This window comes from Megalobrama amblycephala, linkage group LG5, assembly GCF_018812025.1.
Source record: "Megalobrama amblycephala isolate DHTTF-2021 linkage group LG5, ASM1881202v1, whole genome shotgun sequence".
NCBI lineage: Eukaryota > Metazoa > Chordata > Actinopteri > Cypriniformes > Xenocyprididae > Megalobrama > Megalobrama amblycephala.
The window spans coordinates 26,719,782-26,980,016 of NC_063048.1; the positions used below are offsets into that span (position 1 = coordinate 26,719,782).

The following is a 260,235-nucleotide window of genomic DNA, read 5'->3' on the forward strand; positions in this document are numbered from 1 at the left end:
AAAACATTTTTTTATTGCTCAATTCTTTTTTGTGTTTTGCAAAACTTTATTTTTGTGCAAAACTTTAAGGCATTAATTTGACTCCATAGAAAATTATATACCAATTATCAATGTAAAGCTGCTTTGACACAATCTGCATTGTAAAAAGCGCTATATAAATAAGGGTGACTTGACTTGACTTGACACATGAAATGTTCTTGTTGCACTGCATTGCATACACAACATGTGCATTGCATTGCAGTAAGTTATTCCATTTTCTATTGCAATAGTTAACTCATTACGATGTTGCATTGCAACAAATAAGTTTATGCGCTGTTTACTTGCATCCTATACAAGAACTAACGTATTGCTCATGCATTGAAGAGATACATAACTCGTTGTTTTGCGATGAATGAGCTAACTCATCCTTTATCCATTGAAGAGATAACACATAACATGTGCATTACATTTCAGTAAGTTATTCCGTTTCGCTTCGAAAAGAGAACACTACAGGTGTTGCACTGCGTGCACTGAAGAAAAAACAAATAACATATGTTGTTGTTTTGCAATGCATCAAGAACTGTTTAATTGCATTGCTTAGTTGACTTATTACGATGTGTATAGAGGAAATTAATATAATATATGTGTTTTGCATTTGTTACGTCAGAAGACGTATTGTTGTTTTTCCTCCTCCTTTTCCTTGTGTGTGGAGACGTGCGTGCGCGTGGCTCTCTCTCTCTCTCGCTCTCGCTCTCTCTCTCTCTCTCTCACTCTCAGGTAGCTCCGCCTTGATTGAACGTAGGCGACACGGATTGGTGGACTTGATGGGAACGTTCCTTTGAAAAAAGCGCCGGGATGTGGACGTGTCAGAGGGGAGATTAGTGTTGGTGTTGGCTACTGGTGTCATTGACATAGTTGACTTGTGGGATCTAGATCTGTACATTGTTTTAAGTTGTCACCAATTCTATTCATTTCTGTAAAGCATTTTTTCATTTTGATTCTTGACTACATTGTTTTCGTTTGGTTATAATTTTTTTCGTTTTTCGTTTATTTATTGTGGCAGTGTGTTGCCATTCTTTGTAAATATTGTACATATAACATTTTCTTTGATACTGAAGCGGTAGGGGTTGGGTGCATTTTTCTTTTGATACATTCTTTTTCTCCTGTGTTGAATTAGCAAGGGAGCTAGGTAAGGACCACTGTATTTTTCTTTTCTTTTTTTTTCAGGATTTAGTTAGGAATAATAGGGGTTTAGTTAGTGGCCGTTTTTTTTTTTATTGTTTTGGCCTGGCCCAGCCCTGAATAAATGCTTCTTTTATTTTCTTGAATGTTACGAAACTAAACAGAAAAATAAAAAAACGAGAAATTATTGAAACTGATTTTTGCAGGACCTTTTTTTTTATTTATGCTGCTTCCCTGACCTAGACCAGGGTCGTAACACATTGCAACATGTAAGCTATGCTTGCATCCTATACAAGAACTAACGTATTGCTCATGCATTGAAGAGATAACACATAACTCGTTGTGTTGCGATTTATAAACCAACTCATCCATTATGCATTGAAGAGATAACAAATAACGTGTATTGCATTGCAGTAACTTGATCCGTTGTGCAGTGAAGCTATAACACATGAAAGGTGCTTGTTGCACTTCATTGCATACACATAACAAGTTATTAGTTCGTTTTTTGCAGTTAAGAAAGAACACATGTGGTGTCACCACTTGTCCTGTGGGTGGCACTAGATCTGAAATGCATATAAGTGTACCAAGAGAGTGGAGATAAGTTAGTCTGAGTAAAAAGCATGTTCATAAGTTATCTCTGTGTTGCTTGCATCTTTACAAACACATAACAACACGACAGGTGCTTGTTGCACTGCTTTGCATAGATGAACTAACTCTTTCCTTTTGCATTAAACAGAAAACAAACAACATATGCTGTTGTATTGCAATGCATCAAGAACAGAAGAAATTAATATAACATAAGTACTATTGCATTGCAACATGTAAGATATGCACTGTTTCTGTTTCTTATACAAGGACTAACATACAGGGCCGTCTGAAGGAATTTGGGGGCCCCAAGCAAAATGGACATGGAGGCCCCCCCGACCCCCCGCCCCCCGCACGCACGCAAAGCCTACAGGAACCACAGCATAGCCATACAGTTTAAGTTCACCCACACTTTATATAAATAAAAAAGGTTTACAGTGCAAATACTGCTGTTTCATATACTGTGCATAAATAAAAAAGGTTTATTTTTGCCTGAGATTTGCCTGTCCAACGTTGTTTTCGTTGATTTTTTTCATGTTTTTAATGGCTAAATGGTTATATTTTGCCTGGTTTAATTGTGTTTATTGCTTTGCCATATTTTATTTTGTTGTAGCCATACAGATGAAGTTAATACACTTAAAATTCCAGTTATGGACAGCAAAAACAAAGAAATTTCAAGTTTTTCAACTTCGAATCTCTTGTCGTCAGTTTCTGGCATCGTAGTGATGTGAAATATGAGCAGGAGTTTACTCAGGGTGATTATTTTGACTTTATTTTGTATTTGAGCTGCGCGTCTTGGACGCGGCGTCCGTCAAAAATAGGCGAGGCGCTTAGCGAAGCGGCGCGTCGAGCCGCTTCTGGGACGCTTCTCAAACGCACTGCGGCGCAGCTGGTGTAAACACGAGCATTGACTAGAGTGGCCGCGTATCAGCTCCGGTAGCCGCGTCGCAGCTGTAACGCGCCGCACACGCGTGCAGAGTAAACGAGGCTATCCTCCTCTTCCTTTCTCTTCTGGCTTCCTGAAGCATAATTATGCTTCATGACTGCCGAGGAGGTTATGTATTTTGCCGGCAGCAGAGATCACGTAGTTGGCTGGCTGCTGTCAGCGACTACTGAGAGGGGCCCCCTTGAGGGGGATCCCGATAACAGTGTCATTGCACTTTACTGCATTGACGATCAAAGCGCTCACAGTGTCGTTGCATTTTATTCTTAACTAGTCGTTGTCTTGGGGCCCCAGGCCAGCTCGGGGCCCCAAGCAATTGCTTGGTTTGCTTGCCTTGTCGCGACGGGCCTGCTAACATATTCCTAATGCAATAAAGAGATAACATACGTGCATTGCATTTCATACACGACCTTAATCCATTATGCGGTGAAGCGATAACACAGAACATAAATTATATATTGCATTGCATTCAAAATCCGAACTAACTTATTATTAATCGAAGAATGACATATAAGCTATGCACTACAAAAACAAATTCCTTTGTGAATTAAAGAGAAAACATAACGTGCTGTTGCACTGCAATAAAACAATAACTTTCGTTTGGTTTCTGCATTAAATAGCTAATACATACTGTACATATGCTAATAATAATGTACATATTTCTGGCCAAAGAATACTCGATCTTGAACTTTTTACATATATACTGGAGTCCATATTTGACCTAATGAACATATTTCTGGCCGAAAAGTAGTCGATCTTGAACTTTCAATACACACTCACTGATTCACTCTGATGTTACTTGAGCAATATATGAAGCCATTTTGACCTACTAACAAATTTCTGGCAAAATAGTCCTTGATGTTGAAAATTCCATATACAGACTTATTGACTCCTTCTGGTGTTTCTTCAGACAGACAGTAGTCCATATTTGACCTTAGAAACATATTTTGGGTCTAAGAGCGCTTTATCTTGAACTGTCTATAGACAGTCATTGACTCCTGATTTTACTTCAGCCATACAGAAGTCCATTTTAGACCAACTTAAACATTTTTTTGTCCTCGATCATGAATTTTGTCTACATAATTATTGACCATCTGATGTTAGATAAGACAGACAGTAGTCCATATTTGACCGACGGAACATATTTCTGGCCAAAAAGTATTAGACATTGAAGATTTTATATACACTCATTGACGCCTTCTGATTTCTCATCAGCCATATATAGAGGTCTATATCTGACCTTCTGAACATATTTCTGGCCCAGTCTTGAACTTTCTATACATAGTCATTGACTCCATCTGAAATTTTTCAGCCATACAGGAGTCCATTTTAGACTTGATTAAAGTTTTTCGGTCCCAAGAGTCCAAGATCATGAACTTTATATACATGCCTCATTATGATGTTACTTCAGCCATAGAGCATTGCATATTTCACCTAATGGACATATTTCTGGCAAATAACAAGTCCTCGATCATAAACTTTCTATACATACTGATTGACTCCATCTGATGATACGTCAGCCATAGAATACTGCAAACTTGACCTAAAGGTTATATTGCTGACCAAAGAGTTCTCAAACATGAACTTTTCATACATGACTATCAACTCCTTCTGATGTTACTTCACCCATAAAGAAGTCCATATTAGGCATACTGAACATATTTCTGGCAAATTAGTCCTCAATCTTGAACTTTCAGGGAGCGAATGTTCCAGAATTATCTGCTAGTGATTGACGTTGAAGGACAGGAATGGTCGGAAGCCAGGAAAAGAGCCCTTCTGTTACATTGCCTGGGCACGGAGAGGCAGATAATATTTTACACGTTACCAGAAATGGGCGATACAATGGCCTCTGCTATCACGGCTTTACATGCTCATTTTACACCCAAGTTGAACGTGATTATGGAGAGACACACATTTCGGAAAAGAACTCAACAAGCTGGTGAGTCTGTAATTCAGTATGTTGCTGCACTGAGAGAACTTTCGTCTACTTGTGAGTTTACAAACGCAGATGATATGATTTGTGACCAGCTTGTGGAAAATGTCACTAATCCACGTATCCGAGAGAGACTTTTGCTGCATGACAAGTTAACATTGACAGATGCGGTTACAATTGCACAAGTTGAATCTGCTGGAGAGCATGCTAAAGCAATAACGAGTACACAGAACTTTTCCGTACAGACTGTGAGTGTGCAAAGACATGCAAAAGTACATGGACGCGGCGCTGGGGGATCTAAAAATAGAACGGCCGGCGTGCGCTCCACTACTCCATTCACATCGCATTGGATGGTTACTTCTGCTACACGTACCTACTTTCGCTGCGGATCAGATAAACACCTTGCAAATGCAGTAGAATGTCCAGCAGCCAAGGTAACCTGTAAAAATTGCAAGAAAAAGGGACATTTTGCATGTGTCTGTAGAACAACGCAAACTCACACAGTGCGTGAAGTAGTAATGCCTGAGTACTGTTATTACAAGATAAGGATGTAAGTGCTAAACTCCTCTGTACTGTCGAAGCTGGTGCAGTTCAGAGGCCTGTACACTGACTTTTGATACTGGCGCTTCTGTCTCAGTACTGCCTAAGAGCATATATGATGACTACTTTGAGAAAGTACCTCTACAGCCACCTGCAGCGTGCACTGCAGTAGTCACTTACTCGCGTACTCCAATTAATGTAATTGGCTGCTTGCACGCAACAGTCATTAAAGACTGTCGCCAGTGCTCTGTGAACTTCTATGTAGTGGATAAAGAGACTGCATTAACCCTCAGGGGTCTGAGGCTGATTTGGGGCCTGGAGAAGTTTTGACATGCCCTGACATTTGTGCTTTTTTCAGTTGTTCATAAACATATTAATGGAAAAAGTGTCATTACACTGTATTCAGCACAAACTAGGCTACAATAATATGTAAGGAACATGTATGTACATGTTTGTATTTTTGAAGGAGTAACGTTTATTCGTGGTTATTGAAAAAACAAAAAACTTAAGTCACTGAAATAAAGCCAAAAAAGATATATTAAATCTGTGTTCACAAGACTTCTGGGTATTGGAGGTTGTAGACTAGAGTTTTTGCTTCAAAAGTATGTAAAAATTATCATTCCTACTCCTTCATATAAAACAATAGAGAGATTTAAATTTTCTAAAACATCTTTGGTCAAGAAACACAGTATGCGTGGAGGCGTGAATAATCATGAATAATGGGTGATTCTCACCTGAGAAGACAAAAGAATCGCATAAAAGAGCTCTAATGACCTGCATAAATAATGAGGCCTTTCAGTCAGATAGGCTGTGAAAAAACCCTCTGTTGATCATGTCTCAAGCTCATCATAATGTAAATCAAACATACAGAAAAAACAGTAATACTGTGAAATATTATTACAATTTAAAATAGTGGTATTCTATTATTAAAATATAATGCATTTCTATGATACAAAGTGTCTGAACAGTTATGTTACCTCTATGGCATTTCATATAGGCTTTTAGCTTAAAAGCATGCACATTTGGAAAAATATTGATGGATTCTCATGTTTATGTCAATTTTCTATACAGAGGAGTATTTATTCATTATTTATTGTCGTCACTGTGAACGCTGGATACTGTGTTTACAATTCATACTTGCAGCCAGAGGGCGCTCTGTACACTTTTAGTCCACAAATGCCAATGCTAAAGAAGAATAGGCAATCCAGGAAATAACTGAACTAACAGAGGCAGAGATCGCTAACTATGGCTATTCAAAACACTTTTCAAGACAATAAATACACGATTGAGACGATGTATGCATGTATTGACTGAATTTGCCTCTGAATAGCGCTGGCTCCGTGGGCGTGGCCGCATTAGCGGATAATGAACTGAATCAAGGACTTCTGACATGGCTCTCTTTTCATACAGATTACATAAACACAGAAGGTTTGTTTTCGTTTTGACTTACACGATTTAAAACCTGACATTTCAACGTCTCTTTAGACAAGTATAATTTTTTTGTGATTAGTATTCACTAAGTTACAGTTCATTTTCTGAGAACTATCAGATTGGACTTCGTTCAGAGGGAGACGAGAGATCACGCATCATGTTTGTTTTCTTTATTTTACAAAAAGCACAACATTTTGTTTTTACTCTGAGTGTACATAAATGAAAGAAAATATTCCACAGATTAAAATGGTGTATAACTCTTAATTGTATATGCAACACTGACAGAGTATTTTGAGTCTCTTTTACACTGGTTAGAAAAAAAACGCGGTGATCACGCCGGCGTGACCGCCGACCCCAGAGTGTTAATGGGCATGGATCTCATACACTCAAAAAAATAACTCTTTGAATGAACATAAAAAAATCATGGAAAGGATTTCCACAAGATTAAGTTGCTTTATTTCAGCATTATACAATTCTGTTATTCCAATTTAATGTACTTACGTTGGGTCAACTTAATTTATTAAGGTTGATTCAACTTATTTACTATGGTTGGGCACAGCTTGACAAAACAACTGACTAAGGAAGAATCTATGTAAAATAGTTATGTCCAGTTATGTCCACTCAATTCAATCATGGACAGTGGTTCCACATGATTGAGACAAGTAAAATCCAATAGAATCAACCATGTTAAATTAACTAGAATCAATTGTGTTCATTTAAAATAAAATAAAAAATAAATTGTTTTCACATACATTGATTTTTACAATTCTTCTTGTTAACTTTTGCGATGTTCTGTGTTAGAAATCTAGAGGTGATACTGGATTCATCCTAAATTGCCTTAACCAAAAACATTGTAGCGCCTAAATTGATCATAAGTCCATTGGTGGCAATGGTTTTACAATAAACATAGGCTTACAATGCTTTTGGGAAATGCAACCTAGAGCACTACCACAGTGATTACTTTCTTATTAAAGTAATTTGAAAGTTTGTTAGCAGGTCCTCAACACAAGCACAAGTGCAACAATTCACCTGTCACAGACACGTCAGGTTCCAACCTCAACCAATCACAATGCACGCCATCCCCAGAGTACTGATCACCGCCACCTGCACCTCATCGTTGCACTCATCAGCAGCACCATAAAGAGCACGCACACACAGCACTCCATGTCCGGTCTCGTTCGCATATACTCACGTTAATGCTTACCTCAAGGACTCCTCGCTCCATACTTACCTGTCTCCAGCGTGTCTCCTTCCCTCTGTGTGCCTCGTCTTCTGTGTGTGAGTGCTCCAGTCAGCTCCAGCCATCTCCAGCGATCTCCAAGCTCCAGCGTGTTCACAGATCTCCGTATCTGAAAGTAAAAGGACAGTAACTATCTCCATTATTATCATCTATACATCCATTGATTCATCTCTGCTTACCTGTTCACTGCTCCTTGCTCTACTGGTGTCAATAAAACAACAGTTACCTGTTTACATCTGTGTCTGCCTCCTGTGTACCGTAACAGAAGACCGGACCAACACCGCAGACCCAGTATGAGCCAGCCAGATCCCTTTCAGGCCCTGGTGGATGCGCTTCAGCGAACGCTAACCACCAATCCACCGCCACCATCTCCAGTCACTTCTACTTCACCTGCACCAGCGAACACCTCAGCCAGCACCACCGGCTCTCCTTCACCGCCGCCGTACGCCAGTCCCATGGCCAAACCGGCGCCCTACTCAGGATCGGCGGAAGGATTGCAGCGGATTTCTGCTGCAATGCGAACTGGTCCTGGAGATGCAGCCGCACCTGTACCCGAGCGATACTTCAAAAATAGCCTTTCTCATCTCTCAGTTAAGTGGCAAAGCATTGAAGTGGGCCGATTCCATTTGGTCACAACGTGGTGCAGTGACGCAATCCTATCCAGCGTTTATTTTCCACTTCCGGGAGGTGTTCGGGAAACCGATTACAGATTTCGTCTGCTGGGGAGAAACTCTACAATTTAAAACAAGGGTCAATGTCTATTTACGACTATGCTTTGCAATTCAGTTAATGGATGGAACGAACAAGCTCTGATTACATATCACATATCATCAAGGATTGGAACCTCGGGTACGGCTGCATCTCGCTGCATACGAGGATTCCATCAGCCTCGAGAAGTTCATCAAGCTATCCATCTGCTGTGCCACTCGTATGCAGGCGTGCCTCCAAGAGCACCAGGACCAGTCACTTCCCAACATGCTCCTCTGCCAGTCCGAACCCGTCAGCTCCCCAGAACCAGCCAACGAACCCATGGATGTTGAAAACTCACGTTTATCTCCTGCTGAGCGCCATCGTCGGCTGACCCTGAACCTATGTTTATATTGTGGCGCTCCTGGGCATGCGATTGCGGCGTGCCCCACACGACCTCCTCGACCCATGGTGAGTGCCATCATCCTTTCTATTCAGAAAATGAAACCACTCACCACTGTCGTCAATCTTACTGCCGCTGATATCTCCCTTACAGTGGTCGCGCTCCTCGACTCAGGGTCAGCCGGCAACTTCGTCTCCGGCGCCCTCTGCCGGCAGCTACATCTTAAAACCTCTCCGTCTCCAACGATCTACCAGATCAACTCCATAACTGGCAAGCCTCTCAGCCGTAAGCACGTCCGTACAGTGGCAGGACCTCTCAAGCTTCAAGTCGGTTTGTTACATCAAGAGGAATTACATCTGCTGGTTCTGGAGGATTCCACCGCTGACGTGGTTCTGGGGCGCCCCTGGTTGGAGCAGCATAATCTTACCATCTCCTGGAAGATGGGCGAAATCCTGAAGTGGGGTGACACCTGTTTCTCTCGCTGTCTGACTGAACTTCCTGTGCCATCTTCTCCATCTTCTGATCTCTCCCTCTGTGCAACATCCATCGAAAGTCCAGTTGAGAAACGCTCCATCGACATCCCAAAGTGTTACGCCCCCTTCAGCGATGTCTTCTGCCCACAGAGGGCTTCCAAGCTGCCTCCACACTGGCCATGGGACTGTGCCATCGACCTGCTTCCGGGTGAACCAGTGCCAAAGGGTAAGATCTACCCGCTATCCATCCCGGAGGAGAAGGCCATGGAGGATTACATCAAGGAGGCCCTCGCCCAAGGATACATCCGACCGTCTACTTCCCCTGCTGCTTCCAGTTTCTTCTTCGTGGCAAAAAAGAACGGAGGCTTGCGGCCATGTATTGACTATCGCTCTCTCAATAAGATCACCGTAAAGTTCAGATATCCCCTTCCTCTCGTCCCAGCGGCCCTGGAACATCTCCGTGGTGCCACTGTGTTCACGAAGCTGGACCTCCGCAGCGCGTACAACCTCATCCGGATACGTGAGGGGGACGAGTGGAAGACCGCCTTCATTACTCCTACTGGTCACTATGAGTACCTTGTGATGCCGTATGGCCTGGTCAACGCCCCCTCCGTATTCCAGGACTTCATTCACGAGGTGCTCCAGGAGTTTCTCCATTGCTTCGTCCTAGTCTACATCGACAACATACTCATCTACTCCCGGAGCCAGGCCGAACATCGCCGACACGTTGCGGAGGTCCTCACACGCCTTCGTCAGTTCCATCTATTCCTCAAAGCAGAAAAGTGTTCATTCCACCAACCCACAGTGTCATTCCTGGGATACATCATCGACCACAGTGGCATCCAGATGGACGTGAGGAAGGTGGAATCCATCACCAACTGGCCAGAACCCACTACCATCAAAGAGTTACAACACTTCCTTGGATTCTCAAACTTCTACCGCCGGTTTATCAAAGATTACAGCTCCATCACCCATCCACTCACCAGTCTGCTCAGAAATAAGCCCAAGTCTCTGTCCTGGAACCCAGCCGCCACCAACGCCTTCAACCACCGCAAGGAAGCCTTCACCACCACCGCTCCCTTACTCGTTCACCCTGATCCAGAGCAGCCCTTCATCGTAGAGGTGGACGCCTCTACCACTGGAGTGGGAGCGGTGTTGTCACAGCAGCAGGGGACGCCAAGTAGACTCCATCCATGCGCCTTCTTCTCCCGCAAGCTCAGCCCGGCGGAAGTCAACTACACCATCGGTGACAGGGAACTCCTTGCTGTGAAGCTTGCTCTGGAAGAGTGGAGGCATTGGTTGGAGGGAGCCAAACATGCGTTCCTGGTTCTAACAGATCACAAAAACCTGGAGTATCTTCGTTCTGCCAAAAGGTTAAACCCAAGACAAGCCCGTTGGGCCATGTTCTTCTCCCGATTTAACTACACCATCTCCTACCGACCAGGCTCTAAGAACACCAAAGCCGACGCTCTCTCTCGTCTCCATGCTCCCGAAGAGAAAACGGAAGAACCCGAGCCAATCATCCCGAGCTCACTCATAATAAGCCCCATCACTTGGTCAGAGGAGACCATTCCCTCCTCCAATGCCTCCACGAACCCTCCGCCGGGCTGCCCACCTGGCTTGCTCTACATCACCCGGACACGACGCACTCCAACCATCCACTCACCTCACACGTCACTAGGCACTGGTCACCCGGGGGTCAATGAAACCCTCTCGTTGCTGAAAGAACGCTTCTGGTGGCCAGGGATGGCAGCCGATGTCAGAAGGTACGTGCAGGGCTGTCGGGAGTGTGCCATCTCCAAAAGTCCTCGTCATCTGCCAGCTGGGAAACTCCTTCCTCTGCCCGTTCCCAACTGACCATGGTCACACCTAGGGGTGGATTTCATAACAGACCTCCCCGCTTCTGATGGAAATACCTGCATCCTAGTCATCATAGATCGTTTCTCCAAATCTTGTCGTCTCATTCCACTACGAGGATTACCCACGGCCATGGAAACCGCTGAAATGCTCTTCAACCACGTGTTCAGGTATTTCAGAATACCAGAGGACATTGTATCAGACAGAGGACCCTAGTTCATCTCCAGGGTATGGAAAGCATTCCACTCACTCCTAGGTGTGGCCGTCAGCCTAACTTCGGGATACCATCCGCAGTCGAACGGGCAGATGGAAAGGAAGGTCCAGGAGATCGGCCGCTTCCTCCGTACCTTCTGTCATGACCACCAGGACTCTTGGAACCAGTTCCTGGGTTGAGCCGAGTATGCCCAGAACACTCTCTGGCAGTCGACTACAGGACTCACACCATTCTAGTGCATACTCGGCTACCAACCCCCACTGTTCCCCTGGACCGGGGAACCATCTAACGTTCCGGCAGTGGATCACCACAATGGTAACCCTAAAACTATTAATTAACAGAAACTTTTAAATATCAACATAATAGAACAGTACACATTGTAATGAAGCGAGTGCCACTACTCGCTTTGGGGGGAGGGGAAAAGTAACGGGAGTCCGTGAGGAAAAAAAAAAACAACAAAAAAAAAAACGATGGCTTACTCGCACAGCACTTCCGTGCAGGGTGTACTTTATTTACAGTGCCAGAAATAAAGCAGTCCACAGTGAAGTATATGTACAGGTGCACACAAAAACCCAAAAGTATCAAAACAATAAAACAAGAAAATAAAGACGAAAACTGTATCCACAATATACAATGGTTTTGGGGTTTTGCTCGAGGTTCCACAACAACACTCTCGCCGACTTGGTTAACACTCTGAGGTCTGAAAACGCGCCGGCGCGTTTTGCAGGTTTTTTTTCACATTGCAGCAAAACAGACTTAAAATACTCCGTCATTTTTTGTCATAGAGACATAAGTAATATATCAATTGAAACTATAGAATATCTTCTTTTATTTGTATACACTCAGAGTAAAAACACAATGTTGTGCTTTTTGTAAAATAAAGAAAACTAACATGATGCGTGATTTCTCCTCTCCCTCTGAACGAAGTCCAATCTGATAGTTCTCAGAAAATGAACTGTAACTTAGTGAATACCAATCACAGAAAAATTAAACTTATGTCTAAAAAAACGTTAAGATGTCAGGTTTTAAATCATGTAAGTCAAATCGAAAACAAACCTTCTGTGTTTATGTAATCTGTATGAAAAGAGAGCAATGTCAGAAGTCCGTGATTCAGCTCATTATCTGCTAATGCGGCCACGCCCACGGAGCCAACGCTATTCAGACGCAAATTCAGAGGCAATACATGCATTCATCGTCTCAATCATGTATTTATTGTCTTGAAAAGTGTTTATCTGAATGTAAAAGTCATGGTTAGGGAGCTCTAGAAGACATGCAGTTAGTTCCTGTTTTCTTTTCTTCTATATATGAATTTTAGATGAGTTTTTGTTTCTTTAGCGCACTCCGGCTGCAGTATGAATTGGAAACTCCATTCATGGAATAGCCTCTTCTTCTTTTAGATGAATTTGTGGACTAAAAATGCACAGAGAGCACCCTCCGACTTCAAGGATGAATTGAAAACACCAGCGCTCATAGTAATGACAATGAATATTAAATAAATATAACTTCTCTGTATAGAAAATTGACATAAGCATATGAGAATCCAATATTTCTCCAAATGTGCATGCTTTTAAACTAAAAGCCTATATTCAGACTCTTTGCATCACAGAAATACATTATATTTTAAAGTATAATATAAAACCATTACTTTATATTGTAATAATATTTTTCTGTATGTTTCATATATCATGATGAGCTTGAGACATCACAGAAGGTTTTTTTCACAGCCTACCTGACTGAAATGCCTCATTAATATGCAAGTCATTTCAGCTCATTACTATCCAATTCTTTTGTCTTCTCAGGTGAGAATCGCCCATTTTTCAGTGGCTCAATCACTCCCATTTCCAACATGATTTACGCCTCCATGCATACTGTGTTTCTTGGCAAAAAGCTGGTTCTCTCTGTGCCCTGGCTTCTGGTGTTCCTCATCCATCACTTCAATCACTTCTCTCACCATATTGCCGTCCCTTGCTTCAAAAACTAAATGTCTGCTTGGCTTTCTCAATATATTGTTTTATATGAAGGAGTAAGCACTGTCTCTGTCTCGCGCATAAGCTCTCTGTGCTTTTTAGGTTTCTCTTGCCTGTTCATAATTTTGAAGCAAAAACTCTAGTTTACAACCTCCAATACCCTAAAGTATTGTAAACACAGATTTACTATACTTTTTTTGGCCTTATTTCAGTGACTTAAGTTTTTTGATCTTTTTTCAGTAACCACGCATAAACATTATTCCTTCAAAAACACAAACATGTACATACATGTTCCTTACATATTATTGTAGCCTAGTTTATGCTGAATACAGTGTAATGACACTTTTGTCATTTATATGTTTATGAACAACTGAAAAAAAGCACAAATGTCAGGGCATGTCAAAACTTCTCCAGGCCCCAAATCAGCCTCAGACTCCAGAGGGTTAATGTTAATCAAACATCAAAAAATGTTAAATAAATGTATACATGTATGCTAAATAAACATATGTATCTGAAAAAAAAATATATTTTTTAAATTACTATTTGTAATTTGCTTCTTTGTTCTTTTTATATAGCCTAACAAAAATAACTATACATACCTGATATATACAATGTATAGTCTTGATTTGGGTGGTCAATCTGCATTTGTAAGTTTGAAAGGGTTTTAAATCTTGTAAATCATGTAAAATGACTCAAAATCAAGTAATTTAAGCATGCCAGAGTCAACTTTAATCATATAAAATGTAATTTCCCAACAGCAAAATTGTGGCCAGTGAAAATGCTGAGTGGCTAGTAACTTTGGAAAACCACTAGACACATTGGCTGGTGAGCAAAAAAGTTAATGTCAAGCCCTGGGTACAACACATCATTCACAATCACATACTTTTCATCACACAGGTTCGAATTTTCCCCACTGGCAGCTTTTACAAACAGTGACTTAAGTGACTCATCTTTTCTTTGAAGTTCCCCTATGTTCTCTGGGATCCTCCAGTCATCAGCTTTGAGGCCCTCCACAGAGGTCTCAGGGACTGGAGAACCCAGGTACTTTTCGAGCCGACGTTGTCGACGTGGTTTTCTTGGGCCCTTGGTCCCGCCCTGCAACAGACTACTGTGCAAGTCTGACAGTGGCTGCAAACCTGCTCTAACTTGAGCCTGGGTAACAGCAGGACATGATTTAGAAACAATGGCAGCAGTAACAACAGTCTCAGAGTTCATGGAGGCTTGTAGCAGTTCATAAAGTATGGGTAAGTCTCTTCCTAAAATCATATCAGCAGGCAGATCATCAACTATAACAACATTCATCAGAAATGACTGTTCTTGTGCACACACAACTACTTCAGCTCTGGGGTACTGCCTTACATCCCCATGCACACACTGGACAGTTGCGGTGCTTGCATAGTCAACATTTGAAACATAACATGGCTTTAGGAGAGAGGCGGTAGGAACTACCGGTGTCCAACAGTGCTTTCACAAAATGTCCATCAATAGTTACATCACACAGAACTTGATTCTCCCCTCTAGAGTCAGTATCTTTGTCCTCTTCCCTAGGGACATCCTGTCAGCTTAGCTTTACGAGCAGGACATACTGTGGCTTTGTGCCCCGGCTGCTGACAGTAAAAGCATATCAGTTCTTTTCCCCCTGTTGACTTGGGGCTTTGTGTATTGTCTGACAGTTCAGCACGACCCCTCTCAGCCCCAAAGTGAGTACGAACAGTACCATTAAATGGTTGAGTGCGTGGACCTCCGCAATGAGCGTTCTGGTATTGCTGAGCCAGCTTAGACGCCGCCAGTCCAGACGTTGGCTCATGCTCCCTTACCCAGGTGCGAGCATCATATGGAAGCACCCGTAGTAACTGTTCAAGGATGATGGCCTCGCCTATCTCCTCCTTGGAGTGCTCCCTTGGCTGTACCCATCGCTGATACAGGTTCTTTAGGCGATGGTATGTCTCAGATGGTGATTCTCCAGCTGGAACAGTAGGTGATCGGAAACTTTGCCGGTAAGTTTCTGGTGAGATGTTGAATTTTTCCAGCAATGCCTCCTTCAGATCAACGTACACCTCTGCCTGTTCCTCATCCATCGCCAGGTATGCTTCCAACGCTTGCCCCGTCAGTAAAGGAACCAGATGATAGCTCCATTCCTCCTCAAGCCACCTCCAGCTCTTAGCCAGACGCTCAAACTGCCGCAGATAATTCTCGATATCCTCCCCCTGCTGGAGGATCGGCATCTTTGGTTCAGCTCGCTGCATTGGCCCTCTGAGCACAGGAACACTTGGGGAGTCTCTGTCGTGTGCTGTTCTGCGCTGTGTGGATATCCTCTGCGTAGCTGGTGTTGGAAGCTCCATTCCAGTTATAGAGTGAATTGATGCATCCCCGTGGGTGTCACCAATGGACTATATGCACGGGTTACTTCCTGGTTGTCGTTAAGCCAGCTCGAGCACTTCCGGTGAACTGTTAGCTGTTCATTCTGTAGTCGTTGTACATCAACACAAAACCATCTATGGTTGACTTTTTAATGTTGTATTTATATTTTAATGCAGTTACCTAATTTGCCAATAAACCATTTTTATTGATTGCAATAAAGACGAAGCTATTGGGACTGTTTAAAAACGCTGTGTCTGTGTCATGATTGATCACAGGAAGCAAATGCGAGTTAACTGGTTTATTTACAATGAAGAGAGAAATGAACACAGTCACTGAATAGGCGGGCGTCTGGTGACGCAGGGATTGAGATGGTCGGCTGGTGATGCGTGGCTGTGATGAAAGGTGCTGGTGTGAAGTAATCCAAGGTCCAGACATAGAACGAGAACACGATGAACACCAAACTGGAACGGGTGAAGACACGACTAGAACTCCGGGCAGGAACAGGACGGAACAACACAGCACAGTACACCAAACAACGATCTGACGGGGAAGAAGAGAATGAGGTGAGCTTATAAAGGGTGAGTGAATGAGCAGCAGCTGGTGAGGTGATGACTTGCAGCTGGATCCACTGATGAGCCACGTGGCCTGGACACACACACACACACACACACACACACACACACATACACCGCTGTCACAACACAGAACACGCGACAGGAAGGAAACAATGCATCTGCGAACCGTGACAGTACCCCTCCTCCTAGGAACGCCTCCTGGCGTTCCCCGACTCCCTTACCTGTCGATTGTAATCATCGATAAGGGTGTGATCCAGAATGTCTCTGGCAGGTACCCAACTCCTCTCCTCCGGACCGTAACCTTCCCAGTCCACCAAGTACTGGAATCCGCCTCCCCTCCGCCTAGAGTCCAGAATACGGTTGACCGAATAGGCTGGTTCCCCATCTAGTCGCGGCGGTGGGGGAACCGGGACTGGCGGATTAATGTTGGAATGAAACACGGGCTTAATTTTAGAAACATGGAAGGCGGGATGAATCCTCCTGTACGCCGGAGGAAGTTTAAGGCGGACTGCCACCGGACTAATGATCTTGGTGACAGTAAATGGACCAATAAATTTGGGAGCAAGCTTGTTAGAGACGGATCGGAGAGGAATATTCTTGGTAGAAAGCCACACTTTTTGACCAACGACGTATACGGGAGGCTTTGACCGGTGGCGATCGGCCTTGGCCTTGGTGCGCTCCCTCACTTGGAGAAGATTCTCACGGGCTCTCGTCCAAGTGCGGTGACACCTCTGGACAAAGGCGTGGGCAGAGGGGACCGCGACCTCGGATTCCAGACTAGGAAAAATAGATGGCTGGTAACCTACACTACACTCAAACGGCGACAGGCCCGTGGACGACACTGGTAACGTATTGTGGGCGTACTCCACCATTGAAAGTTGCTGGCTCCAGGAGGAAGGATTCTTGGAGACTAAACATCGCAACGTTCGCTCCAAATCTTGATTGGCTCTCTCAGTTTGACCATTGCTCTGGGGATGAAACCCTGAGGATAAACTGACAGTCACCCCCAGCAATCTACAAAACTCTTGCCAAAATTTTGACACAAATTGGGGACCCCTGTCGGAAACCACGTCCATCGGGAGGCCATGAAGCCGAAAGACGTGGTCAACAACTATAACCGCTGTCTCCTTGGCTGATGGTAATTTGGGCAAGGGGATGAAATGAGCCGCCTTCAAGAACCGGTCCACTACGGTCAAAACGACCGTGTACCCCTGGGAGGGTGGGAGGGCGGTGATAAAATCTAGCGAGATGTGGGACCAGGGTCTTGAAGGGACTGGCAACGGTTGGAGCAACCCATCCGGGGAACGATTGGAAGTCTTACCAACGGCACAAACTGAGCAAGCCAACACAAAATCGCGGACGTCCCGAGCCATACGAGGCCACCAGAATCGTTGCTGGACTAGAAATTTAGTGCGTTTAACCCCTGGATGACACGCTACATTGGAACAATGACCCCACTGGATGACCATGGACCGTAATCCCTCCGGCACAAATAAGCGGTTCGGTGGACACCCGGGCGGAGGCGTTACCCCTTCTAAGGCCGTCTTGACCCTCGATTCGACCTCCCATGTGAGTGTGGAGACCACTACTGTCTCCGGTAAAATGCACTCGGGAGTAGACTGGCGTTCAGAACGATCAAAAATGCGTGATAACGAAACGGGTTTGATGTTCTTAGAACCCGGGCGATACAAGAGAGTAAAGTCAAAACGTCCGAAAAAAAGTGCCCACCGAGCCTGCCTGGAGTTCAATCTTTTGGCAGTCCTAATATATTCCAAATTCTTATGATCGGTCCATACAATAAAAGGCACCCCTGAACCCTCTAACCAGTGGTTAGCCATTCTTCCAAAGCCAACTTGACTGCCAGCAACTCCCGGTTACCAATGTCGTAGTTGCGTTCGGCAGGAGATAAACGATGGGGAAAAAACGCGCACGGTTGCATCTTATCGTCTGCGGGAGAATGCTGGGATAACACTGCACCTACCCCCACCTCTGACGCGTCGACCTCCACCACAAACTGCCGTGATGAGTCAGGGGCAACGACAATGGGGGCTGAAACGAAGCAACCCTTCAGTTTGGCAAACACAGCCTCAGCTGTGTCTGACCACCTGAACGTAGTTCTGGGGGAGGTCAAGGCAATCGGAGGTGAGGCTAGTTGGCTGAAATTGTGAATAAAACGCCGGTAGAAATTGGCGAACCCCAGAAACCTCTGCAGGGCCTGACGGGAATCTGGACTTGGCCAATCCACCACAACCTTAACCTTCTCAGGATCCATGCGTACTCCCTCAGTCGACACGATGTACCCTAGGAAAGGAACAGACTGTGCATGAAAAACGCATTTCTCTGCCTTGACAAAAAGCCCATTCACTAGCAACCTGTGAAGCACTCGTCGAACGTGCTGCACGTGCTCCTGGAGAGATGAAGAAAAGATCAATATGTTGTCCAGGTAGACATATATGAATTGATCGACCATATCTCGCAGCACGTCGTTGACGAGTGCCTGGAAGACCGCTGGGGAGTTGGAAAGCCCGAACGGCATAACCAAATATTCAAAGTGCCCCCTAGGGGTGTTAAAGGCGGTCTTCCATTCATCCCCCTCCCTGATGCGGACCAAATGATAAGCATTCCTTAAATCCAATTTTGTGAAAATAGATGCTCCCTGCAACCTCTCGAAAGCTGAAGACATTAACGGCAAAGGATAGGTATTCTTTACCGTTATGTTGTTCAGCCCCCGGTAGTCAATACAAGGTCACAGAGATCCATCCTTCTTACCCACAAAAAAGAATCCCGCCCCCGCTGGAGAAGAGGAAGGGCGGATGAACCCCGTTGCCAGTGAATCAGAAATATATTTCTCCATAGCCTCCCTTTCTGGAACAGAAAGTGAATATAACTTGCCTTTAGGCGGAGATTTACCTGGCAATAAGTCTATGGCACAGTCATAGGGACGATGCGGAGGGAGAGAAGCAGCCCTAGACTTACTGAACACCTCCTTCAGGTCATGGTACTCAGCGGGCACGGTAGACAGATCCACTGCTTCCTCCTGCAAAACAGAACCAGAGACAGACGAACATGCAGAGACAAGACAAGACTCATGACACTCCTTGCTCCAGGCCACAATGGAATTCTGGGTCCAGTCTTCTCGGGGGTTGTGTTTGGTGAGCCAGGGGTGACCTAGGACGATGGGTGTGAGGGGAGAATCAAAAATCAGGAAAGAGGTGAGTTCAGTGTGGTTTCCGGAGGTGATGAGTGTGATGTCCTCGGTGCTGTATGAGATGGTGGGAAGACTCTGTCCGTTGAGGGCGTGCACAGCAATTCTGTTGGTGAGTGGGTTCAATGGAATATGGAGTTTGATAGCAAAAGATCTGTCCAGAAAATTACCTTCAGCCCCGGAATCCAACAGTGCTTTGCAGTCGTGCGTGTGATTCGACCATCTCAATCTCACCGGGAGGAGCGTAGATGTAGATGAGGTCTTCTCGGCAGAGATCCCACCCGACAGTAGCCCCATACTTACTGTCGGGCTTGTCCCTTTTAACGGGCAGTTGTACGCGAAATGGCCAGCTCCGCCACAATATAAACAAAGTCCCTGGGATCTCCGCCTCTCCCTCTCCTCCCGGGAAAGCCGAGCTCAACCCACCTGCATGGGCTCGTGATCTTGAACCGGGCTGACCGTGTCCCCGCCGCTGGATCGCGGACCTTCCATTCCGCCAAGCGATCTGTGGATAGGAATCCTCCGCTCGACCCTGGTCAGTCGAGCATCAACTCTTAGCGCCAAATCAATGAGTCCGTTGAGTGTAGTCGGAAGATCCAGCGCGTAGATCTCCCTCTGGACACGGTCAGCCAACCCATGCAGGAACATGTCCCACTGCGCCTCCTCGTTCCAGTGACACTCAGCCGCTAAAGTGCAAAATTCGATGGAAAAATCAGACACCGACTTCTCTCCTTGACGTAGTTCCGCAGTAACCTGGCGGCCTCTCTCCCAGCGACCGACCGGTCGAAAACACGCTTCATCTCCGCGGAGAGTGCCTGGAACGAGGCGCAGCATAGATCTTGGTTCTCCCACACCGCCGTCCCCCAAAGAGAAGCCTTCCCAGTGAGTAGGGTGAGCACGAACGCCACCTTGCTTCGCTCCGAATTGAAAGTTCGAGGCTGTAATGCAAAATGCATAGCACATCGAGTTAGAAAAGCTCTGCAAAAGTTCGGTTCACCTGAGTAGGATTCTGGCACCGGAAGACGAGGTTCGGGACTGGCGGCATTCTCAGATGTCGGGGGAAGGACGGCCGGTGTGGGCGGCGCAGCGGGACTCCGAAGAAGCTGGAACTGCTGGGTGAGCTTGGACACCTGCGTCACCAAAGCTTGAACCGCCCGCCCGGTATCGTTCAAATTCTGCTCCTAGGAATCCATTCTGTGAATACTGCGGTTGATAAACTCCTCCAACGCTGTCTGCGAGTTACTCGCTGCTTCAATCCCTTGGTCAGATCGTTCTGTCATGATTGATCACAGGAAGCAAATGCGAGTTAACTGGTTTATTTACAATGAAGAGAGAAATGAACACAGTCACTGAATAGGCGGGCCTCTGGTGACGCAGGGATTGAGATGGTCGGCTGGTGATGCGTGGCTGTGATGAAAGGTGCTGGTGTGAAGTAATCCAAGGTCCAGACATAGAACAAGAACACGATGAACACCAAACTGGAACGGGTGAAGACACGACTAGAACTCCGGGCAGGAACAGGACGGAACAACACAGCACAGTACACCAAACAACGATCTGACGGGGAAGAAGAGAATGAGGTGAGCTTATAAAGCGTGAGTGAATGAGCAGCAGCTGGTGAGGTGATGACTTGCAGCTGGATCCACTGATGAGCCACGTGGCCTGGACACACACACACACACACACATACACACCCACCGCTGTCACAACACAGAACACGCGACAGGAAGGAAACAATGCATCTGCAAACCGTGACAGTCTGTAATTAGACACACACACACATTTTTTCCCAGCACTTCAAATGTTTTAATGTGATGACCACAAACATTATTTGTTCATCCTTCTGAGACTGTCCCCATTGTAAAACCGAACGTTTAAAAATGTTGGAAATTTAACATTTGATAGAAAACACTTATTTAAAAATAAAAAAAACAGTAATTAGCACTTTAACCAGCAGGTGGCGGCAAAGTTGCATTTATTTGCGCACATACCAGCCATTTCCTCTAAACGTTTTTCACTAAATGTTTTTGACTAAATATTAAACATTATAAAATAACTAGGTTTAAAATACATTTTGTCAATGTGAAGTATGAAATACTCACAAAATCTTATGAAAAACAATAACTTTTATTGTGAATTACACAGAAAGCGAGCACCGTGCTCTCCCCTTGTAATCACAGCAGCTGTCAGTCAGTGCAGTGCAAGATCAATGATTTCAGCACACTTGTGAAAACACACATTTTATTCAATTAATCTAACTAAAGTGCACAATTTTTGAAGCTTTTTTTCCACATAAAAGTGTGAAAACTAATGGTCAAATTGAATTTAGCCGAGGAGGAACATTGAGGTACGTCTTTATTTTTTATTTTTTATGCTGTCTTATGTTTGAATAACTAAATTAATGCTATGCCACACTATTTAAGTGATTATATTCTGATTATAAACTAAGTATTACACTACTGATGCTCAACACACCAGCAAATGACATCTCACCGGAAGTTTTCGAGCTGGCTTATATTAATGCGGAAGTTCTAAAGAACGCTCCGTGCATATAGTGCCATTGTGGTTACAATGAAAAAGACAGGTGGCATAAGAATGTACGTAGACCTCAGGGAATCGAATAAGGCTGTAATAATTGACAGTTACCCCCTGCCTCACATGGAGGAATTAGTGACTGCTTTAGCTGGATCTATGATCTTCTCCACAATTGATCTTGAGAGTGCGTATCATCAAGTGCCTTTACATCCTGAGAGCCGTGATTTAACAGCGTTTATTATGCACAAAGGACTGTTTCGGTTTTGCAGGGTACCGTACGGTTTGGCTTCGGCACCGTCAGTATTCCAAATGATGATGGAGTGCATACTCAAAGGTGTACCAGATGTGCAGAACTACCTCGATGACGTCATTTGCTTTGGACGCACAGAAGTAGAACACGACGTTGTGCTGAACACAGTACTGAACCGACTAAAGGAGGCTGATTTACGGTTGAACGAACTAAAGTGTCAATTTAGGCAGAAGAGCCTGCGCTTTTTGGGACACTTGATTACAGCACAGTGCGTTCAGCCAGATACTGAGCATTTACAGGCAATTGTACAAGCGCCAGCTACTAAAGATGCACCAACCCTACGCTCGTTCCTGGGTATGCTGTCATGGTATAATAAATGTATACCCAATTCACGAGTTCACACTTACAAATAATCAGATAGAAAATACTATGCGTAGTAGTATGCGTATTTGGCGTGCTGTCCGAGGAGAGGGCTCCGAGCTCGGTATTTTGGCCCGAACCCAGATTACTCCCCCCATTCTGGTTAGTATTCTGGAAAGTAACTAGTGCAGGTGTGAGGAGACGGGGTGGTGGAGGGATGCTGTCAAACTGTCGAGGAATATGGGTGAGTCGACCGTGTCTTATATATATGCTTTCACTCGTGCTGATTGGGTAGATATGTTGATTACTGATTGCTGACAGCTGGCCAAGATGACGTGATGATTAGTCAGATTATTTGAACGTTGCTCCTCCCGAATTTTGTTATCAGCTGACTCCCAGGTGACTTGCGTCTACCTATAGGAATACGACGCCTATTACGGCATCTATATATAAGCTCCTCAGTATTATCAGCAGCTATTGCATTTCTCAGGAGCAAATTAAATGGCGAATTCGACAGGCAAACAGCATCATCTCACTAGGAATTGTGCAATCGGGAATTTAGCGAGAGGGATTTGTGGAATTCACCTCTTATTCACCGCATTGATCATAAGCCGACTGATTGGAAATGACTGAGTTAAGGTTAGCATTGCTTCTCGCATCGCTGCAATTAGACATGGACTGGCAGTTCAGATGATCTGCACTCCCCGCATGAAGAAGCGTTTCAAGACAAGATCAAACATCCACGTTACAGCCGGCTATTTCACTCTCCTTCATCTCTGAATGTTTCCACGAAGCTAAGCTAAGTTCTTTTAACGCTCATTTTTATTTTTAAAGCTCATTGCTTTAAAGCTAACTCATGATGTTGTTAAAGCTATCACTGTTGCTTAGGCTTCTAGTCCTTCTCAGTAAAAATGTTTTTGCAAAGCTTTTGCGATCGTTTGGCGATGTGCGTTACTTATCTGTTGTCATTGGCAACCGGCTCGATCGCTGCACAAGCTGGTCGGGGGCGCTTTCATTTGTATAGCAACATACACGCTGGTCGGATCGCCGTGTTTAGCGCTATACATCGCAGATTCAAGCAGCTTTGCAGTAGAGACAGAAAAAACAAAGATTCATGGTGCAAACGGCTTTTCTGTTGTGGCACAGCACATAGTAAAGCTATAGTGCCATTGGAAACGCTCGTTCTTAAAGGTCTAGTTGCTATTTAGAACAAGCTGTTCTTAAGGCTATCTAGCTGCTATGGAAGGCAAATATTTAAAAAAAAAAAAAAAATTTGCTTGTTACCGAAGATGTAGTGTCATTGCTGCATACTATAAGCACATACTGTGGTAAGTTTATTCAGGTACATGCTATCTTAAGCTGTTGTCTTAGACTTATGCTCTTTATGATATCCGATCATATCGCAACATTCTGTGTTAAGTGAGCAAACTTCTGTGGCTTGAAAACTTATCAGAGTATTGTAACATGCTTTTCTTTAAATACACAGAGGTTTCTTATTCAACCCTAACAATGTCGAAACTTGATGGACCTGTAAGGAGTGTGATATCATGGGAGTCGCCATCTTCTCTTCTGTAGCCAAAGGAATCAGCCCAACTGGAGCAGAAATCGTGCTCATGATGAGGAAGAACTGCATTTCATTTCTTAGCTGCACGCTGCATCTAACTTCGAGCTATTGCCACGGGTGTATGCTTCCCCAACCTGACTACCACTAGTTTAATACTAGTCTGTGATTTACAACATGCTTGTTGTTACAGATTGCTGCAGCTAGGGGTGTAAACTTCCCCCAATAAGAGAGAGAGAGAGAGGGGAAAAAAAAAAAAAAAGTAGTAATTTTATATTAGGCCATGGGTGTATGCTTCCCCGACTAGATTGCTGCTAACGGTGTAAGCATATATGATATTTAAAAATCGCTAGCTAAATGCGCTACAACATGCTTGTTGTATCAGATTTGCTGCCGCTACGGGTGTAAGCTTCCCCCATTTATAAAAAAAAAAAAAAAAAAAAAAAAAAAAGCTAGGCTCATGGCTCATTCAGGTAACTGCATTTTAAGGAAAAATGGCATTCAGATTTTCGCACTCCGTTTGTGTTGGGGGATATCAGCATATGGTTTGTTTTGGGGGTTTATTGCTGCTCTCCCTGCTCTTATCCATGCTAGGCTGCATGGATGCGCAGGGAGTTCTTGCCCAGAACAGAACCATACCGCCAATACAAACTCTATGCATTATCTATCATATTTGACGATAGTGGTCCTGACAGAAATCTAGCGTTAGCGTCAGTTCTGGCAGGTCACGTTAGTCAAGCTTGCATCAGCTGACTCCCAGGTGACTTGCGTCTACCTATAGGAATACGACGCCTATTACGGCATCTATATATAAGCTCCTCAGTATTATCAGCAGCTATTGCATTTCTCAGGAGCAAATTACCCTCCTCCATCCCCAGCTCCTCCTCTCTTCAGTCAGGATTGGCCTTATTATTTCCCCTGAATCAGACTAATTCTCAAAATATGTGTATGTTAAATCATGACATTTAATGATATCTGCATGTTGGTCCTGTTCTATTTACCCTAGGGGGTTTATTGCTGCTCTCCCTGCTCTTATCTATGCTAGGCTGCATGGATGCACAGGGAGTTCTTGCCCAGAACAGAACCATACCGCCAATACAAACTCTATGCATTATCTATCATATTTGACGATAGTGGTCCTGACAGAAACATCATTTCACGAGTTCACACTTACAAATAATCAGATAGAAAATAGTATGCGTAGTAGTATGCGTATTTGGCGTGCTGTCCGAGGAGAGGGCTCCGAGCTCGGTATTTTGGCCCGAACCCAGATTACTCCCCCCACAAATTGCAAACCAATGCAGGACAGCAGCCGGAACATTACTGATGATCCCCAAAATTGCCTTGCTTAGGCTGAATGTGCTGCTAGGAGGGTTAGTAAAGGACCGGTAGAGTTATCGTCATATGGATGAAGACATTGGACAGCGTTGAGCTCCTGCAGGAGCCGAGGCGACATCACTGCTGTGGCAGTGGAGGAAATAGCCAGAAGAACTGAGCTCCTGCGGGAGCCGAGGTGACATCACTGCTGCGGCAGTGGAGAAATTGGCCTGAAGAACTGAGCTCCTGTGGGAGCCGAGGCGACGACACTGCTGCGGCAGTGGAGGAATTGGCTTGAAGAACTGAGCTCCTGCGGGAGCCGAGGCGACATCACTGCTGTGGCAGTGGAGGAATTAGCCAGAACTGAGCTCCTGCGGGAGCCGAGGCGACATCACTGCTGCGGCAGTGGAGGAAATAGCCAGAAGAACTGAACTCCTGCGGGAGCCGAGGCGACATCACTGCTGCGGCAGTGGAGAAATTGGCCTGAAGAACTGAGCTCCTGCGGGAGCCGAGGTGACGACACTGCTGCGGCAGTGGAGGAATTGGCCTGAAGAACTGAGCTCCTGCGGGAGCCGAGGCGACATCACTGCTGTGGCAGTGGAGGAATTAGCCAGAACTGAGCTCCTGCGGGAGCCAAGGCGGCATCACTGCTGCGGCAGTGGAGAAGTTGGCCTGAAGAACTGAGCTCCTGCGGGAGCCGAGGTGACAACACTGCTGCGGCAGTGGAGGAATTTAGCCAGAACTGAGCTCCTGCAGGAGCTGAGGCGACATCACTGCTGTGGCAGTGGAGGAATTAGCCAGAACTGAGCTCCTGCGGGAGCCAAGGCGACATCACTGCTGCAGCAGTGGAGAGAATAGCCAGAGGAACTGAGCTCCTGCGGGAGCCGAGGCAACATCACTGCTGCGGCAGTGGACAAATTAGCCAGAAGAACTGAGCTCCTGCGGGAGCCGAGGCACATCACTGCTGCGCCAATGATAGAAAATTTCCGTTGTATTGGAATGATGGTATTAGTTGAGTTGGATATGGTGGCTTGCAGGTATGTGTGAGAGAACGAGCTGGAGCTGAAACTAGCTGATAGGTGTTCGTTGGGCTTCTTTAATATGGAAGCGATTAGATTGGATGTAGTTCTTAAAATCTTCTGATGACCAGCGACCAAATGTTTGAATCTGATGCTGGGAGAGGCCTTTTTGGGTGGCTGTAGTTGCTGCTCCTATGCAGAATGGATTGTAGGGTTCTAGGGGAGACAGCTTGAAGAATGTAGTTGAGAGAAGAGTCAAGGAGAGTTTTAAGTGGGTGGTTTATGGAAATATCAGCTCTGAATAATAAGGTACAGGGGTTGGGAATGGGTCCACATTCCAGGCAATTCTTGCCAACAGCTTGAATTTGTAAGAGGATCTGATGTTGTTGGCAACGGGGTTTGGTTCCAAGGCTGTAGCATTTGGTGGGATGGGCATCAGTGTTGTAGTAGACAGGGTGAACGGCGTTTTGCTTATGGGAAAGTGCAAGGAGGAAGAAAGGCCGGGACCAAGGCCGTTAGTGGAGGCAGCCTCACGCTCGGGTCGGCCCCTGGAGCCAGGGAGGGATGAGGAGGTTAGAAAAGAGGGAAACTGAGAAAGGGAAATTGAGGTGTCCGGGCCTGCACCGTTAGCAGAGGCAGCCTCTTGCTCGGGTTGGCCGCTGGAGCCTGGGAAGGAACAGGGTGGTTAGAAAAAGAGGGAAGCTGGGAAAATAGGACGTCTAGGCCTGCGGCGATAGCGGAGGCAGCCTCACGCTAAGGTCCGTAGTTGACACTGTAGACCAAAGACAAAAGAGAGGTAGGGTGAGAGATGGTGGGATGAAATGGTTGAGACGGCTGAGCTTGCTCAGCTAGTAGAGGCATCCTCACGTTAGGAGGGAAGGCATTCACCAAGAGGGGCAGGCATTGTTGGATGGTGTGCGGCGCCGGTGAAAGCCGTGGTGTGTGGCTAAGCGGAGGGAGGAGGATCTGGGGCATGACCCAGGCTTGCTGCTGCTGTGGCCTGACACTTGTTTCTAGCACATGAATTGAAGATACAAGAGTGAGGATGTAAGATGAAAGAGTGGCCTTGTGGAATTACTCGCATCATGAAGTTTAAGTAGCTGAGCGAAGATAGTAATTCCTGTTTAGAACAGTTTGGACTGTTTAGGAAGGTGGAAGCGAACATAAATGTCCTATTGATTCCTTATGCCTGGAAAATAACTGTATTCGAGTTAAAGCCCAGAAATTCAATGGACATGGCTGGACCCATCGTTTTATCCGGGGCGATTGGAAACCTGAGCTCAGCGAAACAGTGCAGGGCCGAGAGATAGATTGTTAAACTTTGTACATATTCTTATTTTCTCAGAAGCAGCCTGAAATCCTTTAAACCTGCATATATTCACCTCTGACACAATGGTTTGATACTGTAAATGACAGTACTGTTTGTACTGTCATTGCCGTTTGATGATCATTCAACATCAAACAAAGTACAATATGATTTAGATGATCCTTGTTCTTTAACTGTTGCTGGTTTGAGTCACAAGCGTCTTCATTTAGTAAAACTCAAAAGAGACTCATTTGTAAAAGACAGAGCTTTGCATAATAAAAATGTGCACCTTGAATTTATTCAATTGTTTTCAACAATCACTAAAATTTTACCATGAACATGCTGCTTGTATAATATTGTTTATTTATTATATTTTCCATCCAGACCTGGAAATTACTCAAATTCCATACTTTTCCAAACTGCAATGTAATAGTTTATTCATTGGTTATCTGTCTATGGTTTATTACGTTACTTACAGATTTCTGCTCGTTATAAAACAGATAGGCCTACAGACGAAAAGAGAACGGTAAGATTTTTTTAAATGCATCAAAATAACGATTTGAAAAGAATTTGTCCTACCAGTCTCTGCGTCTCCAATAGTGAAGCTGTGGTTATACTTCGAAACAGAAATACATATTATGACTAAGTTTCTAAGCGATTTGTTGATGAATCGCAGGACAGTGATGACAATAAGTTCTGAGTTTCAATGAATCTATTCGACCGTGCGTGCCATCTGAACGTCATAGGCTACGAGCTCAACGCTGCTCAACGCTGCTAATTTAGTAAATTACAGGCCAATCTCGAATCTACCTTTTCTGTCAAAGATATTAGAAAAGGCAGTTTCAACACAACTGTGCTCCTTTTTAGAAAGAAATGGAATCTGTGAGGATTTCCAGTCAGGATTTAGACCATACCATAGTACTGAGACTGCTCTCGTTAGAGTTACAAACAATCTACTCCTATCATCCGATCGTGGCTGTATTTCTCTATTAGTGTTATTAGATCTCAGTGCTGCTTTTGACACTATCGATCACAACATTCTTTTAAAAAGACTTGAAAACTATATTGGCATTAGTGGAATTGCTTTGGCATGGTTCAAATCGTACTTATCTGACCGTTATCAGTCTGTAGTAGTTAATGAAGAGATGTCGTATCGATCACAGGTTCAATATGGAGTACACAAGGCTCAGTACTAGGACCGTTGCTTTTCACTCTGTACATGCTGCCCTTAGGAGAGATAATTAGGAAGCATGGTGTTAGTTTTCACTGCTACGCTGACGATACTCAGCTCTATATTTCCTCGCGCCCTGACGAAACCTACAAATTCACAAAACTAACAGAATGCATAGCTGACATTAAAAACTGGATGACAAGAAATTTCTTATTATTAAATTCAGAAAAAACTGATATCCTAATCTTTGGACCAAAAACTTCCTCACGAAAAAACCTTGAATACTCTCTAACACTTGACGGGTGCTCCATTAAACCTTCGTCCTCAGTTAAGAACTTGGGTGTGCTTTTCGATACCAATCTTTCATTTGAAAGTCATGTTTCTAGTATCTGTAAAACTGCCTTCTTCCATCTAAAAATATATCTAAATTACGACATATGCTCTCAATGACAAATGCGGAACAGTTGGTTCATGCATTCATGACCTCAAGACTAGATTATTGTAATGCTCTACTGGGTGGTTGTTCTGCTCGGCTTTTAAACAGACTACAGTTGGTCCAAAATGCGGCAGCTAGAGTTCTTACTAGAACCAGAAAGTATGACCATATTAGCCCAGTTCTGTCAACATTACATTGGCTCCCTATTAAACATCGTATAGATTTTAAAATCTTGCTACTTACTTATAAAGCTCTAAATGGTTTAGCTCCCCAGTACCTAAGTGAGCTCTTAATGCATTATAGTCCTTCACGTTTATTGCGATCTCAGAATTCAGGCCAGTTGATAATACCCAGAATATCAAAATCAACTGAAGGCGGCAGATCCTTTTCCTATTTAGCACCTAAACTCTGGAACAATCTTCCTAGCATTGTTCGGGAAGCAGACACACTCTGTCAGTTTAAATCTAGACTAAAAACACATCTCTTTGCTCTTGCATACACATAACACATTATCAATACATTAACATTTTTCAAATCCGTTAAAGGATTGTTACGCTGCAATAATTAGGTCGGCCGGAACCAAGAACATTTCCTATAACACTAGATATACCTGTACATCAGAATAAGAATGGCATCTACGCTAATATCTGTCTCTCTGCTTATCCTGAGGTTTTCCGGGTGCTGGATCCAGGCCGTATCCAGATCAGATGGAGAACCTGTGTCTGGACCTGACTACATCGTAGCCCAGGAGACAATGGGCCTACAGATCCAGTTCTGGCTGCATCTATAATTCAGATTTTTAATCCCCGTATCCGCTTACATATATTTATATATAATCTATTTTTAATCTCTATAATAAAAATGTATAATTCAGATTTTGATCTCCATACCCATTTACATATATTATATATATCTTCCAAGGGGTTTTTTCCCTCCTAGGACTTTTTTCCCAGTGTTAGCACACTGGGTTTTTCTCCTAGGGGTTTTTTCCACCCCTGGGAGTCAGCCGACATTGGCTTAATGTAGCACCATCTTGTATATGTTACATATTACCACGCTTGTTTGTACAGCTTATTTTTAACCACTTCCCTTTTTTCTGTGCTTCTAATATGTAAAGCTGCTTTGAAACAATTACCAATTATAAAAGCGCTATATAAATAAATTTGACTTGACTTGACTTGACGAGCATATAACAGCTGATTGAGTGTTTAAACCAAAAAGCGGCACGTTAATTAGAACGGCAAAACTTTACGGAAACAGTTTAAAACGTGAATTCCCCCGATCAGCATTGATACAGATGGAATAATGTGGAAATTAATTCAGGGACGGAAAACGAGAAGGATTTTAACTGTGCTTTTACGGGGTTGAGCCGATGGGGAGGAAAGTCCAAGCTGGCTGGGATTGAATCTGCGCTGCGGCGCGGCACTGGCTTGCTGAAGGCCTGCTGCGGCGGCCCTGATGCTGGAACAAGGCTCGTTCCTTCGCGGGAAGAGGCGGCATTGCCCGAGACTCGAGCTTGGTGCTCGACTGCCTTGTTGTCCATTTCTTTATGGCAGGAATGATAGAATGGGCAGGACTAGGAAATACACGGAAGGAGATCGCGGATGTTTCGACCACAGTGACGAGAGTCGGCCTCAGCATCTTGGCATGCGGCGACCCGTTTGTTTGGGCTGACGTCCCCCCGAGATGAATCGGCGGCGGTGTAATTGCTCCTAGTAAGGCCAGAGGATTGTGGCAAAGATTCCTAGAGGACGAAAGATTCTTCATCAGACACAAAGAGATTAATTTCGGACATGGTGGGAACTTAGGGCGGGTCAGATGCTGTCAAACTGTCGAGGAATATGGGTGAGTCGACCGTGTCTTATATATATGCTTTCACTCGTGCTGATTGGGTAGATATGTTGATTACTGATTGCTGACAGCTGGCCGAGATGACGTGATGATTAGTCAGATTATTTGAACGTTGCTCCTCCCGAATTTTGTTAATAAAACATAATTTATGCTACCATTATTGAACCATTACGTGCATGCCTCCGCCAAGAGGGACCATTTCAGTGGAACGAGGAAGTGGAGAGCTGCTTTGTCAATGTGAAGCAATTGCTGGTTTCAAGCCCAGCATTTGCTTTGTATTACCCTGATTTACCATCCATAATCTCTATAGATGCATCAGATTATGGTCTTGGTGCAGTGTTCACCCAAATCCACCCAGACAACACAGAGCGTACAGTTGCTTTTGCCTCCAGATCCTTAACTCTGACTGAGAGGAAGTATGCAACAGTGGAGAAAGAGGCTTTGGCATGTGTGTGGACGGTGGAAAAGTGGCGGACCTATCTGTGGGGGCGCAAGTTTACACTGCGAACGGATCATCAGGCTCTCACGACACTACTCTGTACAGAAGGAGCACAGAAGGAGCAGACAGGGCTGGAATGCGCATAGCTAGATGGGCTGCCCGCTTGCTATGCTTTAATTATGACATGGTTATCGTGCAGGTTTGTTGAACTGTACAGCTGCCGTCTACCACAGACATGGACTCGGGCACAGAACCTGAGCTAGTTGCGTTGCTGTCAATGTGTCTTACGTCAGTTACTCCAAAGAAGTTTGAGTCTGCTTCTATTGCCTGTTCTGAGCTTTCAGCCTTGCATGCTCAGATTGAAAAGGGTTGGCCAGCTTCAGCAAAAGCCCTGGATTCCCCGTTGCAACCGTACTTCAAAATGAGACATGAGCTTTGTGCGACGAACAACCTAGTGTTCTGGGGTTCACGGTAGGAGGTGCCAGTGACATTGCGCAGAACCATGGTCACCTTAGCACATGAGAATCATCAGGGTAGAGTAAGGACCAAACAGCGGTTGTGTGAGCTGTATTGGTTTCCAGGAATGGATGCTATGGTTCAAACTCAGATTGCAGCATGTTCATTGTGCCAAGAGTCAGACAGGATGGCAAAGACTACTGCTTCTCCATTACAGCCGGTGCCTCTTCCTGACCATTCTAGCCATTCTACAGAAGCGGCCATGGAAACAAGCAGTCTTGGACTTTTTGCAAACTTACCATTCTACCCCACATGCGATGACCGGTGTTTCACCATTTGAACTGTTGTACGGAAGGAAAATGAGAACCAAACTTACTGTACACCCCACTCCAGTAACACACATGACTAGGAAGTCAGACAACGAGTGTCAATTCATCAAAACAAAATGAAGCAATACTCTGATGCGAAACGAGGGGCTTGAGTGCCTACATTTCAGGTGGGGAATAGAGTGTGGGTAAGCAAACCAACGCATGTTCCCAAAGGACATTCAAAGTTTACACAGCCTGTGGAAATAGAGAAACAAGTGGGCCCAAGCACGTACAGATTGGCAGATGGACGACTGTGGCATTCTTCTCACTTGTCCTTGGTTCCAGAGGTCCTAAAGCTGACCTCAGATCTGTCTGCTGCTGATGTGTCAGTTATAAATGTTCCAAACACTGAACAGAGTACAGAAAGACGTTCTGTTCGACAGTGTAAACCACCTTTTTGGATGAAAGATTATGAGAGTAAATAAGGGTATACAGTGGTTTGAATTACTGACTGTATGTATGTATAGCACAGATGGAGACTGAATATAGTCATGTTAAGATGCTGTTATTCTGTTGAAGTTATGGAGAAGTAAAATGTTCCTGAGAGTTAGAATTGAATGGATGTAACTGCAGTTGCTTAACTACTGTAAAGGAACGTAGTAGTAATAAGGTGGAAGCTTATGCTTATTGGTTCATATTGAAATTAATAACTGTTTTGAGTTAATTGGTACTAAGTGAAATAGCTTTACGTAATGGGGGGATGTGGTATCCTGTTATCCAGTGCAATACTTACTCAGACCACTAGGAGGAAACAGATGTTATTAGGGGAAATACGAATAGTAAAAAAAGGTGAGGAAAAGAATAATGAGGAGCAAGAGTTGCATGTGTGTTAAGAGTTAATAAAGAAAAGATGTATCCCGTTCACCTGCTGTGGCCTGCTTCATATTAATACCTTCAACACGACACATGAAAGTTGTGTTGTGTTCATGTGCAACAGTAGACACCTGTCGCAGTCTTTCAGAATCATAAAGAAAATGTTCCATATAAAGAGAACAAAGAGGGCTTTTCTTACTATTCCGTGAAGAAAAGTTAGTTTAGGATTAGTTTTAGTTTAGGATTAGAAAGTGCATGATATTCAAGGTTAGTCCATCCACGTGATCATCGTATGTTTAATGTAACACCTGGAACACTTTAATAAGGTTGTGTAGCCATTAACACTGTCCTACATAATAGTTAACATAAATGAACAATACTTTTAAAGCCTTTTTAAATTTTGGCTTATGTAAATTTCTTCAAATGCCAATATAGGGTATTAAAATACTTACATTATCCCAAATGTTTCCAAGAAATTCTAAATCCAGAGAAATAAGCAATTTTAACCAGTACACACACCGTGTCCATATGTCTCCTATCAATGACATCATTACCCTCGATTTCCCATTTTATTTTGTCGAAAAACCATGGAAACATCAAAGACCCTTTAGTACTGTATATTATGAGTTTTATTAGACAGGGAAGCAACTGTTTGGATACATTCATCGACAGAAAACTTATCATGTTATATCGCTTAACACATTAAGGGCCAGATTTACTAAACGGTTGTCTGGCTATCACCAGACCAAGCTCAATTTAAAATTGAACATTGGTCTGGGGAGTCTGCTATGTATTTTCTACTGCACAAGAGGCGTGATTAACGAGCATTATTCACGCAATTGGATAGTCCTTCAACCAATCAGATCAACGATCCAGGTGACGTACTTTGCAGAGCGACGCGAAAACTCCAGACAGGTTTAGTTTGTATTGGTTTGTAGCATTGATCAACGGTTTGCAGAAGCAGCAATGGCATCGAGCGATTTTTGCAGATTGTGCAAAAAAAACCATGAAAGTGAGTGGTATTTACACCCACTCGAGAAGAAGTCATTCGGTATCTTCCAGAGGTTAAAAGGAATTGGATTGACGGTCGTGCTTGCCGTCGCTTCTCTATCGTCATCGTGTTATACCCGCCAATAGCGAGCAAGGTGGATAAGCCAGTCTGTGATTGGTTCCCACAAAAGTGTAACAGAAGCAGTAGAAATGAATGTACAGGTTTCCAGACTGAGTTGCCGGGCGAAATCAAATCGCCGGCAGATCAGGCTGGGTTTACCCAGTCTAACTAAACAGGGCAAATTAGTGTGAGTGCGCACTTCCACAAATGTGTTAATGGGAGTGGCAAGTTTTGCACGTGATCTGCTGACATGCAAATTAAAAAACACAGACACGGTCAGATCATTTACATAATGACTAACACAATCTACCAAGAGCAGTGCAAATTAGAGTTAGGTCGCATATAAACAGAGCTGAATCCTGATGCTGATGTTCTCATCAGGTGCGGGTCAACACAGGCGCAACTTAACATGTTATCTGACAAAAACATACACATATACTGTATAATATAGTTTGACAAGCCATGTTGGCCTATACGACATAGAACATTGGCTTGCTTAGTTGGGGACACTTGACATTTGACTTGATATTTGATAATCAACAGTGCTTTGATCTGCCAAAATAATGTACCAGTTATCAATGTAAAGCTGCTTTGACACAATCTACATTGTAAAAAGCGCTATATAAATAAAGGTGACTTGACTTGACTATAGGCCAACATAGCTTGGCAAACGATATGTTCGGATAAGGTCTTACTCTTGTATTTCAAAGAAATAAATAATCCTTCTACCACACGCTCTCTGTTCTCTGTGGTGTCTGTTAAATCTTAAATCTTGTTTTCTTGATTTATCGCGAGTACCAGTGTGCATTAAGTGTCTCATAGTAGCCGCTGAGCGAACGCACAGAGTAGCACTATACCAACTTTCGACACACAAACGTATTTAATATGATAAGCAGGGCTGCTTTACCCTACGTGCACATGACCGGAAGAAGCGGAAGCAGCGACTGTGGCATAATAAAAGATTCGCTGCTGTCGAGCTGTGTGTCGCACTCATCTCTCATTAGTAATCGCTCCAGTGGGCTCGTTACTGCTCTCACAGCATTTGGTCCTGCTCTGCTTCATACTACAGTAACATTAATAATCTCATCCATGAACATGATTTCTGCCTGAGTCCTGTCCCGATTCTTTTCCACCAGCTGTAGACGTGAAGACAATACATCCCATGATTCCGTGAAATCAAGGTGTCATCGAGCTTTGCCTTTGTTTTGAATTAGCGATCTAAATTTTCTAGAGCGAAAATTTACATATTGTGGCATCAAATATTCACATATCCCTGTGATCTTCCAGATGAAGGTTAGTTTTAAAGTAACCAACAGTATAATGTTTGCAAATTACTCATAATTGTATCCTAATTTAGTTACTTGGTGTTTGGTAATGAAGGGCCTACTTTGCATCAGCAACACTGACTCAATGACAACAACTCATTTATAAGAAGACAACTGACGGCACTTGTATTCATAGCAACTAGTTTTTAACCAATTAATCAGTTGATTGTTAATCATAAATATAGGGGGTTGCTGCTTGGTAATGTTTTCAAGAACATTATGTAAATTGGTATACTATTTAGCTCAGGCTACCAAAATGAACACCAAAACTTAACGAACTGTTAAAAATTATAGCACTTCATGCTAAAAATTGATGGAAAGCTGGCAGCCTGCACGTTTCTTGACCACCTTCTTCCATATGGATCAATTTTCTGTTCTGATTGCAACAAGTCTCTGCAAACTATAGAGTAAGCACCAATCAAAGGCCGCAATTTTATGATGTCATCATGTAGACTTCTTACAAAGTATTTTACAGTATTTTAAAAATACAAAAATACAAAACACTAAAGTATTTTGATACAAAATACAAAGCCATTTTCATCAACCCTATCAAATACAAATTACAAAATACTATTTTGTATTTGAAATACGAATTTGAAATATATGTATCATAAATACTGCCCATCCCTGACTAACATTAACAATGGGCAAAAGTGTTTTTTTGTTGTTGTTGTTGTTTTTGTTTTTTTGCCCTTACTCTCTGACCTCCTGGGGCATATTCTTCGTACCTCGCTTAATACATCTGAGATGATTTGACAGATGCCAGATCTTCTAATCGTGATAACTGAATTCTGGCTAGTTTGGTTCTTCAAACGAATTTGCAGATTGGATTAAAATATCTGGATTAAGTTGTCTAAGATTACTGCGTGTTCTCGTGTTCCATGAAAAGGGCAGATGTATTGATACACGAAACCACAATCAGCAATGCAGCGATTGGCTGGAGTCAAGACGGCAACGTAATGACATCATAGAATGAGAAAAGACACCTGATGAAAAACTTGACGAATTTCTAGACATTTATAAGGAAACAGCCAAGCGAATAAATGACAGAAGAATTACATAAATGTTATAATAGATAAATGAAATGTGCACTATTTTTTTTTTTTACATGATTACCCAATTATTTTGGCTATATTCACAATTTCTAGTATTTGTACAGGCAATTTTTTATTTTAATGTTTTAATTAGCAACTAATTTACCTTTGAAGCATATTTGACAACATTAATTAAGCATCACCTCCACTTAAAAAGATGCAATCTAATCCTGTTTACATGAAATAAGCCTGCTCCCGAGCAGGTTTGAGTTTACGGACCTGTTGCTATGAAAGCAAGTCCAGGATGAGCGTCAAAAAACCGAACAATCCAAGATCATGCCAAATCGCCATCAGTCAAATCCAGCTAAGTGAGTTAGCGACGTACGAAGAATATGCCCCTGAAGGTTGCTGTGTAATTCACACCCTGACTAAGACACATTGGGGGAAGCATTTAAATAATCCCATGAATGCATATAAAAAATAAAGAATCGGATCGAATTAATCACTTCACATTTAATTTTAATGTGAATCGTTTTGAATCGAATCGTTCTGAATTTGCAAAAATCTTTCTTGAATCGAATTGAAAACCTGTGAACCATAAATTGAATCGATTTGCAGTTTATATCCAGAGATTCACAGCTCTACCCACAACCCACTGTGTGTGGGATGAGGATTCGATTAGAACTACAAACATGAATAAAAAGTGTTAAAAAACCTACAAACATGGCTGATGTACAAGGCCGACAGTAGAGAGGTTTAGATAAAGGGGTTTGAGTGATTAATAATTAGTATCTAACCTGATGAAAAGATATTTATTTTAATGTTTTCCACATATATTTCATCTGCAACAGCATTGTGAAGATACATTTGGTCATTAACTTTTAAATGCATCATTATATAAATTGCAAACACAGGAGGAGAGTTCTCCACATGAAAGACCCACGACTGGCAGATCAATGTGCTACTACATTTCTCTCTGAAACTGTAGGAAATTAAATTGAATGTGGAGGATTTTAACTGTGACAAGATGATTGACAGGGAAGTTTAAAATGTGACAGGATGCATGTAGCCTCCTAACTAAGTGACAGAGCTGTTTGTTAAATATGCAATTATGATAATGTAGGCAAGCTATCCCAAAGCTTGCCAACTCTTCTGCTACACACTCCAAAGTATGTACTTTTTCTTCATAAAAAGAGTACATACTTTTAGGTCGTAGTATAAGTAGGCGAACTGGGATGCAGCAAGGGTCTTGCAGGCAGAAGTCCTGTTTGCATTTAGAAGGTAACTATAGCAACAGGCTGCTTCTCAACCATAGCAACAAAAACAATCCTTTTTTTATTGTCAGGAATTACGATTTATATCATGTGGTACAATGACGAAACATAGTGACAATATTTATCAGTTTATTTTAGATTTACATATCACAAGTATATTAAGTCTCAAAACTTGAGTGTTTTGTTTGAAAAGTATTTGAGAGTTGATATATGACTATGCTGGGGCAGCAAAGGACTATTTTGGGGTTTGTACAAACCTTAAAATACCACACAACAAAAATTTGCTATAGAGATTCCTGTCAAAAAAGCTAGACCTGCCCTCAAAGTCATTGAATAATTCACAAAAGATATCATCGAAATGATTATTGACTGGTGTGCCAGTTTGATATCACTGAAATAAATTGATTCAGAGATGTCTGAAAATATATAATATTACTAATGTGTGTAATAAAATTGCTATATGACATAAACCTGTTCTTTTTCAGTTGTGAATTTTAAGGACCTGTTGGTTTGTGGTGTGCCAACGATTAATCCTCAGTGCAACAGTGAGATTTTAAAGCCAAACATTGTCAGTCAGACAAGTGATGCTCAAAATTCTTGATTGTTTTAACCATAAATTTTGTTCACTGATCAAAATCTTTAGTTTAGAAGAAACTATGAATTTTATTGATTTTTACTATAACTTTGAAGGATACTTTAAATATACTGAGTAACTGATTTATTAATTAACCATACAATATTTTATTAGTAGCTACCCTATTTCCTTTTAAACTCAATTCTCATGTTTCTTCTACTTTCAGTCCTTTTTCCGGCTGTTCTTTGGACTCCTCCACTTGTGTTTGTGCATTCCGCCTTCCTCTCAAGTAAGCATTGAAACTCTCCAGTAAATCAATGGTATGATTGATCAGAAGAGCAAGCCAAGCCAGGCCAAAGAATATCCAGGCTGCCATCAGACAGCTGTACCACTCTGGGTAGTTTTTTGCTGGGTTGTGATCTGGCAGGAGAAACAAAGTTGTTAAGATGTTATCCGGTTTGGGGAAAATGCTGAATTTACTGTATTAAATGATTTCAACTGAATAATGACTGTTTACTATTGTCTTTTTAGAGCTGCTTTACAGCAGAATTGAATCGTTAATCTAATATTTACATCACTGAATCATTATTTTCCTGTTTATTACTGTAAATCTGCTTTGATACAATCTGTATTGTATCAGGTGCTATATAAATAAAGGTAACTTGACTTGACTGCTCAAGTTTAGCTCTATATTGAAGGCTATCTTGGTGTCCAAAATGAAAATTGATGTTAAATTATTAAATATAATGTATCAAATACTTTATTAAATGCTATGCTTACAAAAATATGCATTTCCTTCCATTGCCTTAAGTACATATATTTTACATTTGAATTACAATTCTGCATCTTATTTGCTACCTCAATTCAAAATTCAAATTCAGGAAAATTCAAATTCAATTTTGAATGACACACAGCCAAAGCTGTGATGTCACTTCCTGAAAATAGGGCTACAAGAATAATTACAAAATATAATTACATTTTAGGTGGTTTACAGTCAAACAAAGAAGGCTTTATGTAATATTAGAAAAACAACTGTCATTATGTGGATATAAAGTCCTAATGCACAACTAATAACAATGATGTGAGCAGATGAGCATTTTAAAGTATTTGTTATATAGTTCAGATACATTTTAACATTTAAAAATCTTATGGATCTAAAGCTAAAGTGATACATGGAGTGTAAATACTAAATACTGTTTTTTTTTTTTTTTCTTTTTTTTTCTTTTTGTAAGTGTGGTCTCCTACCTGCAACATAATCTCCAAATCCAATAGTGCTAAGCGTTATAAAGCAGTAGTAAATGGCTTCAGCATAACTCCATCCCTCATACTCTTTAAAGAGCAACATAGGAACCACAAAGTACAGGAATGCTGAACTTATGAAGGATATACTGTGAATGGATATTCGTACACATTTCTGTGGGAAAGAACAGACTCATTTGAGCACAGTGTGTGTGTGCAGATAAATGTCAAGCATGTTAATATCAATTTTCATTCCTTATTACAAACAAATATCTATGCAATAATTTTTATTTATTTTTACAACCCACCAGTCCATCTTTAATGCTGACTGGTAAAGAAGGAGTTAAATTCTCACCCCTCTATCAATCTTTTTCTCCAGAAAATTGCAAAAATTCCTCTCAATGGCCAACATGTATTTTCCAACTCTATTTAAGATCACTACGTTCAGGGGAATGCCAAAAAGAGCAAACATCACACAGAAGATCTGACCAGCTGTTGTCAGTGGGATTATATTCCCATAGCCTGCAGAAAAAAAATGTAACCTTTACCCAATTGAATGGATGCCACACAACAAACCACATTCAACTGACTGACAAATTCAAGGTGTTTAGTTTCCCATTTCTCACCAATAGTTGTGACCACTGTTGCCGCAAACACAGATGAGCTGGTATATTTCCAGAAGCCATCTGCAGTGTCATTGCTGTCTGGACTCAAGCCACTCAGGGAAGCAGCTTTTATCATCTTTGAGACAGTGATGTCAAGCAATAAGTACTTATTTGTAATACATGAAATAACAGTAAAAACAGTAACTGAGTGTGTCATTTCACTATACAAAAAAGCTAAAATAACCATGTAAATAAACTCAACAATAGACAAACAAGAAGTCTATGAAAACTTTCCATTCAGTTATACATTCAGTTCTAAACTGGACATTCAGTTCTAAACTGTTCATCATGTATTAAAAACAAACCGGTAGTCATGTCTATTTTCTGCATGTTTCAAGGACCTTTTGACCAAAAGCAGTAACTATTTTAAATGACTAAAAGTTTGAATTCAGATTTTGCACTGAAGCATTTTTTATGAATGAACCGTTGAGGCCACACATCCATTGCAAAAGGTATGAAAAATTGCCCAAGCATTTCCTCACTGTATCAACTCATCATTATTGCTGTTGTGGGATAAGTCAAGCACTGTTACAAAAAGCACTGTACCATATAGTTAAGAAAAATCTAGTCTCAGAAAATCTAGTCTCAATATCCATTCATACCTCTGCTAGTTCTCGGAGGCCATTCTGACCCACACAAGGGTACTTCTCGAGTAGTTTCATTCTTTTCTCCTTCAGAATATCAATCTGTTGCAACACATACCATCCTTCTAGCTTCCAGAAGACCAGCCCTCCAACAAGGACATAGGCTACATAAATAATTCCAAGGAACAGGATAGAAGGTAACCGAGTTAAGCTAAGAAACTGACATAACTTTCCTGAAAATACGGGGAGCATGGTGCCTTTGGTTGTCTGGCTCACCTGTCTGCCAGTGCAGCTGCAGGATGGAGCTACTGGGTGTGGATTTACTCTGTTTATGTGACAGGCAAATCACCCCCTGTGTAATGAATGACAGAATCAGACCCTATGACCTGACATGCAAATGTTGATTGAAGGAGAGTAGAAGACAGGGAGTTAGGAGTTAAAGAGGGAGGTTGAAGTGGTTAGAAGCTACAATCAGTACTGTCTGCCAATGGCATCTTCAGCCAAGTATCAGGTTCACATATCCAAACTTATTCAGCTTTTCCATTTAAGGTTTATTTTCCATGAATCAACTATTCCACAGATTTTCAAAAGGAAAGTCATCTGTATCACTTGTTTATCTCTCACTCCAAAAATAACTCATTGGATGAACTCAATTTAATTGAAGGCAAGATTTCCATCCAATACATGTGTAGCACCAACTCATAAAAGACTCTTTTTTGCAATGAAATGGAATCGAATTGGTCCCACTTAATTTGGTCAAATACAGTTTAAATTAAATGGATACATTTATAAAGTGAACATTTATATGCTTGACCAACTCAAACTAAAACATTTAATTGGGAAATAAATTATTAGGTAGAAATCCTTCCAATTTTGTTCCTTCCTATATAGAGATAATAGAGACAAAACTTGGTTAAGATGTTTTTATTTAAAAGTCATAAAAACAGGTATAAGACCGTTATTTAATGTAAAACAAAAACAATATTAGAAAAAGGGAAAAAATCCAATGTCAAAATTTCAATATGATAAATAAATATCTGCTGTTTGTTAATGAGTTATTGTATTCAGAACATTGAAAAATTATTCAACCAAACAAACAAAAAAAAAAAAAAAAGTAATACAACAAGCGATTCATCTTAAGGAGGCAATAAACACAAAAAGTGCTAAAAATACAAAGATTCAAACAATGTTCAGAATAGTACAAGCTAGAACAGGGAGGATTTAATAGTGAAAGCATAGAAGAGTTTATTTCTTTATTTATTAAAGAGAGAGATGAGTGAGAGCTCATGAGATGAGTTTTCAGCAGTTTCTTGTATACTGTCATAGCCTGGAAAAGAAGTTGTGTTGCATGCTCATTTCGGAAGGGCCTGATCTTCCTGGTGTTGTGCAGTGCACACCTGCATGACCTGTGCTGTCTTTGTGGTATCTGAATGTCAGCTGGTCATCAAAGACTAATTCAAGATTTTTGGAGGATCAGGATCGAATTATTGTTGATGAACCTAGTTAGATGGTAAAATTATGCTGATTGTTGGAGTGACTGAGAAGACAAGAAGTTCTGTCTTTGCTCGATTGAGTTGCAGGTGATGGTCTTTCATCTATGCCAAGATGTCTATCAGGCAGTCCAAGATCTAGTCATCATACTTTTTGCGTGTGGAGGGGTGTGTGTCTGCCACATTCACAATCCTAAAAAGGATAATAAAAACAGTATTATAGATACCATGCAGTATTTAACAAAATCACATAAGTAAATCAGATTATTTGAGCAAATTTGACTCACTTTTTATAAGGAGGTTATAGGAAGTGTTCCCGGTTCCGGCTGACCTAATTTATATAGCCTAATAATCCTTTAACGGATTTGAAAATATAAATTCATAATGTGTTATGTGTATGCCAGGTTAAAGAGATGCGTTTTTAGTCTAGATTTAAACTGACAGAGTGTGTCTGCTTCCCGAACAATGCTAGGAAGATTGTTCCAGAGTTTAGGTGCCAAATAGGAGAAGGATCTACCACCTGCGGTTGATTTTGATATTCTAGGTATTATCAGCTGGCCTTGAATTCTGAGATCGCAATAGATGTGAAGGACTATAATGCTTTAAGAGCTCGCTCAGGTTCTGGGGAGCTAAACCATTTAGTGCTTTGTAAGTAATTAGTAAGATATTAAAATCTATACGATGTTTAACAGGAAGCCAATGCAGTGCTGACAGAACTGGACTAATATGGTCATACTTCCTAGTTCTAGTAAGAACTCTAACTGCTGCATTTTATACGAGCTGTAGTTTATTTATCAGGCGAGCAGAACAACCACCCAGTAAAGCGTTACAGTAATCTAGCCTTGAGGTCATGAACGCACGAACTAACTGTTCTGCATTTTTCATTGAGAGCATGTCATAGTTTAGATATATTTTTAAGATGGAAGAATGCGGTTTTACAGATGCTAGTAACATGGCCTTCAAATGAAAGATTGGTATCAAAGAGCCAGTTATGTCATTCATTCCTCCAAGGCTAACTTACACACACACCATGAACACACACCCGGAGCAGTGGGCAGCCATTGCTGCGGCGCCCTGGGAGCAGTTGGGGGTATGGTGCCTTGCTCAAGGGTCTCACCTCAGTTGTTGTATTGAGGGTGGAGAGAGCGCTGGATATTCACTCCCCTCACCAACAATCCCTGCCGGACCTGAGACTCGAACCCATGACCTTTGGGTTACAAGTCCGACCCTCTATCCATTAGGCCACGACTGCCCCCAAAAAGACTTCATACATCCACTAAAAATCTCCTTGAGAGTTGGCCAAATGTCTAGCATCTATTGTTTAGACATGACACTTCACTTGGAATTTTGTTATCTAATGCAATGTTATCCAACTACTTTTTGAGCCACTGATTGATCATCAATGCAGTAATTTGAGCCTGGGTCTCTCCATCACACCTGTCATCAACAAAGTGGTCAAAGTGTTTCACCTGTAAAGAAGATCACACACACACACACACACTAAGGCTCTAAAAAAGATATTAAACTCTATTAAAATAAAAGAGCGGCTTTGAGAGTCAGGAAATATTTTACCTGGCTGCTCACTGTTCATCTCAAATATTATTGCTGACCATTAATGTCATTTGAAAGATATTTGAGACTTGTGTGACTTATTGCCTATATATACTGAATTAATTTTATTATTATTATTATTATTTACAATTAAGATATCCTAATATACTAAATGTGAAGCTTGTTAATAAAATTCGGTTCTATTAATTTGTCTAAAACTTGGGAATGACCAGGACTAATTTGGCATTGTCATCTTGGTAACACTGTACAATAAAGGTTCATTAGTTAACATTAGTTAACATGAACTAATAATGAACTGCACTTATACAGCATTTATTATTCTTTGTTAATGTTAATTTCAACATTTGCTAATACATTATTAAAATCTTTAGTTAACGCACTGTGAACTAACATTAACAAAAAATGAACAACTGTATTTTCATTAACTAACGTTAATGAAGATTAGTAAATACAGTAACATATGTATTGCTAATGGTTAGTTCATGTTAGTTAATACATTAACTAATGTTTAACTAATGAACCTTATTGTAAAGTGTTAACATAAATATTTTTTACCTAAACTATATAGTATCTTGACATTGATATCTGTATATTGCTGGCATATTCTAGATTACATAAAGGAAACAATGAAGGGCCACTTTATGTCTGTTCAATCTGATGAAAAAAGTGCTGCTCCCTTATGCAAATGACAGCTCAGAACCTTATTACGCAAACAAATCTATTCATAGTCATGCAAACAAGTGCATCATAAAATAAAAAATGACCAGATCTTAGTCTTGAGATTTTTGAGCAGACAAATGTCAAATATGGTTGCCAGTAGCAATCAAAGATTACAATATGAAATATCTGTAAAACAGAACAGCACACTTAGTAATATATATTCAAAAAAGATATTCACTGTGAATGAATGAAACAAAAGAGGTATACAGTTCAACAACAGAAACAGCAAAATTACCAGAAATATCAGACAGCTTTATATCGGAGCAATATTGTAAAACAAAAACAAACAAACAAACAAACAAACAAACAAACAAACAAAAAACTGTGATATTATTTTCACGAAAGAACTTGAATATAAACAAACAATTAAGGATATGATTTCACCACTCTATAAATAAGACTAATCTGGGTTTGGCAGGGTGACAGAGCTCTGATCAGGTTAACATTTTAAGATAGCTTGTAAAAACACCAGACAAGTGCCTTCACCAGTAATTTACAGTACATTGCTGCTATGCAACTACATCACCCTTAATTCTAGCTCCTCATTTCCAGCAAGTTCTCCACTAAAAGGCAACATAATATATATACAACAGGCAGCCAGGTTCTTAAATGGAGATATAAAGTGATGCTATTATATTTGTCAATGTGCACAGCACCTTCTGAGCCATGTGAGAGTTTCCACATGTTTAAGAGTCATTCAAATGTCCTTTAGGGGTTTATCTGGCCCAGAGGTATGCAAAAATGTGTGATTGTTCATTGCTTGCCTTCCTCCATGCATAACTGTTCTTATTTAGCCCTCCTGAAACAAAAAGACACAAAGAGACATGAACAGTCAATCTACACGTATCAAACGTATCTACACACATAGATAAGTAATCTATATGTATCAAAGTGTACTGTATAGAAAAGGCAAACATCACAACTCTGAAGTATGACAATATAGGAAAAAAATGAATCTGCTAACTATTAGTGTCTTCTTTTATTCACTGAACAACTGATTAGTTCAGGAGAAAAGATTTTATGTATCTGTCACGGTGGGTCAGACATGGATGAGGAAAAGAGAATCTGGTGCAGCTTAATGCTTTATTAACAGGAATAAAACAAAGGTAATCTAAATACTGAAAAAGAACAGCTTTACATAAACATATGGTCAAAACCAAAACAAGTGAACAAACTGAGGGCATATATATATATATATATATATATATATATATATATATATAGTATCTCACAGAAGTGAGTATACCCCTCGCATTTTTGTAAATATTTTATTATATCTTTTCATGTGACAACACTGAAGAAATTACACTTTGCTACAATGTAAAGTAGTGAGTGTACAGCTCGTATAACAGTGTAAATTTGCTGTCCCCTCAAAATAACTCAACACACAGCCACACAAGTGAGTACACCCCTAAGTGAAAATGTCCAAATTGGGCCCAATTAGCCATTTTCTCTCCCCGGTGTCATGTGACTCATTAGTGTTACAAGGTCTCAGGTGTGAATGGGGAGCAGGCGTGTTAAATTTGGTGTTATCGCTCTCAATCTCTCATACTGGTCACTGGAAGTTCAACATGGCACCTCATGGCAAAGAACTCTCCGAGGATCTTAAAAAAGAATTGTTGCTCTACATAAAGATGGCATAGGCTATAAGAAGATTGCCAAGACCCTGAAACTGAGCTGCAGCATGGTGGCCAAGACCATACAGCGGTTTAACAGGACAGGTTACACTCAGAACAGGCCTCGCCATGGTCAACCAAAGAAGTTGAGTACACGTGCTCAGCGTCATATCCAGAGGTTGTATTTGGGAAATAGACGTATGAGTGCTGCCAGCATTGCTGCAGAGGTTGAAGGGGTGGGGGGTCAGCCTGTCAGTGCTCAGACCATCCATCGCACACTGCATCAAATTGGTCTGCATGGCTGTCGTCCCAGAAAGAAGCCTCTTCTAAAGATGATGCACAAGAAAGCCCGCAAACAGTTTGCTGAAGACAAGCAGACTAAGGACATGGATTACTGGAACCATGTCCTGTGGTCTGATTAGACCAAGATAAACTTATTTGGATAAGCTTATTTTGTGGCAGCAGCCAGGTGAGGAGTACAAAGACAAGTGTGTCTTGCCTACAGTCAAGCATGGTGGTGGGAGTGTCATGGTCTGGGGCTGCATGAGTGCTGCCGGTACAGGAGAGCTACAGTTCATTGAGGGAACCATGAATGAGCAGAGCATGATCCCCTCCCTTCGGAGACTGGGCCGCAGGGCAGTATTCCAACATGATAATGACCCCAAACACACCTCCAAGACGACCCCTGCCTTGCTAAAGAAGCTGAGGGTAAAGGTGATGGACTGGCCAAACATGTCTCCAGACCTAAACCCTATTGAGCATCTGTGGGGCATCCTCAAATGGAAGGTGGATGAGCGCAAGGTCTCTAACATCCACCAGCTCCGTGATGTCGTCATGGAGGAGTGGAAGAGGACTCCAGTGGCAACCTGTGAAGTTCTGGTGAACTCCATGCCCAGAGGGTTAAGGCAGTGCTGGAAAATAATGTTTTCCAGGCGCAGCATGCAACATTGTTTTTTGTACGAGAAGACATGGCAGAAGGCAGTGACAGTGCTCGGGAGATTATTCAGAATTCTAAGAGGACCAAATCTGAGATATGGTCATATTTTGCCTTTTACAAAACTCCTGAGGGAAACTTAATCGTAGACGGTTACCCTGTCTGCAGAATATGCAAAAAGAAAGTTGCTGCAAAAGGCGGAAACACTTCAAATCATCTTCGTGACCACCACCCACTTGTATGAAACACAAAGTAAATTAACTTTTTACCTCAATATCAAAACTAAGATGGGGAAATAATTGGACACAAAATATTGTTTTGAGTAGAAATATTTTATCTCACTTGTAATTAACACAAAGCTTCCGTGAATAAAAGTTTGCAGCTAGTGACTTTGAATCAAGATTAACAAACTTAGTTCAAACAAGACTATTAGAGACCCACTGAAGTGGCTTGGAACGCGCAGCATTATTCAATGTGTTGACTTAAAGGGGTGGTTCAGTGGTTTTTTTCTAGGCTTGATTGTGTTTTTGGGGCACAGTTTAACATGTCTTAATGCTTCGTTTTTTTGAAAACGCTGTATTTTTCATATATTTTAGCTTTATTCTACACCTCTGTTTCCAATGTCATATGAACGGTTCGTTTGACTTTCTGCTTCTATGAAGCCACTCCCTCCGAAATACGCAATGTGCTCAGATTGGTTAGCAGGTTGGTAGCTAGCCACGCCCCTTACCATCTGTTGCTTCAGTCAAAATGTAAATAATGGCGTCTATATTGCTGTATCAAATTGAGCCGAATCAGACCCAGATGAAGAGGAAAAAGCAGAACCTCTCCAATCGCGGCTTTTAAAGGATGTTTATGAATGGTATTTCATTATGTATTTGTGTCAAAGTGTTTAGATATGCTGTCACTGCTGTTTGTTAGCTTTCAATATACAGTTTTATCCTGATTAAAGCTTTACTGTAGCTGAATACATGACTGAGTAGTTGCATTTTTGTAAAGGTAGCGTTTAATTTATAGCATGAACAACTGTTTGTCTATGAACATAGACGTTTGTTGGTGTTTGTTGCACTAGAACTTAGCTAACTGGCTAGCAAAAACGAGTTGCTCTTTGTATATGTCCTTGATACAACCAAAAATAGCAACAGAACTATACATTTAAAAGACAAACAATAAAACGTACTTACAGTTTGAAGCCAATAAACAGCAGCTTCTGCTTTTAAAGTAGGAACTGCTTAATCTTTCAGTAATAGCCTTTGTGCAAAACCAGCATCGAACTGGTGTAGATTCTGGAAGCTGTCTTCAGCGCCGCATCCAGTGTAGAAAATATCACAGATTATAATGGGTTCTATATCTTTTGACGCGTCGCATCACGCAGCTCGCGTTCGGTGTAAACAACTCTTCCGCTTCCATTATACTGTGCCACATGGCCTCGCCCACTTTGTTGCGTGTTCCCGGGGGCGTGTTTATGTTAATAACAAGGGTTTATGATGTCACCAACCCGGGAAGAAGCTCGTTGTAGTCCAAACCGGCCGTTTTTGTAGGCATTAAACTGCCATAACTTTAAAAGACAATATCTCCGTTTGCATTGAACTTTCAGCGCTGTAACTTTGCAGATACTGTTTATGCTCCAGCAGCAACATTACACACTAACTAAAGTTAAAAAAGTTAAATCTGGTGTTGGAGCATCTATATCTTAAAAAAACATAACAACATAGATTGACAGTAAAGCTTTAGAACTTTCTAATGATATAACTTGTTATCTTTATTATTATTTTAGATAGTATCTAAGATAGATAGCTCTTGCTAACATGGTCATGTCGAGATAGGCGGGCATGGTTTAAGCAACCAGTCACATGGGCTACTACGACGTCCCGCCTCTTTGCCCATTTTCAGTTATCCGGGAGTGACGTGCGGTGACGCGCTGCTAAGATGGCAGCGGCCTCATTTTCGCTTCAAAAATGATCTTCAGAACTCTATGGGTGTCACGATCAAAGTCGGCTCCTGTCAGTTTCTGGACTACACTTCCCACAATCCTCCCTGCCAATCACATGCACTCACTCCACCAATCACCTGTTGCCACATACAGCCATGCACACTCCACACTAATCACCACACCCAGCTGATACGCATTACCTGGACTATAAAGGACTCACACACACACCACCTCACCACGAAGTCTTGATTCCTTGTGACAATTCTGAGCATTTCCTTGTATCCTGTCTGCCTGTGATTGATCTTACCTGTTCCTGTTTATTGACCCGTTGCTGCCTGTCCTGACCCTTGCCTTGTATACTGTTCTGTGAATGATATCCGCCTGCCTCGATCTACTGCCTGTACCCTGACTACGATTCTGCCTAGCCCTTGCTGTTCCTGTTTGCCCCTGCTTAGACTCTGCCTGTACGACCACGCTTACTTTTGTAATAAAAGCTTGCATATGGATCTTACCATGAGTCCCGCCTCGTTACAATGGGTGACGTCATGGACACTACGTCCATATTTTTTTACAGTCTATGCGTTAAACGCAATGGAAAGCATAGTTACACTGTCTTAATCATTCCCTATCCCCTATATAGTGCACTATGTATCATTCATAATTTAGAAAATAGTAAATTAGTAATTGTGAATTGTGATTTTATGCACTGTGTTAACTGATATATATGAATGACGTCATTTATATAGATCAGTGGCTGTTATAATGCGTTGCTATTGAAGACGGTCATATAATTTAATGTTTATGCTTAAAAAAGTGCATAGAGCTACTAATTTTATTTGTTGATTGTCAAATATAAAACTTGTTGAAATGTTTTCAGTGTACGTATCAGTTGTTTTCCAATATTTTCATCTCATTTTAACAAAACCGTGATAATATTGATAATTGTGATAATTTTAATTGTGATATGAACTTTTCATAACGTTTCATCTCCAATATATAACTGAACATAAAAAAAGGTGCACAATGTAATCAGTTACCATGACAACAAACTAGTTAACAGAACACAGGGGACTCATACCATGATGGTAAGTTGAACAAACTTAGGGTTAAAGGATTATTTTAGAGTTGACAAAACCAAACCAATCCAGTCAGGTTTTGTTGGTATACCATGACACTGATCATCAACTTTCTCTGTCAATTTAGGCTTTGACCCTTGTTCATGCAGTTTGTGCACATGAAAGTGTGACATCAATAGCGAACAGCTAATCACATGCTTTGAAACATGCAAAACTGGGATTCACTTCTCGTGAGAGAGTCAGCGCAATTTAACTCTCTCTTCTGCTGAAGATTAAGAGATTGAAGAATATGAAGTATATAAATGAATTTACACAGCAAAAAGTAAATGTCTTGCTATGTCAGTGCAATTGAAAGTTGTGAAGTTAGTTTATATAGTTAGATAATATACAGTATATAGTATACAGAGACTCAAACATGTAAGCTAACATGTAGTTTTATCTATTGATACTAAATTATGTTTACACACATGTACATATTATTGGTATATATTATCCCCCTTCCATATGTAAAGCGCTTTGAGTACCCAGGAAAGCGCTATATAAATTTAAGGAATTATTATTATTATTATTATTATGTACATATTATTGGTATATATTTATATATACAAAATGCTTAGTAAGCATTATATTAACTCTTTAACTAATATGTAATGGATTATGGGTATAAAAATTATATAAATAATGTGTGGGTAAAATATTGTCCTCAAAGAGATGAATTTTGGAATATAATATAACAATGCACAATCACAGTGACGCCGATTGTGTTAAGCATTTACCTTATCTGAGAGAAATGTAGCAGCGCGTTGATCCGACAGTCTCTTCATAGGAAGATTACAAACGGCGAAAGCCAACTGATGACACACGACGATTCTCTGCTGTTATTTTGGTGGTTTGTTTCACAATGTGAGTACAGGATTTACTTCAATGCCCCTTGTTGGTAGACATTACTTTTATTATTTGCTCTATATGTCTCCTGCTTCTTGAATCTCGCACCACCTGAGCTGACTGGAATGCTTTTGGTTGTCATGACAATGACGTAGTTTAGGGCGGCTATATTTCGCGTTTATTTACACTGAACCAGAACAGTATCAGAGTCGCCTTTGATACTAGGGGCTGAGGTGGGTCAGACCCGGCGTATTTTAGGTCTTCTTTAATGTGTCATTGCATCTTTACACTGAATTCTGAGCAGATACAGACCCGCTTCAGAGCAGCCATAAATCGGCTGTGTAAAGATGCCTCTAGAGTAACTGCCTGTCTCCTGGAATCTCCTCCATGCTCTTGAGACTGTGCTGGGAAACACAGCAAACCTTCTGGCAATGGCAAGCATTGATGTGCCATCCTGGAGGAGTTGGACTGCCTGTGCAACCTCTGTAGGGTCCAGGTATCGCTTCATGCTACCAGTAGTGACACAGACCCTAGCCAAATGCAAAACTAGTGAAAAACAGTCAGAAAAGATGAGTAGGGAAAAAAATGTCAGTGGCCTCCACCTGTAAAACCATTCCTGTTTTGGGGGTTGTCTCATTGTTGCCCATCTAGTGTACCTATTGTTAATTTTTATTAACACCAAAGCAGCTAAAACTGATTAACAACCCCCTCTGCTACTTAACTGACCAGATCAATATCCCAGGAGTTTAACTGACTTGATGCTATTCTCTGATTAAAAAGTGTTTCTTTAATTTTTTTGAGCAGTGTATATTAACAATGTAGTAACTACAATATATAAACTATGATTAAACTATAAACCAATAGTTTGTTAATAGTTTGTAAGTCCTTTATTATTGTATACTTATTATAAAGTTTTACCTCATCATCCAACAACAGTGGCAAGGAACCCAAACTCCATCTGTGACAGGAATGGAGAAACAAAAAACTTGGGAGAAATCAGGCTCAGGCGGGGGGGAGCCAGTTCTCCTCTGGCCAGACGAACAAACATGGTGTGGTTTAATTCCAAGCTGCATCAATTGTGGATTGGATCATTCAGAATATTTCATCTAGTTCCTTCTGCTTGAAAATCAGGGTATACATCATGCTGGCATTTGGAGGGGTATTCACTGAGGATCTGTCGAGGCAGACCAACTAATATTAGCGTAGATGCCATTCCTCTTATGATGTAACAAGTACATTGGATGTTATGGGAAGTGTTCCCGAGTAACAGTCCATAGTTCTGTTACTATGGGTTTAGTAGGTTGTAGTACCACTCCTGTCCTCTAGGGGCCCTGAGTGCTCTCCTCCTCTAGCTTAAATCCAGGTGAGGTAGTAGAGGAAAGGAGATTTGTTTGGTGAAGAGGGCGCATGGGGTGCTTCTCAATAACCCTCCTCGTTTCCTCGCTCCTCCGTCCTCCGTCCTCCATCCTATGACCCAGAAACCGATCGAGCTCAGCCATCTTGAAGGACATCTCAATTCTCTAATTGCACCATGAGGAGGCGAGGAACGAGAAGTGATGTGGCTTCCTGAGGAGTTATGAGCGAGGATACACAGGTGCATCCTTTACGGAAGTCTTTCTCGTCGAGAAACGTGATGCACGTATAAATTCTCCTCCCCCTTCATATCTGTCACAGTAATTTAAATGTATGCTTTAATTTTGCAGTTTAAATACACTTTACATCTCACATATTTCTACGGGGCATCATGTTTTATTAACATATTATATATATTTTTTTAAATAACCAAACTTTAACAACATATGGGCAGATCCCTTGAGTGCAGCTGATGATGCTTTGAAGTGACGCTAAAGGGAGCGAGGATATCATTTCACTTGATTCAATTCCTTCATCCTCAAGTCTTTTCCTTGAGTCCTTCTTTCGCATCCTGAAGGGGTGGAGCTAAGACTCAAGGAAAGGAAGCAAGGAAAGGAAACGAGGAGGATGCACAAATAAGAATTGAGAAGCACCCATGGTTTTCTCTTCCAGTATTCAATGCAGTAGAGTCCAGATTGAGAAACAGGTGTTTCAAGTTCAATCATGTAAGTGATTTTGTGTTTATTTAAGGCTTGTATTTCTCTGACTAAAAGACTTTATTCATGTATTGTAATTTTGTTTATCATGTCATTATCATCATCGTCATTATCATTGTCATCGTCCTCTATGTTAAATTCAACGGACATTCACCCAAGGACAGTTGGGATTCTAAATGGACAATGGACAAATAAGGTTTTTTCATTCCAAAATTCACTTTGGCTGCTATGCTGTTTGACTTTATGCCTACTGGGGTTTTTTATATACCACTTTCAAGTTTTCTTTAAATGAGTCTGCTGATTTATTTTGCTTTATTTTTCATTGTCTGTTGTTTTTGCCCATTCTTATTTTTCAATAATAATTTATTTCATATTTCAGTTGACTGTGATTGAACAGTAGACTGTGATTGAACAGTATTTAAGGTGCTTATATTAAATGTGGTTGGTAGGCCCATTAGCTGTGCCTTTTTAAATAGAGGAGGACGGTTATACCTGGTTCCTGTTGACCTAATTTATGCAGCCTAACAATCCTTTAACAGATATAAATTATAGAAATAGGTGATATGTCAGGGTAAAGAGATCTTAAAAGTCTCTAGATTTAAAGTGACAGAGTGTGTCTGCCTCCCGAACAACGCTAGGAAGACTGTTCCAGAGTTTGGGCGTTTCTGCAGTCGATTTTTATATTTTAGGTATTATCAACTGGACAGTCAGTGAGTACAATAACAATGATTTGGGACAGATATAATCTAATTTAATAGACTATGCAAGTGCTGTTCTGTGGCAGGTGTGCATACACTGATAGAAAACAATGTGTTCAAATTTTAGGAGTTTCTGAGTTGTCCGCTAGAACCCCTTGAATAATCTCCATCACTCAAATATTGTAATATAGTTGTATAGTTGTGGTTAAGGTTAATCTTGTTTAAAAATTGCCCTGCAGTGAAAAATCAACAACAACAAAAAAAATCCCATTAACATTGGCATGAAATTTGTGAGATCATTATCTCCAGTTCACATGGTGGTTAGCTCTTACGATTAGGGTGGGCATCCACTGTAAAAGTATCACTGTGTTAACTGTGTATGTACATCCTAGCAACCATTTAGAGCACCCTAGCAGTCATATAGTAACAAGCCATATTTCAACACCACAGCATCGTACAGACTTTGGCTCTCTTGCAATCACATACAGTACATCTTCAGAAAATGAATGTTTAGTGTCACACCATGGTCTGTCCAGCAGAGGGAAACAGAGAGCACAAGACCTTCCACAACTTCCTCCTGATTTCCTGTTCATTAATAGCTCAATGATATCACCTGCTTGTTAGTGTGTGTGTGGGGGCATATATAAGACCTGCATTTATTTGTATCCTTGCTCAGTCTTGAAGTTCTTTTGTTCAGACAGATCCTTTGGCCTATGTTTGGATTACTTTGAGAGACTTTTTACTCAGAACTTTGACCTGCTTATTTGGAAGCTTTACTTTGTTTTTTGGACCTTTTTGCCTTGTGAATCTGTACCTTCTTCAGCCCTGCTTCTGATGTTAATTTTTATGTTTATTCAAGAAGGACACTAAGTAAAGACTGTTTTTCTCCAATCCTGCCTTGTGTGGTTCTCTGCAATTTGGGTCTACACTGCTCTGTGGTGTAGTGGCTAGATCATTGGGCTACCAGCAACACATTCTGGGTTCTAGCCCCGGTCGTGACATTTAGTTCTTCTTCATTTTCTTTTTCCATACAAATGTCGTCATTTTCATGAATGAGGTGTCAAATTCAGCTTTTTTTAAGTGATCGGGTGTATGATGTATACTCAGCGGACTAAACATTGGCAAGGAATCTGCCTAACTCCTTGGTTCTAGTTCTCTGATTAACCTCTGGAACTGTTTGTGCCAGCTGGACTGTCTACATGTGTCTGATCTCCTCTCATCTATGACCTTGGTCCTGATCTGCCATGTCGATTGTCTCCTGATAATGACTTTCTCGACTGTCTGACTCCTCTTTTCATATCTGGATTTGGTCATTGAATTGACTGTTTCTCTAGCTGGACCCTCACCTGTCTGACTGCTCTTCGCATCTGACCTTCCTCGAGTAGGCCCAGAGCCACGTGGCTCACCCTAGTTTTTTGCCTTGATTTTAAAGGGCACCTATTATGCAAAATTCACTTTTACATGGTGTTTGACCATAAATGTGTGTTGGCAGTGTGTGAGCAAAACCACCCTAGAATGAGAAAAATCCACCCAGTGGTTTTTTTACAATCTCAATAATTCATAAGCACTGTCTCAGAACGGCCTGTTCTAAGATTGCTGTGACGTAGAATTGCGCTAAGCCCCACCCACGTGGTTTGATTGACAATCTGGTTTTGGCATAGACCCCGACCTCGGTGATCTGTCAACCATCCTCCATTGTTTCAACGACAGCCGGTAATGTCTCCTAAGAAACATAAGTGTTCTGTTGTGGGATGTAATAATGAACATAGTAGTTTTCACTTACTTCCGACATCAGAGCCACTGAAAACGCAGTGGATGGATTTTATTTACGAAAGAAAGGCGCCACTCAAAATTCCAAAATACGTTTATGTTTGGGCGAATCATTTTTTGACTGACTGTTTTGAGAACGAGGGTCAATTCAAAGCAGGTCTTGCTTCAAAGTTAATCCTCAAGTGTGGATCGTTGCCTACTGTTCGCGATCCAACGTCATTTCAGTCGATGTCAGCCAATTCAATAACAAATGCGTCTAAAGTTGTTGTCGTCGTCGTAGAATGTCTGTGTATATAATTTAAACCTTGTTTGTATAGTGTGTATCCACACGTATATATATATATATATTTAAAAATTGATAAAAACTGTGTTGTTTATTAAAAACAGTATTTGTGTTTGTGTTTCAAAAAATTGCGCGAACGTTATAGTGTGTGTGTGTGTGTGTTGCACATCCATAATTGCAAAGGGACGCGATTAAAACTCTATAAGTACATAAAGTATCAAATAACCATTCAGAACGTCCTGCTCCATTCTCAATTGTGTTTCTTTGCCGGAGTCTCTTCATATCTGGGTCTACTCCGGTTCAAACATGTACGGTGAATGCCATACAAAACAGCGGGTCTCTCACTCTCAGCCATTCTGCTTTACCGACTGTTTATTGCCATAGGTATGCAAGTTACGCCCTCATCAAGCGGCAACCTCCCCCAGTTTCTCGTGAAGCCAATACGGAAGTAACTTAAACTGCAATTCATGACTGGCCGTAGGGACAGGTGCAAAAGGGAGCAGAATCTCATTGACCATCATGTAAAACAGCCAAGTTACAGCAGAAAAAAACATGTTTACACTCTGGTTCACATTGTGTTTTGGTCTATACTGCTAATTGCCCTTCATGCAACTCTGAGGGGGTGAATTTTTTTATAACTCATCCGTTTAAATTATATTAAGCCTTAAAGTTCTGCATAATTAAGGGCGTGGTCACTTGAGTAAGGTGGATTGGCACTGCTGTCTGTGAGCCTATGTTACCTCAGCTAATTCCAGCCGCTGAATTTGGCATCTCAGCCGTATTTGTGCCTTTTTTCTGGATTATTTTATCAATATATGGCTTGCTGCATACTCGAGACAGATGTCAGTCTGTGTACATGTGCTCGCATGCGGAACACACGTTGTTGGATCGTCGTGGCATTGGCTAAATGTTTTGTTCCTTAGATTTACTACAATGACAATACCAGGAGGATATCAACTCCGACAGCACTGCTTGGATATTATAACTAAAACTGCTGCACTGTTTTGAAAAATTATACTTTGGACAGTCTCATTAGTTTGAGAGAACATTTGAGAGTTATCAGATATCTGGTAATGTCGTATGAGTTTTCATTATAAACGATGTTTTATGTTTTGAAATGGACATTTTACCCAAGTCACGGATTGGATTCATCTCGCGATCTCTATTTCATTAAAGGTATGAAGTCCCAGTTGATTTTTTTGTGTTGTTTGCACACCCCACACAAATTAATTAGCCTACTGGTGTTAGAGCATCTATAACGTTACAAATCACGTAGATTGACAATAAACCTTTAGTACTTTCTAATGATATTGTTATCTTTATTAATATTTTAGATAGTATCTAAGATAGATATCAGGCGGGCGTGGTTTCAGCAACAAGTCGCATGGGCTCCAACACGTCCCGCCTCTTTGCCCATTTTCAGTTTCGTGAGTACGTGCGTCACTGCAGTAAGATGGCCGCGGCCTATTTTTGCGTCAAAACTGCTGTTCAGAACTCTAGGTATGACGTCACGGACACTACGTCCATATTTTTTACAGTCTATGGCCCTCATCCAAAGGCAGGGCGGGGATATGCAGCTCATTTATATTTAAGGTGGTACACACCAAAACAGCTCTTTTTAAAACAGGCCCCAAAAATGACATTTTCAAATGGTTATAATAAATTAACTGTGGGGTATTTTGTGCTGAAACTTCACAAATACATTCTGGGGACACCCAAGACCAATATTACATCTTGTAAAAAGGGGCATAATAGGTGCCCTTTAAATAAAGTCTCAGTTGAGCATCTATCTGCTTTTTGAAAAAAAACAAACAAACAAAAACAAAAACAAAAAAACAAACAAACAAAAAAAACCCACACGGTTTTGAAACCTTTTTTGTGATTTTGTGAGTGTTTTTTTTTTTGTGTGTGTGTATATATTTGATTCTATTTTTTACTTGTGTTGATTGGGTTATTGGGTTATTAGTTTAATGAATTGTATCAGGTGTGATTGACCATGTTGATAAAATGATAAGAAATTGTCATCTTTTGATTATTTACTGTTTGTCTGACCTGACGAAGACCTTTTTGGTCTAAACGTTGTCTTTTTAATAAAATTTTGAGAGCAGCAGTGGCAGTGTGCCGATTTTTGTTTTTTGACATTCAAGTGGCTCTGATGATCTAAGGCATCTGCTCTAAGTTGTGTTGGGATGTGCACATACTACTTTCTGCTCCAGTTTCCCCCACAATCCAAACACATACAGGACAGGTGAATTGGAGATTCAAGTTTGAAGTTTACCCATAGGTGTGAGTGTGAATATGAATGTGTGCGTCATCCCTGTGATGGAACGTCCATCTGTCCAGGGAGCTTTCCTGCCTACGACCTGAGACACATGGGAAAGACTCCAGCCTCCCCATGACCCTACATAGGACAAGTGGTGGATAGATGGATGGATGGATGTACGCATGTACAGTACTGTTAAGGTTTTAATCCTCCCTCTCTCTGCCACTCTTCTTTCCTCTACCAATATGTCTTTCTTGATTCATGTTTCCAAACAAAATTTGAAGATTTACTAAAAGATGACTGAAAAAATGTATTACTTTAAGAGAGACTAAAAATTGGACACCTGGGTTTGGCTTTAGCTAAAATTGTACTTAGTTGTGTTTGGTATAATTATTATTTAATTTCATTGTAAATATTCTGCTAAGATTTTATATTTCAATATAATTCCTGCAGAAATGCACAGAGTTTGCCATCATTCTGATTTGAATGGGTTTTATCAGTTTTGAAAACAGTTAGCATTTGAAAAATGTGCTGCAAATATAGTGTTTTGCAGATGAAGTAAAAGTGTTCATGGATATGGTCATTTAATGCAGTTTGGTGAAAGCAATGAAAAATGATACACAGTTTGGTTCGACATAGACTTCTGTTTTGCTGAATGTGTCAAGAGTTTTGAAAATGTGGCTTCAGTATTGAACAATGCTTGTTAGCAACTGAAAAAAAAAAAAAAACTAACTACATTCACTTTATTTCTCCTTAATATTTAAAAAGTTTCCTTAGGTCAGTGTGTATACTTATACAACTATCGTTTTGAGTTTTAGATCAGTGGATTGAGGACAAAGGGAGTAAAGTGAGGACATTTTGGCCAGTCCTCATTTTATGATACCTCTTTTTTGGCCTGATGGTGAAGACTTGGTTTTAGTAATAAGGTCAATATAGGTTAAGGGTAGGTTTAGGGTAAGGGTTCGGGATAGGCACTTAATCGTGATGGATAAGGTTAGGGTAAGGAGCAACAGATTGCATTGTGTCAATGAATGTATTCACAAAGACAGACGTATATGTGTGTGTGTGTGTGTGTGTGTGTGTGTGTGTGTGTGTGTGTGTGTGTGTGTGTGTGTGTGTGCGAATAATACCTGTGTTGTTCAGCAGGTTGTGTCTGGCTCTAATGAAAGCCTGTATATCGGCATCAGTCCATTTATCTCCAGTTAAAGGAATAGAGGTAAATGAGAGGTCAGCTGAGAGCAAGGCTCTGTAAAACAATAAGCAAACCAAGACATGAGTTATCATTAGGATCGGTTACATAGTGGCTCCATCATTTATCAGCAGTGGTGTAAAGTGTTTAAGTAAATGTATTTAGTTACTGTACTTAAGGTGAGACACTACAGGCAAAAACTGTTTTTGAGATTTTGGGCTTTTCATAAAGTGTTTTTTTCCCCCCTCAGACTAGTGGAAAGAAAACATCCAAAAGGCCATTTTCTCAAAATTTGATTTTTCTCCTACACTGAGCCACTTCAGTAGCACTTACACCAAACTTCAGTTTTATTCTTATCTATTCTTCTTATTCTTATCTTCAGTTTTATTCTTAACCCCTTTACAGAGGGGTTTGCTCATATATATAAGTTTGCCTGATTTTATAAAACATTTTAATCCTAAAATTTTTATTTTTATTTTTTCTGGCTGTTGACAGTATTTTAAAAAGAGATATCCAAAATCCACTCTGTAATAACCTTTGACTCGAATATATCAACACAAAAAAAAAAAAGAAAAAGAAAAAGAAAGGAACCTGACTTCATCCAACGTTCAGATTTTTGTTCTATAAATGTATGTATGTAAGACAAAAAATGTTTACAATTCTTAATATAAGCAATCAATTGGGGAAATATAGTGATAAATATTAGTGTTTTTTTAACCTATTCATCTGGGTATGGTACATTATTCTGTGGCGTACTTGTGGTTAGAGATAAGCTGTTATCTGCACTTAAATAAAGAGATACTTGTTTAGACTGATTATGTAATGGTCAGTGAACCTATATAACAGTCATATTTAAACATAGCATTTCAGAAAACTTGTAAGATGATTTTTTTTTTTTTTTTTTTCTTAATATAAGCAATCAATTGGGAAATATAGTGATAACTATTAGTTATTCTTTTTACCCTATCCACCTGAGGTGTCTTGCCTCAAGTATGTTTTTGTCAACATTGTATTTTGAGAATCAAAGATATTAGCTTTCTTTTTGATTAACTTTTACTCTCTACTTAACTACATTTTTGAATAAGTATATGTACTCTTTACTCCAATACATTACAACATTTACAACAACATTTATTTATAAAGCACATTTAAACACAACATAGATTGATCCAAAGTGCTGTACAAATTACAAAGAAGATCTACACAAAAATAATTACAGGTTTCCAAATGCTAAAGAACAAAAATACGATTTAAGAGTAGATTTAAAAATGTCCAATGAAGGAGCAGACCACACATGATAGGGGAGACCATTCCAAAGCTTGGGCCCAGCCACAGAAAAGGTCCGATCACCCTTTGATTTATAGCGACACCGAGGCACAGTTAAGAGCAAGTGAGTAGAAGATCTAAGTGCAATCACTCACTTTACATCCCTGAATCTTAACTTTTATTTGTTATGTAGAATCATATCTCTTACCTCTGCTCTCTGGAAGAGAAAGATGTCTGTTCCCTTTGTCTTCTCTCCTGAGAATCAGTGTCATCAACTTTTGGATTATTATTCCTGAATAAAAATGACCCTTGGTAATTGCAAAAACATTACTGGTCACAATAATAATGAAAAGTCAAAGACACACACACACACACACACACACACACACAAAAAGCTTGTTCAAATTGCTTAGTGAAAACAGCTGAAGCAACATTATTTGGTACATTTTGTCACAATCAGTTTCATTGGCATTGTGTATATATATATATATATATATATATATATATATATATATATATATATATATATCAGTGGCGACTTTTTTAACTGGGTATGCTGGGTGGTGCGTCATGTAAAAAATGTGGCCAAAGCAGTTACGTTGACTGGGTTTAAGCAAGAAACTCGCGTTCTCTATAGACAGTGTTAGTTTACTCAGTTGCTTGTTCATGACAAATATCAACACAGCGAAAAGTATTTCTAATATGTTGGACCTTTTATTGAGAGTAGCCTACATAAATTACGGACAGTTACATATGCATTACCAATCATGTAGGCTTTATGGTACACCTCAAACAGGGATTTAATAGTAATTTATAATTTTAATATTAACTGCCGAGTCCACGAATGGGTTGGGTATGCAGAGCATTCACAGCTTATATGGACCGCATGCCACTGATATATATACTATATTGCCAAAAGTATTGGGACACCCCTCCAAATCATTGAATTCAGGTGTTCCAATCACTTCCATTGCCACAGGTGTATAAAATCAACCACCTAGGCATGCAGACTGCTTCTACAAACATTTGTGAAAGAATGGGTCGCTCGCAGGAGCTCAGTGAATTCAAGCATGGTACCGTGATAGGTTGCCACCTGTGCAATAAGTCCATTCGTGAAATTTCCTCACTACTATATATTTCATGGTCAACTGTTAGCGGTATCATAACAAAGTGGAAGTAATTGGGAACAACAGCTACTCAGCCACAAAGTGGTATTCCACGTAAAATCACAGAGCGGAGTCAGCGCATGCTGAGGTGCACAGTGTACAGCAGTCGCCAACTTTCTGCAGAGTCAATACCTACAGACCTCCAAACTTTGTGTGGCCTTCAGATTATCTCAAGAACAGTGCGTAAAGAGCTTCATGGAATGGGTTTCCAAGGCCGAGCAGCTGCATCCAAGCCTTACAACACCAAGTGCAATGCAAAGCGTCAGATGCAGTGGCATAAAGCAAGCTGCCACTGGACTCTAGAGCAGTGGAGACGTGTTCTCTGGAGTGACAAATCATGCTCCTCTGTCTGGCAATCCGATGGACGAGTTTGGGTTTGGCAGTTGCCAGGAGAACGGTACTTGCCTTACTGCATTGTGCCAAGTGTAAAGTTGGGTGGAGGGGGGATTACGGTGTGGGGTTGTTTTTCAGGGGTTGGGCTTGGCCCCTTAGTTCCAGTGAAAGGAACTCTTAATGCTTCAGCCTACTCAAGACATTTTGGACAATTTCATGCTCCCAACTTTGTGGGAACGGTTTGGGGATGGCCTCTTCATGTTCCAACATGACTGCGCACCAGTGCACAAAGCAAGGTCCATGGATGAGCGAGTTTTGTGTGGAGGAACTTGACTGGCCTGCACAGAGTCCTGACCTCAACCCGATAAAACACCTTTGGGATGAATTAGAGCGGAGACTGTGAGCCAGGTCTTCTCGTCAACATCAGTGCCTGACCTCAAAAATGCGCTTCTAGAAGAATGGTCAAAAATTCCCATAAACACACTCCTAAACCTTGTGGAAAGCCTTCCCAGAAGAGTTGAAGCTGTAATAGCTGTAAAGGGTGGGCCAACTCCATATTAAACCATACAGATTAAGAATGGAATGTCATTAAAGTTCATGTGCACGTAAAGGCAGGCGTCCCAAAATTTTTGGCAATATAGTGTGTATATATAAGAGATCTTGATATTTTGAGATATATATATATAATATTATTTACATATATATTAAGATCTCTGAGATCTTGTCATATTTTATACTTGTCATTGTCATATATATATATAAACTCCACAAAATGTCAGTTTATTTGCTATCCTCACTTACATAAATGAACTATAGTATCTTGCACCCACTAGTAAAAATTTATCAAAAATATCTGAATAATTTTTGGTTTGACTATATATATATATATATATATATATATATATATATATATATATATATACACACACACACAGTGCTGCTTAAATGTTTGTGAACCACTTGCAGAATCTGTGAAAATGTGAATAATTTTAACAAAATAAGAGGGATCATACAAAATGCATGTCATTTTTTATTTAGTACTGTCCTGAGTAAGATATTTTATATTAACAAGGTTTACATAAAAAAAAAAAAAAAATCTGAATTTATAAATATGAACCAATTCAAGAGTTGCACTTTCTCCCATTCAAAACAATACGAGTGACACGTCTTGTGTTATTCTATAGTCTTTGACGAGACTCAACGTAAATGCTGGTCATGTGACGATGACTATAATTAAATGTATAATGCAATATTGTTGACGAATAAAAACAAGACTAAATGGTAACACTTTATAATAACTGCACACTATGAAGCATTAGTTAAGCATTAGTTAATAGTTATTTCATCACTTATAAAGCATTAATAGACATTAGTAAGTAGTTTATAAATACAGCTATAATTGCTTTATTCTTGATTTATAAGCATATCTATAATGTGTTTAATAATTGTATTTTCATACTTTATTAATGATCAATTTATCATTTCTAAATTAAGTATTACATTATTTACAAACCAGTTATTAAGGAGTTGTCAGTAGTTCATTTAGTAAGTGTAAGTAAATGATTAATAAACTATTTAAACATTAATTTATACATCTTATTATTTAGACACATAGTAATAGTTACTTAGTGTGTTAGTAAATGTTTTATTAACACATATTCCTACTGCAATTCATGATTAATTCAGGTAGTTATAAAACATTTAGAAGTAGTCAGTTAACTATTTTTGTGAGCTCATCTAAAGTGAGGACTATTTATGCTTTGTAAAGCTTTTATAAATGAGATTTAAAGGTTCAGTGATCTTCTGCACTGCTGTTCTCTAATGTTTTAAAGTTAGTACCGAGGTAGTTTTGACACTAGGAATATGTTAATAAAGCATTTATTAACACACTGAGTAACTAATTCTATATGTCTAAATAATAAGATGCATAAATGTACATTTAAATATTTTATTAATAATTTACTTACACTTCCTAAATGATCTTATGAACCACTGACAACTCCTAAATTACTGGTTTGTGAATAATGTAATACATAATTTAGAAATGATAAATTGATCATTAATAAAGTATGAAAATACAATTATTAAACTCATTATAGATATGCTTATAAATCAAGAACAAAGCATTTATAGCTGTATTTATAAATGGCTTACTAATGTCTATTAATGTTTTATAAATGATGAATTAACTATTTACTAATGCTTAACTAATGCTTCATAGCGTGAGTTATTCTAAAGTGTTACCGACTAAATGTGGTTTACAACATAAAAACTATGCTAAAATGTCTCTTTATTTTCATTGACCAAAACGAGACGAGACGAAATGTTATAACATTATTTTGTCTCGTTTAGTCGTGTTGTTATTATTATTTTGCAGTATTTCTGCTTCCTGTGTCTCACTTCAGGGGCTGCATCAGGTCGCACTGCGCAGACGCAGGCGACGTCACTTCCTCAAGCCCCATTTGTGGCATTATTTAGAAGATGCGGTGAGTTAGCGTAAATGACAACAAACAAAGTTAAGTCTGACATAGAGAGAGGGACCGATACATAGGGAAATATGTAGATTTCACATGCTCATAACTTCAATAAAAATGCACAGATCATAGAAAATGCACATCATTATTTAAAGCAGATTCTCACGATTAAAATGAATCCAAAATCAATATAATATATTGCATTGATCGCAAGATATTACTCACAGAATGATGTAAAAACATGTCTCTCATCTTTCCGGGATGCATTGTGTATCCAATGTTCCTGGAACCATCCATGTTCGTTTTCCAATGTGGAATAACACAAAATAGGTATTATCTTAAAGCTTAGAAACTCAAGCTTTTTAATGCATCTAACCATTTTGAAAAACTCCTAACGAGTGCTGAGAAATGCCTCTAAACCAGAGTTTACCGCCCGTGGGGACCATCTAGCTGCGAAAAAATGAATAACAACTACTCTATGCTATCACCACAAAATTTGAACCAGATGCAACTCATATGTAGGAGAGCATCACCAAAAAGAATTTTTCTCTGATCTTATTGCCTTCCTGAGTTATTCCATGTCAAATAAAAAAAATGAAAAATTATATTAAAAAAAAAATATATATATATATTTTTTGTCTTTTATCAGCAGTTTTTCAGCATGAAAATGTCCAAATGTAATTTATATTTTCTAAAAAATTAAATATCAGTGTTCTATCAATGATACCTACCTTTTGACTCTCCTTGCTACAGTTTTGGAGTTACTTTTGTGTATGGTGCTCAGAAAAAAAAAAACTCTAAAAAAGCCTTCAGGTCTTAAAGAGACATCTTAAGAGACATCTCAAGGCATTATAAGGTATTATCTACAAGGTAACAATAATATAATAAGATAACCTCGTTTGAAATGGGTTTGGCTAAAAAAATTTTGTCTATACTACTAGGTACTTATAGTATATTGACTGGGTTAAACAGAATTGCATTACTAAAAAGAGACTAAAATACAATTTTCATTGACTGAAACTAGACTAAATGTCATCAGTTTTCGTCGACTAAAACTAGATGAAAATAGTCATGGATAATTCTGACTAAAATAAGACTAAAATGCTCAGACTTTTAGTTCGACTGAAACTTGACTAGACTAAAAAGAGTATGAACGTGACTAAAACTAATAAAACCTAAAATGACAGCTTGACACAAAGACTAAAACTAAAATTAAAACAGGCTGCCAAAAACAACACTATTTCACACTGAGGACAACTGAGGGACTCAAACACAACTATTAAAAAAGGTTCAAACATTCACTGATGCTCCAGAAGAAAACACGATACATAAAGAGCCAGGGGGTGAAAACCTTTTGAATTTGAATATCAAGGAATATTGTACTTAATTTGTCTTCTGGCAAACATTTAAGTGTCTTCCAAAGGGCAATACTAAATTTAAAAAAAAAAGGAAAAGGTATAAGGTATTTAAACAAAATAAGAAAAATGTGGACATCTTTATCCTGTTCAAAAGTTTTTACCCTGACTCCTAATGCATCGTGTTTCCTTCTGGAGCATCAGTGAATGTTTGAACCTTTTATAATAGTTGTGTTTGAGTCCCTCAATTGTCCTCAGTGTGAAAAGATGGATCTGAGAATCATATAGTCACTGCTGGAAATATGTTCAAATATGCAAAAGATGCTGGAAATCTGATCAATTTTTGGGAACTGGAGGATTTTTCTGAAGAATATTGGGCAGTTTAACTGCTCAGAACAAACAAGCGACTCATGAACAACATGGATCATCCAGGTAACCACACAGAGTATGAAGAGTCAAGGGTTCATAAACTTTTGAGTGGGTCGTTTTTATAAATTCAGCTATTTTTTTTTTCTTTGTCTTGTGGACCATATGTAAACATTTTTATGTAAAATATCTTACTCAGGATAGTACTAAATAAAAAAATAACATGCATATTGTATGATCCCTCTTATTTTGTTAAAATTATTCACATTTTCACAGATTCTGCAAGGGGTTCACAAACTTTCGAGCAGCACTGTATATATATATATATATATATATATATATATATATATATATATATATATATATATATATATATATATATATATATATATATATATATGGGCTGTCAACATTAACGCATATGATTAATTCAAAATCCTTAACGCATTAAAATAATTTAAAGCATTTAACATAAAAATGATCACGGAAGCATGTAAAATTATGTCATAACGTAATTTACATCAAGCAGTTAGATGATCTTAAAAGTCCATGCTGATTATATCAGAGATGGCAGAGAGAATTATTCATTCCAGTGTCTGTTTCGCTTTAAAACAAAAACTCTCTGTCATATTGTGTCATTGTATCTGAAGAGCGCGAGCCCTCCCGCATCGCGCTGTTCCTGTCTGAACGGAACTTCGAAACATCCCACCGCTGTATTGCCAGATGACATGAAAACTATGTTTCTCGGCTGGATAATGCAAACCAGATTCTTGCTATGAAAGTTTTGATGGATTAGGACTGCAATCAAAGTAAAGACGATTGCGGTGACGTACAGAAGCACGTGTGAATCCGTTATATTGATGGGAAAACAAATCATGTATGAGCGCTCTCTACGCACTGATCTCACATTGTATTTATGCACAGACACATTTCAGTACATTCACGTTGTTTTCACACACATTCAGGATAATGTTTGAATTTGTCCTGTGTATGTTGCTGTGCACTTTAGTATATATGCAGGTCAAGGTGGTTGGTTTAGGCTTTTTTGGCATATCCATGTGGTCCCGTTCAGTATCGCAACTTTGGTGTACATAAACGTATGAATTATATGAAATCATATCATTTGGTTATTTGGTGTCCTTTTTTGGAAAGACATCTAAATTTACCTTGAAAAAAGCTGAAAAATACAGTTTTGTGAAAATCACACTTCAATCTGATGGTTTACTTTGCTGGATATAGGCAATGATGGCAAAACGGACGTGTTAAACAAGATAAATGGTGTATGCTTAATTTCACGATAAGTGAGCGATTAATCACGATTAAAAAAAAATTAATCTATTGACAGCCCTAATATATATATATATACAAACACACACATATACACACACACACACACACACACACACACACACACACATACATACATATATATATATATATATATATATATATATATATATATATATATAACACACACACACACACACACACACACACACACACACACATATGTGTGTGTGTGTGTGTGTGTGTGTGTGTGTGTGTGTGTGTGTGTGTGTGTGTACAACATTGTCATAGCATATACAACATTGTCACCTAGTAAACATGCAGCTGAGAGGGCTGACGTGACTTAGACTGCTTCCTGTGTTCTCTGCACTGTGGCCCTGATGAAGAATACAAATATACGTTATATCAGTGTAACAATTCTAGCCTCCCATATGTTTCATATGGTTCAGAATTTTGAATATTATAGCACCACCTAGTGACAGCTAGTTTTTTGACAGCCAAATAGTACATGGTATCATCAGTTTGATATGGCAATAATACAAAATATTTAGTGTAGGGCTGCACGATTTATCGCGATAAAAATCGCACGCGATATGGCAAAGGCTGCGATTATCTAATGCGTGGCTTATCTGAGCTGTACGGCTCTGTGATCAGTAGTAAATGCTTCTCCATCTGAAAGCCAGAGGGCGCTCTTGCACAGAAACTCAAAATATGCCCTGCAGCAGAAGAAGATAACACGCATCATATCGCTGGCCCTGTCCCATGGCGCAATGTGGACATTCGGTCTCGTGGACTTAAATTGCGCGTGCTCGCCGAGTCTACGAGTCCGTAGGCCGTCCCATTCAGCATTTTAACGCTCTGAAGTGTGCTCAGCAGCGCCCCCTTTGCACCCTTGAAGCGGTCTTCCACGAAGCCCGCATAGATGCAGGCTCCGCACACTTTAACTACCCAGGAATCCTTGCGAAATGCCAATCAGACAACGGATGGGAGAAGATTTCGCTCAAGAACAAAAGATGACATGGCTGAGAAGAAAATATTTAAGTGTAGGTATCATTACAGTTTTTATGACCTAGGTGTACATTTTACCAGTTGTTACCTACAGTTTATACAAACATGGTCATCGACCAGTGGTTGATCTCAAACATAATAATAGCGCGTTGAATAATACGATCGCATTATGATTCATTAAATAAATAGAACCGAATGTCAGGGCTTTACTGAGTCATATGTAAACCTAGTATTTATATTTAAACCTGTAAATTCATCTGAAACTCACGCACATGTTTAACAGGTGTTAAAATTGTAATCTTAGTTCAAATGGAACATTATGTATTATTACAACTGTATACATTATTTAAATAAGCATGTATATATTGTCTAATGCCCAGGTGGCATAAGCAAAAGCAGGCTGTGTAGTTGACATGGAGATAATATTTTGCAAAAGAAAAATATGCTAAATATTATCCCCGAACCTGCAGCTCCTGTCAAAAAACAACCAGACCGTTATTTCCGGCATGACGATCGAGTCTGTCCCAAAAATACCTCTCAATGCGCCCTCGTGGACTCGTGCCAAGGGCCCTATAGGTCTGCACTACATGACGTCACCAAAGTGTGGACTCTGAGGAAGTCCACAAGTCCGGAGTGTGCCATTTGGGACAGGGCCGCTGTAGCTGAATAAACAGAAGACTGAAATGCTTTGATTAATTAAACATGACTAATAAACACACGACTGCCTTATTCTGTGTAAGAAGCCACATCATCTCACAGAAGGACACTCAACTGTCATTATGAAGTGAGTTTGGAGTAAAAACATGTTATTAAATGTTGTCTTTTGTTGGACAATACGTTAATACTGTAAATGCTTCTCGTGTATGAAAAGAAGTTTGACGCGTGTTGCTTTTTCAAATGTACATTATAAGAGACTCAAACTCGCAGTGCTTTCAGATGGATTAGCATTTGGAGCCATACTTCATTGACAAGCCGCGCATAAAAAACAATTGCAGCCTTTGCGATTTTGTAATCGCACTAAGAATCGCGTTTAAGCGATAATCGCGTTCAAGTTCAATGTTATTTTTCGTATCGTGCAATACATCGTGCAGCCCTAATTTAGTGTCATTAACGTTTTTCCAAAATAATGACAGACTTCCTGTTTTGCATCTTCCCAATCAAATTTGTTTGTAACACAACAAAAAACAAGTGTCGTTGGTGAGGCTTGTTGTGAAAATGGTCTGAGAAGCTAATTTTGGTTAAGAATGGGTACTGTTTATAGGTAAAAAGTAGTGCTGTCAACACAGTTTTTTTTTTTTTTCAGTTTAACGCATTAAAAATATCTAACGCAATTAACGCAGCATCCGTTTTTTTCTGTCATCCTTTATCTAGCATTACAACATATGATCACGCTCTTATTCATGCAAATGTTTTTAAACCATTTAAGTGCACCAAAAGAGAAAAAGAGAACACGTTGTCTGTGAATGTCCTGTCACACACAACACACAGAAAGATGCGTGCCAGTATCTTGCGCATGGGTGGCGCACCATAATCGAGTTCTTGTAATTGAGTTCGCTTGAACGAACAATAACACACACAATTATGCCAATTATGTTTTGTTGAGCATCCTCAGAAGAGAATTATTGAATGAGTTAAAGTCTTAAACGAAAGTAAAGAGTTGTGAGAAAGCAGGATGCGTGTGAGATCCACGTCTGCTGAGAACCAAGTTAACAGAGAAAATTACTCACTGCTCTTGACTAAAGAACATTTGTAGCTTTAATAATGAGTCATCTTTATTTAATTTAGGCTATAAATCATGCAGTGCAGACTGTTTGGTAACTTTATTTAATTTCTGTATTTTTTCTATCTGACAGGTAAATATGACATTTATTGGTCTATGTGAGGATTGTTCTAAATTCACTTAAATTAAAAGTTGCTATATTTTTGAAGCCTAATAAAAAAAAATAAAATAATAAAAAAAAAGATAGCTTTCAATTACACTGTAATATTGAATGGCTAATTCATGTTTAAAACTGGGGGGGGGGGGGGGTCATTTTCATCAAGACATCAGTAGCAGTATTAGTATCGGTGATACTGGCCTTCATTCATAAAAAGATGCCATTAAACAAATATCTAAAATATACTGTCTTTATGTTGTTTCTTTATGTTGTTTTAATTTGGAGATTAACTGTGAAATTATTACATTATAAAATATATTACAAACGTATAAACTTTAGTGTTTGTAATTGCGATTACATCGCGTTTAATCAGAAAAAAAACTGTGATTGACTTGTTCAGCAAACACAGAAACAGACACAATTAAACACACTAGTCAAGGGCTGTACAGCTTAAACCACAGGACAGTCAAAGTCAAAAATTATCACAAACTGTCAGATGTAATCACCCAGCAATTGAGCTAGTTGACTATTGTTAATCATGGCATTTCAGAGAGATCTGGACTGGACTGGAAAGTTAGTAACTAGCAAAATATCAATGAGTAACAAAGCATGCTGCTATATATTGTGAACAATGAAACCTGTAGTCTAGCACCCTCTTGAGTCCACCAATTCTCGAAGTCCTTTTGGAGTTTCACTTTCGCCTTTTCACGCAACAGCCGTAGATGTTCAATCTCTGTCTTCAACCCTTTTAAATATCCAGATGTGATCTTGTAACTATAAAGAAAAAAATCAATGTAATGCATACAAGACAGTCCATAAAGATCATAATACTCCGTAAAGCATAAACTGTTTTAACTGAGCCTTGTAGATTGTAATATCTAAGATTGTAAGATAAGTTAGCATAGTGAATTACAAATATTTCTGTAGTAAAATGAGACGCACTTTTTCTTCTCCTCCTCTATCTGGTTAAGGATTCTCTCCTCAACAGAGTCTGACTCTGATTCTGTTTGGTTTCCTGTTAAGACTAAAGACAAGAGAATAAAGGTATACAAGAAATTGGTGCAATGCAATGTGACATAATCCAGAACTCTTTAAATAACTTCAAACACACTGTCAACAACTGCTTGACAACAAGCTTGACAAATTTTCCAAAAGTCAGAATGCATGCGTGAAAACAGCATGCTTTTCCTTCTACTCAAAATGCTAAATATATGGTTCTAAAATATACAGTAACAGCAAAACATTATCATTGTTAAGACTTTATTGTTAATTGTAATAATTTTCAGCACTAATTTTCATTTAGTTTTTTAGATTTAGAAACTATCGCCTGCTTAAATGGTTATCAGCCAGATTTCCCATCTTCATTATTTGTTATCAGCAAAATCCATTATCTAATTGTTTGGTCACATTCTGGTTGCAGGAGCTTTTATTAAACACACAAGGTTAATAGCAATGACAGTGTATAAGTCCCCATAACACACAATATATCAGGCAGGGTTAAACACAGATAATCAGTCCCAAGGAGTAAATCCAAATCTGGTTGAACAAGCAGGGTCAAAACATGAATAGTAAGTCCAAAGAAACTAGGTATCCAAAGCAAAAGTTGAGAGGCAAAAACCCAGAAGGGTAGACAAGCAAGATCAAACACAAAAGGGAAAATACAAAGGGGAAAATCACTCAGATGGCAAACAAAACTTCATATTGAACACCAGACCCTGCTTAAATAGTCTGAGGTGATTGGTAGATAGAAAACAAGTGCGAGAGAGTCCTCTGGATGGTGGCGCTTGTGGCCTCCTTTTCGGAGCAAGGCGAAGAGACGGCTGGACTCGAGGAGGAAGAAGCAGGTTTTAAAGGAGGTGATTGATCACCAGTGATGGGAATAACGGCGTTATAAATAAACAGCGTTACTAACGCCGTTACTTTTTTCAGTAACGAGTAATCAAACTAATTACTTTTTCTCCCGTTACAACGCCGTTACCGTTACTGACAAAAAAAATGCCGCGTTACTATAATTGAGCTCACTGAAGCGGTTTTCATCCGAGTAGGCTCTCTCTCAGCCATAGGACCTGCAAAGTTTTTTCTCTGGTGTGTGCTGCGGTTAGTCATACACAAATATAATTTTAAACTGATAATAATGTATGATGCGCTGTGTGTGTGTCTGTCAGAGCATGCGCGCGAAGCGCAAGCTCAAACCAGAATACCCTTTTTTAAGCTTGATCGAAAATATGTGAAATGAGTATTTTCTAGTCGACTAGTAGTTGTTCATTTAAGCTATTAGTTGACTAATCACATTTATATTAATTTAATTTCTTAAATAGGCTACTGGAGAGAATAAAACATAATAAGGAGCGTTTACATAATATAGGCTATATAGCACTCAAGGGCACGCATAATTGCCATAAAGAACCGGCAAAAGTAATGATTATGAGTGTGACAAAAACAGCAAGGAGACATTTTAATTGTTTATTAATAAAGTAATGTTTTCTGAATCAGTGTCGGCTGCAAAGATGAAGTTGACATTGCTGATTCTCATTGCTGATCATCTGCTCATATGGATGCGCCTAGAGAGATAACGCATATTTCATTCGGATTAGGCTACATAATCAGAGTAGCCTCTTTCTTTTCGTTTTTAATTACTTCATTTTCGTTAAAGTAGATATTTCAAGCATTCTATAGATATATTTCTCATGTCTGCGAGGCAAGCAGCCTCTGAGTTTCGGTTCATTTAAGACGCGCTTCAGTTCACGCGCCAGTGATCGCGCCTGCGCCTCCATGTCATGATTTTATTGTCTGCTATATTTGCTTGTTATATATTAAATCCAAATAATTGGTTGATGAAACAATGATTAAAATTAAGATACAATTTTTACAAAACGAAATTCACTTTAAAGAAAGGCTTTCTACAAAGCAAAACTTAATGAAGTGTTTAAAATCATGTCTGACCCACTCCATGTCTCCCGATATATTTGCACATCTTATGATGCATCTTACTCATGCTGTTCACTTTTCATAATCGAATAAATGGATTTAAAACATAACATAGGATTATTTAAACATAAATATGAAACTACGTTTTCTTTAATGGCTACCAACACAGTACAGAGAAATTTCATGTCGTGAGCAAGAGCGGATCATGAGTCAGGAGTCGCATCAAGAATAATTTATTCTTAGACTTATATGTAATATTGGGAGCATTCAATTTATTTGGCATATATTTATTTTATTTTTATTTTTTTTAAAGTAACGCAATAGTTACTTTCCCTGGTAATTAGTTACTTTTATAATGATGTAACTCAGTTACTAACTCCGTTACTATTTGTGAGAAGTAACTAGTAACTATAACTAATTACTTTTTTAAAGTAATGTGCCCAACAATGTTGATCACATACGCCAGTAGCATGGGTAATCGATTCCCTCTCGTTGTGAGGGCAACTTTATATCTGCCCTCGCCCCTTCTTCCTCCGCCTCCTGGGTTTTGGTTTCATGTAACATACTCAGGTGCTGCTTTAACAGTCAGCCTGGTGACTGGGCCTCTGTTAATACATTTCTAAAGGCCCGCCTTCTGGCTTGATAGTGTAAAAGGCTCTTTTAGGCTTTAAAGAATCCTAGATTCCATCCCTCCTTGTTAAAGAATATGGGAGGAGGAGTCTTTGGTCTTCAAGCTGCAGGAAAATTAGCTGGGTCTATATTTCTAAATATGTTGACCTTTTGTTACGGTATAGTTTTTCCTGAGTATGTAATCGGAAAAAGTAAGGGGTTTTTGGGCAAACTGAAGTTTGATAGGTTGGCTAGAACGATATATTGTGCAGGCCACAAAATGGCCGCCTCGTAGCCACCTGTTGTTTAGAGTAGCTTCTCATCTGCTGTTTGCTAGAGTAGTTTGAGTTAGCACTCGTCACTTCAGTTAGTATCTATGTCTAGGTCAGCCCTGACAGGCCGCCTGACATTGTGGCTTGTGAGCTTCACTTTCTTTCTCCTTTCCATGAGATTTGGAAGTGAAGACCGGGCCCCATTAGGCTTGTGGCCCTGTGTTAGGCCCGTAGCTTAGCGGCCAGGCCAGAGCTAGGTCAGGCATGTTATATATTAACCCTATATATATATATATATATATATATATATATATATATATATATATATATATATATATATATATATATACTATCCTATGTAAACGTATAGTTCCTAGTTCTGGCCTCCTCCCGAGGGAGTTGTTAGGCCGTATGCCCATTGTCCCCTTGTTTATGTAGGTGCAATTGGCTGTTATTAGACTCCCTGGTGCTGTTTTTCTCAGGTGGTAGGCCCTTATCTTTGCGTAGGTAAGTTATGCAGTGTATGCTAGGCCCCACTTTCTAGAACTTTTCATGCTATAAAAACTGTTTTTCCCTGAGCTACTTGATTTCCCATTCAAGTTTGAGTTGAAGGCACTAGCTTTGTAGCCTCCGTCCTCTAGGGCTCAGTACAAATTTGAGAATCTGTTTGGAGAGAACATTTATCCTCTATAGGATGGCATGTGTTTCAAAGCATTGTGTTTGCTTTGAGTTCTAGCCTTTTTGCCCTACATTTGTTATATGAGCTTTACTTTAATGCTGCCACAGTAGCACCTGTTCTCATAATAGTAGGCCTTTTGTATTAGCCTCTATAGTAAAATAGTGGTGACTATTTTACTCCCCAGTTAGGGTTTATTATGTGTCACTGAGTGCATCACCTGTTGGATTGCATAGTCAGGGTAGTATTAGAACCGCTTTCACAGTCTGGTTTCTATTTAGCTCCCTTTGGTGATCTTGACAACAGATATATTGCATATAACTTTGGATTGTAGGCTCTTATGTTTTTAGCCTCCTTCTAGTTTAGCAGCTTGTGTTTGCACTTGAAGTTCTGTTGTTATGTGATCATAGTTTGCTCACATAATTTTACACTGCCACAGGTTTATGCTACGTGTCTGTTTGAGGTAGTAGGCCTTGGTAGGCCTTAGACCATGTTGGCATTTATTGGTTCCCTGTAGTCACTTTTATTAGGGTACATTGCCTGTTGGAATGTGTAAGCTATAGCTCAGGTCGTAGTTAGCTTCCTACAATTGTTGCTGGGTTAGAGCTGGTTTCCTGTAAGCTTGGTTCCCTTATATTCACTAGCTGGCGCCATGTGTCACTGAAATGGTAGGCCCTAATAAGGCCTCCTTTTTAGTTTACATGTTGGCACAGTTTTGTGTTTATATGGTACAAACGAGCTGAACGGCCACGTGTTGCTGAACTCGCAGGCCCTATAAGGCCTCCTTTTTAGCTGGCATGCTGGCAGGATGTTTGTGAATCCCAATACCACCATTGGCCACGCCCCACCTCTGCTTTGAGCAGTGATGGGAATAACAGCGTTATAAATAAATGGCGTTACTAACGCCGTTACTTTTTTCAGTAACGAGTAATCAAACGAATTACTTTTTCTCCCGTTACAACGCCGTTACCGTTACTGACAAAAAAATGCTGCGTTACTATAATTGAGCTCACTGAAGCGTTTTTTTCCGAGTAGCCTAAGCTCTATCTCATAGGACCTGCAAAGTGTTTTCTGTGCTGCGGTTAATCATACACAAATATAATTTTAAACTGATAATAATGAACGATGCTCTGTGTGTGTGTGTCTGTGAGCATGCAAGCTCAAACCAGAATAACCTTTGTGACATGCTGGTTCGAAAATATGTGAAATAAGTTTTTCTAGTCGACCAGTACTTATTAATTTAAGCCATTAGTTGACTAATCACATTTATATTAATTTAATTTCTTAAATACCAGAGAGAATAAACCATAATAATGAGCGTTTACGAAATATAGTCTATGACTCAAGAGCACGCATAAAGCTTGCCATAAAGAACCGGCAAAAGTAATAATTATGAATGTGATAAAACACAGCAAGTAGACATTTTAATTGTTTATTAATAAAGTAATGTTTTCTGAATCAGTGTCGGCTGCGAAGATGAAGTTGACATTGCTGACTCTCATCATCTCCTCATATACTGAACACGCCTAGAGAGAGAATGCACATTTCATTCGGATTAGGCTACATAATCAGAGTAGGCCTAGCCTATTTCTTTTCATTTTTAGATATTTCAAGCTTTCTATAGATATATTTCTCATGTCTGCGAGGCAAGCAGCCGCTGAGTTTTGGTTCATTTAGCCTGTAAGTCGCGTTCCAGTTCACGTGCCAGTGATCGCGCCCGCGCCTGCCATGATTATATTGCCTGCTATATTTGCTTCTTATTTATTAAATCCAGGCAATTGGTTGATGAAACATTGATTAAAATTAAGATACAATTTTTACAAAACGAAATTCACTTTAAAGAAACTATAAACCTTGCTTACCTTCCTGTGGCTCGCAGACCACGAATTCCTCTATTTTGCTTCTTTAAGGAGAAAATCCATGGTTTAAAGCCAAAAAAGCATTCCTTTTTTCACTATCAAGCCAGAAGGTGGGCCTTCAGAAAATATATCATCATGGGCCCGACCACTAGCCTGACTGTTAAAAAATGCCCAGAGCATGTTAACAGCTTAGATTAAAAACACACGCCGGGAGGTAGAGGAAGAAGGGCGAGGGCAGATGTAGTTGCTGGCGCCTGTGCTCGATCACCTGCCTTAAATCCAGCTTCTTCCTCCTGCGGCAACTCAAGCGGCAACGCTAACCCTCTGGCCCTGCCTCTGAGCCTCAGCTTGAGACGGGCCTGGACCTCCCGCTTGTCTGGGCCCAGGACCGGATCGAAGTGGTATGCAGGTTTTGAACGCTGCTGAGCGCGCCCTCACCTCCCTGAACTTTCCCAACACTGTCTCAACCGAGGTTCCGAAAAGCTCAGAGGGCGAGACCGGGGCATCGAGGAGAAAGGTTTTTAGTTTCTCCCCGATGTCCACCAGGTTTAACCACAGATGCCGCTCCATGGCCACCATTGCCGCCATCAATCTCCCAATCGATGACGCCGGTTGTTTGGTGGCCCGAAGAGCGAGATCCGTGGTCCGGCGCAGCTCTTCTCCCGCTTCAGGGGATAAACCTTGCCCCTGATCCAGATATTTGAGCAGATCAGCCTGATAAGCCTGCAACACTGCCATCGTGTGCAGGGCTGCACCAGCCTGACCCGCTGCAGCATATGCCCTGCCATTCAATCGTGATGTTCGTTTTCAATGGTTTGGATGGCAGGACCGGAGCTTTAAGTGACGGTGCACTGCCCATGACAAGATAGTTCGCAAATGTCTCCTCAATGGCCTAATTCCTCCACATCAGCGAAATTGCCCTGCTGATGCTGATGAATCCTGGCCGAGTATGGGCGCTTCCATGCATTCTCGATCTCTATGTGGAGATCAGGAAGAAATGGAAGGCTCACCGGAGTTACGGGGTTATGGCCGGAAAGAAAACGCTCGTCAAGCCATCCGCGTGTGGCTTCTTTCCCCCCACGTCACCGAGGCAGCTACAGCCTGCCCGAGGCGCAGTCAATAACCTCAAGTAACTCTGCATATGCTGGGCAGGGAGGCCTGGAAGGAGCAGCGGGCTTGTCCGCTTCTTCCACAGCCATCTCCAGCTCCCTGGGGCTAGCAGACAAAAGAGCACTGGCTCCTGGATCCGACGATGTCAAAGATACGACATCGTCATCATCCAAGAGCACGTCCTCATCAACCACCGCTGGAGGCTGAGAAAGGTTCACCCCTCTCTCAAACTCCATGGCGAGCTCCACCTGTGAGCCCCATGATTGCAGCCTCCGCTCTGCCTCAGCACGAGCAGGGCCAGAACCACCAGGCACAGGCGCCGGCGCCTCTCCCCTCGGGAAGAGGGCCAGACGAGAACGGAGCGTCTTCATAGGGAGACGCTCACAGTTGACACAGACAGCACCCTCGAGCACCGTCTGTGCATGCTCTTCGCCCAAACAGAAGACGCAAAGGTTGTGTGTGTCCTCCGGTGTCAGAAACCTCAGACACGGGTCAGCACACTTCCTAAAGCGCTTTTCCTTGGAAACATTCTCAGAAGACATGTTTACCAATTGCTTTCTTACCGTTTGCTGAAACAGTGGCTAGACACGACAGTCCCGAAAAGACAAAGAAATACTGGCTGTTCCGCTAGGCGCTCCTTTTATACTTCCGGGGTCGCGCCCTATTACGTCATGGGCTGTCGCCGGCCAATAGGATTGGAGCTTGTTGACATTTGGCTTTCGACATTGAGTCACGTGGACGTTCCCCATTGCGTTCAAGTGAACGCAGAGTTGAGTTCCCTTTCGAAAGGGAACTGTAAACTGGTATTGCAAAATATTGTTTTAACACTCTGAGGTCTGAGGGTATCGCCGGCGATACCACCGCGTTTTTTTTCTTACCAGTGTGAAAGAGACTCAAAATACTCCGTTAATGTTGCACATATAATTAAGAGTTATACACCATTTTAATCTGTGGAATATCTTATTTTATTTGTGTACACTCAGAGTAAAAACAAAATGTTGTGCTTTTTGTAAAATAAAGAAAACTAACATGATGCATGATCTCTCGTCTCCCTCTGAAGGAAGTCCAATCTGATAGTTCTCAGAAAATGAACTGTAACTTAGTGAATACTAATCACAAAAAAATTAGAATTATGTCTAAAAAAAACGTTGAAATGTCAGGTTTTAAATCGTGTAAGGCAAATCGAAAACAAACATTCTGTGTTTATGTAATCTGTATGAAAAGAGAGCCATGTCAGAAATCCGTGATTCAGCTCATTATCCGCTAATGCGACCACGCCCACGGAGGGAGCGCTATTCAGACGCAAATTCTGAGTCAATACATGCATTCATCGTCTCAATCGTGTATTTATTGTCTTGAAAAGTGTTTTGAATAGCCATAGTTAGCGATCTCTGTCCTCTGTTAGTTCGATTAGTTCCTGGATTGCCTATTCTTCTTTAGTGCTCAGGCATTTGTGGACTAAAGGTGTACAGAGCGCCCTCCGGCTGCAAGTATGAATTGAAAACACAGTATCCAGCACTCATAGTAATGACAATAAATCCTGAATAAATATTACTCTTCTGTATAGAAAATTGACAAACATATGAGAATCCATCAATATTTCTCCAAATGTGCATGCTTTTAAGCTAAAAGCCTATATGAAATGCCATAGAGGTAACATAATTGTTCAGACACTTTGCATCACAGAAATACATTATATTTTAAAGAATATAATAGAATACCATTATTTTAAATTTCAATAATATTTCACAGTATTGCTGTTTTTTCTGTATGTTTGATTTACACCATGATGAGATTTGAATCATGATCACAGAGGGTTTTTTCACAGCCTACCTGACTGAAAGGCCTCATTAATATGCAAGTCATTTCAGGTCATTATTATGTGATTCTTTTGTCTTCTCAGGTGAGAATCACCCATTATACATGAGGATTCACGCCTCCACACATACTGTGTTTCTTGACCAAAGATGTTTTAGAAAATTTAAATCTCTCTATTGTTTTATATGAACAAGCAGGCAGCATAATTTTTACCTCATTTTGAAGCAAAAACTCTAGTCTACAACCTCAAATACCCAGAAGTCTTAAAACAAAATATTTTAAACAAAAAGATTTAATATATATTTTTTGGCTTTATTTCAGTGACTTAAGTTTTTTGTTTTTTCAATAACCACGCATAAACGTTATTCCTTCAAAAACACAAACATGTACATACATGTTCCTCACATATTATTGTAGCCTAGTTTGTGCTGAATACAGTGTAATGACACTTGTGTCATTAATATGTTTATGAACAACTGAAAAAAGCACAAATGTCAGGGCATGTCAAAACTTCTCCAGGGTCCCAAAAATCCTCAGAGGGTTTATTTATTTAACCCTGAGGGTTAAATAAATATGCCTATATAGCATTTTCACTGTATATTTTTGCTGAGTTCAGAAACTCCAGAGTTCAAAGTTATTATTATTATTATTATTATTATTATTATTATTATTAACTAATTCAGAGCTCAAACTGCATTCATGACCTTGCAGTTTGTTTTCAACTGATGTTTTCCATAATGGAAAACAGGCATATGGTCTAAAGTCAGAAATAAGCCTTGTTAAAAGACAGGCCATCTGCATTGATATAAACGTTTGCAAACTTGGAAGAATTTCTCTTCTAAACTGATCAAAAAGCAGTTGCTGCCAGACCCATGACACAAACTGACCCACCTTTGACTGAAGAGGATGAGGATGTGGTTAAAAAGAAAAAAAAAAAGAAAAAAAGAAAAAAAAAGGATTTAATAATGAATGATTAGAGGACTTAAGTATTTTGAAAGGCACAAACCTTGGGCTGCCATTTGCTTTCGTCTAATTTTCAGCTGGGTCTTCAGCTCATCTACAAGTGAGGGAAATATGTGAAAGGAGATAAAGATAAACAAATGTGAAAAGAATACGCACAGTTGATCTGTTCAAAGTTATTTTGAAACATGTGATGAAGATCCTTTGACAGGTCATCATACACCAGTGCATGAATGTGCATTATGCTTCTAGTCAGCAGCAGACATTGATAAAGGTGACACATATTCAGGTAGCACAACCCTCTCTCTGACATGTGCCTCACCTTCATTTTACAGTCCACACTACACTGCAAGGAAATCATGCATGTAGGCATGGATGGGTTTTGAACCCGTGTCAAAAACTATGATTTATACCACTGGACCACTATACACCAACACATACCGGCTGAGTTTTTTTAAAAATCCTTTTTGATTGATCACATATGATTGATAATGCTATCTTTATCTTCATAAATGAAAACCAGACGGATTGAGTAACCCCAGAGTGCAGTCTGGACGATGGGGAAGGGCGACACATTGGGGTGGAGCGTCACAGTTTCATAGGTTTATAATACAGCAGAGCTTATTGGCGTAGACGCTTGGGGCATGAGCATGCGTATTCCTTTATGTACGACTTTATGAATGATCTACGCTGTTTGACTGTACTACATAAATATTAATTGCTAACCATGGCGATTTCAGTTACGACCAATTGGCTAATGTTTTGATGAACTTAAAGGGTTAGTTCACCCAAAAATGAAAATTCTGTCATTTATTACTTACCCTCATGCCGTTCCACACCCATAAGACCTTCGTTAATCTTCGGAACACAAATTTAGATATTTTAGTTGAAATCCGATGACTCAGTGAGGCCTCCATAGGGAGCAATGACACTTCCTCTCTCAAGATGGCAGTTTGACACCCGTTGGCAGTTTGACACGCGATCTGAATCATGATTCGATACACTGATTAATTTATGCTCCAATGCTTCATGAAGCAGTGTTTTGAAATCAGCCATCACTATATAAGTCGTTATTTTGTTTTTTTTTGACGCACCAAAAATATTCTCTTTATAATATTAATTTTTTTTTTACTTTGTTTGTTTTGCCATGTGTTTTGTATCATGTGATTCCATTGCCCTCATGTGTTCTTGTCATGTGCTTCCCCTGTCTCATGTGTCATGTTCTGATTTGTTGTCATTGTCATGTGATTTCAGTTCTGTCTTGCCATTGGTCCTTTGTCTTCATTGTTCACAGGTGTTCCTTGTTTGTCATTAATCTTTGTATAAATAGCCCTCATGTTTCATTGTTACATTGTCTAGCTTTGTTCGTGTAACCCGCTAATGGTGAGTGTCAGTGTCTGTAGCCAAGTCAAGTCAGGGTCAAGTCAAGTCAAGTCGAGTCGAGTCGAGTCGAGTCATGTCACGTCTGTTTTGTTGTTCATGTTATGGATTAATACTATTAAACTGCACTTGGGTTCTACTACACTCGCCTCCAGTGGACTCCTCCGTTACAATGAAGCTCAGCATAAAAGTGCCCGGAGGTGCGTTCATTTGTAAACAACTTCATCTATTCTGTCTTAAGTGCAAAAAACATTAGCCAATACATCCTAACTAAAATACTAAACAGATAATAAGATATGATTAGAGTTAGCACTTAATATTTCTGCATATGTATCACTTACAAAATCATACATAAAGGAATGCGCATGCTCAGGCTCGCTCGAAGTGTCTAGCAGTAAGATTTGCTGTATTACAAACCAATGAAATTGGGGTGGGCGGGGTGACATGCGTCGCTTCGCCCCAGTGTGTCACCCGCCCCATCATCCAGACTGCACTCTGGGGTACTACGGCGGATTTGAGTTACAAGAACTTCTCAGCTCATGTTTCCACTGTATATCATTCCTTATGGTTCTATAACAACCCAGCACTGATAAGGAAGCCACATGCTTAGTAGCCTGTTAAACAGAAAGTAATGACAAGGAGCAAGAGACAACACAACAGCACTTTAGGGAGCTGGCTAGCAGGATGCAGTTTTTAGGTGTCTGGATTTGTTGCAGGTTTGTTTTGTGTGTCTCCCTATTGTGTCATGGGTGTTGTCTGACTGGCTGGACAGCATTGCCTAGCAGCACTAATGAGCAATCAGCCACCACACCTGTTTGTTACCTTGGCATATTTAGGAGGACAACTCTCCTTCAGCTCAACTCCCTAATTGCATAATGAGGACCTGAAGCTGGAAGAGCGAGGATGCACAGGTGTATTCTATGTTTAAGTGTTTCTTGTCAAAAAACCTGTTGCATGTATAAATTCTCCTCCTCCTGTATAAATTCTCCTCCTCCTCCCTTCACATTTGTCACAGTAATTTTTACCTTTGCAGGTGGTGTATATTGAACAGGGTCTCTTGCTTTATTATTATTTATTATGAATCTCTTAACCAAATGCTTCAAGAATATTCCAATTTGATGAACAATCAAGATTAGTCCAATTTGAAATAAAATTTCCTTTGATTCCTCTGTCCTCATTTTCTTTCCTTGCATCCTTCCCTCATATCCTAAGGGAGGTGGAGCTGAGACACAAGGAAAAGAAGCAAGGAAAGAAAATGAGGATGCACAAATAAGAAATAAGAAGCCCTCTAAACCCTTTAAACTCCCATTTTTTCCAGAATGCCAGGGACACACAACTACTCTTTTCAAATCACATCATGGGAGTCAGGAACTTAGTTTAATGTCTCTGAAGGACAGTGTTTTTTTTTTTTAAGATTATAGTGTCTCTATACTATCACTATACTAGGACTCACACAGACTACAGGGTGAACACCCCCTGCTGGCGCCACTAATACCTCTTATAACAGCAAACTAGTTTTCCCAAGAAAACATTCCCATCCAGGTACTGACCAGGTTCAGTCCTACTTAGCTTCAGTGGGCAATCAGACAAGAGTTACTGACATAAAAATTAAGTGAACTGCATTTCCTGCTGTGTATTACGGTCACACTTTAGTTTGAGGAATGCATATTTGCTATTAAGTACGACTTTTGCCTCAAACTCCTAATTTACTACTCATTAATAGTTAGTAGGGTAGTTGGTAACACTTTAGAATAACTCACGCTATGAAGCATTAGTTAAGCATTAGTAAATAGTCAATTCATCATTTATAAAACATTAATAGACATTAGTAAGCCGTTTATAAATACAGATATAAATGCTTTGTTCTTGATTTATAAGCATATCTATAATGAGTTTAATAATTGTATTTTCATACTTTATTAATGATCAATTTATCATTTCTAAATTATATGTTACATTATTCACAAACCAGTTATTTAGGAGTTGTCAGTGGTTCATAAGATCATTTAGGAAGTGTAAGTAAATGATTAATAAAATATTTAAATGTACATTTATGCATCTTATTATTTAGACATATAGTATTAGTTACTTAGTGTATTATTATTATTACACTTATTTAATTATTATTAAATGCTTTTTTAATACATATTCCCAGTGTCAAAACTACCTCAGTACTAACTTTAAAACATTAGAGAACAGCAGTGCAGAAGATCACTGAACCTTTAAATCTCATTTATAAAAGCTTTACAAAGCATAAACAGTCCTCACCAGATGAGCTCACAAAAATAGTTAACTGACTGCTTCTAAATGTTTTATAATTATCTGAATTAATCATGAATTACAGTAGGAATATGTGTTAATAAAACATTTACCATGTGCAGTTGAGAAAATGGCTTCATGTTATTTCTTAATGTTTTTTTCCCCCTCACATCACTACCTATAAGTTGAACTGGAAGACATGTATATGCTAAATGACGTGTTCAGATTTGGCTACAAAAAGGTGTAGAGTTTACTTACTGACTCTGATCCTGATCTGGTTAACTTGCTCACCAAGTGTCTTAGCTTCAACAAACCTGCAAAAAGAAATGGCCAATGTAAATATCCTTGTATGTTAGAACATCGATGAATACTGAACAAGGAGCAGGGACGTGCACAGACATTTTGTGGGCAGGGGCTCAAGTGGAAAAAAGAGCACTTCTCGTAATTATTTATTTTAAAGAATAATAACCCTTAAATATATTAAGACAACTCTGATTTTCTTACCAATTTATTTTAATTCCCTCACACTCACGCAAATATTTTATTCTTGATTTCTACAAAATAATCACTTCACACAGAAACCATGTTCTTCTTTAGTATTGACTACATTTATCACAAGATCAAAGGAAAACTCTGCCACAATGTACATGTTTTCTACACTACTATGTAGTAGCTATATATTTAGAATAAGTGACCGCACCAAGAAGAAGGACATAGTTTCACTAATAATTTGTTTATTTTGCAATAAATCAGTAAATTGTTTTAATTCTTTTGGTATTATTAGAATACTACTTTCATGTAGTGGACAATTTTAAAGGTGCCGTAGAATGTCTTTTTAAAAGATGTAATATAAGTCTAAGGTGTCCCCTGAATGTGTCTGTGAAGTTTCAGCTCAAAATACCCCATAGATTTTTTTTTTTAATTCATTTTTTTAATTGCCTATTTTGGGGCATCATTAAATATGCACCGATTCAGGCTGCAGGGCCCCTTTAAATCTCGTGCTCCCCTCCCCCGGAGCTCGCGCTTGCCTTAACCCTCTGGAGTCTGAGGCTGATTTGGGGCTTGGAGAAGTTTTGACATGCCCTGACATTTGTGCTTTTTTCAGTTGTTTCATAAACATATAAATGACAAAAGTGTCATTACACTGTATTCAGCACAAACTAGGCTACAATAATATGTGAGGAACATGTATGTACATGTTTGTATTTTTGAAGGAATAATGTTGCTTTAACATCCAAATAAACACTTTTCAAGACAATAAATACACGATTGAGACGATGAATGCATGTATTGCCTCTGAATTTGCCTCTGAATAGCGCTGGCTCTGTGGGCGTTGCCGCATTAGCGGATAATGAGCTGAATCACAGACTTCTGACATGGCTCTCTTTTCATACAGATTACATAAACACAGAATGTTTGTTTTCGATTTGACTTGCATGATTTAAAACCTGACATTTCAACGTTTCTTTAGATGTAAGTGTCATTTTTTTTGTCATTAGTATTCATAAGTTACAGTTCATTTTCTGAGAACTATCAGATTGGACTTTCGTTCAGAGGGAGAGGAGAGATCACGCATCATGTTAGTTTTCTTTATTTTACAAAAAGCACAACATTGTGTTTTTACTCTGAGTGTACACAAATAAAAGAAGACATTCTATATTTTCAATTGATATATTACTTATGTCTCTATGACAAGAAATGACGGAGTATTTTAAGTCTGTTTTGCTGCAATGTGAAAAAAATCCTGCAAAACGCGCCGGCGCGTTTTCAGACCTCAGGGAGTTAAACAGCATAAACAAAGTTTACACAGCTAATATAACCCTCAAAATGGATCTTTACAAAGTGTTTGTCATGCAGCATGTCTAATCGCGTAAGTATGGTATTTATTTGGATGTTTACATTTGATTCTGAATGAGTTTGATAGTGCTCCGTGGCTAAAGCTAACATTACACACTGTTGGAGAGATTTATAAAGAACGAAGTTGTGTTTATGAATTATACAGACTGCAAGTGTTTAAAAATGAAAATAGCGACGGCTCTTGTCTCCGTGAATACAGTAAGAAACGATGGTAACTTTAATCACATTTAACAGTACATTAGCAGCATGCTAACAAAACATTTAGAAAAAGACAATTTACAAATATCACAAAAAATATCATGTTATCATGGATCATGTCAGTTATTATTGCTCCATCTGCCATTTTTCGCTATTGTCCTTGTTTGCTTACCTAGTCTGATGATTCAGCTGTGCACAGATCCAGACGTTACTGCCTGCCCTTGTGTAATGCCTTGAACATGAGCTAGCATATGCAAATATTGGGGGCGTACATATTAATGATCCCGACTGTTACGTAACAGTCGGTGTTATGTTGAGATTCGCCTGGTCTTTTAAACAAATGAGATTTATATAAGAAGGAGGAAACAATGGTGTTTGAAACTCACTGTATGTCATTTCCATGTACTGAACTCTTGTTATTTAACTATGCCAAGATAAATTCAATTTTTAATTCTAGGGCACCTTTAAGATTTTGGTCCATTTTTGCTGCCATGTCTTTTACTCTAATGGAAAGAAAACTTAACCCAAACCCTACACATTTAGATGGTGTTTGTTTTAAGCCTACTACCCTCCACCTGTAGATTTCTTCTAAATTAACCAAAACAAGCTAATCTGCATCTATAAATTCATTATATATTATCACAAATGCCTGCAGAGGGCGCCAAAAGCCTGCTGATGTTTGTTTTTACACAGCACAGCACGATCAAATCCATGATTAAAGCCAACCACCATAATTAAAAAAATAATTTATTAGTTAAATAATAATATTCGGCCACTTTTTTTTTTTTGATAGAAATGCTACAGCCACTTTTATTGATGTACTCTCCTGTGTAAGCACAGATTTAAGAATAGCATTATGTAATGCTGTATTATGATTTTTAAATAGTTTTAATAAATCGTGCATCCTTAGAAAACTGTCTAATAATGCGGTTCATGGATGCTCCTTCTTCTGGTATTGACAGCCCTACAGATATCTTTAACATGGTTCAAAACCGCAATGCATAGCACATTAAAATAATTGAAATTATAATATGACATAAATTACATTAGTATTAAATCAGGCAGATGCATTGCTGGTGATCAAACTATTAACACGGCGTTAAACGCATAAATCCATCTCACCCTTAAATAGTTTCACAATAGTTTCACAAATTTCACGTTTGTGAACATACATAGGCTACCTGAAAGAAATGCACGGGATGGATCCATCTAGGGCTTTTTTCTTTTTCGCTTCTCATCGCCAGACAGCAGTTGTATTTTCCCGGGCATAGTTGTCACAAGTTTTCAGCCAGCAGGAAACACGAGGTGGAGGCGCGCGGGAATGAATGGTGTGTCGCAGAGGGAGGGCTGCTGAACTCAACAAAGCCGACCTGATATATAGTACTGTATTTATTATTATTTATTTTTTTTATTCCGTAAATATATTTTTGACAGGGAAGCTGTGCGCAAACAGGAGTGTTTATTCATTTATTAAAAAAAAAAAAAAAGCACCCCTAGAAAAAAAGGGTACTTTCTCTCGAGGAATGAAAAAGGGCAGGGGCTCAAGCCCTCTTTTATGTCTATGTGTGCACGTGCCTGCCAAGGAGAACATCAGTGAATACTGATCAACTGACAAATTGTCAAAAAGTGTCCTATTTCTTTCAGGAAGACCAATGTTGCATTTGTTGTGGCAGAGAGAGTGGATAGCTCGGGGGTGGAAGTGGAAGTAGAGTCTTTCTCAATCGGCATACTGGTCATCGAAAAACCTGGGACTTAGCAATTTGAGGAAAGAACAGTGTTGGGGGTAAGGCATTACAAGTAACACGTAATCATAAGACTTTTTTTTTCAAGTAACTCATAAAGTAACTCATTACTTTTAAATTTCCAACAAATATGAGTTACTAAGTAATGCAAGTTACTTTGTTTTCCCATTTATAGACTGATACCTCTCCTGTCCCAGAGAAATCAGGAGTAAGGTGCAAATGTGTTGTGTGCACCGTGTAAACATGATGGTTATTGTAGTTCTAAACTAAATGTGAGCATGCATACTCATCTCACTCAACAACACTCAATATGCACAATGACATCATCCAGGGATCTTTTTATTTCTGCTTTCTCCCTCTACTGGCTGTTTTACAAGCTCACAATATGTGACTAATTTTACCACATGCGTGAGCGTGACGTCTCTATTTTGAATCTACAATCAGGTGGGATTTGTTTCCTTGCATGTATAACAGGACATACGTGCTGCACTGGCTTGCATTCCTTCTTCACAGCTCACTCTGCTGTCTACTTTGCTGCATAGCTTGTGACATGATGCTGCCACGCTACTACTTCATAGGGTCTGTGCATTTTAATTCACCACCTCCAAGGAGAGAGCTATTTTCAGCACATTACAAAGGTCAGATTTAGTTCTGATTATAATCTTTTTTGGATTCAGTCATCATTAACTCCACATACAAGCCTGTCTCTCAGCATCTGTTGCAGTATATCATAATTACAATCCTGTACAGTTTTGCATAGCTCAGCCACAAAGTCAGTTATTGTCTCATCAGGCCTCCTTGAGCACGAGTCAAAAACTTGAAACATTGAACTTTCTCGGCTTCAGGTTGAAATTGTTCTTTAACAAATCCACCAACTGATCATATGACTTAGATTTAGGTGGATCAGAGCTCAGCAAATTTCAGATTAAACTCTAAGTTTTGGAAATCTCACTGTATTCTTCCCATGACTGTGTTTACTTATCAAACGCAGCTACTATCCCAATAGTTGCAATTTTTCATTTAGCCAGACACTTTTCTCTTTCAGAACTCCATCATACAACTCTCATGTGTTCAACAGCATTATTCTCGTCACCAAAATGTGAGGTAATTTGGCATGAAAAATCACACAGAAAGGAAAGGAGTATGGTCATTTTCAACTGGAACTGCTAGAATTGTACTCAGTATACTACACAATCCAGAGGCAAACTACTTAACAGTGGCCCTCTCAGCTAGAGAAAAAAGAGCTTGCTGAAACTATCCACCGCCTGGCGAGCAGAGGCTGGGAGACGGGAATAGGAAGACGCCCATAATAGCTCTTCTGAGTCCTCTTTTTGCCAGATTGTTCTGTCAGGTGAAAGGTTAAGGATGACAAAGGCTTAAACACAGATTTGCAATGTTTAAAAAACAAATAGTCCAGAACAGACACTTAGCAAACTGGCGAGGCTTGAGTACCTGTTTCATACAGAGGAGGTCGGAGACACAGGTACAGTTTATGATGTTTATTTGAGACAACCAGAGCGGTGAGCAGGTGAGTGATGGCAGATAAAGTTCTAGGCAGATTATTATCAAGACAGTGATACTTGACTTGATCTTCTCTCCAGGATACGAGGACGGCAGATAGACGTGGCACTGAAGACACACAGAGACACTCACGGAGGACTGGAGAACACTGAGGATCTAGGAAACACGCTGGAGACAGGTAAGTAGTACGTAAGGTAAGCATACAGGTAAGTATGCGTTATCGAGACCGGACAATGACTGAGTGACTGTGAGTGTCTCTTATAGTGCTGCTGATTGGGATGGTGATGAGTGTCAGGTGCGTGTGATCAGAACTCTGGTGAGGGAGTGCGACGTGATTGGCTGAGTGAAGAGCCTGGCGTATCTGTGACATTACCCCCCCTCCACGGTCCGCTCCTGAGGACCGAGGACCCCGACGTGGTGGCTGGCCTCTACCTCGTGGAGCTGGTCTGTTGGGATGCCTGGCATGGAAATCTTCCAGAAGGCTAGGATTGAGAATGTCAAATCTGGGAACCCATGATCTTTCCTCGGGGCCGTATCCTTCCCAGTCGACAAGATATTCCAGGTGACCACCACGGCGCCGGGAGTCCAAGATCTCCTTAACCAGATACGCTGCTCCATCCTCCACGATGATAGGAAGGGGGGGTTCTTCGGCATCGCCACTCTCTGTGAAGGGGAGAACAGAAGGGTGGTGAGGTTTCAATAGAGAGACATGGAACGTGGGGTGAATTCTGAACTCAGGTGGAAGTTGTAACTGGTATGTGACTGGATTGACTTGGCGGATGATGGTATAGGGGCCAATGAATCTGGGACTCAGCTTTCTGCAAGGGAGACGCATCCGGATGTCTCTAGTGGATTATCTCCAGGCTGATATACGGGTGTTTGGGAACGGCGTAGATCTGCTGTTAATCTGCGTCTCCTGAGGGCCCGATGGAGTTGGAGATGCGCGTCCCAGACCCTCTCGCTCTCCCAGAACCAGTAATCCACTGCCGGGACATCTGATGGTTCCTCATCCCAGGGGAACAGTGGGGGCTGATAGCCGAGTACGCACTGGAAAGGGGTGAGACCAGTGGTGGGTTGACGGAGGGAGTTCTGGGCGTACTCTGCCCAGCCCAGGAACTGGCTCCAGGAGTCCTGGTGGCTGTGACAGAAGGTACGCAGGAAATGGCCAATCTCCTGTATCTTCCGCTCTGTCTGCCCATTTGTCTGGGGATGGTATCCAGATGAGAGGCTGATGGTCACATCTAGGAGTTTGAAGAAAGATTTCCAGACATGGGAAGTGAATTGTGGTCCTCTGTCAGATACTATATCCTCAGGCAATCCAAAGTATCTGAAAACATGATTGAAGAGAAGTTCTGCTGGCGAGTTGGAACGGGCAGAGGTTGTAGTTTCCCGGAGGGAAGATGACGGGGGCTCTTAGATATGGCACATTCCCTGCACCCCTTAACGTACCTCCTGACATTCGCTGCCATATTGGGCCACCAGAAGCGCTGTTTAAGCAACGAGAGGGTTTCATTGACCCCTGGGTGGCCAGTGCCCAGCGACGAGTGTGAGGAGTGGATGATGGGAATGCGTCGTGTCCGTGGGATATATTGCAAACCTGGGGGGCAACCCGGCGGAGTGTTGGTGGAGGCATTGGACTCGGGCAGTGTTTCTTCTGACCAGGTTATGGGACTGACAATGAGATTCACTGGAAGGATGGGCTCAGGATCTTCAGAACTTTCTTCGGGGCTGTGGATACATGATAGAGCATCGGCTTTGACATTCTTGGAACCAGGACGATAGGAAATGGTGAAGTTAAATCGAGTGAAGAACAATGCCCATCTTGCTTGCTTGATCTCTTTGCATCACGCAGGTACTCCAAATTCTTATGGTCTGTTAATACCAGAAAGGGTTGACGGGCTGATTTGAGCTAATGCCTCCACTCCTCCAAGGTGAGCTTGATAGTAAGGAGCTCTTGGTTGCCGATGTCATAATTAACCTCCGCAGGGTTGAGTTTGCGGGAGAAGAAGGCACATGGATGGAGTCTACTTGGGTTCCCCTGCTGCTGGGACAGGACCGCTCCCACTCCTGTGGTGGATGCATCGACCTCGACCACGAAGGGAAGTTCTGGATCAGGATGAACAAGGAGGGGAGCGGTCGTGAAGGCGGTCTTGAGGTCCTCGAAGGCTTGCTTTGCTGCCGGATTCCAGGACAGAGACTTGGGCTTGCCACAGAGTAGGTTGGTGAGTGGAGAAGTGATGGTACTGTAACTCTTGATGAATCTTCGGTAGATATTGGTGAATCCTAGGAATCTTTGCAGTTCTTTAACAGTTGCAGGAAGGGGCCAATCCTTTATTGCCGCAACCTTCCTCTCGTCCATGCAACCGCCACTGTGATCAATATTATACCCCAAAAAATGCACTGAGGGCTGATGGAACGTACACTTCTCTGCCTTTAGGAACAGGTTGTAGTCCCTCAGGTGTTGAAGGACCTCCGCAATGTGTAGGCGATGTTCGGCTAGGCTCCGGGAGTAAATGAGTATATCATCTATGTAGACAATCACGAACTTATGCAGGAACTCCCGGAGCACCTTGTGCATGAAATCCTGAAATACAGAGGGGGCGTTGACGAGTCCATACAGCATGACGCAATACTCATAGTGTCCAGTAGGGGTCACAAAAGTCGTCTTCCATTCGTCCCCCTCACGTATTCGGATGAGGTTGTATGCGCTGTGGAGGTCCAACTTGGTGAACACAGTGGCGCCGTGGAGATGTTCCAGCACAGATGGGACGAGAGGAAGTGGGTATCTGAACTTGACTGTTATCTTGTTTAATGCTCTGTAATCAATGCAAGGCCGCAAGCCTCTGTCCTTCTTGGCAACAAAGAAGAAACTGGATGCAGCAGGGGAAGTAGACGGTCGGATGTAACCTTGTGCTAGAGCCTCAGTGATGTATTCCTCCATGGCCTTCTCCTCCGGGATGGACAAGGAGTAGATCTTTCCTCTGGGCACTGGCTCACCGGGGATGAGATCTATTGCACAGTCCCATGGCCGATGGGGAGGCAGCTTGGAGGCCTTCTTTGGACAGAAGACGTCACTGAAGTGGGAGTAACAGTCAGGAATGTCAACGGAACGTTTTTCCAATGGACTCTCAATGGACGTGACACAGACTTGGATCTTCTTTGAGCTAGGATTCCTTGGAACTGGACTTGGAACTGGAATTTCAGGAAAACATCCAGGAAAACACTGGATACCCCACTTCAGGACATCCCCTGTCCACCAGGAGATGATAGGATCATGCTGCTCTAACCATGGGCGCCCCAGAATTATGTCAGATGTAGAATCCTCCAGAACCAGTAGATGAATCTCCTCTTGATGAAGAATGCCAAGCTGTAGGTTAAGAGGTCCCACCATGTGACGTACTTGACGGAGAAGACGACCAAGTTACTGCATGGATCAGGTAGACTTTCAGCGAACTGACGGTCTTGAGGTTGAGCTGGCGACAGAGGGCTCCGGAGATGAAATTTCCAGCTGACCCAGAGTCGATGAAGGCATTAACTGGAATACAAACATCAGCAGCAGTAAGGTTGGCGATAATAGTGAGTGGATTTTGATGATTTAACGTAGGCAGAATGACACTCACCATATATCGCACTGGATGAGTGGGGCATTCAGCTCTGAAATGCCCAGGATGGCCACAATACAAACAAAGACCCTGGGTCAGCTTCCTCTGTCGCTCAGCTGGTGAAAGACGTGATCTGTCGATCTGCATTTCATTGCTGGCTGGTTCTGGGGAGCTGACAGATTCTGGCTGGCGGAGGAAGAATGGAAACAGTTGCTGGTTTTGGTGCTCTTCGATGCACAGCTGCATACGAGTGGCGAATCTTATAGAGCGTTGGATGAACTTCTCGAACCTGATGGTATCCTCGTGTGCAGTTGCATCACGCTGCACACGAGGATACCATCAGGCTCGAGAAGTTCACAGAGGACTGGAGAACACTGAGGATCTAGGAAACACGCTGGAGACAGGTAAGTAGTCCGTAAGGTAAGCATGCAGGCAAGTATGCGTTAATGAGACTGGACAATGACTGAGTGACTGTGAGTGTCTCTTATAATGCTGCTGATTGGGATGGTGATGAGTGTCAGGTGCGTGTGATCAGAACTCTGGTAAGGGAGTGCGAAGTGATTGGCTGAGTGAAGAGCCTGGAGTGTCTGTGACAGTACCACACTGGAACAGGTAAGATTGACAGGAACAGACAGGGAAAACCACCATAACAATCTTGCACAAGAAAGGGCACACAGGAGGATAAATAGGGAAGGAAATAGGAGGGTAATGGGGAAGAGCAGGTGGGGTAAATTAACTAATAACAAGATAACAAAGAGGCAGGAACAAGACAAGAGACTGACAAATGAGCACATGGCAGACAAAAATAAAGAGTCATATTCTCAGGCATAAAACAAACTCAGACACAATAAACACAAGTAACCTTTAGATAAGACTGTCAAGGTAGGATCCTGACACTGTAGCACACACTGACCTTTGTTGCAACACAGCCCTGTTATCTTCTATTGTTAAGCGGTCTTCATGGTCCCTTAGAAAGACTTCAAATGCTGCCTGCTGACCCACGGATAATTCCGGTACTGAAAGAGAAGAGTAGTTAAAGTTATGAGACTTATCTACTAAGATCATGCAAAAATGGTCTCTAATAAGATTATGTGAACATATACCATTATACATAATAAAATGGCATTCATTTACAAACTCTGGGACTGAAAATCACAAAAACTATATTAAACTCCAGTCAAGTCAAGTCACCTTTATTTTTTTAGGGCTTTATACAATAGAAATTGTTTTAAAGCAGCTTCACAATAATAAACAGGAAAGTAACAGAATTATGATGCAAACTTTTTAAAATAAGAGACTCAAAGATTCAAATTCTGCTGTAAAGCAGCTATAGCAAGGTAATAATATTATTATTTAGCTCAATTCAGTTCAGTTCAACATCTGTGTAAAGTTAATTCATTATGAAACAAGTTCAAATCAGCTAAAGCAGCTTTACAGATGATAATAGTGTCATTATTCAGGACAATTCAGTTCAAGTTGTGTTCTCATCCGATAATGTCAGTGAAGTCAAATCAATAATGTTACTGAATATTAAAATGTTGCCAACTAAGCAAGCCAAAGGCAACAGTTGCAAGGAACCCAAACTCCATCAGGTGACAGAAATGGATAAAAAACCTTAGGAGACACCAGGCTCAGTCTGAGGGCCAGTTCTCCCCTGGCCTCGATGAACGAACACAGTGTGAAATTGATTGGGATTAGGGATGCTCAAATTGACCCATTAACCATTAACCATTGCAGTTTTCAGATGGTCCCTTCAGACTTCTCTCCACCATCTGCTCATAGAGATTAATTTATTATAAAGAACATTTGAGGAAAATTGGGTAATTGTAGCTCGTTGTCTAGGTTACTATGATTGGAAATAGCTGCATTTGTGTACTAACAGCGTTTAGCTCACGAGTTATTGATCCAGGAAGTTCAAATCTGTGATATTGCTAACTTTACTGAACTTCTTGAGTTGAGCACGGACTGCATTTCTTTATATTTGAGTCCAACACCTTCAAACTCTATGAGCCGTGCAATATTTATGTGCATTATTAATGTATGGAGCTGACTGAAACACTGCTGCCAGCGGGACATTAAAGAGCAAGGGAACGCAAATATCTTTGTGAGGGAACGCAAATATCTTTGCATGGGAACTCAAATATCTTTGCGTGGGAACGCAAATATCTTTGCGAGGGAACGCAAAAGTTTTGCGAGGGAATGCAAAGTTTCTCGGGGGAACGAAAAAGATAAAAAAAAAATAATAATAAAATAAATAATAATAATTTCCTCCCATCCCAATTTTTTTCCCACCACTACGTCCCTTTAGGGGCTCCGCAGATTTGTTCTTCCAAATAAATTTAAAAAGTTTGGTGTCTATCATTTTAATTAATGAGGGGGTATATCTAACACTTGAGCAATATAAACCAACCAAGATAAACCCTCAGCTTTAACCAATAACACGACCAGTTAAAGAATTCATCCCCTAGAATTCAGTTCCTTTTCAAATGATAGAATGATAGGTGTAAAGTTTAACTCATTCCTGACTTTCTTATTTTTAGATATCTTGATACCCAAATATTTGACAACTTCTTTCATTGGAATATTGCATACTGCTGGAATGAACCTATCCAAAAACTACATGAACCTATCCATAAGTTCACATTTATTAATATGTAATGATACAGATGAAAATAACTCCAGGCATTTAATTGCTTTTTCAACTTCAGTATAGTCTCTTAAGAAAAGGGTAGTGTCATTGGCTAATTGTGTGCATTTCATTTCTGTTTAACTTCTATTTTGATATGAAAAATATCTTTCTTAATATGAATGGCCATAATTTGTGTAACCAACAACAACAACAACAACAACAACGGACTAATAAGGCAGCCCTGTCGAATCCCCCTTTTGATTTCAAATCTGTGAGAAGTTCCATATGCCAAATTTACAGAGTTATTAATCTTATTATATAGGGTTCTAATTACTTTTTTAAATTTGTCCCTAAAACCAAAAAAATTCAAGGGTTTTAAAAATAATATATAAATAAATAATATATTCTAATCCTTGTTTTAACCTTCCAGCGAATATAGAAGCAATAATTTTACTATCATTATTAAGGTGATAGGTCACCAATTATCTAGTGATAATAGGTCTTTATTGGACATTGGAATTAATGATATTAGACCTTGTGTCATAGAGGGAGGCAAAACACCCTGATGTCAGGGTTATGTCTGTTTTGAGTTGGTATTTGATCACTTTCCCTGTTCTGTTCATGTATGAGTTGGTTAATTGTTTCAGTTCTTGTGTGCCTGCCCGTTTGTCTTCTTGGTTATTGATTAATTACTGACTTCAGTTAAGGTGTGTCTTGTTAATTTAGTCTTGTTAACTCCACTGTTTGCTGTGTATTTAAGGCTTCAGTTTTTGTCTGTCCTTTGCCTAGCTTTGTTTGTGTTACTTGGTGTTTGTACTGGAGTTACTTTCCTGGTGGTTTTCCCTGTTCCTTGTTTAGATTATTCCATTAACACTCAGAGGTCGGTGGTCACGCCGACCACACCACCTCGTTTTTTCTTACCAGTGCGAAAGAGACTACTCTTCAAAATACTCCGGCAAATTTGGATGTACAAATAAGAGTTATATATTATTAAAAACTGTGGGATATCTTCTTTTATTTGTATACACTCACAGTAAAAACAAAATGTTGTGCTTTTTGCAAAAAAAAAAAAAAAAGAAAACTAACATGATGCGTGAGCTGCAGTCTCTCTCTGAATGAAGTCCATTCTGATAGTCCTTAGAAAATGAACTGTAACTTAATGAATACTAATATCACAAAGATGAGACATATGTCTAAAGAAATGCTGAAATGTCAGGTTTTAAATCTAAGAAAAATTGAAAACAAATATTCTCTGTTTATGTAATCTGTTTGAAAAGAGAGAGATGTCAGTCGTTTGCGAGTCAGCTCATTATCCACTAATGTGGCCACAACCACGGACCGCGTGCTATTCAGACGCAAATTCTGAGGTGATCAATGCAACAGAGTGAACACCCGCACCAGCTCGGAAAAATGTATCAAGCTTAGTCAGATTCATGTACATCATTTTGAGACGCAGTGAGGAATAATTCTGGAAGAATTTGCCACAGAGGAAGAGCACTTTCAATTTCATTTTGATCGAGGATCAACTTGATCAGGCCAATGATTGTGAAGGGTAATTTTTTTTATTCTTAAATTTTTTATTCTAATCTTGATATAGTGTGTGTGTATATTAAACCACAAAAAGACTGCAAGTTTTGTGTGTCTCAGTGTGAATTAAGGGGGCAGATCGGTGCATGGTTTTGTTTACTACAAATAATTTACATTAGTAAATTGCCATATTGGCTATTCCCAAACTATATTGCTATACTGAGACAAGTGAAATCGACTGAAATATGTAATAAATTAAATAAAATGTGTTATCAATGTATTCAACTGCACATTAACATTTAGGCTCTATAATATAACAAATATAATATATAAAATTCCATATTGGTAATATGAATGTTTAGACACTTTACGTCACAGAAATACATTATATTTTAAAGTATTTTTAAAGTGATCCTGTTATCAGCATGCTCATAAAGGATTTTTTTCTTTTATCTCACAGATTTGAAAATTATAGTAACCAGATATTGGCACACATTGGACTGCATGCATATGATACTAAGATCACTGACTGGACGCAGGAAAGTGTTTTTTTTTTTTTTTTTCCCTCTCCAGTGCAGAAACACCAAATGTCAGGTATGTGATGTTCACTTACATCTTTGAACAAGATTTATTTCCAGGTATACCTATGTACTCAAAATGTGTCTTTGACATTCATTTATATAGTTAACTATATTCTAAATAAACTACAAACAAAAAATGATATATTTATTTTGTCATTGTATTCTTTCTTAGTTCACTCAGTCAAATTCCTGACTGAATGGCTCATTATGCAGCTCATTAGGGGCAGGGTCTTAATCTCCTCAGGTGTGAATCACAGAATTATTCATGAAGATACATAATTCTCTCAAAAATACAAACATGTATATACTTGTTGCTCACATATTATTGTAGCCTAGTTTCTGCTGAATACAGTGTAATGAGTTTTGACTGATTAATGACTTTTGTCATTAATATGTTTATAAGCAACTGAAAAAAGCACAGATGTCAGGGCATGTCAAAACTAATCCAGGACCCCAAATCAGCCTCAGACACCAGAAGGTTAAATGTTCTTGAAGATATCTCCTTTGTTGTGTGTTTGAATCCTGCAATTTTTTAAAGACCAATTCTTTAAAGACCATTAACAGAAATTCAGCTAGATCGTCTTAAAATACTTAAAAAAAAAAATAATAAAAATAAAAAAATCAACAGTTATGCCATCATTACCGGGGGACTTTTTTTTTTTTTTTTATAGCTGTTCTAATCTCTAAACTGTATACTTCCTTATTACAAAGGGCTTTACATTTTTCATCTATACTATCTATGTTATGTTTTAGGGGCTTTAAAAAATCATCTATTTTCTTTGTGATCTTTGTGATTGTTACTATCACGCCTTCCCTGACTCCTGTTCTCCACACCTGTCTGCACTTCCCTCATTAGTCTTCCCGCCATCTCCCCGGATTCCCAGCACCTGTTGTCCTCGTAAGCACTCCCTTTTAGTTGGACTCACTCCTTGTCAGTTCTCTTGTTTATCTTATGTGTGTTATGCTGTCTACCTGTTCCTGGATTACTAATAAAGCCTGTATCATTGTGGATTTCCGTACTCGCCTCGTCTATACAGCAGCATACGTACGTAACAGTGATCTATTAAATGTTCCTTTTGACTTGATTATATTTGTATTTATATTTGACTTCATCTAACTCAGCTTACAAATTCATTAACAAATTAGAATTCCTGTCAGTATTATTATCAGTAATGTTACAAATAGCTCTAATAATTTCCTCTTTCTTTGACTTATTAGACTTTGCAACTTTTTGTATTATCTTCTTAATTTCATGTTTAAAATGATCAATTTCCAATAATACTATTAAGTTTCCAATAAGTCTTAGAGACTTTAAAAGAAGTTTCATTATTCCATTTAATGAGAAGATGCATCATCTTGTGATCAGATAATATTGATGGTGTAATGGACTCTCTGTTTGTATTTTGTTATAACGAATTAGAAATTAACCAAAAATCTCTTGCAATACAAAAAAACATCCTATTAGTTTACAATTTAACCTTGGAGATTTATTATTTTGTATAGTTCTGGAGCAACTGAACCGCAGATTCCAATCACCAGATGCTTGAGATCTTCATCCGTTTTCTCGGGAACACCATGCAGCCTCAAGTTCCATCTCCGCTGATAACTTTCAGCTTCATTGACTTTTCGTTCAAGCTCAGCAACTTTCTGCTTGCGTGATTTATTAATTTCTCTCACTGCTTTCATTTAATCTTTTAAGTCTTCATTCAGCGCAAAGACAATTGACTTTTTCAGGGTTCCAATGCTGAGCGTATTTTCTCGAATCAGATTCTCCAGGTGCCCTGAACTCTCATTAATTTTTTTGGATAAGAGAGAATGTTCTCTTGCATCTCATGAAGCGATGGTTCGTCTTTCATTCTTTTGGAATGAGGTTTTTTTGGCATGTCATCCATATCTGGCATATGCTGAAGATCTTTCTCGAAGGTGTACAAGTGATCTGCCATCTCAATGTCATTACTTGTCCCTTCAACTTGACTTTTTTGTGTCTCTACAGATTTCAATGTTTTAGAAGCAGCCCTCTCTTTTTGTTTAATGGCACCACCAGAGCTGTTGACCATACTCTGTTTCATTCTGTGAGAGGAAATCGATATACGACTGAAGGGGAATGATTCCAAAGCCTATCGTCTGGTTAACAATCCAATATAAAATACAAGTAGTCCATAAAGTATGACAATGAATTTCTCCCTTCACAAATATTTGGAAAAAACACCCCTAAGACATCCTCAATTGAAAGAGAACATCCACCTTGGCCGCAAGCTCTCATCTCTGCATGACAGTGGACGCACATTTGAGAGAAATGCAACTTTCATAAGGATTATATAATCAGGAAGTATCTGTTTTCGAATTGGTTCTTTAAGATTATATATTTCTAGCATTCAATAGATATATTTCTTATGTTTGAGAGGCAAATATATGCTGAGTTTCGGTTTATTTAGTACTGTGACACGCTCAAGTTCACATGGAGACAGACAGCAGAAAGTGCATTCTGATTGCTGCATTGAAACTGATTGCATTGAATATTTCTCTCTGTTTCAGGGTGTCAAGTCTTTTCAAGGGGAAAAATAAAATTGGGGTTAAGAAGGGAAAAGGAGTCACCAAAACAACACAACACCAGAATCTGAATGCATCCGTCAAATAGAAAAACTTGTGTCAAATGCCAACTCCAGGCTGAAAAGAATAAAAAATAAACAAGGGAACTGAATTTTTGAAATACTTTGTTGATGGAAATAAAATATGAATTTCTACATGATGTTTGTGATATAACTGACCAATATTAGAGAAATTTTAGATCACAGTGAACTCACACTAAACTAACGGAATGAGAGTTTATCACATCAGTGGTCTCACATGGTGAGCTCACAGTATGAGCACACAGTGAGTGCGATGTGACCTCACATTGACCATAGTATGAGTACACAGTAAGTGTGCTGTGAGGTTACACTAGCTCACTGTGACCTCACATTATGACCACATTATGAGTATCCTGAGAGCTCATGCTGAGATCACTGTGAGATCAAATTGCTGACTTGGTTAACTTCCACCTTGCCTGACAATGTGTGAATCCTCATGTTCTCTTGTTCTGCTGTTTGTGCAATTAAAATAAAGCAAAAATGAAAAATGTTTGTATTGTTTGTCAGACACTTGTAAATTCTATTTTATTTAATACTAATTTCACATTCAAATGTTATCAGTTAATGATTAATAGTCGGTTAATGAGCGTCGGTTATCGGTCATGAAAATAACCAAAATGATCACCCCTAATTGGGATACATCATACAGGCATTAAGTGGGAAAGAATAGTCATAGTCTGTAGGTTGAAACTCGAAGGCAGAACTGCCGTTGAGCCAGTAGTACATGACTGGCTTATCAGAATGGCTAAATGGAGTATACAAGAGAGTAGATAATGATCTGAGATGTCATCAACTCTGCCAGAGAATTTTAATGTCATCAACATCAATTCCATGTGACAATATTAAATATATTGATTATTGATCTTAGGATTGATGAGTGGGTCCTGAAACGTCTTGTCTAACTCCATTATGGCTCATTTTCCCCGAGCAGTACAGTACAGTACGGTATGCAATTTTGCCATTTCCATTGTCAGAAGTTGTGAATGGTACCCTAATTCCGGACCCTTCCGTTGGGGTACCTAACAGAATAGTAACAATAGTACCGGTACCAAAAGGGTGGAGCTACACAGTGCAGAACGTTGATTGGTTGACAGAGAATCGTCACTTGCACATGCTACAAGGGGAATGACAACAAAATATCGCTGCAACACAATGTGTATTTTTCAGCAGTTTTTCCTTGCAGCCTTCAGCCTTAGCTCAAACAAAGCTGCTGTATGTCCTCCATTGTTGTTTACTGTCACTTTCTTCTTCACGCGAGAATGACGTTGAATGCTACTTTCCGGCATACATCACACCTATCAAGTAAGGGTACTGTTGGTGGTGGAAATGCAAGCCGGATCAGGGTTTAATGTCCCTGAACTGTAGTTTAGAATGTCTAAAAATGCCAATCCTAGTGCATTTTTATTGTCAACATGGATATTAAAACCACCAACAATTAAGACTTTATCTGTAGCCAGTACTAACTCAGATAGAACATCAAATTCTTTAATAAAGCCTAGGTTAATAACTTTGCTCACTAAGTATGTGATTGCCTTTTACATCTTAGTTGGGTAGGTATTTTAAGAGTCTTTCAGCCAGTGCTAGCTCTATTGATGCTTTTCACCGTCTGGATTGATAACTGTTCCTCACTAACGTCGGGTACACACTGTGCGATTTATAATAGTCCTTGAAGATTGTTTCGTCAGACTGTACGAACATGAGCCGCATGTCACACTGTGGGATCTCAGCCGTCATTAATGTAAGACTGTACGACAGTCAAGACGCGTTAAAAATGGACGTGCACATGAAAACTTGTACAGAGTTTTACATCATCATCCCATACACGTTCGGTGACTGTGAGCTGCATTACACACGGGACTGAAATGGTGGCTAACAAAGACATCCTAGCGTTAATTTTGATCACGGCTTGTCTTGAAAATTGAAGACAATTTGACATTCCTCGTAGGGGAAGTCACACTGCAGGACTGTGCTAAATCTTCTGATACTGCCAGAATTTCTTCGGAGGTAAAATTTGATCGCAACGGTCATTAATCGGCTGTCTGTGAAAAAGTCAAACTAGCGATCAAAGACTACAGATTTTAGCCTAGGAGTATAGGAATCTTTTAGGATTCTCATAATTTGTCTCAGATGACCAAATCGTGGCCAAAATCGCACAGTGTGCACCAGCCTTAAGGTGTGATCCCTTTCACAGCTTAGATGGGCAGGTAGTTATATAGGCTATTATAGGCAGCTTTCTTCAAGGCCTCAAATGGTTTTGCAACTGGTATCTCTCTTTTTGAGAAAATCTTCTTGTAGCACTGAGATTCACTCCGCACCTCCAGTCAAAGATATGACTGGTTCTGTCCTTGAAGAGGGACTAAATCATGGGTTCTGGTCTTTTTACTGGGTTCATTAGACCACTCAGATTGCTAGAGCTCTCTCTATCAGTAAAATCAAAGCTGTGGCAGGCTGCTTAGGCATGGTGTTAACCCCAGGCTTAGATCTTTCTGGGTTAACAAAGGTATCTTTACACAGCCAAGTTAAGGCTGCTCTAATCTGTGTCAGCTCAGAATTGTGCGTAAAGACGCAATGCCACATAAAAGCAGACCTGAAGAATGCCGGGTCTGACCCACCTCAGCTCCTAGTATCAAAGGCAACTCTAATACTGTTTTGGTTCAGTGTAAATTAATGCGAAATTGTGCCACTCTAAACTACATCATTGTCATGACAACTGTCAGTGAGAATCAAGAAGTGGGAGACAAAACATATAGGCCTAGCTCCATATTGTTTTAGACAAATTAAAAATGTCTATCAACAAGGGACAGTGAAGTAAAAGAGTCCTGTACTCAAATCATGTAGCAAACTACCAAAATAACAGCAGTCTTGCTGTGTAATCAAATGGCTTGCACCAGTTTGAAATCTTCATTTGAAGAGTTGGGCTGAGTTCATTAGCCAAGTATATACAAGTGTAACCCTGGGTTTAATCCTTGTGATTTTTAAATGTACACATTCAAGGTTGAGTTCGTTACTTTGTTTACTTTTAAGATTGTTAACCGGTATTTATAATCCCTGTATGCAAATTTGGTTAAGCAAAATCATTCTTTTGGATTGGTTTGTGGAAGTTATGGTCCCACCCCTTTTACTGGCAGGAGTATTCTGATTGGTGGGTGATATTGATTGTAGGGGAGAACCGTTACATGATAGAAGAGAGTGAGACGCCAGTTGGGCTTCTCCGTGTGCTTTCAGTTTGAAGATATTTTTTTGTTCGTAGAGTGGGAGTTATTTCAGCCAGAATATACTCTGTCAGTGTTTTATTTAATGTTTGTTGTATAATTTGAGTGTTTTAAACTTTTACGTTCAGATGAGAAGACGGGGAGTAACAGTGTATCTTCGGGACGCGACATTGTTGACTCACATAATGATAGAGCTCTGAACGGCTTTATATTACGAGCTCCTCTGACAACCGAAGAGAATCGTCGCAACCCCAGATAGAGCTCTGAGTCCCCACGAGATTCAGAGTTCCTCTGGCACAAGGGTTAGTTAGCTTAAGAGGAATTTAGATGTGTGCTGGATAGTACACTGTTATATTATACAATATATAAATGTCACAGCACACATGGATCTACTTCTTAATCTTTTAAGGACATTTTCTATGCATATCGATATTTTATTAAATAATTAGCATCAAACAAACAATATTAAGATTAAAAATTATTGCACAACCACCCAATAGGTGGGATGTGCACCAAGTAGGTTATGTAAATCGCCATTAAACAAAAGAAGAAGAGAGGATGGCGCGCTTTTCTTAGCGTCTGTTTCCATGGTGAATCATCGACCGCTTGTGTGTTGAACATACTTGTGGAACTTATTCCCGGAGCATTTTTGGAACCAGCATACCTCGAGTAAGCTCAACCGAGAGTTCAGGGTATATGTGACAGTAAGTTAACCCTGCTTTCTGGAATACACCCCTGGATTGAGGTACTCTGTTGTTTTATTTTGCTCATTGGAGTGAAGAGGCCAGTTTGTGTTTTATTAGGCCACAGCGCACTCAAGCAACGACTCAGGCTTGCAACGGTGGTGTTTTTGGATGCATGAGTGTGGGCCCACAGATATGTAGTTCATATGTGTTTGTTGTCTATCGTGTGTATCGTTACTATGGTTACCGTCTAGGCACCATTTCCTGTCTATTTATGGTTATAAATTCCTGTTCAGTCATCTGCAGATACTGATTTATTGGTTTATCTAGTGAACTATTTATTTATTTATTTATTTATTTATTTATTTATTATTTTATTTAATCTATTTATTGACATATTTATTGACATCTTGACTATTTATTGATCTACTTTCTGTGATAATAAAACATTATAGTTTGTTTTATTTACTCATACTTACCTGGTGTATTGAGTTATACTTACCTGTATTATAAGTCCTTTAATATAGGTGTTTTTACAGCATCTATTTGGTTACAGAAACGGGAAAATTAAGGCTTAGCCTATAAATATTATTAATATCAGAGGTGTGTAATAATTTATAAACTTGTCGAGAGACATATTACCAGAACCCGGTGCTCCACCCTAACAGAACTTGGGGCGTGGTAAATCCTAAGAGGGTAGGGGGCGCTACACAAATATCACTACTCGTCCTAAAATACTTAACCCAAACCCTGCTGTAATTGTGCGTGTGTAAATTCCAAAAATCATATCCTACAAAACAGGATGATATTTCTCCTTCGAACGATGGGTTGGTGACATCTGCTGTTCTACCTGTAACACTAATGCTATCATTATTGTTCATTTCTTGCGATGGGTTGGTGACATCTGCTGTTCTACCTGTAACACTAATGCTATCATTATTGTTCATTTGTTGCTCCAAAGTGACTCTCTGGCTCTTTGAAACAACTTTCGACCTCTTTTAATCCTGCGAGGTACCTGGTGTAATAAAGCTAGAACAATTTTATTAAGAAATAGAACATAACTATCAGTACCACATAATTATGACAAAAATTTATGCCGCTTCAGAGATTTTCTGCCACCCTGGACAAGGATGTGAGTGTGGGAGTCTATCTTTAGGGTCTGGTATGGTCTTTTGGCTAAGCTCATGAGACCACTCAGATTACTATAGTTCAATTTCTCTATCAGAAAAATTCAGTGCATAGTTGGGGCTTTCTGCACACCTTTAAACCTATGGTATGGGCATGGTTTTTAACCTCAGGCTTATAGGTTCCTTGGGTTAATAGCTTCTTGCTCACTAAGTCTGTGCTTGTCTCTATTCACAGCTTGGTTGGGCAGGCATTTGGTCAGTATGGTGGCATTAGTATTAACGATCCTATTAGGGTTGTCAAAAGTATTGTACCAAGTCGGTACTAAAATTTTAAAAATGAGACTATAAAAGCATTTCCCCCTAGCATTTTTAGAGCTGTTGAGCGGATTCTGGTAAATAGACATCTGTGATGCTCTTAAACGAGTGCTTACACAGATACACAGGGGAGCATTTGAAAGCAGGCGTCTATCAGCAAATATAGTAGGGATCTGCTGAAAGGCGCATGCTTCAAGCGTTCAAACTCATCCTTTTCACGTAGTCATTACTGCTTAGTGATTTTAGAGTGATTTAATATAGTGCTATCCCCTGGCTTATCTCTTAACCAGCAAACACTAGGACTGAATGGGGCTGCCGAATATTTTTCCTATTATTTGGTAGAATTTGTTATTTGTTTTGAAGCCATTATCCATGACTTTCTGAATAAGGTATTCACTAGGACCATGTGACGTCACAGTGCTTTATCGCCACCATTTTTGCGCCCTGGTCACAGCTGCGTGACCTGTTTCAGTCTATGGTCACAGCAGCCACAACTACCAGAGGTAGATCAACGAAACATTCCCAGAAGGTTCACAACAAGGTTACAATATGCCCGGGATATGTTGTGCTGTTAGCTGTAACAACAGTCGCCAGAGAAATGCTGAACTACAATTTTATTCGATCCCAAAGGAGTTAGATCGGCGGAATAAATGGTTGGCTTCAATCAGAAGGGACCACTGGCAGCCAAACAGCAATGCACAACATTACTGCACATAACAATGCACATAACTACTGGGACTGTCATATACATAACATTATAATGAGAACACTATTGTAATAAAACATTGTGAATTCAATGTGCTTAGTTGTTTCAGCGGGTTGTTGAGCGAGTTAAACATTCTTATTAGCACAATTCAAGCTTCACTTGTGCATTCATGTCATTTTGTGCAGATATAAGTCATAATATTAAATTTATGTAGTATAAATATCTAATTAATCTCATATAGGATGCATTTCATTGAGGTAAATAACCCGCAGCGCTTTATTGTACTCTATTGTGCTTCAACGAGAGCTCTCAAACAGCAATGCAAAAAATTAATAGGCCTAACTTTGATTGGGGCTGTCATATACATAACAATATAATGGTATACACTATTGTAATAAAACGTTGTGAATTATTTGGGCTTAGTTACTGTGTTCTTTGTTACGGGAAGAATGCATCCACAACAGGAGCTACATTCTGACTACATAACTTAGTTCAAGTTCATCTGTGCATGATATTGTGAAAATATTAGTTGTAATATTATGTTTATTTTGTATAAATATTTGAATTATCTTATGTAGGATGTGTTCCATTGAGTTAATTAACCTTTAGCAAAATGCTTTAGTTTATGGGTGTTCATTATCTTCAGCGTGTGCAGCTCAAACAGCAATGATGTTATTTCAAACAGTAATTAAAAATGTTTATTATTACTGTAATATTAAAAATGTTTGATATTTTTTTCAAAAACATTAATACATTATTTTTAATAATTAGCACTTGAATTGTTCTCGTATTATTTTCATCAACTATAAAAAAATCATGAAAATCATTTCCTTATTGTCCTTACGGAGGGAATTTAATTTTATTTTATCCATGGCATATGTATTTTTTTTCTTTATATAGCCTAAGTAATGTTGTCCAGTGACTTGTTTGCATTTAGGTATTTTATTATTTTTATTTTTTTTTTTTTTTTTGTGAGGCAATAGATTTTTGGTAACACTTTCTCCGGTGTATGGTGATGGACTATGTACAAGATATATCCAACTTATTCTCAGGGGAACTACTGTGGAAATGTTTTTAAGGGACAAAACACAGTTGGAGGTAATAAATAAGGATCACATTAGATAACATCATTGCTGTTTGAGCTGCACACACTGAAGCTGAAGAGAATGAACACCCATAAACTGAAGAGAGTGAGCACCCGTAAACTGAAGGGCTTTGCTAGATGTTTAATTAACTCAACAGAACACATCCTATATAAGATCATTCAGATATTTACACAAAATAAACGTAACATTATAACTTTTATTTGCACAAAATCATGCACAGATGAACTTGAACTGTTACGTAGTCAGAATACTCCTGTTGTATGCATTCTTCCTGTAACAACAATTTATAGTTATATTACGTGTTTGACTGGTCTCCATACTGAACTGTATTTAACTAGTTAAAAGCAAAAGCTTGAATAAATAATTGTCTAATTCAGATATTTATTGAATATGCCTGGCACACGCAGCAAACCAGATAAGATGGCGGAAAACGCGAAGATGGATGTAGCAGAAAACAGAATGGAAACTAACCAAGAGATTATTCTCAATGAGATACGAATGCTTAAAACAGAGCTACTTTTGAAAATAGACGAAAAAGCTGAGATCCAGGCCACGGAGATAAAGACGCAATGTGAGCACCTGAGAGAGGAGTTTGGGACCGTGATGGGCCAAGCAGCCACGAGAATGGCCACAATTGAGACGCGGGTACTCTCGTTGGAAGAAGCAGAAAGCGGCCATTCAGATGACGTGAGTACTCTGCAGCGAGAGGTGGCAAAACTTAAAAAAAGATGTCGTTGCATTGGAAGCAAAAAATGAGGATCTTGAGGCCAGATCGCGCCGTTGTAATCTATGCATCACGGGAGTGAAGGAGAGACGGGAGGAGGGAAAGCATATTCCCGACTTCATATCCGAGCTGCTCAAGGATTCGTTACAGCTGGACAAGGCCCCTGTAATAGATCGCGCACACAGAACCTTGAGATCGAGACCAGGAGACAATCAACCAGCAAGGGCAATTATAGTGAAATTTCACTATTTTCAGGAAAAGGAATTATTGCTTAAGAAAGACATGCAGAGCAGGGAGATTGTCACACCGGATGGAGACAAAATACACCTCCAGCCCGACTATACCCAAAAGGTCGTGAAACAGCGATCAGCCTTCAAATGAGGTGCGTGGTCTACTCAGACGCTGTGAGGGTGTGCGCTATGGTCTGTTCTATCCCGCCGAGTTGAGAATCACTGCCAAAGATGGGGTGAGGCGGAGTTTTAAAGATCCAAAGCAGGCTATGTGTAACAAATGGCCCAATAGGTCGATTTTACATGGATTAAAATTGGGGTCAGATTAAACTGTGAGAGCTTATGGAGTGTTTAAAAAGATGAAACAGACAACAGAAATGAATAAATAAGGTGTATTTACAATTTCCACATGGAACTTAAAACAACACAATAAAACTAGAATAACTTAGGCTGTTAAAAGTTTGGAGTCCGTTTGCACCATACATAAAACAGTCCATAAGAATCCTAGCGTGATGTAACATGTATTTATTCACAGCTCTGGAACATTTTGGTTTTGGTTCTAGTTTTTGCACTTGGATCAGTATACTCTATGCACATCCAACTGCTTGTATAAGAACCAATAGGGTAATATCAGACTATTTTTGTTTGCACAGGGGTACAAGACAGGGTTGCCCCCTGTCACCACTCTTATTTAACATTGCGATAGAACCCCTAGCTATAGCGTTAAGGAAGGAGGCAGATCTGCTAGGTATAAATAGAAGTGGGAGCACCCACAAGATTTCGTTGTATGCAGATGACCTCATAATATATATATCCAACCCAGATATGTCCATACCTAAAGCGATAGAACTTATAAATAGTTTTGGGGGAATATCAGGATATAAGATAAATTTTAATAAAAGTATATTATTCCCAATTAATAATGAGGCAAAGCAGTTAGACCTCAAGAAATTCCCATTCAAAACAACTTATGATTCCTTTAAGTACTTGGGAATTTCAGTGACAAGTACATACAAAGAGCTATTTAAATGTAATTTCACGGTATTGATGGAAAAAACTAAAAAAGATTTAAACGATTGTCCTTGTTACCTATTTCACTAGCAGGCAGAATAAACACAATTAAGATGTCGGTTCTGCCAAGGTTTTTATTCTTATTTCAAAATATCCCATTGTTTATCCCCAAATCTTTCTTCAAGGAGTTAGACAAACTTTTATCTTCTTTCATATGGAATAAAAGCATTCCAAGAATCAGGAAAACATTTTTAGAAAGACAGAAAGATGAAGGGGGACTGGCATTGCCCAACTTTTTGTATTATTATTGGTCATGTAATATTGATAAAGTTATCTATTGGGCAGAACATTTGGATCAGGAGAACAAACCTGTTTGGGTGGAGATGGAACAGGCATCTTGTGGTCCAGTCTCTCTATTCTCAATGCTCTGTGCCCCACTACCATTCAACAGGAAGTATTTGACAAGCAGCCCATTGGTGACTAGCTCTCTAAAAATATGGGCTCAGTTTAGGTCACACTTCAAGCAAAAACAAGCACTTTCATTGTTACCCATTACTTCCAATGCATTGTTTCCACCATCCTTAATTGATCATGCTTTTCAGGCATGGTTTAGAAAGGGGCTCAGGTGTGTAAGGGATTTTTTTTCAAGGCGGTAGTTTTGTCTTTTTTGAACATATAATTAAAGCATATGATATTCCTAAATCTAATTTTTATAGATATCTGCAGGTGCGAAGTTTAGTCAAAAAATATTTTAATACCCTTTCATAGTTGGATTGAGGAGCTCTTTGACTTGAGTATATCTGAGCGAGGTCTGATATCAACAGTGTACAGTCTGATTCAAAGAGCGGCCTCTCCATCTTAAGACTTTTTAAAGAAACAGTGGAAAGAGGATTTGGGAAGTGTAGTCGCAGAAATAGTCTGGCAATCAGCCATTAGAAGAATTCATTCGACATCTATTTGTGTCCGACATGGTCGGACAGTGGACTACTGCAATTTAAGATAATCCATAGGCTACACTTTTCTAGAATTAAACTGCTGTGTTTGAGACGTTTTCATATATGTGTGGAAAGGAGATAAAACCAGACCCCATAATAGCAATATTTGGTGTGGCATTTGAGAACTTTTCACTACCACCAGGTCAATCGGATGCACTGACTTTCCCTTCTATGTTGGCCCAACGGCTTATACTTCTAAAATGGAAGTCAAATAAACCACCAACACATATTAAGTGGGTAGAAAGTGTCATGGCATATTTAAAGTTAGAGAAACTGAGACATTCCATGCAAGGCTCTGTCAACAGATTTTTTTAAAGTCTGGAGGCCTTTCCTTTCATATTTTGAAGATAGATTTAACCCAAACATTAATTGTAAGCTCCCCCCTTAATCCCCCCGCCCACCTAGTAGGTTTTTTGTTTGTTTGTTTGTTTGTTTTGTTTTCCTATTATGTTTACGATGTTGTATTAACATTTTAATTTGATTTGATTGTTGTTCAAATGTTTGGAAAATTCAATAAAAAGATTTGTCTACTATAGTTATATTACTATAGTAACTATGTGTAACATATGTAACAATGACACTGTAAAATAAAGTGTTACCTAATGTTATGTATATAACAGCCCCAATCATAGTTATTAATGTTTTGCGTTGCTGTTTGATAGCTCGCGCTGAAGCTAAAGATGATCATCAGTACGATAAAGCGCTGCTGTGTTCTTTGCCATGTCGGATACAAAAATGGCAAGCATAGCGGAAGTGAGGTCTTTGGTTCCTTTGAATAAGGCTTCTGTCACATCCCTAGTTTTCTCATTAGTTAAATTGCACTACCTTCTCTCACTCATTACCCTCCAAATTTTAATCCATATTTATTTTCTTTGTGTGCCAGACTGTTGTGGTTGTTTTGCTGTATATATGGTCCTGTTTGCCCTGCAAAATCCAGTCCTGTCATTGCATGCCTGGACTGTGCTATTCTAGCCTTTTAGTTTCATTTTTGAATTCAAATAAAAGCTTCTACACTTTGTAATTGAGACATTGCCCTTTCCTAAACCAAGCACCTGACAACAAAAACCACTACCACAAGCAAAGCCCTGGCATTTCAACCCTGGGAAACCATGTAGCATATCGTCCTATGAAACAAGTCTGACTCATTTCCTCTTCATTTTTAACAGCTGCATTATTCTATTGAGTAAGTGGCAGTGAATCTTCAGTTTGTTTGAGGTATAATATGTAATAAATTCCATGTAATATAGGGCTATAAATATCTTGCTTGTGGTCACTCACCCCTTTTTCTGGTTATCAAATGATGAATATGTGTGTAATCAATAGAGGTGTCACATTTTTCACTCTCCTCCGCCTGTAGGGCTGTGGGTGACCATGATGAACTGTAGGTTGATGGGTTTTGATTGTGTAACTGTGCAATCTGGGAAGTAACATCTTGAACTTTCCTCTTTTCTCTCTTGAGCATGTTCACTAATATACCTGAAAAGCTTAAATTAAGGATAATGATTTGTTTCAGCCTGGAGGCCTGTATAATACAAGGAGAATCAAATGCAAAACAGTCAATCAAATGGAAAACAGTGTAAGTTTCTGGAGATTCAAAATCATGACTTGGGTATTCCTGTAACAACTGGTCAAGAATGTAGTGCAGGGTTCTGCAATTCTGCCCTGCAGAGTTTAGCTAAAACCTTGATCAATATAATTTGAATGAATGTGGATTGGGGCTGTGAAGTTCCAAAAAGAAAGCTAAATCAGCATAAAAACATTATAAATATAGTCCTTACAACTCTGTATGATATTCCAAGTCTTCTGAATCATTATGAAAGATTTGTGAAGAAGAACTTGAAGAACAAAATTTAAGTCACTATTCACTCATTACAGCCCGGTGGGCTGTTAACCACTGTCACTTGATCAGTAGTGAGTTTAACTTAAGAACCAGATTTGTGTTCAAATCATTTTGTAGTGAGCAGCACATTCCAAGGCCCAGTTTTATGAGTGGTCCGTCTCTGACTCTTGGATCTTGGTGGACTAGTACAAACAAATGTCAAACCCCAGGTGAAAAGAAAGTACACTTCTATAATGTACTGAAAGTGTTCTATTTTTGTGCACTAATTTTGTACTTAAAATACTGAAAATTCTTCTTTAGTACTTCTTAAAATAATCTTAAGAACATCTAAGTGTAGTTATCTCTGTATTAATTTTTTTTTTTAGTTAGTTACCACTTGTAGGTGGAAACTAAATACATTTTTTTAATACAGAGATAGTATATTAAAATCACATTTTAATTCATATTTTATGCTGTCTCAAAATAGCACAGTTGAGTTCACTTAGATGTTCTTAAGATTATCTTAAGAAGTACTAAAGAATAATGTGTATGATTCGGATCGTGTGTCAAACCGCCAAACTGCTGAAATCACGTGACTTTGGCGCTCCGAACCACTGATTCGACACGCTGATTCGACACGCTGATTCATAATGCTCCGAAGCTTCCTGAAGCAGTGTTTTGAAATTGGCCATTAGAAGTTGGTAATTCGTTTTTTTTGTGCACCAAAAATATTCTCGTCGCTTTATAATATTATTTTTTGAACCAGTGTACTCACATGAACTGATTTAAATATGTGTTTAGTACCTTTATGGATCTTGAGAGAGGAAATGTCATTGCTGGCTATGCAGGCCTCACGGAGCCATCAGATTTCAACAAAAATATCCTAATTTGCATTACGAAGATTAACGAAGGTCTTATGGGTGTGGAACGGCATGACAGTGAGTAATAAATGACAGAATTTTCATTTTTGGGTGAAATAACCCTTTAAGTACAAAATTAGTGCACGAAAATAGAGCATTTTAAGTATATTATAGAAATGTACTTTTTTTTCACCTGAGACGTCATCAGATAAGGATGATAGAATAACTGACAGGGACATATTAGATGGCAAGAGTAAGACCCCTAGCACCAATCCCCAGAAGGACAGGACTTCTCATTGGTCCACACACAGTTTCTGTTCTTCACCTTTCTTGAAACTAATTTCTAAGGTTTAGGCACAGGCCGCCATAAAAATCCCTTAGGATCCTTTGGATGCAGCAGCGGTGACTAAAACAAAGAGAGGCCACAAGAATAAATCCAACCTAAATCCATTCATAACGATGTTTGAAAACCTTAACATTTATGTAAACTAAAAAACATCAATTTCACACTTATTCAGAGAAATAAGTATTCTCTGTGGCAGCTATTTGTATTGCAATATGTTACACAAATTCATCTGTTAACATACAAATGAATGCATGCATGACAGTTTAATCTTTTTCCATCATGTCTGGACTCTGTGTGTTCAGAACAATGCCAAAGGTATTTTGGTGTTGGTTTGGGAAGTGAGCAATGCATTGGTTTAATGGTTTAAAAACTTTAACGATACTGTTCTAATTGAGTGCTTTAGATTATGTAAATGAATCCCACAGGGGATAGAAGGGTGGGTCACACTGTGTGTGATGCCAGCAGCCAACCACAGCACTGAAATGGAGAAGCACCAAATTGCAATCTCCTCCTCATTGGAAAGGGATAAAGGGATACCCTTAATCAGACACTCCTTGTTCTGAATCTCCGGCACCTGCTTCCATCCTTGCTCCTCTCTCTATTGGTTCTACTGTGGGGCTTCGTCCTGGCTCTCCTCTCGGTATTTCTATGGCTCCCTCTCCCTGGCTCCTCTCTCTGTCAACTTCACCTTGGTGTTTCCGTCTGCCAGTTCCTCCCACTACCTTCCAGCCTCCAGCACTGCTCCCAACTCAAGAGCCCCCACCCTCCCCTTTCCCTCCTCTGTTGGTATAGTGGTTACATGTCTCAGCAGCGTATTGGTGTTTGTATTGCCAGTAGCAGATCAGCAGCAACAGCAATAATCAACCACAGCTGCAATATCATCAGCAGCAGCAGCATAGCAGATCTATTCCGTCAAGACCATTAGCATTATCATATTCAGTACTATGCTAAAATCTTCAAAATTTGTCATGATAGAAATATTATTATGATGAAAAAAAAATATATAACAAACTATATTAAACATCCAGTTGTTTCATTGTTGTGATTTTACTGGCATGCATTTGAATAATATCTTTAATTTTTCATTATTTACATTAACCAGACTGTTATACTTTACTGGAAATCAAAGTGTGTTTACTTTTTTGGCGGGCTGAGAATAAAGGAACAAGAGAGCGATCATTAGACTGTTTTCACACCTCAGATGTATAATGTTCACATTAGATCTAGTGAGACACAAAATCTTAGGTTTATAAAATATTATTATTAAGTTGAGGAAAAGGATACTGATCTCATTATCACGGTGGGTCAACGTGTCCCGCAGCTTTTGGAGTTCTGCATGTGATTTTCTCTCCTCTCCATCAGACATGCCCATTAAAGAAGGACTGCTGCCATTACTCACCCCATTTTGAGAAGAGGATCTCTCTTGCACTTTCACCTGAAGAGAAAAAAATGTTTGATATGTAATACTTTTAATTGTTGGAGAATTACTTTCATGTAGCTAGAATGTGCTCTCCTTTTATTTGAGACAAGAAAAACCTAAATATTTCATTTAATTGTTCAGGGCACAACACAAAAAATACATTGGTGCAATGATATAAGTTAATGCTGTTATTAGGCACATTCCACAATGTTTTTTTGTTTTTTTGTTATTGTTGTTTAAACTATTTAATATGTTAAGTAAAATTGAGCATAAAATTAACATAGCAAGAGTTTTCTCTGTTAGTTTTAAACACAAAAATACAATACATTTATATTTAATTAATTGTAACAAAACTAATCCTAATTATTATTACTTTCACTTTAATGTATGCAACCCTGTTACAGCATTATTTTGCCCTATAACAAAAAACAATAAGAAAACAAATAAGAAATGACATTTTATTGCATACATTATATTATGCACCCTTTCTACAGCAAGGTGGAAAGACAAGTGAAGAATATCATATTATTCTTAATTCTTGATTGAGACTAAATTTGCAACCTTGTCACAGGCAACCTAGGCACATGAATACAAAATGCACACAGAGACAAATCAAATAGTGACCAACCAAATATATGTGCGGCGTCTACTAAACATTTGTGGAGTTGTGTGGAAATATTTTTAATGATTTATATTTTATTCAATAACTGTTTCGGACTTGGACATCATGCAGTGTGGCAGATAATAACATGGGTCTTGACATGGCTATGGCTGCAAAATTAAACTATCATTCTGGTACAGAATAAAAAGTGCCAAGAATGAAGAAAGTATGCATTTTTGTAACATTTTAATTCTTATTTAGTCTTGACAAAGCAATAAATTCATAAGCAAGTTGTAAACAAATAACTCCAGTCCAGCTCTCCACTGTGTTTTGTTAGAAATGCCCCATGATGGTTTGATGTATAAGAAATCAGGGCCTAAAATTAACATCAAGTGCAAAATGAGAGTAAAAATCTTTGTTGGCGAGTATATGAAACTGTGTCAGTCGCCAGATGGCCGGTAACATTTTTATGACTTCTAACAATGCAATGTTGTGAGAACATGAATGTGAACAATATTTAACAATGTTTTAGATCTGCCTGCATTGACACCATTCTATGCAAATTGAACTGAGCTGGATGATGACATCACTGTTTTCTCCAGAGCTGCTGTATAGATAAATTATAACTAATAATTGTTACAATGGAATGAATCAATACTGAACTTACTTAAAGGTGCAGTAAGTGGTATCTGAACTACGCTGTTGGACATTGTTGATATTTGAAATCAACTCAAACAAACACACCCCTCTCTTTATTGCTCCGCCTCCAAAACTCACACTCCAATTCTAACCACCATGCTCCGAGTCAGACTCAAACCGCTGCCCAATCGCTGCTGGCATGTGAGGCGAATGCACTACCAATGACGCTAAGCACCACATTCTCTAGCGGTCATCATTATGCAGTGGTTTAACTGCAGAACTCTCACTATCTGGCCACTGTTACACATGCGATGTGAATGAATGTCTGTTTATGTGCACAGCTGATGTGCAACAAAATGCTTTATAAAAAAAAAAGAGCAGTTGATGAATGAACGACAAAGAAGCACAAAAAATTAACATGCAGTACACACGAGTAAATACAGTTCGTTGTTAGTCGCAAACAGCACAGCAGCTCCAGACAATCAAAACCCAGTGTACTCACATAAGCAGGATCAAAGCAGTTTTCAGGCCTTCCCTCTTAGCTCTCTCCAGTGCTGGAAAGCTTTTCTAATATAAACCAGGTCCTAAAGCGCTTGCCCAGGCATAAATCTTCATTCCAGTGATATTCCTTTGAGCTGTTTTGTATTGCGTCCCATTTCTCGTTTTTTTTTCTTATTTTCAAATCTTCTGCTTGCTCCTTCTCTCTCCTCGACCGTCATACGCCCCCTGATGCTGATTGGTTAGACGTTTGTTGTTGGACTCGCCCGACTAACTTTCAAACAGTGGATTTGAAATATCACTGAGTCCCCCTTTAAGCTGGACAATGACACCATTTTTTTCTAGAGCTGCTGTGCAGCCAAATTTATTTTCCTGTTATCACTGTAAAGCTGCTTTGACACAATCTGCATTGTAAAAAGTGCTATATATCATCAATCAAGATTGGACTAGTTTCACATGTGCTTCAGAAGCAGTCACGCTGGAAGTGTTCCTCAAAGTGTCGTCTTCGACGCACAGCGAGTTCCCTCGAAAGGGATTTAATTAGGGGTGTAATGAAATGCTCAGGTCATGATACAGTACGTATCTCGATACTGGGTTCACGATATGATACGTATCACGATATTTTGAACAAAATGAAACTGAATTTCAAATAACAGATTTATTTAAAAAACATTAACAATTAATTTCAATAACTTTCTTTGCTGTACATACAAGATCACATTTCAAGGTTTAATAAAAAACCTTTTGTATTCAAATTAACAGCTGAATAGGTCTGTCACTGAAAAAAAAAAGTGAAATTTAACATGAACTTAGAATTAAGAATAGGGGCCGTTCACATATTGCATCTAAAAACGCGTGGAAAGCGCCGCACTGCTTTCTCCTTCTTTCCAAAGTGCTTGCACTTCCGTGGCATCTGTTGTTGCTATGCAACTATGAACTGCACTCTCCACGAGGAATAGGAAGTTTCAGCAAAGGATAAATTAATTTCTAGCCCTTGCATTAGCTTTACTACTAGATATATTTATGGAGATAAGATATAAAAACCACCCTGTACAGCTATGATCAGCTGTTTGGCTGAGACTTTGATGTTTTGTTACGGAAAGGCCATAGCTGATCAGTTGTCACATCTTGTCACATGACCTGTGGTGCGCTTGCGGCATTCTGAAAAGTTGAGAATTTTTCATCTCGATGCGCCTGGAAAACGCACTGCATGCGCATTGTGACCGCGTTGCTTCCATTATGAGCAAGCCTGCCGTGCGGCTACATTTGAAATAACTGACGCACGCGGAAAAGATGCAATATGTGAACGGCCCCTAAGACAGAACTTCTTAAAGCAAAGCATCACAAGCATCTTTTTCTTTCCTGTGAGCACAGCTGTTGCCTGTGGCACTGCGGTGAAAGAAAACCACGACTTTTCTCATGCAACCAAGCAAGAGACTGATGGTGCGTTCACACCAGACGTGAATGAAGCGTTAAGCGCGAGTGTTTTACATGTTAAGTCAATGCAAAGATGTGAACAGACATCCTTAACCAATCAGGAGCTTGCTCTAGTAGTGACGTGATTACGACGTAGTGAGCGGAGGCAGAAATCCGAAACAACAATGGAGAACAAAATCATCGTCGCTGTACGATACATCTTTGTACTTTTATAGAAACCGGAATAAAAAGGATCTTGCTTGGAAGAAAGTGAGTGAGGAGGTCGGACAATCTGGTAAGTTGTAAAAAAAAAACGCTCTTTACTCAATTTGAGCTATATATATATATATATATATATATATATATTGAGACTACAAGCTAGCTAAAGCCGACAAATTGAGCTTATTCGCCGTATTTTACAACTACTTTCACGTTGATGAGCTGATGTGTTTATTTTATGCTGCAGAAACAAGACGAGCCGCCTGGCAGAAGCCCCTTTCATGACGTGAATTTGCATCTGGTGTGAATGCCCCATGACATGCGAAACGTTTAAACTTGCTTGCAAGATTTGATGTATGCGCGAAACACTTACTGAACTAGGGAGCTGATTGTGTGTTCACAAGACTTCTGCATATTGGAGGTTGTAGACTAGAATTTTTGCTTCAAATGATGTAAAAATGATCCTGCCTACTCGTTCATATAAAGCAATATATTGATTTAAATTTTGTAAGACACCTTTTGTCAAGACACACAGAATGCATGGAGGTGTGTATCTTTATGAATAATGCTGTGATTTGCACCTGAGAAGACAAAGACCCACATAATGAGCCACATAATGACCCACATAATGAGCCCTTTCAGTCAGGTAGGCTATGTGAAAAAACCCTCTGTGAGCTTGCTGATAACAGGATCATATCAGCTGTACTAACATTAATATAATATGAATTAATATTAATATACATATTTAACGTTAATATATAAATGACAGAAAACATGATTTTTGATCAAAATACAAAATCAAAAATACAGAAAAAACAGCAATATTTTGAAATATTATTGCAATTTAAAATAATGGTTTTCTATTTTAATATACTTTAAAATATAATGTATTTCTGTGATGCAAAGCATCTGAACATGCATGTTATCTCTATGGCATTTCATATAGGCTTTTAGCTTAAAAGCATGCACATTTGGAGAAATACTGATGGATTCTCATATGTTTATGTCAATTTTCTATACAGAGGAGTAATATTTATTCAATATTTATTGTCATCACTATGAGCGCTGGACACTCTGATGTACTGTGTTTTCAATTCATACTTGCAGCCAGGGGGCGCTCTGTGCACATTTAGTCCACAAATGACTCATAATGAAGAACAGGCATACCATGTAACATTCCAGGAACTAACGCGTGATTTTTTCCCCAAACCAGTTCAGCCCTGGAGCCGATTCTAAACATTTCAATGGCCATGTTAATCACAACAACGATTGCCTACACCCAACCCTGATCCCTAAACCTACCCATCACTGTAGCCTCAGCCAATTAAATTGGTTGCAGGGTTTTCCGCTGAACCATGTGGGAAAAAAATCACGCTGAACTAACAGAGGCTTCCAGAGATCACTATAACCATGGCTGTAACATGCAAAAAGACCTTTTGAAGATAATAAATACACAATTGTGACGATGTATACATGTAATGCCTCAGAATTTGCGCCTGAATAGCGCTTGCTCTGTGGGCGTGGCCGAATTAGCGGATAATGAGCTGACTCACGGATGTCTGACATGTCTCTCTTTTCATACAGATTACATAAACAGAGAATTTTTGTTTTCGATTTGACTTACACAATTTAAAACGTATGTTTTATTTTTGTGTGATTAGTATTCACTAAGTTACAGCTCATTTTCTGAGAACTATCAGATTGGACTTCGTTCAGAGGGAGACAACAGATCACGCATCATGTTAGTTTTCTTTATTTTACAAAAAGCACACCATTTTGTTTTCACTCTGAGTGTACAAATAAAAAATAAAATACAAATAAAAGAAGACATTCTATAGTTTCAATTGATATATTACTTTTGTCTCTATGACAAAAAATGGAGTATTTTAAGTCGGTTCCCATTCAGTCAGTCACGTTTGACGTTACGTCGATACTGACGTAATTGGGTCTTGCCTGGGAGCCCAATCACCTCCAAGGATACAAAACAAGCCAATGGGAACTGGCCAGTGAGATTTACATGCGGGACCACACCCCCGGCATCCGGGTATAAATAGGGCCGGCATACTCACCTTCATTCATACTTTTGCTTCGGAGCCGATCGGCTGATCATCCTTTCACCTCCTTCAAGAGTGAATTTCTGAAAAACTAAGAGAGCACACAGCAATTTTAATTGCTAAGGACCAGTTCCTTCAACAGCAATTTTAATTGCTTTTTCCTGTTCGTTCTCTGGTGGCTGCTCGAATCTCTCCAGCTGGTTGGGAAGGCATGCTCAGCGGTGGGTGTGACGACGCGCTGCCCACAGGACGGTGCTGCACTCATCCCTGTGTGCTTCAGTTGGTGAGGTGTACTAAAAGAGCAAGCACGGGCGATCAGCGTCTTTTTCAAGATGTCTTTTCGTCCGTGTGTGTCTGGATGCGGTCGTTTCCTTACTTCCTCTGACGGCCACGATCACTGTCTCACGTGTCCAGGGAAACCCCACGCTGAGGCAGCGCTCGTGGATGGTACATGCCCTCATTGCGAGGGCATGTCCATGTTGGCATTGAGATCGCGACTCTACCCCAGCACCAGCGGCTGTAGCGGCCGCTGGCCAGGTTAGTACTCTGGGAGATCTGAGGATTACAGTGGGAGCCACTTCGTCAGGTCCGCCCCCCACGAACCTCCCACTCCTCCGCAATGCCATGTGCCGTCGAGCTGCCGCGGGACCCTCCTCTTGCTGATTCGGAGGACGAAGATGACTCCGAGCTTCCGCCCTCAGGGGTGGTCATTCAGTCTGAGGCGGACTCTGAATTGGCGGCCATGCTTGCCCGGGCCACCGCGGGCATCGGTCTCGTGTGGAACCCTCCACCAGTGTCCCGAGCGCTCGCGGTTGGATGATTGGTTTCTGGGTTTGGGGCGCGGTTCACAGCCACGTCCCGCTCCAGTGCCTTTCTTCCCGGAGGTGCATGAGGAGCTCCAGAAGACGTGGATGGCCCCTCACACGGCCAGAAACCGTTCTTCTGCCTCCTCCGCTCTCACTACCCTCGATGGTGGGGCGGCCAAGGGGTACGTGGAGATTCCACAGGTGGAACGTGCGATTGCGGTGCACTTGTGCCCGCAGTCTGCGGCCACCTGGCGGAACCGTCCGCGTCTCCCGTCCAAGGCGAGTAAGACCACGGCCGCTCTCGCTGCCAAGGCTTACTCAGCAGCTGGACAGGCAGCTTCCGCCCTGCACGCCATGGCCATCTTGCAGGTCCATCAGGCGAAAGCTCTTAAGGAGCTGCACGAGGGTAGTTCTGAGCCAGGGCTGCTGCAAGAGCTGCGTACGGTGACTGACCTCGCCCTCCGGGCGACGAAAGTCATGGCGCACGCCCTGGGTCAGACGATGTCAACCCTGGTGGTCCAGGAACGGCATCTTTGGTTGGACCTGGCTGAGATGAAGGACGCCGACAAAGTTCGCTTTCTCGACGCCCCCATCTCCCAGGCCAGCCTTTTCGGCGACACTGTCGAGGATTTTTCTCAGTAGTTCTCGGCAGTGCAAAAGCAGACGGAGGTCATTAAGCACATCCTGCCCCGGCGTGATGTTGCCACCAATCCGCCACGGGCCGTGGCTCCGTCTGCTCCTCGCCGAGGGCATCCTCCTGCAGCTCAGGCTTCTGGTGGTTCGGAACCTTCCCATCCTCCACGAGCCGCCCGCAGGAAAGCGACGCCCCCTGCCCAGGCTGCTAAGCCTTCATCTTCCTCCCGGAAGAAGAAGGCCAAAAAGCGGCCCTGAGACAGGAGACCCAGTGGTGAAGGAGGTTGCTCGGCAGGAGACGGTGACCGCACCGCAAATCCTGTGTCCCCAACCCGTCCCGTTGGCTCATTCGGACAGTCAGACTCGGCTACGCGATTCAGTTTCGCCAGGCGTCCCCCCAGGTTTAGCGGCGTTCTGTTCACTTCGGTGACAGGTCCCAACGCCCCTGTCCTGCGGGCGGAGATTGCGTTTTTTTTGGCGAAAGACGCAATAGAGCCTGTCCCTCCAGCCGAGATGAAGTCTGGGTTTTACAGCCCTTACTTCATAGTACCCAAGAAAGGCAGGGGGTTACGACCAATCCTGGATCTGCGTGTCTTGAATCGGGCCCTTCACAAGCTCCCGTTCAAGATGCTCACGCTGAAACGCATTCTCACGTGCGTTCGCGCCCAGGATTGGTTTGCAGCTCTCGACCTGAAGGACGCGTACTTTCATGTCTCGATCCTTCCTCGACACAGACCGTTCCTACGGTTTGCGTTCGAGGGGCGGGCATATCAGTACAAGGTCCTACCCTTCGGGATGTCCCTGTCTCCTTGCGTCTTTACCAAAGTCGCAGAGGGGGCCCTTGGCCCGCTCAGGGAAGAGGGCGTTCACATCCTCAACTACCTCGACGACTGGCTCATTCTGGCCCAGTCCCGAGAGCAGTTGTGCCAACACAGGGACGTGGTGCTCAGTCACCTCAGCCAGTTGGGGCTTCGGGTCAACTGGGAAAAGAGCAAGCTCTGCCCCGTGCAGAGCATCTCTTTTCTCGGTGTGGAGCTGGACTCGGTCAACATGACAGCACGTCTCACCAACGAGCTTGCACAGTCGGTGCTGAACTGCCTGAACTCGTTCTCGCGGAAAACAGCGGTCCCACTGAAACAATTTCAGAGGCTCCTGGGGCATATGGCATCCGCAGCCGCGGTCACGCCACTTGGATTGCTTCATATGAGACCGCTTCAGCACTGGCTTTACGACAGAGGTGGGCATTGCACCGTGGCTCACTCCGTGTGGTCATCACACCGAGTTGTCGCCGCACATTCAGCCCGTGGTCGGACCTTGCTTTTCTATGGGCCGGTGTGCCCCTAGTACAAGTGTCTAGGCATGTTGTTGTCACAACAGATGCCTCCACCACCGGCTGGGGTGCCATATGCAGTGGCCAGTCGGCGCCGGGCTCCTGTACAGGACCCCATCGCCACTGGCATATCAACTGCCTCGAGTTGCTGGCAGTACTCCTTGCGCTGCGCCGGTTTCGACCGCTGCTGCAGGGCAAGCATGTACTGGTCCGGACGGACAACACATCGACTGTTGCGTACATCAACCACCAGGGTGGTCTATGCTCCCGTCGCATGTCGCAACTCGCCCGCCATCTCCTCCTGTGGAGTCAGCGCCGACTCAGGTCGCTGCGCGCCTCCTACATCCCGGGCAAGCTCAATCGTGTGGCCAACGCGCTCTCATGACAGCTCACGCTCCCGGGGGAATGGAGACTCCACCCCCAGGTGGTCCAGCTGATATGGAGCCAATTCGGGGAAGCACAGGTGGACCTGTTCGCTTCTCAGACACACCACAGACACTGTGCAAGGTCAGGGAGGACGAGGAGCAGGTCCGGACCTGGTTCCCAGAACTCATGCTCCTCGCGACAGCCCATCCCTGGCGCATCCCCCTGAGGAAGGACCTCCTTTCTCAGGGGCAGGGCACCATATGGCACCCGCGTCCCGATCTGTGGAACCTCCACGTGTGGTTCCTTGACGGGACGCGGCAGACTTAAGTGGCCTACCGTCCGCGGTAGTTGACACCATCACTTCGGCTAGAGCCCCCTCTATGAGGCATGCCTATGCCATGAAGTGGAGTCTGTTCGTTGAGTGGTGTTCTTCCCACCGGGAAGACCCCCGGAAATGCCCGGTCAGTGCTGTGCTTTCCTTCCTTCAAGAGGGTTTGGAACGGAGGCTGTCCCCTTCCACCCTGAAGGTCTATGTGGCCGCCATCGCAGCGCATCACGATGTGCTCGATGGCAAGTCACTAGGAAAGCACGACCTGATCATCAGGTTCCTCAGAGGCTCTGGGATCTCTCCGTCGCCCTCTCTGGCCTTCTGAGAGCTCCCTTCGAACCCCTTGAGTCAGCTGAGCTGAAACATCTGTCTCTCAAAACAGTGCTCCTGACCGCGCTCGCTTCCTTCAAGAGGGTTGGGGACTTGCAAGCATTTTCGGTCAGCGATTCGTGCCTGGAATTCGGGCCGGACTACTCTCACGTTATCTTGAGACCCCGGCCTGGATATGTGCCCAAGGTTCCCACCACTCCCTTCCGGGACCAGGTGGTGAACCTGCAAGCGCTGCCCCTGGAGGAGGCAGACCCAACCCTTGCGCTGCTGTGTCCCGTTCGTGCTCTGCGCGTTTACGTGGACCGCACGCAGAGCTTCAGAAGCTCTGAGCAGCTCTTTGTCTGTTTTGGAGGTCAGCAGAAGGGGAAGGCTGTCTCCAAACAGAGGTTGGCCCACTGGATAGTGGATGCCATCGCCTTGGCGTACCAGTCCCAAGGCGAGCCGTGCCCCCTCGGGTTGCGAGCTCACTCCACTCGGGGTGTTGCTTCTTCCTGGGCGTTAGCGCACGGCGCCTCTGTTGCAGACATTTGCAGAGCTGCAGGCTGGGCGACACCAAATACATTCGCGAGATAATTACAATCTCCGAGTGGAACCGGTGTCCACCCGTGTGCTGTCTACTTGTAGATAGCCATGGGTGCTCGCTTGCTGTGCCATTTCCTTCGGGAGAGGGAATGCGAGCACTTTTCCCGCTCCTCAGTTCAGTTCCCCGTATCGGCGAACCCTGTGGAGTTCCTCCTGCATCCTGCGGCGGCCAGACGTGGCGGAGGCGTCCGGCGCTAGGTCCAGTACTCGTGTGTATGCCCGATTGGTCTGCCCTTGTACTGGACTAGATGCCCATATGCTGTGATTCCCCACGGGTAATCCCATGTGTGTTTGTCCACGGTACGGTTTCCCTGATGGTAAACCCTTGTCTTTCCCTGGGCGGCTTCGTTTTGCCCTGTCTCTGATTGCTAGTATGTTCCTCCCGGAAGGTAGGACCTACATCAGAGATCTTCCATATGCGTTACTGTTCTCAGACCAGTCCATATGTGTCTTCCACACATTACACAGTGGTCTCCGTAGCTTTCCCCTCCTCGGGGAACGCTTACCTGGCGTTTTGGTCATGGCTGAAAAACGTGGGAATTGAGTTCCGAAGCACTCTTCCCCGTGGGTAAGGAACAACAGCTTCGACCTCTCCACTGTAGTGCCCTGTCCTCTCCATCCCACTGGTATAGAAGACATTCCTGGGCTTACTCTGGGCGCTGGAGGGTTGCGAGTATGGGGCGCACTTGCATTTGGCACGCTACGGCCTGCCAGCATCTGCCTCCCTAACACTCGTAACGTGGTTCAGTTGCTATGGCGCTTTCCACGGGACCCCATTACGTCAGTATCGACGTAACGTCGAACGTGACTGACTGAATGGGAACGTCTGAGTATGAATGAAGGTGAGTATGCCGGCCCTATTTATACCGGATGCCGGGGGTGTGGTCCCGCATGTAAATCTCACTGGCCAATTCCCATTGGCTTGTTTTGTATCCTTGGAGGTGATTGGGCTCCCAGGCGAGACCCCATTAACGTCAGTATCGACGTAACGTCTCCGTTCCCTCCTTCTGGGAACGGGGGTTACAATAGTAACCTAGACGTTTTGCTGCAATGTGGAAAAAAATCCTGCAAAACGCGCCGGCGCGTTTCCCAACTCCAGAGTGTTAAGTGACACTCAAAGACCTCAGGCAAATGGCCAGACACATCTCTGCATTCACATCAGAGCCTGCAGGAGACCACAACATCCATGCCAACATATGAGAATCCAGGCAATCCAGGAACTAACTGAACTAACAGAGGACAGAGATCGCTAACTATGGCTATTCAAAACACTTTTCAAGACAATAAATACACGATTGAGATGATGAATGCATGCATTGCCTCAGTATTTGCCTCTGAATAGCGCTGGCTCCATGGGCAATTCTCAGACCCATTCTCAGACAACATGAATGGCGTGAATCTCCAAAGCCTTCGGCCGCTGGATCGGGAACCCCTGATGGCAGAAGGCCTGACTCCGACCAGGATAGCACTGGTAAATGCTAGATCACTAACAAACAAATCCTTCATTCTTAATGACTTTTTCACCTCCCGTGCACTGGATTTTTTATGTGTGACTGAAACATGGCTAAATGCCAGTGAACTAAGCGTTTTTTCAGAAGTTTTACCGATTGATTGTACTTATTTTAACTCTCCGAGGTTTTCTGGACGAGGAGGAGGAGTAGCGACAATTTTTAAAGAAAAATTTGAATGTCGTCAACTGTCATCAGACATTTACTCCAGCTTCGAACTTAATATTTTCGAATTGGGTCGATTCCAGCCGGTGTTGTGTGCTGTGATATACCGACCACCTAAATATAATAAGGACTTTATTAATGATTTTTCAGACTTTTTGTCTGGAATTATGTCAAATTATGACAGGGTTTTAATAGTTGGCGACTTTAATATACATGTTTGTTGTCCTATGAAGCCACTAGTCAAAGATTTTTTAAATGTTATTGACTCTTTTAATTTGGTCCAGTTTGTGACAGATCCTACACACGAGCATGGACACACATTAGATCGTGTTTTATCATGTGGTTTACAAATTTGTAATCTTGAAATTTGTGAAGCGTCTTTTTCAGATCACATGCCTGTTTTATTTGAGAGCTCTCTCCCTTATTCTAAACCGAGTGGACCAGCTCGGCGATGTCGTGCGTTTAACTCTTCCACGGCTGCGCAGTTTTCTACTGTTTTTCAAAGTTTGGATGAAACTAATTGTATGCTCACTTCCTGTTCTAATACTGAAGAGCTATTCTCTCTGTTTGATTCTTCCTGCCAAAGTGTGTTAGACATTGTTGCACCTTTTAAAGTTATGAGGTTTAAGCCAAAAAGTGAACCATGGTTGAACGATACTACTCGTGCTGTCAGACGAGAGTGCAGGAGAGCTGAACGACAATGGAAGAAAAACAGATTACAGGTGTCTCTTGACATCTTAAAAGACACCTGGCATAAATACCAAAAAACTGTAAAAACTGAGAAAACAAAATACCTTTCTGACATTATCTTGAAGAATTCTCACAAACCCCAAGCTCTTTTTAGTACAATTAATGCTGTACTAAATGGGCCTACCTCTCAACTGACTTGTTCTTACTCATCTCCAGATGTTTGTGAGAAGTTTTCACAATTTTTCATAGGTAAGATAGAAAATATTAGAGCACATATTTTACCTTCCTCTGAGGACCCTTCTATTATTGTCACCCGCCCTGCTGTCTTTAACCAGTTTGAGCCTGTGTCCTTATCTTTTATAAAAGATATACTTGATCAAATGAAATCATCCGCCTGTTTTACAGATGTTGTCCCTCCACGTTTTTTAAAACAAGTTTTTGAAACTATTGGGCCCAAAATTCTAGGAATTATAAATAGCAGTCTGACCACAGGTGTTGTACCACAGGGCCTCAAACATGCAGTAGTTCAACCACTAATAAAAAAACCCAATCTTGACGCATCAGTTTTCTGTTTGCCTTGGAGACTTTGTGTCCCAAATGGCACCTTTTCCTTGTGGAGTCCCTCAGGGGTCTATTTTTGGCCCGATGCTGTTTTCCTTGTACATCCTTCCTCTGGGATCTATCCTGAAAAAGCATGGCATTTCGTTTCACTGTTATGCAGACGACACACAACTTTATCTGTCATTGAAACGAAATTATAACAGCTCTGTAATATTATTGTTGGACTGCCTTGCAGACATTAAAGCCTGGATGGCCATGAATTTTTTACATTTTAATGAGAGTAAAACTGAAATTGTGATATTTGGCCCAAGTAGTACCCATGTGGCACCCAACTCAGAATTGGGTTCCTTAATTCCGTATGTTAAATCTTCCGTTAAAAATCTGGGAGTAATCATGGACGGTGATTTTAAACTTGAAAAGCAAATAAATTCTGTGGTTAAAGTCAGTTTTTTTCAGTTAAGGCTCTTGTCTAAAGTGAAACCTTACACATGTATTTTATCTCAAATAATAAATACATGTTTTTATCTCCTCTCGATTGGATTATTGTAATGCCATCTATGCTGGTGTCAGCCAGGCATCGCTTTCACGCCTGCAGTTGGTGCAGAATGCTGCAGCTAGACTACTAAAAGGGGTACGTAAGCATGACCACATTTCTCCCATACTGGCTTCCCTTCATTGGCTTCCAGTACAGTTTAGGATTGATTTTAAAATTTTAGTGTTTGCCTACAAATCCCTAAATGGTCTAGCCCCGACCTACCTTTCTGACCTTATACAACAACATGTTCCATCTAGGTCTCTTAGGTTCGACAGACTGTATGCTCTTGGCTGTTCCTAGAGTAAGGTTGAAACATAGGGGAGATCGGGCTTTCTCAGTTGCGGCCCCTAAACTATGGAATAATTTACCATTGTCTGTGAGGCTGGCTCCAACTCTATCTGTTTTTAAATCTAGTCTTAAAACACATTTATTTTCCTTGGCTTTTAGTTCAGTTTGAGAGCTGTGTGTTTTTTGTCGTTTTGATGTCATTTTATTTTTGTTGTTGTTGATTTATTATGTGGGATGTACAGCACTTTGGTCAACTTCTGTTGTTTTAAATGTGCTCTAGAAATAAACTTGACTTGACTTGACTTGAATTCTTCTCAGCTAGTTTCACCTATTCCATTTTAGGTGTATTCCTGCCTGAACCCTGTTCATCTAAATTTTCAGTTACTCTAATTAAACCAAAATTTAATTACATGTAAACTACTTAGCTAGAGAAGAATTCCTGTAGTCAGTCAGTTATTCACTTGTTTATCCTTTCACCTATTTGATTTATTTACATTTACCCCTATTTTCTAGTGAGGTATTTGTTTGCCCAGAGAGCCCGAAAGGAACCAGAGACACATTTTTTTTTATTTGTGATTCTGTTTATTCCCAACAAGTGCACTAAGTCCTATAATCCTGCTACTCAGGTATTCTCAGTGATTACTCAGTGATTACTAGCTATAAACTAGGGGTGCAACGGTTCAAATTGCTCACGGTTCGGTTCGTATCACGGTTTTAGTGTCACGGTTTCGGTATGGTTCGGTATGTGCTATGTTCAGGAAAATAGGACTACTGTCAAATAAAAATAAAGAAAAAAGAACAAATAATCAAACTACAAGCAACATTACAAATAAATACAATAAAGCAAATTAGGGATGTCCCGATCAGTTTTTTTTGCCCTCGAGTCCGAGTCATTTTTGCCCTCGAGTCCGAGTATCTACCGATACCGAGTCCCGATCCGATACTTCTATAATACATAAAAAAGAATAAAGAAGAGCGAAAAAACAGATCCAGGATGGTCTGTGTACTTTTTCGTCCATTCTTTTTTCGTTTTTTAACCACGTCAAGAAAAACAAAAAACGAACGGTTTTGTATTTTTAAATGCTATGGTGAATACCAACATTTAAATGAAAACCGAATACACAAATTTCAAGTGCACAAAAAAAATATTGACTTATTTTCAGATTTTTGTTTATTACGTTTTGCATCTTTATAAACCAAAATTAAAAGAGGACAGATTCGAAGAAAGTCGAAGAAATGTCAATTTACAAGTTTTATTTTGTAAAATTGTTGTTTCCCCACACTTTCGAGAGCCATGTCTCTGAAACATGATAATACTTGACTTAGGATGACCACCTGGCTATTGATCTGTTGCAGGACAGTAGATGTGATTTTGCGGGACACATGAGACAGATAAATTTACAACTATTACGCTATGTAAATATTGATTTACATTTGTTGGCAAACTTGGCATATGCACCGATTAATGTTTCTGCCTGTGGGTGCCCACACTAATGTTGCGCTTATGGCAACATTAAATCCTGGAGAGAAGATAGATTCGCGGCTGCATGCAAGAGCGCGCGCGTCCAGTTTTGTCGTAAAAGAAAAAGTCGTGAAAGAAAAAGAAAAAGAAAAAGTTTTGTCGTGAAAGAAAGTCGTGTCTGAATTTCGCAATTTTGTATTGGTTAAAACAATGGAGAATATAGAGAATTTCTCGTTTTTCCATAGGTGCTCGACCATTTCCGTGTGTGGCGCTTGATCGCCGCCATTCGTTGGAAATATTTAACATCAGGATGGATGATTACATCGATTTGGGCAGCTTTGAGCAGCTCTTGAGGTTCTTATCCAGTATGTGAGATGAAATCCTTGCTGGTGTAGTTGTGTTTACTGACTTTGATGAGGCCTGCTCTTTGCGCTGTCCACAGTTGTCATCAGAGGGAAAACCTCTCTCTATGATTGCGATGATTGGTTATTTTCACAGCTAGAATATGACGGCTGCACAAATAGATTTTTTTAAATGCTCCCAGTTTTTATTATATTTCTTATTGTGGTAGGCTATTGTAATTTCAGGGATGAAAAAAAAAAATAAAATACAGACATAAATGAAATGCGGGACACTACTTAAGTCTTGTGGGACGCGGGACAAAGCTCCCAATTTCAGGACTGTCCCGCAAAATGCTTAATGTAGGTTAAAAGGCTTAATGTATGTGATATTGGAGGACCAAATTCACTACACCTTATAAGCAGCCCATATGAACACAATTAATAACATGTTAATTCACTACACCTTATAAGCAGCCCACTATGAACACAATTAAAACACGTTAAGCATTTTCCTAGAAAATAAAACACAGTTATGAAGAAAACGCTAATAACATTAAGACACTGATATGAAATGACCAATAAAGATATGCAGACAAGCAGGTCAGGTCGAATATTAAGGCAGCGCGCTTTCAACGTTCAGCGTTTTCCACTTGTAGAAAACCATTATAAACGCTTAACATTACATTGTCCTTTCATTTTGTTTACGTTGCCGTTATAGCAGATGCTGTTGATGACAAGGAAATGTGCGAGAAAATGTAGTTTCTCCTGGTTGTTGTTTTAGTAGGATTAAGCCATGTAAAGTGTTAATGTCCCAGCGACGCGGCTGTGACGCATTGCTTTCAATGAGAATTAAAAATATTTCATGTCAAACCTCCACTGAGGCAAAGGGCATGGGAATTTTGTCTTCACGAAAATCACATAATTGGGGTATAATTTTGTCATCCTGTTGGTATATTTTCAATTTGAACAGCATAAAGTGACTTCTGATTCCAAACAATTTCTCAATATAAAACAATATAAAACACCTAACAGAGCCAGACGAAAAAGTCAGTAATTTCGATTTTTGAATTTCGTTTTGGCCTTTATTCACATAAAACAGAGTAAAAAGCAAAATGACGGGATTGAGACCATAAGTGAGATCATGTTGGAGCGCTAAACAAGAGGCTATAACGTTTAGAAATTTAATGTTTAGGTAAAATATAAATGTACAAATAATAATAATAGTAATTTAACGAATGAAAAATAATCAATGTCATTTAGGCTGGCTCTTGAAGCGAGTCATTCTATTGATGCCAGAGGAAAAGGCACTAGATGGCGCTTTAACGTCTGTGTATATGACGCAAAAAACTGGAAATTTAATTTAGCATTTTTACATATTAAATAACAAGTTGTATATCATTTATGTTATTTTTAATAAAATATTAATCTTACATAAAGAAAATTGGCTTGTATCTGCTAATTCTATTCATCAGTGTTAAAATAAAAAACAAAGAAACCGCATTTTCCATATTTCATTTCTGGTTTAAAAAAGGAAAAACGAATGGACGCAAAAGTACACGGACCCAGCATGTTCCTTATTTTTTATTTAATTCACCTTATTTTATTTATATAACATTCAACAACTCTGTTAACAAACAGAGCACTTCTGTGAGGTAGCTTGAACGATCTAGTAATAAATAACAAATTCTTCACTTTTGGACTTTAGTGCAACAGTAATAAAATAAGTCTAAATACCCGCGCTGTCACGGGGCATTTTTTTCTCTCCTCTTCAAACTCTCCTGCAGCGTGAGCTGACTCGTCTTCAGCTGGGTTGCCTGGGTAAACTCGCTGTATTGTGTCAGGTGTTTGTTTTTGAGGTGCCGTATCAGGATTGTTGTGTTAAAATGTAGCCTTTTCCTTTCCACCTCTTGCAATCCCAAGTTTACATATCTCACAGTTTGCTATGGCAATGTTGTTGTCATCAACTTTATAATACCTCCAGACCGCAGACATACTCGCGCTTTCCGCTTCAAGCTGCTTCCGTGTTCTACATTGCCGGCATTTAACCAATAGCGTCTCTGCAAAAAAGTGATGTCATGCCGCACGCGTTGCTGTTTCTGTGTGGAGTCAAAAGGGTCTAACTCTGTGCCTCCGCATAACTATAGATGTGTAAAAAATAATGAGAATATATATACATATCTTCCGAGCGAGTCTGAAACCACGTGATCGGGCCCGATTTCCGATCACGTGATCGGATCTGGACATCCCTAGAGCAAATATTCAAATAAAATAAACAGTAGTTTTCAGGTACAGAAAATGAATAAAGTAATCAAATATAAAATAACACTGCATATTATCTTCACTGTATAAATTAAATAAAGATGAATTATTATTGAAGTTACAAAAGCTATTCAGTCAAGAACAGTGAGTGATTTCTTTATCATTTGTTGTTTGATTTAACATTAAAAACACAGGCAGCAGGAATAGTTTTTTTTTCCCTTTAAGACATGCACGATAGAGTACATATTCTGTTACACATACGTTGTCTTTCTCGACTATTATACGTTCACTTAAGACATAACTGAATATGTTTGCTAGGATACTAGCCAAGAGGGCCATGTTGACATAATTTTTGTATGAATTTGTCCGCTGAAGCGCAAGACTTGAAAGAGAACTCATTATTTGTGCGCTGTCTGAAATAAGTGTGTGCGCACGGATGAGCGCACACACAAAATTTTCATGAAAAAAGGTTCGGTCATGGCAAACCTATATTTGTTAGGTTGCAATGTCCAAATAGGTCTATATACACAACAGTGGCTTTGGTATCTGGAATTTATATCCGGAATATGTAATGCAAATGTGCTAACTAAATTTGGCTTCAGATGGATCCCTAGAGGGATAAAATATTTGGGTATCAAAATAAGCAGGGATTTAGAAGAGATTCCTATGTTAAATTTGGCACCACTTTTACAAAACATAAGAAATAACCTGGACAAATGGGGGAAAATCCAGTTAACTTTATGGGGGAAAGTGAATATAATCAAGATGGTGGTCTCGCCACAGCTTAACTACGTGCTTATGATGCTACCACTTACAACACCACAGTTGATTTTTAATCAATATGATATAATGGTTAAACATTTCCTATGGAATGGGAAAAGACCCAGGATAAAGCTTAACAAATTATGTGCCTCTCAGGATAAGGGAGGGTTGGGACTACCAGACCCTCGGCTCTATCAGGTATCTTATGAAATGGCCAAACATTGGAACAATAATACTCAATTAAATCTAATTGAGTATTATTGTTCCAATGTTTGGCCATTTACTATTGAGAAAACTCTGTCTTGGCCATACAGCCCTATTGAGCATTTGTCTCAGTGTTCAGACATCACAAATCCTATTATGAGGCATTCCAGAGAGGTATGGGTGAAGATTCACAAGATGCATAAAATATCACAATGTAAACAACCGTACTCTTCCCTGTGGCATAATTGTGCTATTTGTATCGGGAAATCACCTATGTACTGGAAGAAATGGCACTGGCTTGTGCGCTGCAGCAGATTTATTTGAACAGGGTGTGTTCAAATAATATCCTATAATAACCTTGTACAGAAGTATAATCTAAAGGGAAAAGAACATTTCTGGAAATACCTACAAATTAGAAATTGTGTTTCTACAAAAATCCAGTACACGGAGGGACATCATATCTTGGACTTCCTAACACTGCCTCATTCACAACAAAAAGCCTCTGTATTCTACAGGATGACCAACCATGTGCTCAGCAATGACTGGACAAATTTAAAGACAATATGGGAAAAGGACATTATTGGCAGTGTTGGGCACATTACTTTAAAAAAGTAATTAGTTATAGTTACTAGTTACTTCTCACAAATAGTAACGGAGTTAGTAACTGAGTTACATCATTATAAAAGTAACTAATTACCAGGGAAAGTAACTATTGCGTTACTTTAAAAAAAAATAAAAATAAAATAAAAATATGCCAAATAAATTGAATGCCCCCAATATTACATATAAGTCTAAGAATAAATTATTCTTGATGCGACTCCTGACTCATGATCCGCTCTTGCTCACGACATGAAATTTCTCTGTACTTTGTTGGTAGCCATTAAAGAAAACGTAGTTTCATATTTATGTTTAAATAATCCTATGTTATGTTTTAAATCCATTTATTCGATTATGAAAAGTGAACAGCATGAGTAAGATGCATCATAAGATGCGCAAATATATCGGGAGACATGGAGTGGGTCAGACATGATTTTAAACACTTCATTAAGTTTTGCTTTGTAGAAAGCCTTTCTTTAAAGTGAATTTCGTTTTGTAAAAATTTGTATCTTAATTTTAATCATTGTTTCATCAACCAATTGCTTGGATTTAATATATAACAAGCAAATATAGCAGACAATAAAATCATGACATGGAGGCGCGGGCGCGATCACTGGAAACTCAGAGGCTGCTTGCCTCGCAGACATGAGAAATATATCTATAGAATGCTTGAAATATCTACTTTAACGAAAATGAAGTAATTAAAAACGAAAAGAAAGAGGCTACTCTGATTATGTAGCCTAATCCGAATGAAATATGCGTTATCTCTCTAGGCGCATCCATATGAGCAGATGATCAGCAATGAGAATCAGCAATGTCAACTTCATCTTTGCAGCCGACACTGATTCAGAAAACATTACTTTATTAATAAACAATTAAAATGTCTCCTTGCTGTTTTTGTCACACTCAAAATCATTACTTTTGCCGGTTCTTTATGGCAATTATGCGTGCCCTTGAGTGCTATATAGCCTATATTATGTAAACGCTCCTTATTATGGTTTATTCTCTCCAGTAGCCTATTTAAGAAATTAAATTAATATAAATGTGATTAGTCAACTAATAGCTTAAATGAACAACTACTAGTCGACTAGAAAAAAACTCATTTCACATATTTTCGATCAAGCTTAAAAAAGGGTATTCTGGTTTGAGCTTGCGCTTCGCGCGCATGCTCTGACAGACACACACACAGCGCATCATACATTATTATCAGTTTAAAATTATATTTGTGTATGACTAACCGCAGCACACACCAGAGAAAAAACTTTGCAGGTCCTATGGCTGAGAGAGAGCCTACTCGGATGAAAACCGCTTCAGTGAGCTCAATTATAGTAACGCGGCATTTTTTTTGTCAGTAACGGTAACGGCGTTGTAACGGGAGAAAAAGTAATTAGTTTGATTACTTGTTACTGAAAAAAGTAACGGCGTTAGTAACGCCGTTTATTTATAACGCCGTTATTCCCATCACTGGTTATTGGGGATGAAGATTGGAATTTTTTTTTTGTCAAATACAGGTAAATACGTAAGAGAAGTCAGAAGGCAATTTACACAGTACAAAATCATACACAGGTTCTATCTGAAACCTCTTAGACTTAATAGAATGGGTCTGACAAATAATAAAACAAATAATAATGTTTGTTGGAAATGTGAAAAGGACAGAGGTACTTTTATTCACTGTATCTGGGAGTGTCCAATTATTAAGCCTTTATGGCACCAAATTCTAAATATTTTGAGTAAATGGCTTGGAACAACAATACCATTATCAACAAAATTGTGTCTATTGGGAGACAGGGAGCAGATGCCAAATATTTCAAATGGACAGTTAGCAGTGGTGGGGGTCTCTGTGATGGCTAGAGTCATTTTGAAACACTAGAAAACTCCCCAAACCCCAGAGTTAAAAGAATGGGTCAACATAATGACAAAGACAGCCTCATATGAACGTCTGCTTTGCAAACTACTTAATAAGAAAAGAGCATGTGTCCCAGTGTGTATCCCTGTCTGGGAAGATTTTTGGTCCTATGTGACGCTGTCTACCCATGTGACAATAACTTTGACTTCTTAATATTTTGCACTACTTATATGCAAGATTTTTCATTTTCTTCTCTGTCCCTTTTTCCTCATTTAGTATTTGTTTGTTTTTGTTGATTGCAACCACTGTATATATTTTGGCCTTATGTGTTGCATATATATATATATATCTTTAATCTGTGTTTAGTATGAATTTGTCATGTACCGGATGAAAATAATAAAAACTTGAATTAAAAAAAATAAATAAATAATAATAATTTTAAAAAAAACCCTGATTATGTTGTAGTCAATGTGTGCTTTTTTATTTTCCTGAAACCTGTAGCTGTAGTTTTCCCTTTTTTTTTTTCAAAATGTTGCCAAAAATGTTGTCAGATAAATACCTTTGCTTAGTTTATTTAAATTGTAGGGTCATTTATTAAAAAATAAATAAAATAAATAAAAATAAAAAAACCTTTGCACATCAATTTTGGCCACTATGTTTGGTGTGGTAAGTTTAGCAATAGTACTATTTAAAAGCCTGTTTACTGATGCATTTTTCCAGTTACCAAAAAAGATAATTACTATTTTATTTCTACAGTCAGAGCATTGATTTGTAGAGTGGGAGAAGTTGTTATATTTAAAGTTATAAAAAGTTAAAAGTTTATTCAAAGACATTAAATGTATTAAAATGCATTAAACGTATTAATTATTGTTTAAGTAATATATATAAAATGTATTTAAAGTTATTACATTTCTTATTTATGTCAGTTACAAAAAGAAATGTCAATCAAGTTTGTATTGTTTTATCAACTACATGTCATCATATAACTCCCATACATCATATTTTCATTGGAAATCATGTGTCTCCTCTTCTATGCTGCCATCTTGTTACTCCTAACTAGGTTAGGAGACCTCTGCAGCTCTCCTAAATAATTTAGGAGCTAAGACCTAGTCTTGACACTTAGGAACCTTTATGAATTATACTTATTCTTAAGTCTAGGAATAAAAGTAAAATTACATAATTCTTAGAATTTTGACACACTTAAGACTAAAATTTTACTCTGAACGGCTTTATACATACGGGCCCAGGAATTTTGTGGCAAAAATTTTGTGGCAACAAACAGCCTAACATGACAAAATATAATCTAACAAAATATAGCCTAACAAATACAATGATTATTTATAATAAAACTTTACTTTAAAAAAGCTTAACTGTAATAACTACAAAGTCTTTTTGAAAACATTATGGACCAAAGCGTTTTCATATTATTAACTTCTTTACTGACACTGCATCGTCTTAATTTACATCCCGTCACATATGAAACACTGAACTCCCTATGCAAACCTGCAATAATAATAAGTTTAAATGTCCCCAGACTTTATGAAGGCCTGTGTTGAAAATGTTTAAGGGAAATAAATGTTTCACTGTGCATGTGTGACCTGTTGAAATCCATCAGTTAATTAGGCTATTAAATGTACTTTTAAACGTTTTATTTTTAAATAATTTGGTCACAATATTGACAAAGTAAATAAATCCACATTGTTAGAAAGCTAGGCAATATTACTGTTCAGATCCACCTAAAAACCCACCTTTTCTGTCATTTTATTTATTTATGGCATAATGCACACCTCCTGTAATAATCTAAAATACTGGCTAGTAAGCTACTGTACAGTAAAATGTAAGCACACTTCATGCACTACCATCGCTATAACATTTCACTGTAATAGTAAATAGCTGGAACATTAAGCAACTTATATGATAAATAATTAGCCAAGATTAAATGTTATACAACCGAATTCCAGAAATGTTGGGACATTTTTTAATATTTGAATAAAATGAAAACTAAAAGACTTAAAAATTACATGAGCCAATTTTTTATTCACAATAGAACATAGACCTGCTACAGGTCTCAAAATAGTTGGGATGGGGGCATGTTTACCATGGTGTAGCATCTCTTCTTTTCAAAAAAGTGTGAAGTCATCTGGGCATCAAGGTTACGAGTTTCTGGAGTTTTGATGTTGACATTTAGTCCCATTCTTGCCTGATATAGGTTTCCAGCTGCTGAAGAGCTTGTGGTCGTCTTTGATGTATTTTTCTTTATAGGTAAAAGATCTGGACTGCAGGCAGGCCAAATCAGCACCCTAGACTTTTCTACGACGAAGCCATGCTGTTGTAATAGCTGCAGTATGTGGTTTTGCATTGTCCTGCTGAAATACACAAGGCCTTCCCTGAAATAGACGTTGTCTGGAGGGGAGCATATGTGGCTCTAAAACCTTTATATACCTTTCAGCATTCATAGTGCCTTCCAAAAAATGCAAGCTGCCCATACCATATGCACTTATGCACCCCCATACCATCAGAGATGCTGGCTTTTAAACTGAACGCTGATAACATGCTGGAAGGTCTCCCTCTTTTTTAGCTAGGAGGACACAGTGTCCGTGATTTCCAACAAGAATGTCAAATTTGGACTCGTCTGACCAATGAACACTTTTCCACTTTGAAACAGTCCATTTTCAATGAGCCTTGGCCCACAGGACACAACGACGCTTCTGGACCATGTTCACATATGGCTTCCTTTTTGCATGATAGAGCTTTAGTTGGCATATGCAGATGGCACAGCGGATTGTGTTTACTGACAGTGGTTTCTGGAATTATTCCTGGGCCCATTTAGTAATGTCATTGACACAATCATGCCGATGAGTGATGCACTGTCGTCTGAGGGCCCGAAGACCACGGGCATCCAATAAAGTCTTCGGCCTTGTCCCTTGCGCACAGAGATTTCTCCAGTTTCTCTGAATCTTTTGATGATATGTACCGTAGATGATGAGATTGCAATTTGACGTTGAGGAACATTGTTTTTAAAGTATTCCACAATCTTTTTATGCACTCTTTCACAGCTCTGCCCATCTTTACTTCTGAGAGACTCTGCCTCTCTAAAGGCATCTTTACACAGCTGATTTAAGGCTGCTCTAAAGTGGGTCTGTGTCTGCTCAGAATTCAGTGTAAAGACGCAATGCTGCGTTAAAAGCAGACCTAAAATACGCCGGGTCTGACCCACCTCAACCCCTAGTATCAAAGGCGACTCTGATACTGTTCTGGTTCTATCTAAATAAATGTGAAATATAGCCACCCTAAACTACGTCATTGTCATGACAACCAAAAGCATTCCAGTCAGCCCAGGAGGTGCAAGATTCAAGTAGCAGGAGACGAAACATATAGGGCAAATTAAAAAAAAAATGTCTACCAACAAGGGGCAGTGAAGTAAAAGAGTCCATGTACTCACACTGCGAAGCAAACCAGCAAAATAACAGCAGATAATCGTTGTGTGTCATTAATTGGCTTTCGCCTTTTGTAATCTTTCTATGAAGAGACTGTCAGATCAACGCCCTGCTACATTTCTCTTAGATACAGTAAATGCTTAACACAATCGGCGTCACTATGATTGTGCATTGTTATATTATATTCCAAAAATCATCTTCTTGCGGACGATATTTCACCCACACACGACAGTCTGGTGACATCTACTGTCCTGCCAGACACACGCAAACGCTAGCGTCATTTGTTGTTCAATCTCTTTTAATCCTGTGGTGCTTTACCGGTGTAATAATGAATAATTTCTTTTTAGGATTTGTTCCAACTGTAACGATTTTTATTAAGAAATAGAAAATAACTATCAGTACCACATAATTATGACAAACATCAAAGCGTGAGATGAGGAAATTTAAAATTTCATTTTTTTATTTCGAGTTTTATTTCATTGTTTATTATTTCATTATTTTTAAATTCATTTTGTTAAAACTGTAGTTTTAAAATAGTTATGTTCAAAGCATTGTTTCCTGCGATTTTAATTCCTGTGTAAACACATTTATGCCGCTTCAGAAAAGCATTAAACAGTCTGTGTAAATGCACATTTTTGTGATTTTTTGCTGCTTCAGAGTTGGTTTCTGTGCCACTTTTTCTGTGTAAAGATGCCTTAAGACATCCCTTTTATAGCTAATCATGTTACAGACCTGATATTAATTAACTTAATTAATTGCTAGATATTCTCCCAGCTGAATCTTTTAAAAATTTCTTGCTTTTTCAGCCATTTGTTGCCCCTGTGCCAACTTTTTTGAGACCTGTAACAGGCATCAAATTTGAAATGAGCTCATTTAGTGGATAAAAGTGTAAAATTTTTCCCTTTAAACATTTATGTTATCTATGCTCTATTGTGAATAAAATATTGGCTCATGTGATTTGAAAGTCTTTTAGTTTTCATTGTATACAAATTTAAAATACGTCCCAACATTTCCGGAATTCGGGTTGTAATTAGGGGCCAAGCAACGAAGGTGTGTAGGCCCTTATTGAAATCGTTAGTTTTCTTCTTCTTATTCTTCTTCCACCATTGAAGTTGATGGCAGCCCATAGAACCGTATGCTAAAAAGTTGTGAAATTGATTGAACTAAAACAAGCCAATGGAATTGGCGTGCGATATTTGCATAATGCGCACCGCCTCCGACAGGTGTATATAAATAGGAAGCAGATGCAATCGCACTCTGTCTTTCGCTTCGGAGCCAACAGTTGGTGTCCAACTTCAGACTTCACAAGAGTGAAACTAAACAGCCTTGGAGATTCAGCGTCTGTTTGTGTTGGCATTAAGGCACAACAGCGAGGTCGCGAGCTTCCCGGGGAGCCTGAGCTAAGCTCTCAACTGCTGTTTTAACAGCAACTAAATTCCCATATAAAACGCAGTTGTATGTTGCGATTTGGGCCGGTTCCGGTGTGTTCGGGGAGTGGTGTTCCCGAACACATCGCGTCACTCCCTGTGTGCTTCAGCACGAGAGAGCTGACTCTTCCCCTTCTAAAAGAGCTTCACAGACAGACACTGCATCTTTTTCAAGACGTCATTCTGTCTGTGCATTTCTGGAGGCGGTCGTTTCCTATCCTCATTGACGGCCACAATCACTTTCTCTCATGTCTGCTTAGCGTGCTGAGACTGTGTTTGTGGGTAGTTCATATTCTCTTATGAGAATATGCCCACGTCGGCACGTTGTTTGTCTCGCCTTTCTCGTAAGGGCTTGAGCGTTCAGCGCGCCGTGTGCCGTCAAGCTGCCGGCTAACAGCGCGCGTACCCTGTCTGGCGCTCTAGATGCACGGTCGAGACTCGAGCGCCTTAAATGAGGTGGAGTCCCCTCACTTATTCCCCGATCTAGTTATTTTTCTGAATCAGAAAAATACTACTTTGGTTAATAAGCCTGGGTGACCAGAGGATCACAGTGGGGCAATACCCGCCGAGTCATTCTCCGTGGGCCCCCACTCCTCTAGTGCATTGCAAACATGCTGTGACTATGTCCGTGGGTGGTTCATGTTTGGTACAACATGGCCACGTCGGCGCCCAGTGCGCCGTGTGTCGTCCAGTTGGACGGCCACGTTCACTGTCCAACATGGCTGGTAGCTTCTGCTTGGATTGCTGGTCCTTCTCATGAGGGACCTAGCGTCTTAGTCTGGGCTCCTGCAGAGGATCAGATGTCGACTGCTACATTGGAGAGAGTATTGTTGGGCTCTGAACATGAAGATGATGCTGAGCGTCCCACAGTTGTGATGTGCTCATGCTGAATCAGATTCAGACTTGACAACCATGCTTTCCCGGGCCCCTGGGGGCATTGTGCGACGCGTACTCGCCTTGCCCCGCCCCTGTCTTTAGCCCGGACGTGCATGGAAAAACTTGGCAGTTTGTAGCCTCTTTGGTGTCAAATATGGTACACCAAGGGGGCCATAATCTGCATTACAAGTTTTTTTTCTCTCTCACTACCCTTTAGGGTGGGGTGGCAGTGCTACGGGCACACCACCTCTGCCCTGCATGGTCTTGGCCCCTGGCAAGTCTGTGGTATGCCAAAGCACTCATTGCATGTGGGTAGTTCTGAGTCAGGGTTGAGCTACGCATGATCCAGGTCATAGCGCAGGCCCCTGGCCAGACAATGTCCACTGTGGTGGTCCGGAAACACCCCTGGCTAGTCTTGCTGGGATGTGTCGTTGTCAAAGTACACTTTCTCGACGCACTCATCTCACAAGCTGGCCTAAAACCCAGCCCGCTCCCCCGCAGCCAACCCAGTTGGTTAGTGGGAGGCGGTCCTGGGGATATGGTGACCTGAAGCTGAAGTAAACAGTTCTTTCCCCGGAGGAGGGCCGGGTGGAGAATTCTGGTCTGTTCTGCCGCTGGCTCTCCGGAGTCCAGCGGTACCCACGAATAGAACTGTTATCTGATCCTCCAGGTCCCAAGAGGGTATGGCTGGTAGTGTGCAAGGCCCCGCCTTGCCGCTCTCAGCCCTCTCTCACTTCACCATCCAGGTTCCAGTGTGGTGGTTCAGGCCGCACCCCATGTGCCGTCTCCCATTCACACTGCTACCTCGCAGAGTCTGACCACACTCCGGGCCGCTTCCATGCCGTCCGAGTCGGGTCCCCGTACTCTGCTGGCGGCTGTCAGCGTGCGAGGCCCTGCCTTGTCATGCGCAGCCCCCCCTCACATCACCAGCAGGTGGTAGTGTGATGGTGCAGGCCGCGCCCCGTGCGCCGTCTCCCATACGCACTGCTGCCTCGCAGAGTCTGACCACACTCCGGGCCGCTCCCATGCCGTCCGAGTCGGGTCCCCGTACTCTGCCTCGCTGCCCCACCCCCGGTGCGTCTGTGGTGCCTTTGGTCCCGCTGGCTCGGTGTCTGGAAGCATGGATAGTGCTCCCCAGCCCGTCCAGCTGGCTCATTCGTACCATCAGACTCGGCTATGCGATTCAGTTCGCCCGGCGTCCCCTGGTTTTCAGGGGTGTCCACTACACTCAGGTGTCACTGGACAATGCACCTGTTCTCCGGGCGGAGATTGCTGTCCTCCTGGCGAAGGATGCAATCGAGCCGGTCCCTCCAGCCGATATGAAGTCGAGGTTTTACAGCCCCTACTTCATTGTACCAAAAAGGGCAGTGGGCTACGGCCAATCCTGGATCTGCGTGTCCTGAGCTGGTACCTTCACAAGTTGCCGTTCAAGATGCTCACGCAGAAGCGCATTTTCGAATGCGTCCGTCCCCAGGATTGGTTTGCAGCGATCGACCTGAAGGACGCGTACTTTCATGTCTCGATTTTGCCTCGCCACAGACCCTTCCTACGGTTTGCGTTCGAGGGTCGAGCATATCAGTACAGAGTCCTACCCTTCGGGCTGGCCCTGTCACCCCGCGTCTTCACGAAGGTTGCGGAGGCGGCCATTGTTCCCCTCAAGGAACAAGGCGTTCGTATTCTCAACTATCTCGACGACTGGTTGATCCTGGCCAGCTCGCGAGATCAGTTGTGCGAACACAGGGACATGGTTCTAGCTCACCTCAGCCGGTTGGGTCTTCGGGTCAACTGGGACAAGAGCAAACTCACCCCCGGGCAGAGGATCTCTTATCTCTGTCTCGAGCTAGACTCGGTCGCCCGGACTGACGCCTCACAGAGGAGCGTGTCCAGTCGGTGTTGACCTGCCTGAGTACGCTCAAGCGCAGGACAGCGGCCCCACTGAAACTTTTTCAGAGGCTCCTGGGGCATATGGCATCTGCAGCCGCGGTCACGCCGCTAGGATTGCTCCATATGAGGCCGCTTCAACACTGGCTTCGCGGCCGGGTCCCGAGATGGGCATGGCAGCGCGGTACGCTCCGTGTCCCAGTGACACCGAGCTGCCGTCGCACCCTCATCCGGTGGTCGGACCCCTCGTTCCTGCGGGCAGGAGTGCCCCTGGAACAGGTGTCCAGGCACGCTGTGGTCTCCACAGATGCCTCTGCCACCGGATGGGGGGCCACGTACAACGGGCATGCAGTTTCGGGTCTGTGGACGGGGCCTCAACTGCATTGGCATGTCAATTGCCTGGAGTTGCTAACAGTACGTCTTGCACTGGGTCGCTTCAAGGAGCTGCTGTCAGACAAGCACGTACTGGTCCGCTCGGACAGCACTGCGGCCGTTGCGTACATCAACCGTCAAGGTGGTCTACGCTCCCGTCGCATGTCGCAACTCGCCCGCCATCTCTTGCTGTGGAGTCAGAAGCATCTGAGGTCCCTTCGGGCCACTCATGTCCCAGGTGTGCTCAACCGTGCAGCCGACGAGCTCTCACGGCAGCCTCCACTTGCGGGCGAGTGGCGGCTCCACCCCCAGGCGGTCCAGCTGATTTGGCAGCATTTCGGCGAGGCCCAGGTAGACCTGTTTGCCTCCCCAGAAACTGCCCACTGCCAGTGGTTCTATTCCCTGACCGGCAGCACGCTCGGCACGGATGCCCTGGCACACAGCTGGCCCCCGGGTCTGCGCAAATATGCGTTTCCCCCAGTGAGCCTTCTCGCACAGCTCCTGTGCAAGGTCAGGGAGGACGGGGAGCAGGTCTTGTTAGTGGCGCTGTACTGGCCCACTCGGACCTGGTTCTCGGACCTCATGCTCCTCACGACAGCCCCTCCTTGGCCGATTCCTCTGAGGAAGGACCTCCTGACTCAGAGACGGGGCACCCTATGGCACCCACGTCCCGACCTGTAGAACCTCCACGTGTGGTCCCTGGACGGGATGCGGAGGTTCTGAGTGATCTCCCGCAAGCGGTCGTAGACACCATCACTTCCGCTAGAGCTCCTTCCACGAGGAGCCTCTATGCGCTGAAGTGGAACCTGTTCGTTGAATGGTGCTCCTCTCGCTGAGAGGACCCCCGATCATGCTCGGTCAGATCTGTGCTTTCCTTCCTGCAAGAGGGCTTGGAGCGAAGGCTGTCTCCCTCCACCCTCAAGGTGTATGTCGCCGCTATCGCTGCACATCACCATGCAGTTGAGGGTCCCTGGGGAAACACGATCTGATCGTCAGGTTCCTGAGGGGGGCGAGGAGACTGAATCCTTCTCGCTCTTCCTCCATACCCTCTTGGGATCTGACCCTGGTTCATCTCTCCGGGGTCAGCCCTTCGAACCTTTGCAATCAGTCGAGTTAAAAGCACTGTCTCTCAAGACCGTCCTCCTGGTTGCACTGGCTTCTCTGAAGAGGGTAGGGGATCTGCATGCATTTTCGGTCGACGAATCGTGCCTAGAGTTCGGGCCCGGCGACTCTCACGTCATCCTGAGACCCCGGCCCGGATATGCACCCAAGGTTCCTACCACTCCCTTCAGAGATCAGGTAGTGAACCTGCAAGCGCTGCCTTCGGAGGAGGCAGACCCAGCCCTAGCTTTGCTCTGTCCCGTCCGCGCTCTGCGTGTGTACGTAGACAGAACGCAAAGCTTCAGGACCTCAGACCAGCTCTTTGTCTGTTACGGAGGCCAGCAGAAGGGAAAGGCTGTCTCCAAGCAGAGGATGGCCCACTGGATAGTGGATGCCATCGCCTTGGCATACGAATCCCAAGGCGTGCCTTGTCCGCTTGGGTTGAGAGCCCACTCCACCAGAGGAATGGACTCTTCCTGGGCGCTGGCTCATGGCGCCTTGCTGACAGATATCTGTAGAGCTGCGGGCTGGGCGACACCTAACACGTTCGCTAGATTCTATAGCCTTCGTGTAGAGCCGGTATCTTCCCGTGTACTCGCTTCCACTAGCCAGTAGACGCGTTGAACCTGCTCTAAGTGTCGGCTTGCAATGCCATTCCCGCCCCCTGGGCCGGATGCATGCATATTTTGACTCCAGTCGTGTTCCCCACTTGGCGAACCCTGTCGAGTTCCTCCGCCTCCCCCTTCGGCTCGGACATTGCGGAGTGTCTGATGCCAGGCCAACATCCGTCCCTGACGTTGTCTGTTGGCTGGGTTCCATATGTCGTGACTCCTCTACGTGAGCGGTCCCATATGTGTAATTGTCCACGGTTTAAAACTCCCTACGGCGAGTCCATGTCTTTCCCTTAGCAGAGCCAGCTCTGCTGTCACCTGTCAGATGAGTCTCCCCCTACCCAGGTGGAGCCATCCCAGGGACTCCATATGCGTACTGCCCCCCGGGCCAGTCCATATGTGTATTCTCCACGTAAACTCCTCCCCCATTGGGTAGGTAGTGGCCTCCGCAGCGTCCCCTGCGGGTTCGCTTCCCCAGTGTAGTCTAGTTTACTTAGTGGGTATGTCGGAACAGCAGTAGACTCTCTCGGCGTAAGCTCGCCCCCTTCACCGTCCCAATTGGTGTGACGGGTGGCTAGAGCTTGCACTGGGCACTGGAAGGGGTTTCGTAACTGTGGCGCTTTATTTGGGATCCCAATTCGTCGGTCACTACTGACGTACGTTGAACGTGACCGACTGAAAGGGAACGTCTCGGTTACGTGTGTAACCCTCGTTCCCTGAAGGAGGGAATGGAGACGTACGTCCCGTCGCCACAGTTTCTGTACCCTCGCTGTTGTGCGGACACCAGTTGTCTCCTCAGCGAAAAATAGAGTGCGACTGCATCTGCTTCCTATTTATATACACCTGTCGGAGGCGGTGCGCATTATGCAAATATCGCACGCCAATTCCATTGGCTTGTTTTAGTTCACTCGAAGCTGATAGGGCTCTCTAGCGATATCCCAATTCGTCGGTCACTACTGACGTACGTCGAACGTGACCGACTGAAAGGGAACTATTATTACAATTTTGTCTTTTAAAAAACTTTTGCTATATAGTAACGTTTTACTATACGATTTTGATCCCTACATTTATCAAAACATAATAGCTACTGTTGAAATTCTTGCAAAGTGCGCGTTTGTATGTGTTCGTTAACTGAGTGATTGCGTCATTACATTGCCTATATGTCTGATGTCTGAAAAATAATAAATGCTCACCAACATTATTTTATATGACAAATAAAGCATTATAGCTCATTTACATTTGTTTAATTCACTTTAATTTAAATTTAAAAACAAAAAAAAAAAAATGTAAAGCTATAATTTATTTTTAAATTGTGGTCGGCATATCACGGGCCGCATTTACATTCGTGACGGGCCGCGGGTTGAGAACCACTGGCCTATAATGAACTATAGGCTATAATGGTGTTGAGCACCCAGGGAAAAATACAATATATTCTCCATTCATTTTAACCAATAAAAAATTGCTTTCAGAAGCAACGTTCTTTTCATTTTTATAGTTCACTTGAGGCAGTTACTTTGGCATTTTTTAATGATGCATGTCTAATGCGCAGCAATGTAATTAATACATTAACGCGAGAGCACATTAATATAATGTGCAGCATGAATCTCCACAAAACTTGCACACTCTCAAATAGTGTCCTCATGCCTCTACTCTGGCTTAAATATTATGTGTGCTTGCTCGGTTATGGACGGTTCGGCTGTGGGCACCAACTGACAGAAACATAAAACATCGCCTAATATTTGAATGTGATTTTTCAGTTAAATATTGTCACATGATCTATAACGCGCAATGGGCGCTGCCACCAAAGTGAAAGTACGTTTGAATTTAGCAGTGAACATTCTGATCTTACCGATGTTGTCGTACACTTCAAAGGGTTCAAATCGATTGCCTTTCATAACTTTATGGGCATTCTAACTGCATTCTATAGGGTATATCACGCAGTGAGTTGTTTCCCTGCATTATATTCATCAGTCAACTGTATGAAATGTCAGATGACCTATGTTGGTCTAGGGGCGGGACAAGTGCGTTAAATGTGATAAAAAATTTAACGCATTATTTTTTCCCGTAATTAATTCATCTAATTAACCCCAGATAGCATGTAGTAATCGGCCTGAGCTCGGCTGCCCCGCAGCGCCTGCGGCTCAGACTCTGCATCGGCATGGTTTACTGGGCCGATTGTGGCCCGCAGCTCGCTCTGGCACATGTGTATTTGTTACAGCTGTAAAGCACTGGGCCAATTCCTGTTCACAGTAACCGGCCCAACTTTGGCTGTAGAAATCTGGGCCACTTCTGGCAATGACTTGGCTTATGTTCACTCACAGATGGTATAATGTAGCAATAATTATGTGTTAACTTCATGTTTTTACTAGCGAATTTGTCAAAAACATATGTGCGGTAAAACTTAAAATAATAAAAGTGCTGTATAAGACAGAACATTCTCTAATATGTATAATATCGAATCTATTTATAAGTAATTCAACAATTCATTCTTTTATACGCTTTCATGTATTTTAAACGCGCTTCACTGCGCACTCAGTTGACTCATTCATCTTCACGGTGGGAGGGGTACGAGACCTGTGGTAGTGGGTGATATCCGCCATGTTTGTGCGGTTTGGAGCGGACATGAGCACAGCAATGGATTATTTACCAAGAGATATTAATGTTTGGGGTCATTTTCGTTCTGGTAAGCATCAATGCACATTTACATTTGTAGTATTTTGACTTAGTAGACGCTTATAAAGGAACTTGCTAAAAGTTAACATCACGTGACTGCCGGGCTTTCTTGGCTTGACAGAAAACTTTAAATGAACAAAATCTTTTTAATCTTTTATTGATATGTGGATCTCGATTGTTTACATTGCACTAAACTATAACGAGCAACACTCTGATCTGCAAACAAAGAGCTGAGGAAGAGGATGATGATGGTCCTGCATACATACTCAAGGAGAAAGAGCAGGTTTGTTTGTTTGTTTTTTGTTTCCATGCTCATATAGCTTTATGAATGTGATTTTAATGAGCAAAAGTTGTTTTTATTTCATATGTCTTCAATAAGGTAATTGAAGAGTATTTGTTTATCACAGAAGATGGTTGTTTTCAAATAACCTAAATTAACTAAGGTTTCACAGATTTTTTTATGAGAATGTACTGCAATGCAATATGCATTAATATGTTTGAGATCATCTGCAATATCTCTGTCCTGCTTCAGATGCTAAATGTAAGCAGATTTTACATTTACAGATGACATGACTGCTAAAACATGGAAACAACACAAACACAGCATCACAGCTTATCACCTTTGTTGCGTTGCTTCTTCACTCAGCATGTTAAGACACAAGAATAAGTGAATATTTTTTTCATTACATGCCATAAATTGCTTTTAATATTACTGTGTTTTATATTAATCAAGAGAAGTATCATCATCAGTGAAGAAAATGATTTTAATCCCCAGACACTGAGCAGTGCAAGCCCTGAAGAAATAAGACCACGGACATGTTTATTATACTTCTCTGACTGAACTAGCAAGGAGCATCTGAAGCCAATGAGAAAGTTGGTAAGTTCAAGTATAGTTTGGCACATTCAGTTAGACCATGTTACCTTTATTAAGATACTTGTATACTATTTGCTCTTTACAGGTATAAAGTAAACCTGAGTAAACGCCGCTATTTTAATGATTATTTCTAAGTTTAAAGAGTGGCATAAACTGTTGTCATCCACGTCACACTAACTGACGTTACCAGAAGAATCCTTTCAGCATGGCAGATATTTGCAAGCGTCTGAAGCAAACTTATGGAACAAGTAAAGCAAAACATTTATTATATGATTTTTTTTTTTTTTTACGCTTAAAGGATCTTAATGAAGAAAATGAAGGGCAATAATGTTAACATTAGCTGCCATTTTTTTCTGTCATTGCAGTCCTACGTTTTATAAGTGTGTTGCTGCTGTTTGTTAAGCACATTGATCTGTGATTTTATTTGTACATTCATGTGAATAAACTAGCAGTAGCTTTATCTATGATAATGTTAAGGTTGATACACGGATGTGAAGTTAACTAGATATTGGAAATCAAATTAACTAATAAAATCAACAAACTTGTAGTAAACCTTTACAAATTTTATTTGCAGGCTGAACTGGATGCTTACTGAAGAGTGAGCCTCAATACTTAAGTTAACTTCAATTGAGTTGAAATGCAAGTTCCGTGATGTCTCCTCAAACAGACAGACTTGACTTTCTCTTTTCTACATCCATTGTTGGTTATACACTTGTGTGTTTTTGGTTTTCTAGGTTTGTGCAAAGTTACACCATATAGCTGAAAATGGCACGCATCTAGATTTCAGAGACTCTGCGTGACATTTTAAATGTTTATGATCTTCAGGTGAGTTGAAATATGTCAACACTAACTACATCCACACTGTTAAAAATAAATGTAAATTTACAGGTAATTGTCTGTATTTTTTTTTTACAGATTTTTCCCGTTTTGTCATTATACACTGAAATGCATGTTGTTTTACAGATATTTGCTGTAATTTAATTTTCCACAATTAAATTTACAGGGAATTGCATGTATTTTAGTATTACATTAAATTTCTGTTTTTTAAAAGAAATGTTCTGTATTTTTACAGAAAAATTTGTAAATTTACATAAAATGTTGATTAATATTTTACAGTTTTTTTCTGTAAAAATAGAAAAAAGGGAACAAATGTATAACTACAGAAATCAATAGCCATTCAACATGTTTTTTCCTCTTCCATTTAAGATAATGTGTTGGTGAAAGTTAGTTTTTTAAGGTTCAATTATAGTATTGGTACATACGGTGTGTAGGCCTTCTATATATTATGCATTGTTTATTTTACTAATATTTTAACCTCAACTTGCACATATGCTTATTTTGAAACTGCTGATTGGCCTTGACTTATTCTCCCTCTAAATTTCCTATCTATTATTGATATGTACAATTTATGTTTTTCCAAATCGAGCTGCAAAAGCGTAGCTTTGTTTGTTTGTGTGTGTGTGTGTGTGTGTGTGTTTGTGTGTGTGCGCGCGCGACGCAGATTCAAATTTGCCGCCAATTACTTTTCCGTTAGTCCCGCCCACAACAGTTCCCAGTCGGAGCCGTACAGTGATAGAAGGGCGAGCGCCGCGGGTAATTTGAATTTATTTCAGGGCAGGCTATGCTTTTGGGTCGTGAGATTAACAGTAGTGTAAAGCAATCGTAAAGAGCAGTCGTCGTGGGCAGGAGAATTTATTTGAACACATCCATCTGTCCATTCTTCGGAACAGTGTGAGGAAAAACGAAAAACTAACATGTCCTTTCAGTGAGAAGACCACAGCGGACATCATACCAACCGATCACTGGCTGAGGTATGAGTTAAATTCTACATGTGTGTGATATTTTATATTGTGTGGCTACACATTTATATTGTTTATAGTTTTGAAAAAGCTAATGTTAGTATTTCTAAACGGTGTTCAGACACATAACGTAAGGTAACTGCCGTTGAAAGCAAAACTGCAGCAGGTATCTTTCAATTTTCCATCTGTTTTAAACCAAGAAAGATTAGTTATTTATGAAGTCCATTCAAGTGTTTATATCTTCGTTTAGATGTGATAGTACCGCCATTTTTTCAATCTCTTTTGATACACTGAACGATTAATGTGGCTAACTGCCACTCTGCAGCCTGTACAACTCATACTATAGGTCCAAGTTATACGTTACATGAAAGCAGATGAGAGTACAATATGAACAACATTATAAATTAAACATTCTGAGCGCATCTGCTTGCAAACACGAATAATATGCATATATTAGTGTTATAATAAATACTAATAATAGAAAAAAATATTACATGACCTGAGTAAATTGTCAATACTGAATCATAAGATACATTGGATAGTTGGATATAAAAATTCCAGATCAAAGAAGGTTGAGGATTTGCATTGTCTCAGGAAAACATATGCTGGCATGTTTGAATGAATGTATTAGCCAACTAATTTATTTCTTCATGATTTCAGGTCATGTGGAAAGACTGGAGATCTACAGCAGCATTGCAGTCCAGGTGTGGAAAGAGTACTATTCTTATAGTACTCTCCTGTTTGACCACCTGTCATTGAAAGCACAAGTCCTTCAAGCACTGCAATTGTGATAGAAGATGATCTTCAGTTTTGGCATGTTCAGAAGCATTTGTTCATACAGTCACAGGGTTTTAAAAAGACTAATTTAAAAATTGTCAATTGTACAGCTGAAAGTTTATTTTGTTGTTTGTTTTTTTGAGTTAGTATTTTTATTTATTGAAGTACTACTGCAGAGGTGCCTGATCCTGTTTCTGGAGATCTACCTGCCTGTAGAGTTCAGCTAAGTTATTCAGCTAATTATTTTGCAAAGTAGAAAATGTGGTAGCACTTTATTTTACAGTACGTGTACTTTCCTGGTACATATATAGTAATTATGTTGTACATACAGGTAAAAGAGTGGTAACACAAGGTATTTACCTGACATGTCTATTCATGGAAACTAATAAGAAACACTGCTGTACTTTCCAATGGTACAAACATGGTAACTACTTTGTACCTATAGACAAGTGTTGGGTAATAACAGGCACTTACCCATAGCGTCCGTATATGGTAACTAACAGACACAGTACTGTACTTACTAGTGGTATGTACATGGTAGCTATGTTGTACTTATGGACAAGTGTGGGTAATAACAGGCACTTATGTGTGGTAACTAGTAAGACGCATTACTGTACTTACTAGTGGTATATACATGGTAACTATGTTGTGCTCACCAACAAGTGTGGACACACATAACTGACACTTAACCACTGTGAAACAAATGTGCTTACCAAAATGACACACTGAAGTGAATCACTGTCCAGTAAAAATTAGGCAAGTTAAACCGAAGTAGTACATCATCCTAGTCTGGGTAAACCCAGCCTGATCTGCCGGCGATTTGATTTTCGCCCGGCAACTCAGTCTGGAAATCCGCACATTCATTTCTACTGCTCTCTGTTACACTTTTGCGGGAACCAATCACAGACTGGCTTATCCACCTTGCTCGCTATTGGCGGGTATAACACGATGACGATAGAGAAGCGACGGCAAGCAGCTTTCAAATTCTATCTGATCTACCCGTCACTCCAATATAACAATGCACAATCACAGTGACGCCGATTGTGTTAAGCATTTACCTTTTCTGAGAGAAATGTAGCAGCGCGCTAATCCGACAGTCTCTTCATAGGAAGATTACAAACGGCGAAAGCCAATTGATGACACACAACGATTCTCTGCTGTTATTTTGGTGGTTTGCTTCACGGTGTGAGTACAGGACTCTTTTACTTCAATGCCCCTTGTTGGTAGACAATATTTTTATATTTGCTCTATATGTTTCGTCTCCCTGCTTCTTGAATCTCACGCCGCCTGAGCTGACTGGAATTCTTTTTGGTTGTCATGACAATGACGTAGTTTAGGGCGGCTATATTCCGCGTTCATTTACACTGAACCAGAACAGTATCAGAGTCGCCTTTTAACCTCTCGACGATGCTGAATGACTTATTTAGTTTAGCAAACAAATCTCTCAGGTGGGTGTAAATACCACTCAGTTTCATGTTTTTTGGCACAACCTGCAAAAATTGCTCGATGCCATTGCTGCTTCTGCAAACCGCGGATCAATGCTACAAACCAATACAAACTAAACCTGCGTCTCAATCAGCTCCCTAGTTCCCTAGGTCGTGAATCAGTATATCATGAAAGTGAATGTGGCTGATTCCCTGATCAGTGCCTTGACTACTGAACTAGGGAGCTGATTGAGACACACGGTAAACCTGTCTGGAGTTTTCGCATCGCTCTGCAAAGTACGTCACCCGGATCGTTGATCTGATTGGTTGAAGGACTATCCAATTGCGTGAATAATGCTCGTTGATCACGCCTCTTGTGCAGTAGGAAATACATAGCAAACTCCCCAGACCAATGTTCAATTTTAAATTGAGCTTGGTCTGGTGATAGCCAGACAAACATCATCCAGTACTCAAGAAGTATTCTTGTACCATGCTTATACCCCCCCAAACTAAGTAATGTGTAAGTTACAAATTAACTAACTGGTATATTCACTAGTTCATAGTAAGTACATGGAATTAAGACTGTAAAATAAAATGCATCCTTGTACATAAACATTACATAGGAATTACCAGCTCTTACCAGGTGTAACTTACACATTTACTAACTGGTATATTCACTACTACGTTCATAGTAAGTACATGGAAATAGGACTGTAAAATAAAGTGAACCCTTGTACATAAACATTATATAGGAATTACCAGCTCTTTAACCTTTGTAACAATAAGCTTAAGCATATTAACTAGTAAGGACTATAAAATAAGATGCACTGTTGTGGAGAGCAATTTGGTAAGTCTCTGTTTTGTACTGTTGTTAACATGCACACACTGTAAGTATGTGTCCGCTATTTGTGTCCACACTTGTCCGTGAGTACAACATAGTTTCATGTACATACCACTAGTAAGTACAGTAATGTGTCTTAAAAGTTACCATAAATAAGTGCCTGTTATTACCCACACTTGTCCATAAGTACAACATGGTTACCATGTACATACCACTAGTAAGTACAGTAATGTGTTTGTTAGTTATCATATTCATATTGTTACCACTCTTTTACCTGTATGTACAACATAATTACTATATATGTACCAGGAAAGTACACGTACTGTAAAATAAAGTGCTACCGAAAAGGGGTTAAACTGCAGAACTTTCTTAACATTACCAGTGTTTGTCACAGACACGTCAGGTTCCACCTCACTTCCTTACCCACGCACTCAATCACCAGCATACTAATCACCGCCACCTGAAGATCATCAGCACCATCATTACCGCCACTATAAAGCCACCACACTCACACACACTCACTGTCCGGTCGCGTTTGCACTACAGCACATGTATGCTTACCTTAAGGACTCCCAACGACATACTTACCCGCTCCAGCGATCTCCTTCATCTCCTTCGTCTCCTGTTCTCCTCGTGTGCCTACCTGCCTGTGTGTGTGAGTGTCTCCGCCATCTCCCTCCAGTGCATCTCTCCTCCAGCATCTGCAAGTTTAAAAAGGACAGTATTACATTCCATTCATCTCTCAAGAACCACATATCTGCTTGCTATCACCCAGTGCTCTGCTTATTGTGAAATAAAACTCACCTGGTTTGTTTTACCTCTGTCTCCGTGTCTCTGTACGTAACAGAAGACCGGACCATAACAACTTCACAGCATGAGCACCAACGATCCATTTCAGGAGCTCGTGGACGCGCTGCGCCGAGCACTCACACCACAGCCATCCTCACCGTCACCCATCAACGCGGCTGCTTCCGCACCCACCATCACCGCCTCTTCCCCAGCATTCACCGCCAGTCCCATGGCCAAACCGGCGCCCTACAGTGGATCGGCGGAGGAATGCAGCGGATTCCTTCTCCAATGCGAACTGGTCCTGGAGATGCAGCCGCACCTCTACACTACCGACACAGCGAAAATAGCGTTTATCATTTCGCAACTGCAAGGTAAGGCCCTGCAATGGGCAGACTCCCTGTGGACACAGAAGGGCCCTGTTGTCAAGTCATACACGGCGTTCGTCTCTCACTTCCGTGAGGTCTTCGGGAAACCTCTGGCGGACTCTTCGACTGGTGAGAAACTCTATAATCTGAAGCAAAGAAATCTATCTGTTAACGATTATGCCTTGCAGTTCCGAACGCTAGCTGCCACCAGCGGATGGAATGAACAAGCCCTCATCACTACTTTCCGTCAGGGGTTGGAACCCAATGTGCGGCTGCATCTCGCTGCATACGAGGACTCGATGGGACTAGAACGCTTCATCCAACTCGCCATCCGCGTGGGTTCTCGTATGCAGTCGTGTCTCTTAGAGCACCAGGGCCAGTCATCCACCATCAACCTCCTCCGTCGGTCCGAGCCCGTCAGCCCTCCAGAACCAGCCACCGAACCCATGCAAACAGATCATTCACGTCTCACACCTAAGGAAAGACAAAGAAGGCTGACCCTAAACTTGTGTTTATACTGTGGATCTCCGGGGCATGTAATCTCCACATGCCCAACTCGTCCTCCTCGGCCCGTGGTGAGTGCAATTTTCCCCTCCATTCAGAAAATGAAACCACTCACTACTATTGTAATCCTTACTGCTGCAAATGCCTCTATTCCAGTGGTGGCGCTCCTCGACTCAGGGTCAGCAGGAAATTTCATCTCAGGAACCCTCTGTCGTCAACTCAAGCTCAAGATCTCCCCGTCTCCGACTAGCTATCAAATCCACTCCATCACGGGCAAACCCCTGAGCCGTAGGAATATCCGTCATTGTGTGGGACCTCTTCAACTCTGTGTCGGCATCTTGCATACGGAGAAAATACATCTGCTGGTTCTGGAGGAATACACCGCTGACGTGGTTCTAGGGCGAAGTCCTGAAGTGGGGCGACCACTGCTTCCCAGACTGTTTCCCAGCGCTTCCTGTTCCGAAATCTCCACTCTCCAAGTCTCTCGCCATCAATGCCACGTCCATCGAAAGCCCTGTAGAGAAGTGCTCTGTGGATGTTCCCCCGGACTACGCCCCCTTCAGTGACGTCTTCTGCCCGCAACGCGCCTCCAAGCTTCCTCCACACCGGCCATGGGACTGTGCCATCGATCTGCTACCAGGTGAGCCAGTGCCCAGGGGACGCATCTACCCCCTATCACTACCGGAGGAGAAGGCCATGGAGGAATACATCAAAGAGGCACTCGAACAAGGTTACATCCGCCCGTCTACTTCCCCTGCTGCTTCAAGCTTCTTTTTTGTGGCTAAGAAGGACGGAGGCTTGAGGCCCTGCATTGATTACCGTGCCCTCAACAAGATTACCATCAAGTTCCGCTACCCACTTCCCCTCGTCCCAGCGGCCCTGGAACATCTCCGTGGTGCCACTGTGTTCACTAAGTTGGACCTCCGCAGCGCGTACAACCTCATCCGGATACGTGAGGGGGACGAGTGGAAGACCGCCTTTGTCACGCCCACCGGACACTACGAGTATCTCGTCATGCCGTATGGCCTGGTCAACGCCCCCTCCGTATTCCAGGACTTCATACACGAGGTGCTCCGGGAGTTTCTCCACAAGTTCGTACTGGTATATATTGATGACATCCTCATCTACTCCCGGAGCTTGGCCGAACATCGCCACCACGTTGCGGAGGTCCTCCAACGCTTACGGCAATTCCATCTCTTCCTTAAAGCTGAAAAGTGCTCCTTCCACCAGCCCTCTGTCCATTTCCTGGGATATATAATTGATCACAGTGGCATCCGGATGGACGAGGGGAAGGTCTCCGCTATCCAGTCCTGGCCCATTCCATCAACAATCAAAGAACTCCAACGCTTCCTAGGTTTCTCCAACTTCTACCGCCGATTTATCAAGAATTACAGTACCATCGTCAGTCCACTCACCAACCTACTCCGTCATCAGCCCAAGTCTCTGTCCTGGTCCCAACAAGCCACCAACGCCTTCGAGACCCTTAAAAGAGCCTTCACAACCGCTCCCCTCCTCGTCCACCCTAACCCAGATCTCCCATTCGTCGTGGAAGTGGACGCCTCCACCACCGGAGTGGGAGCGGTTCTTTCACAGCAGCAGGGGACACCAAGTAGACTCCATCCATGCGCCTTCTTCTCCCGCAAGCTCAACCCGGCGGAGGTCAACTATGACATCGGTGACCGCGAACTCCTGGCCGTCAAACTTGCCCTTGAGGAGTGGAGGCATTGGTTGGAGGGGGCTACTCATCCCTTTCAAGTTCTCACTGATCATAAGAACCTAGAATATCTGAAGGCTGCCAAAAGGCTCAACCCTCGTCAAGCTCGCTGGGCCATGTTCTTCTCAAGGTTCAACTTCTCAATCTCTTATCGCCCTGGTTCTAAGAATACCAAAGCTGACGCCTTGTCTCGTCTCTACTCCCCTGAAGAAAAGCCTGAAGTTCCTGAAACAATTCTACCGGAGTCCATCTTCGTAAACCCGATCCAGTGGTCCGAGGAAACCATGCCCTCCTCCAATGCCTCCACACGCACTCCGCCGGGTTGCCCCCAAGGCTTGCAATACGTCACACGGACACGTCGCACTCCACTCCTGCACAATACCGTTCACTCTTCACTTGGCACTGGCCACCCGGGGGCCAATGAGACCCTCTCGTTGCTCAAACAACGCTTCTGGTGGCCCAACATGGCCAACGATGTCAGGAGGTACGTGCAGGGCTGCAGGGAGTGCACCATCTCAAAGAGCCCACGCCATCTTCCCACCGGCAAGCTTCTTCCTCTGCCCGTTCCTGAGAGACCCTGGTCACACCTGGGAGTGGACTTCGTCACCGACCTCCCTGAGTCTGACGGTCACACATGCATCCTGGTGGTAGTAGACCGCTTCTCAAAGTCCTGCCGTCTGATACCCCTGGAGGGTCTACCTACCGCCATGGCCACTGCTGAGTTGATGTTTAACCATGTGTTTCGCTATTACGGAATTCCTGAAGACATAGTCTCCGACAGAGGACCCCAATTCGTCTCTCACGTTTGGAAGGCCTTCTTCTCCCTCTTGGGTGTGACCGTCAGCCTGTCATCTGGGTACCACCCTCAGTCGAACGGGCAGACGGAACGGAAGATTCAGGAGATAGGCCGCTTCCTGCGTACCTTCTGTCACGGCCACCAGAACTCCTGGAACCAGTACCTGGGTTGGGCCGAGTACGCACAGAACTCCCTCCGCCAAGCCACAACTGGACTAACACCCTTCCAGTGCGTACTCGGCTACCAACCCCCACTGTTCCCCTGGGATGGGGAACCCTCCAACGTCCCAGCAGTCGACTACTGGTTCCGGGAGAGCGAGAGGGTTTGGGACTCAGCTCACCACCAACTGCAGAGAGCCCTGCGCAGATGCAAGATGGCAGCCGACCTTCGGCGCTCCGACGCTCCAGTATACCAACCGGGGCAGAAGGTCTGGCTGTCCACCAGGGACATCAGGATGCGTCTGCCCTGCAAGAAGCTGAGTCCCCGCTTCATTGGCCAGTTCACCATCCTCCGGCAGATCAACCCCGTCACCTACTGACTCCAACTCCCTCCACAGTACAGTAGGATTCACCCCACATTTCATGTATCACTGCTAAAACCTCACCACCCTTCTGTTGTTCCCTCCACAGAACCTGACGTGACAGCCGCCGAGCCCCCCCTTCCACTCATCCTGGAGGACGGCACAGCTTACGTGGTTCGAGAGATCCTGGACTCCCGGCGCCGTGGTGGTCGACTCGAGTATCTCGTCGACTGGGAAGGCTATGGCCCCGAAGAACGCTCATGGGTCCCCAAGAATGATATCCTTGATCCTATTCTGTTACAGACCTTCCACACCAACCACCCAGACAGACCTGCTCCACGCCCCAGAGGAAGACCACCACGACGTCGGGGTCCGCGGCCCTCAGGAGCGGGCCGTGGGAGGGGGGGTACTGTCACAGACACGTCAGGTTCCACCTCACTTCCTTACCCACGCACTCAATCACCAGCATACTAATCACCGCCACCTGAAGATCATCAGCACCATCATTACCGCCACTATAAAGCCACCACACTCACACACACTCACTGTCCGGTCTCGTTTGCACTACAGCACATGTATGCTTACCTTAAGGACTCCCAAGGACATATTTACCTGCTCCAGCGATCTCCTTCATCTCCTTCGTCTCCTGTTTTCCTCGTGTGCCTACCTGCCTGTGTGTGTGAGTGTCTCCGCCGTCTCCCTCCAGTGCATCTCTCCTCCAGCATCTGCAAGTTTAAAAAGGACAGTATTACATTCCATTCATCTCTCAAGAACCACATATCTGCTTGCTATCACCCAGTGCTCTGCTTATTGTGAAATAAAACTCACCTGGTTTGCTTTTACCTCTGTCTCCGTGTCTCTGTACGTAACAGTGTTATTTAAAACACTTTTTAAGTTTGTTTATACTTATTACATTCTACAGTTTGTATATACAAGTAAATACAAGTGTATTTTTTTCCAAGTGTACTGTTCTTTGTATAACAACTGCTGTTATTCGATGTAATGTTGTTCTGTAAATAAAACGTCTATGCCAACTAGATCAAGTGAGTTCTTTATAAATGGACATAATTGCTTCCATATTATTGTAATAGATTTAAGTAATGTTATTTATGTATTATAGTTTATATAATTAAAATATAAGTAAAAGTTTTGGCTGGGTATCAAATTTAAATAGAAAAATGTATAAACAGTATGGAAGATATATAAACGGGGCTGGGTCGTACCTGGCGCGCTGTGCGCATTTGCGACGACCTGATTCCAGCTTGATTGCGGCAGTGTTGGCAAGGTAACGGCTGCCACGCTTGCCCGGTTGATTCGGGTCGGAATCGGGCAGTGAGTACACAAGCATCCGGCCCGATCGCAGCAGACAGAAATGGGCCGAGTGGTAAGTCTCTGGTAGGCGAGAATCTAACAGGAACTGGCCCGAGTGTATTTTGCTATCTGGGACGCGTTAAACTCCCAGCCCTAGTAATTATTATATCCTTAAATGCACAATTTTTCAATTATTATGAAGCTCTTAGTTTAAAGGCACAGTATGTAGTATGTAGGCCTAGCTTGATGACACCAAGTTTGAGCGCTGAATCTTGGGTGATGTCGTCTTCACCTCACAGCCAGTGGAAAATAATCGGGACGGGACTCGCGTAGAAACCATGTTCATGGATGAGATTATTAACATTACTGTAGTATGAAGCAGAATGGGGGCGAGTGCTGTGGGAGCTGAATGAGGCTGCTGGAGCGATTGCTAATGAGAGACAATCGCGACACACGGCTCAACAGCAGAGGAACTTTTATTATGCCACAGTTGCTGTTTCCGCTTCTTCCGGTCAAGCGTTTGAGGTAACGCAGCTGTCATGTTCCTGTCACTTCCCGGACTCCAATTCCCATAATCCTCCCTGCCAGTCACCTGCACACACTCCACACTAATCACTAATCACCACACCCAGCTGCAGCACATTAACTGGACTATATAAGACTACCATTCACCACACATCATTGCAAAGTCTTGATTCACCCTGTGTTCAATTCTGAGCGTTCCCCTGTGTTTATTGTCTGCCTGTCATCGAACCTGTCTGTGTACCGTTTACGATCCTCTGCTGCCAGCCTTTGGACTTTGCATTGTTTCCTGACCTGTGAATGATATCTGCCTGTCCTGACCATTGCCTGTATCCTGACCACGATTCTGCCTAGCCCTTGCTGTTCCTGTTTGCCCCTGCCTAGTCCCTGCCTGTACGACCACGCTTACTTTAAATAAAGCTTGCTAATGGATCTCTGCCTGAGTCCCGTCTCGTTACAGCAGCGCTGTTTTATCATATTGGATACATTTGAGTGTGTTGTTGCCGAGCGAACGCTGTGAGACACTTGACACTGCAAGATAGCTTAATCGATTTTAGAATATCATATTAATAAATGCTGGATGGCTTGTGCTGATAAATGGCATGCAATTAAATACAAACATATTGTATGATGGAGAAAATGCTGTATTATACTGTTACTAAAAATAAAGTTAGATACTTGACAAAATACTGTTTTTTTCTGAGGCATGGTAAAAGCATGGTACTCACAGAAAATCAAGAAAACTAGATTTAAACAATAAGACTAAACGTGTTGAGCTATATAACAATAATTAGTTCCCATTCAGTCGGTCACGTTCGACGTACGTCGGACAGACCGACGAATAGGAATCTCGTTAGAGAGGCCAATCTACTTCGAGTGTAACTAAAACGAGCCAATGCACATTGGCATGCAATCATATGCATCAGCTGCTCGCCTCGCAGCGCGGGTATATAATGAGCAGCAGGTGCGATGCATCTTCAGCTTTTCGATTCGGAGCCGAACGGTGTTTGTTCCTGTTCTCTGCAAGCAAGTGTCTGCTAGAAGACGAGTCAAGCTTTTTGGTTGAACTTCTCTTTTTTTCCGAGTGCGGGCGAACAGCACAGCAGCGGGGTTGAAGTCCTCTCTTTTTCTGTTTTTGTTTTGTTTGCTGTTTTTGAGCAAATAGCTGTTTTGACAGCATCAGAAGGCTGTTCTCACGGCCGGTACGGTGCACTTTTGAGCGCTGAAAAGCCGTTTTTACGGCTGGTAAGAGTGAGCGCCTTCAAAGAGAGAGAGAGAGAGCACACGACAGGCTGCACACAATCCCTGTCTGTGTTGCGGCGGCCGTTCCCCTGCGTGCTTCAGCACTTTTAAAAGAGTAAAGTCCCTGAAAGAGCTTACACGAGTAGATTCGCGTCTTTTTAAAGATGACATCCTACTTGTGTTTCTGAATGCGGTCGTTCCTGTCCTCACTGACAGCCACGATCACTGTTTCGCATGTCTGGGCGCGTGTTGAAACGATGTTCGTGGGTGTTTCATGTTTTCATATGAGAACATGATCACGTCAACACGCCGGTCGTGACTCTTCTTTCTCCGGGAAGCTTGAGTCCCCTCTGTTGAGGTCAGCGAGAGCAAACCTCTCGCTCCTCTGTGTGTCGTGTGCCGTCAAGCTGCCGGGCTGCAGCGCGGGTTGTCACGGCAACTCGGTTGTCTCTGCGCTCTAGATGCGCGGTTCCCTTGCATAATCTCCATTGTAGCGCCCTCTCTGGTGCACCAGAAGAGGTCTACTTTGCTGATATGGCTTGGGTGACGAGGTTGAGGGGTTCCTTCGGGGAACCAACCCCCTAGGGCCCCTCCCTCTCTAGCGCATTGCAAGCTGTGCAGTTTCTGGATTGGATTGCTGGTCCTTCTCATAGGGGAACCTAGCATTTCATTCAGAGCTCCAGCTGAGGGACAGACGTCGATTGCAGCATCGGAGAGAGTGCTGTTATGCTGTGGAAATGAGGGTGACGCTGCCCACTGTAATGGTGTGTGCTTATGCTGACTCAGATTCAGGATTTACAGCCATGCTTTCCTGGGTCTTCCAGATGTGCATGGAAAACTTGGCAGTATGGGGGTATGTTGGTGCCATAAATATGGAATGCCAAAAGTGCCAAAATTTGCATAAGTTTTTCCTCTCTCACTACCCTCTTGGATGGGGTGGCTGTACACAGACCACACCCACCCTGCATGTGAGGCCAAGGCACTCTTTTTGCATGAGGGTAGTTCTGTGCTGGGGTTGAGCTGCGCTTGTTGACTAACCGTGATCAAAGTCACGGCGCAGGCCCTCAGCTAGACGATGTCCACCTCAGTGGTCCAGAAGTGCCCCCTGGCTTACCTTGTGAGGTGCGAGAGGTTGTCAAGCTAAATGCTTTCTCAATGCTCCCATCTTACGAGGTGGCCTTTTCGGTGACACTGTCGAGGACTGAGCCCAGCGGTTCTCCTCAGTTAGTAGCGGATCGGGGAGCTTCCCATGACAAAACCATTGAGTTCCTCTTGGGCCGCCCCTCGGTCTGCTCGTCGCCAAGGGTGTCGTCCCCTGCAAAAAAAAAAAAAAGTCCGGCCCAGCAGGCTCTGCTGTGTCCATTGCAGGGAGATGACGCCTCCCGTCTCTGCAGCTGTTAAGTGGTTGGTGAGAATCACCCCTGAGACGGGCGACCCAGAGATGGGTGGGGCTGCTCTTCCACCCCTGGAGGAGGGCCGGGTGGTAAATCCTTTTCTCGGGTTTGTTTCTGTTCCGCCACTGACCCAAGAGGCAGCGGTACCCAAAATTAAAAGAGCAGTTCCTCCATTTCCAGGTCTGAAGAGGGTTTGGAGAGCAGTGGGAGGAGAAAAACCTCACCACTCTCATCCCCCTCTTCTGTCGCCAGCGGACAGCAGCGAGCAGCGGGCAGCCAAAGCCTCGACTGCTCCCTCTGTCCATCCGTGGAACCAGGTAAGTGTTGCCTAGCACACTGTGACGCCGCTTTGGGCCGCCTCACAAAGAGAGCCCCCCGAGCCGCGTCCCTGTGTTCCACCTCGCTGCCCCGCTGCGGGTACGCCGGTGGTCCCTTTGGTCCCGCTTGTAAGGTCTCTGCGAGCCTGGTTAGCGCTGGCTCATTCGGACCATCAGGCTCGGCTATGCGATTCAGTTCGCCCGGCATCCCCCCAAGTTCAGGGACGTCCTCTTCACTACAGTGAAAGATGTCGTTGCCCCTGTCTTGCGTGCGGAGATCGCAGTCCTACTGGTGGAGGACGCGATAGAGCCGGCCCCTCCAGCCGATATGAGGTCAGGGTTCTACAGTCCCTACTTCATTGTACCCAAAAAGAGCAGTGGGTTACGACCGATCTTGGACCTGCGAGTTTTGAATCGGAGCCTGTATAAGCTACCGTTCAAAATGCTGACGCAGAAGCGCATTTTTGAGTGCATCCGTCCCCGAGATTGGTTTGCAGCGATCGACCTGAAGGACGCGTACTTCCATGTCTCGTTTCTTCCGCGACACAGGCCATTCCTGCACTTTGCGTTCGAAGGTCGAGCATATCAGTACAGAGTCCTACCCTTCGGGCTGGCCCTGTCTCCCCGCGTCTTTACGAAAGTCGTAGAGGGAGCCCTTGTTCCCATGAGAGAACAGGGTGTTCGCATTCTCAACTACCTCGACGAATGGCTCATTCTAGCACAGTCCCGGGATTAGTTGTGCGAACACAAGGATTTGGTGCTCAGACACCTCAGCCAGTTGGGTCTTCAGCTCAACTGGGAAAAGAGCAAACTCTCCCCTGTGCAGAGGATCTCTTTTCTCGGTATGGAGCTGGATTCGGTCGAAACAGATAGCACGCCTCACAGAGGAACGTGCTCAGTCGGTGTTGAACTGCCTGAATACGTTCAATGGCAGGACAGCAGTCCCACTGAAATTCTTTCAGAGGCTCCTGGGGCATATGGCGGCCACGGCGGCAGTAACCCCGCTTGGTCTGCTTCATATGAGACTGCTTCAACACTGGCTTCACGGCCGAGTTCCGAGATGGGCGTGGCAATGTGGCACGTTCCGGGTGCCAATCACTCAGGAGTGCCGCCAAGCCTTCAGTCCGTGGTCGGACCCTTTGTTTCTCCGGGCAGGAGTGCCCCTAGAACAAGTGTCCCGGCATGCTGTGGTATTCACAGATGCTCCTGCCACCGGCTGGGGTGCCACGTACAACCGGCATACAGTGTCAGGGGTTTGGACGGGACCCCATCTGCATTGGCACATCAATTGCACCCGCGTCCAGACCTCTGGAAACTCCATGTCTGGTCCCTGGACGGGACGCGGAGGTTCTAGGTGACTTACCCCCTGAGGTACTTAACACCATCACTTCGGCACGTGCACTGTCTACGAGACGTGCTTACGCCTCGAAGTGGAACCTGTTCGTCGAGTGGTGCTTTTCTCGCCGAGAAGACCCCCGAAGATGCTCGATCGGAATCGTGCTTTCCTTCTTGCAGCAAGGGTTGGAGCGTAGGCTGTCCCCCTCCACTCTCAAAGTCCATACTGCTGCTATCTCCGCTTACCACGACCACATAGATGGCAAATCTGTTGGTCAGCACGACCTGGTCGTCAGGTTTCTTAGGGGGCGAGACGGTTAAATCCTCCTCGTCCCCCCTCCATACCTTCTTGGGACCTCGCTCTGGTGCTAAGAGCACTTCAGATTGCTCCCTTTGAGCCTTTGCAATCGGCAGACTTAAAGATTCTGTCTATGAAGACTTTGCTGCTGGTTGCATTGGCCTCCATAAAGAGGGTAGGGGACCTGCAGTAATTTTCGGTTGACAAATCGTGCCTGGAGTTCGGGCCGGGTGATAGCCACGTGGTACTAAGACCCCGGCCTGGCTATGTGCCCAAGGTTCCTACCACTCCCTTCAGGGACCAGGTGGTGAGCCTGCAAGCGCTGCTCGGAGGAGGCAGACCCAGCCCTGGCTTTGCTCTGTCCAGTTCGCGCTTTGCGACAGTACATAGACTGAACCCAAAGCCTCAGGACCTCAGACCAGCTCTTTGTCTGTTATGGAGGCCAGCAGAATAGATGCTCCTGCCACCGGCTGGGGTGCCACGTACAACCGGCATACAGTGTCAGGGGTTTGGACGGGACCCCATCTGCATTGGCACATCAATTGCACCCGCGTCCAGACCTCTGGAAACTCCATGTCTGGTCCCTGGACGGGACGCGGAGGTTCTAGGTGACTTACCCCCTGAGGTACTTAACACCATCACTTCGGCACGTGCACTGTCTACGAGACGTGCTTACGCCTCGAAGTGGAACCTGTTCGTCGAGTGGTGCTTTTCTCGCCGAGAAGACCCCGAAGATGCTCGATCGGAATCGTGCTTTCCTTCTTGCAGCAAGGGTTGGAGCGTAGGCTGTCCCCCTCCACTCTCAAAGTCCATACTGCTGCTATCTCCGCTTACCACGACCACATAGATGGCAAATCTGTTGGTCAGCACGACCTGGTCGTCAGGTTTCTTAGGGGGCGAGACGGTTAAATCCTCCTCGTCCCCCCTCCATACCTTCTTGGGACCTCGCTCTGGTGCTAAGAGCACTTCAGATTGCTCCCTTTGAGCCTTTGCAATCGGCAGACTTAAAGATTCTGTCTATGAAGACTTTGCTGCTGGTTGCATTGGCCTCCATAAAGAGGGTAGGGGACCTGCAGTAATTTTCGGTTGACAAATCGTGCCTGGAGTTCGGGCCGGGTGATAGCCACGTGGTACTAAGACCCCGGCCTGGCTATGTGCCCAAGGTTCCTACCACTCCCTTCAGGGACCAGGTGGTGAGCCTGCAAGCGCTGCTCGGAGGAGGCAGACCCAGCCCTGGCTTTGCTCTGTCCAGTTCGCGCTTTGCGACAGTACATAGACTGAACCCAAAGCCTCAGGACCTCAGACCAGCTCTTTGTCTGTTATGGAGGCCAGCAGAAGGGAAAGGCTGTCTCCAAGCAGAGGATGGCCCACTGGATAGTGGATGCCATCGCCTTGGCTTACCAAGCTCAGGGCGTGCCCTGCCCGCTCAGGTTGCATGCTCACTCCACGAGAGGTGTCGCATCCTCCTGGGCGCTGGCTCGTGGCGCCTCGCTGACAGACATTTGTAGAGCTGCGGGCTGGGCGACACCTAACACATTCGCTAGATACTATAGCCTTCGTGTCGAGCCGGTCTCCTCCCGTGTTCACGCCACAGGTCAGAGGAACGGAGAGGCCCCGGCTTAGTGCTGGCTTGCTGCGCTATATGCGCTTCTTTTCTCCAGAAAGTCCCTACAAGGCAAACCCTGTCGAGTCCTCTGATATCCCTTCGGCAGCCGACGTGCCGGAGCGTCTGGCGCCAGGCCTATACTCCGTTGTATCCTTGAGAACCGGGTTTAGGCTGGGTTCCATATGTGTGACCCTACGGGATCCCATATGGTTGGTTCCACGGTTGCTCCTAAACGAAGCCCATGTCTTTCCCTCTGGGAGAACCTACCCTTCCATATGTAGCACAGCCCTACAGGGTTAGTCCATATGTACTTCTCCACATAACTCCTTCGGGGAAGGATGTGGCTTCCGCAGCGTTCCTTTCCCAGCGAAAGGGTACGCTTTCCCAGCGTTATCCAGTAGTCTCACTGAATGGGTTTTGGGGAACAGCAGTGATCGACTCTCTCTGTGTTAGCCCTGTCCCACCATCCTCAGGCAAGGGGGTTCAGGTGGCTTACAACAGAGCGCTGGAAGGGGGCAGCTCCTGTGGCGCTTTGGTAGGGATTCCTATTCGTCGGTCTGTCCAACGTACGTCGAACGTGACCGACTGAATGGGAACGTCTCGGTTACAAAGGTAACCCTCGTTCCCTGAAGGAGGGAACGGAGACGTACGTTCCGTCGCCACAGTCGCTGTACCCCGCTGATGCTGCCGCCTATCCGGTTCGGCTCCTCAGCAACGCAAGATGCAACGCACCTGCTGCTCATTATATACCCGCGCTGCGAGGCGAGCAGCTGATGCATATGATTGCATGCCAATGTGCATTGGCTCGTTTTAGTTACACTCGAAGTAGATTGGTCTCTCTAGCGAGATTCCTATTCGTCGGTCTGTCCGACGTACGTCTCCGTTCCCTCCTTCAGGGAACGAGGGTTACCTTTGTAACCGAGACGTTTTCTGTCTATAAATGTAACTAAACAGTTGTTCCCTTGTCTAATAAAACATGTAATATATTAAAGAGTCTTTTGTGTTTCCATGGTTTCTACAAAATAAAATCAGAAATCGAGGGTAATGCGGGTATGACGTCACTGATAGACGATGCACGGACAGTCGGACACGTCCATGTCCTGGTTAAAAACTGCTTATTTCTCTGGATTTAAACATTCTTGGAAACATTTGGCATAATGTACGTATACAAGTCAACAAATTATATATATATCTGTTCAAGTGGTTTTTGGATATTTTAATCCAAATATCCTACATATTGTGCCTTTTTAAATGAATATAAATATAAAAATATGTAAAGCTTTAAAAATGACTACGTTTGTTTACATGTTGAAGTCTCTAAAGTGTGTGTTTGTTTGTGTGTGTGTACAGTGCCTTGCAAAAGTATTCATATCCACTGAACTTTTCCACATTTTAACACGTTACAACCACAAACAAAAATGTATTTTATTGGGATTTTATGTGATAGACCAACACAAAGTGGCACATAATTATGAAGTGGAAGGAAAATGATAAATGGTGTCAATTTTTTTTTACAAATAAATATCTGAAAAGTGTGGTGTGCATTTGTATTCAGCCCCCTTTACTCTGATAACCCTAAATAAAATCCAGTGGAACCAATTACCTTCAGAAGTCACCTAATCAGTAAATACAGTCCACCTATGTGTAATTTAATCTCCAGTATAAATGCAGCAGTTCTGTGAAGCCCTCAGAGAACATTAGTGAACAAACAGCATCATGAAGACCAAAGAACACACCAGACAGGTCAGGGATAAAGTTGTGGAGAAGTTTAAAGCAGGGTTAGGTTATAAATAAATATCCCAAGCCTTGAACATCTCACAGAGCACTGTACAATCCATCATCCGAAAATGGTGTAGCATCTGGACCAATCAGGCACACAAAACTATTCATTATATTTAAGGAATTACCCATAAACTCACTCTATCAAAGCTCTGTGAACCCATCCCCCTAAAACTGCAACTAGCATCTCAAACGTAGTTAAACTACAGGCAGAACTAGATGTCCTGTTACAGATACTTGGACCTTTTATGATCAGGAAGAATTTTGCAGAGACCAGTGACTCATTCTTTCTGAGAAGGACAAATAAACTCCTTTAAAGGTGCCCAAGAATGCTTTTTCACAAGATGTAATATAAGTCTAAGGTGTCCCCTGAATGTGTCTGTGAAGTTTCAGCTCAAAATACCCCATAGATTTTTTTAAATTAATTTTTTTAACTGCCTATTTTGGGGCATCATTAACTATGCACTGATTTTTTCAGCGCGCCGCCCCTTTAATTTGCGTGCTCCCTGCCACACGAGCTCTCGATTATATTACAGCACATTTACAAAGTTCACACAGCTAATATAACCCTCAAATGGATCTTTACAAGATGTTCGTCATGCATGCTGTATGCATGCTTCGAATTATGTGAGTAAAGTATTTATTTTGATGTTTATATTTGATTCTCTATGAGTTTGAGGCTGTGCTCTGTGGCTAATGGCTAATGCTACACTGTTGGAGAGATTTATAAAGAATGAAGTTGTGTTTATGAATTATACAGACTGCAAGTGTTTAAAAATAAAAATAGCGACGGCTCTTGTCTCCGTGAATTCAGTAAGAAACGATGGTAACTTTAATGGATCATGTCAGTTATTATTGCTCCATCTGCCATTTTTGCTGTTGTTCTTGCTTACCTAGTCTGTTGATTCACCTGTGCAGATCCAGACGTTACTGGCTGCCCTTGTCTAATGCCTTTCATAATCTTGGGAACATGGGTTGGCATATGCAAATATTGGGGCGTACACCCCGACTGTTACGTAACAGTCGGTGTTATGTTGAGATCCGCGTGTTTTCTGGAAGTCTTTTAAACAAATGAGATTTACATAAGAAAGAGAAAGCAATGGAGTTTGAAACTCAGTGTATGTCTTTTCCATGTACTGAACTCTTGTTATTCAACTATGCCAAGGTAAATTCAAAATTTTGAATCTAGGGCACCTTTAACCCTATGTATTCTCTATATAACCACTTGGGAAATGTATAAACATGTATCCAAGTTTCCCCATCTCATGACTTTTCTTTCATGGGCTTTATTCTATGTATTCATTTTCTCTTTTGAACTAGTTTGGTATTAATATTCCAGAGCTGCAATGTATAGTTAACTGGAATCACATGGGTAGCATGTTTGGTATCTACGGACTCCAACTTATGATTCCTATTTGGTAATTTATGTTATGTCCATACCTGTGCAACACATCAGTTTTACAAGAATATTTAATAGTTCTTATTCAAAAACCGAGCTTGTTAATCTTTCTTGGTCGTAAAAGCCCTGACAGGAGGTGTGTTGTCACCCGGAAATACAACACCTTCATTGGCTACATCAACTTTAAGAGGTTGGACTTGGACCAGAGGTTAAAAGCTAGAGAACAATGCCACTTTCTTTCTTTCCTTGCTTCTGGGACCACGGAACAGAAGTCTATTGGCTGGAGGCCTTTTCAGGTCCAAGGCCTTTAGGCCTAAGCCTGCTGGCCTCAGCCTACCAACCAGCCATGTGCTCAATATCCAACATAGAAAAGACTGGTAACAACTTCAGACGAAATCCTCAAGACCTCTCCTCAACCTGTAGATCCGACGCTCCTCAGCATAAAGGCATCTTGCAAGTATCGTACATTTTAACACTAAACAGTGATTTAGTATTGATTTGTAAGACTTACCTTTGCTATTGCTAAAAGAAACTGATGATTCCTTTCCAGATTGTCTTTGACTTTTTCCTATAGCTCTCCGTACCTCTTCCAGTTCAACCCTATCATTACTCATTCTTACCTACAGTACATATGTGTGTGACCTTTGTTGTATGTTATGTGCAGTGATGGGAATAACGGCGTTATAAATAAACGGCGTTACTAACGCCGTTACTTTTTTCAGTAACGAGTAATCAAACAAATTACTTTTTCTCCCGTTACAACGCCGTTACCGTTACTGGCAAAAAAAAAATGCCGCGTTACTATAATTGAGCTCACTGAAGCGGTTTTCATCCGAGAAGGCTCTCTCTCAGCCATAGGACCTGCAAAGTTTTTTCTCTGGTGTGTGCTGTGGTTAGCCATACACAAATATAATTTTAAACTGATAATAATGAATGATGTTCGGTGTGTGTGTCTCAGAGCATGCGAGCGGAACGCGAGCTCAAGCCAGAATACCCTTTGTGACATGCAGGATACCTATATGTGAAATAAGTTTTTCTAGTTAACTAGTAGTTATTAATTTAAGCCATTAGTTGACTAATCACATTTATATTAATTTAATTTCTTAAATACTGGAGCGAATAAACCATAATAATGAGCGTTTATGTAGGCTATATATCACTCAAGTGCACGCATAAAGCTTGCCATAAAAACATGGCAAAAGTAATAATTATGAATGTGACCAAAACAGCAAGGAGATATTTTAATTGTTTATTAATAAAGTAATGTTTTCTGAATCAGTGTCGGCTGCGAAGATGAAGTTGACATTGCTGACTCTCATTGTGGGCGCGCCTTGAGAGAGAATGCACATTTCTTTCGGTTTAGTCTACATAATCAGAGTAGCCTATTTCTTTTCGTTTTTAGATATTTCAAGCTTTCTGTAGAAATATTTCTCATGCCTGTGAGGCAAGCAGCCAATACGCTGAGTTTCGGTTCATTTAGCCTATAAGATGCGCTCCAGTTCACGCGCCAGTGATCGCGTCCGCGTCTGCCATGATTATATTGTCTTATTTGCTTCTTATTTATTAAATCCAGGCAATTGGTTGATGAAACATTGATTAAAATTAAGATACAATTTTTACAAAACGAAATTCACTTTAAAGAAAGGCTTTCTACAAAACAGAACTTAATGAAGTGGTCAAAATCATGTCTGACCCACTCCATGACTCCCGATATATTGCGCATCTTATGATGCATCTTACTCATGCTGTTCACTTTTCATAATCAAGTAAATTAATTTAAAACATAACATAGGACTATTTAAACATGAAACTACATTTTCTTTAATGGCTACCAACACGTATTAGAGTACAGAGAAATTTCATAAGCAAGAGCGGATCATGAATCACGAGTCGGATCAAGAATAACTTATTCTTAGACTTAAATTTAATATTGGGGGCATTAAAGTTATTTGACATACTTAAAAAAAAAAAAAGTAATGCAATAGTTACTTTCCCTGGTAATTAGTTACTTTTAAAATGATGTAACTCAGTTACTAACGCCGTTACTATTTGTGAGAAGTAATTAGTAACTATAACTAATTACTTTTTTAAAGTAACGTGCCCAACACTGGTTATGTGTTTGTTAGTTTAGTTATGTGTTTGTGAGTTAGTTAATAAAGATTGTGCACAATACATGTTTGGTTCTGACTCCGTCTGCTAATAAACTGCCTCTTAAGTGATTTAGATCCCGACTAGATGCTCTGAGTAGTACGGTACAATAAGAATGTTATTTTTCCATAACTTGGAAATTAACATTTCATAGAATTAACAAACAATCAACACTGAGCGTTCACTGGACGAACAGGGTAATTGATTGTAATATTAATCTTAATGTAGCTACATCCAGTTAATCTGATTAATGGATTTACATATTCATAATTATTCACTCTCTAGTTGTGCAAAGCTGGTTGTAACCACTGAGACAAATCAGACACAATTATTTGTTATAGTTAACCAATAATTGTTTTCAAGCACACTGGGGCCTGTCCCCCATCCCCCGAGAAGTTCTTAGTTACAAGTTTTAATGCACTAAAAAAGTGGTTGCCACATTGAGAGCAGAGAAGAGACACGCAAAAACGTGCATCTTTCCTGCATTATCCCCACATAACACAGACTCTCTTGCATTAATGTATAGACAGACTGTTCTATAATTGAACATGCACATTCCCAGGAAATGGTATCCATTATTACCGTTGCTGTATTACAATCATTGTATTCACATGTTTTATGATACATTTAAGGTAACTTCAATTATGCCATGTTTAGTGTCTATGGGTTCGTATCGAGAAGATTTAAATGCTTGTGTATGCGGTATGTCCATACCTGTGCAACACATCAGTATTACAAGAATCTTTAATAGTTCTTCTTCAAAAACTCAGCCAGTTAATCTTGCTCGGTCGTAAAAGCCCTGACAGGAGGCGTGTTGTCACCCGGAAATACAACATCTTCATTGGTCCGGTCAACAACTAGGAGGTGTGACTTTGACCAGAGGTTAAAAGTCAGTGAACAATGCCACTCCCGCTCTCTTTCTTGCTTCTTGGACGACTGAAGGGACCCCCTTTTTGCTGCAGGCCTTTTCAGGCCAAGGCCCGTAGGCCATAGGCCCAGCCATGTGCTCATCTATAAGTTGTTTCATAGTACTTCATCCAACAGAGAAGATACTGGAAACAACTTCAGACCGATTCATCAAGATTTCTCCTCAGCCTGTAGATCCGATGCTCCTCAGCCTAAAGACATCTTGCAAGTATCGTACATTTGAACGCTAAACAGCGATTTAGTATTGATTTGTAAAACTTACCTTTGTCAGCAAAGGTGTTTATTGCTGAGGAAACTGATGATTCTTTTCCAGATTGTCTTTGACTTTTTTCCTATAGTTCCACTTCCGGTTCAACTCTATCATTCCTCATTCTTACCTATGTATGTGTGTGACCTGCGTGTATGTTATGTGTTTGTTAGTTTAGTTATGTGTTTGTGAGTTAGTTAATAAAAATTGTGCACATGTTTGGTTTTGACTCTGTCTGCTAATAAATTGCCTCTTAAGTGATTTAGATCCTGACAACATCCTCTGAGTAGTACTGTACAATAAGAACGTTGTTTTTCCATAACCTGGAAATTAACATTTCTTAGAATTAATAAACAATCAACACTGATTGTCACTGGACAAACAGGTTAATTGATTGTAATCTGATTAACTGATGTACATATTCATAATTAATCACAATTAATAATTATAATGAGTTATGAATAATGATTAATATTTCCCCTTTGAGTTAATTCGATACATGGTAGAGACATAGCCAAAAGACTTGCAGCTGTAATTGCAGTGAAAGGTGGTTCTACAAAGTATTGACTCAGGGGGGCTGAATACAAATGTACACACTCTTTTCAGATATTTATTTGTAAAAACATTTGGACACCATTTATCTTTTTCCTTCCACTTCACAATTATGTATCACTTTGTGTTGGTCTATCACATAAAATTCCAATAAAATATATATATCTATTTTTTTTGTGGTTGTAATGTGTCAAAATGTGGAAAAGTTCAGTGGGTATGAATACTTTTGCAAGGTACTGTATATATATATATATATATATATATATATATATATGTGTGTGAATATATATAAGTGAATATATATCCCATTTCTTGAGGGAATCGGGAGAGCCATCTGCACCTCGTGGTTCAGGACCTGCTGCAGCAGAGATGAGTAGGAAACTGCACTCATGGGGTTTGCAGGTGGAGCTTGCTGACGAGTTTGAAAGAGGTATGAATATCTCTCTGTCGTTGGTGGCTGGTGAGAGAAAGCTGCCGGATGATGATGTGTTCTCTCACATCATCTGATTCAGGCTGTGAGTACGCTCCTCACCTCGAGCCAAGAGGAGCAGGCAGAGGCTGTTGAGATCGAGGATGTCTCTGAGCACTCGCAGACAGCCTGCCCTGCATAGGATATGCCCTGCATATCCTCTTGTTTAGAGGGTCACTCAACAGAGCTCCGCTAGGGCAGTATTTTTGAGTTGTAGGCTCTCTGTGAGCCTCCTTACAAGCTGTTCTCAGCGTAAGGTGTAGTTAGGCCTCCTCTCATTTTTGAGAGTTGCCATGCTGAGGCCTTCACTTCTAGAGCTCTGCTTTCTACTGCCCAGCCATCTACTGCGAGTGTCATCAGGTCTCCTCTCGCTACAGAGAGTTATCTTATTGAGGCCTCCACTCGCCAGAGCTCCGCTAGATCATTATGTTGCAGGTTGCAGGCTCTCTCTGTGCCTCCCTGTGCGGTTTCCTATGCGTAGAGAGTAGTTAGGCCTCCTCTCATTTTAGAGAGTCATCATTCTGAGGCCTCCTCTCCTAGAGCTTGGCCATCTACTGCAAGCATTGTTAGGCTTCCTCGCGCTACAGAGAGTTATCTTTATTGAGGCCTCCACTCATCAGAGCTCCGCTAGGACAGCATCTGTAAGTTGTAGACTCTCTGTGAGCCTCCTTACAGGATGTCCTAAGTGTGGGGTGCAGTTAACCTCCTCTCGTTTCAGGGAGTTGTCATATTGAGGCACAAGAAATGAGACACAAGAGACGTGCATTTAGGATTGCACATGCACATTAAGGATTGCTCATGCGCATTAAGGATTGCTCATGTGCATTAGCTTGATCCATCCTGAAAAATACATTTTTTTGTCATGATTTGAGCATTTAGAAACAAAAATGTATGAGACAGTTGTTGTTAGATTTCATTGGTGATTATATGAAAATATGAAATTTAATTGAAAGCTTGGCAAACAGCTTTGGAGAATTTGATGTTTCCCCATTCAAAGTGATAGGATCTGCACTTGAATGCCTGAGAGTTTCAAAGATGGCCGCCGAGTGAAATGACTTGTCTTAAAGGGACTTTGACGCAGCGCCTCACTCCCATTGTTACATGCATAACCCGAGACGTTTATATATATATATATATATATATATCAAGTACATAAACTAACTTTACAACTTTTACTTGCACTCATATACTCATATAGCATGATGTCCTTGTTAATAGACAGCTCTTTTCTTCTTGCTGTGTAAATGCGTTATAATCTTCAATCTCATAATATTCTACAGAAGAGAAGAGTGAATTGTAGTTTACTGTTTCAGAGCATGTGACTTGACGATTCGCTACTGATTTCACACTTTCATGGGCATGTGCTTCATAGTTATTCCTAAACTCAGGATCAAAGCCTGAGTTGACAAAGAAAGTTGATGCTCAGCGTTATGGTACCAACAAAGCCTGATGATTGGTTTGTTCAACTACCATCATGGAACGAGTTCCTGGGTCCAGTGTAAGCCCAAACAAATCAAGTGTAATATTGTTTGTCTGTACTATTCATGCCTTGGTAGTAAAGCTTGTGGGAAAATCTATTATTTGAACCATGTTTTTGTTTAAAGTTTAGTGAACAGAAAGTAACAGCATTCTGACAATTTTCATAATAGTGAAAGAAAACAGCTGACATTAAATAAATGTTAAACATTAAATAAACATTATATAATAATGTAGAGGAAAGATTGGAAGATTCCAAGGCAAGGGAGAAAACACACACACACACACACGCACACACGTTGTGTTTTTGTGAATTGAGGGGACTTTCCATAGGCCGTAATGCATTTTATACTGTACAAACTGTATTTTCTATCCCCCTACACTACCCCTACCCCTAAACCTAACCATCACAGGAAACTGTGCACACTTTTACTTTCTCACAAAAACATCATTTAGTATGTTTATAAATCCATTTACATTGTGGGGACCGCTAGCTGGTCCCCACAATGTAGGTGAACACAGGTTTATATTACATTGTGGGGACATTTAACATTGTGGGGACTCACACACACACACACACACACACAAGTGATAATCAGAACAAGCCCATACCTTTAGCAGAGAGAAACAAAAGTGGATTTTTCTCATATCAGGCCCCAGGTCTAATGTTACTTCACAGTCAGGGTCCTCCAGATAAACATTTACCTGCTTTTCCAACCTACAAAACAGGAATAACACTCATGCCTCCCACTGTAAAACACTAAAAGGCATTTACACACTGGAAAGCAAACTGCACACTCAAAGAATAGATTTTTGATGATGTTCACTTTATTTAAACAATTTATTTTGATTCAACACCATTGTATCAGGTTTCTGATACATGCGTGATCTCTCGTCTCCCTCTGAACAAAGTCCAATCTGATAGTTCTCAGAAAATGAACTGCAACTTAGTGAATACTAATCACAAAAAAAATAGACTTATGTCTAAAGAAACGTTGAAATGTCAGGTTTTCAGGTTTTTACAGACGCTAGGACACATTTCTCAATACTTAGGTCACTTTTGCAAAACTCTTCACACAGTTCTCCTAACCAACTTTCAGCTTGGCAAAGCAGTTCATTTCACATTCAAAATTGACTACAACTACCAAAACACTTTATTCAGGTCTCAAATCAACTCATTCTTCCAGAACACTAGCAAAGGTTGACAGCCGACAAACACACTTTGTCACCCACAAAACAATGACCTAAAAAACACTAACAACATGTAGCATTATACAATGTTTTCTTGTGAAAAACAAGGACACATCTCTGTTTATAATTCAGTTCAATATATGTTACTGGAATGAATCAGACATGATGCAGAATTCATCAATATTTTATGTTGTTTATTTATTTTTATTCTTTTTGCACCTTTTGTAATGAAATTGAAAGAGTAACACCTGTTTAGATGTTCATCTACAATGAGAATCAGCTGTGGCTGGTCCAATTGTCCAATTGTTTTTATAGCATTTCATTTTAAGATTTACAGTTTTTTACAGACGCTAGGACACATTTCTCAATACTTAGATCACTTTTGCAAAACTCTTCACACAGTTCTCCTAACCAACTTTCAGCTTGGCAAAGCAGTTCATTTCACATTCAAAATGCACTACAACTACCAAAACACTTTATTCAGGTCTCAAATCAACTCATTCTTCCAGAACACTAGCAAAGGTTGACAGCCGACAAACACACTTTGTCACCCACAAAACAATGACCTAAAAAACACTAACAACATGTAGCATTATACAATGTTTTCTTGTGTAAAACAAGGACACATTTCTGCTTATAATTCACTGCAATATATGTTACTGGAATAAATCAGACATGATGCAGAATTCGTCGAGATTTTATGTAGTTTATTTATTTTTATTTTTTTGCACTGAGTAATTCCAAAATACAAGAATTTGTATACACACCATCCTCTGATACAGATACAATTCAATTGTTTTTATAGCATTTAATTTTAAGATTTAAAATATATTTCATTAAAATATTACTGTAGGAATGTAGCAAATTACTGTCTTATTCAGTTTTGTATCATGTTATTGTTTTGAACATAAGTTTAACAGTTTTGAAAACAGTATGTAAGCATGTGCAAATTGGCATGTACGTACAAAGAGTTTTGGCAGTTGTTGTGTCTGAGTGAGAAAAGAATTCATGAAATTTGAGAGATGTAGTCATTGAATGCATTTTGTGCCAAAGCAATGATAATTGATCCTCAGTTTAGCCCACATAGACTTCTGTTGTGCTCACTGTGTGAAGAGTTTTGCAAAAGTGACCTAAGTATTGAGAAATGTGTCCTAGCGTCTGTAAAAAACTGTAAATATATATTTCTTTAAAATATTACTGTAGGAATGTAGCAAATCGCTATCTTATTCAGTTTTGTATTATGTTATTGTTTTGAACATAAGTTTAACAGTTTTGAAAACAGTATGTAAGCATGTGCAAATTGGCCTGTACGTACAAAGAGTTTTGGCAGTTGTTGTGTCTAAGTGAGAAAAGAATTCATGAAATTTGAGAGATGTAGTCACTGAATGCATTTTGTGCCAAAGCAATGATAATTGATCCTCAGTTTAGCCCACATAGACTTCTGTTGTGCTCACTGTGTGAAGAGTTTTGCCAAAGTGACCTAAGTATTGAGAAATGTGTCCTAGCGTCTGTAAAAAACTGTAAATCGTGTAAGTCAAATCGAAAACAAAAATTCTGTTTATGTAATCTGTATGAAAAGACACAAGTCAGATGCCCGTGATTCAGCTCATTATCCGCTAATGCGGCCACGCCCACGGAGCCAGCGCTATTCAGACGCAAAATCTGAGGCAATACATGTATACATCATCTCAATCATGTATTTATTGTCTTGAAAAGTGTTTATCTGTATGTTAAAGCCATGGTTAGCGATCTCTGGAAGCCTTTGTTAGTTCCTGGAATATCCTGTTCTTCTTTAGATTAATTTGTGGACTAAAGGTGCACAGAGCACCCTCCGGCTGCAAGTATGAATTGAAAACACAGTATCCAGCGCTCATAGTGATGACAATAAATATTAAATAAATATTACTCCTCTCTATAGAAAATTTACATAAACATATGAGAATCCATCAATATTTCTCCAAATGTGCATGCTTTTAAGATAAAAGCCTATATGAAATGCCATAGAGGTAACATAAATTGTTCAGACACTTTGCTTCACAGAAATACATTATATTTTAAAGTATATAATAGATATATAATATTGTAATAATATTTCACAGTATTGCTGTTTTTTCTGTATGTTTGATGTTGACCATGATGAGCTTGAGACATGATCACAGAGGGTTTTTTCACAGCCTACCTGACTGAAAGGCCTCATTATTATGCAGGTCATTAGAGGTTCTTTAATGTGATTCTTTTGTCTTTTCAGGTGTAAATCACCCATTATTAATGACGATTCACGCCTCCACGCATACTGTGTTTCTTGACAAAAAGTGTCTTACAAAAACTAAATCAATATATTGTTATAAATGAACGAGTAGGCAGGATCAATTTTACATCATTTTGAAGAAAAAACTCTAGTCTACAACCTCCAATACCCAGAAGTCTTGTGAACACAGATTTAATATATATTTTTTGGCCTTATTTCAGTGACTTAAGTTTTTTGTTTTTTCAATAACCACGCATAAACATTATTCCTTCAAAAACACAAACATGTACATACATGTTCCTCTCATATTATTGCAGCCTAGTTTGTGCTGAATACAGTGTAATGACACTTTTTCCATTAATATGTTTATGAACAACTGAAAAAAGCACAAATGTCAGGGCATGTCAAAACTTCTCCAGGGCCCAGAAAATCCTCAGACCCCAGAGGGTTAAATGTGATTTCTTCATGTTAAATTGACTTGAACTTGACACGATTACTCTTTGACTTAACTTTATGTTTTCATTTTGAAATAACATGTTTAAATCAAGTAGCCTAACCAGGAGTTAATCAAACATGACTTTTACTTCCCATCATGCTTTGCAAAGGGGCTGAACTGGGAGAGTAAATGTAGAAATAAAGTGTTATTTTAAGCATTTTTTAGCAAGATGAGAAAATGGTGTCTTTTTAATGTTTACTGTTCTATTATGTTGGTATTTAAAAGTTTCTGTTATGTCAATGGTTTTGGGATTACCATTGTGGTAAAGTGTTGAGCTTGTGCTTGGGTTGAGGACCTGCTGTAACAATCCACTAAATATTATAGCGGTGGTGCACTACTTAAAAAGAACATCTGTTCTGTTCAAGCAATGCTTATGAATAACCCACAACAAACAATAAAATGTTGATAAACCCCGGTGTATTTGCAAAGCAATTTTCAACAACCCAACCCACATCAATAACAAACATCTATATGAGTACAGGCAATACAACAACATAGATAATTGCAATTGTGAGTTTGGTGTGTGTGTAAACAGTCTATCACGTTGCATGAATACAAGATCAGTCTCACCGGTATGCATTGTCCGATAGCAGAATCTTTTAATTTAGTCCAACTGTTCAAAGTCCTCAAAGGTGAGTAATCTAAGCAAAAATAGCCAAAAAAAAAAACAAAAAAAAAAACAAACAAACTCCACAGCGAAGACAGCAACAGCAATTGCCAGTGAGGAACAGCCAGGACATTTTATCCTCCACCAACATTTCATGACTGAGCGTCAAACACGTGCTCCTTTTTTCCGCCATTATACCATCATCTCTTGCCTATATACAGGTATAACAGCGCTTACTTCCGGGCTGCCTGCGTAGAATGACGTAATGAGTTACATAACATCTCGCGATAATAGATTTAGAGCTCAAACACAGTAATACATAGGGGAAAAACAAAATCATACAGGGTTAAAGGGTCATGAAACCCCAAAACACTTTTTGAGATGTAAACAGATATGTATAGGCTGCACATCATTGGAAACACTAAAGGTACTCATTAATGTTATTCATAAGTGAAAAATAGTTATTTTTGCATTTTTCAGAGCGATTTCTGTCTTCCGGTTTGAAAAGCTGAGTCGGAGCAACGTCACAAAATCTGACATCATCGTGTACTTTCGGCCCAAGTATGGGCATAGTCGAACATGCTGACGTAGACCGTTTCAAGTGATTCTCAACATATATTCATGACATAAAGCTCATTTAATCCAATCACTGCACTGTAGTATGCATAAGATAATAATTGCGGTATAATGCATGAGGAAGTCTCACTTTTCTTGCCTTGGTCTCTTGTCATTCAGAGACATATTGTTGGTGTTCTTTTCCTCAGTGCTACAACACAATGTGTTTTCCTGAGATGTGACCAGAGCAGAGGTTTGTGTACATGTGGATTGTTTTGCTGTAATCTACCAGCACAAATGGAAAATATGTTCGCGTGAGATCACATTATTCGAATTCAAATGTCACAAAAGTGCTGTTCATTCACCCCTGCCTGCTCTAGCTGCATTCAAACACGTGAGCCGTAGGCTGTTTCCTTCAGCACAGCAGCACGTGTGTTGTTTGCATTTTGCTCGCAATGCAGTCAGAGCTGGAGTTTGATTACGAACACATGAAAATTATGACTGTTATGATATACACACGGAGCGTGCATATGATCAGTTTCAGCGCGGAGCTCCGCGATGAGTTTAATAACACTAGCCATGTGGCACATAGCTCATATAGAATAAAGTATCCGTGTTTAAAGTTTTTATTTCACACATTCTCCTGCACCAGACATTAACCAGCACGGTGCACACATATTTCATTAAGTCTTCTTCAAATTAATTATATGTGCAAACTGGACACTGATACAGTGGTGTAGCCTATCTGAACGCGACGATATGATTATTCTAATAGACAAAAGACTGAATTTGAGACTGCAGTGCTCGTAAACATAATCAAAGTAGCCTATTATTAGCCCTATTAAATATTCTTTTGCATTTCTCGCTTGTGCTTGTGAGTTTGTTGTCATATTCTCCGTGCTCTTATATTAATATTCATTATTGTGTATAATGAGTGTGTTCTATGTCTGTGCTTCATTGGTTGTTCTCTCCCCTCTTCTCCTCCTCTACACTCCCACTTTTCCAGAGCTTTACACGCCCATTTTTACTGAGTTTTTGCAGCTCAGAGGTGTGAACGACCAGGCTAAAACAGGGGGGATTCATGACCCTTTAATAAAGTGTTCTAACTTTTACAGAACAACCATACATATATATAAACCTCATTATGTGGCCACGCTACACTGCTAACAAGAATTCATATCAATTTAATAATATAGTAATCACAACGGTAGAGCTCTGGGTATCGTTTCCCAAAAGCATTGTAAGCCTAAGTTGATCGTAGCTCTATTGGTGGCAATGGTTCTATGATCAACTTAGGCTTACAACGCTTTTGGGAAACGAAGCCCTGGATGAAACCAGTATCACTTCTAGACTTCTAGACTGCCAATCACAGGACTAAACAAGAAGCATCAATCATAGGATTATTTGAATAATTAAATTTGAATGAAAACCATTCATCTAAAACAAATCTAACTGAAACAACAAGATACACTATATTGCCAAAAGTTTTGGGACGCTTGCTTTTTTGTGCACATGAACTTTAATGACATCCCATTCTTAATCCGTAGAGTTTAGTATGGAGTTGGCCCACCCTTTGCAGCTATAACAGCCTCAACTCTTCTGGGAAGGCTGTCCACAAGGTTTACGAGTGTGTTTATGGGAATTTTTGACCATTCTTTTAGAAGCGCATTTGTGAGGTCAGGCACTGTTGTTCTATCAGGTTGAGGTCAGGACTCTGTGCAAGCCAGTCAAGTTTGCAAGCCAAACTCGCTCATCCATGTCTTTATGGACCTTGCTTTGTGCACTGGTGCGCAGTCATGTTGGAATAGGAAGAAGGGGCCATCCCCAAACTATTCCCACAAAGTTGGGAGCATGAAATTGTCCAAAATGTCTTGGTATTCTGAAGCATTAAGTGTTCCTTTCACTGGAACTAAGGGACCAAGCCCAACCCCTGAAAAACAACCCCACACCATAATCCCCCCTCCACCAAAATTTACACTTGGCACAATGCAGTCAGGCAAGTACCGTTCTCCTGGTAACCGCCAAACCCAGACTCGTCCATCGGATTGCCAGACAGAGAAGCATGATTCATCACTCCAGAGAACACATCTCCACTGCTCTAGAGTCCAGTGGCGGTGTGCTTTACACCACTGCATCCGGCGCTTTGCATTGCACTTTGTGATGTAAGGCTTGGATGCAGCTGCTCGGCCATGGAAACCCATTCCATGAAGCTCTCTACACGCTGTTCTTGAGCTAATCTGAAGGCCACACGAATTTTGAAGGTCTGTAGCTATTGACTCTGCAGAAAGTGTGATTTTACGTGGCCTACCACTTTGTGGCTGAGTTGCTGTTGTTCCCAATTGCTTCCACTTTGTTATGATACCATTAATAGTTGACTGTGGAATATTTAGCAGTGAGGAAATTTCATGAATGGACTTGTTGCACAGGTGGAAACCTATCACGATACCATGCTTGAATTCACTGAGCTCCTGAGAGCGACCCATTCTTTCACAAATGTTTGTAGAAGCAGTCTGCATGCCTAGGTGCTTGATTTTATACACCTGTGGCCATGGAAGTGATTGGAAAACCTGAATTCAATGATTTGGAGGGGTGTCCCAATACTTTTGGCAATATAGTGTAGATATTCATTAAACTGAGATTTGAGGATGGTCCCTAAAACATAACATAGTTATGTTTAAGGGACTACCTGAGTTAAAAATTAACTCAGGTAGTCCACAGAAAGGTAAATTAACCACGTGTGACAATACCAGACCACTAACTGAAGGAAATGAGAAACTTAAATACACAATGATGATTAACTCAAAGACTAACAGATGTCATTATAAATGAGTGTCCATGGCAACTAATGACTGGTGGGAACAAAGCAACACAAGAAAAAGGGGCTCTGAGAGTCCAATATGAAAACGAAACCAAAAAAAAAGACAAAGAAGAACTCCCCCCTTCCAGAAGGCGACTCCTGGCACGGTTAATGAAAAATGTTTAAATAAAGTTCAGGAGAGTGGAGGAGCAGAGGACTTCAATGGAGGAGCAGAAGACCACCACAGCAGGACCGACGACCCCCGTGGAGGAGCAGAAAACCACCTCAGCAGAGTAGACTGAAGATCGCCATGGTGGAACTGTGGTCATGGAAGTGATTGGAAAACCTGAATTCAATGATTTGGAGGGGTGTCCCAATACTTTTGGCAATATAGTGTAGATATTCATTAAACTGAGATTTGAGGATGGTCCCTAAAACATAACATAGAATTCAAAGTTTCTTTAACACAAAACATATTTCACACTATTATGGATATCTCCAGCAACTGTAATGGCATTGCATGACTGTTTATTCACACTGCCAGAGCTTTCTTGTATTCTGTGCTTTCATACACATCCTATACAGTCCCGTAAAAAAAACAGTGACATCATGATGTGACATCTACTGTGGCTTTCGAGTAGGCCTGTTCTTTCATGCTTGTGTGAGTCACTCATTAACAATTGCATTGCATACCATTAGTCCGATAGTTCATCTTGAAAATATTCTGCCATTGGCTGGTAATCTATATATAGGTAACACTTTAGAATACCGTTCCGTCAGTAATGAATAACTACACAGTAGTGAGTAGCACAATATTAACATTCTAGTAATTGCTATTAACTATCAAGAAACAACTAATTTGTAAGTAATAGAACTCAGTTGAATGAGGTAGTTCATTATTAGCTAATCAATAACTACTATTTTTTTCATACCTCCCAGAGGACTACAAAGAACTACTACTAAGGTCAGATGAAGATGATCAAGATGCAAAAGGTTCAAAACAAGTATTTATTAAGTAAAATTAACTCAGGTAGTCCACAGAAAGGTAAATTAACCACGTGTGACAATACCAGACCACTAACTGAAGGAAATGAGAAACTTAAATACACAATGATGATTAACTCAAAGACTAACAGGTGTCATTATAAATGAGTGTCCATGGCAACTAATGACTGGTGGGAACAAAGCAACACAAGAAAAAGGGGCTCTGAGAGTCCAATATGAAAACGAAACCAAAAAAAAAGACAAAGAAGAACTCCCCCCTTCCAGAAGGCGACTCCTGGCACGGTTAATGAAAAATGTTTAAATAAAGTTCAGGAGAGTGGAGGAGCAGAGGACTTCAATGGAGGAGCAGAAGACCACCTCAGCAGAGTAGACTGAAGATCGCCATGGTGGAACTGATGGTGGGAGGAGCCAGGGTCGAGTTAGCGTGGTCAGACAGCCAACGGTGGAGTCCAGAGAACTGGAGACCCCGGAGCAGCTGAGGAAACGGAGAGACCAGACGACACCGTAGGTTTAGGAGGCCAGGGTGGAACCACGGTGAAGAGCAGCCGAAGTGGAGCCAGGGTAACGGTGGACTGAGGAGGAGCTGGTGCGACCAAGGACCAAGGCAAAACCTGAGGAAAGGCAGAGCCTAAGGAGCTGAAGGTGTGGAGGGATGAAGCACAGACAAGGTGATGTCTGACCCAGGTGGAGCCGGAGGGACGAGGTAGCCCAGTAGAGCCGTGAGGATGATGGTCCCTGGTGAAACTGAGGGAGTGAGGAGCCAAGGTGGAGCTGACTGGTCGACGAGCCGAGGCGGAGTTAAGGGCTCAGCGGCCCGAGGAACTGCCAGGGAATCTACGGCAGAGCTAGTGGTCAGAAGATCCTAGGCAAATCCGACTTGCAGAGCAGAGTCAACAGAGGAGGAGATGAGGGAATGGAGAGAGACAATGGAGGCAGGACCGAAGGACTGACTTGCTTCGGCAGAGGAGGCGGGAGAGGGAAGTTGGGTTGGTGCATCATCAGCGGAGATGCAGACTTTGAGCTGAGTAGGACCAGAGGTAACAAAGACTTTGAGAAAGGGGGTGAAACAGAATTGAGAGTGCCTGGGATCAGTGTTGGAAAATCGTCCTCTTATAGCTCCACTGAAATTCCCACTTTCACGGATGTTATAACCAGTTTACACACCTGGAGCTGGTTGCACCAGCTGTGTGTAAGATACAACGTAGTCTAGTTTTGATGTAAATGGGCACTAAATTACAATTTACGCACTACTAACAAACTACTATTTTTGCTTTGCACCATTAAACTTAGTTGAAGTGTAACTCTACGTATAAACTAAATATTTATGGAAGCCTCCGATCAGGAGTAACGGTTGAAATAAAACAGCAGACTGACTGAACTGAACTGCATCAACTTATTTTAAATCAAGTTGTGTTGCACCACTTAATTTTAAACTCAGATTAACAAATCAGGGATTAGAATTCTAACCTGCAATTAAAACCCATTTATGATTAATTTTCTCTGCCATGATGGATTCGCCATTTTTATTACACAGCAAAAATGTTAATATTCCATATCCTTTTTAATTGGCCACAAGAAAATCTCTCTCTGACATAAGCAGCTCTTTGCGATAAAGGAAATAAACTTGTAAAATGTCAGATGTCTTTATAAACTGATATGTAGAGACCATCATAGAGGGCTGATCAAGCAGGCAATGAAAACATTGCGGCAGCACATATGGATTTCATCAGCCTGGAAATATATTTATAGTAACAATTAATGTATTAGTAATATGGCAGCATAACTTGTTCGCTGCCCAGCAGTCATGTGTGGCGTGGACATGAGGAAACAAGAGGTGCGGCAGCAATTACTGGCGCTTGCCTCATCATCACCGCTGCCGTTAAATGCTAAATATATTACTCTCTTCCGACACTGAGGTGCACCAAGATGAGTGACGGATTCGCATCCAGGACTTGATAGCAGGCGTAAGATTATGGGCCGCCAAGATCCTCACACTCTGCCAGCTCAATGCGCTTTAATTTTTATTTTTATTTGTAATAAACCCCTCTCTGAGACCTGACGACACACCCACTGTTTCTATCTTTGTTCAGTCAGCCACAGTCAGTACTTTATTTTATTAATTTAAAGTTAATACCTAATTAAGATTTAAATCTGAATTTTCCAAATAATTAGTAATTCCTTTAGAAGCATAGGTCACACTTTATAATAACTGCAAGCTAAGAATCATTAGTTCAGCATTAGTAAATAGTCAATTCATCATTTATAAAGCATTAATAGACATTAGTAAATGCTTTATTCTTGATTTACAAGCATATCTGTAACGGAGCGGGACTGAGGCCGAGATCCATATGCAAGCTTTTATTTACAGTGAGCATAGTCGTACAGGCTGGGTCGATCAGGGGCAAACAGGAACAGTAAGGAACAGGCAGAAATGTAGTCAGGGTACAGGCAGTAGATCGAGGCAGGCGGATATCATTCACAGAACAGTATACAAGGCAAGAGTCAGGACAGGCAGCAACGGGTCAATAAACAGAAACAGGCAAGATCAAACACAGGCAGACAGGAAACAAGGAAACGCTCAGAAATGACACACTGGGTAATCAAGACTTCGCAAACTGGTGGTGTGAGTGTGAGTCCTTTATAGTCCTGATAATGAGCTGCAATTGGGTGTGGTGATCAGTGTGGTGTGCTAGGGTGGATGTGGCAACAGGTGATAGGTGGAGTGAGTGCATGTGATTGACAGGGGGGATGATGGGAAATGTAGTCCGGAACTGACAGGATTCGTGACAATATCTATAATGTGTATAATAATTGTATTTTCATACTTTATTAATGATCAATTTATAATTTCTAAATTATTACATTATTTACAATCCAGTTATTTAGACCATAGAAATATTTATTTCAAGATGCAAAAAATGAAACTGTACAACTGTAAAAAATATAAAAGTATAAAAAATAAATCTCTGCAATATAAAGATAAAAAAGAACTAAACAAGCAACAAAATGAACAAAAAAGATCAAAATGAGAAAACAGGTGAATAAATAAAAAATAAGTGACAAAATAAATATACGTCAATTAAATCAGCAATAAAATGAACAAAAAAGAACAAGGTTTATCAAGTGTACGGTTTCATTTTTTTGCATCTTGAAATAAATATTTCTATGTTCTGTATCACTCTGTGTTGTGTTTGTTTCCTTTTTCCGTTTAGAAGATAACTGAGTCTTTAAATCTCCTTTGCAAAAGCTTTACGAAGCATAAATAGTCCTCACTTTAGATGAGCTCACAAACTGACAGCAACTAAATGTTTCATAATTACCTGAATTAATCATGAAACACAGTAGGAATACATGTTAAAGGTGCCCTAGAACCAGTTTTTACAAGATGTAATATAAGTCTAAGGTGTCCCCTGAATGTGTCTGTGAAGTTTCAGCTCAAAATACCCCATAGATTTTTTTTTTAATTAATTTTTTTAACTGCCTATTTTGGGGCATCATTAACTATGCACCGATTCAGCGCGCGGCCCCTTTAAATCACGCGCTCCCTGCCCCTACGAGCTCTTGACAATAAAACAGTGCATTTACAAAGTTCACACAGCTAATATAACCCTCAAATGGATCTTTACAAGATGTTCGTCATGCATACTGCATGTATGCGTCGGATCATGTGAGTATAGTATTTATTTGGATGTTTACATTTGATTCTGAATGAGTCTGAGGCTGTGCTTCGTGGCTAAAGCTAACATTATACACTGTTGGAGAGATTTATAAAGAATGAAGATGTGTTTATGCATTATACAGACTGCAAGTGTTTAAAAATGAAAATAGCATCGGCTCTCTTGTCTCCGTGAATACAGTAAGAAACGATGGTAACTTTAACCACATTTAACAGTAGATTAGCAACATGCTAACGAAACATTTAGAAAGCCAATTTACAAATATCACTAAAAATATCATGTAATCATGGATCATGTCAGTTATTATCGCTCCATCTGCCATTTTTCGCTATTGTTCTTGTTTACTTACCTAGTCTGATGATTCAGCTGTGCACAGATCCAGACATTAATACTGGCTGCCCTTGTGTAATGCCTTGAACATGGGCTGGCATATGCAAATATTGGGGGCATACATATTAATGATCCTGACTGTTACATAACAGTTGAGATTCGCCTGTTCTTCTGAGGTCTTTTAAACAAATGAGATTTACACAAGGAGGAGGAAACAATGGTGTTTGAGACTCACTGTATGTCATTTCCATGTACTGAACTCTTGTTATTCAACTATGCCAAGGTAAATTCAAGTTTTCATTCTAGGGCACCTTTAATAAAGCATTAATTAGTGTAGTTCTGCACTAACTTTAACTTGTGTAAGAGTTTAAGGGGAAGACCATAGAAAAGAGCAGTAGTCGATATATGAGGTAACAAGAGCATGAACTAAAATAGCAGTGCTCCTTGTTGAGAGGGCTGGGAGGAGGCGATTAATGTTATGGATGTGATAGTAAGCCATCCAAGTAATCTTGTTAATATGCGCTTCAAATAATAGAGTACTGTCGAGGATAACCCCCAATCTTTTAACCTGCAGTGAAGAAGCAACTGTAGAGCCATCAATACAGTAAATCTGCAAAAATGTCAACAATTCTGTGTTTTTCTGTCAATATGGGGAGCTGTGTGTACATTAATGAGGAAAAAAAATGAACCTAAATGATTTTAGCAAATGGCTGCAATATAACAAAGAGTGAAAAATTTAAGGGGGTCTGAATACTTTCCGTACCCACTGTATACTGTATATTGACACTAGGGCTGGGCATTGACACAAATTTCACAATTGGATTCGATTTTGATTCAGGAGCTTGCAATTTGACGTGTCAGGACCCACTCATTGTCGTAATCATACTCTAGTATAATATTGTCACATGGAATCGATATTGATGCTGTTGAAATTCTGCAGCAGAGTGACGAAATCTCAGATCATTATCTAGTCTCATGTATACTACATTTAGTCAAAGTGGCTAAACTGCCTCCCTGCCATAAATATGATAGAACCATCACTTCTACCACTAAAGATCGCTTTATAAATAATCTTCCTGATCAGTTTCATTGCCTTAGCATACCAGACAGCTTAGAAGATCTCGATGTTGCAACAGAAACTATTGCCTCTGTCTTTTCCAGCACATTAGACTCAGTTGCTCCTTTGCGTTTAAAAAAGATTAAGGAAATTAATCCAATGCCATGGTACAATGTGCACACTCGGGCCCTAAAGGTAGCAGCCAGAAAAATGGAGTGCAGTTGGAAGAAAACAAAACTAGAAGTATTTCGTATTTCGCAGAATGATTGAGTACAAAAAGGCCTTAAAGACTGCTAGATCTGCCTATTTTTCAAAACTTTTAGAAGAAAATAAACACAACCCTAGGTATTTATTTGATACAGTATTGACAATATTAGAAAAAAAATTATAACCATGCAACCATCTACTACAGTATCATGTCAGACAGTGCATTGTAGTGTCCCTGAGGAAAAATTCAATTCATTTACTGCTTAAGGGGAGGAAGAATTGTCTAAACTTGTTAAATCATCAAAATAAACAACATGTATGTTAGACCCTATACCAACTAAGCTATTGAAAGAGATGCTTCCAGAGGTCATAGATCCTCTTCTTAATATCATCAATTCATCTTTATCACTAGGATACGTACCAAAAACTTTTAAGCTGGCTATTATTAAACCTCTTATTAAAAAAATCACAACTTGATCCTAAAGAATTAGTCAATTACAGGCCGATCTCAAATCTCACTTTTCTTTCAAAAATACTAGAAAAGGCAGTATCATCACAATTATGTTCCTTTTTAGAAAGAAATAGTATCTGTGAGCATTTCCAGTCAGGATTTAGACCGTACCATAGTAATGAGTCTGCTCTCATTAGAGTTACTAATGATTTGCTCTTATCATCAGATTGTGGTTGTATCTCTCTATTAGTGTTACTGGATCTTAGTGCTGCATTTGACACTATCGATCACAACATTCTTTTAAATAGACTCGAAAATTATGTTGGCATTAGTGGAATTGCATTGTCATGGTTCAAATCATACTTATCTGACCGTTATCAGTTTGTAGTAAACGATGAGATGTCATATCGATCACAAGTTCAATATGGAGTATCGCAAGGCTCAGTACTTGGACCGTTGCTTTTCACTCTGTACATGCTACCCTTGGGAGATATCATTAGGAAACATGGCATTAGTTTTCACTGTTACGCTGATGATACTCAGCTATATATTTCTTCGCGCCCTGACGAAACGTACCAATTCACAAAATTAACGGAATGCATAGCTGATATAAAAAACTGGATGATCAGTAATTTCCTACTACTAAATTCAGAAAAAACAGAGATTCTAATTTTTGGACCAAAATCTTCCTCACTTAATAACCTAGAATACTGTCTAACACTTGATGGCTGCTCTGTTTCTTCGTTGAAGTCTTCGTTGTTAGTTAGGAACCTGGGTGTGCTCTTTGATACCAATCTTTCATTTGAAGGCCATGTTACTAGCATCTGTAAAACCGCATTCTTCCATCTTCCATCCAGCGAGCTCTTAAAGCATTATAGTCCTTCACGTCTATTGCGATCTCAGAATTCAGTCCAGCTGATAATACCTAGAATATCAAAATCAACCGCAGGCGCTAGATCCTTCTCCTATTTGGCACCTAAACTTTAGAACAATCTTCCTAGCATTGTTCGGGAAGCAGACACACTCTGTCAGTTTAAATCTAGACTAAAAACGCATCTCTTTAACCTGGCATACACATACCACATCATCAATTTATATTTTCAAATACATTAAAGGATTATTAGGCTGCATAAATGTGACCAGTCACGGAAAGTAGGGACACAAGTCGGTTCACAAGATTCTGAAAGTGTAGTCTCCAAGCTTTCCAACGATGTGTAACACATGAAAATCTGATAATATTTTGAGAAGTTGTGGCCATTTGAAGGTAGGCACTCAAGAAAGCTCTATAGGGAGAAAAACGCCTCTAAAGTTGCAGTTCTCACCTGCTGGGAGTGACAATAGGGCTCATTTACATCTCATTTAGATAAGCCATACCCCCTGTAAAGCTCCCCCCTGTAAAGCTGCATGGACCGCATACTATTAATAATAAAGGATAATGTGCATTGTAAATGTCAGTAAATTATCTTTTATGACTTTTATAAAAATGATTTAGAGGCTGAAATATGTGTTTTATCTTTTTATAAAACTTTTTTTGTCAAAACTCTATTTGAATTTGTGCATTGTAGATAACATGTTGCAAGACACTCCTTTAACCCTCTGGAGTCTGAGGCTGATTTGGGGCTTGGAGAAGTTTTGACATGCCCTGACATTTGTGCTTTTTTCAGTTGTTCATAAACATATAAATGACAAAAGTGTCATTACACTGTATTCAGCACAAACTAGGCTACAATAATATGTGAGGAACATGCATGTACATGTTTGTATTTTTGAAGGAATAATGTTTATGCGTGGTTATTGAAAAAACAAAAAACTTAAGTCACTGAAATAAGGCCAAAAAAAGTATATTAAATCTGTGTTCACAAGACTTTTGGGTATTGGAGGTTGTAGACTAGAGTTTTTGCTGCAGAATTATGTAAAAATTATGCTGCCTACTCCTTCATATAAAACAATATATTGATTTAGTTTTTGTAAGACACTTTTTGTCAAGAAACACAGCATGCGTGGAGGCGTGAATCTGCATGAATAATGGCTCATTTACACCTGAGAAGACAAAAGAATCACATAATAATGACCTGAAATGACTTGCATATTAATGAGGCCTTTCAGTCAGGTAGGCTGTGAAAAAAACCCTCTGTAATAATGTCTCAGCTCATCATAAACAGCAATACTATGAAATATTATTACAATTTAAAATAATGGTATTTTATTATATTCTTTAAAATAAAATGTTTTTCTGTGATGCAAAGTGTCTGAACAATTATGTTACCTCTATGGCATTTCATATAGGCTTTTAGCTTAAAAGCATGCACATTTGGAGAAATATTGATGGATTCTTATATATTTATGTCAATTTTCTATACTGAGAAGTAATATTTATTGTCATCACTATGAGTGCTGGATACTGTGTTTTACACGAATGGATACAATTCATACTTGCAGCCGGAGGGCGCTCTCTGTACACCTTTAGTCCACAAATTATTCTAAAGAAGAAGAGGACATTTCAGGAATGGTGTTTTTAATTCATACTTGCAGCCGGAGGGCGCTCTCTGTACACCTTTAGGCCACAAATTCATATAAAGAAGAAAAGGAACTAGGAACTAACGGCATGTCTTCTAGAGATCGCTAACCATTGCTTTAACATCCAAATAAACACTTTTCAAGACAATAAATACACGATTGAGATGATGAATGCATGTATTGCCTCTGAATTTGCGTCTGAATAGCGCTGGCTCCGTGGGCGTGGCCGCATTAGCGGATAATGAGCTGAATCACAGACTTCTGACATGACTCTCTTTTCATACAGATTACATAAACACAGAATGTTTGTTTTCGATTTGACTTGCACGATTTAAAACCTGACATTTCAACGTTTCCTTAGACGTAAGTGTCATTTTTTTTGTCATTAGTATTCATAAGTTACAGTTCATTTTCTGAGAACTATCAGATTGGACTTTGTTCAGAGGGAGAGGAGAGATCACGCATCATGTTAGTTTTCTTTATTTTACAAAAAGCACAACATTGTGTTTTTACTCTGAGTGTACACAAATAAAAGAAGACATTCTATAGTTTCAATTGATATATTACTTATGTCTCTATGACAAGAAATGACGGAGTATTTTAAGTCTGTTTTGCTGCAATGTGAAAAAAATCCTGCAAAACGCGCCGGCGCGTTTTCAGACCTCAGGGAGTTAAAATCTGCCCATCATTTTTAATGTTATTATTTTAATGTTTATGTAAAGAAAAAGTACATATTGATGCTAATTTTATTTGTTATTTGCTGGTTTACCACATAAACTTGGTGAATTGATTTCATTGTGTAGCATTAGGACTTTTTGAACAGGATTCTATGATAACCGTGATCATTTTGGTCACTATAATCATGAAATTAAATTTTCTCACCTGAGAAGACAAAAGAATCACATAATAATGACCTGAAATGACTTGCATAATAATGAGGCCTTTCAGTCAGGTAGGCTGTGAAAAAACCCTCTGTGATGGTGTATATCAAACATATAGAAAAAACAGCAATACTGTAAAATATAATTACAATTTAAAATAATGGTATTATATACTTTAAAATATAGCCTAATGTATTTCTGTGATGCAAAGTGTCTGAACAATGTTACCTCTATGGTATTTCATATAGGCTTTTAGCTTAAAAGCATGTACATTTGGAGAAATATTGATGGATTCTCATATGTTTATGTCAATTTTCTATACAGAAGAGTAATATTTCTTCAATATTTTTTATCACTATGAGCGCTGGTGTTTTTAATTCATACTTGCAGCCGGAGGGCGCTCTGTACACCTTTAGTCCACAAATGCCTGCTAAAGAAGAATAGGCAATCCAGGAACTAACTGAACTAACAGAGGCCAGAGATCGCTAACTATGGCTATTCAAAACACTTTTCAAGACAATAAATACACGATTGAAATGATGTCTGCATGTATTGACTGAATTTGCGTCTGAATAGCGCTGGCTCCGTGGGCGTGGCCGCATTAGCGGATAATGAGCTGAATCACAGACTTCTGACATGGCTCTTTTTTCATACAGATTACATAAACAGAGAATATTTGTTTTCGATTTGACTTACACGATTTAAAACTTGACATTTCAACGTTTTTTCAGAAATAAGTATAATTTTTTTGTGATTAGTATTCACTAAGTTACAGTTCATTTTCTGAGAACTATCAGATTGGACTTCGTTCAGAGGGAGACGAGAGATCACGCATCATGTTAGTTTTCTTTATTTTTCAAAAAGCACAACATTTTGTTTTTACTCTGAGTGTACACAAATAAAAGAAGACATTCTATAGTTTCAATTGATATATTACTTATGTCTCTATGACAAAAAATGACGGAGTATTTTAAGTCTGTTTTGCTGCAATGTGAAAAAAATCCTGCAAAATGCGCCGGCGCGTTACCCGAGAGATAATGTCTTATTATGCCGCTTTCATCGTCGCTCAGATCGTCTTCAGAATCAGTGAGCGCTTGTTCATAAGCATCCGGCTTGTCAAAGAAGTACTTCAAAACATTTTCGGTGTAACGGCCACGGTTCTTCATTGAATTTTGATATCAGCTAGAGCCAGCCAGAGCGCTGCATAATAAGTAGCCACGCTTCCCAGTATGGAAATACACACAGACATGACACGCCCCTACTGCGTGCTAGAATCTCCGAAAAACAAGCCGATTTCAACCTCAAAATGTACTCTTTTAAATATACCAATACTGCTATCTCAAACACGGAAAGGCTTCTTCATGATCTCAACTAACAGATTATGCAAAAAAACGAAAATCACCAATTTTGAAAAAAAATGCTTCTTTCTCATTTTGCTCGAGAGTTGTACTGCCGACTTGTGTCCCTGGTTTCCATGACGGGTCACAAATTAGGTCAGCCGGAACCGGGAACACTTCCTATAACACCAGATTAATCAGAAGAAGAATGGCATCTACGCTAATATTAGTCTTTCTGTTTATCCCGAGGTTTACCGTAGTCAACCGGATCCGGGCCGTATCCAGGTGAGACCAAGGACCTGCGCCTTGACACGACCACAACGCAGCCCTGGAGTATCAGCAGAGATTGAGTCAACTAGATCATTCATCGTGAAGGCCTCATCTACACGAAAACCAGTGGCACAGTTCCTCAACAACCGTCCATACCGGCGTGATGAATACGATCCTCAACTGGATGGAACTGAAATAAATACTTTGAATGTTGCGATCCTATCAGACTTATGATAGCAACCTGAATCGTAACAAAGCACCATTTGCCAGAGGAGAACTGGCCCCCCGACTAAGCCTGCTTTCTCCCAAGGTTTTTTTCTCCATTTTAACACCTATTTGTCACTTGTTTGCCACCTGATGTCATCTGTTGGAGTTTGGGTTCCTTGCTGCTGTTGCCTTTGGCTTGCTTAGTTGGGGACACTTGACATTTGACTTGACATTTGACAATCAATAGTGCTTTGATCTGCCTGCATTGACACTATTCTTTAAGAGCTGCTGTGCAGCCAAAATTATGTACCAGTTAGCAATGTAAAGCTGCTTTGACACAATCTACATTGTAAAAAGCGCTATATAAATAAAGGTGACTTGACTTGACTTAAATCAAGAAGAATTAATATAGATAAGAGTCCTGAGAGAGCCGCTACTAATAAGTCATTAGAAATCTTGACAAGGGCAGTCTCAGTACTATGATAGGAATGAAGACCTGATTGAAATTGTTCGTAAAGGTCGTTCACTGGAAGATGATCATTTACCTGAGCCGCAACAATCTTTTCCAGAATTTTTGATAGAAATGTCAAATTTGAGATTGGATGGAAATTATCAAAACTATTTGGATCTGCACCTGCAGTACTGGAGTTAGTATTGCAGTTTTAAATAAATAAGGAACAGTGCTAGAAATGAGAGAAGAATGAATAATCTCAGTAATAAAAAGCGATCAAATAATCAAATAAATGCAGAAAAAAGCACTGATCATGAGCAAATTTAGTACATTCTGCATTCTAAATTTAGTACATTCCACACTAGTGTTACAGCCTATTATGTCTGTCATCCTAATGTCTTCCTGTTTGTGTAAGTTGCTATGGTGTTTGATTAGCCCTCATGTGTTTTACCTGTCTTTTGGTAATTGACCCTTCGCAAAGACCCGCCCCCCTTAGTTACTGTTGCTTTGTCCGACAAGCCGTGGCGCTGTCACACCACACGCAGTGAAAAATACATCGCGGAGCAAAGAGGACACTGACAACATGTTGACAGACAAGACAAAGCAGGTTACTTATAATATTAAACAAAGTCCCAGCTTTCAAACTGTGTAGTTATTAAAGAAATTCAAACAATAAAAACTCTTTTGTGGCTCTTTAATGTGTCGTGACCATAGTCGTGACAGATTGCTGTAGCGCCTCAGCTCAAGAGGCTCGTAAACCGATCATCTCTTCCTACTAGTCAATTTATAACATCAAATAAACATGAATGAACATGAGAATGAATGTTGTTTCAAACGCGGAAAGACGTCAATATACACAATTTTTCAAGTTTAATTCCACCGAGGTTAATCTTCTAACTACTGGCTGCTTTGTCGGACCAAATGGCGGATACGGCGTTCTGATTGGTTAGAACGTTTGTCAATCAAACTCCCGGCGAATTATCTTGTTGTCTTATGTACCGTATGTTATTAAGCCTTCTTCTGTTTTGACTGCTGGTCGGTTTTAGTTATAGTGTTTTGCTGCTAAGCTGTATCGGTTTGTTCTAGTATTTTCAGGTTCCATGCTTATCTTTAATAAAAGACAATAAGCTATTAGATCCACAGCTCAACTCCTTTGCTCTTTCCAGTAACCATAACAACTAGCCAATGTAAAGTTAATTATTTAGTCTTCTATATGTATGGAAAACAATTCAGTGTGCTGTTAACTCCATCAAAGCTGAGACTCAATTCAAATTGTGAACGAAATTGTTGAAGATCGTTCCGTCTGATCTATTATCTGACATGCACATAAACAGTGCCATCAGTAATCAAAATTTATTATTAATCAATGTTTTAACAGATTGAGAAGTGAGGAATTAATGGGTACATACTGCTGGATCTCTTCTTGGGTTAGCTTGTCACTTCTTTGTTCTCCAGTCACTAAAGCCAGTTCTTCCTTCAAAGACTGAATCTCCTTCTTCAAACGGACAATCAGCTGTCAGACAAACAACGTAAACATTTCAGCAGCATAAATAGCGGGCGAGAGTCTCACATTAGCTGAATTTACAACCTCATACTATAGTTATACTCTTACTATTTTTCTAGTTATACTCTTATATCTTTCTATGGCAGAAATAGTAAAAATATTATGCTAGTATGTGGTTCCGAATTCAGCACTTGTTTCTAAAATTATGCATAATATATTCTGGCAGCAGCACAATTTTAAGTAAATGCACCAGATAAAAGGGATATCACCTTGGTTTTTCAGACAATGAAAGCCTTGATTAATTTTACAAATACTTGCAAGAAGATTCACTATTGATTATAACAAATTATTAAACGAATACCAAAAATGATAAATCTGTCATCAAAATCTGACAACTCCAAAATAAATGATATAATGTTTCAACATTTTATTTGTGATTAAATATTTATGAGGAAGTTTCCAGATTTTACTCAACAACAAACCATCTACACAACCATTACAAAATGATACAATAGCAGGACTGGAGACAATATCCCTTTGAAACAAAGCCCAAATGTAACGATTATTATTCTTAACAGAGGAAAGAGAGAAACAAATCCGATCCAACTTCAGTATCAGCAGGATCCAACAAGGATAGAGAGAGTTGAGAGTTAAAGGTATTTTTAAGAAGCATTTTTAGACCAGAGGGAACAGCATCCATGACCACAGCATAATCTTTCGGGGTGACTGAAATATTATATTTAGAAAGAAATTCAGAATTAGTTAACATAAGCCCTTCATGGTTAAAAAGTTGGCTAACAAAAACGATGTTATTACAAAACCAGTTTTTAAAAAATAAAGATTTTGATTTATACGTAATGTGCTTATTATTCCAAATATAACACCTGTTTAGAGAGAAATTGTGTTTATAAATTAAATTCCAAGAAAGAAGCATCTGTTTGTGGAAATTAGACAGTTTTAAGGGAATTTTGGTAATGCTAGTCACAGAGCAAAATGAACTGAAGACCATGAACCTGTGAAAAGATAAAGTGAGGTATAATATTCCAAATAGATGTTGTTTAAGTAATTGTTTAATCAAATTCACTTTGAAGGTGTGATTAAGGGTAAAAAAATCGATGAAGTTTAGACCTCCATTTTCGGTTGAGTTCATAACCACAGATTTCTTTATATAGTGGGTTTTATTTTTATTAAAAGTATTTTTATTAACTGCTAAAGAGAGCGCTGCATATGTAAGCCTGGAGATGCCCTCTGTCTTCATGATCAATACCCTCCCCCTCAAAGATAGGTCTCAGTAACCACTGATTTAGGGTGCTTTCACACCTGCCTCATTTAGTTTGGTTGAATCGTACCAGAGTTCGTTTCCCCCTTTGGTGCGGTTCGTTTGGGCAGGTGTGAAAGCAGCAATCGCACTCGGGTGCACACTAAAAGCGGACCAAACAAGCGTACCGAGACCTGCTTGAAGAGGTGGTCTCGGTACGCTTTCAAACGAACTCTGGAGCGGTTCGCTTGAGATGTGAAAGCAATCCGACCCAGTTAACGGACCAACGAACCAAATGACATCATAATTCATAACGGAAAATGCGATATAAAAAGCGGTAGTGTCTGATTCTGTGAGTGAGCACATTATTTACCACAGATGTAAACCAACGAGTGCCGCTGTTGTGTAATTGCACTTCTCCGTGTGAGAATGCTGTCCCGACAAAGCCTTTTTCCTGCTCTGCTTCATTATAAAATGTAGCCTATATAGTCTCTCTCGACACGCTGACAGGTCGCCTACTACACAGCGCTGGGAAACCAGAGACAGACCGAGAGAGAGAAAGAGCGCGCGTTTGAATTTGCCGCAGTATTAATATGAATGTAGTATATAATTTAACAGCGGGAAAGACGGCTACATTTATAAAGTGTTTGCGTGTGTCTCGACAGTTTCAAATAAAGCCACAATAATCTCATGGAGCGAACTTGTCAATCATTATTTTGATGGATGACGCAAAGAAAACTCTGACCAATAAGAGGGCAGTTTTACTCGCATGTGACTTGCCTAAACGCATTTTGGTAGGCTTTGAAATGTTGCCATGTGAAAGCGAACCGAACCAAGAAGAAAATGCAACATTGTAACAAATTTAGTCCCTGTTTCGGACCAAAACAAGCGATCCATAGGTGTGAAAACACCCTTAATTATTTTTTTGTTTTATCAATGACTGGGGAGAAATTAAGCTCACACCATTCCTCTTCGTTCTTTATGATCTTAATACCTAAATATGTGATTTCATTTTTAATGGGAATATTACAAATTGACAGAAAATTACAATTTTTGAGAGACATTAACTGACACTGATTAATATTCAGGTACAGTCCTGAAGCTTTGGAGAATGTATGGATAATCTTAAGGGCTAAAGGTATTTCTTTTGCATCTTTTAAAAAAAAGAATGGTATCATCTGCTAAATGACTAATGATAATTTCACTACCTACAACAGTAATACCATTTAAAGTTTAATATGATCTGCAAGAAGTTGTGAACAGAGTCAAAATAAATATGGGGAAATAGGGCATCCCTGTCTGATACCACGACTGAGACTGAATCTGGGTGATGTGCCATTACGCAGCTTGATTGAACAATTTGCATCAGAATATCATGTTTTAATGGAATTAATCAAGAATTCACCAAATCCATTTTTTTAGGGCCGAATATATAAAATGATGTTCAATAGTGTTGAAGGCCTTATGGAAGTCTAAAAGGATGAACCGTGAACTGGCGCGAACCGTGACAAATAAAGGGATCACCTGAGGAAGCAGTCAACATCTTCTCGTCTTTTCAGGACTGTTTTGTTTGTGCCATTGTTTCACAAACTCCAGTAGGAAATTACTCCATTTATGTCTGCAAACGTTCAGGGGAATGTGTTCATCCGTGTCCCAGGGGTTTGACACTTGATTTACACGTTTCTGGCGTTTTTCTGTCTGGGGAAGTGTTTGAGGGCGCCGTCTATGTGTGTTTGTCTATTGTTCACTGTCCACTCTCCTATTGGGACGCTTCGTTCTCGTTTGACACTCTTCCCAAGGGAGGAGTTGTCTGCATCTGTGCCTGGTGATTGTAGCCCCGTGTGTGCTGAGGCAATACGGCGGCTGCAATCATAGGGCTCGCAGGTGAACTCATTGGGAATTCTGAGAGAATTATATTTTCTCTCGGCTTCCCCGGGGCTGACAAGGATGTGTTGTTGGATGACGGTGACGGCCGTGTTTGATGTCACCACGTCCGATAGCAAGCCCTCCTCTGGCTGCTGGGTATGTGAGCTGCTGTGTTTTTGGGAAGTGCTTTTCGGCAGGCTGCAGCTGCCGTGAGAGCGCGTTAAGAAAGGGGCCGTGTGTGGATGGCTCGACGAACAGTTCCTTTCTGTCCATGAATGTTGCAGCTCCCATAGACTTTCCATTCTCTCCTGATCTCCGCGTTTGAGATCGGGAGGGCATGGAAAACCCCCTGGCCATTCTGACTTGGATCTGAGCCAGACAGATAAGAGGAGGAAGAAGCAAGAGTAATGGATCCCCCAGCTATTTAACCCTCTGGGGTCTGAGGATTTTTGGGGCTCTGGAGAAGTTTTGACATGCCCTGACATTTGTGCTTTTTTCAGTTGTTCATAAACATATTAATGACAAAAGTGTCATTACACTGTATTCAGCACAAACTAGGCTACAATAATATGTGAGGAACATGTACATGTTTGTGTTCTTGAAGGAATAACGTTTATGCGTGGTTATTGAAAAAACAAAAAACTTAAGTCACTGAAATAAGGCCAAAAAAAAATATTAAATCTGTGTTCACAAGACTTCTGGGTATTAAAGGTTGTAGACTAGAGTTTTTGATTCAAAATGATGTAAAAATTATCCTGCCTACTCGGTCATATAAAACAATAGAGAGATTTAAATTTCGAAGACACTTTTTGTCAAGAAACACAGCATGCGTGGAGGCGTGAATCATCACGAATGATGCTGTAATTCACACCTGAGAAGACAAAAGGACCTCTAATGACCTGCATATTATTGAGCTCTTTCAGTCAGGTAGGCTGTGAAAAAACCCTCTGTGATCATGCTGATAACAGGATTAATACAGGAGACGCTAAAACAGGAGACGCTAAAACACGCTTTTGAAAAGGTCAGCACGATCGATGGTCAGCCTCTCCAGCCTGTATGACCATTGACTTATCCATATTTTGCGATTATAAAAGATAGGTTGTATCGAGTAACCCAAGACACTCAGTCAAAGGAGGATACAACCCAGTAATTAGTACCAAAGAGTCTCAGGGAAATGCTTTTCCATGCGGCTCATTCTAATCCAATGGCTGGACACTTTGGACAAACAGCAACACTAAATCGCCTCATGACCCGATTCTTCTGGCCGGGCATTCACGAGAACGTGCGAAGGTGGTGCACGTTTTGTCATGAATGTCAGTTGGTAAATCCACCGGCCACTCCAAAAGTGCCTTTGCGCCCCCTCCCATTAATGCAGGTCCCCTTCGAACAAATTGGTATGGACCTCATCGGGCCATTAGAGCAATCAGCGAGAGGGCATCGCTTTGCATTAGTCATTGTGGATTATGCAACGCGATATCCTGAAGCAGTGGCTCTCCGCAACATTTCCGCTAAGAGTGTTGCAGACGCACTGTTCAGTTTAATGCAGGCCGGCCTGAGTCGGGCGGTGGGGGTATGTGGCGAGGGGGGCGTGGTTCAGCGAAGTCTGCAACGGGAGAGAGCGTCAGGATACGCGTGGTGAGTGACTGGGTTGAATGCAAATCACGAACACCTGTTTCTCATTCCAGTAATTGGCGCGGAGACAGGATAAAATGCCAGGAGAAGCAGGAGTGTGTGTGAGAGAGAGGGACTGCTGACTGAGAACGCTGGAGCTGATCAGGAGATCAATACTGGAGTGAAGCCCAGCACAGACTTTTGTTTGTTCATTTTTCTTGTTGAAATAAAAGCTCAGTCAGCAGTCAAAGCCGACCCTGTCCTCTTCCTTCCCCCATGAACCTGATCATATTACAGTAATATATTTGTTATATTATATAGCCTAAATGTTAATGTGCAGTTGACAAACTATACATCATTAAAAAGATCTAACACTGAAGCTTCACATTTTGACTCTTATAATCTTATACTGACCGTAATTTCTTAATATGCTTAAAAGCATGCACATTTGGAGAAATATTGATGGATTCTCATGTTTATGTCAATTTTCTATACAGAGGAGTAATATTTATTCAATATTTATTGTCATCATTACGAACGCTGGATACTTTGTTTTCAATTCCTACTTGCAGCCGGAGGGCGCTCTGTACACCTTCAGTCCACAAATGCCTCCTAAAGAAGAACAGGTCATGTGACATTCCAGGAACTAACAGAGGCCAGAGATCGCTATAACATCCAGATAAACACTTTTCAAGACAATAAATACACGATTGGGATGATATATGCATGTATTGCCTCAGAATTTGCGACTGAATAGCGCTCGTTCCGTGGGCGTGGCCACATTAGCAGATAATGAGCTGAATCACGGGTGTCTGACATGGCTCTGTTTTCATACAGATTACATAAACAGATTTTTTGTTTTCGATTTGACTTACACGATTCAAAACATGACATTTCAACGTTTCTTTAGACATATGTCTATTTTTTTTGTGATTAGTATTCAGTAAGTTACAGTTCATTTTCTGAGAACTATCAAATTGGACTTGTTCAGAGGGAGATGAGAGATCACGCATGTTTGTTTTCTTTATTTTACAAAAAGCACAACATTTTGTTTTTGCTCTGAGTGTACACAAATAAAAGAAGATATTCCACAGATTAAAATGGTGTATAACTCTTAATTGTATGTGCAAAATTGACAGAGTATTTTGAGTCTCTTTCACACTGGTAAGAAAAAAACCGAGGTGGTATCGCCAGCGATACCTCAGACTCCAGAGTGTTAAAGGGCGATTTATATCTACCCTCTCCTCTTCTTCTTTCACCTCCTATATATATATATATATATATGTGTGTGTGTGTGTGTGAGAATATATACATATATAGGATGTATGTATTTATATGCATGTGTATATATATTTTATATCATGCTCAGATACTTATGGACAGACTAATGACTGGGCCAATTGTAATTATTTTTGTCGGCCCGCTTTTTCGGTTTGATAATGAGAGGATCTTTTAGGCTTAAAAGAACCCTAGATTCTATGCTTTTTTATGTAAAAAAGAGTATTGGGATCTTCGGTCTTTTAGCTGCAGGAATATGAGATGGGTCTATTTTATGTTTTTAAAATAAGACCTTGTTTTCCTGTATAGTTTTTCTGAGCATGTAGTTTATCAGGAGGCTGGCCCATCTTGAGCTGAGGCTCTGAGACAGGGCCAGAGGTCCAGTATGGCCACTCAGGCACCTCCTCTTTTCAGAGCAGGCGCAGAGACGGCTGGACTCGAGGAGGAAGAAGCAGGTTTGAAGAGGTGATTGATCACGTACACCAATAGTGTCTTTGATTGATTCCCTCTCATTGCGAGGGCAACATTGCATTTGCCCTCGCCCCTTCTTCCTCCGCCTCCTGAGTTTGAGTTTGAGTTCTTTCTACTTGCTCAGGTGCTTCTTTTACAGTTAGGCTGTCGGCTGGCCTTTTGATAATATTTTTTCTAAAGGCCGCCTTCTGACTTGATAGTGAAAGTGCTTTTAGGCTTAAAAGAACTTTTGATTTCATCCTTCTTCATGCATTAAAATAAGGAGGGAAAATCTTTATTCTGCGAGCCGTAGGAAGGTAAACTGGGTCTATAATTTTATGTTTATAAAAAGTGTAGACCTTGTTTTTCCTGTATAGCTTTCCTGAGCATGTAGTCAGTAAAGTTAGAAGGGGTTCTTTTGGGCAAAATAACTGGTCCCACTTTATATTAAGTGGCCTTAACTACTATGTACTTACATCAAAAATAAGTACAATGTACTTATTGGGTTCATATTGAATTGTAAAACACTTGCTGCTATTGAGATGGGATACAGGTAAGGTTAGGGAAAGCTTTGGTGGTATGGGTAGGTTTAAGGGTAGGGGTAAGGTGTAAGGGATGGGTCATCAGTGTAATTATAAATGTTATTACAGAAATTAATAACATATGTAATTACAAGCAAGTGGTTTTAAAATATAAGTACAATGTAAAAACATGTATGTACACAAAAAAATGCATTGTATCAAATGATTAATTTAAATGTAAGTACATAGTAGTTAAGGCCACTTAATATAAAGTGGGACCAAATAACTGTAGCATTAGGTTGGCTAGTTTTCAAAACATGCAGGCCGCTTTATGGTCGCTATTTTGTAGCCTCCTATGTTAGAGTAGCTTCTCAGCTAATACTTTAGTTTGGTTTGAGTTAGCACTCGTCGCTTCAGTTATTTGTGTACAGGACGGCTTATCGGCCGCCTGACACTGTTTGCTTGCAGTACTTCATTTTCTCCTCATATTTGAAGGCTTCAAAATAAAGCCCAAGCTTTGCTTGGCCCAGTAGGCCTTAGCTAGCGGCTAGGCTAGAGCTAGGTTTAGGTGTTTGTTACATCACCCTTATTATTACTATCACTGTGAGGTTGTATAGTTCCTAGTTCTGGCCTCCTCCTGAGGGAGTTGCGGGCCGTATGCCCATTTCCCCTTCGATGTGAAAATGTAGGTGCTATGGCTGAGGTTATAGGTTATAGGCTGTTATTAGCCTTCCTGGTGCTGTTTTTCCCAGGTGGTAGGCCCTTATCTTCGAGAAGATGAGTTATGCAGTGCTGCTAGGCCCCACTTTTTAGAACTTTTGTCATGCTTATAATGTCTTCACATGAGCCCCTTGAATTATATTCAAGTTTGAGATTACGATGCTCATTACAAATTCAAATCTGTTCTGTGAAACATTTATCCTGTTTGGATGGCATGTATTACAAAGCACTCGCGTTTGCTTTGGGGTTCTAAGCTTTAGCCCTAAATACATATGTAAGCTTACTCTAGTGCTGCCACAGGTTAACGCCTGTTTCTGTGATAGCAGGCTGTGATTAGCCTCTATCTATGAACATGGTGTTTTGTTGTATTCCCCGGTTAGGGTTTGTGTTTCACTGAGTGCATCACCTGTTGGATTGCACACTCAGGTTGAGTGTAGAGAGTCTTATTCTGGTTAGAATAGTATGATCTCTGCTAGCTCCCAGTCGATCATGACCACAGCAGCTGTTTTGCATTTGCTGTTAGATTGTTGGCTCTTTATTGTAGCCTCTCTCTTAATACAGCTTGTTTTTTTGGGCGCTGTTGGTTTACGATCACGAGTTTGCTCACGTATTTTAGCACTGCCTCAGGCTTATGCTCACGTTGTTTGAGGTGGTAGACCGTGATAGCATATTTATGTGTACTTCCTTAGACCGTGATAGCATATTTATGTGTACTGGGTACATTGCCTGTTGGAATGTGTAGGCTTAAGCTCAGGTTGTGTAGCTAGTTACCCACAGTTATCGTGTAGGGTCTAGAGCTGGTCCCCTTTGAACTTGGGCCCTGTTATGACCACGGGCTGGCGCCACATGGTGCCTTGCCAGGCCTCCTTTGTAGCCTCTGTGTTGGCCCAGCTGGGTTGGTTATATCTAGACTCATTCCATGGTTGAATCATGTCTTATGACTCACACCGCCATCGGCCACACCCACCTCCTTATGAATAGGCCCTAGGTCAGGCCTCTTGTTGAGTTCTGTGGCATAGTGTGTACTTCTCCTACCTAGGGTTTCTTGAGTAATTGGCCTGCTGGCTGGCCTTAGTCATGAAGCTACCACTGGTTGATGCCATGTGTTCATGGAGGTTGTAGGCCCCCATCAGGGCCTCCTTTCAGTCTTCATGTTGGCACAGCTTTGTGTGGGTTTCTGTGTGACTCATCACCATGGATGAGTCGTGATTGCCACTAGCTGACGCCGTGTGTTTTATGAATTGTAGGCTTTCGCAGGCCTCCTAGGTATCATGCTGGAGTTTTGGCTTTGTACTCCTCTTGCTTAGAGAGTAAAAGGTGCTTTTACTGAGTACATTTCTGAGTGGCTTGCCTCTCAAGGTGAGCTCCTGTATTAAAACCAACTGTTTGTCTGGTTTTATGCATTTGCTTCCTTGAGCTTGGTTTCCTTTAGCTCTAGTTGAGCTAAGTAGCTACCTTGTTTGTTAATCAGTTCTATTTTGCTCCTAGAACTTTAGTGGCCGCTAGATGACGCTGCGTGCGACGGGTAGGCCTTAAGGGCCTCCTTTGGGAGCATGCTGGCATTTACCTTTCTCAAGGTTTTTCTCTCTGACTATTTTACTGAAATAGTAAAGGGATTTGTTTCGCTGGCTGGCCAGGGCTCCGGCTGACTCATTAACCTCCTCTGTAGTCGGTTTGTTCTGCCTGGAGCTTAATAACACTGCCACGAGCTGATGCCACGTGTCTGCTGAGGTCATAGGTCCATAGAGCCTTTCTTAGTGTATGATGGTGTACGCTGTACTCCTCTTGCTTAAAGAGTAGAAAGGTGTTTTACCGAGTACACTGCTCGTTGGATTGAATTGGACGGGCTGTTTCGTGGGCACTCACAGATACTTAATTGCTTGGGTGGTCATGCGCTCAGCATGCTATGTTTTCAGTCGAATGGCCTTATGGGCCATCCTGAATACCGCCTATATTGGGTTTCTTGTGTGATGTAGTTCATTTATAAGAACTTTAGTTATGCTGTAGGCCTCTTCTGGTCAGACTCCATGACTATGTGCCTTCTAGATGTCTGTCTGTTAGGTTGAGCTTCATACTTCCCTCTGGATTAACTGCATAATTGTGCTTAACTCCCTAAGCTTCTATGAAGTCCCCATTCAGACTAGCCCTAGGCTGGTTTGTGCTCCCCTGTACCAGGGTTTTCTAGCGCACAGTCGCTTTATCAGTCGCTGAGTAGATCCTAGGATGAGTGAATTATACTCCCCTCAATACGAGGGTTTATAGCGCTCAGCTGAGTTCTGCTCTCCAGGATGCCCATCTCTGTGCGTGGGTTTGAGTTGCTTACTGCTCTTCTGCAGTCGCTCTTATCTGCTCTCTTCTTTGAAGAATGCGCTTTGGAGATTCTGTATATCAGACAGGGTTGGCCCAGACTATGTTTGGCTTTCGCTAGATTAGTACGGCCTCCTTGGTGGCGTTGAGAGTGATTCCCTTTAAGGGACCACTTTCCACCAATTGCTGGTCCCAGATGCCTTGAGCAGCCTTGGAAGACTTTTTTCAGAAGGCCTCTTTTAGGCTTAGCTCGGGCGGTTGGCCATAGGGAATGCTGTCACTCACAGCCTTGGGGGAAGTTGCTCCCGGCTTTTCTCTGGAACTGCCGGACGTTTGTCCAGATATTTGGCTTGCACTCTCCTCAAGCATGGCGGCGTGGGTATATCGTTCCCCAATGCATGATTGAACGCAGAGTTGAAGTTCCCTTTCGAAAGGGAACGTCTCGGGTTACGTATGTAACCATAGTTCCCTGAGAACAGTGAACGAGACTCTGCGTTTCCCTGCCATTCTTCGGGTTGCCTGCTGAACAGTCCCTTAACCCTCAGGGGTCTGAGGATTTTTGGGGCCCTGGAGAAGTTTTGACATGCCCTGACATTTGTTCATAAACATATTAATGACAAAACTGTCATTACACTGTATTCAGCACAAACTAGGCTACAATAATATGTGAGGAACATGTATGTACATGTTTGTGTTTTTGAAGGAATAACGTTTATGCGTGGTTATTGAAAAAACAAAAAACTTAAGTCACTGAAATAAGGCCAAAAAAAATATATTAAAACTGTGTTCACAAGGATTCTGGGTATTGGAGGTTGTAGACTAGAGTTTTTGCTTCAGAATGAAGTAAAAATTATCCTTCCTACTCCTTCATATAAAACAATAGAGAGATTTAAATTTTCTAAGACACTTTTGGTCAAGAAACACAGTATGCATGGAGGCGTGAATCCTCATGTATAATGGGTGATTCTCACCTGAGAAGACAAAAGAATTGAATAATAATGACCTGAAATGACTTGCATATTAATGAGGCCTTTCAGTCAGGTAGGCTGTGAAAAAACCCTCTGTGATCATGCTGATAACAGGATTAAAGTCCACTCAGGACAAAAAAAAACATGATTTTCGTGATCTCATGCATGCACGTATTATTGCACATGATATGAAGAAAATTTTGTATAGGCCTATGTTAAATTACACTACCAGTCAAAAGATTGAACACATTGCCATTATAATGTTTTTAAAAGAAGTCTCAAGTCTCTAACCAAATAATGGTTTTCTATTTTAATATACTTTAAAATATAATGTATTTCTGTGATGCAAAGCGTCTGAACATTCCTACCTCTAGGGCATTTCATATAGGCTACTATATTTGTTATATTATAGAGCCTAAATGTTGATGTGCAGTTGACAAACTATACATCATTAAAAAGATCTAAGACTCAAGCTTCACATTTTGACTCTTAAAATCTTATATTGACCATAATTTCTTAATATGCTTAAAAGCATACACATTTGGAGAAATATTGATGGATTCTCATATGTTTATATCAATTTTCTATACAGAGGAGTAATATTTATTATTCTATATTTATTGTCATCATTATGAGCGCTGGATGCTGTGTTTTTAATTCATACTTGAGCCGGAGGGCGCTCTGCCCCTTTTGTCCACAAATGCCTCAGTAAAAGAAGAGGCATATCATGTGACAATCAAGGAACTAACAGAGGCAAGAGATCGCTAAATATGGCTATTCAAAACACTTTTGAAGACAATAAATACACGATTGAGATGACGAATGCATGTATTGACTGAATTTGCGTTTGAATAGCGCTCGCTCCGTGGGCGTGGCCGCATTAGCGGATAATGAGCTGAATCACAGACTTCTGACATGGCTCTCTTTTCATACAGATTACATAAACACAGAAGGTTTGTTTTCGATTTGACTTATATGTTTTAAAACCTGACATCTTAACGTTTTTTTAGACATAAGTGTAATTTTTTTGTCATTAGTATTCACTAAGTTACAGTTCATTTTCTAAGAACTATCAGATTGGACTTCGTTCAGAGGGAGACGAGAGATCACGCATCATGTTAGTTTTTTTTATTTTACAAAAAGCACAACATTTTGTTTTTACTCTGAGTGTATACAAATGAAAGAAGATATTCCACAGATTAAAATGGTGTATAACTCTTAATTGTATGTGCAACATTGATGGAGTATTTTGAGTCTCTTTCACACTGATAAGAAAAAACCACGGTGGTATCACCGGCGATACCCTCAGACCTCAGAGTGTTAAAGATGAGTAGGTGTTGACTGCTTCCTCAGGCGCTCCCTTTATACGTCACAGTTCGCGCCATATGACGTCATAGGCTGTCGCCAGCCAATAGGATAGGAGTGTTGTGATTCTTGGCATTTCGAACATCTGTCACGAGTGACGGTTCCCCAATGCGTGATTGAACGCAGAGTCTTGTTCCCTGTTCTCAGGGAACTATGGTTACATACGTAACCCGAGACGTTTTTTTTTTAATTCTAAAGGTGAATATAGAGGCTAAAATTTTATAATCATTATTAAGTAGGGGAAATTGGCCGCCAATTATCTAAAATTAAAGTGTCTTTTTTTGGTTTGGGAATTTAATATAATTAGGCCTTGTGTCAGGGTAGGTGGAAGTTTACCATATTCGATGCATTGTAAGAAAAGCTTTAAAAGAAAAGGAGCAAGATCTTCTGAAAAGGTTTTATAGAATTCAGAAGTTAAACCATCTACACCAGGGGATTTATTTAATTTAAGCTCTGTGATAGCCTATATGTATAGAAGAAAAAGGATTTCTTCTATACATATAGGAATATCATACTGTTCTTTTTGGTCTTCATTTAAAGATTTTTTATTAATAAGACTATCTATAAAAAGGGAGGAATCATTTTCATTATATCTCGACTCATAAAGACTGCTATAAAAGACTGAACAGTAATCTGCAATGTCCTTTGAGTTATTTGTTATCATGCCATTGATATTCAAATGCAAAATTTTATTTGTTTTTACATGGAATTTTTCATATTGAAAGAAATATGCTGAATTCTGTTTACCCTTCTCTAACCATCTCTGTCTATACCTAATGAAGGCCCCCTCTGCCTTCCTTTTATAAATATCACCTAATTGGCTTTGAAGTGTAGATAACTCAAGATATTCACTATCTGAAAGATTATACGATTTCTGAGTGAAAGCTGTGATTTTAGAAATTAACATCTCTTCAAGTCTTTTAGCTTTAGATAATAAACTTTCAAACTTTCTAAGAAATTTACTAACTTCAAATTTAAATAATTCCCAATAAGTGCAATAGTTATTACTAATCTGAGCTATATTCCAATATTGTGCAATTGTCATGATGACTAGTGGGAGTGCCCTGATCAGCCACTAGAGGGCACTCCAACCTGGACTCTTGTTTTCACCCCTTGGACTTCATTTCCTATACTCACTCCCGGACTCATTATGCCTTCATTGCACCCAGCTGTTTTGTGTTTGTTCATTAGTGTCTGTCTATTTATACCTAGTTTGTTTCTGCTTTTGTTATGTAAGTTTCATTTATGTCACTAGTTTCTCTGTCTGGTTTTCTTGTTTTGTATGGACTGCTTCTGTGGATTTTGACCCTTGCCTGTATGGATTACGTTTTTGGATTACCCCATTAAAGCTGCCTTTGGATATTACCTTCTTGTCTCTGTGCCATTACGTGACAGAAACTTCCATCATGAATAGATCCAGCAGCCGGAGAATCCGGTCATCGGCCAGCACCCGGGGAAGTCAGAGCGGTCCCCGAGATTTGAATACACTATCTCAGAGAGGTATGGTGTTACGTGCGAATGATGGAAGACCAGGGCTGGGTGCAGTTCACAGTCTTTAATGAAAAAAGTAAATAGTCCTCACAGAGAAACAAGAACACAAATAACTGGCGTTAAATGGAGCCAAAACCGAAGTAGCCAGACGACTGGAACAAAGGAAAACTTCAAACTTTCCACGAGGACAGAGGCAGGGACCCCGTGATGCATTCAGCCGGTCAGTAATAATGAAGACAGCAGTCAGGGTGAACAGCCAAGGGCGAGCACAGAACAGGTACTTTCTGCAAACAGGCACAGCTGGATAATACACAGTCCAAAGGCAGTATAACTCACAGCAAAAAATGACTTTACTCTTCTAGGAACAGACAGGACAGGACAGGACAGGACAGGCGAACAAACGTATCTTCACGAAAGGTCATCGAATAATCCGACAACAAGACAGGGCAAGGAGAGGGAATAAGAAGCAGAGGCAATCAAGAGGAAAAAAGGGACAGGTGAGGAGAAGGGAACGAAAGGGGAACCAGCTGAAAGAGATAATGAGCGGAGAAGTGGAAGTGTGTGCGTGAGTGTGTGTGACCACAAGAGGGAGACAGAGAAAGAGAAGAAAGGGCCAGGATCATGACATATGGAGGTGCGGGCATTCACCCAGGTGTTCTGGTCACGGGCGGAGAGGCTAAATCACCCTGATGTGGTCCTCAAGGACATATTCAACAATTGTCTCGATGATCCTCTGCCGCAGTGGGAGATGGAGCTGGTTTGGGAGGTTAAATTTCTAGAATTTCACCAATTACCTGTATCTGCGTAAGAATGAGGCAGATTCGGATACCTCCAGCACCCGCTCCAGTCTGCTCAAGTCTGTGAATCCTCTCCAGCTCGTGAGCCCGCTCCAGCCTGTGTGTCCACTCCAGAGCCCACTCCAGAGCCCGCTCCAGCCCGTGAGTCCGCTCCAGAGCCCGCTCCAGCCTGTGAGTCCGCTCCAGTCCCCGTGAGTCCACTCCAGAGGCCCGCTCCAGCCCGTGAGTCCGCTCCAGAGGCCGCTCCAGCCCGTGAGTCTGCTCCAGAGCCCGCTCCAGCCCGTGAGTCCGCTCCAGAGCCCGCTCCAGCCCGTGAGTCCATTCCAGAGCCCGTTCCAGCCTGTGAGCCCGCTGCAGCGCCCACAGAGGAGGTGAGCACTGAGTCACCACCTCACCCATGTAAAAGGAGGAAGAGGAGGAAGAAGGCTTCCTCCATCCCTCAAGGCCCGGAGGCCTTCCTAGAGCCCGCTGTGGGCCCGGAGGCCACCCCAGAGGTATTAGAGCCGAATGCTCTCCCTGTCATGGCCAAGAGGGCTGTCTTCGCCTTTTATGTTTTGGCTGTTCTGTATGCCTGGAGAGTGCACTTAAGTTCTCTTGACCACGGACCAGTCTGCCAGCCCGAGCCCGCAGCCGTCCCAGAGCAGCCCGCTCTCCCTGTCAGTCCTGTCATAGCCAAGAGGGCTGTCTTCACCTTCTATCTTTTGGCGGTCTTGCGTGCCTGGAGGATGCACTCAGGCTCTTTTGACTCTGGACCTGTCTGTAAGCCCAAGCCCGCTGCCGTCCCAGAGCAGCCCGCTGCTGTCCCCGAGCGGCCAGCTCTCCTTGATACGGCCATGGAGGCCATCACTGAGTGGCCCGCTCTTCCTGATACGGCCACGGAGGCCCCTTGGTCTGCCCTGCCGGCGCCACCCAAGCTTTCTGCCCTGCCGCCGGCGCCCAGGCCGTCTGACCTGCTGAAGCCCTCCTGGTCAGTTCCTCCAGCACCGCCCTGGCACTCAGCCCGGACTCCAGACCTGCTGGAACCCGCCTGGTCAGTTCCTCCAGTGCCGCCCTGGCAATCAGCCAGGACTCCAGACCTGCTGGAACCCGCCTGGTCAGTTCCTCCAGCACCGCCCTGGCAATCAGCCAGGACTCCAGACCTGCTGGCACCCGCCTGGTCAGTTCCTCCAGCACCGCTTGGCACTCAGCCAGGACTCCGACCTCACTCCAACCCCCATGGTCTGTTCCTCCGGCTCCCCCCTGGCCTTCAGTTGGGAACTCTGGACCTGGCCCAACATCCCTCCTCCTGATCCTCCTCCAGTCCACCTCCAGTCCACCTCCCTCCTGAGATTTTGTGGGGGTTTTTTTGTCTGGTGGAGCATCTGGTAGCCGCTCCTTTGAGGGGGGGTACTGTCATGATTACTAGTGGGAGTGCCCTGATCAGCCACTAGAGGGCACTCCAACCCGGACTCTTGTTTTCACCCCTTGGACTTCATTTCCCATACTCACTCCCAGACTCATTATCCCTTCTTTTCACCCAGCTGTTTTGTGTTTGTTCATTAGTGTCCGTCTATTTATACCTGTTTCTGCTTTTGTTATGGAAGTTTCATTTATGTCACTAGTTTCTCTGTCTGGTTTTCTTGTTTTGTATGGACTGCTTCTGTGGACTTTGACCCTTGCCTGTATGGATTACGTTTTTGGATTATCCCATTAAAGCTGCTTTTGGATCTTACCTTCTTGTCTCTGTGCCATTACGTGACAGCAAACTGCGAATGGTCATGTTTACAAATTCATGTTCCAATAATGACTTATTGAGCTTCCAATAAGAATTATGATAGTTGGAGAAATAAGAAGAATGTAAAAAAATATTGATAAACAGCATCCTTGTGATGTGTTAATGGCGTGGGAAGAATATTAACAGAAATATCTTCTTTTTGTAAACTGCATGGAGTTAACCAATAGTCAATGAGAGATATAGGGCCCTATAATACACCCGGCGCAATGCGACGCAAGGCGCAGCGCAAGTGTGTTTGCTAGTTTGCGTCCGGCGCCGTTCGCATTTTCCCGTTCAGTGCCACGTCCTTAAATTAGTAAATGCATTTGCGCCAGTTAGTGCGCCCATGGGCGTGCTGGTCTAAAAAAGAGGTGTGTTCAGGCGCATTGCCGGCGCATTGCTATTTTAAGGAGCTGAAAATAGACTGCGCCATAGACCAACTCAAACCTGGTCTAAAGTCTAAAGTCAATGGCGTAATATTTTTTTGTTAGAGCGCGTTGGTAGAAACTGCGCCTCTGGGCGCGTCCACAGTGCGCGTTGACTTTGCTTATTACACACAGGGATGCGCATCACACAAACATGCCAAATATTAAAAACAAAAGGATTACAGTGTAAAAGAATATTATTGTGTAGGCTACATAAATATAAAAATGTAATGATGAATAGTCATTGCGTGTATTAGAATTAGGCTACCTATTTTCAATTCAGCCTATTACTACTTATGATGAACGAAATTGGCTAATTAATTGAACAATCGTGCCAATACACACACATATATATTAACTGACTCATCGTGCGGAGCTATTTGAAAGCCTGCATCCAACGCAGACGACTGAAAGATTGACTGACCACTTAACAGGTAATTTCAGCAAAACATCACTCGTTGAACTCCTCAGTTGAATCGGTGTGTTTAATAAGTCAGTGTATTTTATAATGTTACGTATAATATATATATAACTTCGCGCACGAGCAGATCGGTTTCTTCGCTTGAAAAGCAGCTTTTCCACCAACAAATTCCACCATGTAAATAGCAATCCGCCATGGCGCGAGCGCATCTCGCTCTTAAAGGGAATGGGAGATGACACTCTGATTGGTTTATTGAACGTTACGCCCATTACTCATTAAGAGAATAGGGACAACCCATTTCAAAAATGCGCCCCGGCGCACGGACCGTTTTTCAGTCGTTAAAATAGCAAAAGTGGATATGGACACGCCATGAGTGCACCTGCACCGTGCGCTTTACACTTTGCGTTTAGATCGTTAAAATAGGGCCCATAGTGTTGCTTTCGTCAACGAAAATTATGACTAAATATCGTCGTCAACGAACCTTTATCACGTGACGAAAACGAGACGAGACGCAACGTAAATGCTGGACATGTGACGATGACGATAATTAAATGTATAATGCAATATTGTTGACGAATAAAAAGGAGACTAATTGTGGTTTACAAAATAAAATAACGTTATTTCGTCTTGTTTAGTCTCATTATTATTATTTTGCAGTATTTCTGTTTCCTGTGTCTCACTTCAGGGGCTGCATCAGGTCGCACTGCGCAGACGCAAGTGACGTCACTTCCTCTGACATAGAGAAAGGGATCGATATGTAGGTAAATATGTAGATTTCACGTGCTCATAACTTAATGAAAAATGCACAGATCATAGAAAATGCACATCATTATTTAAAGCAGATTCTTACGATTAAAATGAACCCAAAATCAACACAATATATTGCGTTGATCACAAGATATTACTCATGGAATGATTTAACATACTTGGCTACAAACATGTCTCTCATCTTTCCGGTATGCAGTGTGTATCCAATGTTCCCTGACCCATCCATGTTCGTTTTCCAATGTGGAATAACACAAAATAGGTATCATCTTAAAGCTTAGAAACTCTGCTTTTTAATGCATCTAACCATTTCGAAAAACTCCTAGCGAGTGCCGAGAAGCGCCTCTAAACCTTAATTTACCATCCGTGGGCGCCATCTAGCTGTGAAAAAATTAATAACACTTTATCACCACAAAATTTGAAGAGTATTATCAAATTATAAGAGTATTATAAAATTTGAAATTTTAAGGTATTATCTATAAGTTAACAATATAATAAGATAACCTTGTTTGAAATGGGTTTGGCTAAAAGAAAATTTTGGTTCCCTTTCGTGGGAACTATCGACGCTACGTCGAATGACGTGATGGGAACCCTCTGCATTTTGTGTTCGTGAAGCACCTCTGTATCCAACCAATGAGGAAACATGACGTCAGAGGCGGGTGACGTCACGGATCAGGAAACTATAAAGCATACCCAGAACAAAGAACGCTAGCTTCTGTTGTCTTCAGCAAGCGCTCTCTGTATCTTGTGTGTCTTATTTGGTGTTGTTTGTCTTATCACATATAAATAATCACGATCTCTTCGTCTGAGGACAAGAGTATCTCACACCAATCCATATATTTATATATAAAAAAGACACGTATTATGGCGAGAAACAGCAGTGAAGTGGGAGTGAGTATGCCCAGGCAGCTCTCGAGGGAGCCGTCTGTGTGCACTGTAAAAACTCACTCTAAGGACACTGTGCTCCAGTGTTCCCCGCGGACCGGGTCCCGCTTCTGCTGAGGCAGGGCGGAGGCTCCGTTCGTGGGGTTCACAAATGGATCTGACAGAGGGGTTACAGATGGGCGCCGCCCTTTCTCTGCCTTCACCTGCCAGGTTCAGTGCCGTCTCCCAGGTGGAAGCACGCTCTGCGGTTTCTTCCCCCGGGTTGAGGCACCGATACTCACATGTCCAGCTCTGAGGAGGTGGATATTGTGATATCGATCATCTGAGGATCGCCACCTCACAGTCACACACATATCGTGTTTCAAAATCACACGTTTATAACAAATCAATCGTGAACAGCAGTTTGATTTTTCACCTGTGCTACACTACAAAGCGAGTGGGGATACACACGATTTATGTGTCGTTTGCTGGGAGTGGAGCATGCACGTCAGCATAAAAAAAAAAAACAACAACTGACAGTGACATTGTTCATTCATAAAAATGTCCCGAAGAAAAGTAGCCTATGCATTAGCGGGAGTTTTGTGGCTCCACTCCTGTTGGCTTTATTCTCGAGGGAATAAAAGTCTAAGCTCGGATCTCGCGCTTGCCAAGGCAGCGCGTGGATTGAGTTTTCATTAAAGAATATAGCTCAGATCTCGCACTTGCCGAGGCAGCGCGTGGATTGGGTTTTCATTAAAGAATATATGGCTCGGATCTCGCGTTGCCGAGGAAGCGCGTAGATTAAGTCTGCAAGAATGAATATACGGCTTGGGTCTTGCGTTTGCCGAGGCTGCGCATGTATCACGTGTCCGTTATTATGCATGTGTGTGTGTATGTATATATATTTATATATTAAGGGATCTGAGCAGACGGCAGTTTCCCTTTCTCTCTTTCTCTAAAATACCTTGCGAATTATTACGAGCTATAATTCTTTTTTGTATTCTAAATATATTCAGTCTGTTCAAAAATATATATTTATATAAGAACTGGCTGCATTTAATTTGAGGATTAAATGAAATATTGAATACATTAAATTCTGAGGAATTTAAAAGAAAGTGTCGCCACCCTTGGTCCCCCGCAGAAAGCTTGGGGACAGGGACAGGCGACACAGCCGAAGTCTTTGTGGGGTAACACAGATCTGCGGACTGTAATTATCACCAAGAAGGCTTCGAAGAGGTCCTGATGCCAGTGGCGCGGGACATTGGAGGGCAGTCCCCTCCAGAGAGGGTTGGGTATTAAAATACTTGGTACCCATCCCTCTTTGGCGCCCTCAGGGGGCCGTTCTGCTAACCCTGCCACCCAGTGTGCTTCAGGGCGCAGCGGTCTCCACCGATCCTCCGAGGAGGGCCGGTCATCACTTGATTCGGCTGTTCCTTGCCGGTTTGCCGCTTCAAGTGTTCAAAAAACACCAGAGGCCAGTCTCGAGAGACTGGTTCCCTTTGTAAATAAGGCAGAATGGAAACTTCTCCCAATATTTCAAAATGGGTGCTGCTCACAATAGAAAAGGGTTACAAATTCGGGTCTCGCCCGCCCCAGTTTAATGGGGTCCTTCCCACAGTGGTGGCCCCCGAGCAGTCTCTGGTAATGGAACAGGAGGTTATGACGCTCTTGCAAAAAGGAGCTATAGAAGGGGTTCTCCTCCCAGCAAGCTGTCAGGGTTTTACAACCTATACTTCATTGTTCCAAAGAAGGGACAGATCAGGTCCGAGGACTGGTTTGTTGTGATAGACCTGAAAGATGCTTACTTTCATGTATCCATCCATCCTTCTCATAGGAAGTTCCTCAGGTTTGCTTTCGGGGACAAAGCTTACCAATACAGGGTTCTTCCTTTCAGCCTATCATTATCACCCTGCACGTTCATGAAGTGCGTGGATGCAGCGCTGGCTCCATTGAGACTCCAGGGCATCCGCGTGCTGAACTATATCGACGATTGGTTGATATTAGCCAGAGGTGGGTAGAGTTTCCAAAAACTGTACTTAAGTAAAAGTACAAGTACTTATAGAAATATTTACTCAAAGTAAAAGTGAAAGTAATAATCCTAATAGTTACTTGAGTAAGAGTAAAAAAGTATCCAATAAAAATCTTACTCAAGTAGCTCATTACTAGTTACTTTTATTATTTTTATATATATATATATATATACACAATAGCATGTTATTATTTAATGTTTATTATTTAAATAGATATTTAATTTATTATCATAATTAGATATCTTTGCAACAAACAAACATAGAAGAGACAAGCATTATTTCTAGCATCTGTAACCCGAATGTATCGTTACTATATTAATAACGTAGGCCTATACAGCTAACGTTACATTTTAAAGAAGAGAGAAAACTCTTTACATGTGCTCGCGCACATAACTTGACACAAACAATGATCAAATACACATTGACGGATCGTTGCCCATTGTAGCGAAGTAAAAGTACAGATTTTTCATTACAAATGTACTCAAGTTAAAGTAAAAGTACCCACATTTTAATCTACTCTAAAAAGTACAAATTTTCCAAAAAACTACTCAAGTACATGTAACGAAGTAAATGTACTTCGTTACTACCCACCTCTGATATTAGCTCAAACAGAACAGTTGGCAGTTCAACATCGAGATGTTGTTCTGTCGCACATGAAAAAGCTTGGGCTGAGGCTCAATGCCAAAAAGAGTGTGCTGGTTCCGAGTCAGATTGCAAACTATCTAGGAGTAATCTGGGATTCTACCACGATGCAGGCGCAGCTGTCTCCTGCTCGTGTGAATTCCATTCTCGGAGCCGTGAATGGGGTGAAGTTAGGCCAGTCACTCACTGTAAAACAGTTTCAGAGACTGTTGGGTCTGATGGCAGCTGTGTCCAACGTGATTACTATTGGCCTTCTGCACATGAGACCCTTACAGTGGTGGCTCAGGACCAAGGGGTTTTTCCCTGAGGGGAAATCCTTTTCGCATGATCAAAGTCACGCAGCGATGCCTTCGTGCTCTGGTCATGTGGAAAAAGCCTTGGTTCCTGTCCCAGGGACCCGTGCTGGGAACTCCTCGTCGTCGCGTAATGCTTACGACAGATGCTTCCCTCACGGCGTGGGGGGGCGATCATGAGTGGTCGCTCGGCTCAGGGTCTATGGGAGGACCATCAGCTCTCCTGGCACATAAATCGGCTGGAGATGATTGCGGTGTCTCTAGCACTGAAACACTTCCTCCCAGACCTGAGGGGCCACCACGTGTTGGTTCATACGGACAACACGACGGTGGTCTCTTATTACCAATCACTCACTGTAAAACAGTTTCAGAGACTGTTGGGTCTTATGGCAGCTGCGTCCAACGTGATAACTTTTGGCCTTCTGCACATGAGACTCTTACAGTGGTGGCTCAGGACCAAGGGGTTTTCTCCGAGGAGAAATCCTTTTCGCAAGATCAAAGTCACGCGGCGATGCCTTCGTGCTCTGGTCATGTGGAAAAAGCCTTGGTTCCTGTCCCAGAACCCATGTTGGGGACTTCTCGTCATCGCGTAATGCTTACGATGGATGCTTCCCTCATGGGCTGGGGGGGCGATCATGAGTGGTCGCTCAGCTCAGGGTCTCTGGGAGGACCATCAGTTCCTGGCACTTAAATCGGCTGGAAATGATGGCGGTATTTCTTGCAGTAAAATACTTCCTCCCAGACCTGAGGGCATTAAAATGTGGGAGCAGACGCTCTGTCGAGGCAGGGGCCGAGGCCCGGGGAATGGAGTCTCCATACTGAGGTGTGGAGCTCACTTTGGAAAACTTTGGTCGAGCTGAAATCGACCTATTTGCTTCAGGGGAATCAACCCAGTGTCCACTGTGGTTCTCCCTATCTCATTCAGCACCACTGGGTCTGGATGCCATGGTACAGACGTGGCCGAGGCTGCGTCTGTATGCATTTCCCCGTTCGCTCTGCTCCCGGGAGTTCTGGAGAAAGTACGCCAGGAAGGGGTCAGTCTAATATTGATAGCCCTGTACTGGCCAACCAAAATATGGTTCTCAGACCTAGTGTCACTTCTAGATGGCTCCCTGATGGAGCTTCCTCTCAGGCAGGACCTCCTGTCTCAAGCGGGCGGCATGATAATTCATCCACGCCCAGAACTATGGAGACTGTGGGCCTGGCCTCTGAGGGGGCCAGGCTCATAGATGCTGCTCTCCCAACTGAGGTTGTGGAGACCATACTCCACTCCAGAGCTCCCTCCACGAGGAAGTGTATGCGGCCATTTTGGCCATACTCCTCTGGGGGATTCCTCGGTAGGTCGAGACCCCCTTTTTTATACGCTCCCTCCGTGGTACTCTGAGGCTGAGGCCTTTAGTACGTACAAGGACTCCGGCCTGGGACTTGGCCGTGGTATTAGAAGGGTTAGCCGAGGCTCCCTTCGAACCACTAGAGGAAGTTTCAGAGAAATTCCTCACCCTTAAAGACCATATTTCTACTGGCTATTTCATCTCTTAACACTCTGAGGTCTAAAAACGCGCCGGCGCGTTTTGCAGGTTTTTTTTCACATTGCAGCAAAACAGACTTAAAATACTCTGTCATTTTTTGTCATAGAGACATAAGTAATACATCAATTGAAACTATAGAATATCTCCTTTTATTTGTATACACTCAGAGTAAAAACAAAATGTTGTGCTTTTTGTAAAATAAAGAAAACTAACATGATGCGTGATCTCTCATCTCCCTCTGAACGAAGTCCAATCTGATAGTTCTCAGAAAATGAAGTGTAACTTAGTGAATACTAATCACAAAAAATTCATACTTATGTCTAACAAAACGTTGAAATGTCAGGTTTTAAATCGTGCAAGTCAAATCGAAAACAAACATTCTGTGTTTATGTAATCTGTATGAAAAGAGAGCCATGTCAGAAGTCCGTGATTCAGCTCATTACCCACTAATGCGGCCACACCCACGGAGCCAGCGCTATTCACAGGCAAATTCAGAGACAACACATGCATTCATCATCTCAATCGTGTATTTATTGCCTTGAAAATTGTTTATCTGGATGAAAAAGCCATGGTTAGCGATCTCTGGAAGACATTCAGTAAATTCCTGTTTGTTTTCTTCTATTGATAAGTTTTAAGTGAGTTTTTGTTTCTTTAGCGCCCTCCGGCTGTAGTATGAATTGGTAAACACCATTCATGGAATATCGTCTTCTTCTTAGGTGAATTTGTGGACTAAAATGCACAGAGCGCCCTCCGGCTGCAGTATGAATTGCAAACACCAGCGCTCATAGAGATAACAATGAATATTAAATAAAAAATAACTCCTCTGTATAGAAAATTGACATAAACATATGAGAATCCTATATTTCTCCAAATGTGCATGCTTTTAAACTAAAAGCCTATATTCAGACTCTTTGCATCACAGAAATACATTATATTTTAAAGTATAATATAAAACCATTATTTTATATTGTAATAAAATTTTTCTGTATGTTTCATATATCATGATGAGCTTGAGACATCACAGAAGTTTTTTTTCACAGCCTACCTGACTGAAATGCCTCATTAATATGCAAGTCTTTTCAGGTCATTACTATTCAATTCTTTTGTCTTCACAGGTGAGAATGAGCCATTATTCATGGAGATTCAAGCCTCCTCGCATACCGTGTTTCTTGGCAAAAAGTGTCTTACAAAAACTAAATCAGTATATTGTTATAAATGAAAGAGTAGTCAGCATAATTTTTACATAATTTTGAAGCAAAAACTCTAGTCTACAACCTTCAATACCCAAAAGTCTTGTGAACACAGATTTAATATACTTTTATTGGCCTTATATCAGTGACTTAAGTTTTTTGTTTTTTCAGTAACCACGCATAAACGTTATTCCTTCAAAAACACAAACATGTACACACATGTTCCTCACATATTATGGTAGCCTAGTTTGTGCTGAATACAGTGTAATGACACTTGTGTCATTAATATGTTTATGAACAACTGAAAAAAGCACAAATGTCAGGGCATGTCAAAACTTCTCCAGGCCCCAAATCAGCCTCAGACTCCAGAGGGTTAAAAGAATAGGAGATCTTCAAGCACTTTCAGCTGCTTCTTTGTGTTTGGAATTCGCACCTGGAATGGTCAAAGCATTCCTGCACACTAGACCAGGCTATATGCCTAAGGTCCCCACCAAAGTCCCAGGTTCCATCGTACTTTAGGCCTTCCATCTTCCTCCATTTACAACTTCGGATCAGGAGAAACTCAATCTGCTCTGCCCAGTGAGGGCTTTAGATGCATATGTCCACAGAGCTGCCCTGTGGGGCAAAACAGATCAATTGTTTGTGTGTTTTATGGGTCTCATTAGAAAGGAGGTCCAGCATCTATGCAGAGAATGAGCAAGTGGGTGGTCGAGGCTATCTCACTTGCTTATGAGGGGGCCGGACAGCCATCTCCATTAGCTGTCCGTGTTCACTCGACTAGGGGTATGGCGGCCTCAAAGGCCTTAATGTCAGGAGTATCCATTAATGACATATGTGGTTCTGCTGGATGATCATCCCAGCACACATTTATTGGTTTTACAACCTGGACGTAGGCTCCTCTCCGGGGTCCTCAGTTCTGTCTACAAGATAACAGACAGGTACTTGGTGATACGGCGTAGTTGGGATAGCGTTCCCATCACGTCATTCGACGTAGCGTCGATAGTTCCCACGAAAGGGAATGTCTCGGGTTACAGATGTAACCCCTGTTCCCTGAGTAAGGGAACGAGACGCTACATCACATTGCCATACCCCCGGCATACCTGTGAGCGTCTTGCTTCAGACATATTCCAGAAGCTAGCGTTCTTTGTTCTGGGTATGCTTTATAGTTTCCTGATCCGTGACGTCACCCGCCTCTGACGTCACGTTTCCTCATTGGTTGGATACAGAGGTGCTTCACGAACACAATGCAGAGGGTTCCCATCACGTCATTCGACGTAGCGTCTTGTTCCCTTACTCAGGGAACAGGGGTTACATCTGTAACCCGAGACGTTTCGTAAATACTACTAAGTACTTATACTGTATTAACTAGGTTAAATAGAATTGCATTACTAAAAAGAAATTAAAATACAATTTTCATTGACTAAAACTAGACTAAATGTCATCAGTTTTCGTTGACTAAAACTAGACGAAAATAGTCATGGATAATTCCGACTAAAATAAGACTAAAATGCTCAGACTTTTAGTCGACTGAAACTTGACTAGACTAAAAAGAGTATGAACGTGACTAAAACTAATAAAAACTAAAATGACCACTTGACACAAAGACTAGACTAAAACTAAACTTAAAACAGGCCGCCAAAAACAACACTAATGAGAGACATAGTGGTACATGCCATACTATTCCATGTAAAAGAACTAATACCAGGGAATTTCTCTCTCCAAATGTCTGTTACTCCAAATTTCTGCAGAAAGGCCTTTAGAGTGGAGTTATACGAATTTACATTGCGAGGTGGTCACCAGCCATTTAAGAATTCCTGAACATTTTGAGGAAAATATCAAGCATAAAGTCATCGGCATCTGTCTCTCAGTTGCTCCTGATTCAAGCGTATCTTTTCAAGATGACATAGATGTTGTGCATCGACTGGGAAAGCTGAAAGAGCAAGACAAGTGAATGGGAGAACACTGTGCAGTGTGGACAGCTCATTGATGTAGGAGGGCTTTCTGGGTTGAGATAATTGACAGCTCTGTGTTTGTAAAGGGAGTTGTCTTTAGACTACGGATAGAAGATCACTCCTTTTGCTTACGGGTGGGATACACTGCAGCACACAGTGTGGCGGAATTGGTCCCGCCTTCTGGGTAGGACAGCTAATCGCTGGTTGGTAGGTCTGCACTGGAGTGGATGCTTGTGACAGCCAGAGGCACACATATATTTTATCAACCAATTAAAACAAAGATGACATGGAACAATGAACAGAGGAAACTTAAAAAAAACTTAAATACACACAGAGTAATTAACAACAACTAAAAACAGGCATGGAACTAATAAATAGCAAACATAAATCAGAACAGTAAACAAAAGAAAGCAAAACCAAAATGGACCGAAACAGAACTAGAACGTAACACAAAATCCACCCTCCTGGGAGGCGCATCCTCGCACCATAATGTATCAAATTGAGGGAAGGGGCTTTGGAATAGGACGAGGGGTCGGTCGAAGGGCAGAACACAGAAGTAGATGACAGAGGGAGAAATTAGAGTGGCGAAAATAGTGGAAGGAGCCAGGGAGGAGACAAAAGCAGGAGGAACAAAGTGGGGATGGAATCAAGGAAGGGATGAGCCATGGTAAAGACATTGCAGGCAAAACCAGGGGGATGACAGACTGAGATGAAAGCGTACAGTAGCTGAAGTGGCCTACTTCGATATTTTTTTTTAAATTCCTTCAATATGCCCTGCATTGATCCTGATATCTCCTCAAATTTGATAGGCCCTCTTACATTGGATGAAATTAAGACTGCTCAGTCTAATGCAGAATGGCAAATGCCCATGGCTGGATGGCTTTTCCTGCTGAATTTTTCAAGACATTTTCTGACAAATTATCACCTCTTTTGCTTAACATGTTCAATGAGTCTTATAGCTCAGGTATTCACCCTCATTCCTTATGGCAGGCTATCATTTCTCTTATTCTCAAAAAAGATAAAAATCCTTCTCAGTGCAGCAACTATTGCCCCATCCCCTTACTTTGTTCGGATCTGAAATTATTAGCTAAAGTCCTAGCAAGATTCCTAGCAAGAGTCTGGAGGTGGTCAATTCCAACTATAATTTCTACAGACCAAACAGGCTTTATTAAAAATAGACATTCTTTTCATAATATTAGACGCCTTTTGAATATTCTCTATTCTTCTTCTTTAACACTCTGAGGTCTGAGGTATCGCCGGCGATATCACCGGGTTTTTTTCTTACCAGTGTGAAAGAGACTCAAAATACTCCGTCAATGTTGCACATACAATTGAGAGTTATACACCATTTTAATCTGTTGAATATCTTCTTTTATTTGTGTACACTCAGAGTAAAAACAAAATGTTGTGCTTTTTGTAAAATAAAGAAAACTAACCTGAAGCGTGATCTGTCATCTCCCTCTGAAAGAAGTCCAATCTGATAGTTCTCAGAAAATGAACTGTAACTTAGTGAATAGTAATGACACAAAAATAAGACTTATGTCTAAAAAACGTTGAAATGTCAGGTTTTAAATCGTGTAAGTTAAATTGAAAACAAATATTCTCTGTTTATATAATTCGTATGAAAAGAGAGCCATGTCAGAAGTCCGTGATTCAGCTCATTATCCGCTAATGCGGCCATGCCCACGGAGCCAGCTCTATTCAGACGCAAATTCAGTCAATACATGCATACATCGTCTCAATCGTGTATTTATTGTCTTGAAAAGTGTTTTGAAAGTTAGTTCAGTTCCTGGAGAGTCACATGACCTGTTCTTCTTTAGATATATTTGTGGACTAAAGGTGTACAGAGCGCCCTCCAGCTGCAAGTATGAATTGAAAACACAGTATCCAGCGTTCATAGTGATGACAATAAATACTGAATAAATATTACTCCTCTGTATAGAAAATTGACAAACATATGAGAATCCATCAATATTTCTCCAAATGTGCATGCTTTTAAGCTAAAAGCCTATATGAAATGCCATAGAGGTAACATAACTGTTCAGACACTTTGCATCACAGAAATACATTATGTTTTTAAAGAATATAATAGAATACCATTATTTTAACACACTGAGGTCTAAAAACGCGCCGGCGCGTTTTGCAGGTTTTTTTTCACATTGCAGCAAAACAGACTTAAAATACTCTGTCATTTGTTGTCATAGAGACATAAGTAATACATCAATTGAAACTATAGAATATCTCCTTTTATTTGTATACACTCAGAGTAAAAACAAAATGTTGTGCTTTTTGTAAAATAAAGAAAACTAACATGATGCGTGATCTCTCATCTCCCTCTGAACGAAGTCCAATCTGATAGTTCTCAGAAAATGAAGTGTAACTTAGTGAATACTAATCACAAAAAATTCATACTTATGTCTAACAAAACGTTGAAATGTCAGGTTTTAAATCGTGCAAGTCAAATCGAAAACAAACATTCTGTGTTTATGTAATCTGTATGAAAAGAGAGCCATCAGAAGTCCGTGATTCAGCTCATTACCCACTAATGCGGCCACGCCCACGGAGCCAGCGCTATTCAGACGCAAATTCAGAGACAACACATCATTCATCATCTCAATCGTGTATTTATTGCCTTGAAAATTGTTTATCTGGATGAAAAAGCCATGGTTAGCGATCTCTGGAAGACATGCAGTAAATTCCTGTTTGTTTTCTTCTATTGATAAGTTTTAAGTGAGTTTTTGTTTCTTTAGCGCCCTGGCTGTAGTATGAATTGGTAAACACCATTCATGGAATATCGTCTTCTTCTTAGGTGAATTTGTGGACTAAAATGCACAGAGCGCCCTCCGGCTGCATATGATTCAAACACCAGCGCTCATAGATAACAATGATATTAAATAAAAAATAACTCCTCTGTATAGAAAATTGACATAAACATATGCCTATATTTCTCCAAATGTGTTTTTAAACTAAAAGCCTATATTCAGACTCTTTGCAAAAAATACATTATATTTTAAAGTATAATATAAAACCATTATTTTATATTGTCTTACAAAATTTAAATCAAAAGTTTTTTTTCAAAAACTCTAGTCTACAACCTCCAATACCATTATTCAGAAGTCTTGTGTTTCTTGGCAAAACACAAAAACTATATATATTGTTATTAAAGAGTTTTTTTTACATAATTTTGAAGCAAAAACTCCTTATACCCAAAAGTTTGTGAACAGTTTAATATACTTTATTGACTTAAGTTTTTTTTTTTCAGTAACCACGCATAAACGTTTTCAAAAACACAAACATAACCACATATTATGCATTTGTGCTGAAACGTTATTCATTAATATGTTTATGAACTGAAAAAAGCACAAATCAAAAATACAAACATGTAGAGGGTTAAATTGTAATAATATTTCATACTGTTTTTTCTGTATGTTTGATATACACAATATGATGAGCTTGAGATATGATCACAGAGGGTTTTTCACAGCCTACCTATGAAAGAGCTCATTATTATGCAAGTAATTTCAGGTCTATTATGTTTCTTTTGTCTTCTCAGGTGAGAATCACCCATATTCATGATGATTCACGCGTGTGTCTGACAAAAAGTGTCTTACAAAATTTAAATCAAAAGCAAAAACTCTAGTCTACAACCTCCAATACCCAGAAGTCTTGTGAAAACATATATAATATTATTTTTTTGTGCTTATTTCAGATTAAGTTTTTTGTTTTTTCAATAACCACGCATAAACGTTATTCCTTCAAAAATACAAACATGTACATACATGTTTCTCACATATTATTGTAACCTAGTTTGTGCTAGATGATATGTGTCTGAGCCTAGCACTTCCATTCCCTTGGTGCTTGATTTGCTAATGGAGTTTGGCCTAATCTCAGGCTATAAGTTAAATTTGAGTAAAAGTGAATTAATGCCCATCAACACAGCTGCCTTGAATTATCCATTAGCGTCCCTGTCTTTTAGATCTTCTCTACAAAGTATTTGGGCATAAATGTGACAAAAAGCTTTTCAGACTTTTCCTGGCGGCTCTTTTATGCCTCCCATATACATTGTCCTCAATGAAATATTCAAATAACATAACTGTTAAAACCAGTCTTGAAATCTGGACCCAATTTTTGCGGCATTTTGGTCTTCATAATACTCCCCTGTTATCCCCAATACATTCTAACGCGTTGTTTCACCCGTCCATTTTGGACAGTGATTACACCTCCTGGAGGGACCTTGGGTTGGTTTCTATTGCTGACCTTTACATCGATGGTGTTTTTGCCTCTTTTGAACAGTTGACTTCTCAGTTTAATATTTCCAAAAAATTTTCCAGATATTTACAAATTCAAGATTTTGTATGAAAAAAAATGGTCAACTTTTCAAATGCGCCTCTCCCTTCAGATTTGGACACCATTCTGGGTGTGGATCCTTGTACTAAAGGGTCAATTTGTAAATTAGTGAATATAATTGTTCATTTGCAATCTTCCTCTGGTAATTTACGCTTTGTCTGGTCCCAAGACATCGGTACTGAGATTAACGAGGAGACATGGAGGGCAGTCCTGAACAGGGTTTACTCCTCATATCTCTGCACACATCACAGGCTCATACAGTGCAAGGTGGTTCATAGAGCCCACTGGTCTAAGACAAGGTTAGCACGCATTAACCCATCTATTGACTCGTAGTGTGACAGGTGCCATTCTGGTTCAGCCACTTTAATTCACATATTCTGGTCCTGCCCTGCCCTGTCTTCCTTTTGGAGGCAAATTTTTGTCTCATTGTCAGCCATTACCTCTCCGGATATTCCACTCTGTCCAGTCACAGCTTTATTTGGGGTTCTCCTGCCTAGCCATTCTTTGCCTTCTCACTTTTCAGATTTTGTAGCCTTTCTGACTCTTTTAGCTAGGCGTTTAATTCTATTGAATTGGAAAAGCCCTCACCCTCCATCTTATACTTGCTGGATAAGAGATGTTCTTTATTTTATGAAACTGGAGAAAATTAGGTCCTCTCTTCACTGACCTAGCACCATTTTAATCAAGCTTTGGCAACCCCTTCGTGAACATATCAAAACTCTCCAGCTTGACCCTGATCCCACATCTATCACCAGTCTAGATGTTGATACTAATCTTGTATTGCCTGGCCGATAAACTGCTGTGTTTACTGTATGCATGATTGTACTGTATTCCATTAGTGTATCTTCTTACTGTAATGTTTTATTGTGTATTTTCATCTTCCCCTGTTTCTGTTAATTTAACTTTTTTTTAATGTTTGTATGTTTTTGTAATGGTTTAAAGTGTATAAATAAATCATAAAAAAGGGGGAAAAAAAGAAACAATTTGGTCTTTGGATGCTGATGCACTGGTTGATGAATTCCCTATCTGACATGGCAGCACGTGTGAAGTACAAGGGACAGAAAGCCACCTTTCTCAGACAGTGCGCGATTCCGAATTCAGCTCTCTTTTGAACGGTCAGATACACACAGAATTACAGTATTCAAAATATCTGTCTTTGCAAGGAAACAGTTGCAGAACAGTTGGGGAAACGCATCTGATGCGTAAGTTAACATTATATTAGATTCCGTGCATTAGGTCTTTAATATTAATGTTATTCAAACAATAAAAGAAAAGAGGGAATCACTCACTGCTCTTGACTTAACAACATTTGTATCTTTGATAATGATCCATTTATTTGTAATGAATACACTAAAGACTATGCAGTGATTATTTTTATATTTGATTATTTTTACTTCGCTCTTATTTTTAATAACAAAGATAAAATAGGCCTAACAAAAATAGCTAGGCTATATTATGATTGTTAATATAGTAATTATTAAAAATAAAAGAATTGAAGGAAAAGATGCATTGTAATGTATCAAGAATCATTTTATAATCGAATCGTTACCCTATGAATTGTAATTGAATCGTGAGGGAAGAGAAGATGGTTATGACTAACTGTGTGTACAAAGTTTGAGACTGACCTGTTAACTTGGTAGGGCTGCTTTATTTTATTTTATTTTATTTTATTTTATTTTATTTTTTGGAGCTCCGGATTTACTCCAAATGTTACACAATAGCCCAGAAAGAGATAATGAGATTTTCTATTGATGCTTTATATATTAATTAATTTATAGACTTGTTTTACAAAACTTTTAAGTTTTAATATGGTATATGGCACATAGTCAGGATAATTATGGTTCAAATGTGATGCAGTTTTAAATATAAGCTTATTTTTACATTGGAATTTCTCAAAAACATGATTTTCTGAGCCCGAAATTGAGCAAATCTTTGACCTGGTCTTCATCAGTATTAAAGGTGCTCTATGTAAGAATGGTTGAAATGGGTACTGCAGTCCAAATTCAAAATATTGTTTGCCCCGCCCCCTCCTCCTTAGACTTAATGCTCTCGCGGGTTGCCAGTTTGAAGACACACAACAGGAGCGAGGTCAAATGACATTGGAAGGCGAGGAAACTTACACACTGTAAGATAATTAGTTGATTTATTGTTTTATGATGAATTGATATCGCTTTTTAATATGCTCCCATTCATAGAGATTTTTAGATGGATGCTGAGGCTTTTTAGGTCGGTAGAATCTGCGATCTCTGACCCAGTTTGTTCGCTGGCTTCCATGGCTGCAATTCACTGCATGCGTTTTCCGCCGACTGGCAACCCGGGGTGGCGAAATACTATTGGGTAAATTGGCAACGTGTGGTCTTGCACAGACCAAAACAAAAACAGAAATTCTGACACGGAACACAAATTTCAAAGTAAAAACTGGCTGTAGCAATGGTTTTTAGAGAAACGAGTATGTGAACTCAGCATGATTAATAAATATATGCAAACATATTATGGTATTTTTATGCTTTAGTACAGTCAAAAACTTACATAGAGCACCTTTAAAGATATCAAGGTTACATTATACACAGACTATTCTTTAAATTATGTAGGATGATTTTATCACACAAAAAAAAAGCTGGGTTTTCACAGGTGGGGTCACACATGCAAAGATGACACAGAACCATGAACAGGGGAAACGAAGGGCTTAAATATAATTAGAGTAATTAACAGAACTAAAAACAATTGTGGTACTAATAAATAACCATGGACACTAACTAGCAAACAGACTTCAGTACATACAGAATGAAAATTAAACCAAAACGGACAAAAACTGAACTAGAATGTAAAACCAGCTAATTAATCTGCATTTACTATCAATTTTATGCCAAACCAAGCAGATTTCTGTTGGTCAGTGCAGCAAATCCATGAAAAACATTGCAACATTTCCATGTGGATCATGTGGATTCCTCTTGAAAAGACTGGAATTTGCCCGCAAAATTTCAGAGAACAATGGTAAATGTGACTGCACGTTAACAACTGTTTTTATGGCTGGCAATTCCCAGGAATTTAACCTACGAATGGCTTATTTAAATTTACCCCTGCCCATTATACAAGAAAGTATTCTAACATCTGTAAAATTACATGATTATTAAAGAAATAAAATAATGTCAGACCCACCAGAGCAGGATCCAGTTCTTCATTAAGCAAAGGATCATTCTTAATCAAAGCCACTCTCTGAGCAAAACGACAGGTGGACATAGACTCCTGAGAGAGAAAGAGAGATTTCAGAAAGTATATTGCCTTTCATGCACAAAACAATGTTTAAATTGAAGTTGAGAGACATACAGCAATGTTCTTCCTCTCCACAGACACAGTAGCGATCATGGTGGTCATGCAGTTACCACCCAAACTGTCTCTAAGCACAGAGGTCATCATGGAGTTGCGATAGGGGATGTGGGACCTATTCTTCTCTGACAGGGCTATGATGACCTAAACAAGAAAGCAATTGAAGCCCACCAAATTGTGGTTTCAATAATATGATTCAAAGACCTTTACAAACCCAGAAGGGTTACATCAGTATAAACAGTATATTCACAATTACACATATATTCACAATATTTTTCAAATCATCATTTTTGGATAAGAGTACACTATGGAAGATTAAAAAAAAATTGAGTGAGTACATGAAAAATCTTAGACTAATGATTTATATTTTGAGCGGTTGGGTCAACCTTGATGAATTTAATGTTTATGTTGTTTGTCCTTGTGTGTTTACGTTATGTCTGTGAACAGAAAAAAAGGTCTGGCTACTTTGGCAGCAGATATGCTACTTACTTGCTCAGAGTCAGATGACTCACTACTATTCAAAAGTTTGGGATCGATAAGATTTTTAATGTGTTTTTGTTTGTTTGTTTGTTTGTTTTTTAAAGGCTCTTATGCTCATCAATACTGCATTTTTTAACCAATATACAGTAAAAAAAATAGTAATATTGTAAAAAAAATCATTTTTAAATAACTGTTTTCTATTTGAATATATTTTAAAATATAATTTACTCCTGTGTTGGCAAAGCTGAATTTTCAGCATCATCACCCCAGTCCTCAGTGTCACATGATCCTTCAGAATTCTAATATGCTGATTTGCTGCTCAAGAAACTATTATTATAATTATCAATAGAGATACACCGATACCGATACTGTTCCCTTTCAATACTTCACTCGTACTGCGTATGGGGAAAGGTCTCCTTTTTCCCTGTTACTGAAGCCTTTTTCAATAATGCAGTGTAACTGCATCGTCATCGGTTCACTCATAGACAAGTTGTTGAACCAATGACGGCGCGGCATAGCTGCGCGGCCTATGGCGACAGAGCGCGCGAATATTCCCGCCGAAATGGGCGGGGTTTAGGGCTATATAAGCGGGCGTTTCGCCATAGGATTTCAGTTCTCTCTCCTTCAGCGACGACTTCACATCGCTCCTCACTACTGCTACGCTGATGATACTCAGCTCTATATTTCCTCGCGCCCTGACGAAACCTACAAATTCACAAAACTAACAGAATGCATAGCTGACATTAAAAACTGGATGACAAGAAATTTCTTATTATTAAATTCAGAAAAAACTGATATCCTAATCTTTGGACCAAAAACTTCCTCACGAAAAAACCTTGAATACTCTCTAACACTTGACGGGTGCTCCATTAAACCTTCGTCCTCAGTTAGGAACCTGGGTGTGCTCTTCGATACCAATCTTTCATTTGAAAGTCATGTTTCTAGTATCTGTAAAACCGCCTTCTTCCATCTAAAAAATATATCTAAATTACGACATATGCTCTCAATGACAAATGCGGAACAGTTGGTTCATGCATTCATAACCTCAAGACTAGATTATTGTAACGCTCTACTGGGTGGTTGTTCTGCTCGGCTTTTAAACAGACTACAGTTGGTCCAAAATGCGGCAGCTAGAGTTCTTACTAGAACCAGAAAGTATGACCATATTAGCCCAGTTCTGTCAACATTACATTGGCTCCCTATTAAACATCGTATAGATTTTAAAATCTTGCTACTTACTTATAAAGCTCTAAATGGTTTAGCTCCCCAGTACCTAAGTGAGCTCTTAATGCATTATAGTCCTTCACGTTTATTGCGATCTCAGAATTCAGGCCAGTTGATAATACCCAGAATATCAAAATCAACTGAAGGCGGCAGATCCTTTTCCTATTTAGCACCTAAACTCTGGAACAATCTTCCTAGCATTGTTCGGGAAGCAGACACACTCTGTCAGTTTAAATCTAGACTAAAAACACATCTCTTTGCTCTTGCATACACATAACACATTATCAATACATTAACATTTTTCAAATCCGTTAAAGGATTGTTACGCTGCAATAATTAGGTCGGCCGGAACCGAGAACATTTCCTATAACACTAGATATACCTGTACATCAGAATAAGAATGGCATCTACGCTAATATCTGTCTCTCTGCTTATCCTGAGGTTTGCCGGTGCTGGATCCAGGCCGTATCCAGATCAGATGGAGAACCTGTGTCTGGACCTGACTACAACGTAGCCCAGGAGACAATGGGCCTACAGATCCAGTTCTGGCTGCATCTATAATTCAGATTTTTAATCCCCGTATCCGCTTACATATATTTATATATAATCTATTTTAATCTCTATAATAAAAATGTATAATTCAGATTTTGATCTCCATATCCATTTACATATATTATATATATCTTCCAAGGGGTTTTTTCCCTCCTAGGACTTTTTTCCCCAGTGTTAGCACGCTGGGTTTTTCTCCTAGGGGTTTTTTTCCACCCCTGGGAGTCAGCCGACATTGGCTTAATGTAGCACCATCTTGTATATGTTACATATTACCACGCTTGTTTGTACAGCTTATTTTTAACCACTTCCCTTTTTTCTGTGCTTCTAATATGTAAAGCTGCTTTGAAACAATTACCAATTGTAAAAGCGCTATATAAATAAATTTGACTTGACTTGACTTGACTCGCCGCCTGGAAGAAGCTCGCCTGGAAAGAAGCTCGCCTGGAAAGAAGCTCTCGCCGCCGTCGAAGAGGCTCCCACAGCAGACTGCTGAGCTCGCCGTCAAAGAAGCGCCGGCGTCCTCGTCGACTGCCGCCTCGAGCGCCGTCTTGAGCCGCCCACTTCCTGCTTCCGGCCGCCTGCCAGCCCGTCTCCTGCCGCCATCCGGCGCGCCTAAAAGAGCGATTTTCCCGCGGTTTATTGCCGCTCTAAAAGAGCTTTCCAACAGAGGTTTTCACCGCTCTAGCGGCCCTCGCTGCTCTAAAAGAGCCCCTCAAACACCGTTTTCATGGCGGCGGCGTTGTTACAAATGCCGCGCCACTTGTGTGGCCCGCCCGCCTTCCCTCGCTGGAGCCCATTGACTGCAAGCCGGGTATGGATGTCGAGCTCTTCCGCATCCTCTCGAAAGCAGTAGAGGTTTTGGACCTCGAATGGGCTCCGCCAGAGGAGCCATCACGGAGCAGGCTCGACGAGTGGTTCCTGCCGGGTTCCCGCCAGGCCCCTCGTCAACGCGCCGCACCGTTTTTCCCAGAGGTTCACGACGAGCTGACGAAGTCGTGGAGCGCCCCGTATTCTGCCCGCCTACGTACTACACATTATTCAGCTCTCACCTCTGTGGATGGCTCTGAAGAGAAGGGTTACGAGCATCTACCGCCCCTGGACGAAGCAGTGGCGGCTCACCTCTGTCCCCCCACGGCTGTGGGTTGGAAAACTAAGAGGGCCCTTCCATCCAAGCCCTGCAGGACCACTTCTGCCCTGGCTGGCAGAGCATATACGTCCGCGGGCCAGGCTGCCTCAGCGCTGCACACCATGGCTATTCTCCAGGTGTTTCAAGCGAAGCTCCTCCGTTCTCTGGATGAGTCCGGCGTCGATGCACCTGCCTTCCGTGACCTCCGCAGCGCCACTGACTTAGCCCTGCGTGCCACAAAGGCCACAGCTCAGGCCATTGGGCGATCCATGGCCAGCCTGGTCGTGCTTGAGCGCCATTTGTGGCTCAACCTGACCGAGATTAAGGAGATGGACAAGACTGCCTTTTTGGATACCCCGGTCTCTCCTTCTGGTCTCTTCGGGCCAGCAGTAGAGGGCTTTACGGAGCGTTTTACTGCAGCACAAAAGTCGTCCCAGGCTATGCGACACTTCCTGCCTAAACGCTCTAGCTCCACGTCTGCTTCCAGCTGCCCCAAGTCTGCGCCGGCTCAGCAGAACAAACCTGCCCCCTTTACCTCTCAGGCAGCACCACCCAAGGAAAAGCGCCATCGTAGGCGCTCCTTCCCGAGGCAACGTCAGGGACCCCGGCCTAAAATTACGCTGGACCCGACGCCTCCTAAGCCCTCCTGATTTTTCAGGAAGGAAGAGGATGGGGCAAAGTCTCGCCACGGCCGGACCACCCCAAAAGCTCTTTCGTTCCACCCCCCCTCCGCCTCGTTCAGCTCCGGGCGTGGGAGATATGTTCAGTGTTGTGCTAACTGGGCCCAGTGCTGCGTCCATGCAAAACGCCATTCTTATGGCGAACACTATGAATATTCTACCTTCTCTAAGAAAGAGCAAAGTTCCTCGTCCACTCTCTTCAGTGCACGGGCCCCCGATTGGCGGCCCGTCACCCGATACCATTCAGCCCCTTGTCACGCAGGCCGAGGCCTGGCGGGCCATCCCCGGAGTGTCAAGCTGGGTTCTGGGAACCATAAGTCGAGGCTACTCGCTTCAGTTCGCCCGAAGGCCCCTGCGCTTCAGCGGGGTGCTTCAGACTTCAGTCAACACGGACGACGTTCATGTCCTCCGAGCCAAAGTCACGTCTCTTCTGAGGAAAGGAGCTATAGAAATAGTCTCCCCCTCAGAGAGCAATACGGGTTCTACAGCCGTTATTTTCTAGTTCCCAAAAAAGATGGCGGTCTCAGACCCATCTTAGATCTCAGGCTCTTGAACCTCTCCCTCATGAGACGGAAGTTCAAGATGCTAACGCTGAAGCAGATCCTCGCGCAGGTTTGCCCCGGGGACTGGTTCTGCTCGCTGGACCTGAAAGATGCATACTTTCACATCCAGATAGCCCCCCATCTCAGGCGATTCTTGAGATTCGCGTTCGAGGGTGTGGCTTACCAATATACGGTCCTTCCATTCGGGCTGTCCCTAGCTCCTCACACTTTTACCAAGTGCATGAACGCGGCGCTTTCCCCACTGAGACAGATGGGATTCCGGGTTCTCAATTACCTCGACGACTGGTTCATCCTAGCCCAGTCACGAGCCGAGCTGGAGCATCACAGATCCGTGTTACTCAGCCACTTGGAGTGCCTGGGTCTCAGGGTCAACTTTGCCAAGAGCTCACTGCTCCCCAGCCAGCGTATAACGTACCTAGGTGCGGTTTTCGACTCAGTCCGTATGACAGCTGTAGTCTCTCCAGAGCGCGCTCTGGCCATTCAGCAGCTCGCGGCATCGGTCAGGAACAGAGCCTATTTCCCTCTGAAGTTTTTCCAGAGGATACTAGGGCTCATGGCTTCCGCCTCCCCGGTTCTGCAGCTCGGCCTTCTTCGGATGCGGCCTCTGCAGTACTGGTTGAAGTTCTGGGTCCCTCCTCACGCCTGGCGGCACGGCCGCCTGCGTCTCAGGGTCAATCAGGCCTGTTTGGCAGCTCTGAAACCCTGGATGAACCCTGTATGGTTCAGCCAAGGGGTACCCCTACAGGCGGTGTCCAGAAGGACGGTGCTCTCAACGGATGCGTCCAACACAGGTTGGGGCGCTCTTTGCGAGGGCAGACCGGCCTTCGGCTCGTGGTCTCACGAGGAATGCCATCTGCACATCAACTGCCTCGAGATGTTGGCAGTGATTCGAGCCCTTCATGCATTCCAGGCACACCTGACAGGGCGCCACGTCTTAGTCCAGTCGGACAGCATGACGGTGGTGTCATACATAAATCACCAGGGCGGTCTTTCGTCCAGCCGCTTATGCGCTCTGGCGAAGTGTCTTCTGGAATGGGCATCACCGAGGTTTCAGTCGCTCAGGGCGACTCACATACCCGGGAGAACAAACTTGGGAGCAGACATGCTATCTCGGAGCAATGTCCCCTCAGACGAGTGGATGCTCCACCCCCAGACGGTTCTCATGATCTGGGAGTTCTTCGGAAAGGCAGAGGTAGACTTCTTCGCTTCAGAAGGCAACTCTCACTGCCCAATTTATTTCTCGAAGGAGGAAGATGCGCTGGCCCATGTCTGGCCCAGCACCCTCCTTTACGCTTTTCCCCCGATCGCTCTGATCCCACAGGTCATCAGACGAATCAGGGAAGACAAGCACAGAGTCCTCCTGGTGGCCCCGCTCTGGAGGAGCCAAGTTTGCTCCGTGGCCGATCCCCCTGAGACGGGACCTCCTCTCTCAGGCGAACAGGACGATTTGGCATCCCCAGCCAGAACTCTGGGCTCTGCACCTCTGGTCCCTCGACGGGAGCCTGCTAACCTCCCCGGGGACGTGCTGAATACCATTTCTCAGGCGAGAGCTCCGTCCACGAGACGCCTCTACCCCCAGAAATGGTCGGTCTTTGTTGACTGGTGTTCTACACGCAACATAGACCCAGTGGAGTGTGACGTATCTCCGATACTTGTCTTTTCTCCAGGAGCGTTTGGATCTGGGTCGCACCCCTTCAACGCTCAAAGTTTACGTAGCAGCCATCGCAGCGTTTCACGCTCCTATCGCTGGCCAGTCAGTGGGATGAAACAACCTCGTGGTGCATTTCTTGAGAGGTTCTAGGCGATTAAATCCTCCTCGTCCTCTCACTGTTCCCACCTGGGACCTCTCTTTGGTCCTCAGAGCTCTTAAAGGGCCTCCCTTTGAGCCACTGCGTTCAGCTGACCTCAGGCCCCTGACGCTCAAAACCGCTCTGCTACTTGCACTAGCATCGGTTAAGCGAGTTGGCGACTTGCAGGCCCTCTCCGTGAGCCCTGCATGCCTTGAGTTCGGGCCCAACGACTCCAAAGTCGTTTTGAAACCTAGGCATGGCTACGTCCCTAAGGTGCTCTCGACTCCATTCAGAGCACAGGTCATTTCCCTCTCAGCGCTTTCTCCCTCGTCGGACGAGCGAGAGCTGGAACTACTCTGCCCTGTCAGGGCATTAAGGACCTACGTTGATCGATCACAGCCTTTTCGGCAATCTGATCAGCTCTTTATCTGCTTTGGTGGCCGCACCAAAGGGTCTTCGGTCTCAAAGCAACGTCTTTCGCGTTGGATAGTCGACGCTATTGCTCTTTGTTACTCCTCTATGGGCCTCGACTGCCCCATAGGAGTTAGAGCTCACTCTACTAGAGGAATGGCTTCCTCTTGGGCCTGGTCTAGTGGAGTTTCGATTAAAGACATCTGTGAGGCGGCCGGCTGGTCCTCGCCGTCCACTTTTGTCAGATTTTATCATTTGGACGTCCCGACCTTACAAGCTCGGGTCCTCTCAGTATGATCCAGCGGCCTCTATCGAGCTCCGCTTCATGCCACTCTGGGAGTTAACTCCCTTTTTGTAGTGTAATGAGGGTTCGATGGCTCCGGCCTTCTCGCTTGTCCTCTGGTTCCCTCACGGTGCCCAAGACAAGTCCAGACGTTCCCTGCCGTGGCACGGCGCGGTTCAATTTGTTCCCCATACGCAGTACGAGTGAAGTATCGAAAGGGAACGTACTCGGTTACTAACGTAACCTCGGTTCCCTGAGATACGGAACGAGTACTGCGTTACATGCCTTGCCTCGAGGCTGCGGCTTCAGTGTCGTCGCTTCAGTCGAATGACCTGAAATCCTATGGCGAAATGCCCACTTATATAGCCCTAAACCCCGCCCATTTCGGCGGGAATATTCGCGCGCTCTGTCGCCATAGGCCGCGCAGCTATGCCGCGCCATCATTGGTTCAACAACTTGTCTATGAGTGAACCAATGATGATGCAGTTACACTGCGTTATTGAAAAGGCTTCAGTAACGGGGAAAAAGGAGACCTTTCCCCATACGCAGTACTCGTTCCGTATCTCAGGGAACCGAGGTTACGTTAGTAACAGAGTACGGTATCGGTGCCGATTCTGAGCTCATGTACTTGTACTCGTAAAATTCCTCCAATATTTAAAACCGATACTTCTGGTGATGTAATTGACAGAAACTTTCAGTGCATAGAGTGACCAGCAGGTGGCAGCATAACACCCTCAAAAATGGCATTGACAGAAATGCACGAGATATGGCTATGTTGGTCCGTGTATCTTTTGGTCATTCGTTTTTTGATATAATAATGAAATCGGAAAATGAAAAACGGCACCTTTTTCGTTTTTCATTTTTTTCAAACAAAACGAAAAACAAGAATTTGGCTTGCCGTTTTTCATTTTCCGATTTCATTATTAAATCAAAAAATGAATGACCAAAAGATACACAGACCCTATGTTTCTCTTTGCAAGACATGCAAAAACATGCTTGAACAATAGACACATAAGGTGATGATACAGTGAAAAACTTTGAGCAATGTTGCCAGGCAATGTCGCCGAGCGATGATGCTTGGACACTTTCCCATTGAGAATGGGAAACAAATATCAATCTAAAGTATCCAGGTAGAAATTTGTTGCCCATTCTCAATGGGAAAGTGCCCAAGCATCATTGCTTGGCGAGATTGCCTGTCAACATTTGAAGTAATTTGAGGACAAAATGGGACTCTTTTTTGTTCATTAACGATATTACTTTGGTTTGGTATTGGACTGGAAATATGTTTGAGCTTTGACATCTTTGTGACAAGAAGATAAAAATGATTTTTTATAATATCTTTTTAGTTACTGTTGTTAATAATTATAAGCAAGCTTGCCTAAAATCATTAGTCTAACTGTGTAGTGTTTGAAAAACTATCACATTGCAAAAAAGTACAGGTATCGGAATTGGTATCGGTGAATACCAGAAACAAAATATCGGTGGATCCCTAATTATCAATTGTGTATAATTTTTTTCAGGATTTTTTGATGAATAGAAAGTTCAAAAGAACAGCATTTCTCTGAAATAGAAAGCTTTTGTAACATTACTATTCAAAAGTTTGTGATCAGTAATATTTTTTTTTGGGGTTGAAAGAAATGAATACATTAATTATTAATACATTATACACTGTACATTGTACATAATGCATTAATTACATTAATACATTAACACATTAATGCATTAAATTGATCAGAAGTGATCGATTTGCTAACCTAGGAATAAATGACATTTTAAAATATATTCAAATACAGTTAAATTGCAATAAAATGTCACAATATTGCTGTTATACTGTATTAAATAAATGTAACATGAGACAGACATATGACAGATGTGTTCAGAATCAGATATGGCAATCACAGGCAACTATGGGTTATCTAAAACCATTAAATTGATCATCGATGTGCATTCAAGAGCTGCTTTTCAACATGAACAAAAAAACAATTCTCCAAGTAACTTGAATTATATGCTTGAACTGGAGGTTGTGTCAGAGAGACCAAAATTCCATAATGCACCTTAAAAAACATCTGTAACAAAGAAAGTCCTACTACCTGCTCCAAGTAGTGCAGGGAGAGGTTAATATATTTAGCTTCTGTTAGGATTTGACCTCCCACACCAGTCTTTCCCACTCTTTCAGACCCAGCCAGGTCCACCAGGTGGAGCTTGGAGCAGCATACCGTGGCTGAGCCCGGCTCTTTGCTGCACAGGTGAATGGTAAAGATGCAGTGAGACCGTGTAGAAGCCTCGTTCATGGGAGTCTACAAAAAGATATGAATATGTAGATAGAGACCAGGGATGAGTAAAATGAACTACCATTACAGCAAATAACAATAAAATGTAGCGCTGCATATTTTATTGCACGATATGAAAAATAACACTTGAACTTAATCGCTTATCGCTTAAACGCGATTCTTGGTGCGATTATGAAATCGCAAAGGCTGCATTTTTTTTTATGCGCAGCTTGTCAATGAAGTTCGGCTCCAAATGCTAATCCATCTGAAAGCACTGCGAGTTTGAGTCGGTTATAATGGACATTTGAAGAAGCAAGACGTGTCAAGAATTTTCCAGACATGAGAAGCATTTATTAACATCTTGTCCAACAAAAGACATCATTTAATAACATGTTTTTAACTCCAAACTCACTTCATAACGACAGTTGAGTGTCCTTCTGTGAGATGATGTGGCTTCTTACACAGAATAAGGCAGCCGTGTGTTTATTAGTCATGTTTAATCAATCAAAGAATTTCAATCTTCTGTTTATTCAGCTACAGCAATATGATGAGTGTTATTTTCTTCTGCGGCAGGGCATATTTGGAGTTACTGTGCAAGAGCGCCCTCTGGCTTTCAGATGTAGAAGCATTTACTACTGATCACAGAGCCATACAGCTCTGACAAGCTGCGCATAAAATAATTGCAGCCTTTGCCAAATCGCGTGTGGTTTAATCACGATAAATCGTGCAGCCCTAATAAAATGGTCTAATAAAACATTGAATAAATATCTCTGTATCTCTCCTGCATTTCTCCTTATCCTCAGATGTTGTTGATGACAGGTATAATCATATACAAACATGAGAAAACTCAAGATGACTTACAGCATTAAATGATTATCTCAAAAAAACTTTTTGTTAGAGTTTCACAAAAATAGAAAACAGGAATACTAAACAGCTAAAAAAAACAACACACTGTGATGGAGAGAGAGTGAAACTCATCAGGATATCCTGATATAAGAAAACCATGAGTATGTGAGCTAAAGACCTCAATCTCTTACACTAAAGGCCTATTCACACCGAGAACGATAAATATAAAGATAACAATAACAATAACTGTTTTTGCGTCCACAACCAATGAACGATAACAATATGTTTATTCTAAGCTCATGCGCTGCAGTTTCAAAGTGTGAGCAACATGTTTTTGCTGTTGTTGTTGCATTTACATGGCTTAAACCAGCAGATGTCCTCAGCATTGTTTCAAATGAAAAGCTAGTGTAATTGATCTAATCTAACAGTGAATTTAGAAGTCAATACAGTGGAATAAAAACAACGCCTAGTCTTTTTCACTGCAACTTCAAAGGAAGCAAGTAATATGTAGCAATATGACAGTAGTAATATGGGGGAGCTTGTGTCAGAATGATTTAAGACCCCTTTGATTGATGACTTGACAGGTGTGTCCTTTGCCCTTCCGTTTCCGGACTGTGTTTATGACCAGGAAGTGTGACCATCTGTTTCCAGACTGTTTATGAGGGTCATATGTTTTTATGTTTATGTTGAGATGGGTATGTTTATACAGGTGGGGGCAATTTGACGATTGCACTGGGTGTGAAATGGTGTGGGAATGTTCATACAGATGGGTGCAATTTGTCTTTAGCTGGTTCACGATCACAGGTCCTTGAATTTCTGAGCAGAAATCTTTAATTCCTTCCTTCCTTAAATAGTTTTTTATACAATGATAATTAATAAATTAATAAATAAATAAATAAATAAAAGTGAAATAAAAAGCAAATAGTTTAAGTTGTATCATAAACAAAACACTCCCAGATTCTCCCATGCAGGGATAAACTCCAGTGTGAAATGAATGCTTCAGACCCTCACATGGACGGGTGGAGTCAGACTAGATGAGCCTCTGTGTCACAGCATATGTTAAGACCGCTAATTCCTTTACAGAGTGAATGTTTTTGTACTACATTTATTTCAAAGCACAATCTGAAAAGCTTAAATATGATCTTTTAATTTTAAAAGATTGTTTAAATCCAGTCTTTAAAGATTTAGAGATTTAGAGATTGATTGGTTCTTGATTTCCGTTGAAATCCCCAATAACTTTTTGGGGTGGGGCAGTATACCTAAGGGTGGGGAGCTTGTGGGTGGGGACCGTGCCCGGCCACTGCCTTCTAGGGCCTTTGAACTGTCATGGCCATTTGTGAACCCTGACCCTCCGTGGTCTTTTATGGACTCTGACCTGCCGTGGTTACCCAAGCCACCTGACCTGCCGTGGTTACCCAAGCCACCTGACCTGCCGTGGTTGCCCAAGCCACTTGACCTGCCGTGGTTACCCAAGCTACCTGACCTGCCGTGGTTGCCCAAGCCACCTGACCTGCCGTGGTTACCCAAGCCACCTGACCTGCCGTGGTTGCTTAAGCCACCTGACCTGCCGTGGCTGCCCGTGGCACCTGACCCGCCATGGCTGCCCGTGGTACCTGACCCGCCGTGGCTCCCCGAGTTCCTGGAACCTGCATTGGAGACTCCACCCCCCCTCCCTAGCTGTTCCTTTTACGCTGCGAGGACGCGTCTTCCGGGAGGGGGCCGTTATGTCACGATCACCGTCTGCTCCTGTCACTTCCCGGACTACATTCCCCATAATCCTCTCTGCCAATCACCTGCACTCACTACACTAATCACCACACCCAGCTGCAGCTCATTACCAGGACTATAAAGGACTGTCACACACACCACCTTACTGCGAAGTCTTGTTAACTATTGTTGCAAATCCAAGCGTTACCCTGTGTTTATCCTGTCTGTTCCTGTTCCTGCTTTTGACCCTCGCTTTGTTATACTGTTCCGTGATTGATATCTGCCTGCCTCTAACCATTGCCTGAATTCTGACCACGATTCTGCCTGTTCCTTGTGATTCCTGTTTGCTCCTGTCTGACCCTGCCTGTACGACCACTCTAACTTCAATAAAAGCTTGCAAATGGATCTCTGCCTGAGTCCCGAATCGTTACACTTCCATTCTGTGTTCACTTCATTTATTTGTTTGTTTGATTTAATTCAGTATTCTCGTTTTATTATTTTACTATCTTTTAGAAGTGCATATTCATTATTTCGTTATTAATCGTTGTGGTATTTACTCTTGCATATCTATTGTTAATAAATTTAATTGATTTTATTATAACTGTGTCTTCCTTGTGTTGATGCCCAAAGACTCTACTAGTTGACCAGACTCACAAATCCTTCAGATAAATCAGTTGACTGACTCCCTCCATTTTATATTAATTCTGAATTATTGAACAGCTCTTTTGGAGTGTTCTTAACTGGTGCCCCGTGTTACAAAAGGGGGAAGGGGTCATCTGATACACTCATAACCACACCTTAAGTGACACATGATCAAAAATCACTACGTCACCGGTGAATGGAGTAAAAATCACTACACTGTAAACCATTGGACAATCATGTTTTAAGGACTTACCCACAGGATATTCCAGGAACTATTAGAATCTTTCAGCATCAAATAGGGGACAAAGTTTATACCATGCACAAAGTTGAGTTCTAAAAATCTAAACATTTCTGAAATGGCTACACAAAATCTGATGGAGAGGAACCAAGACGCCGGTAACATGGGGACTGTATGTAGACGAAAGAACCTCATAGACTGTATGTTTAAAGATTATTTCAGAGGACAGATGAGCAGACTGATGCATAAGATCATTGAAGACGCATGCAATCCGGATAATGACCGTGAGAGGGATACCAAATGTGTAACAAATATCAGAAATGAAATGGACGTCATAAAAGGCCTGAAAAATTCATGGTTTGATACAATCAGTCATATGAAGAGTCTGTGTATTAACAGCAAACAGCCAATGTGTGTAACTATTAGAAAAGTTCTGGATGTAATGTCTGAATGTAGCGATGAGTTCAAAGTTAGAGGTTCTTTGTATGTGTACATATGTATTGGAAGTATGTGTATCACTGTTTTCAAATAATGCTGATGATACCACCATCAGCAAAATTGTTGAAACAACTGTCAACTATGCCCTAGACCAGGGTTTCTCAACCTTTTGCCTACTGCAACCCACTTTTTTTTGTATGCCAGTCATAAGACCCACTAAGGCTGGAAATAAATAAATAACTGAAATGCCTCTTCAGACCTAGGCTACACCGTATAAGCTTATTATAATTAATTTCACGAAAACACACAAACACTTTCAATAATTGGGCAGACTATGAGGCAAACTGATTTATTTATTTTTACTCACATTAATGTGACATTTGAGACTGCCGCTCTGAAAAGATGATACCCAGACGCGGTGGAATTGGGGAAAGGGCCACTCGTAGTATCGCACACAAACTAGCTGTTGTCAGCCTATTCCTGCTTTTTGTTTTCACTGCAGTCACTGTTGAAAATTCCGACTCGCAAAGGTAAGTAGTGCTAAATGGTAAGAGAAACTTTGTTGCACAATCTGCAAGCTCTGGAAATTCGTGTCTAGTTTGAATCCAGAAGGAGCTCAGGTCTGTCTTGCGAAAAGCAAGCTGCAGGCAGATGCAAAAAAAAAAAAAAAAAAATGGATGCATTTTGTCAAGCTAACAGGCCGTGGCTGCATACAGTATAACGTTAGTAGGTCTGGCATAGCAATGCATTGCAATCTCCTGTGCCATCATTACCAAGCAACGGGGTAAACAGCTGCTAGAGTTTACATTACGTAAAGAGAGTAGGACCTTGTCCAATAAGAGCCGTTCGCGGCAGTGTTAAATTATTGTCATAGGACAGTTTAGAAACAGCGTTAGAAAGTTACGGCAATAATGATTCAACATGCGACATTCTAAAATACGATTCATCAAAACATGAGCACACTGGATAGCCGCTTTATAGTACAAAATGAAGTTTTGCTTCTGATAAAAAGAGGCACTGAAACTGTTTTTCATGTTTGATACTGTAAAGCTGCTTGATTTTAAGCAATCTATTGAATAAAGTGCTATATAAATAAAGTGACTGGAGTGATAATTTGCAGAGCTCATGCTAACATACCCATGTTGTTATAATCAGACGCTTTTCTTATGCTATAAAAACGCTTGCTGTTTTCTCATTTTTGTTGTGTTTATTTTGTTACTGAGAAGAAAGTGCATGGCACATATTTACATATTCATCTAAACGTCACTCGCAGCAGTGTGGGCGGCGTCAGATGTTCGTTTACAGTATATCGCTGGTCACGCATTTCAAACTTTGTTTTACCCCTAAACAAAGAATGAAAAATAACTTTGTTTGAAGTATAACCGAGAACACAGGGAAAGTCTCGTGACCCCCTATAGAATGATCCACAACCCACTGGTTGAGAAACACTGCCCTAGACCGAAACATGATAGCCTGCAGAGATTTTCTTTTCTGGCTAGACCACCTGTAATGTCATTATTATTGTTTTACTCTATGTATGTAATGTCATTTTTTCACTACTTCAGTAAAAGCTTACTGAAAAAAGCTTAATGTAAAAAGCTTATTACACGGCATCCAACCCCGTTTCATTGGGAGGTAAAACGTCTATATAGCGTTTGAAGTCGTTTAAATGTTTTACAAGATACAATGTTTCAAAGACCTTTGCTCAGCATTCTGTAACCCAAAATATAACATAGTATGTAAAATGACTCAAGAGGATGGTTAAACCATCATTTTATTAAATCAACCAAATGCTACGAACAAAGAGATGCAGAGAACACCTAAAGTTCACTAACATTACAACAGATTCTAGGAAACATAGTTTTTCGGACAAAATGGAATGGGTAAAACGATAAAGGAAAACAATTACAGATGAAAGAAAAAATGATGTTAAAAAAAAGAAGCCACGGTAAAACAGTGTGTTTCAGAAAAATGTAAACAAAAACAAAGAAACATAAAAGCACAAATGTCTCCAAACTGTTACATGCTAATATTTGGTCTGGGTTCAGAACAAGTACTATGCTACAGTGAGAACTTTGATGAGACCAAGAACACTAGCATTGTTAAACATGTGGGGGAATAACAATGTACAACTAGAATTCAAATCTGATGTGACTGAGCTTGTTTTACATAAAACTGTAAATTATCTCAGTAATAAACAGTTCACTTGCATTTGCTAGCTAACTATTGAAATTTACGATGTGTTAAAACCATAGACTGTAAAAAAATATGGACGTAGTGTCCGTGACGTCACCCATAGAGTTCTGAACAGCAGTTTTAACGCGTAAATGAGGCCGCGGCCATCTTAGCTGCACGTGACCGCACGTCACTCACGAATAACTGAAAATGGGCAAAGAGGCGGGACGAAGTTGGAGCCCATGCGACTTGTTGCTGAAACCACGCCCGCCCTAGCTATCTATCTTAGATACTATCTAAAATATTAATAAAGATAGCAATATCATTAGAAAGTACTAAAGGATTACTGTCAATCTACGGTGATTTTTTTACGATAACGTTATAGATGCTCCAACACCAATAGGCTAATTAATTTGTGTGGGGTGTGCAAATAACACAAATCAAATGGGATTTCATACCTTTATAATGAAATAGAGATCGCGAGATGAATCCAATCCGTGGCACTTGGGTAAAATATATATATATGTACCAGATGTATATCTCTCAAATGTTCTCTCAAACTAATGAGCACGTATCCAAAGTATAATTTTTCAAAATAGTGCAGCAGTTTTAGTTATATCCAAACATGACAAATAGTGTGTCCTTGACATCATTGACTTGTAATGTGTAACTTAATTGATAGGGTCGTTTTAAGTGTAAAAGTCGTATATGTAGCATCTGGAGTGATCAAACACAATTATTCAATATATTTAATGAATTACCCATTAACTCACTCTATCAAAGTTCTGTGAACCCATCCCCCTAAACTGCAATCAGCATCCCAAATGTAGCTAGCACACAGGCAGAATTAGGTGTCCTGTTACAGATACATGGTACTTTTATGATCAGAAAGAATGTTGTAGATACTAGTGACTCATTCTTTCTGAGAAGGACAAATAAACTCTCTTATTCCTATGTATTCTCTATATAACCACTTGGGAAATGTATAAACATGTATCCAAGTTTACCATCTCATGACTTTCCTTTTATAGGCTTTATTCTATGTATTAATTTTCTCTTTTGAACTATTTTGGTATTAATATTCCAGAGCTGCAATTTATAGTTAACTGAAATCACATTGGTAGCATGTTTGGTATCTATGGACTCCAACTTTCGTTTCCTATTTGGCAATTTATGTTACATGTTACTAACTCTGTGACATATTAGTATTATAAGAATCTAGAAGGTTCTTTTCTCATTCATCCAATCCAGTGTCTTATGCTTATATCTTGCTACAGAACAAAGACTCGTAAAACTTCCCTCTGAAAGGGAAACTCCTTATTGGCTCAGATACCTCAAGAGGGTGTGACATCTTCACCCCTTATATTCACTGATCACAAGATCAAACATCTTCTACTCTTCCTTCCTTCTTCTCTTTTACTGATAAATGCTGATGTTAAGATGATGCTGTAAGAAGCTAGAAGCTTCTATGGAACCCCAAGCTTGTGCCAGGCTTCGGCTTAAACCTTCCATTCACCAAAGATCCTCTGAATCCAACGGGTTCTCTTTCATCAAGAAAATATCAGCAAAGATTCAACGGGAGCCTCCACAAATTGCATCAGGACAGTTTTAATCCAACTTGGAGAGACATGCAAGTATCAAACTTAGTCTCATTATCTGATACATTGGGTATCCTTACCCCTTTTAAAGAAGGGCCTGTTAAAACTAAACTGATGGTTTACTCAAGGCTGTTGATCTGCTGAATTTCAAACAATGCTGTAACTTCATACCTCCTGTACTCTGCTTTAGCTCTCTCTTTCCCTTGGTAAACTGTATGCATGTATGTGTGTGAATGTTAGAGTAGTTTAAGTGTTTAGTCTAGTTAATTAAGTCTTGTTCATGTCACACGTAAAGTTGTCTGTGTTTCACGCTCATATACTGGAGTCCCTATTCATGCAGATCCTGACTACAGGCTCTTAGTAGTACTGTACAATAAGATTGTTATTTCCCATAACCTGGAAATGAACATTTCTTAGAATTAATAAACAATTAACACTGTGTGTTCATTGGACAACAGGTTAATTGAGTGTAATATTAATTTTATTACATTAAGTTAATTTTATTAACTAATCCAAATATTTATAATTAATTATAACTAGTTATGTTTAATTATTAATATTTCTTTTGAGCTAATTTGCTACATACAGTATATGTAACAAAACAACAACAACAAAAAATGTATAAGGTATCTATATAGAAGGACTGTCATTCAATTTTCTTATGCTGTATTTGTTCATTAACGCTTATGCATGTTTGACCATGCTCAAGGAGTAGTCTTCATCTAAAAACTGTACAAAGAGACAAAATGTAGACATTGCAATATGACACTTTTCTTATATGATGTCACTGCTTTCTTAGTTACTAGGCCTCTTAAATTTACACATGCGTTTTGTGCTCACATAATTCCTACAAAGAACATGTTTGGCTTTTATCTGTAGTGGAAAAAGTAAGGCCAGTAAGCTATATTCAATATCTATTTTTAAGTAAAAAAAATAATATTCTAAGATGTAATAAACAGTTGAAACACATTTAGCTGATACAAATATTTAATGTCATGTTGGATGCTTAAATCTGGATTCTGTTCTAGAGCATTACTAAAACCTTTTAAAAATGGTCTGACACCATGACACTTTGTGTAAAATTATTGTATAATACATGCTGAGGCATATTCCCTTCTTTGTTTAGTATGAGGTTTTAGCCGGATAACTGTATCACATGTTTGCATCTTTTCCAAAACTTTGAGATTAAGACCTATTCCATTTGGCGGTTACATTTGAAATGGGGGTTTGTCAAAAAGAAAAAAGATGTGTTATCTGGTTTAGTTGTATTGAATTTGGTAGCAGAATTTGGTAGCATGATTCTCTTGTTTCATCATGTATTAACTCCATATTTATCAGGCTGATAAAAGTAGTGTGAACCTTTGTAGAAATAAGAAAAGAACATTTTATAAAACAAAAAGCACTGATTAATGGCATTGTGTCAGAACACAACAGGTATGAAGGAAAAGTGTAATACAATTTGATTTGAGGGTAAAAGTAGGAAAACTACCTACCCTTGGACAGCGGCAGACCACGGCCTGTACATCCGTTCACACACACACACACATACACGCCTATATTACAAACAGGGGACTATCACTCTACACCCGCCAAGAGGGGACTAGTGTTTCTGGTCATTTTGAAGAAACAAAAATGACATACAAAATTTTCTTTTAAGGTCTTTTTTCATAATATAACTTCAAATGAGCATTTTTTTATTTTTTAAAAAATATGCCAAGAGGGGACCTGCAACTCTGACCGATGTCTACCTATCCAACAGGGGACCTCCATAGCCTGCAATGGAGCTGTGTGTGTGAACAGTGAACTGGCAGTGAAGTCATTATGTAACTTTATATAATTATGTAATGTTCACACAGGCATAAGGGATCACAGTAGGCGTAAACATACACAATATACAAATAAAAAAAAGAATGACCAAACCATCAGTTATTAAAAATTTTAAACGTTGAATTGCTTGAGGAAAAACCATTTGAATCAGTTTTAAATACAATGGGGGAAAAAATATAGCCCGTCAGATGGCAACAGTTCAAAAGCTAATGTTTTGGACATTACAGAAGAGTATTTTCTTTAAGAAATGTATTCTCTGTTGTGGTTTCATACAGTATATGATCAGTCCACATATCCCATTTAAGCTTATTGTCAAGTATACCAAGATATTTATAATTTTGGACTGATTGTAATGGCTGCCTACTAATTAAAAAATAATTTATGCTCTCTAAAATTAATAGACATTTCCTTTGTTTTGGAGATGTTTAGAGTGAGATTTGATTTTTTGCACCAATTTAAAAAGACTGAGGACTGGACTGTGTTCCTCCTGCCCATCATATAAGAGACTCACTAGCCATGTTTCCACTGTTGAGCCAAAAACTTCAAATCTTGCTGCATTAAAAAATCCTCAGTTGGCTCAATTAAATTATGTGAACTGAACACTGGCACTTCATTTCTTAAACCAACCAAAGATTTTCAATGAAACAATCAACATAAAAATTAATTTTGACCTAAAAAAATATATATATATATATAAATATATATAGTTTAAATCTAGCAGAAACAGGTATAAGGTAACAGTTGCAGGTCACCATTTTATCAGGTTAGTGATTATATTAAACAAATGGATACTGGTCCCCTGTTAGATGGTGTGAAATGATCTGATTGCTTTGCCAGTTCTTCATTTTCATTCATTTTGACCATAAAAATCTTTTTACAGTGTATTTTAATAACAAGAATAGGTGTTTTAGTGTTTTTATGAACATTGCTGCTACATTCAAAGATATACAGAATACAAAATATTGCTAAATATAAGGTATAAATATAAAAATATTATTTAACATCACTGAACCAACCTACCAATTTCAACAAAACTAGGTTTTATGGGTTAAATCAAGCAGAAGTAGCTCTTTAAGGTAACAATTGCAGGTCATCACTTTATACAGTGAAATTTGATTTGATTAAACAACATGCCTTTGGTCCCCTGTTTGATGGTAAATTGCGACATCTGTTTGGTTGCTTTGCCATTTCTTACCATCACAAACACACTCAGATCTCAAAATTTTACGTTAACTCACTGCATTGCTGCCAAATTGTCAGTTATCTCAATTAAATTATGGGAACTTAACTGACACTTTAGCTGAACCAACTGAAGATTTTCAACGCAGGAATCAACATAAAACTGTGTTTTGTCCTTTAAAATCTTTCTACTGCGATGAACATTATGAACATTGCTATTACATTCAGAGATAGTCAGAATAGGAAATATTGCTAAATATAATGGCAACCAAGCAGGTGTCACTTTACCATCTAACAGGGGACCAGTGTCCTTTTGTGTAATGAAATCAATATAACATGCACATTTTGCTGCTGCTTAACTTCACCATGTACACTTTAACTTGTGTGAAAATGGGCATGGAATGGTGAATAAAAAATGGTAACCTATTATGGTAACCTGTTATTATAATGGTGAATTAGCTAATTTAGCTAAAGTCAATTATTAAACCTTACTAAACCAACCTAAATACTTTAATTTATAACAACAAAACAAAGTTTTATGGGTTAAATCAAGCAGAAATAGCTCTTTGAAGTAATACCACTTTATACAGTGAATATTGATTCAATTAAATAAAATGCTTTTGGTCCCCTGTTAGATGGCAAATTGCGAAATCTGTTTGGTTGTTTTGCCATTTCTTACCATCACAAAACACACTGTAAATATTTTCCAGGTCAGATCTCAACATTTTTTGTTGACTTGATGCATTGCTGAGTTGTCAGTTATATCAATTAAATCATTTGAACTGAATGTCTTTTAACACTGGCACTTTAGCTAAAACAATTAAATATTTTCAATGCAACAATCAACATAACACTGAGTTTTAACCTTTAAAATCTTTCTAAATTGTATTTTTATGGCAATATCTGGTGTTTTAGTTTTTTTATGAACACTGCTATTACATTCAGAGATATGAAACATTGCTAAAAGTAAAGGCAACCAAACAGGTGTCACACTTTACTATCTAACAGGGGACACCTGTTCTTTTGTGTAATGAAATAACTATTACATGCACATTTTGCTGCTGTTTACCTTTACCATTTAACTTGATTGGAAATGGGCATGGAATAAAAAAAATGGTAACATATTGTGGTAACCTGTTATTGTAATGGCAAATTAACTAATTTTGTTGAAGTCAATAATTAAACCTTACTAAACCAACCTAAATACATAATTTTTTACCCCAGAAAAAGTTTTATGGGTTAAATCAAGCAGAAATAGCTCTTTAAGGTAACAATTGCAGGTCATCACTTTATACAGCGATTTTTGATTTGATTAAACAAAATGCCTTTGGTCCCCTGTTTGATGGTAAATTGTGACATCTGTTTGGTTCCTTTGCCATTTCTTACTATCACAAACACACTGTAAATATTTTGGAGGTCAGATCTCAAAATTTTATGTTGACTTGCTGCATTGCTGCAAAATTGTCAGTTATCTCAATTAAATTATGTGAACTAAATGTCTTTCAACACTGACACTTTAGATGAACCAACTGAAGATTTTTAATGCAACAATCAACATAAAACTGAGTTTTGACCTTTACAATCTTTCTAAATTGTATTTTTATGGCAATATCTGGTGTTTTAGTTTTATTATGAACATTGCTATTACATTCAGAGATATGAAACATTGCTAAATGTAAAGGCAACCAAACAGGTTTCACACTTTACCATCTAACAGTGGACCACCATTCAATTATGTAATGAAATCACTATTACATGCAGATTTAGCTGCTGTTTAACTTTACCATTTAACTTGAGTGGAAATGGGCATGGAATAAAAAAAGGTAACATATTGTGATAACCTGTTATTTTAAGGAAAAATTAACTAATTTTGTTGAAGTCAATAATGAAACCTTACTAAACCAACTTAAATACATTAATTTTTACCCCAGAAAAAGTTTTATGGGTTAAATCAAGCAGAAATAGCTCTTTAAGGTAACAATTGCAGGTCATCACTTTATACAGTGATTTTTGATTTGATTAAACAAAATGCCTTTGGTCCCCTTTTTGATGGTAAATTGTGACATCTGTTTGGTTCCTTTGCCATTTCTTACTATCACAAACACACTGTAAATATTTTGGAGGTCAGATCTCAAAATTTTATGTTGACTTGCTGCATTGCTGCAAAATTGTCAGTTATCTCAATTAAATTATGTGAACTAAATGTCTTTTAACACTGACACTTTAGCTGAACCAACTGAAGATTTTCAATGCAACAATCAACATAAAACTGAGTTTTGACATTTAAAATCTTTCTAAATTGTATTTTTATGGCAATATCTGGTGTTTTAGTTTATATATATGAACATTGCTATTACATTCAGAGATATGAAACATTGCTAAATGTAAAGGCAACCAAACAGGTTTCACACTTTACCATATAACAGGGGACCACCGTTCATTTGTGTAATGAAATCATTATTACATGCAAATTTTGCTGCTGTTTAACTTTAACATTTAACTTGAGTGGAAATGGGCATGGAATAAAAAAAGGTGACATATTGTGATAATCTGTTATTGTAATGGCAAATTAACTAATTTTGTTGAAGTCAATAATTAAACCTTACTAATCCGTAAATATGAAGTTGAATGACAACTTAAATACATTAATTTTTACCCCAGAAAAAGTTTTATGGGTTAAATCAAGCAGAAATAGCTCTTTAAAGGTAACAATTGCAGGTCACCATTTTATACAGTGAATAGTGATTTTGTTAAACAAAATGTTTTTGGTCCCCTGTAAGATGGTAAAGTATGACACCTGTTTAGTTGCTTTGCCATTTCTTACCATCACAAACACACTGTAAAGACTTTGGAGATATAGGGCCAGATTTACTGAAAAAAGAAAATTAGTGTGAGAGCTCAAAACCATAAAAGTGCTGATGGTAGTGGAAATTTCAGCGTGTGATCTACTGACGAAGCACAAATTAAAGAACACACTGACACAGCGGATCACTTCCATAATGACCAACGCAATCTACCAAGAGAAGCGCAAATTAGCATCTGGTTTAAGACTTTTACATTTAAAAGGTAAACTCCAACAAATGCATATGCAAAAATGTCAGCTGCAAAAATACCTTTTCAGAGCTCATTTTTCACCGTCTTTAGTAAATCCTGAAAGTGGATTTGTGCTGTTGCAAACCGTTAGTAAATCTGACCCCAAATGTCAATTTTATATTTTGACTTGCTGCATTGAAAATTAGGGCTGTACAATATATTGAAATATCACATATGTATATATATATATATATATATATATATATATATATATATATATATATATATATATATATATTATATAATTTTTAGTTTTTAAATATATTTAAATATAATATTGAATAAAAAATATTGTATCACATACTGCATATATTTATGACAAGAACTGGTGTATTAGTGTTGTTATGTACATTGCTATTATATTCAGAGATATGAACTATTGTTATATATAAAGGCAACTAAACAGGTGTAGCACTTTACCATCTAACAGGGGACCATTGTCCTTTTGTGTAGTGAAATTACTACAACATGTACATGCTGCTGCTGCTTAACTATCATTTACACTTTAACTTTAGAAATGGTAACATCTAAATTAACTTTTTAAATTTTGTTCAATTCAAAAATATTACCACTTTATACAGTGAATAGTGATTCTGTGAATCTCAAAATGACTGTCAGAGTCCCCTGTTAGATGGTAAACTGCGACACCTTTTTGGCTGATTTGCCATTTCTTACCATCACAAACACACTGTAAAGATTTTGGAGGTCAGATCTCAAAATTTTATGTTGACTTAATTGAAATATATGAAGTATGGATGTTCATTTTGCATGCCCCCCCCCACCCCCACTGACAGGTGATGCTTGTTACCCAATCATTATCCATTAACTGACAAGATTAGAATGTTATATTACAATTAAATTAGAATAGATATGTGTCTGTGACTCATTATAGTTTTTTTTAACAATTGCTAGGACAAGGGCTTGACAATAACACCCGCTAACCCGCCAAATGCGGGTAGATTTCAGCTGTGGCGGGTAAGACCAGAGTAGTCAAATACACGCACGCAGATGTCAAAATGTCGGAGTATGGATGTGTCAGTATATTATGTATATGCATTCAGCAGCCCAATTAAATGTTTGTATGTCATTTATGTTAATCAAACAACAAAAGATAAATAAATATTAAATAAACCTACTGTATCTGGAAAAATAGTTTAGGCTATTTAATTTACTATTGTATTTGTAATTTGCTAAATTGCTTCTTTGTTCTTTTTTGTATAGCCTAATAAAAATAACTTACACAATTATAAATTTATCATATTATGGTCATATTACCCACCCCTTGCCCACCCGTACATACCAGCTGATATACCATGTAGGCCTAGTCTTGATTTAGGTGGTTAATCTGCATTTGAAAGTTTGAAAGGGTTTTAAATCTAGCTAATCAAGTAAAATTACTCAAAATCAAGTAATTTTAGCATGCCAAAGTCAACTTTAATCATATAAAATGTAATTTCCCAACAGCAAAATTATGGCCAGTGAAAATTCTGAGTGGCTGTAACTTTGGAAAACCACTAGCCACAGTGGCTGGTGAGCAAAAAAGTTAATGTCAAGCCCTGGCTAGGACACATTTTTCAATATTTATGTCACTTTTTCAAAACTCTTCACTCAGTTCTCCAAACCAGCTTTCAGCTTCACAGCAGTTAATTTCACATTCAGAATGCACTAAAACCACCAAAAAACTTAAATTATGTCTCAAATCATCATTTTTTTTTTTTTTTTTTTTTTTTTTTTGCTGTTCAAAATTCACTGCAGTTTGTTACAATGTTCATGTTTACATTAGTGTACAAAATTATTTCTTTATTAAGTTTTATTAAGTTTCCCCTTTTGTATAGATGATGAAAATTATGAAAGACTGACATGTAACTGTTCAGCTACACCTAATTGTTTTGATAGTATTTCATTTTTTTTTAGATTTGGAATATATTTCAATATGATACTACTGTAGAAATGTTGAAATTTTTGTCTAAATAATAACTGTGCGAATAATTATGAAATGTGTCCTATAGTGATTGAAAAAAACTGTAATAGCAGCTGTAAATGTGGCCTTATTTATCATTCAAAATTAGTGTTAAACACATTTACACAAACACATGTAGATGGTCAAAGTATCACTGCCTCTATAGGATCGTTCACACCACCATCCTGAGTGATTAAAGACACAGAATGATAATATGCAGTGAGAAAGTCGCAGATACTAAAAACTTAATGAGTTAAACTCTTTTTGTTTAAGATATAATTTAAAACGTGGTCTAAAGATTGAATGATTTGGCCTTAACTCATTATTATCCTTGATATTCTAAACATTGGTAATTTGTGTGTATTTAGAATTGAGCTTGCGGCACCAACCCCCACTGACAATTTACATTTCAATAGGCTTCAAAAACCAGTTTTGTCACAGGTGAGGTACAGGCCAAAAGAGCTAACTAGAAATACTGTTACCAATGTCTAAGAATCTGTGGAACTTCACAAATAAACTAGAGAAGATTCTGGGATTTACCCAAATTAAACCACCGCTAGGATGCATTTCTGTTTAGGATAACTGAGTGAAGAGTTTTGAAAAATTACCTAACCAGCTTTCAGCTTCACAGAAGTTAATTTCACATTCAAAATGCACTAAAACTACCAAAAACACTTAATTTATGTCTCAATTCTTCACAAGACTAGCAAAAGTTCCCCCAACAAACACACTTTGTCACTCATAAAACAAAACAACAACAACAACAAAACAGGAGCATTACACAATGTTTTCTTTTGTACTTCTTTACAAACAAAAATAACATTATCTACTGTTTATAATTCACAGTAGTTTATGTTACATAATCCATTTAAATTAGATGGTGATGAAACAAAGACTAACACTTGTGTAGGTGTTCAGCTTACATATAATTATTTTGATTGTATTTGTTGTTTTTAGATTCAGAATATATATCAATATGGTGTTACTGTAGAAATGTAGCAAATTTCAGTCTTACTCGTTTTTGTGTTGTGTTAGGTCTTGAACTTTAAGTTGAACAGTTTTGTAAAGAGTATGTAAGCATGTGTAAATTGGCCTGTATAGAACATAAAGCTTTGGTGATGTTTGTGTCTAAGTGAGAAATGAATTGTATGTTACATGACAAAAAGTTATTTGTCATGTAACAAACTGCAGTGAATTATAAACAGTAAAAGTGTCAATCTTGTTTTGTAAAGAAATTTTACAAAAGAAAACATTGTGTAATGCTCCTGTTTTCTGACAAAGTGTGTTTGTTGGGGGGAAACCTTTTCTAGTCTTGTGAAGAATGACATGATTTGACACATAAATTAAGTATTTTAGTAGTTTTAGTGCATTTTGAATTTGAGATTAACTGAAGCTGAAAGAAATGTGTCCTAGCGGTGGTAAAAATTGTTTTAATTTAATTTGGGTAAATCCCAGCACCTTCTCTTGTTTATTTGAGAAGTTCCACGGTTCTTCTACATTGGTAACAGTATTGGTAGTTAGTGAGCTTGTTTGTCTGTACCTCACCAGTGATAAACTGGCCCTTTTGAAACCTAGTGTATTGAAATGTAAAGCGGGGGTAGCGGGGGCAGCGGGGGTAGTGCACTCTACACAATCCAAACCCAATCCTGAATACACATGAAATTACCTATGTTAAAATATCAAGGATGAGTTCAAAACATTCAATTTTTTTGACTACAGTTTTAAATGGTCTTTTAAACAAAAGAGTTTGTTTGACTCATTTTTTTTTATTTGTCTGTGTGAATTTCTCACGCATCCAAACCTTTAAGTTGATTTGGAGCTTTTTCAAAAATGATCTATGCTATCATGTCTGCTATTTCATAAAGAAACCTTGCTGCCATTTATGCAGCACTGTAACACATTACAGAATTTGTAGTGTATTATTCACCCAGTACACCAAACCAACTTTTTAGCTTCACAGCGATTAATTTCATATTCAAAATGCACTAAAACTACCAAAACACATAATTTCTCAAATCAAGTCATTTTTCAAGAACAATAGGAAAGTTTCACTCAACAAACACACTGTCACTCATAAAACACAGTCGACAGGCATTATACAATATTTGTTTGCTGTTTTCTGCTGTTCAGAATTCACTGCAATTTTTTACATGATGTTACAGTAAAATTGTTCCTCCTAGGTTTCCCCTTGTGTATAGAGTGACTTAAGAAATTTTCTAGCCATAAATGTTTTTTTTTTTCTGGCCATGAAACTGTTTTTGCCAAAACAAGCAGTAATGACACCAACATTTTAGACACCAGTGAAGATTTAAAATTCTCTATTTCAATTTCAAGACCACATCTAAAACCACAAGCCTAATTGATATAAATGTAAAACATTATTAAAGACAAGTAAACAGTCAGTAATAAAATTATTATCCAAATGATACAAATAAAATGAACCGTCCTTTTCAGGTTTTTCAGGTAGGTCTAACAGTAGTTTTCAGATACAGGAATTAAATAAAGTAAGGAAATGTAATATAACACTGCATAGCCTTCTGTAAATTAAACATCTTTATTAATGAATACTTATTAAAGTTACAAAAGTTATCAGTCAACAGAAGTGAGGGATAATTTTCTTTTGCCTTTGTTGTTTGATTAACATTAAAAACACAGACAATGCATGGATCTAAGATACTGATACTGTATATTAAGACCTAACCAACTATATTTACTGGGATACTCACTATTTTTTGACATATTTTTTATTAATCTGTCCTTAAGAGCA

The 260,235-nt window shown here is 40.8% G+C and overlaps 2 protein-coding genes across 2 annotated transcripts; both read right to left on the reverse strand.

Moving 5' to 3' along the window:
• Positions 1-37,938: 37,938 nt before the first annotated feature.
• Positions 37,939-41,627, reverse strand: kcnk17 (potassium channel, subfamily K, member 17). The gene is made up of 5 exons (XM_048190298.1): positions 41,282-41,627; positions 40,641-40,755; positions 40,370-40,536; positions 40,021-40,189; positions 37,939-39,195 (listed from the first exon to the last, which is right to left on the reverse strand). The coding sequence occupies exons 1-5, from the start codon at positions 41,513-41,515 to the stop codon at positions 38,981-38,983; spliced, it is 900 nt and encodes a 299-aa protein (XP_048046255.1). The 5' UTR covers positions 41,516-41,627; the 3' UTR covers positions 37,939-38,980.
• A 3,198-nt stretch (positions 41,628-44,825) lies between these two features.
• On the reverse strand, positions 44,826-241,786 carry kif6 (kinesin family member 6). Its single transcript, XM_048190258.1, has 16 exons — positions 241,586-241,786; positions 232,387-232,530; positions 232,219-232,305; positions 198,122-198,225; positions 177,041-177,146; positions 115,470-115,620; positions 112,439-112,636; positions 94,598-94,700; positions 85,023-85,078; positions 81,172-81,222; positions 71,836-71,917; positions 71,532-71,667; positions 68,318-68,385; positions 61,236-61,319; positions 59,703-59,818; positions 44,826-45,844 (listed from the first exon to the last, which is right to left on the reverse strand). The coding sequence occupies exons 1-16, from the start codon at positions 241,784-241,786 to the stop codon at positions 45,762-45,764; spliced, it is 1,770 nt and encodes a 589-aa protein (XP_048046215.1). The 3' UTR covers positions 44,826-45,761.
• Between the last annotated feature and the right edge of the window lie 18,449 nt (positions 241,787-260,235).

Bases quoted from the DNA above. Each gene is read 5' to 3' on its own strand.
- kcnk17 (XM_048190298.1), bottom strand. From the start codon at position 41,515: ATGCTCCCCGTATTTTCAGGAAAGTTATGTCAGTTTCTTAGCTTAACT. The intron at 40,190-40,369 runs GTGAGAATTTAA...TCTTTCCCACAG, and splicing joins AGAAAAAGATTGATAGAGGG to AAATGTGTACGAATATCCAT. The intron at 39,196-40,020 runs GTAGGAGACCAC...TTCTCCTGCCAG, and splicing joins ATTTGGAGATTATGTTGCAG to ATCACAACCCAGCAAAAAAC.
- kif6 (XM_048190258.1), bottom strand. From the start codon at position 241,786: ATGAACGAGGCTTCTACACGGTCTCACTGCATCTTTACCATTCACCTG. The intron at 177,147-198,121 runs GTATGTACCCAT...CCTGTTTTGTAG, and splicing joins ACCCAAGAAGAGATCCAGCA to GTTGGAAAAGCAGGTAAATG. The intron at 59,819-61,235 runs GTAAGAGATATG...ATTGTTTTACAG, and splicing joins TTCTCTTCCAGAGAGCAGAG to AGCCTTGCTCTCAGCTGACC.